Below are 288,358 nucleotides of genomic sequence, written 5' to 3' on the forward strand. Positions count from 1 at the left end.
GACAATATGAAGCTGTGGGAATTCTGGTTGAAGGCAAATACAAAGACCACTCCAAAAACATGACTTTCTGTGTAACACCCCATAATGTAGACCCAGGTGAAAGGTGGATGCTATCAAATCATACATTCTACCTGCGTGTTCTCTCAGGTATGCATTCAAAATGCGTTCAACCTGAAAGGAAACATTCTTAAACTTGGAAGCATTCCAACATTACCTTCAACAGCCTGGACTCTGAGCTGCAGAGATTTGTTTCAATTCAGCAACTGGTTTTAGGTTTGAGTTGAGCAGGAAAAACACTTTGGAGTTAATGAATAAAAATCTAACAAGGTGCTGGTTGGATACCATGTATTTCAAATATCTTTCCATAAACTTTGGAATGTCTTCCTGTCAAAAAAAAAAAAAAATGAAAATGAGAGCCTTTCAGATCATAGAAGTCCCTTACATACACTGTTGGTGGGGAACATCCTGTAAAGTATGTACCGTACAATCCGAATGAGTTTCCCTGACAGTGAGAACCATGGTGGTCTGTTGCACACACCACATGGCAGAAAAGACAATTTTTTTTCTACCATATTTACAGCCTTGCCATACATTTGGGGTGCAGTTCTTTTGATACTTAGTTTTAAAGACGGTCTTAAATGGTGTCGTGATTCCTTGGAACAATCCCTTGTATGATTAATTTCCTTATTATGTTTTCTTCTTGGTATTTATTTATGCAGAGTGGTTCTGTGATAATTCTCAGGTGTTAATTCTTTAATTAAAGCTGCAGTACACAGTATAAATGACATGTATTTTCTTTCAATTCAGATTGCTTTAAACCAACTCCACAAACCTGACAAACCTTTTTCCATCTCAACACCTCCTCATAACCCCTGAGGATATTTTTGCTTCTGTCGAGCTGTCAGCTTCCTGAAAAGGTGGTTCCACAATTTGCTTTTCAATTAAAGGCATGATTATGTGGCTGGTTTGGCTTTCCTGGGTACAGTGTGAAAGTACACCTGTCAGTGTGATCCGTAAATGTGATCCTCAGGAATTCCTGTCACGCCCCACACAGCCATAACCCTGCACAACCTCGACAGACCATTACATTGCATAAATTGTCATTTTAGCTGATGCTCTTATCCAGTGCAACTTGCATAGGTTACAGTGTTATCCCTTTGTACAGCTGGATGTTTGAGGCAATTGTGGGTTAAGTACCTTGCCCAGGGTACAACAGCAGTGTCCCAATGGGGAATTGAACCAGCAGCGTTTTGGTTACTTAACCCTGCTCCCTACACTACACCACACTGCTGCCCCTACAAGACCAACCCAACAGTGCTAACTGTGAAAATGGATAAGGCCATGCAGGATTTAAGTTTAAAATTAATTTGGAGCATGTGAGAGAGTGCCAAACCAACTGTAAGTAAACAACCAATGGATCAGATATGTAAATGACATTCTTGTTATGATTTATGATAAAAGGCTTGCCCTATCATTTTTCAGCTCTGACATTGGTTGTGTGGAAAAGATGGAAGAGACTGTAGAGGCAGTAGAGTCCTTATGAACCATGTCTTATCACCCAACACCATTTGACTCAAAATTATCTTCTTTTTCATGTCTGAGATCTGTTCAGACTTGCTTAGCTTTGAAGTCTGGCAGCTCACAGAGACAGCATTTGAAGTACAGCAAGTGACAGTTCGGTTTCATTTGCGTTACTGTCAGGCGAAGAATGTGGTTATTCTCTAACTGACACGAAAACTTGATATTGCACTGCATCTTCTTTACTTAATTTATACTGAACCTAGCTGCAATAATACAGTACAAAAAATTGGGTTGTAAATAAATGGACTAGGATATAAGTGGGTCATTTTTGCCTGAAAAATAAAGTAATATGTCAGTGAAGCTGTTCTCTTGACACTCTCAGGTGGGTACATCTACATGTGGCAGCTGAGAGGCGAAACACTTTTTTTCCCGTGGTCCCGGGGGAGGTCCTGAACTGTGGAATGATAATGTTGGATATCAGGTGGCGGAACAGCTTGTGACTTGAGATGGCGTACGCCCCCGCCTTCGCGACTCACCTGTCCACACTCACCTGTCCCATCCATCCCCTGCACCCCCTCTGTCGCCTTACCAGCTCCTGAACAATGGAAACCCTAAACCCCTTTGTGCCCACAAATCCCTCAGACAGCCTAACGTTACAGTGTGGCGTGCGATAAACCCACAGTTTGGACATCAAGGAGATTACCTCCAAAACTAGTTGGTCTTTATTTCCATACAATGGGAATGCTTTTTGAGTTCTAGATTATTTCCCATCTGAACTGTATACTTACGCCCTAACTCTTATAGGTGTTGTCCTTGTTCTTTCTGAATGTTGCCTGTGAAAGAGATTGTCCTCTGTCCTCTGAATGAAAATACCATCTCAGCACAGCATAATTAATGTCTGGAAAACTGCATGACTCCAGTCATGTCAAAAAGTAGGCAAATCTCTGCCATCCTTTTTCTCATGACATCCGAATCCTTTGACTAAAAAGCTCATTGATAACTTCCCTTTTCATTTCAGTTTTAAAATTGTGTATTTTTTTTTTTTTTTTTTCCTCATTAATTTCCTCTGTTTTTGTTTGCTAGAAAACGCAGGGAGTGATCTGGAAAGTGATCACAAGCTTTATCTATCTCAGACCAGCTATTTTTGCTAATGTCTACAGAGCTACTGAAACAGATTATGAAAATGCAACTTAAAGTAATTTTACAATAATTAGATTTGTCTTTAAAGTATCAATCATTTTTAAACTTTCTTTTCATCATATGATCTGGTATGTTCTCTTTTTTGTTTATGGCATTGGATTAACATGGAATAAAGATATAATCACACACTAGGAATTTAAATAGGGACAGAATGTTCTACTTGAATGTAAATGTAAGCATGTAACTGCATGCGATGCTTTCACAGTGCATTTAAAGCACAAGCACTCAAAGTAAGAGTATTGTATAAAATAAAGCTGCTGTTTGGAAGTGTGTACAAATTACAGTATATACAACGTGGTTGAGGTCCGTTTCACTGTATATCTGTCCAGTCAGTAGTATTGTAGCTCTCCTTCAGTTTCAGTGGGATTTCATGATCTTTAGATGCAGGTCGCTTTTGGTGTCTTTTTGTTCTTTGTTTAATGAATAATATAACAGTTCCCAAAAAAAGAGAGACGGAGCATACCATCATACTGAAGCCAATGAACAGCATCATTTGGGCATTACTAACACTGGATTCATTCCTTTCGCAGGGGCTTGGCTTTTGTGTAGACTTCTGTATGACCGAGTATGATACTGGCTCCCTGCTCAGACGACAGGGTTCATGCGTGTCATTGACCAGAAGGTTGACCCACACCGCAGACTCCAGTGGAGTGGGCTCGCCTCCGTCACTGACCACGATGAAGAGGTGGTGCAGCCCGTGGTCCCTCAGCAGCAGGCGTTGGCCGAGGGTGACGTTGCCTGAGTGGGTGTCGATCAGAAAGGGGCTGTGGTCCTGTGGCTCGGAGGCGGCAATGCGGTAGCTGATGTCAGAGTTCTTCCCGGAGTCCTCGTCGATGGCGTAGATCTTGGTGACCGTGGTGCCCGTGACAGTGCTGGGGGACACGATCAAGCAGGACAGGTTGCTGGCGGGGAGGATGACTCGGGGCTGGTTGTCATTGACGTCCTCTACGAAGATGGTGACCTTGGCAGTGGAGGAGAGAGGTGGGCGGCCGTGATCCTGGGCGATGAGCCACAGCTCGTAGTGGTCCTGCATCTCACGGTCCACTTCGGCTATGCAGCGCAGCGTCCCCCGGGCGTTGTCCATCAGGAAGGGACCGCTGCTGTTCAGCACCTGTACCTCCACCCGCCCGTTGCTCCCTGCATCTACGTCTGTGACGCCCACTGCTCCAACCTGACCCAGCCGCGGGAAGTTCTCTGGGATGAAGAAGATGAAGTCTGTGGTTGTAAAGATGGGATTGTTGTCGTTCTGGTCCAGTACATGAATAGAAACTCCAATGCTGGACTGCAGAGTGGGGGAGCCGTTGTCCCTAGCCAGTATGGTGAAGTTGTGGAACTCCTGTTTCTCTCTGTCCAGAGTGAATAAGACAAACAGCTGACCTGTCACGGCGTCGATGCTGAACATGGCTGCCACGTTGGGGCTGAGACTGTAAGCCACCTCACCGTTCTGCTGGCTGTCTGCATCGGTTGCCCTGACCTGCAACAGAGATGCCCCTGGCTCATTGTTTTCCTCCAGATCCAGGTAGTAATGGGTCTGTTGGAACTGCGGGGCATTGTCATTGACATCCTCCACAAGGACTGTGATCACCTTCTCATTGCAGCCACTTGAGGGTTGGGCACCATTGACCAGTATTGTAATGTGATACTCTTGTTCCTGCTCAAAGTCAAGGGGCCTTGATGATAGCAGAAGGTAGTTGCCATTTTGTGGTTTCAGCAAAAATGGCACCTCCCCTGCAATGGACAATGTGCCTTTAACAGTGGATGTGTGATCCAGTTCGAGGAGAGCCAGGACTGTGGGGGGTTTGTTTTCCTGTAACAGAATAGCTTGCTCTTGATGCTCCACTATGTACCTGATCTTGATCTCCAGTCCCTGGCTGGCAGCCGGCTGCACAGATACGGTTACCTCTGCCACTGTGGGGGGGCAGGATGGATCACTGGCGAGGATTCTCAGCACATGCTCGGAGGGGCTGTCACTGTCAATATCAGTGGATAGGGTGATCAGGCCAGTGTTACTGTCCATCTTGAATAGTGCCTTGGACCTGTCGGAGATCTTGGGATTGAAGGAGTATGTGATGACAGCGTTTGACCCCAGATCAGGGTCTGTGGCCTTGACGTGGGTGACCACTGTGCCCCTGGGTGAGTCTCCTGGGATGACGGCAGTGTATGGGCTGTCGGAGCTGAATGTCGGGCAGTTATCATTGACGTCTGTCACCTCCACAACTAAGGTGGCCGTTCCAGTACGTGAGGGGACCCCGTGGTCAGTGGCGATGACAGCCATGCGATGGGTGTCCTGAGCTTCCCGGTCCAGTCTGCCTCTGACCACCACCACCAGCGAAGGACCCTCCTCAGTCACACTGAAGAGCCTGTCTGCGCCGTCCAAGCTGTACCACAGCTCTCCGTTGCTGCCCGCATCCTCATCCCGGGCCTGGTGGTCCAAGAGAAAGCTGGTCCCCTCAGTGACGTCCTCTGGCACAATGAGGTGGATCTCATCATCTTGGAAGTGAGGGGAATTATCGTTGATGTCCTCTATTTCCAGGCGTACTTTGATGACCTCATTGTTGGGGCCGACCACAGCCAACAACAGGATCAAGCATGGTTCCAGCGGCTGTTGTGGGCACAGAGCCTCCCGGTCTATTGTATGTGTGGTAGTGTGTAGGTCCCCTGTCATCATGTCCAGCTCCACATATCGGTATGCTGTCAGAAGCCGGTATGGTGGAGGGAACTCCCTGGCAATTGTTCCGATTCTGACACCCTCATTCTGCTCCTCCTGAATGCTGAGATGGATTTCCATGGAGCTGCATAGTGTCTGCTGCAGCAGGACCAGGCTGAGCACCTTGTAAAGACAGTTTAACAAAAAAAAGACAACATACTGAGAAGAGTCTATAACATTTCTGTGGAAATGGCATAAGTGTGGTGTAGTGGTTCAGGAAAGGAACACGTAAGCGTAATTCTGCATGTTCTGAGTGGGAATTTTTTCCCATCACCCACTGACTAATGCTTACAGACGAACTTCATTCCACAACACACAGATTTTATCTATAGCCTGACATGCCAGATACGAATGCCAGTTTTGTTTATGGAAGTTACAGAGGATATAGTCAATTGAATTTTGGTCACAAAATGCACATTTTAATGAATCATTGATAGTATAGAGGATCATTTCATCAGTAGATTCAGCGCTATTGTTTTTACAATGTTCATTTTTTCACCAGAACCTAAAACCAAGCAGATATTTCCTTCTTTGTTAATCATAGTTGCTTCCTATTTCTCACACTATGTATAAACACAATACATACTTAGACCCAATTACAATTCCAACAAACATGGAACATATAACACTTACAATGTGGATACTGTTAAAGTGGAATGGAAGATTAGTAGATAATCAAACTTTCCATGAGTAACATTTAGTCGTGCGATATGTCTCAGCTTTTCATGCCAACTGTTAAGACTGTTATCTCGGTACTAGTCTGTACAGTCTGCCACACTGAAATACATATATATCATAGTGGGACCATATTTACTGTTAACATAATGGCAGAGAAAGTTTGGTTAATGAATAATTTTTTTAAAAAAAGAGCTTCCTGGATCATTCACACAATGAGTTGCTGTCACATAAGGATATGTTACAGGGGACATGCTCTTTGTAACAATGGTACACACGATCCATGCTTTCACCAGCATAATACAACACTTGATGGCATTGCACAGTATTTATGGCACACTAAATAAGATTCTTTGTTCAACTGTGCATTTATTCCTTCTGTTTAATCTGCATGTTCCTAAAACATGGCTTATAACCATAATAATGGTGAAACTTTATCCAAGGAAGGCTGGTATTACAAAGTCCTGTAATAACTCACTTGTTGGCTATTAATTAACCAAAAAAAAACCCACAATGTAGTTTTTCCCCTTGTCTGCAAAGGTTTCTTATACAGTTTGATACTCTTAAAACAGCACCTTGTGCGTCATATTACTGCTGAGATTTAGTAATGTTTGAAATGACAAGCTGCCAACATGATCAATATAAAGCTGTTGATACAGACTGCAGTATGATTTATTACTTGCTATATTGCTGAATAATTTAGCTGTGACTGCATGCATTACAGGATCCTAATATTTTTGTTTGTCTCATATCAAAGTTCCATCTTTTCAGGGTTCCACTGAATACTTTTCACCACGAGGAATGTCTATAAATGGTGAAGCATGTCTATAAAGACTAGAGGTGTAACCCTCACAGCCACAACTGTTCAAGGACGGCGATATGGACTGACCTGCAGTGGAATACGCCTGGTCATGTTAACACATTTCCTCCGGTCCTTCCTTGCAGCACATGTTACCAGTGTTGGATGACTCTGGTGCGTGCCAAAAAGCTCAGTAGTACAGCTTTCCCTGGCCTTCCCTCCTATTAGGTGAGGAAGGTAAGGGTTGGGCAGTGTGCAGCCAATCAGAATGCTTGATTCAGCATGGCATTTTCTCTGCACTGCAGGTAAGAATGTTGATGTTAAAAGATTACATGTAACATATCTAATCACAGAGTATTTCAATGATATACATCTATGAGACTCAAATGTGTCAACTCAAATGTCTCAAATGTCATATCCATGCAGTTAAATGGCTCCCAAATTATTTTACAATTGCAAAAAGTACTTTGCAGATGCCCTTTCTGCTAAATTTACATTACATTTTGTGGGAGCCATTAATTTTTCATATGTTTGTAATCCAGCAGGACAGCTAGAAAACAAAAGCCTCATGTAACATACTGTAGCTATTATTCTGGTATTCTACCTGAGCTTGTCAATGCAGACTTGTCAACACATCATTTCTTAAAATTCCTAATTCGTCAAGTCCAAGGAGCTCTTTCAAAACGAAGAAAGAAAATACATTGTTAAAGACTGCAAAATGTTTCAATAAGCTAACAGGGAATCTAACAATGTTAAAAATATTCATGATACATGAACCAGCTTCACAGAACAGCAATGCTGCCACCATGTGGACAAATTTCTTATCTTACAAGTAAAACGCTATAAAAGCCTTGCAAAATTCCACCTGGAAACCAGCAATGTCAGATGATTCCATAAAAACGTGACATTTACACAACTTTACTAGTCAATGTAATGCAATCTACATTCATTCTCCCTGATTTCAATTTCAAGTCATTCCTCTCTGCTTCCTTTACTCCATTTGTATCAACAAAATGAAATGCAGTGCTAAACCAACACAAATGTTACTGGTTTTACATTTAAATTTACCTGAGAAAGATAACACAGACAACTGTGAAAAGAAAGGTACCTAGGATTGGATTATTCTCATTTTTAAATTGTATGTCTATCCCTATATTTCTTGCAAAAGTGGATATATTATTGATGAATTGATCAACAGCTGAGCAGATTGCTTTAATGGTGATGATGATGATGATGATGGATTACATTTATGTAGCACCTTCCAGACTCTCAAGGTTCTCCAAATACTTTTCAACAAAGGGGTGGACTCACCTCAACCAGCACTGTGTAGCACCCACCTGGAAGATGCACTGCAGCCATTTTGTGCCGGAAAAATCACCACACTTCAGCTGAAGTGGAAAGGGAAGGAGTTATTTTGGCCAATTACATTAGGGGACTATTAGATGGTCAGATTGAAAGAGGCTGTTTGGGAATTCAGCCAAGGCACTGGGGAACCCCCTGATCTCTGCGAGAAGTGCCACAGGCTCTTTAATGAACACTGAGAGTTGGTACTTTTGATTTAACATCTCATCCGAAAGACAGATGAATTGCTGGCAACGAGGTGGGAATGTGGTTTTGCTTCAATAGAACCTGTTGAAAAGTACCCATAGACTGAGGGCTGGACCGGGAGATAGGATGGTGCTCTGTGCAGAGTTTTCAATGACTTTTTTTGGAACACTTGAAATATCGCTGATGAATAAATCTCCCTTTCACTTAAAACTATCACTTACTTGATCACACTGGATACTCGTGTTAAACTGTTGAATACATTCTACAAGAGCTCTCTGGATCTGGCCATGTGTAGAACTGCTTTTCTGAAGGACCGTTTTAAAAAACTAATTATGATTCTCTACATTTAAGCATGTTAAGATGGAACGGTTTTGAAGAGAAGTGTCGTGTAGTTATGTCTGGATATGGTTCTTTTATATGACCACCCGCAGGACAGGCTACTGAATCTTTGTAATAGGGTTCCATTCCATGACACCGAAAGGGTTACATTTGATGCGCTTTTACAACTTTTGAAATAAATAAACGAATTGTACAATAACAGTACAGTAAGCACAAAGAACAAGCCAACCCCACGAATCACGACGGTTGTGTATTGTTATACTCGAAACGTTACACATCATTCTCTTTTTAGGCTTCGTTTACAGTAACTTACCGAAATCTGCTCACTTTCATATGTTAAATGTGATTACAACATCACCATTGCAGTAACAATACAGTATTTGTATGATATCTATAATAAGAGGCAGCCTGTTGGCTAGGGGGAAAATTACGGGGAAGGGGGGACGACTCCTATTCTAAATATTCAGCATACAATTACTTATTGACACGCCTGAAATAAGAAATATGTGTAATGTTTGGAAGCACTGTCACCGAAAGTTTTTATTTTCCTTCACGAAGGGGAAATTTGCGTCGGAGGATAGGCTATATAAGGCTTTACAGTAGCGAAAAGCGTCTTCATATGCTCAATATTTCCGTTACGCCCACCCACCCACTGCAACCACGGAGAATCTGTCACTCTATTGGACAAAACTAAATTTTACTTCTATGTAGCGCAGCGGGAACGCAATAAATGGCGAGAAACGCGATCTTCCTCATTTAGAAACTACGTGACAACCGTCTGCACCTGACACATTAAGGAAGGATTTCTTTCCACAGTGAATAATGTCATCAGAAAACTTTTCAGGTAAGAAGCACTTTTCCCCTCTTTTGTATGCAGTGTTTATTTCGCATCTATAGTTTTGTTCCATCATTATCAGTGAAGAGTGGTAATTTATAATTATCAATCAAACAGCGTACTCGTTAGTGAATTTAGAGCTATTAATAGTTTACATCTGAATTTCATCTTTACAATCGTGGCGTTAATAGTATGTGAAAATATTTAATATCACTTCACAATATATGCAATCACTTGAGTGAAAAGTTGGGGAAAATCACACGTGGCAGTGAAATAAGTGTCAAGTTGGTATGCAAGCTTGTAAATATTACACCAGCAAATCCCCATAATAGAGCATCTGCAGTCAAATCCAAACACTTTGTCCTTGACGCATCTTTTAGAGTTGGAGATGGAGCTTGGAGAATTGCTACAAGAATTTCATTGCGTAATGGAAGAGTTCAGGGTACCATCGCAGAGTAATCCCCACGTGTACGAGGACCACCTGAAACAGGCGAAACAACGCAACGAGATGAGCGATGGCGTAAGCGACAGCGGGATCGAAGACTCGGACTACAGTGAGTGAACTTGAATAATCACGCTGGCTGTTCCTTCCATTATTCTGTTTAGGCGCTTGGAGGTATCCCTGTGTTCACACGCCAAGACGTTTGTTTTAAGTTATGCATTCCGATTGATTATTTAGGGACACCGTGAATGGTGTGGGTGTTCTACGATGGGTCACCAATCACTAAATCAATAGGTACAAAATTTAGCCCCTGCGGGAGCTGAGCTTTCGTGGCGCCTGCATTAATGTACATTTAAGCACCACAAGCGCCAGGATCGATTAACTATTGCTCCACCCCTCTGACTCTTGTGCTTGCTGGCTTTGTCATTTAAACTAGACGGAGGCTGCAATTCTGTTAAACTACGTGTGTTTAGCGCATATTTATCACAATATTAAATCTAGACCTGGCATCTGAAAAGTCCGAAAAGATGCATAAAAGCTAGATTCAGTACACGCTGTTGTTCAGGCTGCAACGACGAATTGATTTACATAAGTTATGTCGGGCAACAGTTTTATTTGTATTTTATATTATTTTATACTTTATATTAAGTTAATAGCCTGACATAGGAACATGATACAAATGTCCCACCGTTTCAATTTGTGCCACAGGCCTTTAATTCATTTGTACTGTGTTGCAAAGGTTTACATAATTGTGCATCTCAGAGATGTGCATAGGTGCTATGAGTTAACTTTGTATTGCTTTATATTCAGTATTTATATTCGTCTGTGTAGATGGCTACATATCACTGCTGTTACATAGTGGTGCTTATGCTGCAGTCTACAAATTAAATATAGATAGATAACCACACAAAGAGCAAGAGCTTTAGACAAAATAGTGTCTGCAGTAAGTGTGTGCAGTTAGATTGTTGTGTCTGATTTTAAAAATCACTGTAAAGTGTTGACCATTCCTGTCTCTCCGTTGTGCAGGCAGGGATCAGTCACTTGGAAGTAGCCTGAACACCAGCGAGGAAGAGCTTAACACTGCAGGCATGACAATGGCTCCGAAAGGTATCGCTCGCTACAGAATGTCACTGAAGATTAGTATCTCCTCTACACAACAAACACCTCCAGAGTTTTCAAACACACAAAGTTAGAAACGATTTCAACCCAGGGCTCTTTCACCAGAGACGGCTACCTCTAATCTTACACATTCCAGTGGTGGTTCAGTGTAGGAACCAGTATTTAGGGTCTGTAGGACACCTTTGAAAGTGTCACTTTGAGACAGACAGTCTTGTAAAATAGTGTTCCCTCAACCAACCATCTTTTATAAGTTGTTGTTGGTTTTTTTTTTTTTTTCCACCACCCCACTGCCCAAATGAACAATAAACAAAGAAAGAAACATACATACACCAGTAATGATGAAACTATTCATTATAGACATAATCCAGGGTTTATGTCAAAGCGAACATAGGAGCCACAGAAATCACCAGTTCCCTAATATACTTCCCAAATATTGAATTACATTTGAAACTCATTTGAATAAACCTTATATAAAATGGAAAGTACAATATATTACTAAATCTGGGCAAAACTACTCTTGTGGAATGTGAGGGCTGGTGGGATTATGGGATAGTGTTGAAATGGCAAAAATAAAGTGGGGAGAGTAAGAGTATTTTCTAGCATGGAAGAAGCGGTTTTGAATTTCTCTCCTTATGTAATTCTGGCAGTGACCTAGCTAATGTTCCTTCCACTTGGAATATTCCAAAGGAAATGCCTCTGCACTTACTGCTGTGGGTTTTGCACAGGCCGTAGCATTCCATTCTTCTCACATTCTTTCCTTCCATTCTTTTCCTGCAGCCAAACTGGGAGATACAGGAGACCTCCAGAGCTTCATAGAGAGTCTGGACCGTGAGCTTGCTGGTATGACATTAATATGATATTAATTATGAATTTATGGGCTCATGGAAAAGCAATCTTATTTTGTCTGTGGGGAGGGGGGTGTTGGTTTGTTATGGTGGCATAGAGTAGCTAATGAGAATGGCAAAGAACATATTTTGCAAATAAAAAGCCTAGTGTTTTGTCAGTCCTGATACTGGCGGACTACTGTGAGCTATTTTTAGTTTCAGCTGAGATCAGTCGTGTTTGCTCATTTGGATTTAACAGCTCCTAGATGGTGACCTTCAGTAAGTAACTTATGGAAGGAATGTTTTGTCTGAGGTGTGTTTTTGCTGATAAAATGATATTTCTGAAAGGTATTAATTTATGTGTGTTAATTTGGTCCTCTTAGATTAGTAAAGCCCTGATCAATTGAACCTATCTAGAGCTAAAACCTGGAACCTGGAAGGACCAAGACTGAAAAACACAAGCATAGAAAAACATTACATGGCCCACAAATTACTCATAAAAAAGTACTGTCATCCTTTATCAAAAGTTCTGGAAAGCATAGTAGGTTCATTAATTGAACAACTGTTCAATTGTGGGAGTGTGGGATTACAGAAGGGCAACTGAATTTGTGTGACTAGAGTTTTAAAGGGTTTGAAGCAAACGCTATTTACATCTCGTCATGTTTCACATGTAGTCTATTTAACCACATGGATATTTCCTGGACCACTTTAGGTTAAGCGCCTTGCTCAAGGTTACAGTTGCAATACCCCCTCAGGACCTGAACCTTTAACCTTCAGATTACAAATTCAGTTCCATTACTGTGAGTCTGTGCTGCTGCCCCTACCGCAGCGAGGACCAGACTGGATGCTTGTCTCCCCTATCAGCAAAAGAGCTGTCGCATTACAAGGCCAATACTCACCTCCTAGCACTATCAGTGGGTGTACCTCTTAGAGCTGTTCATGAATCATAACTCCCCCTCAGGCGTTTATGCTGGGGCTTGGATATGCAAATTGGAGCTCTGTTTCTGTGCTAAACTGTCACAACTTTATCTCCCCGACAGAGATGTGAGCGGCGAGTGCAGACGAGAGGCTGCCGAACGCGGAAAAAATGGCTTGTGTTTTTTAAATCAACCCTTCGCCGCTGCCCCAGAGCAATAGATTAACGTTGATCGATTAACGAAGTGACGTTATAGGTTTAGTTAAATCTTGTATTATAAACCGTTCCTCTGGGATTATGAGAACATCATCCTCATCCCTTGAGGGAGGGACTTGGTTGGCTGTGACACTCTGCGAAGTTGCTGCATACTGCTCTAATTAAATAGTGAAGGACCCCAAATTTAACTTGCACGGACCTGTTTTAGCAGACACTTTGTAATTAGCAAAGAAAATCAGGCATTCTGCTCATACTCAACAAGTTTTTTTTTTTTTTTTTTTTTCCCCCCAAATTGGTACAGACACACAACCTACTCACTATGATCCCTAGAATCCTTGATTAGTCAGGCTAAACACAACAAGGAACTCTGACCCACCCACTAAGCTCAAAAAATAATTCCTTTTTGTGATCTGTGGCAAATGGAATGGTCAGACTCATTTCACAAAATCCACTTTTAATTGATTTTAAATCTGTTTTCTACTTTTTTTTTTTTTTTTTTTTTTTTACTGAACGTGAGTCTCACATTCCATTCAAACAGAATGTTAGACATGAAATACATGTGTTGATGTTTTATGTTTTACATGTAGTGATTGTACAATAACTGTAAATTGTCAGACATTATATTGTACATGAATGTACAGTTGCTTATATTTTATATAGAACCTGTGTTTATATTGCCTGATGTTAACTGAAGATGTATATAAAATATGTTGAAGCAATAAAAGTCTTATGTTTTTAAGGAAATGACATGTCTTGGTTTTGTTATTTAAAATATAGCACTGCCTCGGGGGTATGGGCATTTAGCTCCTACTGTGATTTGCATCCTCAAGTTGAATTCCAAGAAATGTTCTGAGCAAAAGCAAAAAAAAAAAAAAAACAGGCAGAGAGAACATTTTCTGCTGTTAGCAAAACTGCACAGCCATTCTTCAGTGTGTTTACCTCCTGGGCTTACTTTTAGTTGCTGTAGCATTAAATAGCTGGGGCGAGACTGAAATGGACGGCTAAAAACATGAGCAGTGGGTACCAGTGAGATGTTCAGGCCAAGGTGGCGAATTGCCAGCTGATGCACACTCAGGCCGTCGTCCCCAGTCTGATGTCCAGGCTCCGTCATACAGTGATTAGGGAATTTATGCTTGTAAGGTTCCTTGTTCATACCCAGGGTGGGACGCTATTGTTGTACCATACATTCAGCTGTATGCATGAAAAGCATGCATGTATATCAGACACATGCTATGCCTGAGACGAGGGCATCTAAAGATATTTGTAGCGCCAGCGACGCAGGGACGCTCAGTGCTCAGTGCTCTTCATTTCACAGAAATTTCGAGATAATGACAATGCCTTTGTTGCTACAAAATGCTGCCCATCCCCCCTCCTCCGACTCCCCACTTCCTCTCTGCACTTTGAGTCTTTCAGTTTCAGCAGTCAGACCGCATCAACGAACAAACAAGGAAATCCACAAATTCAGGCCTGGTGCCGTTCGCAGATGTTTTAGACAGGAAGTGCGTCATTTGGGCCGCAGGCAACAAGGATCTGATTTTGCCTCTGTTTATAATAATTTTCAGGACCTTTAGAGACCCCAAATGACCTCAATCTCATTTTGACAGCTGTGCTGAGCAAAATAAAGAACTCCTCTCTTTTCAGTTGTGTTTGGTTCGATTCATACTGAAAAATTCTCAAAGAATGAGGGAGGGCAATTAGTGATTAGTTAGTGATTAGCAATTAGGTAATTAGTTAGTTTCACAAGTACATTCAGATCGTTAGACTAGCACCATCAAAGCATCCAATCACAATATTTTTGATGAAGATGTAAAAATTTAAGAATAATGCTAAAACCAAAATCTACTATCTGTAACATCATAGAGATAACAGATACTCATTATTATTGCAGTTTCATATTCCTCTGTCCATGGAGTCTACAGGGAATACATCTTGTACGTAATCAACAATAGCTGGGCTTGTCTTATTCAGGCGAATGTGGAGAGAAAGGCCAGGAAACAGACCAACCCTTCTGATAAGCGGACTGAGAGCAGCCAGCATTTGAGGAAGAACTGTTGTTGCTTCATCCAGAGAGAACTTCATGGTCACATTCACGATGCACAAATATAGCACATGCGCCTGCTCAGCGTGAGACTCATCTGACATCATCCACCACAGCTGCAATGTCCTTTCCTCCTTTCTAATAATCATGTGATTCTGATGAAATTAGGCCACATTTACTTTTAAATGACATACAGGTATACCTACCTTTTTTTTCTTTTTTTTCCTCATTTTTTTTTTCAAACTCCAGATTTATCAACAATTTATTATTGATAAAAAAACTAGTTTTGATCTTGTTACAAAGGTAACTGTAAGATATGCAAGATGGCAGCAACTTTTCATTCAGTAGGTGACAAATATTATTTGTGCGATAAATGAATTTTTTGATAGGACAGCAATAATTCTGATTACCCTGGGGGTGTGCTTACATGTTGCAGCATTACATAACTAATGACTTAAGTATTCCTCTTTACATTATTGCCACTTAGGGATGTTTCATGAAGGGAAGGAAGGCTGGACATTCTTCACATGCTGTACTCTCCGTGTTCCCCTCTCCCTAAAGACAAACAGTTCTGGAGGCGTGTGCCAGAGGCGTCCACCAGTAGTCTGGTTTAGAGGTTACGGCGGGGGGCCGGTTTGTGTACATGTGACCGAGGCCGCTGAGAGAGACACAGTCTCACTGTTTCCTGATGCATTCCGATAACGAGTGAGACGAGTGCGCCTTTTGTTTTCGAAAATTGAGGCTCATATGTTTTTGCCATCCGGAGATCTCCTTTTTATGCTGTGTGGGGTGTCTGTGTGTGTGTGTGTGCGGGGAGGGGTGATGCAAAGAGGAGGCTTCAGACAGAGTGAAAAGGAAGCCATTTTTAAGGGTGACAACAATGCTTGACGCTAGTCTGTGTCAGGATGAGGAGTCAGGACAGGGCACAGTTAACGCACCCAAACAGCCTGGCTTCTGTACGTCACTATTCCATCCATTGTCAAGAGGGAGATTCCACCTCGTACACAATAGAAACACTCACCAAATGCATTTCCTTATAAAATACCCACCTTGTGTCTAATAAGGAAACTGGAAGTATGTTCTTCTCCATTGAATAAATGAGAAATAAGCCTAAGTTTCTGTTCACCAGCAATGAAACCCCACTTAGAACAGCTCAGTGCAGCACAGTACATTAGCAAGTTAGGACTAAAAGAGTGGGTGAAGACAAAGAAATGATGAAATCATGATTATATGCATAATATGACATATACTGTAGGTTAGACCTGATGGTATGACTTTTGAATGATCCACAATGATGACATGTACAACAAATCACCTCTGTGTGTTACATGAAGGTAGTGTGCCCAGTCATCAGCTTGAAGGATGCACTGTAACAATGCAGGAAGTAGTGTCTTCATATGTGGATGTATGAATGATGGGTGAAAATGCAGATAACTGAAATGTAGACTGAGAAACAAAAGTATGGACATTTTGTTTCCAGGATAAAATATTCTTTTCAAGCTAGGATATACACATGTCTGTAAATTCATCCTGTCAGTACTTAGGTTTCACAGTGCACAAGTGCTGGTCTATCCCTGTAACCCAATTGTAAATATTATGTAACTGAACTGGGAAGGAAATGATCCTCTAACGCATGGCAAAAAAATAACTGGCAGTGATAATACGGGCATTCACTGATGGACAGATGCATCCTGGGTAATATACTGGGTCATCTGACCAACAAGGGTCCAGGACAACACGATTCACATGCATGCATGCTAGAGGTGCTCAGCAGGAAAAGCTCTGTGAAACAGTGTGCATTGTTCTCTCTAACGAACACAATTAGCGGAGGACATTACATAACGGCATTAGCTAACTTTCTCAGGGACTGCTTCGCATTGGCCTCCTTGAAGTCACTAAAGGGGGTCTGGATTGTCATGTGCCTGTTAGTTTGAAAAATCAAATTATGCCATGTTTTAAGCCCAGTGATGAGGCTTAAGTCATGGAGAATCTCACAGATTGTATTTACAAAGTTGCGGCTAGATGGTATAGCTTAGACGGTAGGATTTAGATGGTAGTATTTTTTTTTTTTCCTTTTTTACGTTTTACCATTTATGAACCAGGAGCTAGATGTCTTTCATTTCTATCATGCATCAGAGTATAGCAGGTCAGTGAATGGGGCTGTTCCCTTGTGGCCTGAGTAGGATCAAAGAGTATTTTGTTTCCAGGCCTGTCTGCAGCCCACAAAAGAGAGATCCACTTCTATTGCATCAAATATCTAGAAATGACAAAGATCTAGTTTCCAAATAAACAAGTACTCAATTTTGTACGAAGGAATGATACTTCTACTGCTGGTTTTAAAAAAGTTAACAGACCAACATTTATGATGATGTTCTTTGAAAAAATAATAACATTATAGATAAGGAAAAAGGGCCGACACATTTCGGCTTTATGCCTATCAAAATCTGAAAAATAAATGTACCTGAAAAGACCACATTTTTTGTCCGTTGATTTGCTTTTTTGAATTCAGCAAGAGTGCTACAATATTTAGCAAATCTGACTGAGAAGTACCTTAATCCTGTTTGTGAATTCAACAGAACACCATACCCCAAGTTTGAGAGGCACACAGAAGTGCTCTTTCAATGGTAAAGATTTTTATCTGTAAATCCCCACCAGAATATACAGTGCATATAGATAGCTTTATAAGAACATGTTATATAAAATAGTGCCAATACCTGATAAAAATAGCAAGCTTGCAAGAATGATCACCCAAGCTATATGCAAGTATCCACAGATCACATAAAAATTTGTGTTCCTGTCTAGATAGGTATGATTTCACTGCTCACTTGGGGGCTTTACTGGAAATGTTTCTCTTGAAAAAGAATGAAACCAGACACCTTTGTGCAAAACCGGAAGACAGGGCACAGAGTGGAATGCTCCAGTGATGTACAGTATTTATGCCAAAGGAATCTTACTCACATTCCCTGTCTTCATGAGAAATGGAGCCCTACCACATTGCTGAGAAGGAACTTGTATATAAAGGACATCCATTATCATCTTCCTTTCACAATTGTCAAGTGTCATTTCCTCCAAGTAACGCACTACCACAATGTATGAATGGTAACAAATGCCTGCAGTTCATATTCAAAATGAACAAAATAGCCCATGATTTTTTGCATTTTGAAGACAAAGGGAAAATGACACAAGGGAGCTTTTAATTCTAAAAAAAAAATCTAGAGTCTGTACAAGAGCCGACTTATATTTGGCACAAAGTCAGCAGAAATATATTTCTAATTCAAGCTCTGTATCCATAGTCAGGGGTGCTCATTATCTCACTTCCTTTGTGTGGTGGGAATTGTTATGCCTGTCACAGGGTTCATACAATATCTGCTCTCGTGGGTATGGTTCCTCTTTTCCTGCTTGAAAGCATTAATTTAACTTTTCTCAGATTCAGTGACTGACAGAGTCTGAGGGCTTACACTGACAGTGGGGTGATTGCTTGTCTACATCAGTATGTCCCTCTTCACTGATGACACTGGCTGGACACTGGCTGTGTCAAAGTTGTTGATGGGTGGAGGCAACATCTTGGTAGGTGGAGTGATTACACTTGTGGGTGGAGAGATTATGCTTATTTTCCAGGCTTTGAAATCAAATGAGTGTGTACAGTACCAATCAAAAGTTTGGACACACCTACTCATAGAAGGATTTTTCTTTATTTTTTCTATTTTTCACATTTTAGAAGAGAAGTAACAACATAAAATCTATAAAATAACACAAATTAACACAAATTATGGAGTTACCTAAAAAGTTAGCAGCCTTTTTTTTTCAAATTATTTTTTTTTGGAAAGAAATTGATACATAAGCATCAATTTGACTATATTTGTCTAAGAAACAAATTTCAAGCATTTAAGAATAAGTATTTAGATCAAAATGTCTTTGAATGCATGATTCCCATTATCTTAATCAGGTGTGTCCAAAGTGTTGACTGGTGCTGTATACATTGCTTTTTTGTGACAACCTCAGATGAATACATGTATATGTAGCTAATAACCATCATAAGTATTAACACTCTGTGTCATTAAACAAGCATAATAAATATTTCAGTGCATGATAAATATTCCAGTTGTTACTGACTAGCAAGCTTCTACTTTTTTAAAATCTTTTCCATAATTTTCCAACAAGTCTAAATCAGAGATCTTTAATGTGATTGGTATGCCATCTGCCAAATTGGGAGGACATAGCCCTCGCTTATATTTTATATGTATCCACAATCAGTGATCAATGAGGGAAATTGGTGATCTTTAAATATCACTTGTTTGCACACACATCCATGTAATATTTGAGTTTGCTGAATGTATGTGTTCTGAAATAAATTGTATTGAGAAGAGTGAGGAATTCAGTACAGTCACTGTGTAGATCCATTTCATAGACGACCTGTTCAGGATCCAGGTGCTGCATGCACACTACTCTTTAATTTAATAGGTGCTGCCCAAGAAGGCAATTCCCTAAACTCTTAAAAATTGATTTAATTTCATAAGAGCCTGTTCCAAGCTCCTCTGCTCCATCCTCCACCCAGAGTGAATGCAGAGGGATAGATGCCTATGTGAACGCCATCTATAGACTGCCCTCTGGTGGTTGGATATTACTGGTGCAGCTCTGTTTGAACCAAGACTAGCTGACTTTCTGAATCATAATCATCTTTGACTCGTCCATTAACAATTCATACCATCTGGTTTTCTTTGCTTCCAGAGCAGCCACAGGTTATGAATGTGAGAAGTGCTTGGAGCCAGTGGGCCCCTGCCTTGCTTACTTGCCACAATGCTACAGTACAAACGGATGCATGTTACACATCTTCTCCATGTCCATCTCACCGCCACCTCATGAAACTCTCAAGGGCCATTCATCACAGGAATTGGATCATCAGTGTACCTGTCAGCAGAAAGAGCAGGGTCACCTGACCCTCAGCCTGCTGTTGCTGCTGCTTGCATGTCTAGCTCAGCTTCCCCAATACCACTTCGCCTTTCAGGCTTGGAACTCTGCAGAATTAGATTATGATGTCAGATTACCCAGAGCTCTTTGTGTATTGGTGCTCTCAGTAGTTCCTCTTACTGCTATGTTCTTGCAGACCTCGATCATCCCCCTCCCCACCTCACATTTTTGCAAGCTTGTCTTTGTCTTGGTTTATGAATCACTGGCTTTATGGCAATTGGGCAACCGGACCCATCCAGACAAGTTATTGTGGTGGCAGTCTGGGGTTTCTCCCTTCAGTTGTAAAAAGTAATTGCTGTGTACCACTTCCTGTTTAATATCACAGCCCGCTATTTCAACTGCCACTGGATAGTAATAATCAACAGTTTCCCGGTTCTCGAGCATCCCTTTCCACCTAATTCATAACAGGATTGACATGGCAAAGCTGCACTGAGCGTGTATGGCTACATGAATAGTGTAACCCCAGAGAAAACACAAGGTCTGAATAAGGAACTGAGGTGTGAGTGAGTCATATTTTTCAATCACAAGATGAGTCAGGATGGAGTATATAACGATGTATAGATATTTTATTTTCAATAACTTCAATGTGCACTGGACTTAGCGTATATATGCTCACAGACAGGGCTCACTGAGTTAGATGTGGAAGACTTATAACCAAAGTACATGTACATGAATTCACGCAACATTTTTTTTTAAATTGATTTAATCTTTATTTTCACTTACAAATTTTTTCAAAATATTGAAGGTAGGTGTTTCACACAGCTCCAGTACCGTTGCTTTTATTCAATTGCAATTACAAACCTGAAAAAACCCAAACCTTTACTGTTATGAAAAAATGTCTAGTGTAGGTGCTGTTTTTTTTTCTTTCTTTTTTTTTTTTTTGTAAACGTCAAACATTTGGCAACGTCTGTTGTAGTCCCAGATGAAAAGCAGGCTAATACTTCTGGAGGTGTTTCATTTTCTGCAGATATACCTGCCTACTGTACACCTGATACAATCATATCCTTATCTCTCTCACACACCAATGACGCACAGCAAAAGAAACAAGCCAGACCTAACCCCCGAACGGATCGATGTGAAGAGGGGCGGGCTTATCCGGAATACCACTTATTGGGAGGATTAGAAGAGTGGACACAGACAACCCACAGCCAGATGGAAGGTGACAGGAGGTTGTTTCCACTGCTTAACAGAGGCACTTCAGATGACAGTCTTGAAAGAGTGGGACGGGGGGGTGCAATTATAGCGGGGGGGTGACCAGCAGGGGACATGGCAATTATAGCAGAGATTGTAGAAATAACCATAAGAGGAACAAAAGAAGAATACAATTGCTTTTATTATTTTCAATGATGATACTTGTTAACAGCTTCAAATTCATAACTTTCATAATGTACTGTATGGAAACCCACAGAATTCACTTGGACATATAGATTCAAAACCTTCCCCCACCTCCCCTGCCACCAAGTGGAAATATGGCATGGTGTTGTAGTGGACATAACGTGTAACTTGAATGTCCTGTGTGCGTGTGTGTGTGTGTGTGTGTGTGTGTGTGTGTGTGTGTGTGTGTGTGTGTGTGTGTGTGTGAGAGAGAGAGATACCAGTCTATGTGCTGGCAGTGTGCCCAGGTCCATTACCTGAGAGACTGGTACCACCCACACACACACCTGCGCACACACATGCATGCATATGAATGTATGTATGCACACAGAGACACACACATTCAGGTCCCTTTTGGTGGAAATGTAGTATTTGGCACATGCACTACTTGTTTGCTTGCTATCGTTTGTGTTGCTGATACGGCAAATACAGTCCCATATTAGGAGCAGCTCTGACTCTTGATATAATGATAATACATACTTACAAAATACAAAACACTCAATAATGTTAATAGTTTTAATATGTTATAGATGTTCAATGATGACAATGACACTACAAACAAGGGCTATATGGGAATTTATTTGGAGACTGAACTTCCTTTGAGTGCTCATCATTGTTGCAGTGGTCAATGTTGTATGATAATACATAAATCAGTGAGTTATTACTGGAACAAAAGAAAGGTTGTAATATTAAGGCATGTGGTAAGTAATTGTTAAAAAATGCTAATATATGGAGATAATGTTGGTAAATATTTCTCACAAATATAAAGCACGTTTTACCTCCATTAGGACTGGGAGGTATATTTCTCTTTTTTACTGCAATGTTTAATGTTAATATGTAATGAATTTCATCTGGCCTTCTCTTACTTGTACCAAAACTGACTATGAAACACGACACCCATGTGCCCCAGGTATTGCACTGCATTCAATTAGCATTTTCTACTACTATGTAATTAATAGGTTAATATTATGTTGTTACAGTCATCAGTCTACTGACAGTAGCCATGATTACAGCAGCTGAGCAAAGCCTGCAAAGGCCTGTGAATTGCATCCCACAGAAAAGATGGCCACCGTGCTCCACAGTCGCAGTCTACAGCTGCCGCTTTCGGACAGTCGATTGGAGATCTCAGCTACAAGCAAACAGGCTGCTTCCTTCTCAATTTGCTGCTCATCTCGACCATTATCCAACCCCCCCCCCCCCTCCTGTTGTGTGTGTGTGTGTGTGTGTGTGTGTGTGTGTGATCAACAACTCCTCAGCCCTCCTCCTGCGTCTTTTCACACCGCTCCTGCGAAAAGGATCTCTCGCACCTGGGCATCTGCTACACCTCCAGGCTGGCTGCGGCGCAGTACTTAGGGGCCCGTCGTCCCTCTCAGAAGTGCAGCTGAAGCTAAGGATTCTCAGGAGAGAGACTCCGAGGGCACGGGCGGTTCAGCTGCAGTCGTTACCCGCCCATCTGACGAACGATAATGAGCCGCGGCCCGCTGGGCCGAGATACGAGGCGACGTCGAGCCTCACTCCTCGCCGCCGCGTCAGCCTGCTCCTACTCTCCCCAATTTAAGGCTGATGACTTAAATGGGCTGGAATTAATGGTCTTCTGCAGGAACCGAGCTCACATCCAGAAACTGCGCGAGAGCCGAGCTCTGCTGGTGTCCGTCAAAGTGCCTATTCAGTTCTGCACAATCAAATCTAATGGAGTAAGAGACTGTGTGTGTGTGTGTGTGTGTGTGTGTGTGTGTCTGTGTGCACACGTCTTTGCGCACACACGTCTCTAGCACATGTGTTACAGTTTTCTGTATCATTTCTCTTTTTGCAGATAAGAGACAGTAGACCTTATCTGAAGCTAAATCCGTCAGCGTGAGGTTTTCTCTTTCTCCATAGAGAATGTTTTGGGCAGGGTGATTGGATGGATGAGGACAGCTGTGGCCTCTGGGTTGGGGGTGGGGGGCGGGGGTGCAGGGACAGAGATGACATTGATTTGCCCGACGGTGATAAAGCCTTTGTTGGGAGACTTTAAACCTATCAACATGGTGCAGAACTAATAAATCCTGATACCACCTCCTGCAGTTAACTCTTAGTGAAGACCTCAAGGAGAAACGGGGCCTGTTTAACTGCTGTGTACCTCAGCAACTGCAGTGACTACGTCCGTGATGGAACTGATTATGTCAGAGCTCAGACAGGGAGAGAATGAGAGGTCCCTGCCGCAGACCATTGAATGAAGGGTACGTCTCACCGTTTTCCCCTTTTGCCGACCTTTTTGACTGCAAAGCCCTTGTTTCCATCGGCCAAGCTCATCTACACTTGAAGCAATCCGTGCTGCACCGTGTGGTTATAGACTGCTCTTTACTGCCTCTTACAGTTCCTATAGCTGAGCCCAGAACAGTTTCAGCACTAGAGATAGACTTCCTCATTGCCCATCACTGTGGATTTGCCTGCTATCAGAAAAAATGTCACATCTAATCATAGATTGCTGAATTTTCTAGTGTACATCATTGCACCAGTGATAGTCAAATGAACAAATGGTTGCTTTTTCTTCAAGTGGAGTTTGGCATCCCTTTATGCATACATGTGTCAGTTGGTATAACTTTTCTGGAGCTAATGCTTACTCTGCAACTTAAAAATGAGAATCTGGTTGGTCAGCAAGCGAATGACATATGGATAGCTAGTTATCCAATCTGCTTTACACATTCCAACATGGAGAATTTGGAAGCCAATACAGATTTGTGCCTAACAGCAGCACAAGTAACAATCTTGCTGTTTTTTTTGCCATGAATACTCTCTGTAGCTTGACACCAGGGCAACTTCCCAGGAGCTTTCCAGAACTTGTATCCTAAAATGTGATCATCTACACTGTTTTAAAAGTGAGAAGTGGGTGATATTAGAGGAAATTGCTTTTTGTTATGTAATGAATTAGCTTATAAGCTGCTTACATAAAAAGCAATAGATATAGCATAACTTGCTGTTTAAAATAAAATATTGTGTTCATTCTATGTCGTTACGCTTATTTTACAAGGAAAAAGATTAAAACAATACATTTGTGCATGGCAGCAATGTGAGCTAAAACGAAGCTTACAGTTTGCAGGCTGCAGCTGATTTGGTTTCACCACACTGAACACCCAGGACATCTTTTGTCATGCCCACGTATACCTTAGATAAATGGGAACTAAGGTAAAGCTTAATCTCTCTAATGGAAAGAAAGCCATTTAAACTAAGCAGGGGTAGAACGCATATGCTGAATGTTGATCTCTCACACATTAACCAGTGCAAGCCACACATTTTTTTCATCAAACTACACGTGCTCTTCCCAAAAGGGCTTTGGCGCTCGATGAGATTTTGCATCGTCTTCAGCCACAAACATCACGCAACAGCCATTGCACTTCAAGTGTTTGGGAAAAGGGAGTTTATCGATTGTGTCCCTTTCCTCCATAATTTTTTTCCCCTAATGCCCATATCATCCCCAACATTTCTTATCCCCTTCTCCCTAAGTGGCTCGCAGAGGTGTTAGCCTGTTTTCCATTGGGTGCAGTGATGAAAAAAAAAAAAAAAATGGGGCAGAGTTTGTATTGTTTTCGAGACTTCATCAAAACTCCACATCAAAACCTCCTGAAATAAATCAGAGAAAACTAAACACAAGCAAACAGATTATTTATCAAAATACAGAGCTCTGCTTCAGTTTGATGGATCTAGTTTGGCACACGGCACAATCAGCACGTATACATCTGGTATACATAAATAAATATTAAATATATTTGTACATAGATATACATATAGAGCTCTTATAAAGACATCTCCTGTAGCATCAGCTTGCGATATCCGAAATATCAATGATAACACATACACAGTAAAGACTTCTGATCCATTTACAGAATATAGTTACTTTCAATCTTACAAGCAGTCAGTAGTTTACCCATTGCAGTCTATATGAGCAAAATCTTTATAGAAGCCCTATACATATATGTATGTATGCCCATATTTATGTATATGCATTTCAAAAGAAACAAAAGTATGTGCTGGTCTAAATTTATCCAGCACAAACAGGCCATTGTCTCCTTTTGAGTGAAACTCTTACAAAGTCAATAGAATCATGTCCGTTAGTTCAGTTGTAACTTTAACTACTTTTTTCTTACTCTTAAAATAATAGATTTATTTTCTCATTTGTTTTAAGCAAAATTAGATGTAAATGACTTTTTAAAAGAATAAAAGTGCTATTACGCAAAGACAGATAGCCATAGACACAGCTGAAACACGACAAGTGGTGAATCAAATCAACAACATGAAGAAGAAGCCCCTCCCCCTCCCATCACACAAATGTTCTACAAACCAAAAATTGGTTCAGACACACTCGCAATCACACAAGCACACATATGCAGACACACACGCGCACACACACACGTACACACACACTCTCACTCTCTCTCTCTCTCTCTCTCTCCCCCTCTCTCTCTCACACACACACACACTCACACACACACACACAGATACTCTGGGCATTCTGTGTATGCGTGCATTTCATGAAGAGATAAGATAGATAGCTTGATAGATAATTTGTTGTAAAAGATGCACTTTTTCTTAACAAAACAACAACACCAATGTTGTCCTTATCTCTGCATCTCCATCTTTAGGCAGAGTCTATTTCAGACAGATCACGTATATTGTAAGTCAAAAAACAAAGCCAAAAAAAAAAAGAAAAAATCAAGAGAACAATTTTTGTCATTTTTTTTCTTCTAAAGATATGCAACAGGGAAATTGGTTGCTCATCACATTCCCTTCTGCATCTCCTCTTGTTCAGTGAAACCTAGTATCCAGGACAAGAAGTCACGTTCCACACAAATTATGCTGCAGATCGGAATAGAAATTAAGGGAAAATAACAAGCTTTCTCGTAAGGCATTGAAAGAAAACAACTCAAATATTACACAGACGTCATCTTCCAGGCCATTGTTTTGAAACTGGTTTCCCAGAAGAGACCGAAGCATGGAACAAAAAAGCACTTTCTCTTCATTTTTGTTATTTTATTTGAGAACAAAATGTTAATTTCTCCCAAGTCTGCTTAAAAAGGCTGTTTTTTTTTAAAATGATAATTAGAAAAAAAGCAACACACTGCTGAAAGAATTCTCGTTCTGTTTCGAGAAGAGGCAGTTTTATTTTGGCAGTTCTGCACAACCTGACATCCAGAAAGAGCATCCATGACTCTCTACAGTAAAAGTCTTTTCACTTTCCGTACTCTCCGTGACTCATGGTAGATTTATAAAAAGAGATTCCCTGCCCTCCTTTCCCCTTCCTCTCCTTAAAGCTATACGCGGGTCGTGGAGTGGGACTGTGGCAGGCCTGTGGAGTTGAACCCAGCGGTGAAGGTGTTGTAGGGGTGCAGGTTGGGCACGCCCACCAGCGAGTTGGGGATCATGGTGATGGTGTTGGGGGTCATGAGGGGGATGTCATCGGGGGAGCGCCGCAAGGTGAGGGTGTAGTCGGGCAGGGAGGCCAGCCGCAGGGGGTCGTGGGGAGCCCCGCCCTCGCACTCGTGATGGGTCTGGTTCATCTGCAGCGACATGATCTCCTCCTCGGGGGCGTGGCCCACGTCGTTGACGGCGGTCTGCCTCTGGGGGCTGGGCTGGCGGTGCGAGTCCTGCCGGCGCTTGTCCTTGCGGTAGTAGAGGGCAGCGAAGGCCAGCACGTTGAGGAAGAGCAGCGAGGCGCCCACGGCGATGGTGACGCTCAGCTCGGTGGAGTAGTCGCGTGGGTTCTCCACCACCAGGGGGCCCGTCTCCTCGTCCCCATTCCACGGCTCCTTGCCGTTCTCGCTGTTGTAGGCTGGTGACATGGGCGGCCGCTTGGTGTTGAAGGGCCAAGTCTTGCCGTTAGGCCGCTTGGTGGACAGGGAGTTCTGGGTAGTCTCTGGCGGTGGCACTTTGGTGGTGGTGGAGGTGTAATGGAACATGTCGTGGAGGTTGTAGAGGTGGGGCACTAGGTGTTTCCAGAAGGCCACTTTGGTGGCCCGGTAGTGGTCCCTGACGCGGGGCTTAAGTCCAATGTGCAGGTACAGCTGGTCCTGAGGGTTGTACTTGGACCAGGCCACCTCCTCAAAACGGTTTGCCTTGGTGTGGATAAATTTAGTGTCCTGGGGTACTGGCTTGTTGGGGTCCCTGGAGACATAATAAATGCAGACAGAAGCAAAAGTGTTTAATCTCACTGTGTAAAGGAACTCCTACATATTACATTACATTACATTACTGTCTGTATATCTAACATACATTCTAATATGCATTAATATAATATACATATACATATACTAACATACATTAGTCTCTGTATATATCTAGACACAAAGACATGTGCATGTGAATCATCCAATTAGCAGTTAAGAACACTTCCGTGAGGTAACCTGTAACTACAGGGAAACTGTAACCAATTCATTTTCATGCTATTTCTCAGGATTTTGTGGTCCCTTCAAAACTTATCAATGCAAGCCTTCTTATGGCATGTACATTAAACATGTACTCTATGCCTGTGTATGAACATTCTTTTTGCCATTTTACGCTATGGCACTACCAGGTTTCTCAGTCAGAACTGGTTAACCACTTTTTTGACAACATGTTTTGAACAAGGCCTGACGGTCCCCATCCCTGCCATTAAATATACAGCAGGGCTGAAGCTTTTAAAGTGAATATATAAATAAATCAACATGCTTAGATGCGCTTAAGGAAGCAACTTGTTGTTGATAATATGAGAGCCGAGCTGCCCCTTTGCTAATTGCTTTGGGAAAGCGGCGCAGTATGCATTAACAACAACTGTGCTGATGTACAGTGGACCATATTAATCAAGACACAGAACAGGGCTTTGGGGGAGTGGGGCGGGGCGTCACGACTGCAGTGCCTCAGACCCTCCTCCAGAGGTCAGTGTTTCCCAGTTGTCGCTGTCACACCGAGGCTGGTCACCCATTCCAATTACATGGCGGTATTGATTTATTGAGTGTATTAACATATGGCATTCAAGAGCAACCATGAGTCTCCTTGTTGTAACATAGCCTGTGCTGAAGGGAGAGGGAGTTTGGACAAGGCTGCTGTTTTCTCAGTCAGTCCTCGGACGCATTTATGAAGTGCTGCAATGCAGAGAGAAGGAAGTGCCTGGAGAGGAAAGACAGCGAGGCATTTGTGTGTGTGCACGGTATACCCTCGTCTCTGAGCAAGGCAGAGAGACTGGAGATATAAATGCGCATACAAGGGGACGTGGTTCAGTTCTGATGAGCTAATTAGTGTAGAGCGGATATGAGTTTAATGTTCTCTGATTGCCTTACTTGCAAACACGAAAACACCAAAAACTCTCTCGTGTTCGCATATTAGCTGCGTAGTACAGACGCTGTGTACACAGAACACAATCTGCTTAGCTGGAGCTCACACCTTTGCTTTCCTGCTCTGTACAAGTGTCAATTTTTCCTTTTCAGGTCAATGCTTCTGGGACCAGAGAGGTGAATTGAGATGGCTAAGGAAAACCCCCCAGAGTTGCTAGGTGTCAGCAGAGCACACCGTAAATAACCCCTTTCATTAGGCCTGTAATGATCCCCAATGAATATTGACAGCTAGACTATGATGACTTTGAGGCTGAATATCAGTAATTAAGTTTCAAAGGAGCAAATGTAGGAGGTAAGGTCATATTGATCTTTCCTGTGCAACATGCCAGCAACCAGGATGTCAATGTGGCAGCATTCGCTTCCTTTTGAATTCTTGAGGCAACCCACATGTCAACAACAATCTGAACCCCCCAGAGCAATCTCAGTTAATGGAAATTTCTGGCTTCACGAATACACAGCAAATTCCTTCTCATAATGATCAATCTGCACAGAAACACAAGGCAGTTTGTATTCAATTTCCTATGTCCTCTACAGTACCTGTGCTTGGGGTATGTGGGTTTGTTCTTTTAAGGCATAGGTTATTGGTGCCTCACTGAAAAATGAAGATGAATTATTTAGAGAGTGCGCATGATCACACACCCAAAAAAAAAAAAAAAAAGAAAAAAAAAATCAATGTCCCGTCTTTGGATAATTTGATCAGCAGCATTAAAGAACAACTGCTTGCCTTATCTAATTACACACATACACATGCTAGGCTCTTGCTGCTATGTCAATAATAAACAGCTGACTTGCCCCCTTTGGAACATTTGAGCTAATGACTAAATGGTCTGCTTGGTTTTCTGCCTCTAACCAAGGCTGGGTATTGTAATATGCACATTAGCTGACAGCAGTCTGTTAGGCCTCCCACTTAAGCGCTGTACTAGATCCCAGTCAGCGACAAGGCAGAGCTGGGCCATTATTATGGTCGTAAAACCAGGCGTTTTAATGGTGTTTTAGATTTCCTCTGATGTTTTCATATGGCGGGGGTGCTGGGGCTTACACAATAAACGGGGCCTTCATCTTCCTTCAGCCCCCTCTCCAAAATTCATTGATCTGCGGTTGACCCCCAGTTGACCCCCCGGCTGACCCCTGATCAGCTAAAGAGCAAGGAGCAAAACCCCAAATGGAAGCAACTCAAAAGGAAGACCTCCCAAAAGTCTGTCGCTGTACGGTTCAACAGCAGAAGAATGCAGTACAGCGTGTGGATGTAGAATGGATTCCAGGTCCTTTAACAACATATATGTGTGCATACACCAAAACCATATCACTGTGAAAATCAATGATGCACGGATCAGTCATTGGGCAATAACTGCACACCAGTGTCACAGATTCTCTCTTACGTACCCATTCAGATTAAAAAATATATAACACACATCTGCATCTTATTATTCTGTGATGTTACAACAGTTAAATGAGAGAGCTGTATGGTAAAATAGCATTTACAATGATTTCCTGCATGTTTTTTTTTCCACCCATCCTTGACTAATTTAGAGCATTTGAATAAACATAAGCCTTACAATCACCAGATCTGAAAAGACACATGTTTAGACAGCCTTAGGCTCAGAATAGGAATCTATTTTAACTCTGTGGCCTTTGAATTCCTGTATCAAGTTTACTCATTTAATTAGCAACCACTGCTCCATACTAAATCAGTGGCTTTGATGTTAACTTAAGCTGAAATAATACATGCTAAATTTAATAATTAATTTCAATTTTTCCTTTTTTATACCGCATGTTTACCCCCAGGTGTCCTTTATTTGCACTGCTGGGACTCAACAGAAAGTTTACATGTCATCGTACCTACATTATTCACTGTATTACAGCTCTATTTCGCATTTGTCTCTGTAATATGCAATTAGTACATGGGTCTCCCATAATTCTCTAAGGTTATTGAGGCACATTATTACAATGATGCCCCATCATATGACCTGTGGGACACTACAGGGTAAGCCTAGGTCAAATTCTGGGCCTGTCTGTGTGGCTCGAGACCGTAGGCAACACTCAGCATGGCTACAGTTGATGTGTTTACCAAAGGTGGTTACACATTTTTAAGGCAGTTTTTTCCCTTTTAGTGCTGCAAATAGTGCCCGCAAGCATCTGAGACCAGGGATTAGCTGAGGCCAGACGTGTGTTTAATGTTTAATGACAGGCTTTAGATATAGTTATGGCACAAGGAGCGGTGATGAGGTGATGACTTTGGGGTGTGGAAGGCTGCTGGAGGACACACAGCCCTGTTCGCTCCTCATTATGGGCGATATCGATCAGGAGGATTACGCGAGTGACGGCCGACACGTGTCTTGACGCCTGCAACCCCCCCCCCCCCCCCCCGCAAGCCCCCCCCCAATCACCACCCTCTGCTGTGATTCCGGGATCAGAAGGCCTGAGGAAGAGGAGGGCTGTCTCTCCCTCGCCTAATTACATTCAGCTCGCAATCAATGGCTCCAATGCCCGGCAATAAGCCATTCCACTTCCTCTCTCTTTCATGCAAATCAGGATATTGGCGACAAAATCTCCTATAAACTGTTCAATTTAATTGAGTGAGCAGTGAGGAGGCACAAACTATAGCCCACGTTACAGGCAGAATAGCTGTGTCCAGGCAGGACAGCAGCCTTTTTGCGGGTGATGCAGGGGTATAATTATTGCAGAGCTGGTGAATTGTGTAGATAGCTTCATATATGGCTGACCTCTGGAAACTCAAACGGATGAAATTATACTTTCGAAACGGATAACCTTCTGGTCCCAACTTAGCAGAGAGTGAAAAAGGCTGAACTTTATTTAAAGAGGGAGGTTTTCACTGCCTGAGGTGGAAGGTTGGGGGTAATTGTCTTTTAGGAGGTTGAAAAACAGTAGGATTTGCATTCACCTCAGTGGAGACTTGAAATGGGTGACATTTTCATGTTACTTCTGTTCATAAATCAGAGTGAGAAAGAGAGAGAGAGGACAGAGGGAAAATGAGGGAGAAGAGAGACATACAGAAAGAGAGCAAGAGCATGGGAGAGAAAGAGAGAGGGGGGGAGAAAGGGAGAGGAATAGAGGGAGCCATGGATGATCGTGTTTTGCTTACTAATGACCCTGGCAAGCCACAGCACATCCAGTGTCTCAACACAAGGGCAAGAGGAAACGGGAACAGAGACGCTCTCTGAACACAGCCGAATCAAAGAAACTAGGACAAACAGAAATGCGCCACCACGTGCAACACTGCAGCCATGTCTGAAATGTGTCCTTCACACCTTCCGTATAAAAAATAAAACCAATTCTGATCTGTAAATGAAGATTTTACGAGGAATTTAACATACACTTTGATTGTAGTAAAAAAACCAGCATAATACATATAGTGACAAAATAATACACACTGAAAAAAATGAAAATGAAACGGGCATCTCAAAAGCATGGGCGGGTTGGGGTGGGGTATATATGCTGTGCACATACACTGGATATATTGTAAGAACAGCAGGTTCAGAGAGATGGCAGGGGGTGGAATCTGTGTGAACTCTCATTGAGCAGCTGTGAGCACATATACCACAGCAGCCTTGGCAAGCCTGCAGCATGAACATCCACAGAGATTTCATTCATGAATGCACGCTTTTTTATTTGGTGGGGGGGCTGGCAGGGGCAGCTGGGAGGCGGGGTACATGTCTGAGCTGAAATCCGTGGGCAGAGCCGTGGATGTGAGGTGGAGGGCATGCTTTATATACATTTTGTGTAGGTTTTACTTCCCTATGTCCCTCCTGCTTCCTCCCCACCCTCACTCTGTTGAGATTCTTACAGTCAGCTGTGCAAAATTACCCTTTGAGAAGCACTCAGGGTTTTCTATTATCCTGGCATCTAATCCCTGGCTTTTTACAAGCTCAGGCCCGCTGCTAGACCATGCATAATCCCCCATCTGGAATAATACCTTTGCTGTGCGGGGGCTCACTGCAGATACGTCTCCGGGACCCTGTCCCTTGACAGTGCCACCGATGCCTGTCACACAGGCAGTCACTCCCCCTGCCGGACTCTCAGCCCAGAGAGAATGGCACGTCGCTCACAGATGCATGAGCACAGTAACCTATTTAATATCCCCATTTTTGTACAGACAAAGTAAGTGGACTTACAATTTAATGGGAGCTTTATTAACTAACTGTACATCAATACCAATGTTCACTTTTCACTAGGTTTAAGAGCAAATTCATCATTAACAGCTACTCCACCTTTAGGCAACTTTTTTGCTGTTATGTAATTTCCTATCCTAGCCTGTTTTCTGTCACATCTATTACTGATTTTTTTCCCTATTATTGTATAAATCCATTTAGTACTTTTCATGAACTAACCCATATACCTGCCATGAAATTGCATGACTTGTAATATTCTAATATGGACACATATTTCAAAAAATGCACACAAAACATTATCATAGCCAAACCTTTTAGGTTTGGAAATCCCCAGGTTTACAACAGTCCTCTATGTAAATAATATACATAACTTACACTAAAGTACTTCTTTATCTATGTATTTTTATCTATGAGCTGATGGAAAGTCTCCCAGGGCCTGAATTTGATTTTCATATTTCGATGGTATCCTGCCTTGAATATCTAACATTCAGTTTTATTAACTAATAGTTTAAATCTGAATGAAAGTATTAAAGTATTTGTTTAAGATATTAAAATTAATGAAAACAATCCATATTTCTTATCAGGCATCATAAGGCATCTATGCAGTGATATATTGCTTTTTCAGACCACAATGTATCTTTGGTTTAAAACAGTCAAAGTCCACAAAAGAGTCATTTTAATTCAGTAATCTATATTTCCTGAAAATCCAACGGGACCAAACCACAGACATCCTCAGGTGACTAATCACAAGGAAATACCAAACATTACAAGAAAAATGAAGAGAAATGATCTGAGAAACCATTCACTGGTTGGTCCTGTATAATGGTTGTTCCTATACAGGCAAGAGATGTACACATGGCTTCTGTGTTTCAAGGTCAGAATGTTCCAGTGCCTGCCAAGAAGGTTTAATCTATTTGATTGTTGTCCAACTGAAATGCAGTCCATCCAGATATTTAGACAAATTCTGTCCATACAAGTGAAAACTGAAAAATTGCTGTTGCAACCACTGCATGGTTAAATATTCACATATAATATCCACACCTGCAGCTGTCATTAGTTTCTTCAGAGTCCCAAACCAGAAGGTAACGTACAATATTACTTTAAGCAGACACCCCAGACAGATGATTTGGTGAAAGGTTAATAGGAATCCTTTCTGTTGTAGATCCATCAAAATCAGATTTCTGTCTATGCATCTGAAGTGCCTGAGCTTTGAGGAGTTATCTTATTCTACCTTGTGCTTCTCCAGCTTTGATCTGTGAAGTGGCTAGAGATATGAAACAATATAGAAATGCCACTTGGTTTCACAGACAAATGTTATGGAGACAGGTAAAAGAGGGAAACAATTAAAAACTCCAGCCTTCACCAATCAATTTTCCCCTGCAAACGTAGGTTGTCATATTAAATTGGAGTCGCCGGGTGTGATAAGACGTTCTGGGTTCAAATGATGCTTCCTGTACAGATCTGTGTTGTTTTCTCCTGTTTTGCGCTTTGGGCAAAATTGAACTCGGTAGAAAAAAAAAAAGGGAAGAAGAAAGTCAAGTCGCTGTAGGCAACGGTGATCGACTGAGGAGAGCATGTGGGATCAATACTGCCACGGGCCAGTGTGTGTGATATGTTTCACTAATCACTTTCTGTCCCTTGAGAGATGGCAGTCACACAGCATTGCCACCACTCCGCCCATTACCCCCCCCACCCCCCCCCCCCCCCCCCCCCCGACAAAGCAGCACTGTTTAACATAAAAAATTCAACATTATAACAAAATGCCCATTATGTAATCTATCTAAAACTGGTCTTTTCTGCTTTTGGGCTTTCTATGTTTTTATTTACTGACATAAATCTCACCTATGGGCTGAGTGGGTGTGCTTATGAAATAAACTACTATAGCTGCAGTGCAGCTCTATGCCGAAATGAAATGGGACTCCGTAATCTGTCTCTTTCCAAGCCAGGTAAATATGCAGCCATTGAAATCTGTTTCTTCTGAGATTAAATTGTACCAGTATGTCATATTGTATGCACTGGTCACTGGTCTGGTAGTATTCTTTGCCTGGTCTGACACTGTTGCTCATAGATGTACTTGGAATGAATATACTTTTTTATGCTGGAAGTCATTCTGGATAGCTTTTATGTTTTATATACATTTATATATGTTTTATACATCTCTGGACCTTCACAGTACTTACCCAGTCTTGGCGAAGTTGGTCCAATACGTCATGACCACAGCGCTGAGCATGACATCGTTCTTGGAGAAGTTGCAGGGGAAGAGGTCGGTGGGGCCGATCATGGGGATCCCGAAAACGTAGGGCACCTCGTCCCCGTGTGCCGCGTCGGACCAGGCGGGCTTCATCAGGCTCTGGCAGTGGTGGTAGAAGGCGTAGAAGTAGGTGGGGGAGCCGTAGCGGGCGTGCAGGTCGGCCGTCACCACGGCTGGCTCCACCCACTGGTGGTCAGTGAAGAGGGCCACTAGGGTCTTGCGGCGGGTCTCGGGATTGTCGCGGTCGGCCCAGTCGGTGTACATGAACTTGATGGTCTCCCTCAGGGTGTCCTTGCCCTCCGGGTAGCCGTACAGGCTGTCCACGAAGTCAGAGACCGAGAAGTCGAAGTCATTGCCCGAAACGCCATCCTCCGAGTCCACCACGTTCTCCACAAAGCGCAGGCCCTCGCCCTGGTTGACGCCCAGCATGATGTCGTAGTTGAGGAACTCCCCCTGCTCCATCAGGATCTCTGGGTCATCCGGGATCACGTCCCCGTCAATCACGGGGCCAAATGCCACGTGGTAGCGGGCAGGCTGGATGTCCTGCTCCACCAGCTCGCGGGCGTTTTTCTTCCGCAGGCAATCCACCATGTCCAGGGTGTCCAGCACGTTGCAGCCCACCTTCTCCGCTAGCAGACGGGTGTACTTGACTGGCTGGTAGTTGACCGCCCAGCTGGACAACGCAGAACCACTCTGGATGATAGCTCTGTGGAACAGACCTGCAGAGAAAATGCCGCAATGTCAGAGATGTACATTTCTCTTCAAAGTAACTATTGACGAATTCTGATTCAGGTGTAGTTTCAGTCAAAACATTATGGAGCTTACTACACTGAAAAAATCCTCCTCAAGGCTGACAAATCTCCATTGTAGGAAGCTGGTGAATCTGGTGTGTCTAACATATAGTAAATGTTTCTGCTGTTTATATATCGATTGTGTAACAGCTAATGTTGTATTGTACTTCACTTGTAACTTGCATGCAAGTCACCTTTTAAAAGTTGTATTGATGCCAGGTTCAGTGGCAGTATGGGGCCAGACACACTTTTTTGTTCATTTGGTTTGTGTATAAACGAACATCACAGGAATAAGTGTACAGACGCCTTTGTTTCACCCACGGAGAAGGTAATGAGTGCGGCAAAGCTCTGCTCTATTTTGAACGCATTCACCGTTGTGTACATTTTTAATTTAGGGCACTGTGTGTTTGATGTCCTGGAGATTTCAGGCAGGTTCCCTGGAACACTGCGGCAAATTTGGACCTCATTTTAAAGGCCCTCTGTGCTCTTTCAGGGGCTCCTGCATTCCCTCAGTCATGCCCTCTCCTTGCAATCATCTACCTGATTGCACAATTGATCTGTACTCCTGCCTCTTTGTGTTGGCCCGTCTCCAATGTGCAATGCGCATTGTGAAAGTTTACACACTGCCTTTACCTTGCTCTTCTCATGTGCACCTTCAGAAATAACATTGTGGAGGACACAGCAGTCAAGTAATACAGATTACCAGTGCAGCATATTCAGAAGCAGCAGATTCAGTGAGAGAAGTGCAATAGCAGGCTCAGCTTGGGCCACATTGTTCCCTTCTCATTTCGTCTAAACCTTTTTTGATCATTAGTTGTTAATGATACTTTCTTCAAGTTACATCTGGAGCTCTTGGAAGATATGTTTATTCAATCTGACACTTTATTTCAGATTCATTTTGCTTCTATCTCAAATGTGGACATACTCAAATGCAATCTGACTTCATTCCAACACTACTGAGACACTAGCTATCCAATGCAACAAACTGCAGTGAGACCTGAACTTCAGGTTCTATCTACATCACACAGGACAGGCGCTTTTTGCATGTCCTGACATGGCACCCCGTCCCCCTTGCATGACAGTGTGTGTCTGTGGGAGCAGTAAACAGCAGCGTATTGGCCCTGTTGTTCTCTGTATCTCTGCTCTCTCTCTGGGCTACTCTCTGCAGGAGAATGGAGCTTCACAGCTGTCCAGGAAGAGGAAGCAGATGCCATGCTTTGAATGCAGCGTAGTGGTGGCTGGGAGATGAAAGATAGGCACCCTCAAGCAGAGGTGCCCGACTCAGTCTTGTACCTACTCTTGTACTGGCAGAAACCCTCTCGCTGTTCACCCCAACCTTGTTTACACTCAGCAGACGTGAGGAGCGATGGGTGTGTTTTCTGCATACTAAAATGCATTTTAATAACCAGATCCTCCTCTCTTTTTAATGCCTTTTCAGTGACATGTTTATTGTTTCCATTAAGAAAATACAGAAACGTATCATCATATATAAGAGTTGAATCACCCTCATTAAGGTCAATTATATTCCATTTAGATGTGAATACTTGAGAAGTGTCTATATTTAATCATAGTAATCAACTTCCTTTCATCAATAATTGATGTAATTTGTTGCCAGGTTATTAACACAATTTGAATTGTATTAATACAGACTGTTACAAAGCATGTGTACAAATGCTCTCTGGGAAATTTAACTTTCCAGTTGCACAATTTAATGCTACAGGAATGCTGCTTATTTACACAACTATTTATTTTCTTAAATGTTCAGTTCACATATGGATTGTAGAAGTGGAGTAGAGAAGAAGCCTCTGCAGAATGCTGCAGCAGTACTGTTTGTGTTCTGTTGTAATATCTGACCAGAAGAAATCATTGCTGAAAGTGTGGCTCTTTGGAGTGTCCAGTTGTGAGCAACAGACTGTGATTGAGTGGATGACCTGGCTTCCAACAGCCTGCTTGAGGCACCTCCACTTCCTAACCCCCACTGTTCTTGATTAGGTGTGCAGCCTTTGCAATGCTCTTTAAGGCTGAAACTAGCTCTTTTGCAGTTCGCTAGCTAATCTGCACCTGAGATGTTTAGCCAAACTTATTAAGCACTGAGTGTCATCCCCACCAAATTTCCAAATCAAATCAGACAATTTTTTTTTCCCCCTGTAGAAGTCCACTATATAGATTGCGAAGATCCATTGCATGTGAGTAATGGGAGTGATTGTCAGTATAGTCTTTCAGCCTGTTGTCATTGACCAATCAGATCTCAAGTCCAGTATGAGCCAAAGACATCAACCACATAACCTGACAGTTTTAATGGTTGGGTAGGACATTCATCTGAACAAAAAATATACCAGACAAAATGAATGTATGAAATTACTGTTCTGTACTGTCATGAAATACTATACAATAATACCATAGTCTACTACTACAGTATTGTCATTCAGTACAAGATTAAAAGGATTTACAATGATTTAGCTGCTGCACATAAGTGCTTTAAACATTTTATTTGGTTGAAAACAAAAAATGTGTTGTTTTGTAACATTGTCAATATAAACTATGAAAATGCATTTGTGTAACTGAATTATTCTAGACTCTGGTTTCCAGATCTTGTTTTGTTTAGTATCCATCAGAGAAAATTCCCTGACATGTAGCGTTTTATGATTTTGGAAAAAGATAAGTCATAAAAAGAACAGAAAAGTAAAGTGAATATTAAGTAAACATGACAAAATGTGAGCAGTACTTTGACTAACAGAAACACAGCAAAAAAAATTTGTTTTCCTCGTTCCTCTTGTGAATTTTTACTAAATCATTATGCGTTTAACTATTATGCACTTTGTCAGTTGCAGATTTAATTCCATGCCTTGTACCAAATTTGCTATTCACACTAATGATGGTCCTCTGCTTGATAAGGTTGCCTGTTACAAGTATCTGAGACGTATGGGTTGGCTCTGAGGTATCTTTTAATAAACATATTATCTATCTTTGCAAAAAGATCAGCTGTAGCCTTGAAACATCAAACAGGTCAAAGAGCTACATATTGGTTTCCCAACTTCCTCTGCATATCTTTGATTACTGTGATATCTATCAAATCACACAGACTGGATTGTGCTCATTGGATGTTGTAAACAAAAAATTATTTAGGGTGTCATTTTCAAATACATCACTATTTTAATGTATTGCATAACTGCATAACAGAAATGTGTAACCTCATTGGAATCAACCTCTTTTAAAATGTTTTCACCTTAATTATGCTGGCTGCTTACAACAGCTTCTCACTGCACAAGATATGAACTATTCTCTAAGACACAAACATCATAGCCTTGTAGCTAAAGGTATTTTCTGCTGGATTCGAGTGGCTATTCAAGAACCAATACTCTAGGTGCTTTTAAGAATGCTCTTGCAATTTACCCTAAATGAGACTTACTTGTGTGACATTCATCAAAAATGTGGCTGGGGTGTTTGCTTTCCTTTTTCCTTAGACATGACAGAACTGTATGAATGTTAAAACTTCTTGTAACCTTTATACAACCAAGTTGTATTATACATGCTGTACATGCATATTTCCATATGCACATTATGTGTTGAATTTCACAGCATCCCCCCTCGGAAATGAGGTGAAGCATTTCAAGAGGCCTGCAGATGAATACATTTCTATATAAAATGACAACATGCTACCAGTCCAACATGAGGCCCGTGTAATCAGTCAGGAATTTTTTTCCTATCATTTTGATCCCATTTGTTCGTTATGTAAAGGCAATAGATTGTACAGGTGCAGTCTTGCAATGCTTGACATGTGAGAGAGCAGCACCTAAACTGTGAGGAGATCCATCAGACACCAGCTTTGCTGGCAGATTGAGGTCAGAGTGAGTTATGTCTAGAGCTCTGAGGTGATCACTCATTTGGCCTCACTAAAATGCTGCTTCACTGTGGTTTGTCAACCCCGACCACCTGCGACTCTCAGGACAGCGGTTAAATGCCTGCAAAGCAGATGCTATGTTGTATAAAAATCTGTGATAATTCACTATCCCTGCAAAAGAGTCACCCTATGTCAAATTTTATGTTTTCTTTCACTCCTGTTATTTGCAGCTTGATTACATTTTGAGAGGAATTTTTTTTTTCCTTTTTTCACAATATTCAATATGTTTTTGTCCTACCCTCTTGCTGTGACATCTCTATTCCATCTACAATAACCTGATCAGTGCTTTTTTTCTTCTGTTTTTTTTTTTTTTGCAAGGGGATGTTGTAGAGATGTAGAAATTGGGAGGTATATGTCTTCTCTTCTAAAACCTTATCCTCAGGCATATTGGCTGGAGGTGTGTGGTATTGCCCACTGCTGTGTGCTGAAATGAGGCATCATTTACCCATTTGAGGTGCCAAAACATTGTTGAGCCACAGTGAACGATGTTATTCTGTAGGCAGCGCTGAGGTTATGGTGACCTTCAAACCCTCACCTTGCCAGACTGCCAAGCCACTGAGCAAAAGCTGTGGTCCATCCAAATTCAGACGTTTCTTTTTTTTTTATTATTTTTGGCTGATGTCCAGCAGCCCATCCGGCTTTCCCTCCATGTTGGATCTCAGCTGAACAAGCTGCAGGCTTGTAACTCAGTGTGCGGAGCTGTCTTTGAGCAGCGGATTTATACGCCGCGAATCATCACTTTAAAGCGCTCTCCTCATCTTTTCATCTTATCTCTGGTTGGCATGAACGCAAAATTCGCCACTACCCGGAGATCAGGCGCTGTACAGGTGAATTCTCGCTGCTGCTCTGCTTAAAAGGGATAAATGCTATCTGGCCAGACCATCGCCCTTGACCTGGTGCACCAATATATCAGTACAACGTAGGTGACCTCAAGTCTTTCTTTCTTTCTTTGTACTTTGCCTTGTTGATCTCAAACAACTGCTCATTGTCGATCTCATACAGCTGCCCAGTGTCTATAAAGCACTACCTCCTTTAGCCTACAATGAAGTGAAACATCTTGTCCTATCCCTTCCAACTGGTAATGTTGGTCATTGCTGGAAAACTCACCATCACTCTCTCTTTATCCATGTATATAGCCTTTAATTGTACTGTTGTGCTCAATTGTTTTCTCCATAGGCTTTCAGGCTGTAAAGCCTTTAGCTGTAAGTCTCAACCCTAAATAGGGCACTAGGGCAGTGTATGGCCTTCTTCATTGAAGTTAAGGCCACAGGGGGGAGCAGTTGAGTGAAAGTGCAGTCTTTGTGCACTCCATCTAACTCCAATGTGTCTGTTGCTCTTTTCTCCATATATATACTGTTTACCATTAGTAAGGGCCACTTGACCATGCGTTTCTGAATCTGATCATTTCTAAGGCCTTGAGAAAAAATCCCATTACACAGAACAAGCACTACTAGGCTTATCCACAATTACGACACACTGGGAATTTCCTTGTATCACATTCTCAAGACGCTCCCCTTTATGCTAGTCTCTCTGGGAATCTTAATCCATTGCTCTGCTATTACAAAGGACGAGCACTGAACTGTCGACAGCTCCATTGAATATTTTATAGTTTCTGGTTTCGGCGGTGCAGTCAGGTCATGCTATGAGCTGCAGATTTTGGCAGGGACCAAGCATTGAGCGTCTGGTTCTTTCTTTGCATGCTCTATCATTAACAATGAAACATGGCTCCAAATGCTAAAAAAATAGGTCAGCCCCGCCTGTGATCCATCAAATGCACATAATTTTCTTCTCCTTGCTGTACTGCTCCACGCTTTCTGTTTGTACAAAGATCTCTCTCCCTCTTCAATTTTATTACTTGCTCCATCCAAATCTTCTGTAGCCTTAAAACCAAACACTGCTTTATCCATGGTGTCTTTGGATCGTCTATTTGTCTCTTCCCACATATTCAGTTATAGTGTCACTTAAATAAGTCATGAATCTGTTTCCACATCCATAGCCGTGGCTCACTCTCATCTCTGTTTGAATTATTTTTGATGTACATACCTCTCTTTTTACTTTTTGCCAAACAATCAACAATGCAAACGACATTTGCTAGGCTCCTTCATCACCAAATAATAATCACTATAAGGTATCTCCAGCAATATCTTTGACTATACAGACCATCAACCTCCCAGCCCCCCCCCCCCCCCCCAACAAATGAATCTTGTGAGGTTAAAGAATGCATATATTATGCCTTTCTCCATGTCCTTGACACAGGTATCCCCCTTCATTATGATTACTATGGTTGAGTTTGTTCGCATGGCATTCACAGTTAGCTTGGATTTAAAGGAAAGAACATAGCTCACTAGACTTTAAATGAGGCACAGATGAATATTAAATAGGATACCAATATCTATATCTAAAACATCAATAAGATGTCTGAACCTCAGACTGTTGTAGAGTGTCACTCTTTTCCTTTAAAAGCATGGGATCATGTGAATCTCCATAATTAAAACATTGGAGTTTATGTTATCTGTCATCTTGTATTTTAATGGAATCCTGCTGACGATCCAATGTGTGATATGCTTCAAATAAAAATTTCTTGAAAAGATGTTGCTTACGTGCTGTGAAATGAATGTCAATTATGTGACATTTTTTAACATCTTTGCCACAGAATATTTCGCCACTGGTGCAGATATGTATGTTTCACTACATTACATGCTCTTAATGAAATGGGTGTGCATTCATTTAAAATTCACTGAATACAAAACAGGAACATTTGCATACTAATTTGATAAGGCATTGCTCAGCTGAGCAATGCCTTAAGTTGATAATGATGAAAATAGTGGGCGACAATGTTGGGATTACACTAGCTTATTGAAATATGATCATATTCAACTAAACCTGCAATGAAAAGCAGGTTGAAAAAACAATTCAACTGTATGTCAGTTTGAATTGTTCACTTGATCATAATTTGATGTTATTGGGCAATGTGATCAATGGTTTGGTAGAAATCAATACAGAGTGCTGTTGTCCAATGTCTGATTATAACTCAAGATCATTACTTACTTATTATTTATTCAGATCTTCATGGGATTGTGTTCCTTTATTACAGATCTAAGATCTAGAATTCTGCTACAGTGCACAGTAAAAACGCATTCTCTACTTCGGAGTACAGCCCATTCAAAAGCAATCTGATGTTTTTCTGCAAGGTGTGAGACATCACAGCTGATCAGAGAGACAGGGGCACTTGGCTGTGAAATGATGAGACAGAGTGGAAATCACTGAGGCCAAGAGTAGCCCACTCTTTATGGGCAAAATTAAACAGCTTAAGTAAAGTCTTTGACTCATCTGCTAAGGATTTATCATCATCAGTATCAGCAGCTCCTCAAAAGAAAGACAAAAAGGAAAACATCTGCCAATTAGCATCGGATCTGTGACTCACACTGTAAGCAGAAGCTCTGGTCAACATTTTGATCAAGTTCCAGGGCTCAGTCCTGCCCCCCCTCTGACCCCAGTGTTCTCCCCTGATCCAAACAGGAGTAAAACTTCCTCTTTCTTGGCCCCGGCCTCGGCCCCCCGTCCCTCCAGGGTAGGCCGGCAGGCTGCTCAGAGATAAAGAGCCAGGCAGAGGGAGAGGTGAGGAGGCTAAAAACGATCCGATTGACAGCGCTGAGGTTCCAGGATCGATACCCCTCCAGGCCCTGAGAGAGTGATATCTCCTACACAGCCTGACACCCGGCAGTCAATGCCCACATGCCCCGCAGCCAATCAACACATGGCACCCGCTGTCCATGTCACTGTACTGTAATCTCACAAACTCAAACTCTAATCAGGCATATTTGTCTCCTGATGGTCAGTTCTGCTTTTGAGGGAAATTTTAGAAGCACAATACATCAAATGTAATAAACTGTCCCTTCACACCAAAAGTTTACTCTATCAAGGTTCTGAGTTTTTATCCCGGCCCTCTCGAGTTACCTGTGCCCTACACACTTTTAAAGAACATTCTACTGCATTATGAAGTTTATTATTACGAGAGAACTTCATGTGTGATAATCACATGATATGCTAAAGTGCACACTATTTGCACGCCAGCACAATTGTAGCATCTAGCTCCAAGGAGCCCTAAAGCGCCTCTGAAGAAAACCTCAGGCAAAGACCTAACAGCCACATCAGATGAATGAGTTTGAATGCCTTGTTTATCTAAGATAATGAAGAATGTTCCAATTGGTTTGTATATGCCTTTTAGTCACAGGTTCATTGAAAAGGCCTCTGTTTAGCTAATACCACATCGGTCAAATATAACAATAACAATAAAAACAAAGAACCATAAGAATTCTCTGCGCAACACAAGATGCTGTTGAAGCTGATGTGGAGGAGGGAAGAATAATTAGGGGTTATCTCTGTTTATCTCAGTGTCACAACAGCGTGAGCTTCTCTGCTAATCTCATTTGATCCATAACCCATTTAAAATGTGCTCCGATTCCTGTGTGTAATACACAAATGCGTTCACATAAGCATTGTGTATCAATTATTACCTCTGTTTACCTGAAACTGAATTTTTTGTCCCAGAAACTCGTTTTCAAACACTGACATATTCAGGGATCATAGCCTTGCTGTAAGCACTGGGGTATGGCAAACAAAATGGACTATTCTGAAAAAATGCCTTTCCAGGTATAAATCATTCTCCCAAATACTTTCCTACTACAGCACCCCTAAATCGCTTCAGTTTTTTTACATAGTCAGCACTAGCAAACAGATACTAAAAATACACCGGGTTATAAACAGAGTGCTAATAAACCATGAATCAAATGTGTAAAAAAGGCCTGTATAGGACAGAATTTACAGTCACACACAAAACAGCGATTCAGCCAAACGCACAAGGGGAGGCTTCTATTCTTGGCCTTGCTTCGTCTGTGAGTGCCAGATGGGATGCCGGAATCACATTTTTGGTTGTTAAGAGAAGCCTTGTAGACAGGGCAGTTAAATGTGTGACAGACAAATTATTGAAAATAAATACAAATGCCTGAGGGTACCGGGGAGGCTACAGCAGCGGTGGGTGAGAGAGGAGAGGCAAGGAAGCAATCCCAGACACATCTGGATCCCGAGCTTTACCTGGGGAGAACCTGCAGTGCTCTCATGTTCCAATTGGCTGACTCTGACTTTGAGTCTGACTGGCTCGGGAAGCCAGGCAATACTGTGTGTTGAGGGGGGGTCTGGGGGGTTTCAATTTCAAAACCAAAACAGGTGAACTGACTTCCATAACACTGTCACACAGCTCCACAGGGTTTCAATTTATTTTTTCCACACTAGCTCATTCAAATACAGATATACATTTGAAGAAATAGACATGGGCTTTACAGCGTATCCCTGATCAAAAGCAGACCCTATTTTTCGAAAGGTAGAGTGCAAGAGAGTGATAAAAAACAATTTGTTCACATCCACGCTAAGCAATAATGGGGTGGCAGTGTGCCATAGTGGTTAAGGGACGGGGAACTGGACAAGTAATCACAAGATTGCAAGTTCAAATGCAAGATGGGTCACTCCAGTTGTACCCTCAGGCAAGGTACTTAACCTGAATTCCTTACGATTCCACTATATGGCTGGATAGTGTGTAACAAAATACAAGCTATGTCAGACACTCTCAATAGGGAATTTCAAGTGTTTGTACTATTATCTAAGTATAGTGACTTATAGTGTTTGTTAACAATAATGAAACTAATAGTGATAATAATACATACATGCATACCTCCACAAGTGAAAATGATTGAAATATGTTCATTTATGTGCAAATGCATGCATGCACATGGACAACCACACACACACGCACATGCGTGCAAGGACACACACGCATGGCTATTTCATGTGTGCGCTTGACTGTAAATGGCAAACGCCTCTCCCGGCTGTCTCTCCCACCCGGGCTCAGCGTGATGCAGAGAAATACCTTTCGGCCATCTCTGCGATGTGCGCTGTCTCCCCTCACCCACACACCACCCATCCTCATTAGACAGCGTACACAGTGCATGCTAACGCGGCCCCCCTCCTCTCTCACGGCTCGCTAAGGGAACAGCATGTTTTATTGAAAAAGATGACGAAAGAATGGCATGGGTCTTTGAGCATCACTCTGAATTCTTCGCTAAGGTCTTCTGTCTGTTAAGATGTTCTTTCAAAGCAAATACAGTGGGCTTTCTGTCTATTGCGTTTGTGGTAATGAAAGTCAAAAAGTACATGTCGCTTTTCTCAGAAAAAAAAAAAAAAAACGTCAGACTCAAAAATATTTTCTGCACAGGACCGTTGTTTCATACCTGCGCAAGGTATTCGCACATAAATATTTTGCAGCCCGGTGGCCATTGACCAAAGCCGCACACTAAACTGTCTGAGTCCACTTACTCTGGCCTACGGTTACATGCCCTGAAGGAAGAGAGCACACATGCTCTGGCTAATTGGAGCAGACACTCTCTGTAAACAGAGGACAAAAATAGGAGCAGTGCCTCCTCCTGCTTGCACACATTAATGATTGAAACTGAACCGCAGAGGCCTGATGAGATTGCGCTGCGATCCCTTACCCTAGCTGTGGAATTGCCTTCTCCGAGGGTGGGCCAAGCCCCTCCGCACAGCATGCCGAGTGTCGGGGGGGCGAGGCTCTGCCGGGGAGAGCCGTCGGTCTGCCCGGCTCGGCCCCTGCGCAGCCTGGTGTCCAACGCCCGCGTCTCCCGACGCTCCCGCGTGTTTAGACGCCTGCAATATGCCCTGCGTTGCTGCGGCGCTTGATTAAAAAGGTCCATTTGCGAACGAAGGTTTAATTCACTCCGGCACTAATGAGGGCGCTGAAATGGATGATAACGAGGAGAGCCACTGCGGCCATCTTCACTTGATGATCCGTGATAAACACCGCACCTGGGACACCACCACTTGCTCTCCCCCACTGACGCCGCGCTCAACGCTCCCTGTTTTTTCAATGAGGCTTTCGTAAACAAAAAAAAACGGTGCATGTCAAAAATGATTACCCACATATTGTTTTTTTTTTGGTGAGTGGTGCTTTCATTTGGGTAATTAATGTGTTTTGAACCAAAAATAAAACATAACATCCTTACTCATTTGGGTACACCCATTAATTACAGCAATTTAGCATAGTGATGCATTTCAAAAGAGGCATAAAACTACCTACACTAAACACCTACATGTAGTGCATGTCCTTCACGCGCATCAATTTCCATTGTTTGCTGATGGCAGGGGATGCAAATCCTGAAAACTGGAACCCACATCCACATACCAGTCTCTGCAACCAAAAATATGCTGTAAGACTCTTGCAGCAGAGTGACAACATGCATTTGTATTGTATTTGCAAAGTCACTGTGGTACTCGCAAATGTTAGAGTAAAGCCAATTGCTAAGCCTCACTGAGTCAAAGGATTTTCAACCCGCCCAGCTGAAAACAAAAACTCTGGTACAATGTGAGATGGTGCAGTGCTTCACATAAATTACTATGGAGAAGAATACATGAAAAAAAAACTGTGGTTTAGATTATCTGAATGTGTTGGTGATAAATACAATGTAACAAAGGGCTGTAAAAACTGATCTGTTCAGTTCACCAATTCATCGATGAAGCTACTGTAACAAGTAATTTCTTTTATCTAAAAAATGGATTAAATATTGTAACACTGTGTGTATTCATAGAGCTGGGATAGGTGTATACCCCATGTATGTGTTCATGCCTCCCCCTGTCATATTACCATGGCTTGCATGTTTTTTGGTGTTGTTCTGGGGGGGGGGGGGGGCAAGGTGCAGTCGGTTTGAGGGAGGGAGTGGTAATCAAGGAAAAACAAGGCCCTGAATATCCATTGTTTAGTATTGTGAAAATGTAGACTGTGCTTACACTATGCTAATATCCCATACGATGTGCTATAATTATTCTGAGCAATTTTACAAATATTTCAGAATGATTTGTTTTACAACAAGCCTTTTTGTTTTCTAAGATTTCTAACTCATAATCCAGCTTTATAATTTAGTTGCAAGGGAAAGGATTCAATTGTGTCATTAAAGTACGGACGATATACATATTAAAACATTATTATATTCATTATTAAATATACTCATTAAAATATAAGTAATTTTATTATTGTTTACATATAGTAACATTTATTTAGTTTGGGCTGTAGTTAATTAATCAGACTGATTAAAAAATTTCACTGATTTATCAACTGACACTAGCTGGCAGCTAATTTTATTAAACTTCACATCAACTATGCTATACATTTAACTATACCTCAAGCTATGAGTGCAATCACTTAAACAGTTGTACCCAATACAAAACCTTTTTATCCAATTCAGACCCACAGTTAAAGAACAAATAACAGGCCTGTATATTTAGAATGCGTGCGAGAGAGGCCAGGGCAGACACAAAAGATTTATCCTTGCACAGATCAGCCCAAAGCATTTAGGCCAAATCTGAATCACATCCAAGTAAAGGCTATGCATGGCTACAGCAGAAACAATCACCCGGGCTTAGAGAGCAAGCAGCTCTTGTGAACGTGTATCAGGAGTGTGTCCCACGTGGCGGGTGAGTATGATGCAAACAGAATGGTGCTGAAACTCCCCGCTGAGAGCCAATGGGCCGTGTATTCCAGTCACTGCATACCAAGGCTCTCTGCATGGTAAAAAATGTTCCAAGTGCTAAAAATGACATTGCATCCTTTCCAAGGCAGATACAAGCAATTTAAGTGCCTTTGGTGAGTCATGCAAGTATTTCATTATTCAAATTCACTTTTAAAAAATGAGCTTATTTATTTATTTCTCTTGGAGAGGCTGTGGCTGGAAGATAATCTCAGCTCTCATTCCAATATTTGTGCATGGGGCATGAGGTTGGCTGGAGCTGTTACCGACAAGCTAACACACCTGGTCTCTCATAGCGCCTTATACATATATACACTTCAGGCGTGCAAAATAAGTCAATTATAGTGCCCTTTAAAGCGCTTATCGAACACAAATATTGCACCTACTCAAAAATATCCCCTATTTACATATTCAGCAGGGACCTTTTCCTGAGAATCACATTCTGACATCATAATTATATACATTGAGAAATCCAAGTTTCGAGTTGGCAAAATAATTATACAAATGTGTCATCATCTGAAGCTCAAACTGTTTTCTGGGAAAATTGCAACAGACAGTATGATGCTATTCTTGACTCCTCTGCCAACGATGGCACCTGCTGGCTAGGCACCAATAATGCGGCCTAATAATCTGTGACAATCCCTTTCTTCTTATGACCTTTTGAAGCTAGCACTGCTGCTTCTGTGCCATTATTCAATCTGTTATGTGGCCCTCGGTACCAGCTCTGGAGCCCACAACATCAAACTGCTTCATGGTTAGCAATGGCAGCAATGAGTGTCCGGGCTACTTTCTTTGCATGCAATGCAATATCATGCATGCAATTATGCAGCTAACTTGTGATGTCTCTGATAAATCTAGAAGAGGTGAGAAATCCCACAACAAAACAATGACATAACAGGAATGTTACAGTCCACAGCTGCCTGTGTGTGTCTCCTTAAACATCACAGAAAACAATTCTGCTCTTACCCCAGCTCATGCACTGAATGAGCAGTGAATCTTAGTGTGAAAATGTATGACAATGGAGAACCCAATTTGGCTCAGTCAGCTGATGGAAAAATTATAGCATTTCATGACAATAATATCCTTATCAGACTTTATATAATTGTATGTATAACTAGGTCCGTTTGCGAGAGCTGATTAAGTAGGAAGAAGAAACACCATTTTCTTCACAATATTTTACCCACAGGCATTCCTTTCAATTTTCCCCCAGGGTAAAATTTCCACATTTCAGACACAATCACATCATATGGCAGGGAAGGCACTGGCCACTTGTGACCACTGGGTAGCAATGAGCCCCAAGAATGTTTAATTCCATCACTTTGATAAGCAAGTCAATCAGTGTTGATTGACTGGCTTAATGTGTTGATTAATTGAATGATTATGTGGTTTTAGGGGAGGGGGGGGGGGGTACTGCTTAGGAGGATTAACTGACTGATTGGCTGAGTGAGAGTGAAGTGATTTTTCTCTCTCATGTATGGCCAACTAATCCATCCATTATCTATTTAGATTTAGTTTGGGGCATTAGGCTATTTTGTTAGACCAGGTGGAAGCAGGGAGACTAGTTAGGCTTGATGTTAACAGAAACAAACACAATTATCAATGCACTGTACATCTGTAAATTTAACTTTTTACCTAGCTCACAACCAAACATATCATAGAAAAAATAGTCCGTTTTTAATATCCATAATAGCAAAACCTTTAAGCATAAAGAATACAATTTATAGAAACTTCTTGACAAAAAACATAAATGCAATGAGATACCATAGTGTACACACTGCATATAATTGTGTTTGTATATATGCTACAAGCTGGTCTGACCCATTTATACTGATGTTTTTTTATGTTGATAATTTTAGTTCTGTATACATTCATATTGAGTTCCTCTGTTGCTACTGTCTGACCTACACAGCACTAATTTCGAGTAAATGCTGCAAGATTGCAACAATTACATGTGTGATTCTGAGGTTATCACAAAAGCCTGAAAAGTCACACTTTAAGGTATGATTCTGGAGAGGAACACCTACACATTTCATAGGAGTCAAACTGCATAGCACATATGTATCACTTGAGTTTATGTGGAAAGTTAATAACACCCTATTTGTAACAAAAAACAACATTATATGCAGAGGCTGCTCTGATTGAATGATTTGATAAAACCATGATGGTTGACTGAGTCTGATCAGCTTACAGTCTTTAGGTTTTATGTTTTTGTTTCCTTGGGGATAAATCAGATGTGTAGACAAGACCACCATTAGAGAGAATGCTGGTGACACTTGGTTGGTTTGTGCACATTTATGCCCCAAACAGACTGCTACAACTACTCAGGTCAGTGATGAGATCTTGATTAGTTCGCCCTTCAAAGAACCCTTTGCACAAAGTAAATCGTCTTTTGTTGTTGTGTCTCGGCAAACTTTGCTGATTCGGACCCTGTTAAAAGTTAGCGCTGCATATCAGATCAGATACACTACTGCTGAATGCCAAACTAAAATGCAGTGAATGCCATGTCTTTGGTGTGACTTGGCTGGGGGATGGAACATCAAAAACACTAAAACTGAAAATTACCTGAGGTAATTAAAACATCATAATTGGGTGACAGAAATACCAAATATAGAATGGAAGTATTCACTCAAAACAATAAACAATATGATGATAAGTGTTTTGTGTAGTTTATGGCCATTGGCACAGTCAGGTCCACATTCTGCATCACGAAAGAAGATTCTGCCTGGACTGGACAACACAAGTAGGACTTGTAAACTGCTGCAGTCGCATTGAATGGAGTCAATATGTTGCTTTGTAGAAATGGTGAACGAAAAAAAAAACACTTAATCGCAATGTAAAAATCTTTCTATGCTCTGATAAATAAGTTCATTTTTTATACACACGAGAGAGGTCATGGGAATGGCTTCAACCTACCCCAGCGATATTTGACACTGCATTCCTCCAATTCCACTGAAATATCTTTCCGGGAAATGAAATGTATTTTCCATTCATTCCTTTGTCAGCCAGACCTGAAAGAGCACACTGACTGAGCAGGGCTCCAAGTCTCTTTTCTGTTGCTTAAATACAATACAACAGGCGCTTTGCAAACAGCAGAAAATATCATGGCTGAGGGTTTAACACGAAACGACAAGGCATGACTCCATAAGTTGAGCTCAGAGCTGAACTTTAGCGCAGCCCGTGAAACAACGTGCCCCAGCCATGCAAGGGGAGACTGGAAGACATTCAATAGTTGCCTTTCTGCCTCAGTGATCACATCTGAGATTATCAGTCTCACACATTCAAAACCGGGCTGCAGGCAGGAAGGAGAAAATGAAAAAATAAATGATTATGGCCAGGAGAGGGCCCACAGTTTGTTTGTTTTCCTTTTCCCTTTCCTCCGATAAAGTATGGTTTTGGTTTTTTTTTTTTTTTTTTTTCCCTCTCGCCTTATGTCGATGCCAGCGGTCAAACAGCTGCAGCCCCATGGAATCTCTGGACCCCATTTGGATTCACGGATGCTGTGCGAGGAGTATTTGCCTAGGGTGCAGATCTTTCCTACTTTGAGAGGTGGCTCACAGTTTAGAGCTGGATCAGGACAGACAGATTAGAAGCGGTTGGCTGTTGAAATAGGGTGGGGGTGGGGCAGCGTATGTGAAAAAAATCTATATGCCTTCCTCTCCCACTGATAGGGAAGATAGCCCTTTTGAATCGTATTCTGCATGGCTAACTTAATTGTGCATCGCTACCTTGATCTCACACTGCAGGTGAACAATCGATACATAACACTAATCAAACTTCCAAAGAAGTCAGTTCTCTTCTGTCTTGCTTGCCAGTTCAGATCTTCAGAGGCTGCTGTTTCTTCTAATGGCTCCATAAATGATTAGCTCTACTTGGTGTCTTCGTAAGAATAGTGGATGTAATTAAACTTCAGCCTGAAAAGTCTCTGAGTTCTTTGACTCAAGCATCAAAGCATCAAATTCAAATTCAGATCAAATACAACTGTAACAAAATTCTAAACAGCCGATTGAACAAACATCAATTCTGATGAAAATAATTGGGAGCAGAAGGTGAAGAGGAGGTTGGAATGCTCTGTTTTGACAAAAGGAAAGAACAAGAAATGGTCTGTGATTTAGTCCTCTCAGAAAATCTCTGAAAGCTATAGCCAGAAAGAACTCTCCTTTAATCACTCGAGGCAACACTATTACCGTAATGCTGTTTATAAGAAGGTTATAATTTGCAGTCAAGAGCTAGTCTCTAATGCCACGCTAAAGAACACCATGAAAGTTCAGTGCATGAATGTATCATAAAATGGTCCATACAATTAAATAAATGTGATTCTGTCTTCCATACCATCCTCAAAATGCATGTTCCAGCCTCTTTCAGCAACAGTGCCAAAATCTACGGGTGGTAGTCATGTAACAAACAGGACATAAGGATTCTTTAGGGTTAGGGTTATTAACTGTAGTTACATTGAGAAGAGTTCATTGTAAACACAAGGAATGGTGTTATGCCATGCGGCCACTAAAGTCCGCAGTGGTGTTTCTATCTGACTGGCAGCGGTCCCTGTTTTCACACAAGGGAAAAGAACGTGGTTGAATCACACATTCTAAGCATTGTCTCTCCTGTCTCCATCGCTCATTCAACAGCGAGCCATTATCATTTCTGACACAGAGCTGTGGACTATGCTTTTGATTCTCATTAAATTAAAACAACACAATTTAAAAAATAATGCTTGAGTGAGTCCAAACCTATTGCCTGGAGTAAACCCAGAACAAAACTTTGGCCCTCCCTTCTAAATAGAAGTTGCTCCACAAAATACTTTAAAAGAGGACTATGAATCCGTTTTTTTTTTTTTTTTTAAACAATCCTGTAAAATTTGCCATCACAAGGCATGAGGATGCAAGAAATAATGTCCAAAATGAAATAGATGGCAATGCTTGCTTCATGAGGCTGACCTAACCACTGTCTCCAGAGAGAAGTCAAACAGATGTCCCCCTGCCCCTGCCTGGGTCGCGGCGACTGTGGATTCAGACGTTGCCGAAGTGAGCGAAGTGCAACGTGGGATGTGAATTTAATGGGGACCTGTGGGAGGCGCACACAGGAGTGAGTCAGAGAAGCAGCTCCGCTTCTCATCCAGAAGAAGCTGTCTAATGAGGATAATATCAGCAGACAGGGGACAACACCAGCAATAAGGCATACGGAGAAGGCTGGGGAAACAACACCACCAGTTAGCAAACAGATGTTCCCACTGATTTGGACCCCGTCTCAATTAACAGGAAGCCTACTCCATTTCGCAGCCGTCCCGGAACACTCCGGAGAGCACCTTTGACGGCCTGGCGGGGAATTTGTTTTTCATTAAAACACACATGTGCATTTGCAGAGGAGTCTCAAGTAGAAAGGTTTAGCTGCGGATCCAGCTGTAGGGCTGCAGTGGAACCTGCTGACAGAGGTCATTGCGGTTACTGGATCAATAGCTACAGGGCCGGTCAACCTTTGAGAAGCGTCACATCTCTCGAACAGACAAGTAGGATGATAGTTTTGTAAACTCTTTCCCACAGCAATCACTAAGGTGCAAAGGAAGCAACATGACAAATGTGGAAACACCAGCCAAAGTGTGTTAATGTCAGCCACTAAGACCCAGCTTGATTTACACACAGGTAGGCTACGCTGCCTTCAAACGGGGATATTAATTGCTCGATTGCAAACACTTGCAGCAAAGTGAAAGGAATGCCTCTTTTACGGGCTTGTAGCGATAATGTTCTTTGAGGCGCAAAGGGCCAGAAGCTGAGCTGAACATTTCCTCTCGTTTACTTCTCCTTTCCTGGGCCAACTCATCACTGATTGGCTAAATTAAAGCCTTACGCCTGACAATATGTACTTCCAGCTGTGAACATAAGCTGTCCTTCAAAAGCGCTGTGCAACAAAAAATGTTACATATAGTATAGTGTGTGTTAATGTTTCAATACAGAGGAATAACGGGAATGAAAAGAAGCCTGCCATATTGTTCATTCAGTAGCTAAAGATTGATTTTTTTTTTTTTTTTGTTAACTATGTACACAAAGGGCTCTACATGTTGTCAATCAGCATGTATACACCAATTCTATTCATTCTGAATTTCAGTGAAAGTGTTTTCTCCATAAGAAAAATACACAGGCATATTGCGAATTGCAGCCCACTCAGAGCAAGCACTACACATTCTGTCACTAATGGATATATTTCTGCAAACCCGATAGTCCAGATAACAAGAAATCCAGAGGTCAGCTCCCATCAAATCTTCTCCACATGCCATCATTTACTGGACCCTGTGCACTAGAAGCACCTATGCTTAGCTAAAAATTTGGATCCTTTTGCCATCTTAGCTGTAACCCTGAGTTACAAGCGTTTTTTTAAAAAAAAACAACAAAACAAACAAGCAAAACATTAGAATTAGAATTATTTCCATGAAGCTGCAAGAAGGGGTTGTGAAAAGCAAGCGCCTACTGCCGATCCTTCCACTATCAGACCATTTTATTCATGAAAATTGGCAATCAGCGACCACGAGGATAACAACAGCAACAAAAGATGTCCCTGTGATGCTAATGCATCTAAAGAGCACTTTAGCGAAACGGACCGATGGGAGAAGCGTTCAGCGATTTCAATGGTAGCAGCCAGACAGAAAACAACAGCATCTCCAGTGCGAGCATTGTAAAAGGAGACAAGGCAGCGGAGCCCATGTCTGCGGGCACTGCTCCACGGAGACGCTGCAACGTGACTGAAGGAGGGCGGGGGTGGGGGTGGGGGTGAGGGGGGGAGGTTGGGTGTCTGGGAGGGGACAGTCAGAAGCAACCAAAAATGAATGGACCACAGCTAAGATAAGGGACAATTGTGAAGGTCAGGGTGGTAGCTCCAAGCTGACAAAAACGAAGAGAACTAATTTGACAGAAGGGCTGCCATGCAGTGACCCTGCCAACTGTAGTTGTAATGTTTATTACAATGTCTAAATTATAAATAAGGATAGATTTGATAGTTTGGTAGCATCTTTCTATGAATTTCAAAACAGTTGCACGTACATGCTGAAGTTGAGGTTGAAATAAACAGCAAAAACCCATGTAGTCTTTTGAGTCTTGACTACAGGCATGCTCGCAATCAATAAAACCCTCAGCCAAAAGTGAAGCTTATTTCATAAATCTCTGTGTGAGGAAAAAAATGAACATCTTGGGCAGGTGGAGCAGTGCTAAGACACGCTAAAAAACAGATTCTGAAGAACATATTGTGCCATGATTTGCGGAGCTTTAGAAGTCAGGGGCTTATTTTGGTCTTGTTTGATGTTATCGCCTGCAGTACAAAGAGTTGGTTGACAGGGGGCGATGCAGAGGAGGTGTGGGATGGGGGTGGTGGTGGGGGCGGGGGGGGGGGGCGGGGGAGCTGGGACGCAGTGCTCAGCTGTCACTGCTTTTGTTGAAGGCTTCCTGTGCAGGTGGGCTGAAAAGGACTCTGCCAGCTTCTTCTCTCCAACACAGACGCCCATGCACTCGCTCATAATGGACGCCTTTCACCAAAAGCGGTCTGTAGCGGGGCGAGGGAAGTGAAAAAGGTGAACTATCAGGAAAGGAGAGAGAGAGAGAGAGAGCGGCGAGACCAAATCAGACGCAGGCAGAAGGCTGCTTCCTGTTCCATTAATATGCGTTTTCAAACAGCCAGGATTCACTGGAAGCAATGCAAGATTAAGGCTTTCTTAATAGAGCAATCACACCATACTGCCGGCAGAAAAAGAGATGGCATCCATACGGTCATGAACATAATCTCTGCAAGGCATGAAAGCCACTCCAATAATAATTTGAGGGCAATAAATAAGCACGATTAAGAGATAACTCAAGATAATGTACCAAATGTCCTTTTTGCTGAGTTAAGGAGGCTGCTTCGAGCCTCTCAGGCAGTGTCTATCCCGTGCGCAAATAGTCTCTCTCTGCTAAAGTGTGCATGGTCAGTCAGGAGCACCTGGTGAATAACCTGCCTACTGGAAGGTTATGATTTCTTCCTAAAGGAACCGACCAATGCAATATGTACAGTTGTGAATGCATGACTTCTTTGCACTTGCTTGTTGTCTTTGCTGTGCTGCTGGGTCACGCTGTCAGAAAGTACCACTGAGGTTGGCTTCCTGCTGCTTGCACCTGTTCAAAAGCACTGACCTGGAACCTACACATCCAAGCAGGCTGGCGAAGATTTTTTTTCTCTTTGGTCACACCTTATTTTAAGGGCTTGTTTTCACTGTTGGAAAACCATTGATAACTACGTTGCTCCACATTAATTATGACATTTTTTAAAAGTAGTTAGCAATCAGATTGCCAGAAGGTAGGTAATAATCATCCCGTTCAAGAAGAAAATATTCTGAAAGATTTTAGAAATCATTTTTTTCAAAAAATGTAGAAAGTCGACATTTGTTTTGAATTAAAGTTAAAGTGTAGCAGCTTCCTGACCAGAGTGTTATCTAAGCAACCAAAATGGAACTGTCTATTTCCCACTTACTTTACACACACTATCGGTATAGTAACCAAAAATTATATTAATATAATTATTAATACAAATGAATAATATTAAAATACTTGTACCTCTTATGGAAACATTCATTTAAAAATAAAAAGATCAAATTATATGATTTCATGGTATGTCCTGTTAAATACCAATCCTTGAATTATTGGAATTATTATAATAACATAATCATTGTGATACGAGTACCTTGCCTGACAGCCATTTTGCCAATCATACACAATTATTCAACAAAATACACAAAATAAATACCAATTTACATCAGAACAACAGAAAACATGTAATAGTAACATGGACACAAAACAAATACAGTAGCACAACCATATTGGCTACAATCCTGAATCCTGAAAGCATATGATTGATGGATCCGTGGTTGCCGAGACCTTGAATCTAGGGACACTTGTGATTATGTTTCTCTCTCAAGGACTCTTCTTAAAGTCCTAGAACTTGCCCATCAAGGTTAAAATAACTGCTAAACAACATGGTTACTTGCATTATACAGCACTGCAACAGGCACAAATAAGTAAAAGGGTACAGACTGTACAGACAACACGCGACAGTTGTGTCAATACTGTCAACACAGCTTCATTGTGGAGCTATGATAACCTTGCTCACGTGCAAGGGAAAATAGCTAACTACTACAGATGCTAGCAATAACACTGCTGCAACCTTGATCCTGAGTCTAAACAACAATTAATAATAGCAGAGGTATTCCCTTGTAACACCAATTAGCAACCACCCTTCACACGCTATTACTTTGTCTTGAAGAAGCGTTCCGACACCTAACTCCCCGATCACCTGTAGCACTTTGGAGACACTGAGTCATTTTACAGGCTGAGTAAATCATGGATAAAAAGACAGTTTTCTAACTTTTCCAATTTAAATTCATGTACAGCCGCTCTTCACTTTCTCAGTGTGACCTTTGGGCTGCCAACAGCTCTAGCTCAGCCTACAATAAACGTGTTAGCTGTAACTGTAGCATTCATCTGACGTGCTGGTGTACATCACTCTGGGGACAATCTGCTTCACATATTGAAACACCATAGTCATATGGAGGACATGAGATGAATGCATAGTAGTTGACAGAAAAAATAAGATTTGTACCCATTAAATATACATCAGTAAACAATCAAGATGGAAGGCTATGTTTGGGAGTAATTGTATACAAGTCATAAATAGTGTATGCGATTAACTGAAAACTGTTTACAGTTCACAAATAGTGTAAGGTCAAACCAAATTATTTAATCTATCAATAGCTAACATATATAGTTAACGTTTTTATACAGTATTGACTCAAGGCTAATGCAAGTAACAGTGAAAAAGCAGTTTAACAATGTTGTGCCTATTAAAACCTTTTTTAAAAGAACAAATACTTGCATCACTGCCTTCAAATGCAACTGAACAACTTTCTCTACATGCTGACAATACTTTGGTGCATTCAGGCCACACCACATAGCATTTCGACAATGCAAGCAGTGTCAGGCAGCAATAAACTTGTTCTGTACATCAAAGTGCACAGCGTCGAAAGCAATAGTTTCACTTGACTTGACTCCTGAAAACCAGGTACACGGCAATATTCAGCTGTTCTTGTTTTTCAAAAAAAAAAAACATTTCAAGTTATTATATGTACTTACTGACGTCCATCTTTGCCTTCGAAATCATCTTTTTGTTGAGGAAAACGATGTCATGTTTTTGTATTGCTTCCTGCCCAGTTCACAAATCTACCATCAATTACCTGATTCTCCCTAAGAGAGTTTATACTTCATTTCATAAAGAGACTGGGGACAATGTGTCACTGGTGCATAGAGTTTCCTGGCAGGGCTGATTGATAAAACTTGGTATATGAGACAACACTGTTTCCCCAAATGTATTTCTTTCATATAAATCTAATAATGCAAAATCTGTGAAGTCTGAAACCACAGCTTGGAGGTTTTTGAAAAGGGGAAAAAAACTCTGAAAATCTGTATTCAGAAAATCAGAAATCAGTTGCCTAGATTATTTCCCTCTTTGGGGGAGGAGGGGTTTTGGCGGTGGTGGAGGTTGTAGTGGGGGAGGGGTCGTGATGACTTGCATAAAAAGTGACAGCAGAAGGTAAGAGCTTTTGAAAACGGTGGAGATAAGATCTGTTTCCACCCTCTGATGTGTGCTCTCGCCTGGCCCTCTGTGTCCTGCCCTTTTACTCACCACTGTTTTCAGAACAAAGCACACAAATCTCTTTATGGGGTGGGGTTGACTGTTCCAAGTGGATAACAGACAGACAGCTACAGTCACAGAATGAACTACTTTCCCCAAGGTGGAGCAATTACTCACTTCTTCATTCCTCTGTGCTGAGAAGGAGAGAGGAGAGGCTGCTTAGATCTGGCATCCAGAGTGGGTAGTCTCCATCAACTGGACACAGTTTTTTTTTTTTTTTTTTTTTTTTTTTTTTTCTTTCTTTTTCTGGGCATCTGCTCTTTTTCTTCTATCCCTCTTGCCATCTCATCCCCATCTGCATTATACCCCCTCTTTTCATACCACTCCATCTCCAGGCCCTCACACTGCCTTCCTGTTCATCCTTTTTCCATCCCTCCCTTCGCTCGTCTCTCTCCTGTTAGTTACCCTGACCCCATCACTGCAGCTCTTCCCCCATTATTACTCCACTCTTCCCCTGACCCTGTCTTTCCTCTCCGCCTCCTCTCACCCTCGCCACAATGCACGCCGCAGACAGTCGGTGACCCTTTACACCATCACTTATACCACGGCTTTGAATCTGTCTTCCTGAGGCCGCAGTGGCAGCACGTTTTGTTATGGCGTAAAGAGAAAACGCGTCTATAACCGACGGCTGCACTAGGTGTAATAACCATCGCTGGGGGTAGCACAGGGAACATACGCACTATGTCTGCAAGACACTGGGGCTAGCAAAAAGAATACTCTGCCTGGTGGTCAGATGTTATATTCTCAGCTCTTTGTGTATGAGGTCGTTGAGTGAAAGGTCATCAATTAATTGCCTTGCCTGTCTCAATTAAGCAGCAAGTTTTTTTGTATTGAATATTTTCTTTCAGTATGAATCATAAATATAGCCAGTTACATCAGTTGTGACATTATCATGTGTTTGCAAAGTTAAAAACAATTTATTTTTCATCCTTATGAAAAGAAGATGGAGATGATGGTCCTTTCCAAAAGTCACGACCAGCATGCTTTTGCGTACTTGTGTGTACACAGGTGTATCATACAGTAGATGTGGCCTGTGACAGAAAAAGATATACTGTACTCTGCTTGGGTGTATAGTATACCGACGAGTGCACTTTTGAATCAGAACGCTCAAACTGTTGTTGGATCCAAGTGATTTGATATTGTAAAGAGGGCGATTATTCTGCAGTGCTATGAAGTGAGAGTTCTCTCTTCACACTCTGCAGGGGCGGTGTGAGGCTGTGCTGCAGTCAGAGCAGAGGCGCTCACTCTCCACGCACAACAACCACGCTGACCTTTATGGGGCTGCCGTGGCCTGTGCAAGCGTCTGTAGACAAGCGCACGTCCGGTAGAAATCATAAAAATTCACCATGTCCTTTATGAATGTAGTTGTAATGCATAGCTTCAGGAATGTTATTACAGTGTGCTGCGGCATGCACACGGATGTATATATGGACTGTGGAATATGGCGCTCATATCTTGGGGGCTTAATATGACTAACATGTGCCTCTGTATTGAAAACCTGTACATAGGCAGACTATAAAAAGATGACATTTATATTTACACAGAAAGGTGGTTCGTATTCACGGACCTGTGCTCACACATACAACATGTGAGCCGGCAAGTAAAATCAGTCATGTAATGTTCGTTGAAATAAACGCACATGTTTACAACTGAAAGCATCATTGTAGCAGTAGCACATGTATTATAGATCACATTCAAGGTAAACACTAACAGTAGTGATGGGGATATTTCCCATCTTACTTTCTCTTTCTTTGTTTGACTGGGAGTGAAGTGTGAGATTGTGAATCATTCCCCTTTTCATTTGGAAAAAAAAGGCAGACTTAAAATGTACTGAAATAAACAGAAGCAAACAGAGGAGGCAGCTTGCCGTCTCTAGACACAAATGAAAACAGTCCCATCCACGCTCCGTTCACGGCCAATCTCAGAGGTTTAATTATCTGTTTTGTCAATCAGGGTGAAAGAAAACAACAACACCTGACACCAGGGAGCGTCAAAATCCTCCAGTGTTTCACAGACATGCTCCCAGAATCAGAGGTGTCTTAAATGCACCCAAATTGAATGTACAAAGTGCCCTCCATATATATTCATACCCATAAAGAATTGTACATATCAGATATTGCAGTAGCTTTTTTGTGTTTTCTTCATATGCTGTACATACATACATACATACATACATACATACATACATACATAGATAGATATATGAATATATATATATATAGAGAGAGAGAGAGAGAGAGCACATCTGTAAGTATTATTGATGCATAGTGTATATAGTGATCACAAACAATGAGACAGAATCGTTCTAGTCCAAAAGGTGTTTAAATATTCTTATACAAATCAAATAATCCCATTAAAGGAATCATTTTGGGCTTACTTATAGTATGAAACTGAATTCGGTACAAAGGCACATAAGTGAACAATAGCATTTGGAATTTTAATACAGTGATACTCTTACCTAGTGTTAATTACTGTCGGGCATAACACTTAAAATAATTAGAGAAATACATTGTGAAGGTTGGCTAAGGCCCTGTTTACCAGCTGACATTGCAGAAAAAAAGCACTGTGAGTCTTAAGACAGGCTTCTTAAGACCAAACAGAGCTGCAGCTGAGAAATTGGATGCTGTTACACACACACACATGCGCACACACACACAAGTACACAGTGTAGTGTTTCTGTCTTCACAAAAACAGATGCATAAAATTATCATATACAATCATCCTCTACACTAATATGTGTATACATATATGTGCAATATATATAATTTTTTTACGCGAATAAAAACTAACATTCACTTTTGAATACCATGACTTTTCACAAAACAATGGCTGCATCCGAATACTCAGTATGCACTAACTTCGGTTAAGCACATACCACCCGACCGTTACTGTAGTACATACTATTGAGTATGTGAGTGAGTGGTAAGGACACAATTCGGATGTACTCCGCCGCCATCTTACCTGTCCTTTGACCCAGATGTTTAAATGCTTACATGTTTTAAAAATCAGTCTGCTTTACTTAGCTGAATGTCAACCTGAGGTAAAATGAAAAGTTAACTTTATGTAACAAGCCAATTGATTTGTTAGCTTAACCAAGTTGACTACACCGCCATCTTCTTTCTTTTTTTCCCGGGGAATTCTTCTTCTTCGGTTATTTGGGCTCCAGCTGACTTATGGGATAGTGTAGTGTGGTACATTTGCATACTTCAAAATTTCAACGGAAGCAGTAGGTCATCCGGGTACCATTCCACTATTATTAAATGCCTACTAAGAATTCAGACACCCTACGGATTGTGACGTACTGCTTTTTGTGTACTATATAGTATGGAAGTATGAGTATTCGGATGCAGCCAACATGTCAATTCTCCAGACTAATACTATTTACAAAACAATGAGCTCTTAATTCTACATGATTACTAGTGGACACAGTAAAATTGCCTTTGCTGAGGCTCAGATTCACATTCCCCTTTCAGCTGGGATAATATTTCACATCTATCTGTGGGCGGTGGTGATGCTGAGCTAAGATGACTGGCTGCTCTGATCCCCACGCTGTAAAAAGCGTAAAATTTAGATGTGTGTCTGAACCAAGGCAGTCAGTGAATCAACCCAGTATGGGGTCTTCTGAATTTCATTTTAGGGAGCAGTTCACCAATACAGTAAGATGCATGCAATCTCCTGAGGTCAAATCCAGATCGTCATATTACAATTCAGGTATTGATGTACATTTCAGTTTTTTTATGTAGCCATCCTTTTCCCTCCCATTCATACCACTGATCTGTCAAGTGGGGCAATTTTTGTTAAATGGACAGTCAATATCTCAGGACCTTAGTGGGAGGAGATGGAAAACCCATTGACATCATGTCTGTGCCTCCAACCCCACCTCTCCCATGTGCCTGACCATGCATGAGTGAAAGGGAGAGAGAGAGAGAGGCAGGGAGAGGGAGAGAGGGAGGAAGAGGGAGAGAGGGAGAGCGAGAGAGCGAGAGAGCGAGAGAGAGAGAATCAAGACACACTTATAGAAATTGCTATAACAAAAAAGGATATGGAAATTAAAAAATGTGCACTGGAAGGTGAGATTGAAACTTGGGTCATTTGTGTGTATAAGGTCCAGTATAACAGACGAAAGATATGTGCTGGGGGATGTGCAGTTGTTTCATAATCTCCCCCTGCACTATAGTTTATGCAGATGAAAGTCAAGCACAGACACACTGAAATGTCCTCACCCTGAAAGTGTCTGCGGGCTAAGATTTGGAGCTCTCTATTTACTTTCCTTCTCTGTTGCTTAGCCTGCTGCCTCATTTCTCGAAAGTCAGATTATTTCCAACTTCATTTTCACCCTACTGCTCTTTGTGCAATTTTTACTGTCATTTCAAGACAACTCCCTGACTTCAAAATATCTAAAAAAAAATTACTAATTAAGATTTCATGCTGCTGCTGTCGTTTCTGATCAGTTTCTAGCGTTACCAAAGTTGCACAAGCGTTCTTTCAGCATTCTGTTTGCACGCACTGAATCTATGCCTGAGAAGCTATCCCTTGAACTAGCGGGCATCCTACACACTACGTCTCTGTAATAAAACTGTACCATTTAGCGTTCACGTTTATGGTCTTCAATAAGCCAGAAGTCTTAATAAAAATGAAAGCTGACACGGGCATGAGGAATCCTCCACATCCCCAGTCTTTAATGTCTGAGACTTTCCATTAAAAGGGGAGCACTTCTTCAGAGGCAGGGCTTTTAGGCTGATTAGTTACAGGAAAAGAAAAAAAAAAGAACGACCTTCACCGGCTCCACTGCCCCCCCTCCAGAACCCAACCCCCTCAATGCGCGCATCTGAAATTTCCAGCTACTTAATATTCCGCTGGTGCAGTCCTCAGCCATCTCTCATTTTACATCATAATTATTATTAGGAGAGAGGAAAAAAAGCAAAATCTGCATGTTCAATTAGAGCGCGCCCGATGCCAGATAGATAATACAACATGGGATCGGCTAATGTCCTTGCTTCAGAACTTTTCTGCAATTGATGTTGGGAGCTGTAAAGACGAAGAGAAAATATACCCTCTGCAGGGAGACAACTGTTGAATCCTGTTATTAAGCCAGTGGAAGAAAAAAAAAACACTTTCCAGCTGAGCGTGACTTTGCTTTAATGACCGTTTCTTAAGTCTCAAAATCTCAGATGTTCCACAGGATTCATTTCAGGCGCATAAGGTAGCACCTCATTAAAAAAGAGCTATACATTTTTAATCAATTCTGTCAAAGGAGAAAAAAGGAATAAATGAGAGTTGAAATCTGATTCATTGATATGCTCATTACCTCCACCACCAGTAGGGGGAGCAGAGGTTATATGGTCATCTCTGTGTGTTTGTCAGTTTGTCTGTCTGTAAACAGGATAGCTGAAAAAATGTTACGGAGGGATTAGAAGAAACTGGGTAAAATGATTCCGATTGGGACAAGGAAGAAATTACTAGGGCAACTGGTAAGGGTGGAAGAGCCATATAACAAGTGTCACTCCCACAGTGCACAGCACAGCCTCTACATTGACACATGTGCTATTTTTGCATCTGCAACACACTAGGTGGCAGGGACTTCACAGGAGAGCCGTGCCACCTCAGCAACCCAGGCTGATGAATGTCACCTACAAAAGCCTGCCCAGACGACACCTAGCTGGGAGAGCCACTGTGCAACCATCACACCCAGGGGTGACTGTGATAGCCTGGAACCTTCTTAAGTGAGCCAGAGTATTGAGGACAACTGGGTTTCCAAATCCCAGGCATGCCAGCACTGACAGCGTACACTTATTTTATAGGCACCTCCCTGTGGCACTGTAGTGTAGATGAAATCAACCTGAAGCAACACCGACACTAGCACTCTGCCACATGCTGTGCAGGACTGAAAACTCATTGTTCTCAATTGGATGCCAGCACCTGGTGCACATTCAGTTTGCTCAGGTACACATTTCATGCAGCATGAAGAAATAAAAAAAAAAAATGTACGTGTTACAATATACAATATTAATTCAACACATGTTAGCTCCCAGGTTGCACAAGCTATTGGACATTTTTGTAACTCACTTTACTGGCAACTAGCTAACTAAGTGGCTAGCAGAGTAACATTAGCGAAAATCTAGCTAAATAGACCAAAGAGTGGAAAAAGTTATCTAAGCTTGTACCTACCTTACAGCTTTTTTTACTGTACTTGTCTTTGAATACATAGCTGTCTTAGTATTTCTATTCGCACAATGTATCATATTCTACTCTGTAGTAATCCTATTAAAATTTCACATCATGGACAGTTGATTTAATCGGAAAATATGATTGTCAGTTTGTGTGGATAAACCGTGGAAATGCGGGTCCATGAATCTGCTGTATTGTGTTTGCCTGGAACCTGGATTTTCTGTCAGCTTCCCATCCTGTCATCTGTCTCTCTGAAGTCTTGAGTTATAAACAGGGTTTTTTGTTATCTCATGGTCCTGAGGTTTCATTCTGTATGTATGCTAGGTTGAATTGACAAGTGGATATGCATCAATTATCCAGCTACAAGGCTGCAAGCTAAGTGGCTACACTGGAATATACATGGTGGCCCTGATATAGCAGTGCTTTGGGTTCTTGACATTCGTGCATGCAACCAATCAGGGTTTGGGGAAAGGGGCACTTAACAGATATGCCGATAACATTTTAAGAAACAGATATTGGCTACTAGCAAGTTATGCTTCTGTGTGAGGTCCTTGTATGTATGAGCTCTGGTAATAGGGAGGTCATCATTAAAGTAATTCATAGTAAAGATGTCCTACTTTGCCCTTGACCTCGCATAATACAGACTGCTAATGTGTGTGTGAACCATTATTGTGCAAATGATTTTTACTTTGGAAGGGCTGTATTTGTCCTGTAGTGTACATGGAATTACCGATAAATTATCATCAGTTTGAGAAATCAGCCTTGGGTCCACACGACAATCAGACCACTTTTACTTTTGATTTTCTCTGATGTAATGACTTTCTTCTTTGCTTGTGTTGTACTCTTGCCTCGCTTGTGAGTCGCTCTGGGTAAAAACGTCTGCCTAATTAATAAATATAAAAAGTTCTTGATACGCCTTCATGGATGTTTGTCCTAATCTCTGATGGATACATTTAAGCTCCATTCACTTTTTCAATGTTCTTTATGCCGACTCAAATACACAGGTCATTATAACCAATACAAAACAGTCAGGAAAAAGAACACTCAGCTGGTTATCTATGATTTCAGATGGAACAAAAAAGAACATGCCAGGATATGTTGGAGAGTGCCAAAACTGGCTTAGAAACTCATTTGAAACAATACAATAAATTGTGTGTACAGTACTGAGCTCAATTACACAGATGTATAAGCGTATGAATGGCACTATCTAATTTGGAAAATTGGATAAAAAGGTTCTACTCAGATTGGTATATGAATTTCTGATTGACTGAAGCTTCATTTCGGCTTCAAGAAAGGAAAGACATTTAAGTATTTCAGTGCCATTCAGAGAAAATGTTGTTATTTCAGTGTATGTATACACATACATATATAGGTTGTCAGAGGTATATTACCTTCAAAGACTCTAACATGTGCTGCAAATACATTCTTGGCCTGACTTTTGAGCTTGGATTTCTTATCGCTGTTGGCAGCCTGCTTCTGTCAAATACTTCACACGATTACAGAAGCCATTACTTTGGTGAATATTGTTGAGATGTATGAAAGCTGATTACCACTGGTAACCCACACCTAGAGAGCGTTCTCCCACTCGAAAGCTTCCGGTTTCAATTTCCAAGGATCTATGTGGTTTACTAGGCCTTTTTTTTTTTTTTTTTTATCTCGCCAACCAACTAAGGCCTACATTTTCTGTTCCATTCAGGAAAAAAAGAAATCAGCATCAGTAATATCCAATTTACTGCAGAGCAGAGAGCTGGTTTCTCCGGCAGTATAATAACATGCTACGTGAAGCGTGGCATTATAGAGTATGAATAAAAAATGCATTTATAGTAAAATTTCAATCCAAAAGTAGTCATCATTCATCAGAGGAAATCAAGGCAATTAGTAACACTTTGATGCAAATTGGAGGATGGGAATGCACAAAATCCCTCGTAATAGGAATCAAAGTGGAACTGTTGAAATTACTTCTTTCTTGCTATGGGGAGCTCTTAATGGAAAGTCAAGGCAAACATCCCTCAATGTCCAACAGCTGAGGACCAAAGGTGCCTCTTTGCAATCTACTTACAGTAGCTCCAGGCTAAGATCATATGGATTTTGTCTGTGCACAGATGTGCTACAACCTGGGCTCTTGCCTCTCGTGTTGCCTCACTTGCCAACCTACCTCTTGTTTTAAACCTTTAGGGATGAATCTCTTTTGCAAGTCATGGAGGTTACAGTGTGAACAATTACTGGCTACAGCTTTAAATAATTTTACATTTGAAAATTGTAATCAGACATGATATGTTGGAAAAAAAAGCTTTATTTTCCTAGCTGAAAACAGCTCACCATGCTGTCAGTTTATAGTGGCCACTGTTTATTGCTAGTCAGTCAACCGTTGGTTTACGGTGGCTTATGGTAGATTAGTAGCTAAGCTAGCTAACTAGCCAGCTGGCATGATGTAGCTTTTTAGCTCCACAAGGCAGATATCATTAGCTATACTTTTGCATACATTTAGACAATTAACCATTAGCTACTCTGACACTAATTTAACATATATTATGATAATCAATAAAATTATATATTCACATTTCAGGCACATGCACAAGAATGTACAACAATCTAACTAACATTATTTCAGCCTAACCGTATGCACCCTGCTCTATTTTTGGATGTTTTCTACTTCTCTCAATTTAGGCAGATATATCAAGGTCTGAAATGTGTTGTGTTTTTGTTTTTATCACACAACAAACAATAAATAGCTACAGTATTTGCCTAAATTCTTACATAAAATAAATGCAAACCAACTATAGATTCAACTGTATATTCAGCAATTTCAACACAAAACAATAAATAAATAACTATACACATTTTAAGTTATTGCAATCAAGTAGATTAAATTAATATTTCAGTTATCAACAATAAAAAGAAACTGATTTCAATAATCATCGGATTTGGTCCTGTCACCTATGTAATCAAAGGGAGACAGGCTTCTGAATACACTGCAGTTATCAGGAGGTGGAGGTGCGTCTTTGTTGCATACAGTCTTATTTACTGACACCTAATTAAACACCTTGTAAGACCCATGTGTCTGGTACATGGCAAAAAAGTTTCCAGATCCTGAGTTGACCAAAATATTAAGAGGAGATAAATAGAACTTTCTCTTTTTGAAGTAAATGTGAGAACTGCTGGTGATGCAAAGACACAGGTAATGTTTGTGCCGCTAATAACAGAGCCAATTTTACATTTACTGATAATGTATTTAACACATTGAAAGCCAAGGCTGCTGTATGGTGGTTAGGTAATTTGTGGCTTTTGGGTTGTAGGGGTTAATAGGATTATATGTACAATAAATATTGGAATACAGTGTGCATGTGTGGGGCTGGCTATTTCTAAATGGTTAGATATATAATCAGAAAGTCCACTACCACCCCCCTTAAAATAAGGTCAGGGCAGTGGAGGCTGGAATACAGAGACAATGCCACAAATAGCACTGGCAGATCCTGTGAGCAAATCAACTTGTAATAGACCTGTGGGTGTTAATATTTTTAACCTCAAATGACATGCAAGAGGCTGAAACTGACATTAAAGCTCCTGATAGTGTTATCAGTGTTTCTGTTATTTCTGTTCAGAATCTATGCTTCATGTCATTTAGTGCACATTTGACTATCAAACTCTGCTCTTCGTTAATGCTTCTGATTGCAAAGCTTTTCTCTTTACAATAATATACATAATTCATATTCTGCAGTATGCTGTCCACTATGCAATACCTTTGGCACATTATTATATTACATTTTTTGTTTATTTATTTGTTTAGTTGATGCCCTCCTCAACAAAATTTGCTAGTTGTATACAGTGTGAATTGTGTACAGCTGGACCTTCATTGAAGCAATTTATGTGTAGGGATTCACACAAGACCACAGCAACTATCTTACTATGAATGCCAGCTTCCAACATTCTGATTACAAGTTCAACTAACTACTAAATCACACATGTTTTAACCTGTGAGTAAACGCTGATTGAACAAGCCAAAGATTTACAAGCACATGAGCATACAACTGCCTGCTTTTACTCTGGAAATTACCACAATCACTACACTCACTCTGACTGGAGGAATGTTGTCATGGGTTGACAGTGAGTGAGGTGTGACACTGGGCCATACAACTGGCAGGAAACTAACAACCATGATACTAACAACCTTGATAAAAAGCATGCTTTAGTCTGACACCAGGGATTCTGATTAAAACAAAGCTTAATTAGCATGATTTGCCATGCATGTGTGTCCAAACAGTTCTTTACAGCTTGTGTAAATGGCTTTTTGGAAAAAAAAAAAAAAGGTAAAGAAAAATTAAGTCTGATTACAAATATTTCTTATATGGCAGTTAGTCACCACAATTTACATGTTTAATGTGATCATTTAGCAGGTTGTGCTACTGCAACATAATCAGAGCAGCTTACTTAGCTACATTTACATGTTTAGTGTGATCATTTAGCAGGTTGTGCTACTGCAACATAATCAGAGCAGCTTACTTAGCTACAGTGTCTCTCCTCTCTGCATATTCTACAGGGGATCTTATTGCACCACGATAATATCAATTTTACTACTAGAGCCTTATCAAAAGTCAAGGGCAGACTGCACAGGAGAGGTGGTGTGTACTTCATTGTGTAAAGTGTTAAGTGTGCAAACAAGCAGAAAGGGAAATAAATCAAGTGGTAAAGGACACAACAAATCAAATTCCTAGTGCTTCTATTATGCAAATAACAGTTATTGAAATGCACTGAAACAGATGAACAGAGCAATGATGAGACAAGTTATGTTCATAAGATGGATGCAACCTCATAGTCAGCCTCCCAACACCGCTGAATGGCAAAAATCTTATGATAAAATTTACAGGACTAGCTGTCTCTTCTCACAATATTTTCAATACACTGAAAAGCACATCAATTTTACTTCAAGAGGGAGCTTATCAAGCTATAATCGTAATTTTTTAGACATGTGACTCAAGCCTTACACAATACATGTGCATTAAGTTAATGTTACAGCTGCAGATAAATTTGACACAATTGCCTGTGGCATAGTGTCTACTAAACCTCACGGGAACATCATTTATAAAGGGTGACAACCCCATCTAGAGTGGTGCCTTAGGGCAGTGTGTGGCCTAACGGTTGAAGCAATGCTCTCTACACCTGGGGGTTGTGAGTTTGAACCCTAAATGGGACAATACTGAAGCCTTCAGTAGGTTACACAACCTTAATTTCCCCAGAATATACCAACTCCATGTGTACTGCCAGAATATAAACTGCGTAAGTGCAAGTATTGCATGTTACCCTGGACAAATAATGTAATGCAATGCATTAAAAATGATTGCACCCCAACGTGTAATTTCCCATTACATGTCATTGTCAATCCAAACAGTTCTTACCTTCAGAGTGATGTGACAGTGTGAGCAAACTGACGCAGGAGGCCCCGATTCCTGATCCAAATACTGTGATGCGATTTGAATCTCCCCCAAAGTACCCCACATTCTCACTGATCCAGCGCAGGGCCTGAATCTGGTCCAGCAGACCGTAGTTTCCTTTAGCTGCCTGGTCGCCCGTGCTGAGGAACCCTGTAAGAGATCATCGTGAGACTGTTAGTCTCCAGGATGTATTGTTTAGCACCAAAAGCGATGTTGAAGATGGGGATAAGATGAAGTAACTTGCTGTAATTTTTATTTATATTTAACCCAACATTCAAATTCATATTTAATGAAGTATTATCATTATACTTGTTGTTTATGTGATGTGTTTTACATATAAAAATACACCTGTTTATATATAATGTGTGTATATATAATTTTTATACAGGTTCCTGTTAATGGTCATCAACATTGTCAGGAAATAATGTAAAACTCAATTACTATTGTATGATGCAATCTATACCATTTTGAGTGAACTTATAAAACAAAAGGAAATGGGTATAAACAATGTTTGCTCAGTAACTATCTTATAAGCATAATAAGTAAATAACATAGATATAAACCCTCTATACATGTCAGTTCCATTTGATGGCTTATGATTATTCATGCTACCTATTCAAGACCTGACAACACACATTGTTTCAACCCTAAAACCCTCCAAACATTACATGCACTGTGTGCAGGTTTTAGAAAAAAATCAGGAAGGAGTGCAAATATCACTATTTCCAAACATGTAATGTCTTCTTTTTCAGTGTGAACTATGATTCTTCTGACATAATTAAATTAATTGTTTCTGATAAACAAACTGACCCTCAATTATATTTGTTTTTCCATGAGTGAGTAATAAAGTGGGAAAACATCATGGGCGTCAGTTTGTTTTGAAAAATGCTGGGGACAACGATGGGTTCAACGTGTTCACACCTTTTTAAAGTGGTGGGGATGAAATGGGCCAGGACAAAAAGTGGTGGGGACATGTCCCCAGCGTAAATGACGCCTATGGAAAACATAATAATGGCCTTTGCTGACTCTTTGCTGACTCTTTGCTGATTTTAGCTTAGCAGTTATAATGTATTATACAGTTTTTCTCTTTTAAAAATAAGATATACCCTCTGGACAAAAATATTTTGCTCTTATGTTTCTCTGAAAACTTGTAAAGCCCCATTGTTCATATGTCACCCTATAAGATACAACCTTACAATATAAAACACTGGTAACTCATTTGTCATGCAATTTTAAATACTCTGTACTTCCTACACTTTGAATATATGTTGTCTTTTTGAGCTGAGGCAACTATTTTTAAAATAAAATACTTTTTCTCAAAATATTAATGCCAATTTTGATATATGACTACTTATATAGTATGTTTCGTATACGTTCGTAAACATATGTTCCTTGTGTGCATAACAAGTCTTTATAAAAGGGTATAAGGAACAAAGTAAAGCTCTTACACCCTGTGTTCCATTAGAATTCTATCACAATTCTTAACTAACATGCAATACCCTAATTTGATGTGACAGATGAGAGGTGGGAAAGTGATGTGTTTCCTGAGGGCATCTGAAGTCATACTGCTTCTTTGAACCTCTCATAATGTGGACGTTTCTGAAGCATGAGATGGAAGGATGACGAGTAATGTGGCATCACATAAAATGGGTCAAATTTATGCCATCCACATGTACTTAATGTCTATTAAGAGTAGCCATATGGAAAGAGGAAATTATAAAGAACTACACATGGAGGCTATACCTTGCTGACCCCACAGTGCAATGTCACCAGACACAAAGGGCAGAGTTATTAGCAATTTAGTTGCCTGTTGTGAAATTGACAACTAAAGGTTTTTTTAAGGTGAAGCCGTATGAATACTGATTTGGTAAACTATAATAAACAATTGTGATCTCTGTAGCAGCTCTCTGATTACTGAAGGACTCAGTGGGTTTACTTAAAGTCAAAGACAAGCTTGTTGCATCTGTGAATTTTACAGCTCAGTTTGTCTTGTTTTCTGCTTGCATGAGGTCTCACGTTAGCCTTAAGCTACCGTGAGCTTTTGTCATACTGCCATTGGGAATAAGAAGTATGGATCAAAATGTGTTCTTTTCCAGCTTTTTTTGTACTTGCACTGTGTTTTTGGGTTGTAAATGGTGGCTCAGATCACACATTTACCTCATTTCCATTTAGTAACCCTGCTAGCCTACTTAGCTGGTAATGACACTGGAGCTAACCACACACAGCATGTGTAACTGTCAGTGATATGCAGTGTTTTATAAAAAAGTGTGGCTTCATAAAAAAATACACAAATATACTACATTGCCAATCCCCACTGTGTGTCACCCAGAAAAACACACTCAACCCCCAAACAAGGTAGCAGGTTTGAAATTTTGTCCATTATAATCACAAGGAAGGAATTTTCATTTCAATGTCAAACAACATTCCAGTCATACCTCCATTAAGCATGGAACAGATGCTACTGAATTTGGACTGTCTTGATATTACATTTGGTCAGCATAGGCCATTCGCTTTCCAGGTAAAGTGATACATGCTTGGGGTGGTGGGGAATGCATTTGATTTAGTGTGTTGATCTGTTACTGATAATGAGATGAATTCCATAAAGGTAAATTAAGATAAGATAAAATAAAATAACAGGATCCCTCATCACTCACTAAGCTGTTGTCATACATGTGCTTTGTATGTTGCCTGTTATTATTATTATTATTCAACACACTTTTTTTTGTTAAGTATCACAGGTAACGATGACATTCATGTTTCAGCATTCAGAGTGAACCAACAGTGTAGTGAAATGTACACAATGATTCACTGGTTAGATTATTGTAAATGTGGGCAACAGCAGCTCTTGCCTTGCCAAAGCCAACCTTTGAACAAAATTAGAATTTACTACCACACCAAAACTGAAGCTACTACCAAATACCCCCGCAAACAGTTCTCCACATTCTCTGCCTTCCATAATCCCTTTCCTCCTCCATTGTACTCACCTCTCAGTATTCAGTACTGACAGTTGCCTCCTATATCTCATCCAAAACCACTGTTATTCCTAGACTGTTTAACTCTGACTCTTCTGTCTCTTGAGGGCATCCATGTGCATCAACCCCTAGGAGAAGCAGACCTGCTGATGATCCCTCTTTGGCAACCTCTATACTCTCTCGGATTTCATAGTCTACCCTCATTCTGTCATTTAAGCCCACATGTTTGTATTGCTCTTCTAACCTGCTACAATCGGAAACCCTTGATGCCCTCCCCCTTCATATCATCCACTGTCAATAATTCATTCATTTCATGTTTATTTATTTTTACTACCATCCTTCAGTCCAGGCCTGTAAACCTCCCTTCCTTCGAAATCCTGCACTTGACCCATTCCCACAGAATGATTCTTTCTTGTCTCCTCTACCCTTCCTTTTCAAATTTCCAGGTGAGTGTGGCTGTCTTCTTTTCACTTTCAGAGTGATCTTCTGGAGTCTGACCAGTCTTGATTCTGTGCTGACGACTCCAAAGAGACCATAGTTACTGTCAGTGAGGAAGAAACTACCCCGGCATGACAGATGCGGAGACATTTTATTCCGTTATAAATATATGCTTGTCCTGTCTTGAGTTAACGGTCCGTTGTGTTGCCCTAACGTGTTGATATGTTGTATTTTTAATGGACAGGGCGCGCCACACTGGTTTGATTACACCCCCAGATAAACCCACCTTTAACCTCTTTGATAAAATAACATGTCACTTTCTCTTCCCATCTACTGCAGCACACTATCGATATATCAGTATCAATATCGATATATTTATTTTGCATGTACAGAAGCTGTCTATAACATGACTGCTGCAAGAAAAAGAGAACTCTGTATGGAAGCTTTATTTAAGGAGGTGGCACAAATTCTTAATGAATCGAATGTTTAGATGTTTAGGGCACCTGTATCTTCCTTAAATCTCCAATACCTGGGTCTTTTAAAATCTGTACTGAATGTTTTTTAAGAGATAGTCCAACATTGTTAACAACTGTTCAACATGCCAGTTCTCCTTAATTATTCCCTTGGGCCCCTCTGGGTGTTTCCTTCAATTAAATATCTGGTGTCAGGTTTGGGACGGAGAATTGTGCATGTTAGAGACAATATCTGGACAAATCTCCTGGAACCTCCCAGCAACTTTTGACCAATTGGACTACCAGAGTATTTTCTCAACCCTGGCTGAACTATCTCAGCTTTTCAGCTTCTGTCAACTGGGGTACATGAAGAATCATACCTTGGCCATCTGCTTTTCTCCCTGAACGCTAAATATCTTTGTCCCCTGGTAACTCTTCATAGCTTCACAGTCATCACTATAACTGCAATGCTGATGACACTTGAATGTAAATAAATTATTCTCCCTCTAATACAGACTATGTGTCTTCAAGATTTTTCACCCTTGGTGAAATCTATTCCTCGATGACCACCCACAAGTTGGAGCTAAACCTTTCATCACTAAAGATGCAATCCCTTCCAGCTGGTTTTTTTCTATTCTTTGGACACATTTCTGGCCCCCTCTCAGACTGCCAAGAACCTTGGAATCGCCACAGACAACTTGCTCACCTTCACCCAGTGCATCACATCCCTCACCTGCCCCTGCTGATTCTTCAAACATGCAAAACACCCCCTTACCTCCCCTGCAATGCAGGCACTGGTCCAGTCCTTGTTCTCTTTCACATAGACTATCTTGGCTCACCCTTGGCCAGCCATCTTGCCAGCACTGTCTCGCCATTTCAAAGCATCCAGAAGTCTCCTTACAGCCTGTCTACTTCACTGCCAACCCTCTTCTAATCTGCCTCCACTGACTACACCATCTTGCCCAGATCCTCTTCAAAACCACGGCCCTGGCACACTGTGCCCTCAACCATACCTTATACTTACAGAAGTTAATCTCTGGATGCACTCCTGACAGTACTGCATTTGTTCTCATCTGACCAACTGTTTGTCCCTCTGAGGCTTCATGGCTAAGGCCCACTCACTCTCTACTTCTACATTACCTGCCCTACTGAGGACTGCTGAGTCACTTGAAGACTGCAACTTCAGACTGTACAGAGGTCCTCAAACTCTCACATGCCCTGAACCACATAATTGGATTCATTTACTTATTTTAGTTGACAACAATATTGTTTACATTAATTTTAATCCAGCTGAGTGTGGACTCAGCCCATAGTGGATACTACTGATTTCAGTGTGTAAATAGAAAACTGTTTAATGATAAACTAGTCGATTTTCTGCTTACTGTGTTGAATCATTCATTGTGCTTTCACCCCATTTTAAATAGAATGGTGATTCTTACTGTTCAGGTAACTGCTTTTCGATTGTAACGAAAATGCTTTGTAAATCTTTCTAGAAAAGGGCATCTTCAGAATAAAGAAATAATACTACCAAAAAAGACTAAAATGAATATCCATTTTGGAGGCAGGCGGTTTACTTTTAACAGTTTAATTCAAATTCTATCTCCACGGAGCTTTTAATCTGAAAAGGCACGCTTGCGATCCTGAAGTCATGTGAAAGAACTCTTTGCCTGTGGACTCGAGGGTATTGGGGGAGTACAGAGACAGATTGAGTTAACTTTCATGCTTTTGCAGCAAAAGCAAAATCTGTGTTTGTTGGCCATGCACAAATTCCCTTTGTACCCAGCAATGTGATATTGGTATTTATAGTGCTAAGCTGAGCACTTCACAGTGATTAATGTCAGTGGAACACACCTCAAACCACCCCTCCCACGCACAACCCCCCCCACACACAACCGTTTTTTTTTTAAAAAAGAAGTATCCAAAGGCCGCAGCTGCACGCACAAAGCCACGCCCAGCACACGCTGACCTCCTGATGTCACACATACACACTCTGGTGCAGTGGCAAAATAATAAAACATGAAAGTGGTTATTGCAGATTATTGATGGAGAAGCCTTGCTGCAAAAGGAAGCAGAGCAGGAGACAAATGGATCAACAGATGGTCTCCTTCAGAAGCTCCCTGTGGATGACAGAGTGTTCAGGAGCGACAGATTTTTTTTTCCACAGGAACGGTGACTGAGCCATCTTGCTACTGCGAAAAACCCCTTCCATTTCTTCCCCTTGCTCACCCTGGTCCAGGGGAAAAAACAGCTTTGTAGATAGCAGGACACTAGGGAATAAATCCATGGAACTAGCTGAATGGCATTAATATGTGAATGTGTTCATAACTCACATAGAATCAGGCATGGCAAATGAATGAAATTTGTAGTGTAGTATTGTAATGGAAATGTTTTGTTTCAATTATGATATCAACACGTGTAAGACAATTTGAGAAACAAAATTTCAGAAACCTACAATAATTTACATTGAGTAACATTGTATAAAATGCACATAGATATAGAAATCTGGCCTTATATGCACTGCAGTCCTTTTTCTGTCTGAATATGTTAAATTTCATTTTAAAATGAAATGGTTTCAGAACAGCGTGGAGGTCAATTTCAATACAATATAAAACACAGTAGGCATACTAAAGCATTTCAGAATAAATCTTATATAGCTTATGGTGCTTTTTTAATTGAAAAGGTGATAGCTGGCGTTTACTCTAGAATGCAATTAAGATAGCCTAGTAATTGTTTATGCAAATAAAGCTATTCATGGATTCACATTCCTGGGAGGCTCTGTCATACGTTTCTATAGCTCACATTTGAATGGAACATTCCATTTATCTGTTTACTTTTATTCATTTCAGGTTGGTTTGTGAGCTGAATCAAGGATTTTTTTTTTCAAACCATAAAATATGTAAGGATGCCTACATGGTGATTGAGTATTTTGAAATATTTATTTAAAGAAGGTGGCACAGCATTAATATCCTGGAAGCTGTGTTTGACATTTACCACTTCTACCAACACCTTGGGTAGTAATCCTGCCTAGCTCTTACTTGAATGTCTACAAAAAAGACAAATAATATAGACTGATAAGTAAACAGATAAATAATCATTAAAAGGAGACCCACATCAGCGGAGTGCCATTATGTTTCTCCCACCTAAGCATCATTTTTAATTTTGTTCAGCTCTGAGCTCCACTGGGGAAATCTCCAAGACTTAATTTGCTAATTTACCAGCAGGAGAAAGAAGCACATCCTTGCTTCATATATGTAAGTCCAATCAGCAAGTTGTACACTGTGGACAGTCTCCACCACGTGTTAAAAAAGACCTTTGCTCTCAGAAGCTTGCTTTGAGCTGTGTGAAATTGACTTCTTATAATCTCATTATGTATTTGCTTTTGTAGTATTTAGCTTGACAGGCTACTAAATAGTCAGTTCCAGAAAGCCTATTTTTTTTTTTTTACAAAATAAACTACATTCTCAAGCAAATGAAAGATTATTCATTTGTGATAGGGGTCAATGTAAACATTCAGGTCACAGAGCTGTGTTTAACTAGGCATAGATAAACTCCAAACATGTACATCATTAAAAGGTTGTGTAAGGATAGGCTTCATTTTCTACAAGGCCTTAATTTTGGCTGCTGATACCAACAGAGAGTTAACACTGTTGTTAAGCTGGATGTTTTTAAAGCTGTGTCAGCACTGCACTGTGTAAACACTGATTTTGATTTGAACTCTTATGTTGTACTCTTGTGTTTCACAGTGAAAGCTGACACTGTATTTCTGCAGTGGGAAATGGAGGCATAGATGATGGGGCCATTGATAAAGATGCAGATCCATAAGATGCTCAGTTGGAGTATTTTGATCACAAAATCTCTGGACACAGACTGTAATCACCTTTTCTATTAAGTCAGAAGTAATTTCAGAAATGTTGAAGTGATCAAAAGCTATTTGTGGCACATGAGACATTGATAATTTTCCCACAGAGGAAAATTGTTACGTTTAACCTACTGTGCCTAGAATATTCAATTTCCTTTCTTCTACTGGTTGTCAAAGAATCATACTAAAGAGCACAATCTCAGTGTGTTCTCAAAAACACAAGTGTGGAAAAATCAATAGAGCATATTCAGAGACCCCCTCAACAATAGCATTGCAATACTTGATTACTGCAGCAGATTGCAATAACTCATCGCTGAAATGAAATGAGAATTGTCCTCTGTCGATGAGTAAAGAGTCTTTGTACTTTACCAAGCGAGATATTTTTCCCCCTGTCTCCAGAGGGCTAAAAATATTGCAGTGGCATGGCAGCTCAGTACCAATTTCCTTTTACCATGATTCTTGGCATTGATGTTTTCATATTGATTATGATTTAAAAGTCTGTTTCCTTAACAAGGGCTCATAACTCAGAGTGTTATAGAAGGGGGGGGTTAATGATAATGATCTGTCTAGTCCTGGGCACATCTCCCTTCTTGCAGACGGGCAGATAATGGAATGTGTGTAAAGTGTTGTGCAGTTGAGCGGGGGGGCTGGGTGGGATGGCTGAGTAGGGGGGGTTAATGTTTGTTACTACGCCCCAGGGGGAAGTCTGGCAGGGATTAATAGAGCGGAGGGAGAGGAGGAGCAGGAGGAGGAGCAGGAGGAGGATGGGGATGGGATCATATCTGATGACGCAATGGAGGAGCCGTCTTGGCCTCTTGCCAGTCTCTCCCTGTCTCTCTCTCTCTCCCTCTCTCTCTCTCTCTCTTTCTCTCTCTCTCTAGCCTCTCCCTGGGTGCCAGCTAACAAGGCCGCCAGTGTGTCCGCGCTCTCCGCCAGAGGCCCGCTGTCCTCTTAGGGGGGGTTTGAGGGGTAAAAGGGACCACACAATTGCAGCCTTGACACTTTCACAAAAAAAAACCTGCAACAAAGGGACTCCGACTTCCCCCCAGCCAGACCCAGAGCTGAATGGGAGACTCTGGGATATGGGTGGGGAGGGAGGGGAGAGGCCACCCCCTACATGGCGGCATAAAGCCCCAGTGTGTCGGTCCCACGATGTGCTGAGGACACCCTAGCAGGCTGTCCCCCCGAGGGAGCCATTCCCACAAGGTTTAGTCCGTTTTAGGTCAGGATTTCTGCTTTCTGAAATGCAGGGTTTGGGGGAAAAAAAACAGGGGTGGGGCGCAGCGTGCTGAATGAGGCTGACTACAAATGGTATCGCTGTACACATCTTCTGTTTACTGCTCACTGGTCAATAACACTACTCAGAACTCTGAAGGGACGAGAACAAGTGAGCTTTTCTATACTCCCCCTCCCCCACAGACACACTGAATTCCATTCACTTCCTGCCTCTTCCTGTTTTTTTTTCCCTCAGATGAAAAAGGGACTAAACCTATAAAGTGTGAAAATGAATTGTCATGCAGTTGTGTTGCAATGGGGAGGGATCCAAATTTGTCAAAGATGCCTGAGGAAATGTATTCAAGTTCACAGGCATGTAATACACAGAACTCTTGCAAAGTTCTCCATAGCCAATGAGGAGGGTGAATGTCTGTATTTTGTTCAGCAAATTATTAATTCCCAGACTATAAACACATCAAAAACCAACAATTTCAAGTACATGACCAGTTTAAAAGGGTATTCTAGCAACAAAAATACAAATATTGCTCTATGCTGCAGAACATGTCTGATTAGGAAAAAGGACCAAATTCAAACAAACAAAAACACATGCAACAGGCTGATTTGATATTTATTACTACAACAATTAAGAATAAATAAGCAAAATTAATACCCATAAATAGTAAAAAAATGCCACAGACTGAGAATTATTCTTGGAATGTATAGAACTTGGGCAGTACATATTACTTACTTATTTTGCATTCAATGTATAGTACTACATTTAGGAACACTGGAGAGTAGAAAGTGATCTTTGATTGCTTTATTCTTTAATATTGTGAAGCAGTTTTACATAATACATCTATGTATTATTCTGCACAGAGAAGTGAGCATTTATTGCCAGGCTTTTTGTGTTGAACACTGATGGACCATAATAAATATAATCCCTCATTCAAAATTCCAGAAGCATGTCTTGAACCATGGGTCAATCATTAGCTAAAATTGAACAATATCCAACAGCAACAGAACTGAAAGTTAAATCCTTTCTTAAATACTACATTCCATTTCACGTCATTGAAAAACAGAGCGCAAATTCTCCAGATTCGCGGTCTCATCGTTTAATGCAGGTCACTTCATGGCACAGACACTGCTAAACTGTGCATCGCAAGCCTGTGTTACAAGATGTAATCTACTGCAGTTCAGGAATCCTGAGCCATTCACATGAAAAATCGTACCATGGGTGCCACAAGCCTTTGCCCAGAATGACTGTCATGGGGAAAAATCCACAGTAAATCTCATCACGTGTGACGCTCTGGAAATCCAGATCCCTCGTGGTAAATTTTTGGGGGGGGGGGGGGGGGGGGGGGGCTGGGTGGTTTAGGAGAACAGAAGGAATCTGAATATAAAACAAATAAATAAATCATCTGCCACAGAGCAGCTGTTGGGCATCCGGCCTGTAACAGTGGGCCCCTCTTAGCGTTATTGCATGACATGCTCTCCAGGCCAGGCGGGGCTGGTCAAGAGCTCCGGTACTTGTTAGGACCAGGATGAAATTACAAATGAGCAGTTTGCAACTAATGCCTCCGACATGTGAGCACCGCTCAATCAATCACAGGCTGCATGCCGCTGCAGTGCGGCGCCGAACGCCGGGGCGATCGGCATTCAGAGACAGCGAAATGCTTTTACTCTAAGTGGTGGTTCGCATCACACAGATGAAAGGAGAGACTTAGCTGTCACGCACTTCAGCTACGGCTGGAGAGGAGAGCGCCCGCTCAGCTCAGAATTGGGCTTATCAGAGCAAACTGGGAGATGGGGACGGGGTACACAAGGTCGTCATTTACAATTACCAATCAATTTTCACCTTGTTTACAGACACAGTTCCACTGGAAATCAACTTGGAGATTGTATCTAGTGGTTCTGGGAGATGAATGCATTTTGAGGCATCCCTGGCATGTGAAGTTCCTGCAATGACTGAGCTAAAGTAAGCGTATAACTGCCACATTCCGGAGCAAACTTTCTGCACCAACACATTTTTTTGATCAGCATCATTGTTCATCTGTATCAAGATAGCTTAGGAGGTTAGCCTACAGTTGAATATTTGGATCAATAACTTTTCTTTTGTGGCCATGAGCACCTCTCGCTTTCTCTCTCTCACCATCTCTCTCTCTCTCCCGCTTTTTATTTCAGTACACCTCTGGTGTGGCAAGGATACTGTCTTTAGCCAGGGAAATAAATGGCAAAAATACATCACATATTAAATTATGTATTTGCTCTGCAAATATCTGGGTCAGTATCCCTCTTGGCTATGAACCTGGGAATTCTTCAGCACCAAGTCCAAAGACCCAACCACCAAGCAAACTGCACCCACATACATCAGCAGCCCGTTGCTGCCTCACACACCGTTTTTTTCCTTCCCACGCACAGGCACAACTTCGCTGTGCCTAAGACAGGATTAGAAAGGAGGTTGCCTCTCAGCACAGTGGCGTGTTTGAATGCTGGGGGAGTGTGGTGGTGCGTGGGGGAGAGAAGCGTGGTTATTAATCATGGGGAGGAGAGTGGGTCTTTGCCGCCCGGCCCAGATGGATGGGGTGTGAGTGCAGTGATGTCACCCTGACGAATGGCCCTATGAGGTTGGCTGAGACTCGCACATCGCCTCTCATTTCAATTAGCTCCCCGTGCCACCATAAGGCTTCCCCTCTCCCTATCACAGGTTAGACACACACAGGCAATGGAAAAACCAAAACCAGATCAGGTGAGACAAGACTGGGCGCAGTGATCCATGGCATTGGCAGATTCCTAGCTGAATTGACCTCTATTATTATTCAGGCTTTCAGCGCTTATGATGAATTGAACCTTAATATTCAGCCATGGCCTAGCGCAAGGCCCGCCCAGTCACTAAACATGCACACACACACACACACACAGACCCAAGTAGAGGAAACAACCATCAGACCAAAACACCCATCTGGTATCTCTGGCATGGCAAAAGCAAAGTCCCAACAGAGCAGCACATGCATTAGTCACAGAAAATAAATCCAGCCCTGGTCTTGGAGAGCTGACGGGTGGGGCAGGGGTAGGGCTGGGGGCTGGGGGATTAACAAATTGCTTATGAGAATTGATTTTGGCACACAGCAAGCCCCCATCAGTACAACAGACCTTTGTTCTTGAGTGTATTAAAAGGCAATGAGAGCAGCACACATTGGTCATTAATAGACTGGATTTGACTGTTCCACCTGACCCATTACACCTTGATGCAACACAGTGCTAATACACACACCCACTGTTTTGCATTGTAATTGTATCCCACTCTTCAATATTCAAAAGTTAATAACAGGTGAAAGTTACAACGTCTTGCAGGTTAACTAATTTCCAACCAATTACCAACTACAGCTCAACAAGTGACCTAAGAATGAATGCATGGTTTTATAGATGCTAATGATTGTAGGAAGAAAAACCATCAGTTTCTGTATGAACAAATGACTTTAGCCTCATTGTGATCTGATCTTAATTTTCGGTCTTGTACGGAATTATGAATTCAGCAATTTATAATAAATCTGACTTACATAATATACTTTCCCCTGCTATAAAATCCATACCTGTTACCCAGATACCATGACAAATAGTGTCAGACTCAGTTGAAAGTCTGGTCCTTGATTGAGTGACCTCTTCACTTTAGAGTGAATGACTGTGGTATATATTGCATTCAAGACACTGATGGCAAAAATAAACTCTTGCTAACCCAGCAAAGCAGTTCAGAGCAAAGCACATTTTGAGCTGGGGATTTACTCAGTGATTCTGAAGATCTGTGGTTCGGCTTAATACATGTAGCATTTCCGTAACCTCCACAGCTGTCTGTCTCCTTAAATAATAAGAACCAGGGTGATAACTGCTACTGTATATGGAGTGTAGAGTGGCATGTAGAGCAACTCAACATTAATCACAATCTGTTTGGGTAGATCTTCTTAACTGCACTGGGGATTTAACACAGAAAGTGAAATTTATCACTGGTATGTAATAATCCAATAACACCTTTACCCAGTAACCTAAGATGGCCTACAGTTTGCCAATACAGAGTACTACAGACGTGGAGAAACAGATTTAAAAAGTGCTCTCAAATTCCCTGTATGCAGTTCCTACGAAGTCTTCTTGTTCTTTCTCATAACCTAATTTCAGGAATAGTAGAGAAAACCAAATGTTCGAGATGTATTTACCAATATAACCCATCTTTCTCTTTTCCTTTCATTTCCCTCACTGGCTATGCAAGAAAAGCTCTTCCACTTCCACAACTAGCATCACAGGAGAGATCTGGCTTGGTGTGTATCTTCACACATACTGACTGAGAATTTGTACCAGCATGATATCACTGATTTTTCTGTTGTAGTCGATAGAGGCAGGCCTTTGCATAAACTACAATAGGCCTACATGGAGAAAATAAAGAAAAAGTTTGTGATGTACTCTGTGTTAGTTTAGACTATCCCTTGTATTGCACAGGGATTCAAAAGCACACCACTGTGAAGAATTGCAGAGTGCAGCAGCATATCTTTACAAAAACACAACAGCCATTTGTACATGGCACTACAAGGGAGGTAGCTCAGGTATGAGAAATTTCCCTTATTTTTCTCTATCGTGATGGATATTGAAGTCCCATTTCCACTGAGAATTACAGCAAACAAACAGTGGTGGTGATTCCTTTTTTAATATTTCACTCTGCCTTTTAATCTGCGACACTAAAGAACTCTGTTCCCCTAGAAGCAGGTTAGATCTTGCTTTCTGTTTCATCTCTGCCTCCTGCCATCCCCAGAGACTGCTCTCTGTGCTCGGCTCGTCTGCCTGGCAATGGAAGCTTGTGCCATGGCTCTGTTTGTTTGGCTCCCTTCCCCTCTTCGTCTCAGAGAGATCTGCCTGACAGTTCCATCCCCCGCAGGAGTCGCCGTCGGACGAAATGTCATCGCGGCTTTGTTCCACGTTGGCCACCCATGCACATCACACACCTGAAAGCCCAGGGATAGGAGTGCGAGAGAGGGAGAGAGAGAGAGAGAGAGAGAGAGAGAGAGAGAGAGAGAGAGGGGGGGGGGGGGGGGGGGGGGGGGGGAAGAGAGAGAGAGAGAGAGAGGGAGGGAGCGGGAGGTAGGCAGAGAGATGGAGGGAGGTAGGCAGAGAGAGAGCAAGCGAGAGAGAGATCTGGGGAGGGGGTGTCTCGTGTGAACTGACGACATGCCCTCTGCTGCTCTCACTGATCTCCAGATCTCCATTTAACCTTCCTCAAAACAATCTGCACCTCCAGGGTCGTCCGTGCGTGCTTCATAAATTTTGAAGTGCATTGTAACCTCTAGTTTTCATGAATAAAAATACACATAGAAGCACAAATCCACAGCACAAATGCCCACCAATATACACAGGTATTTAAAGACTTTTAACAAAGTCTTTCAAATTTTAAAAGATAATTGAAAATATTTTAGTACATTGTACACCAAATATTGGGGTATGTGTGTGTGTGTGTGTGTGTGTGTGTGTGTGAGTGAGAATTGCAAGTACTTAGAATTTTTACATTTGTGCAGAATTTTACATCTAACTTCATGATGGATATAAGGGAATTCCTATATCAAGCCGACAGCAGTAATCCAATCTCTGTTTCTAAGCCACAGCTAATGCCATTCAGATAGCTTCTAATGAGCAATGAAAGCAGACAACTGGTGCTCTTCCAGTCCAGCACCAGGGTGCTAGCTGCTGTTTGGCATTAATTTAACTAAGCGTATATGGATTTCAGAGAGCACAAACACACCCGCCCCAAAAAAGCTCATCCAAGCACTTTTTTCCCCCAATAAATTAATAAAAGAACTGCAGGTCTCTGCAGGTAATACAATTAAATACGACAACGGTGGTTTAAGTGTGTGCTGACAAAGCAGAAAGAGACAGGACGTTGTCAGGAGAAATTGTCACCGTGCTTTTACATGACCCGTGTCCTGACGAGGCTGTCCTACTCACTCTGCTGAGCTCACGAATAAAGCGGTGTGTGGTATTAAAAACTCGCTTTCCAAGGACATCTTGCCTTTATTAGATGACAGACAACATGATATGGATCAGTGGACCTGTCACTCATTTAATTTGGCGGATCCCTGCAGTGTGGCGGCGTAGTGGTTAAGGAACTGGGCTTGTAATATGAAGATTGCTGGAGCTGAACCTCAAGTTTGATTCCCAGGTGGAGAAATGTTGTTATACCCAGGAGGGAGGTACTTACCCTGAATTGCTTCAGTAAAGTATGCAGCCATGTGATTGGACAATGTGCTAAATGCATGTATGCTGTAATATACTATAATTACAACACGAGCAGTATACCCATTGGTACTGTGTTTTTGTGTAACATTGCTGCTGTCAGTATCTAATGTACAGAGTAACACAAAGAATTTCCTATTTTCTCCTGGATATCACACAGGGTTGCCTTAACAAAAGCATGCTGAGCCTTCATTTGGTTTGACTTTCATTTTTTTTTTTACCTGAAGATATCAACTAGCAAGAAATATATGTGACAATTCCATGGTGACTTTTCTGAAATATTGACTCCAATGGCGCTAACAGTATGTGCCAGTATATTTCAAAACAGGAGGTCTTAGATGTGGCTGAGTGGTATCCTTCAACAGGTGTTAATGTTGCTACATAACAAACTCAGCTTGTCAGAAAAGAAGATAAAAACTCTTGCAAAAAGTGAAAATCACAATATGTAGTATACTTATTATTATTATTATTACTACTATTACTGTAACTATTATTATTATTCATTAACGCTTTTTCTTTCAGCTGTGAACATCTTAGTCCTCTGTTTGTATACTAGAAAATCACTTCTAACAGTATCCTCTCAAAATATATTTTATACAGACAAATGGTCTATGTACACAATATATCAAAACAGTTTCATATCATCAACTGTAAATACTGTGTGTAAATGTCTCTGATATTCCCTCTCATTTTTTTCAGATCTATGTCTGTGAAAGAAAATGCTTAATTGGGCCTGTCAAATTTTTATAACAGTGGCCTTTAAAAAACAAAAATGGATATGCTTTTTCAGGTTTAAAAAATGTCTTTGACTTGTTGCCATTGGGCCAGAATTGGATGATTTGTCTTAATGGGAGGAGGCTGGTTGAGAAGTCCCATTCCTTATATTTCCTTTTGCGCCTATGCGGAAACCCCCTACCCCCAACAGAGGTGCATCCCAGGCTTGCTTCTAATCTTCCCCCCCGGTTGGGCGAACCCTTCCAAAGGATTCTCCTCCTTTCCCTTCACTAGCTTTATCTGTGTGACTTCACACAAAGCCCACAGGCTGCTCCATTTGTTTTCCTCTGAAGGTGCAGGGAGAGGATCAAATGGAGATGCAATGGAGTGCATAGTTTTTTCAACCTTTTTAATCCTGAGCAATCTAATAACATCAGGCTACTCTGAGGCGGCAAGGTTGGTCATTGCCCAAGGTCGCTCGGCAGTTTGATCGGTCTTGTGTGTGTCAGCAGAGGCAAGCAGGAAACTGGGGCTCATCTTGATGAGCCCAGTTGCGTTAGCTCAGTCTGGTCCACTTAAGAGGAATTCATTAGCATAACGATGCCACTGAATCACTAAATACATGTATTCATTTGCATATATTTGGGGTTGAGGGAACAAAAAAACAAACAGGGGAAATGTATAAAGCAATGATAGGCAATGACTCGAACAGAACATGTATACTGTGTTCTTTCATTCACATCTCAAATTCAGCAGCTGCCTTGCAGTCATTTGACTGTTTTAAGGATTGGGCAACACCAAAAGGGCATGGCCTCTCTCTACCGTGAACAATTGCTAAAGTCAGGTAGAGGTTCCATGCGTCCAGTGCACAGACAGCTGTGGTTACAATTAAGCCCCAACACTCATGTGTCTCGCTGCACAATGGGACAAAGAGGAGCCATCAATTTCAAGTCCACAGGAGTGTCAATATGTACATTGATTCCAACAGCTTGCTAACCCATACATATAATTACAGTTAACCATATGTCCATGAGAAACAGTTTTGGGCCTTGTTCTCCTAGGGATTTTCACTCTCACAAAGAAACTGCTGGCACTGAAAATTCCACAAACTAATCTCTGTACTTTGGTTTATACAGAGGATTATACAGAAAGGGTCATATATATCTGTGTTCAGGACGACATGTCAGGGGCTAATTGTTAAAAATTGAGTTGTTGAGTAGCGTGCCCTTGCTGGGACCCTGAAGGACTGTCAGAAATACAAATAGCCTGCCTTAGACATTGGAATTCTATTGTAGTCACCCTGACTTACCCAAGCCATAATATTGCCCTAATAATTGCTGCTCAGAGGCCATCCAATATTGTGCCAGTTTGTTCAATTGATCTAGACAGGGCAAAAAATATGCATTTGTAATTTTCCCATTTAGTAACCTAAAGAGCATTCTGTTGTTCCATTTTTAATAAGGGAAAAATTCTGAAGGGCAGAATGCCTTTGTCATATGCCTTCTCTCTAGCTACCTCCCCGTTTATGGCATTGTATGTCTTTTTGGGACATGCCAGAGGTGACGCTAAGTACCTCCAGGGAACCCAGTTGGACAGAGTCCCCACATGACCAAATTTTATTTTTAATACTGTTTAAATCAGTTTTCCACAAAATAATAATCATAAATCATAATCATTTTGGTTTGTGATCTCTTTTTCTGAAATATGATAAGGAAACAAAGCCCTTTGGGTCCCTCAATTTTCTGGAAATCATTTATTGCAGGGGTTCACAAGCTATTTGAACCAGGACCCCCCTGGTTCACATACACATACACACACACACACGCAATCAACTAGCTAATCAGTAGCCTGAAGCTTGACTATTAAATAGCATGTTTGGTAAAAAGATGAAGTTAATTAAAAATAATTTTAATTACACCATGTACTGAGTTAATTACAAAATGTGCAAAAAGATGCTGCTCTTCAGCTGGGCTCTGTGCCTCTCAAAAATGTCCACTCAACATTGAAAGTGAATTTTATTGAGAGTTCAGTAAAGTAATTTTAGGGGGGACATACAGTATATGCAATTTTTTCCTATGTCATGGGACTTACAGTCAAACTATCTGCTTCCAAACCTCCCTTTTTCTCTTCCTGGTTACAAATTATCCACTTCAGTAAACTTCATAAACTTGTCAGCTTGCTTTGCTAGATTAATTATCATTTTAGTGCTTTTGGAGCATTGAGTTATGACAGTTTCCTATAGGATACAATGCCACAGTAACCCACAGGAGTTGAAAATTGAGACTGTTATGATTTGTTTTTGTTGTTGTCACGATAATTCTACACTGTAAAATGTACACCTGCATGACTGAGAAAAAGTAATAGCCTAAAGGTCTTTTCAATATACACTGCACAGGCATTTTTATATTATTTTCTCAGTGTCAGTTAATATATGAAGCTAACCTGCAAGCAATTCCCTCTAGTCTTGCGACCCCAACATAGTTTCTGCGACCCCCTTTTGAATTGGGACGCTCAATTTGAGAACTGTTGATTTATTGCATTCATAAATAGTAATAACAATTATTAAATGCCCTAATTGGAATGCGTGAACAATTTGCATGATTGCATGAGTTTAGAGAGTACAGGTTGGAACAAAAACCAGATTAAGTATAAGAAATAAATTCAGTGCTTGCAATGATGCAACAGGACTCATGCTCAAATGTATTTAATTACAAATCAATAACTAGTAACAATAATTTGAAAATCCATATTACAAATCATTATACTACATTAACAAATTGATCTGTCCAGTGACCCCAGGAGTAGATGCCATCCATGACTGACACAAATTTCACTTGGATTCAACTGTAAGTTCTTTACTTTTTTTTCAGCAAGAAAAATGTTTTATCTGCCCACCAACTGTGCCTAGACAGTAATTTGGTATTGATAAGTAATGGCTGATCAACATACTGGCAACATCAAGGGATCGCAAGGTTTCAACAAACATGCGCATTATAGTTACCTATATCTATCTATCTATCTATCTATCTATCTAATGTGTCCGTCTGTCCCTCCCTCTTGTGTACCAGAGAAGCCAGTGCACCTGGGCAGGATTATGGTAACTGATTCTGTCAAGGTACATTAGCTATAAAACCTCTTCTGGCCATAGAGAAAGGAGGAAATAAAAGACTGAGTGAGAATGAGAGCATGAGACAAAGCAGGAAGGACAGTGAAAGCCACAATAAAGACTTGAACAGAATGTAATTTTCACTGTAGCCCTGGAGTGTGTTGCCTTTCCAGTTTAACTTTTGTACCTTTGTTATTTTAGTTATTTATATTATTTGGCTGACCTTTGAGGACAAGCCAGGTAGGCTGCTTACCTGTGCCTGGTATTAACAGAATGTATTTTGATGGGGTCTCAGTATTATCCAATGGTGCTGCCATGTAGGAAACACCGGTGTTTTAACTGTGCTACTCATTCATTTCAGCTAACTACAGAAAACTAATTTTATATATGCTTCACTGCCTTACTACTTTTTCAGTATTGCATTGCAGAAATCTTGCTTAAATCTGATGTTTTTAATAATCACATAGTACGCTTTGCACAACAACATCACTGATTGTTATCATAAATTGTCTTAAAATTATGTTAACTTTTCTCAATGCAGAAAATGAACTGGCCTTGGCTACACTATTTTGGCTGCACTGTTAGTATGTAAGAAAGGCAGAGGGCACAAATGATGGTTAGCTGGTCAAATGTGAAGATGCAGTCTTCACTACGGACACGATGGTTCCTTCCTGGTTTTGTTCATGAATGTGTATGAATGTGTTGTGTGGCCCTCTGCATTTCCATTAACAATACTCACAATAAGAGGCTTTTTGTCATCATGTTCATGTGTAACAGTCAAAAGCATGAGAATGTGTGTCTAGTTAATAGGGCATTGGATAATTTGTAAATTGGTTATTTGAGAAGCCACACCCACCAGCTGTTAAAAAGTGGGCTGTGAGGAAGGAAAAGAAAATGAAGCAAGGACAGAATTGGGGAAAGTTTATGGTTTTACTGCTAAGTTTTAATGCGGTTTAGCCCTTGTTTCCACCATTTTAACTTTTTTATTTGTCTGTTTTACCAAATTTAACCTTTAAGTTTATTATTTTTTGTAAATTTCAATTCCTGCAGTTTTTTTGAAAATGCTTTTTAAATCTGGAAGACCTTCCAGATTCATATCAAATAAAAAGGTTGTGAAAAAATTCAAATGTCAAATGAATACTAATCAGGCTGTTTTGACTGTTGAAACTAATTTAGCAACAACATATAAGCAACAGCTTATCTCTAGCCACCAAATCAAAAGTGAACTTTGGTTACCACAGTTTGGCCTTAGTCAAAAAAGGTGTGCACTGCAGACTATTTGGAGTTAAGTGGAACTGCCAAACCTGCATTAGTTTAGAGTAGCTGATATACATTCCCAACACTGTCCCCTTGACTTTGGCTTTTTGTTTCTACAGCAAAATGTGGCACCAAATAATTAAAAACTATACTCTTACATTTAAAAATAGAGGATATTGGTTAGTGGTTGATTTTTAGAAATTAGCTTACGGAGTGCTAATCACTTCTCAAACCCTTGAGGTTTACTTTAATTGTACACTTCTGCCCACTCTTGTGATTTGCACCCACACATTTCATATTTTTCATAATATTGCATCTCTTTTCAGTGCATTACTTGTGAGAGATCTACTGGAACCATAACAGCAACATACTGTAAATCTACACACAAAGGCATGCATGCAGGCATGAGTACCTGCACATACTCATACAGTGCATTTACAGAGCCAAAGTCAGCAAAAGAGTGGTTTGGAATTTAAAACATAAGATTGCTTATCATATTCTATTTAACTTCCTTTTGAAAGAGTTTAACATGAGGAATATATCAGTCTGTGGAAGATGCATGAATGAGAGGTTTTGTGAAAGAGTGCCAAGTTGACATCTGACAGAATGTGTTTGGTAGAAATCAAGTGACAGCTCAGGCTGATGATGAAAATGGTCGTGATAAAGATGTAATGGATGTGAGGAAGGAAAAGCTCATGGTCAATAATACTGATAGCGCCAAGTGCCAAGAACAGACTTGGTTGACAACATATTGAGTTCTTGTACAAGACTCATTCAGGCAAATTTCCCAATTACGTAGAGTATAGGTTTGGCTCTTGTCATGTTACGAGAGCTTTACCGGTATAATTATACTGTCTACGTAAGAATGAATCAATAAATGAAAACACTGCATTTCTGCAGTGCATTGCATACCTTTCAAGGACACAGTGGAGTGGGGGGAGGGGGTTACTCACTTCAGCCACCACAAATGTGTAGCCCCCACCTTTGTGATACACAGCTGCCATTTTGACCCAGAATAAACGCTACATGTTCATTTTTGGAGGAAAGGCAACGATTTATTTAACCAATTAAAGCAGGGGAAGATTAGATTGTGAGAGCAAGACTTGAAATTAAGCCAAGCGTCTGAGGAACACCTCTGTCTTTTTACATGAAGTACCTGTATTTTATAACAAAACAGGTATTTACAAGCTGCTTTGGTTTAATTATGCTCTTCTCCAATTGACCAGAAATATAACAATACTAGAATATATGCAGAATTCATCAACACAACAAAGCAGAATGAATGCATCCACAATGACCTTCTCAGTTCCCCTGACCTTTAAGTTACAATAACTATCTACTCATTGCTAATTGTGTGATATTCTTCAAATGAGAACAGTGGTTATGGTGCCCTGACCAGGCCAAATGACCATAGATTAAGTTTTACGGTTATCTTTTGGATGGCATGTAGTTACTGGCAATGTTATGTCATCTTAAAATTTAATGGCAGTTTTTTTTGTTTAGGCCTGCTACACTCAGCTTACTGCTGAATGGCTATAAATACAGCTGTGCCCTGTGACTCCATTTCATAGATGAGTGTGGTGAACATTTTGTGTTGTTCATTTCAATCAACCTGAATGAAAAGCATTTTAAAGATACCACACACGCACACACACACAGCATACAGTAGTTGAACAAGAATCCCTAATGGGGCATTGCTGTTGTAACCCTGAGCAATGCACTTAACCTAAATTCTTTTTATGAGTACAGAATTGTACAAATGGATTATATCACATAAAATAGAAGCTATATATGTGTCCCGAATAAGAATGTCATCAAAGCAAATGCAACAATGTTATTACTTATTTTTATTATTTTATTTTCAGCGGACACTCTTATCCAGAGTGACTTTCAAACCTAACATGGTATGACACATTCAATACACCACAGCGGAAACAAGAGCAACAGTAATATAGGTACAGATTAGCCCGAATTACAGCCAAAATTGTAGGATTTGCTCTGAAAGCCAGTGTGTGGGAGAGTGAACAAGCACAGGGGGCGATTCTCTGCATTTAACTTTAAGCTTGCGTGTCTCCTCCTCTCTGTAAGTGGGTGTGCTGGCCGTGGATTATGGCCGTGTTGCATTTTACTCACGTTGAAACCAAAAACATCAGATTCAATCATCCCAATATTATTAGGCAAGGTTTCACAATCCCTGTTTGGCCCATACATGTTGATCTGGTTCTCAGCAGGTTAATATAAAAAGTTTAAATATTACATACAAGTGAATGATAGTGTTAACCGATGTGAAACCGAAATATTTCTAGTATCATTTTTTTACACACCAGAAGGGTTACACCAGAAGGCTGCAGGTTGGAATTTGAATTCCATTCCGTAATATTATTCTTATTCAGATGGGATGATTTAGTGGTAATTGGACTTTGGGGTCTTGTCTGTGCTTTACTATTTGTAAATGTGCAGCACACGCAAGTAAACCAATTTCACCACCCCTGTGAGATCAAGTGTACAGTCAGTGTACTGTCATCAAATAAATGGGGTGGCAATGTACCATAGTGGTTAAGGAGCAGGACTGGTGACCGAAAGGTTGCTGGTTGGATTCGCCACTGGGGCACTACTGTTGTACCCTTGGGAAAGGTACTTAATCCACAACTGCCTCAGTAAATATCCAGCTGTGTAAATGGATAACATTGTAAAAAAAAAACTGTAACTGATGTAAGTCACTTTGGATAAGAGTGTCTGCTAAATGCCAGTAATGAATAAAAAGTTTTGCTGTACAAGTCAATTCTTTATCACTGGATTCAGACATGAGATATGCGCGAGTAAACCCCACTTCCCAGAAGAGTTCCGCAGTGCCATTACCAGACAGGGGAACTTTTAGGGTGTTTCTAATTTATTACCAAGACAAACATATTCTAACCTGACACTTCAGTATTATGTTCACAAAAAGGTGGAATGTGAAGTGCACCACTGTGGCAAAAAATGGAAAATGGAATTTCTATGTGAGAGCTATTGGATTTCATGACATTTGGTAACCTGTTTATAGTTTCAAAGTAAAACTTGCTAATCATTGAACATGATATTGTATTTTCTCTGTCTGAAATATATAGGCATAGACAGCGGTTGAAATGTATCAATAAGATACACCCCATGGACCCAGAAGAAGGTATTAAAATGACTAATTTAGAATAATCACCTAATTTGGTCTCCATAGTATGTGTTCATTGGTTGTATGTGCTATGACACAAAAGCAAATGACCTCAAATAATGTCCACCTTCTGCAAGAAAAAATTGTCATGTGGGGAGTTCCAGCAAGTTATCAGGGGTGTCTTTGTTACCCCTTCATCACTGATGTCTGCCTGGACCACTTGACTAGTTGTTCAGAGCAGTCAGTTCACTAGCTAGCAAACTGGACAAGGAAAGCAAACTGTGAAGGAGAGCCTTCACCACCTCTTCCTTGGACTAAATGTCAATTGTTGTCAATTACGAGCTAATTGTTATCAATCACGGTCAATTGTGTGTCAATTTGTTAATTGTGTGCACCTGACAATGAGTTGAAAGGGAACCAGCCTGCTGGGTAACAAGTCACACCTGACTAATTGAAAGGTGATTAAATACAGGTGTGGCTGGGGAGCAGGGAAGGCTCTCTTTGTCTCTGCTGCTGGCTTGCATAGGCTGGTTTCTTTGTCTGTTTGGATTTTAAAATAAATTATAACTTTATTTATATACATTTTAACCTTTTGTTTCTGGCTCATTTATAGAGAAGTGTCAGCCAGCTTCTCTACAGACCACAAACTACTGATGTCACTGTCAGCGCTCAAGTCATTTACTTGTTTTTCAGTCTGTCTTGTGATTGAGTTCTGCAGTGAGAACAAATGGATTTAATTGCACTTTGATTTAATTTGTATCGGCCACCAGGCTATCTGAAGGGAAGTGTGGTTATCCAGGGAGAAATATGAATGCAACTATATATAGACATATATTTTACTTATTAAAGTATACATCAACCAGTGCATTTCAGGTTTTAGCTAGCTACAATATCAACAAGTTGTTTTAGGTACAGGTTTTTTCAGGGATGTTTGTTTATTGTTTATGTAAAGAGCTAGAAAGTAAATCAAAAATGAGAGGTACAGTGAAGTTATTGCTGTTGTTATTGTTGTTATTGTTAAACAAATCAAAGTTTCTATTCTTACTCATTTCCCTGTCTTACTCATTCCCATGTCTGTCTTGTCCTTATTTACTCTAAATCCCTGAGGCCCTCACTGCAATGAGTCATGCCTATTGAAGAAAAATGAAAACAGTCCTCTGCCTCCATTTTTAAAAAGGTCTACTCTCCAGTGTTCTGCATATAACTATGCAGGATATAAAGTATCACTCACTAATTGCTCTTTATATAGTCTGTTTTCCAATGGGAGCCCTTAATAATCTATATACTTCAAATGACAGAAGCATGCACAGTGGGGTTAATGTGGGAAGGCCACTGCACCAGCATGCGGTCACAGAGAGTAAAGGACAGGTGGCACGAGGTCAGGAAGCACATGGCATGGAGCCAATATATCAAGTACTGCTGTTCCCATAATCCTCAGCTCAACAAATTTACATTTTGTGGGAGGTTATCCTTAAAGTCCTCCGTAAACCTTGAGATACTTATAACTGGCGTCGGCAGAATGAACATTCAATCCCTTTTCACAGGGGAGGATGACTCATTCAGAAAGAAAATACAAAATGGTTTGCTCTAATAAAGCCACAAGTTTTCATAGCTAGAAGACGAGCTCGCGGAAGTAGGTCAGTATGGCATCCCCTCTGCGCGTCTCACACTGTGATGAAATCCACGTCTAGGGAGAGGTAGGCAGACTCCATGGGCGCAGTGCTCCACCAAAATAAGGTCATTAGGAAAGTGCACCAGATGTGCTTTTCAAGATGTAGGAACTGACTCCAGAGGAACAGCATTTGGCAAATAAGCAGAACAGCTTTTCACAGGGGCTGTAAAATCGTATCTATATCTATGTTCTCAAAGTAGCCCTTTCCTCAGCTCTATCAGCTAAACATTCCATTTCAACAGTATCATTAAATAGACGATGGCATTTTGCTGTATGTCTTTCAATCCTAATGTGTTGCCCTCCTATAAGATTCTGCTCTTGTTCCAGCTTCACAATCTCCTCTGCTGGTTTGGTCCTCCGAGATGCTGTTCTGACTCTGGTTCTGTCTGTGCTGTGGGAGAAGACTGCCCATGGTCCTCCCTTGATGACGGCTCTTTCTGTTACTCGCATGGCATTACACATCACTGCTCCTCCCTCTGCTTCACCCCCATCCCCCGACACTTGCAGCTGGGACTCCCATGGTTGCCATGGAGATCCCTAAGCTCTCCTCCCTACTCCCTTGCAGTTCCCCATCCTGATGTCTAATCGCAAGTCAAGTCCCAGGATGCACCAGTCCTGAATCTCAACTACTGCACAGCTGCCTCACTCATGTGGGGAGAGGGAAGTAACCTCACTGAATTTATCTCTGTGATGATCGACTTAGGCCTTTGGTGCTTTCTACCATTCAGTCCACAACATTTGTCAATGATGTCTGGTTAATGGCAGGAAATGCACATGGGTATCAACACTACAGCAATGACCATTCTTACACGAGATGTCATTTATAATTGAAAGCTTTCATTAAAGTCATCATCATTTATCGAAAACTTTGCCCATCCTGATATGAGAAGGTCAACTGTTAATATACTTGTATAATAGGGTATATGTTGGGGTAGATCTGAAAGTAGAAAAATACATATTATTTTACAGATTCTCTTATTTTTTATTTCTTCTTATTTTCTTGATCAATTATGATCTTTTTCACAATAAATATATGTTCAGTTAAACATATTTAGTTCAAGAGTTTCTTGTTTTGCATTTTTGTGTTCCATCCTTTTTTAGAATTAGACAATAGGTTATTCATCTTGTACATTCTTGTTCTAAAATTACTGTATCTTGCAAATGGGGGGAAAAAAATTCCTGCTTACCATCTGCAATAAAGTTAAGTTCCATTGGTAATTGTCTTATATTTAAAAATGAAGCTCTGGGTATAAAACATTCTAGCTTCAGATGGGGGGAAAACGGGAGAAAGCATGACACTACTCCTATATATAGAGCTTCAGTGATTCTGTCAATCATTGGCCAGGGGTGGTAAATTCAATTATCTTCCATACTGGTCTGCCTCTACTCTGCTCCCCTTGTTGTGTCTATGGTTATGCTTAGGTTACTCTCACTATTTGTTCAAGAAAAATGAAGACATTCATTAGGATGAAATCAAAAACGTCGGCTGCATATGTACTACAACTGCAAGAGGCACCAAGGACTTTTCTTTCAAAAAATTTTACCTTAAAATGACCATTCAATATGCTCATCGAACAGAAGCTTGAAATTAGCCTGCATTAACCTATGTATTTTGGAAAAAAAGACAAGTATTTTGTAATGAACCCCACAGATAGTTGGCCGTATCAAGCATGCACTGAGTTAATAGCCCTCACGGGGCTATTTTGTCAATGTTTTCTTCCTCTGATAAAACAATTTCTCTGGGTTTCATTTATTCCAAAAAAAACAACAATCCTGGTGGGGGGTGGGAGCTTTTAAGGCAGTTTTGCTATGCCCTACACGATAGAAGCCCTAATAATGACTAGGGGCAAAACCCGGCACAGAGTTTATCAACTATCATGTACTGAATTTTTAAAAATGCTTAAAACAGCACTGTACATTACCAACACCTCTGCAGTGGCTGAGTACACAGAATTCAAATTTTTTTTTTTATAGAACATATCTAAACAGCTCCTATGCTTGCTAACTTTGTGCAAATATACAGACTTGGCAGGTATGCGTTCAATAACTACATTATGAGAAAAAGAGAGGATTAATGATCAATCCCTGTTGGCCAAGAGGAGGACTTTTCTGAAATACGTATCGGTCTTGACTTTCCTTATGATTCTTCCTGAATGTGGCAAAGCTTTCACTACTATCACAATTATTGTTGAAATATAAATTGTGAAAGGGCTTTTAAACTATAATTATGAAAAAAAAATTCCAGCTGTTCACTTTCGACATTGGCATCTTTTTTTCCTCTTTAAATGGCAGAGGAACGAGGGGGAAAAGGGTCAAGCTATTTCAAAATTGTGGCTTACCCTGATCTGAAATACACTGCCTCTAAAATTCTCGTCTCTTCCCAGATCCATTCCCACACCTTGCTCTCCTGAACTGCCGGCTCATGGTTGCCAACTCCTCCAAGTAAAAAGTCACCAGAGTGCCCTACAAATGTCATTTTGGAGGCAGAATCATTAGGGCCAGGGCTGGACATTATCCAGTGGGAAACTGGTAAAAATGTAAAAAAAAAAAAAAAGGGGTACAGTAGAAGCAAGAAATTCATGTTGATTTTTAGATAACTAGATAAAAAAATGTACACTTGTAAAATCTACAATTTAACACTGTGGGGATGCTGTAGAAGTTTCTAGATCTTGGGCCGACATGCCACATTGGCAACACTGCCTCTCCCCTCCATGCCCTGATGGCAAGGGCCGGCTCACTCTCATCTGTGGCCCCTCAGTGTTGCAATGAGCTTCCCACCCCGTCAGAGCAGCAGTTGCTCGCTATAATCCATCACCTGCTGAGAATTCACCTTTACAGATTGCACCTCAGCTCTTCGAACTTGGAGCTGTCCAGAAACGGTATGTTTGGACCGAGAATCTGAGAGTATACAACAAAATCAGCACTTTTCAGTGAAGTGGCATGTGACTGGCTTGGATTGCATTATTAGCCTTAGGGTATCACAGGTGTTAATGTGCTTGTTTTAGTAATTGTGAAAAACGCTATTCGCTGAACTTGCATTTTGGACGACACATTTGCATTCAGTTTATGTTTTCTAATTTGCAATTTTCTATGCATTTATGTCTCATATCTACCTAGGCTCTGCTGCCATGAATAATGGCGTCTGCCTAAAGATGATGATGATGACGATGTTGATCTTGATGATGATGGTCATGACACTAATTACAATGACATACTTGCACGACAGGACTGACCACTCTATTTATCTAAAATAAAATGAAAAATGGAAACACCTCTGTCTAATTGTTCCCAATGCAACTGTTTAGCATTCTGATAGCCTAGACTGAATTTTCACCACCCTGTTATCTGCATGATTAAAACACCTACTCAGTCACATTTTATATCTCACCATTTCGCTCTAGTCTTTGCACACAGAGAGTATGAGTGGATCTCACTCCCGCCTCCAACCTTACCCCCCCCCCCCATTTACACCCATCTCCACCCCCCTCCCACCTTCCTTGTTTGAAGCAGCGGATTGCGGCCGCCGTGGACTCCCACACATGCGAGCATCGCTGACCTTGGCCCCTCTACACAGCTCAACCATGATTAATCTCTCAACAAGACAAGCAGCAGGACTAGGTTGCCAGGCCAATATAAATCTCCTCGGACAGGAAAAAAATTTACCTCTGCAACCAAAAAAAAAAAAAAAATCCTGGACCGGATGACTGACGTACCCTCCACCTCCTTCTGCCTTCCCTTCAAAGGGAAATGAATGACAGAGGGAGCGATCAACGACTTTCTGCATCGTGAGACTGCTTTTCTGTTCAGGGTATTCTTACATTTCACTCCGTGCTCTTTGCTCTCTCTCGCAGGGGGATACTGTGCTTTCTGTGCGATAAGGCAGCTCTACCTGTGCATTTGCTCCAAGGAGCACATATACGCTACTATGTACTTCTATTCTGAAGTTAAGGAGTCCTCAAGGACTAAACTACAGAGCATTTAGGCCGTATGGAAAAACAAGCTCCAGTGTTTAACAAAATATACCATGTGGAAAGTTTTAGAGCCTAAAGAAGTAGTAAGAAGTCACCACAGATGAATCTTTTAAGAAATAGTAAACAAAAAGCACAATACATGTGGGTGGATGAAATCAAAGTTTAAAGCACTTTTACAAATACTAATGCTTGCCTCAGGGTAAGAAAACCTGCAGGCAGGTCATTATGCAAGCACTTCACAAACAAATTTAAATCATTATTTTCAACTGAAATGGAAAAGCAACTCAGGCTGCTAGACTACTAGCATTTTACCTCCTTGCATTAGCTATGATACATATATACATACAAGTCAATGTAATAGAGGTAAGTATGCTGCAGGTTTACACCATGGCCCTCACTATCTACATTACACACACAATCCAATTACATCATTAAGCTAAAGACCCAGGTCCTTAGATAAGGGAATCGCGCTCTTGACCTGACTCTAGGGGGTGATGTCCCCTTCTGTTGCAGACCTTCCTGAGCTCTGATAGAGTAGTGTAAACAACACAGTGAATACCGGCATGAACACATGAGCACAGCATTATGTCATTATCCATTATATGCCATTAGCAGAAATGAAACCCAGCAGCTGCAAATTGCCTCTCTGTATTAATATGGATTTAATAGCAGAGATACACTAGATGGACCCATGCAGGTAAAATTTCCATCTGCCTGGCTCTGTAGCACACATGCATCAGGTTTTAATGAGATTGAAGGAATCACATGGGTATACATCAGTGGAGGGAACAGAGCCTTTCTTAGTTTCTGAGGAGGCAATCTTGAGGGTGGCTGAAGGATGTAGAACTGGGTTGTGCTGCTCCAGGGACTTGTCTTCAGAACGCAGACAGGCTGCTCCTAAATCTCCACAGCGTAATGAGAGCCCCTCACAGGTGTCAGTACAACTCCACATCCTGCGCCACAGAAGCGGAGATTATTCACCTCGATGATGACTTCTCAAATAATCTGGATCAACTACTGTGCTGTCACCCCACTTCCACTGTCACTATCGCTACCTGCGAGTTTCTCTCACATTATATATTTCTCTCGTTCTCTCCCCCATACATGCATGCACACAGCACCGACTCCCTGCCCCCACCCCGCAGACACACATTTTAAAAATAAAACAAAACATTTTGAGCTGAGGAGCACGCTCTCTGGTTTATTGTTTTGCTCTCATCACCCTGTTTTTAAAGCAGCTGAGAGATGAAAAGAGCAAATCCATGCCCTTGGTCATTTGCTAGGAAAGGTAAAAGAGCAACACTGTAATAAGACAATATATGGAATGATCTTTCCTGGCCTGGCTTTCAACAAATGATGTACATATTCTTGCATGCTCATATAAGAACAAGTGCAATTGCAAAGTAAAGCATAACATTAAGTGGCTGAAATACTAGATGGAGACTGCGGACAATGCTTTGCTATCACTTAAGACCTGCAGTCTTTGCGCTGGGAGCTGGCATTGATAATCTGGCAACTTTTTGGAATGTTTCAATCTTCAGTTGGCAGGGTGAGGTGGTTCAGATCCAGCCTTCATATAAGCTGTCAATGAACATCATCCCTCAGGTCACTGAGGACCACTACGAACCATCCCACCAGCCCCCGAACAGTGTTTGGGCATGCATTTAACTGATTTCCACGTACAAGTTCCCTTGTGCTTCTATTCCACTGTTTGTTTTCTTTCCTGCTTTTTCCCAGCTGTGTTCTTCACCTACTTTTTACATTTTTAAGTGGATGGGGTTTTCTGTGCTTTCCCTTTTTATTCCCCTTGGAAAATATATGCTCGATTACTTGTACAATCAAAATTAACTTTTAATGTTTTAATGCATTTGTTAGTATCTGGTGCATCAGTTCATTCTGACTAGGCATATAATTCTCATTTATTAGGACACACATTTCTTTCCAATGTCAATGAGTACACTTGTAGATTATGAAATAATTGCACAAGCACTACCACTAAAACTACAGTACCTAAGCACCTTGGAGGAAATGTAACGTACTCAAGTTGTTCTCTGGCATGCTGCTGACTGATGATGATTTAATGTGTGTTCCCGGAGTGGCAACTTTTTGCTGGTCCATCACCTTTCACTGTCATAGGGGCCTGGAATGACTATTTGGTGATGTCACGCCACGTTGTGTCGAGACCACTCACAGAGGGCCTAATAGATTGTATGGGAATCCAGCCTCTGTAATTGCTGTTGTCATTTTTGTTTTGTGAAGTGAGAATTGAATCCTTTGAATACTATGACAGTCTTCAGGATAGTGCAGAGCATGACATGGTCATTCTGATAATCTGTGTCCATACAGGCACAGAGTACATAAAAACTGTGTGCTATATACATCATTTCCAGCATGGCACAACTGACTAATGCCAATTAATATTTTGACACATTGCTGTCAAGTGATTGCAAAGTGCACCGTCACATTTTAATCACCTGTCACCTCTAGGAGAGATGGCTGTTTGAAGAGCTAATGCATTCTTGAGAAGGCTAATTGAAGGTAAATAAAGACTAAATGGAAAATATCAACATGGCAAAAACAACAAAAAAAGATCTACACGACACTCATTTATGGTACTGCTTGTGGGGTGATGGTAATTCAATTCTGCAGCATTAACAAAAAAATACTTTCCACCTTCAAAGAAAAAAAAAATGAAAATAAAAATGCACAATAGAAAAGCCCTTCTGCTTTAGCAGGACTGAGCTAAGTTCCAGCTCCCCCAATGGTCATTTTCAGAGAAGCATTTTACAACACATACAGTATATCTGAAGTACTAGGAGACTTCCAGGTGAGCACTTTAATATCTTCGAGGTTGTATTGTTTTCAATTTTCTTTTTGATTCTGAAAATTTAAACATTCACTGTGATAATAATCATCATCCCTCTCATCAGCTTAGACAAAAGCAGAGTAACTTCTATTCTACGCCTTCAACTCTTAATTTTGCATTTCCAATGTTTTCCCCCTGCTTCTGATATATAGTAAACAATTACTTTCGCTGCTGCCTTTGCCACAGGTCACATATTACATTTACATATGCTTTCTAAATCTTTTTTATCACAAAACCCCCTCCTCTTGGGTCATACTGGATAGTGAGTTATATGTCAATTAGAAAGATCTCTGAAGCATCCATTTCAGAAAATCAAGATGTTTGCAGAATTACTCTGTCACGGAAATAAATAAAATGAAAATATACTTCGGAGTAAAACAACCATTTTGCAGTGTCTCTGCCATGCAGTGACAGCAGACAAACCTCCTCCACCTGTTATATTGTACACCTGTGTCACTGAGGGTATACATACTTTCAGAAACCATCAAATAAAACAAAAGGAAGATTATTATTGGAATGCAATGCATTGGCTGAGTAAGTGGGTTTGTAAATGGGATTTTGAGATAGTTTTTTGTTTTAATAAAGTACCTGATGGGCTTGAGTAAAATGTCCAGCTGTATAAATAAACAAATAAGCTGTGTCATCTGGACACGAGTCTCATCTTAGCAATTAATCAGATGTAGCTTTATTAAAGTCAAGTTTAGCTATCATATGAATAGGTGGAGATGGATCAAGAAACCAATGTGTATTGAATACAGTAAATAATAATACACTTAAATAGATTTGATTCGTTTTCTAACAGTTATAGCATTGATGGTGTCAATGTGCAAGTCAGAGTTCTCCCTAAATGTTTCATTAGTACTCTATACTCTTTCATTAATGTAAATTATTGCCTTATTTATCAACATTATTGTGAGGAAAAACAAATACAGAACATCACACAGAACTAAGATAAAAGATATGCTGAAAATGTTGCTGCTTTAATATTATTTATTTATTTGACTTTTATTCATAATGCTAAAATTCAGATATATTTCAGAACTGTGTATTAAGGACAGTGTAGATCATGAAGCCTCAAACGTCCTATGAGTTTGAGCATGTCAGTGATATTCCCATTGAGTACCCCTTAAATAAACAGAGGGACGGAGAGGCAGGCGCCACCTGTCTGGTACTCAGCTTGGTGACTTCCTAAATGGGATTTCCAGTATGAACGCACATCCAAGGCACGGATGAGCAGCCCACAGAAAAAAAAAACAAACAAAAAAAAACATTACCTCAGTCATTTGCTCGCTGACATTAATGGGATGAATAAATGTTTTTTTCTTCTCCACTGCTTAATTTGGATGAATTCATCCAAATGCCAGGGAAGCCAAGAAAATCTCTGGCTCTGTTTCCTACAAGGCAACGGGACACTGAGCTGGATCCAGCTTGTGGATAATTCTGACAGCTGACTGCTGCTCCTTTAACCCCTTTTTATTAATTCTTTTTGCTCTTGTGGGTCGAATTATCATGGCCAACGCCCAGGTTCATTGCTGGTTCTTTTATGTTGGTAAACAAACACAAGAACTTCCCATTGTTTTCCTCCATTCAGTGCTCAAAAGGGACAGGGCTGGTGACTAAAGATATTGGCATCAACCCTCTTCCATAAAGTGAACATGCACTGAGTCTCAGTCCAAGTGGGCAAAAGGTGCCAGATAATGTTCCTTTCACTTGTTTCTTTAAGGACAGTATTTGGATGCCACTTAACATGGCAGCTGAGGAAATTAATGAGGAGAATAAGGTAATGGGGTTGGAATTCAGTCACTGATGATTCCTTTTAAAGACCTGGGAAAGAAACTTCACCCCACCAGGGTTTAAATGTGTCCCTTTGCAAGCGTAATGGCAGTGAAGCTCAAACAATGGAAGGTAACACGATTTCAGCAGAATCTGGCTGACACTAGTTCTTAATTGCTTTTTCCTCTTACACGTTCACTGGACCATCACTGGTTTAACTAGATAACAGTTGGCTGATACGAAAAAGCCTCACCTTGGTTTTTGGCAAGAGAGGCAGGCTTTGTTAATTTTTAATGCAGTTGGAAGCAGTAATTAAGTCTTCCCCATAGGACCAGGAAATTGACGTGCTCCAGAGAGTGAATGAGTAATTATATTTGTAAAGAGCAGTGATACAAGATACACCCCTCTGCCAGCGACTCATTACACATCATTAAAGAAGCACAGCAACCAACCCCCACTCTCGCTGGTCTCGTGCACACATGGATCGATGGGCCGGGGGTAAACAAGATTGGCGTTTTGAAAACAAAACAGGCTCCTCGGGTCTCCGACCTAACCAGTTGCACATCATGGAGCAGGAAGTCACATGACATCTATAATCACTCCCTACTCTGAATACCCTCTCTCGCTCTCTCTCCCCATCTATCTTTCTCTCTGAGCAAGAGTCGTTCTGGTCTTTCTCCAATTCTAATTACATATCAAACCTGTAATGAATTCTCATTCATCTGAATACGAAGAGATTGCACAAGTTCATTTGAGAAACTTTCCAAATGGAGCCCCGAGAGGACGGGAGCCCACACTTTGAAGCAATAATTACTGTTACTGTTGGAATGAAACTGTCAGACGGAGATACAAACCAGCATGCAGAATTCAGGAGAGACATTGAAGGAATTTCTTTAATTGGGGTTTAATTGTGCTCTCCATCATAGGATTCTGTTTAAAACGGTTTTGTCTGTTGATTCAACATAAGCCGTCTTTACTCTACTAGTTCTGGCAATAGGCAAGAAGTGCAGAGACATTCTTAAACCAACCTTAAACCTCCTCTTTTTTAACAAAAAAAAAAAAAAAAAAAAATACAGTAGAACATATGGGTAGCCCCTTTTCCATTTCAAATCAATAGTCTCTAACCTTGTTTGCTCAGTGCACTCCTTTTTTTATGAAGACAGAAAAGTAAACATCTCTATAATTCATTGTTACCATTAAGAAAGTTGAGTAAGGCCTTGCATATTTCAATAGCTGCATATTTCACTGTTTTTTGTTTTATTATTAATGCATTATTAAGATTGCCCAGGGAAAATGGAGACCTGTATTAGTGTCAGTGTGCATCGTTAGCGTTGCCTTGTCTGTTTTCGCTCTATATTCATTATCTCGCCTAATTCTCTCAGCCTCAATTATTTTGCCGCATCCTTTTAAGCTGCCTAATTAAAAGACTGCACATTTTTTTCATTAGTATTGTTTTATTTATATATTTATTTATTTACGTTTTCCTTGAAATTGTTCTTTATGCTTTGAATTTGAATCGGTTTTCCTGCAGCTGCCAATATTTCAATTAATGGACTCATGCAAGACCCTTCAGGGGGAAAAAGTGGCAAAAGGGTGACACTGCATTAAATGGGAAGAAAACAATCAACAAAACTGCTCTAAGCACACAATTTTGTACATGCAAAGCAACAACAATTGTATCTGATCAAGGGGATAGGGGCATGAATTCTGAGCTATGACATCTATTTGGCAACCCTTCTCTGTTCAAAAAATGACATTTTACCTGTCTGGCAAGCAACATTAGTGTATTTCTGAATTCCATGGCATGGTGACATATGCACCGAGAACTTGAAAGGAATGGCGATCAGTTACGTATTTGAATACTGTGGCATATGTGAACATTAAACATGGTTTGAGGGGGACAAATGCAGGTGGCTACTTATCTTCAAAAGACAGCTTAAAATTTTAATTCAGGGTTCTACATCTAGGCTGGAAGTACCTTCTTTCACATCCAGTAGGTAGCAGCTATGCTCTGACTGATTACATAACTACACAGCCAATAGGAGAGAGAAAATTATGTATTACTTGTCAATAGTGCTGTGTTTTTTTTTCTACCTGGATGTTCAAACGTAGCTTAATTAAGATCAAGGAATTTACAAATGTAAATCTGAGAATTTGGCTTCCAAATGCAAACATAACACAAGAGACCAAACCAGTATAGATTAAACACCCCCTGGAGGCAGCACGCTTGACCTAGGCATGGAAAACTCTCATGCATCACAGTGATCACTCTCAAAGTAAAAGTGGCATTTGGGTTGGTACTCATTAAAGAATGTTGTTAATTGAAGTAAAAATTTGCAACTTGGATTTACTTTCAGACACTGGAGGAAGGCAAACATTGTACTGAGCACACTCTAACTACAGCAGTAACAGGTACAGTGCCATTTGATGTACCATGCATTTATCAGCTGACTCAAGTACTGTGGGAAAATAAAGGAATTCCTTCAGTTAACACTATATTATGAAAATAGAAATACTGCTTTGTATCTAACCGCTACACACGCATGCTATGCCTAAAGTTATGCCTTCACTCGTTTCATTAAGTTTATTAACGACATTTTCCACATGTTGCTCACATACCTGGAAGCTCTTAATGCAGTCAAATTGATGTCATACTTTACCCATCTCAGATGCTTCTTAAATTTTCAAATCGCTCAGTGTATTAAGTTTGTTTAAAACAGGAATTTCATAACACACATGCTGTCAGAAAGAATTACCTGCCTGAAAGATAATTGCTTGACCATGGGAAACTGGGTTATGATACCATGCATGACACCTTGCGCAGAGCAATAATTTGATTCTGTCGCGCGGAATCCTCTTTAATTTTAATGACGGCTCCACGCTTGCTTGGCATGCTGTGCCATGCGGTGTTTACAGCAGTCCAGATCTCCATGCCGTTTCCCAGGAATCTGCTCATGTACTTTAGCTGAAATTTTGCCTGAAAGACTCTCAGTGGGATTTAAGTCAGGTGATTGCAATGGCCACCTCGTGACCTCATTTCCCTTCTCAAACCACACCATCATACTGCTAGCAGAGTTACAAGTGGTGTTATCCTGTTATTCCATGCCTTCAAAATGTTCTGCCTCCACTAGTCTCAGGAAAGACTTCAAACAAATGGTGCCGTTCCGATCAAAAGGCATTGTTCAGCATACGTATGCACTTCTATACATGGTGGGTGGGTTATTCTTTTATGACTGCCAGCGTACTGTATATAATTTTTTCTGCTCTACATTTTTGGTGTCCTTATGGTTATTCCTCATTTTCCACCTTTGAGCTGAAGTGAAATAAGATGTGCCTAGAGGGACATTATTAAAACCACACCATGGCAATGAACATTAGAATACAATACACTCTTTTCTTCTGTAACTTGACAGTAATGGAATTATGTTAATTAATTTATTTTGCTATCCTTGGAGCACATTCCTATAAAGGGAAACTGTCTATCTGTGTATAAGGACAAAGCAGGGAAAGATACAGTATCTAACTAATTATGTTTGCTTTCAGGAGAAAGGACACTGTATAAATTACAATTAGGCACCGATCCTGCAAAACAGTGGACTTGTCAATGGGCACAGTGCTTTGTTTCTCTACAGGAGAGAGAAGGGGTTCACTGAAGTAGATTTCCTCATTAATTGGTTTGTTCTGTGAGGCCTTGGAGGCATTTAAAGGTAAGTGGCTTTGAGGGCTGAGTGCAGAACATGGAATGCTCAACAGCCTTACAGATATTTAAGGCCTGCTGTACCAAAATTTTTGATTACTGGGAGTCTATATAACTTGTATATTGGTGGACTCCTGTCCTGCCAAATTTCAGAAATGAGTATCAAATGTTAGCACGGGAGCAAGACTTGAACAAACAAATATAAGGCATCTTCAGTGGAGATGTCCCCAGCTAGCATAATATTCTCTCGACCCTGTCATGATGTTGTTGCACCACATTGCAAGCTTGTTGCACTGCTACAGAAACTTTGCATGTAACTTAGGGCCAATGATATGCTGTTTGCTCTGCCTTTTTACAGATTCAGAAAATCTTTGAATTTCCACCATTCTTCCTTGAACCAGGATTACTGTGACTAAAGTCAGAGAATAACAAACTGACAATGCTTCACTAACAAAGGATCTACATGGTACTTCGTACAGTTGGACAGCTGAATATTTATTACAGCAATGGCTGAGTACATTGTTCTCTTACTTTGTACCTAAGATAGATTTGACTCTGCAACCTTACACTTAAATGTCAACCTTTCTAAAAGCTGGACCTCTGTTTCTCTGTAGACACTTCTGTATCACACAGTACAACATTTTGGCCAACCTTCATAATGCAACATTTTTTCTTTCAAATGAACATGTTCTGCAGTGATGATGATCTGTTCTCTGGGTCCCTGAGTGTCAATTACCACTTAGAGTTTCTTCTTCAACAATGGGATGTCTGTACACTAGACTCTAATCACACCAGAGTGAGTTTGAGCCCAAAATGAGGTTTGAAATGCCTGGACATTGGGTGGGAAGCTTAAATTAACGGTGGTGCATCACTGTTGTATGTATAATATTAGATAAATGCAGGTGACCATGTGTTCAAGATACTCCTTAAGCGCTCAATCACCTGCAATTAATAGTAGAGTAATAGCTAATATAATTATGTATTTAAAGGCTTGAATGGAACAAAAATCTGAAACATCTCTGGCATTTACAGGGTTGCCTACACTTTATCTTTAACCATGTCATACCACTCTCTGAGAATACAATGTTTTTCATCTAAATAATGCTCATTTCACCATTTAAAGGTAGCTGCTGTATCACTTTCCTGACACACCCAACCCACTGCCCCAGTTCCACATGCAGATACTATGGAACATCTTATGTAATCCTTTTCTTTTCCTTTATTCCTACCCATCAAGATTCTGGACCTTTCATAAATCATGTACTAATAAAGGTAACTGTTTTTGACGTGCTGCACTAATTAAACTTCATCCCACCTCATTTAACACAAAAGAGTCTTTGACTTTGAGGGGGAAATAACTATGGGGTTAACTGTTAGGGCATCAGGTTTACGGCTGTACAGTGACAAGTTTGATTTCTGATGACATCATATTGCACTGCAAACCATTTTTCATTCACTTTACAACTTCTGTGGAGGTTTACAGCCTTCAGGGAAACACGGGAAAACAATTGTCATAATTGAATGTAGAAAATATGATTGATTAATTTAGACAGTAGAGCTGCAGTGGCATTTGCAGCACAATGATATCCGGAGCTCCATTTTGATTGGCTGCAGCTGTTTCCATGGTATTTTGTGAAAGGAGTCTGCTATGAGTAGAGCTCTTGCTACAGTCTCTCCACTACCTTTTCTCCCTGCTTTCCTCTCTCCCTCTCTGCATCTCTCTGTCTCTTTCCCTCCCTCACTCTAAACCAATATTTCATCAAGTTTTTCCAATTCTGTCCACAAAACAAACTAAATTATCATTATTTAAACATAAAATTAACTGACAAATGCAATCGGAAAAAAAAAAATTGGAAAACAGCAACATTTCTTTATATATAATGGTCATATTCAATATGACTCACTGCTCCCTAGGCTTCAGAGAGACATCTCATAGGTAGTCCCAGCACTGTGTGTGCTCCAATTTACTCATCACTATTAATTTACCTCAGTGGCATTGCACTAAGTTGTACGAAGCAAAGGCAAACCTACTTCCCAAAAAGCCTTTGAGAGACAACAGCAATGTACTTACCGAGAACTCCGACCCTGTAGTTGAGGGTGATTACGATGACGTTCCCATAGCTGGCCAGCACGCTCCCATCAATCATGTTGCCTGTGCCCTCCATGTAGGATCCGCCATGTATGTAGACCATCACGGGTTTGGGACCAGTGTCTCGGATGTCTGCAAGAGTGGTCACCATTGACACGTTCACTGGCAGTCTTTCATTAATGCACGGCTCAACTTAATGCAGTGTGAAACAGGCGGACATGCCCGCCCAGATACCAGCGACTGTATTCTTGTGTCAGAAAATTGTTCTGTTTTTTTTTTTTCTTCGAAGGTTAGAAACAAATTAAGTGTTGATTGATGATCTCTTAAAAGAGGAATTGCAGACTTCACTTTGTTGTCTACTTCAGCAGATAATGCAGCAAGCTTGTACACTGTAGGATTTACGGGCTGATTTGTCTCCATCCAAATGAGAAAAAAAAACAAGTCTGGATAGGAATTTAGACTCACTCACAAATGCTGCTTGTCAAATCCTCCCAACCAAAAAGAGACCTGAGATCATTTTAACATGTACCACATATAGCACCAGACAGCAGAAAGAAGACTCTCTTTTTTTTATAACAATGTCCAAAATCATCCAGAACCCTCATAGTTTCTACCTTTGCTGTCATGAATATACTATAAATAACAGGAGGACACCATTTTACTTCTCAGGCCATTTTAGATTTAGTCGTTCAGCAGAGGGCTTCTCTGCCCCCTGAGGTGGCACTTAAGTTTTGTGAGATAACATAAAGCAAAAAACGGGCAGAGGAAAGAAAGGCCCTGTTTGAGAAAGGGCCCCTGAGACAACAGCCTGGTGGTGAGTGCTAAGACACAACATGCTCTCTCTCTCTCTCTCTCAGGCATGGTGGCTCTGTGTTACTCAGCCTAGAGAGCTGAGAGATAGCTACCAGGCTCAGATTCAAAAACCTATATTGTCTTCCGGTTGCCATGGTTACCGGGGACCAAAATTTAAAATCCTCAAGAACAAGCATCTAATCACAAACAACAGCCTGGACGAGGAGTCTGCGTCCATCTGTGTGAGCTGCGCTTCTGTTTGCACATGTCCCCATTTGCATGCTTTCAGCCCAGAGCATATTTATGCGGAAGTGTTTCATAAAACGAACAGCAGTGGGGCTTTGTGCGCTGTTACGGGTTATTCTCAAATGAATAAGGGCCCTAATATGCATGCGCTTTCAAAAAATTCAATTAAACTGGAATCATGTGCATTCAGGGTTTTTCGTTGTGCGGAGCAGCGACGACAAATACATTTAGTGACACTTGTTCCGTGTCATATGTAATTTGTACGTATTCTGTGAGGTTCTTCCCTATTTTATCTGGTATCTGAGTGGGCAAAGATACGACATGATCACATAGTTCTCTACAAAAACATTGATCTTTTACACTAAGGCACAGCACAGTGAGGAAATGCATGGCGAGGAAAAAAAAGGATGAGAAAGAAATATTTCCTGCACCAAGAACCTTGAGACATGAAAACAAATGGATCCAAATGCAAAGAAAATGAAAAGGAGAAGAAAGAAGAGAAATAGGAACACAGATTTGTCATGTCACGGTCAACGTTATCAGCTGCCTCTTTTGTTGATTCTTGTGATGGGTTACTATGACAACAGTCTCAGCTCATCTGAGGGAAGTATTGGAATAGGTGCTCATGGTCCCAAAACCTTTCCCTCTTTAATCTCTGGTTTGGAGACATTAGGAGCAGGTAGTGACTGAAGTCGTCACCAATTTGCACAACAGGTTGAGTTTTCTAAGACTTGCAGCACCACCCAGGGAGGCAAACACACAAGTGAAGAGCTAAACATTTCTCAAAATTTCCATGGATCTAGCTTTGAGGAAGAAACAGAGAGGTTTAAAGATTAAAATACATTTTTAAACATTTTGTTTTCAGTGGCACAGTATCATGACATTTATTGCATTAGCCTGATTACATGAAGAAGTTAAATAAAATGTGATGATGTACATAGCAACAAATGTTGTACACATGCAAATGTGCGCTGATTTTTGATGACATGCATATAGTTTCCATCTGAATGGGGAACCATGCATCCTTTTGTAACATGTACAATCTGCCATGCAATGCATTTTAATAGATCACTGCTGAGGTGCTCAAACTTTCATGAACATTATCGCACACGCACAAGGAAATGGCACAGATGGGCCATGGATACATAATAAAAAATACATGTACATATAACAACACACAGACACATGAAGACACACCCATGCACATAGTATACTCAAGACCCATGACAAGCTGTCAGCCAGCAATCGTGAATCATTGCGTTCGTCTTAATAAAACAGGGGTCACTTTGAATACCCATCACAGTGGCCCTTCCTCTGATTGGAGTGTTACAATGTGATATAACTCAACATCCTGGGTGCGAGCACCGAGTGCTGTCAGTAAGGTTTTAGCGGGGAGGGCACATCAGGCTCTCAAAAAAAAAAAAAAAAAAAAAAAAAACAGCCATAAATCTTACAGAACCACTTTGCATTGTGTCACCCCTGTCACTCCAGGGAAACTGGACAATGAAAGAAGAGACAAGTGCCACCCGGCATCACTGTTGTCAACGCTTGGTGAAAGCGTGTTCGGTGTCAACAAGCATCGGCGAAGACACACGAGAAGCATGTTGGGGGGGGGGGGGGGGGGGGCTTGAAACTCACATGTTATGACCAAGCGCACGCTGCTTCCTGTCTCGTCTTCTCTTATCTCAAGTGCATTGATGACATTGTGGCATAGCTGACGTGGCAGGGGCATCAAGCGTTTCATCAGGAGTGAGAACCAAGCTCTGGGGAGCATTTGTACTACTTTTAGGTTGGGGAACTTGGGTATCTAACACATACCTGTTTGTGTGCACAGCTGTATGCTGTAGTTACATCTAACCTGCTGTCTTCAACACACAATCCATCTGTCACACCACAAGTCCTCTGTTTGGAGTGTCACCCTATTAAGTCAGCTGCCCAGACTGAGAGTGATAATTTTCCTGCTGTGGGGATAACTTCCCTATGCTAGACTACACCACCTGACACTCTATCAGGCCAAGACAAACTCTAGAATAATCTTTTTTTAATGAACCAACCAGAAATAATTATACCTTCGAAATATTTTAAATGTTCATTAGAACCTTTTCCAATGAAGTTTCCAGTGATGTCTGTAAAGGAACTGCTATGTACCAGCTCTGTCCTGGCCTATTTTAATTATAACTAAGGCTTTTCATGTCACTTCTCATGCCATTTATCAAGAGATGTGTTCCAGAATCCTTTCAAATACAGTGTACGTCGCTTAATATCCCCTCCACCATGTCGAGCAAATATGGGATATTAAGAGGGGTGTGTTTTTAACAGGGCTTCAATATCATTCAATTTCATCACCACAGATAGTAGTCATTACTCACTACTTGCATTTTGTACATAGTGTATTGCCACACAGTGCTACTTATGTAGTACACAGTAGTTTATATAATGGTTTTCAATAGCCACAGTATGCTTCACCACAATATCATCAATTATTAACCAAGGACTTAGTACTTTAAAAGCATGCCAGCTGTTTCACAGTACTTTTCAACATTATACTTACTTCTCTCAAAAGACAAACACAACTAACAAGAAACCAGACCAATATTTTTCAAATTTTATAGCTAGTTAAAAAAAAGTAGGACTCTATTTAGTTGGTGTAAGAAGGGAACACAAAAACTATACTCTTAAATGTATGTTTCTCTTACATCTACTTAGCAATTAGGCCTGTGCGAAGTGCTTCCTCAATTTGGGGGGGGGGGGGGGGGGGTGTTGAAGGCTTTGTGGAGTTTTCTTACAGTGGGCATATCTCAAGCAGACCCACAGTGTTGTGTGGGGAATTCAAAGCATAGAATTTTCACATCTTTTACAGGTGACTGGATAATAGATATATGGGAGGACCTCCAACAATCTGCCCAGGATGGGGTTTGAAAGTTATGCATGAGTCTGAGAAGAGTTCAAGAGGTCAAGGTACCTGGTAAATCAAATGGAGGCTACATTGAGCCAAAGAAAATGTATGTGCTGAGAGGCTGAAACCAACATATTGATCAAAAATGGGCTATCGTAAAAAAATGGTGGAAAAGGCTGACACCAAAGTCACTTCAATAAACCTCCTTGTCTAGAATAACAGGTAACATGGTTAAAAGACAGAAGTCTCATCAGCCTTCAACAGATAACTCATGAAAAAGGTATTGTGTCTCATTTTTAATTTATGAAATCTCCCTGTGTTTAGCATATGCCATGGTAGCTAGTCCTTGCATTATAATTGGATGGTTCATTCTAAATGGTGCACTAGAATGTATTTTACCCACAAACTCAGAACTGATTTTTTAACTGACAACCCATCAGACTGGTGTGAAACAGTGTCACTCCATGCATTTCTCAGTTCCCTCACATGTTGCTGGTCTGTGCCTATTTTGAGACAATTCTTCTCTTTCAAAGATACACAAAAACTGTTGCACACCTTTGCAATACCTCATCATCTGACAGTTCAAACCATACTTCACCCGCTCTCAAATTAGCGCAGAATGCTGCTGCAAATGCTTCACAAAAACAAGAAAATAAAATCATGTGTCACCTGCCCAGTCTCCATTATATGTACATACTGAGAAGATTCTAAAATTATGGTCCTTCTCCAAGACAGCACTGTAAGGGCTAGCTCCATCTAAGATAATTATTCAAAATAATCCTGATGTAGCATTATGGTCTCAAGCCTCAGGTTACCTGCTCATCCCAACATTCTGTTAAATTAAAACAGGTGGCAGGGCTTCTGGCTATAGGATCCTAAAATTATGGAATGACTTGCCTGATCAAGTGTGAGAATCAGGGACTCATTTGTAGTTAGATGCAGATCCTACCTCTGTCTCCTCTTAAAAGGTCCACCCTATAGTTTGTGCTGATTTCATACATAACTACGTTATCATTATCTGCTGCTGTTGCCTACATGTCATCTTGTGAAATGAAATACTGAGCTGTAAATCTGTCATATTTCTACTATCAACCATCTATTACATGTGGGCTACTAGGCCTCTTTTTCTTCTCTTTTTTCCTTCTTGCATGTGTCACCCACTGCCTGGATGCCACAGATATCATTAACATCTTAACAGCTACAGATCTAAACAATTCCTTTGGTACTGCCGTTAGCCAGATTGCAGTAATTGCCAAGACTGCAGCATTTTAAGATAGAGGTACTTGAAGCTCTGAAATATAGTAGGTATGCAAGTAGCTGATACTTATGTGGATAAAAAATAGGAAATTGTATATCTTGCTATACTGTATTATATCAAATCAGTTAGACAGCATGCTAGAGCTAATTCATTACAGAATCACTAGCTAAAATGCAAGCTAGGTTGCTGGATAGCTTATGACTTATTTTGATTGAACAAATGGCTGGTAGACCCGACTATGGCCCCAAATACCTAACTAATCAACAGTGGGGATTATGAGGCCTATGCTGCAATCTAGTTAAGATCCCAAGCATTACAGGCGTTAAATCAAAAAGGGCAGTATTTTAGGAATGTATTTTTATAGGCTATATTAATAATACTTTTAGTGTTGGTTGTTAGGCCACATGTAAAATGGCAGACACATGATATTTTCCAGGTGTCCTTTTGTCTGAAATGGAATGATCTGTATTTGTCATTACTGGCTGTGCACTTGGAAATAAAAAGAGTACACCCAAAAGGGGAAAGCACTTTTCACCCTGAGCAACTGATACCGAATCAAAATTTAATACTGAATTGTTCGGCTTATGATTGGTGATGATTTTAGATCTTTACTCAGTGACAGAGTAAACTAAGGGAGTCCAAGTGCTAATGTTGCCTTTAATTTGTAACTGGCTGTAATGAACAAAGCTGGCTATGGCTGAATGTGAAGAGAGGCTAATATGGGGAGAAGTGCTATTAAGGATACTGTCAGATTTGCAACGATGTAACACATCATGAAAATTAAGACTGAGAAACAAAGGAGGAAGAAAAGAAACAAAGAGAAAATGGTCAAAGTTTGACATTTTTTTGTGTGACCATATGAAACAAATCCTTTCACTTCTTTTCACAACTCCTACATCATAAATCTGAATAGTGCAGTAAGGACTGCCTGTATTTCTCTAGGAAAACCCACATAGGACCTAATATCAGTGCCGTATAGGCATGGGGTATGCCCTGCCATTCCAATACTTTACTGCAAGAATCTATAAGGTGTTCTGCCAGGACATCCCTCTACCTACAGACCAGCGTAGTTTCAACACAACTGATTGCTTCTAATCCTATCACTCTAGGTGATGTCCTCTCTGTTGGAAAAGCACCATTGCTCTACCTTTCCTGTCTTACCAGTTATAAAATGGTGTCAATGAAATACACTCTGTGATGATTCCTTTGTCAACAGTATTACATTAAATATATTTTGATTGACAAGGACAATAGGTACAAGTTGGATTCTCCCTTCCTCCCCACAAATTATGTCTTCATGCGTATAGTGCAAAATGTACAATATGCTTTTATGGTCACATTTCATTTTAAAGGCCTCTGGAAAACACGTAATAAATATATTATGACATTACCCAGTTGTGACATAACCAAAGTATGACTTTGAAAAAGTTAATGAACAGAGAGAAAGGATGATTTGAACAGGTAATACGGCTTAAAATTTAGTTGTTGACATACCACTTTGCTCAAGAAGTGACACTTTCTTTTCGCAGCAAATAATACCTTTGAGACTTAACACTCACTTGAAATACAAATTTGAACATCCTGTATCAAAAGCACATATGGATGAGAGATTTAAAAATTATTTTGCATTCCTCGATTTGACTATTTTATTACCTGTTTACTTCCTCCTCTTTTGGTAACAAAATAGCACATAATTACTTCATATGAATAATTAATAAAATTCCTTAAAATAAAGTGTCACTGCATCCATTAAAGTCAATATATGTCACAAGAGCTATTAGTATTTGAAATGATATATGAGGCTTTTAAGAAAAAAAAAAGTTTGCTCTATGTATATATATCACGTTTTAATAAGAAATGATTTTCCTCTATCTATGAAAGTCGAGGAGGTGCCTCTTGTAATTTATCCTGAAATAACTGTAATCCTGTATTTGGATCAAAATGTAAATGCCTGAAGAGAAGGAAATGTAAGACAATATTGTACACACTGGGTAACTGGTTACCACTGACAGCTAAAGGTGGCACTTAGAAAATATACTTCTCAAAACTTACATTTTGAAGAGAGTTTACATTTTACATTTTAAGTGGCAACCTTTCTTTTAATAAAAGCTGATTTTACTGAGGCAAGTCCCATCATCTAACATTCTGATTTCTGCTCTTCTTCATTGTTTTTCAATGGAATTTTAATGATAATATCCGTGTTGCTGTAACAAGATTAGTATATTATGATGAAGTGCGTGCATTATAAAAACACAAATTAATTTTGAAAGAAAGAAAGCAAATATACTAAGGGAAGCATGTTGCGATGGAACCGAAATGACTCAAAGAGCTGTAACGAGTTCAAAGAAGATTTTTTAGATCGTGGTGCTAACTGGGTCTTATATCATAATGCATTTCAGAACTCTCTTTCACATAGACTGGTCACAAAATTGAACTAAACTTTTCTCTTGTGGATGAAAAATTTAATTTGCTCTTCACTGTATGTTGATCCTACAGTGTTCAACTTTTAAACTGAGCTCCGTTCGAGAGGTGTGACCTTTGAAGAAGGTGACTTTTCCCAGCATTGGCCACTGTGTTTGTGCATGAAATATGATGGTGATATAGGCGCAGACAGGTGGTGTGATTTGCTCTTTGAAGCTGTGTTCCCGGGGACAGCTGCAAAGAGAGTTGCAAAACAGACTGCATCCTTCCAGGACGCCACGGAAACCTGACTCAAAAACAGCGCTGAATTACAGCATTAAGAGCAACTTGCGCTTGTCTACATGCATATCTACTTGTCTCCAGTGATCACACATCTTACGCTAAGAATTGGCATGCAATCCAAGGAGATTAAATGCATGCTTCACTTTATGTCCTGGGGTCCTACACATTTTAAAATGTGCATTGCTTGCACTTAGATTTTGGGTTTTGTTGCGCTTGAACAAAAGATATACAGTGAATGATGACTGCACAAAGAACAGATCAGCGGTATTCTTTTCCCCCCCGTGGAACTGAAGGGAGTTCAAAGGATGCACTCCTGGATCAGCTATGACTGAATTGAGGCTTATCTTTAAAGGGTCGAAATAATGACCTCACAAATAGTCCAGTATGAGTAGACTTCAAGAGGCATAATTACTCATTCCTTTCACATCAGAGAGAATGCAGAAGTGTACAAGCAAATCGCACACTTGTTGATTTGGTGCCTTGCTCTTTTTTTGAGCTGTGTACAACAAGCCTGCATAGTTGGCCAGGTCAGAGAGGCACATAGAATTTCAGCCCCCAGGCATTTGTATTGGAGTTCCCTGGCACTGTGCATTTCCCTGATTAGGAATCATAGATCTATGAGTCATTATGTACTGTAGACTGTTTCTGCACTGTAGGGAGAACGCATGTCAGGGAACAAGCAAGATAATATGTTTGTATCCCCCCCACCTCCAGACCATGCCTCAAGACTACCACTATGCTACATGCATGATATTTAAAATTCTTCCTTCAGTATGCTGGATTATTACAGTTATGGCAGGCGCAAAGCAACATGACATTCACAGCTATGGGTGCAATACAGGATATGCCGCTGTCTGAGGAGAAACTAAAATGCCACTCAGCTCAGCAGAATCAGAAGGTGAACTGCCAAAAGAGGCGGGACGAAAATGCACAGTGTTAATGTAATGACATACTGACCAAAGAGATAGAGATTGATGACCTCAGATATATTCCGCTACATGTCGATTCAAAGAGGACTAATCAATATATTTGGAATTTTGCAATAATTAAAATGTGATTGGCTATGAATTGCTGAATTGTAGCTAGTGTCAAAAATGACTGTATGCACTTTGAAAGACAGATAGAAAGACATTTGAAAAGAGAGGGTGTGAAACTCGGTAAAGGTCAACAGAAGAGAATAAAGGAGCAGGAAGAAATGAGAAGGGATCCCAATAAGAGAATGTCTCCAGGAAAACGGGTTTGGTCAGCAAGGTAAGACGGGAACCAAGCAGTCCCGGAGATTACCTACCCAAAGAGATCTTAAAGAAGAACAAGGTGTTGAAAGTAACAAATAAAGAATAAAGACAGATAAAATATAAGCTGTGTGAGAGAGAAGGTTCACTTCTGTAAGAGCAGTTCCTGTTGAGTCAGAAGTATGAAATCCAGATTGGAAAGGATCAAGTAAAGAAGAGTGCTGAGAGAAAAGCACAAAGCACAGGTGATGAACAGCATGTTTTGGGCTTTAGACAGAAAAGTCATGTAAAGAGATAGGATGTCGGTTTTATAGGTTACTGGGATAGATTAGGTTCTTTTGAAAAGATGTTTAATGCAATTTATAAGAAGGACAACAACCAGAACTATGGGATTGGAGGAAATAAAGGACAGAGAGCATATGAAAATGATCTGGAAAAAGAAGAGTATGTAGGTTTACAGGACTGAATTTCAAGAGTAGGAATCAGACACAGAATGTGTGGTGAAAAAACTGAAGGGAAAAAGGGACAAAGCATGATTGAATGTCAAATGTGGTAGGTAATGGATTTTGACGTATTTCTGTTATATTAAGTTATTACACAATAATATTATATTTTGTAAGAACTGCAGTCTTTTCATGAAAACGAAATAACTCCTTTGTATTTGCTGTGGCTCTTTTTTCTGCTGCTTCTATAGCATGAATATCAAGGTTTGTGACATAAAAGCGGGTAAACAAACATTTCCAGCCAGTTATTTCCTATGATCTGTGAACAATTTGACACGGAAGGAGACTGAAACAACTCCGTTTAAAGGTTCTGGTATACTGGCAAGGCTCTTCCACATTCCACATTCCATATCTTCCACCATTTACTATAATTCAACTGAAGAGCTTGACTCTTCCAAAAATACTGCACAGCTAGCTAGTATATTTTCAGAAAATGTTACTATTGATCTGCCTTTTCTAAAGTTCATTTTTATCAAATGTTTGACATTTAATCATCTTCAAAAAAAGAGGCATATTCCTGATATTGCTAAACCCTGCCAAAACAGGGTTTGTGTTTTAAATAAGGCATTTTGGAATTTTATGAGTCACTGTTCTTCATGAAACAATCACCGCTTTCATTCCACTTATTAACTGCACTCTTAGAGAAGAGAAGAATTAATTAAATTAGGAGAGGATTATTTCTGCAAAATGGGAACTGTCCCGGGAATTGGTCAGAGATGTTAAAAGTAAAGTAATTCTTTATGCAGACAACACTTGCAACAAACTTAGTTCCACACACGGATATAATAAATCAATGTGGCCCCATTAAGAAACTCAAACTGCAATTATTGAAATGAGAGATTACAGCCACACCTGAAACACCTTTCAGTGTTTGAGTGCCAAAATGGTCCATTCAGATGACTGACAAAATGGTATTCAATATTAGTGGTTTACATGCCAGAGAGAATCATAAAGAGCATTATTTATCGCCTGAAAAAAACACTAATGGCTATGAATGATTTCTACAAAGGAGTTTAGCAGAAAAATGGAATTGTCACAGAATAGACATACAGTATGTGAAAACATCATTCATCAATTACGTTGATTGTGTTTGTGCCTAATGCATCGAGGCTCATGTCTTGCTGTGCCCTTGGCTGCTCGCCTGCCCTTTGTTGTCAGATAAAGCTGTTTCTCAGTCTGTTCAGGGCTCCAGATATCTCCCTATTCTCCTGGCTACTATCTGCCCAATGCATTTTTGAGGGACTGTTGTTTGTTGCGGGCTGTTGCCTGAAATAAGCCGTGGCTAGCATGACCAAACTCAGTAAATATTCTCAACCTCTGTCCTAGAACTGCATTCTTGTTCATACTTTGCAAAATCTTTGGAAACATGTATTGTCTTGTCAAGAGAAGCGGATATACAGCACTGCTTGTTTTATTTTGAACATGACCAGGTTGTAACCTTTCCTCAGACTATGGTCTGACAACTATCCTGCAACAATTCCAAGTTCACACTAACCCACACCTCAAATAAACTTTTATAAACCACTCAAGGCCTGCTTCCGGACAACGGTATCAGTCCCTGAGCAGTTTTAATCGATAAGTGCCACAGACCCTCATCACCTTTTCTTCGTCTGTGGATCCCCCCAATACAGTCTCTGGTCTCTGCTTAAGACTTAAACTGCTGCATAGGGCCCTATGACATGTCATTCCAACACCTAGGAGGGCATCATCATGTGACAGCAGTAACAACATGGGAGAGTCTCTATTTTTACACTGAAATCTTGACCTTGTGCTGTTCTATCACCAGAACACCATGGATCTAACAACTCTAACGACAGGACTCCCTACCAACTGCTGGAATACCTTGTTGAGACAAAGAGGTGACAGTCTGCCTAGTAATTAACTGTTTCAAACTCAGCACGTCAGAAGTATGTCATTGAGAAATATGTCATTCTCCCCAGCTGGAGATGTGCGCACTGTAATGTAATGTAAAAGTTATTTGAGTGGAAGAGGCTGACACTTTACTAGGAAGGCAGACCTCTTGCTCTTTTTTTGACTTTGTGTATGTGTGTATGCAAAACTATACAGTAATGAAGAAATAGTTTTTTTTTAATGTTTTTTGGCTTTTTTGGCTCCAGCATTGAAAGCAGTGGCATTTTCTGACACTTAACAGTGCTTAATCCAGTCACACAAATTAAATCTGATTATTTCATGAGGCATATGTTTTCCCTTATGTAATACCGTACTATGATCACCTAAATGACATCAAAAAAATCCTTGTGTTAAAACCGTGATCTGTTGGTATTTACAGTACTTTAGCAGAGCCAGCTTCTCAACTTCAGGCCTCAGGGGTTTCTACTCCTTTTGTTCCTTCACTGGCGCTATTTTTTTTTTCTGGTTCAATATATCAGTTGTGCACATGAAGCCAGAACCTCAACTCTTCCAATGTGGTTAGTGGAGCAGATTAATCCATAAACTGGAAGGGCATTTTAGCACAACATTTTAAAAACGTGGTCTGATCCCCTGTGAAATTAGATCCCTGCTTTAGAGTACTACAGTAGTTGTTTCAGGGAGGTTGAGTATTGTGGAACATACTGTAGCAGCTGCACAGTCACTCTAACAGTAAGCCCCATGAACAGTAACTAAAAAGCTCTGGAAGTGCTCCATGGCCTCTGTCACTCTCTGTACGAGTGGAGTGTAGCATCTGAACTCAGAATATGGTCGTGTTTCCTCGTAAACTCATTCAGGCATGGAACACCCTGATGAGGACATCAGAGGTATTATAGTAGAAACCTTTCAGTAGAAACCTTTTGACAGTGTTTCACCATTGTGTGATGTAGCGGTTAGGGTGCTGGACATGAGGGTGTGGATTTGAATACATGAAAGAAAGATGCTGTTGTAATCATGCCTGTAACCAGCTTTGAGGTCACCGAGGTCCGGACCTTGGTAATTTTTTTACAGCTAAAAATAAAATTTGAAGCTAAATACAACTGGATAAGAAAATCAGTGGTTGAGAACTTCTCCCCCGAGACGAGTGCATGCTTAATTCAGTTTAGAATTGTTATTTAGTGTCCGCTACGTGTGAGAGTTGTGAGAGAGGGCGTGAGTACAGCCCCTTGCATCATCAGCACTTCCACTAATAGCAGCAATTGGAATTTACGCACGTTGGCAGCAGCAGGTTTGTGTGTGAACTGGCAGCATACCATTTGGTAAGACAAAGCAATGCCATTATGTGTAAGAAACATTCAAAACAGTAACCTGGTACAGCATCTGGAGGAAAGGCAATTGTATGAAACATGTTAAATATGCGTACTCTGGCCATGATAAAAGCTAGGCTATTTCTTTCATATTAGTAAGCTAGCTAACGTTTTACACAAAGCCATTGATTAAAAAACAGCTTATGTAGGCGATGGTGTCAACAATAGTAGGCCTACAAAACATTTCAAAGCCAAATTTGGAAATGAATATAAGTGTATAATGACGTTAGCTTGTAATGGCGTTATAGCTGGCTAAGGTTTCTATGTATGTACTGTTTATATGTGTAATTTTGACAAAACATCTTGAGCAATACTATAGATAAGGATATTTGCTAAGTGAATTTAAGAACATAGTAAAAAAATTAAGTAACAATTTACCTTGAATTGTTTAGCCTCATTACAGCGCATATTGATGAAGAAATTTCAAATAACCCTAAGTTCAAAAGGACCAAATATTATGTATATTTAGGTTTGGTGGTTTAGGTAATATTGTAAGAAAAAAGATCACTCATCAACAACATCACTAAAGAAGGCATGTGAGGTATAGCTCACAGAGAAAGTAAATAATACTCAAGTCACAATTTTCTGAATTACATGCACAAAATAATTCTGCAAGATTTTATAGAGAACACTGACACTTGTCATGGCCCGGTGCATATACACTGTTAATATAAACCACTAGCTCTAGCATTGCCTAATTGAAGAAATCATTTTCCTCAAATACCCCACTTTGTATGGCATCTTCTTAGTAGACAAAATGTGATCCCATTCTACATGATCAATATAGTACAGCTTTGCAAATTAATAGATAACTAAATAAGTACCTGGTCCTTTGGGGCATGGGAGCTGTTTTGCTGCACATCCGAGCACACTCTAGGTGCTCACACTCTTAGAAGCTTGTTAGAAGTTTCTTGCCAACTCTCCTTTCTTTGTGAAACACTCATGCAACCCTGCCTTTCAAGGACAGAAATTTTTCCCAGATCTCTGCCCTTATAATTGAAAAAAGATTGTGATGCTCATCTGGGTATCTGTTAATCATTCTACTACTTTCAAATTACATTCATATAAAAGACAAAAAAAAAACAAAACAAAAAAAACAGGCACATGACCTCCTCCCCAAAGGCAACTATACATCTAGTTTGTATTACTGGATCTCACAGATAAAGAACTGGGCTCATCTGTCTATTCAAGGTAGTCGATAACACGGTAGTTGCTTGAATTCACTTCACACCAAGGAGGAACATATCACGCTTTCAACAAACAAGACCCATATGACTGTGTTACTGAGCAAACAGCAATCACACTCACAAATGAATCGGATGACTCCACTGATCGATGGCATAAAACAATAAAAATGCACAGGGGTGCGTTAAAAACTTGGAGTTAAGATGATCGTACATTTAAGAGTAGAATTTCAGTAAAGGAACATAAAACGATCTGAAAAAAATTTCAGACATGCATCATCTTTGACCACCAAGGGAAATACCTTCATCTTCATCACCGTCGTTATCGGACATGTCGTCACCCTGTTTTTTGGTGTGGGCCCCTAGAATTGAAATAAGAGAAGACACAAAAAAGCACAAGAAAATTCAAAATAGCATGACTGACAAGACAAAAAGGGAGAGAGAAGAAACGGCAAACCACAGCAAAAGATTGACACCGCAATACTGAAAGTACAGAGAGCAATGGTATTTTGAGAAAACAGTACCTAACCCAGACCTATATACACAAGTAATTTTTATCCAATTCACATGTGTAGATCAGAAAATATAGAACACAAGAAGGTAAGGCTGTTCAGTGCACGCTGTTTTCAATGACCGTTCATACCAGCACACAAAGCAAAACTGACAGTTGTAAATTTTATAGATACCACACATATATTAAATACTGACATATCTGAATCCACCACAAAAGGGGTACTTTTGGTTTAAGTGTTACTTCATTATAAGGAATTAAAATTTTCATAGTATTAATAATAAGACTCTATGCCCAAGCAAATGAGACTCTATAAACAACAGATTTATAAAAAAATACACAAATCTCCAATTGGCCTCAAAGACCTGAAATCAGTGGTAAATGATTCACTACTATAGAAAGGTAAGAGAAAGGTTACCTTTCTATAGAGAAACACCAGAGTTATCAACACACCGGAATACCATTATTTCAAATAAATTATACAAAGATTTCCATGAAATCATTCCTCATCGGCTTTAAGGCCACATTTTTGTCTTGTCCCTTTACAAGTCACAGTGTACAAGTGTGGTGATAAGCTTCCATTCATACAAACATAATGTACCATACATATAAATGGACAAATGCTGTTTCTATCTACGTCACATCAAGGCTGTGCATAATTTGGTATGCAAGAAAATATTCCTGCACTGAGTGAGAATGATGTTAGGACAAATCAGAAAATTCAAATTTGCCAAGGTGAAAAAGTATTTTTTTTAATCAAGATATAATCAAAATATGTAACCACACAACATTGACCACATTAAAAAGTTTAATTCCAGTGAGTTTTAAAATAAGAGCCTTGGGTGAAATAAGAGTTCAACATCACTAACTAAATGCATTCAGACTGAAAGCTTTTATTTGAATACCTTATTGATGTACCTATTAAATTCATGAAGTGCTTCATCAATACTATGGACACTCATCTCGTTCATTTTACCATTGTTTGAGTTGCTTAGCCGACAGTTTTACAAAGCATAAATATTATCAATTTATTCAGTTATTTACTAAAACAATTCAGGCCCAGTACCTTGATGACACTATCTGCAAGCCAGCTTCCGGAAGCCCTAGAAGTTCAGTTTCTTTGAGATTCTTACCCTGGATCAAGAAACATTTAAACTCAATCAAGCTACTAGTCTCCCAAATCAAAATACATGGATGATGTTTAAACATGGACTGCAACAAAAATAGCATATCAGATTCATATGTACTATTTGGATATATACAGAGGTTAAATCCAGGTAAATGCAAAACCAGGTCAGTATTTTCTAATTCTGGGAAAAATATTTTAAAATGGCATTATATGCATGGATTTGTAGGGGAGTGCAGTTGAAACAACACTAAGAAACTTAGTGGGACATTGCTGTTCTTCTCAAGGTGAGAAAAGAACACCTCTTGAGATGAGACCAGTGTCCATTTGGGTTGTATTCAAAATTCTGTCACAATCAAACAACTATCTTTACAACTGCACAACTGGAGTCACACTCAATTGCCATGACGTTCTCAGTAACATGACCTTTAAAATCTGAAAACTCCCCGAAGCCTGCTTCAAAATAAACTTGGCTCCGACATTTGACCAAAATATCTGGGGTAAAATTTCAATGGAGTTCAACATTTTCAGGTGATAACACCAGTTTAGGAAACTATGCATGAGGAATAAAATGCACACAACTCTTGATGATTTTGCAGGTTAAACAATAACAGTACTTCCTTAATGCACACTAATGCTGAAAGCAGGTCTGATAGAACTAGTATGTCTGATAATCTGTGCAGAGCAGCACTGTCATTTCACATTAACTTTAAATTGGATCTGTATTGCATGTTGTTGTGTTAATCAAAAGTGCTCACACAATATCTGCCAACACTCTGAATCATGGACTACTGGTGACAGTTTCAAATAATATCAAATTTTACATGACAAAATAATTTTTCAGAAGTAGCACCTCCTGCCAAAACATCAGCAAATAAAAGATTATCTGGTGCCTAAAACTTTTTTTTTTTACTGTATTTCCATAAAACACCTTTTATTTCTGTTTCTTGACAACCGAACAAATAAAATGGCCTCATTTAACCCATCAGTTTGAAAGGAACATTTCAAGTCTTTGAAAAGCATGCTTGTTACATAAGGGATTTGAAAAATTTACATTTATGAGAAGCAGCAAGCAGCAAAAGGGCCGTCAGATTGTAAGCGCTTTTGTGTGTGTGTGTGAGGCTGTTTTGCTTTTGGATGTATTTGTTTGTGACTTACAGTATGTATATCTTCAGCCAATTTTTTTTGATTTTGTGTTACACTTGTCCCTCTTGCAATCCCTCCTTTGGCCATTGGCCATTGACACCTGCAGTGAACCTCTACCCTCCCCCGCCACTAATATTCCACTGTCCCTGGCCTGCTTGTGCTGTCTGCCGGTATAAGGCAGGATGGTGAAGTCCATCTCAGTGATCACTAGTGATATGCCTGACATGCAGTCATGTCAACCTCCAAACTCAGAAATTAACCATCAGGGAGGGATAGAAGGGACGATACTGGTGGGGAGCCAAAAGAAACTTGGGGTCTCAAGATTTGAAGATCTGAGTACATAGCTGAGGTGAAGGTATGATACAAAAACCAAGCCATTCAAACGTCCTGCATTAGGTTTCTGTTCTGTTGAAACTCTTATATTTAGCCACTTGAAAAGATGTTCTTATTCTGAATAATGTACAAAGCAAAAGGCACAAAAGTGCATACACTGAGGCCATATCAATAATAACAATACCAGTACAGACAGGACATGTGTCTGTCTCACAGTGTTATAGTAACCAGTGCCATACTGCATACAGAAGTGCTAAAATACATTTCAACAAAAGGCATAATACCCTACAGTAATATTCAATAAACCAAGAGGTATTCTAAAGAGCTGGGTCTTCAGTCTGTGATTATTCTATTATTTATACACAAAGCAGATGCACCTTTGCACTGAAACTCATATAGCTTGCCTTTTATGCATTATCCACTTATAAAGCTGAGTGTTCAATGAAGCAATTCAGGTTAAGTCCCTTCTGCAAGACAGTCCTCCACACTTGATTTGAACCAGCAGCCCTCTGGTTGCGAGTCAAGCTCCCCAACCACTCCACTGCATTGCTTAATGCTTGAAATGCTATAAACACACTAGACCGACCCATGAGAAGAGGCAGTGTGCTCACTGAATATAAAGTATATTTATTTCTGGTGAAATGACTCTGAGTGACAACAGATGACAAAGTTAAATATCAGAAAGGCCAAAATGTCAAGAGGGACTTATTGATAAAATGCTAGATCCCAGCAATGTAGAACAGCATTCAGTCACAGTACATTCTAGACTAAAATTCTCCTAGATCCTTGTGGAGTAAATGTTTCTAAAGATTTCACTTTCTCTGACATTGAAAACGTAGCTATTCCAATAAATTCCCATCCATCTACGTTCCATGGAGGTTAACAAACAGCTTAGAGAGGACACGTTTGAAAGAATGATTGAAAATACCACGAAAAAAGGTTAAGGAGAACGTAATCCTTCAGTAAAGGACAGCCAAAACTCACACCGAGGATCAGCTGCGCCAGTATAAAATATCTTGCAGCCAATTTTTTTTTTTTTTTTTGGAGGAGAATGAGGAGAAAAAGAGGTTCCGGTCTGGTCCGGCAGTGATTCAGTGATGGAACCAGGAAAACAGGCCCTCCTCCGTTTGCTGCTTCATCAAAAGATGAGTAAGGAAACGGGAAACATGATTAGAGAATACGTTGGCAGGCAAATAAAAATGGGTGCATCACAAAGAGAAAGGCTCTTTCCAAAGCCCCGCCTTCTAGTCTAAAAGAGAATCACAGACCAAGCTGGACTTGGCGGTGGGTGTGTTGACTACCAGAATTATCATTAAATAGTTAGGGATTTCTCTGGAAAATACAACATCTCTCAGCGGGAGAAATATATTTTTACTGAGGCCGATTTCAGTATGAAATACAAAACTGTAAGATAATTGCCAATCTTTAGCAGTATAAATATAATCAAAAGACCAGAGTGTCTTAGCGCCCCACAGAAGTGCTTTGGAGGAACTCTCTGTTTTTCCTCAATGGGCTCACATTACATAACATCACTTATTTGCTTAGCAAACAGCCTTATCCAGGGTGAATTAAATAGCTTCAAGTGTTCATATATTTCCAACTTATATAGCTGGAAATTTGGAAAAGAAATTCAATTGCTAAATTGCTAATTGCCTCAGACAAAAGTATAAAGGCATCCCCACCTAAGCTTCAAACAGACAATCTCATGCTTACTAGGTCATGACTATTACACCACATTGTCATGCCATTAAATGCAATTGACAACATAGCATCAAAGCCAGCCACTGAAAACGGTGACTGGCCGGTGCAATGATGAGTGGGAGCTCTGTACAGCAGTGGGGCAGCATTTCTGTTCCTGGATAAGTAGTGTCTTTCATTTCCATATGAAGGCATGGATTGCCACTGGCTGTGGCGCGCTGTCACTAGCGTTGCCACCCGTGACATGTTGTACAGAGCCGTCCCATATCAAGCCCTTCCCGCTTGATACGGGCTCAGCTTGTTCGCAGTTTGGCCTCGGCTGCTTGGCGCGCCTCTTCTCCTCTCGCCTGCGGTCCCAGTTTCCCAACACCAGCCAGCGCTGGACAGAGTCAGCCGTCCAAAGTGATTACCACACTGCTCAGACTGCCTAACAGGGACCAGGATGGCCATGCAGTTTTCATAGATCTGGTGGCAAAGAAGCCAGTCTCTCTAAAATATGACTGCTTTTCTCCCTCACAGAAAGATTTTTCTTTGGGAGCAGGAGAATCAGATTCTGTAGTTTTGCTTTATTGAGCACCACCTTCGCAATGCATGTAGGCCTACTTTACCTGTATGATTTTCCAGCTCTCCCAGCTGAAAAAATGTCCCATGTACACAGGCTTCATTGAATGAGAAGCACAACATTGTGGTTAAATTTCAAAAAAAAAAAAAAAACATATATAAATTAAAGCAATAGAAAATGACTATTGAGCCTTAGATTGTGCAAGTTACAATCTCAGGTTTCTAACAGCCGCTGCGCCCTTTGGTAATTGACTTCAGTGGCTTCAGTATATACCTAGCTACATTTACTCTGTTTCCCAGCAGTAAAATGAGCTCAGCCTGTTATACAGAATAAGGCTGTATGCTAAATAAATAAATAAATAGAGAAATGGGCTGTAGCAGAGCATAGTACAGACAATATGCATACTTTCCAATATTGGCATGTAATGTTGTGCCTGCTGGGATAACATTCTTAGATTAAAGCTTAACTTCAGGGTACATTTATACAACAGATGTAATTTCATTGCAAACATAAATTAATTAACGTTCATGTAGGATTACATCTTTAGATGGTGGTCTTTTCTCTCAAAGCACTTTCACTTGCAGTAATTGCTTCATTCAAATATTAATAACAAATTCATAAACTTATCTAACCCACCTGAAGAAAAATAAAAATAAAATTTCTTGTATTCAAAATAAAGAACAGTATGATGAAGAGATCTGAAACTAGATGGTACAGAAGCAAAGTGAACTAAGTAAATTCATTTCAAGGTCTTTAAAACGTCCAGGATGATTTATGGAAGAAAATGTACCAGACTTTAAAACAGTATTTTTCTGAACTAAAGTTACATTAGCAACTCACTGGAGGAGACACCAAGATGAAAACACCCTTTATGAAAATTCAAATATCAATAACTGCTGATTCAAATCAAATTTGTTATTATCATTATTAAAGTAATTTTAAGTCATACTTGAAAGACAGCTAAGATGAGTATTTAATTACTGAGACTTCCAATGTATATTTTAAAAGTCACTGGTTTTGTCTGTTAAAATGCACTTGAAAGTGAAGAAAATACTACTCATTCTGAAAAATATTTTTTGAAAATGATCACTGCACTTGTCATACTATAGAAGTTGCCTACTGATGTTTTGAATTTTTGAAGTCAGGGCAAAATTAGACAAAACATTTTGTGAGTATTTTCACATACATCTTCCTTCCTGTTTTAATAAGAGTGAACGTATGTGTAGCTGTGTTAAGGGTCTACTTTCATAATTTTACAAAACTTGTAGTACATAAGCTTTTTGTCATCAGTTTCATCCTGGTCAATGTTTGAGTGCATGTGAATGTAGATCTGTGCTGGCAGGCATTGGCTAATTGATTAATTGACTGGTCATAACCCCTACTTAACACCTGATGATAAAGAAACCTTTTTTCATGTGAGAGGCATCGGTCAGCTTTGTCACAAATTTATACTGAAACTCCTTCACAGTTTTACAGTGGCCTCCAAATATATCCACACCTTTTAAATCTGCTAGTGCACAAGTTGTATTTTTTATGACAGATATTTTAAATGAAACGTATACAGAACATATCAACTGATAATACAAGGCACTGTTCTAAAATACAACATGATAACACACTTTTAAAGATAAATCCCAAGTATTTTATTATTATTACTTTAGCAAGCAAGTAAAAAGCTGTATAACAACCAATAGAGTAATAACTCTGGATAATGCACTAACTTTATTATAATGTAATAATGCTGGGTATTTTTTTATTTTGGAAAATAACAACATTTCAAAAAAAATTAAAGAACATCCTTTAAGGATTTCAAAAGGAACATTCCGATAAGCATCAAATATTAACTTAAGAAACATTTGTCATTTGGTAGTCACAATATGTAAGAGCTTTTGAAAATGAAATGGTGTATGTGTGTGTGTGTGTGTGTGTGTGTGTGTGTGTGGGGCCATGTATGCCAGCATGCTTGTGGGTAAATGAGCTTGTGTGCCACTGTACACGTGACACTTAAAGTTATCGAGACAACACAAAACAGTGATTATAGTAAGCCGTTACATTATTCATTAAAGTTATTGCATTATTCATTAACAATATTCACCTGATAATATAAGAATCATTATTACATTATCCATTCAACAAGTTTATTACATTATCCTATAGTTATTACATTTTATGCTTCCATTATATTATAAATGCAAAATGTATTTCAGTATTAAAAGTTAACACATTATCCAGAGTTATTACATTATCAGTTGTTACAACGTGCAATCTTATCTCATTACAGCAATCAAACATGATGTTTATACAACTCAAATTAGCTCAGCCCATAGACTGCTGCACTGAATGCTAATTTACATTTACTCGTTTACATGAACTAATCAACCACCTTGGTGCTGAATCTGTAGTGTTATGCCACAGCAAGATCAAACCAAAAATGAGAGCAGCAAGTAATTATAACCTCCATACTTAATGTATTTCACAATCAAGTATTTAAGCTATAATTGAATGGTTGTGGAATGTAATTATTAATATCAAATCCTTAAACTGTAATTACTGAGTGTACACCATGTTATATATATACAATATGTCTTTACCACCATCAATTGGTGATTCAAACATCAGCCTTATGCACTCTTGTAACTATCTTGTACTCATGTAGATATTATTTGCAAAATTCCAGTGTGGGGGGAACAGTAGCCAGTATATTGGTTGAAAGTGTGATACCCTAAATAACAAGCACATTTTATAAAAGGAAAAAAAGTGAATCTCCCTTTTACTCTTATTTTATTGTACCTACAAAACATAAATATACAATTATTATTGCTGTTAAAAGTATTTTTAATAGTACTACTATTTTGCACAGTAATTAAGATTTTTTAATATTAATAGAACAATTAAGCCAAAATATTTTAAACAAATGGTTTGCAGGTTTTAACCTCTAATTAGCAGGTGGTGTGTCAAAGGTCACATTGATTTACACTCAAGCCTCTGACCCACCACCTGCTAATTAGAGGTTAAAACCTGCCATCTTCAGTTCTTCAGTTTCACACTGATATTTGAACTGGATAAAAAATGATTAGGTGGGGATTTATTTATTTGTTTATTGCCTCTAGGATAAAATTTGATTTGTGAAATTCTGTATCACAGTAGACTAAAATTACTCAGCAAGGCAAGACTACAGTTCACCTAGGATAACACTCTGTTGGGATATCTGCCTCATACTTGCAGTCTTAAACAACTGGTTGTTTACTCCATGGATTCTGTCTGCAGAAATCTGCACATGATTACATCAGCCATCTATTTTACATGTCCACAGAATGATTTATGGTCCCTTGCATGCATTGTTTTTGTATGCTTTGCATTTATTCTGTGGAATTTGAGTGAATAAAAACACAACCAAAATTTAAACAATTTAAATTAATCTACAGGCAGTTGCCCTTTTCTGGAATCCTGATTATACACTCATAATAAAGAAGATAAGGAACATAATCAGAAAGTCTGAAACTGTGAAGCCATGATATGAACATTTCCTGCAAGACATGTTATGTCTATATGTTGAACCTGGGTGGACTTGTTCATGAGGGACTAGCGTACCCTGTGTTGTCCAGTATATGCAGCAGATGTGCCAAATATCTTGCAGTACATACTAAAATATACATATGCTGTAAAATCTGCAAACCCTGCCTCTTGTAATCCAGAGCTCTTTATAGTCTACCAATGGCAGGCTGTGGGCCGTTACACACATTATAATTTGGTTTCATAGCTAAAATGCTAAACTTCACTGGAACAGCTTTGTTTTTTCAATCACTACAACACCCAACATGCTAACTATTATTACTAATTACTGTTGTACTTTCAGCACAAAAGGAGTCTTCCTGCCAACAGAATCTAAACAGATGTTGACTTATGGTATTCATACATAACCCTGAATAAAATTGTGCAAGAAGACTTACAAGTCCCCTCCATCCTCTGCTATAGAAGAGTTTTTATATGAAAGTTAGTTTCTCCCATGCAATTCATAGGCTTTGAATTAAATTGATTAATTGGAATTCAGCCAATTAGCAAAGTGTGTAAGCTTGAGAAGTTCAGTGCCTTCTTTCAGTAGCACTGTTACTGCTGCTGCTACTACTACTACTTGTAGTATATAATAATAATAATAATAATAATAATAATAATAATAATAATAATATATAAGCTGAAAGACTGGGGAGATGGCTTGGAACTTTTCTTTCTAGCAGCTCAGTTAACCCAATGAAACAGATTTTAAAACATGTACAAAAGGGCAAATATTTCTTTCAGGCTATATGCTGCACTGTTAAAGAATCACCATTGCCTACATTGAAAAAAAAGAAAACAATCTGAATTCTGTCTTAACAGTCAATTGACTAAAGCTGTTGGACTCAAGCATTTTTGAGCAGGATGAGTGTCTGATCCTGGTACTCAGGTAGTTGTGTTACAAAAGAAAAAGGAATTATCAGGCTCAACCAGCAAGGCTTGACTTGTAAGGAAGCTGAACTCTACTCCATTGCTCTGGAAATGACTGTGTGTTATGCTTTCCTACCACATGTCCTTTTAAGATTTAGTCTCTGGTAGCTGAAATACCAGCTAAGCTGTAGAAGCCAGGAGGGCACCTTGGGCACTTTTCATTGCTCAGGTAGAGTGGAAGCAGGAAAGCGCTAAATAATCCTTCATGAAGCATAGACAGAAATGCAGCCTTCAGGTCAGCCCGTACTGGCTATACATTTAGCGCAAAGTGACCAGCAGGGCACTGGGCAACCAGAGAGGGAAAACAAGCTGTCTGAAACTGACCAGGATCCAGATTCTGCAGGTGTCAAATGATAAAATAAATCCATTGTGTTTTAACAGTTCCTCTTTCTGTCTTAAAAAAATGATAAGGAGCAACAGTTTGGTGTTATAATTTGGCCATCTTTTTTTTTGTTGACACAAACGGTCAGATACTCCACACCATCTCTCCTATAAGTAATCAGGAAAAAACGCCATATTTCTGAGATCAACACAGACCAGACCATGCCCATTTCAAAAAAGAAAGCCAGTGGTTGAAGGTAAAATGGGTATTATCAGAGCAAGGAAAACGTGGTTAACAGATCGCTTGAATCAATGTTGTGTGGTTTCATTTACACTGCCTGCAGTATGGTACTCTGTTTGTATGATACATATGCGGTTGAACTAAAAATAAATAATAACATCACCACTACAGGTTATTAAAATACTTTGTCAGATTCAATACTCTCCTCATAATTATACCTTTTAGTATAATGTAGTTTACACTGTAACAGCAAACCTCTTTACATATTTTATACTGAACAGTTGCTCAGTTTTATCACAGCAGTAAGCAAGTTTGAAAAGGTACATCCATTTTTTAGGAAGGGATCTCTGCACCATCTTATTTGTCTGGTACTAACTTTCTCTTTTTAAGGAAATTTAGAACTTCACTTTGGGATTTATTGTCTTGTACCACATTTTAGCCCTACATTTCCTATTGGTACATAATCTTTGAATTGCTAATGCTAGTAACATTAATAATATAGAGGCAGTTACTGTAGACTGCTCTTATTTGCATATCATACACAGTAACTGCACATTCCTTCACCACAGAGCATGCATGATCTGGCACTGCTTCTAAGAGAACAATAGCTTTAAGATGTATAATTCACATAGATGCAATGTAGGTATATTTTCCATATTACTGCACCGCACTTTGAAGTGAAAGAAAATGCCATTTAAAAGTTACAAAGAGCCCATTTAAAATCATTCTGACTAACCTTATATCAGAAAAAAATACAATAAAATACAAGAAATTTAAACAGGTGTATATATCACACTAATTAAACTAATTAAACCGTTCCCTGCTTGTTTAAGCTTAGTCATGTCTGTATCTTATGTTGAAACAGATCACAAGTAAAAAGCTAATAAAAATAATTAGTAAAGAGTGATGGAGAATCATTTATTCCAATATTTAGTAAGACAGAAATACCAGTGACTGTGAATGAACAATTGAATTAATGCATTCACTGCTTGTGAATTCCCAGACTCATCTACCATGTTATTTTCCAATAAAAATGTCAATGCATAGACAGAGGATGCAATTTACTGGCAAGAGGACTCTACAGAAAAAAAGTACCTGATGCAATTATGTGCTGTTTGGTTACCATTATTGTGTTCCAGTTTTAATTTGAAGCAATACCATTTCCTAAATGTATAAATAGCATTTGACAAAGCATCCTTGATACTCGTTTCTTCATTAGACAGAGCGTGAATAAATGCACCTGCTCATTCTGTCTAACCACAGCCACATGTTCATTTTTACCAGATTTTCCTTCAGTTCCACATCCTTTCTCTCCATCCAGTTAAAACAAAACAATGAAAAACCTTTTTGAGATATGTATTGTTGCCAAATCTCTTGTTATCTCAGAGGCCAGCTCGAACTAATGGGCTGCATATATACCCTTTTTGTATGCTTCTAGATCACTATGTCCACAAGTATCAGTTCAAAGTTTTGCAAGCTATGATAAACACTGTATTAAACACATTTATTTAAAAGTGATGTTTGACTGAATGAAGCCCATATTTACTGAGAGTAAAGCTCTAGAACACAATGTACCTAATAGACAGCACATAACAATAATGGTGGAAAAAAATCGCATTCCTCTGGTTCCTGACCCAGATAGACTAATGCACTAATCTTCTGAGGAGGGTATTTCCAAGGCTTTTGGTTTCAATGTGCATTGAATTTGACAAACATTTAGCATAAGCTGAACACATGGGGTCATTTTCAGAAGTAGTACTTGACAAGAGAATGGTGTCATTAATAGTGTTTTATGAGGGTAGCTAGCGGTTGCTGAAATTGCACAGAGATAGGGCCTGATTCTTACTGCCTGTTTTTGTCACTTTGAAGAAAAAAAAAACTCAAAACAAAAAGAACTGCTACACTTCCTGGATGCCTAATTCACTCAGAATCCTGATGCCCTCATAGTGCTGGGCTCAGAGAAAAGTGGAGCTATGGTGTCTTCTGACATAAAATGACAATGATTTGGAGGGTTTCTGGTACATCAATGACACCTTGCATTGAAATTCCCAGATGTGTGTAAATTTTCAGAGGCATCACATGGGGAATCCTAAATGCTAACTAAAAAGCTTAACAAAGTATCTTCAGGGACAAAAAGTCAACGGCCTTGTTTCCCAAACGATGTGAAGCTCAGCAATCCCCATTAGACGAATTACACGATGCAATGTCACAGCCAACAACTTAAAAATTATCCTGACAATGAATTTATGAAATTATCGTAAAAATGTGCTAAATTACATGCAGTCCAGCCCACTTATACAGAAAATATGTGCATGATTGAAGCAGAGAAATGAAATTCAAGTACTCTCCAATTGTCTCCTACATGGATGAATGTCCACAAAACATTGACTGTTGAATAAAACAATCATTACACGGCTGTGCACAAAATTTCAATATGAAAACAAATATATAGCTTAACTTAAATTTTCTTCTCATTTTGTATGCAGGCTTACATAAATCGCACTTAGCAATCCTACACATCACTGCTTTAGTCCAATCAGCAGATACTATATAACAACCAACCTCTCCCATGCACCAAAAGCAAGAACTAAATGAATCGAACTATAATTATCACACTCAGCTATGATCAATTGTCATAACCAGCGTTCACCTACAACCAGTTACAACAAGCCTTTGCCTAGGCTCAACTTCAATCATTATTGGGAAACGGGACACAACTATCCGTAGCCTTAAAAAAATTGCAAATGTAATGTCCTCCAAATCATTTAACATAGAGCACTGTGAAGAACAAGGTTCCTAGAAGTGATTCAGGAGGTGTAGCAATTCAAGATGACTGAATATAATATGCAAAAAAAACCTGTACATTAATTATTTTAACTGTCAGGGAAAACGTACCAAATTTGTTTTAGTTTTCCCCTCGTAGCATTATATAGCTCTAAGATCTACGTTATGAAATTTTATAGAGGTCTTTGCAATAAATAGTACTAGTGTTATAGTGTTGTTTATGGTCTAAACAATATAAAGCTATTAAAAAAGTATTGACGCTGCTGTTGTCAAACCCACATACGGATATAATTTCTTTCAGTCATCATATATACAAAGATATAAAATTGGAGAATAAAATTCTCAAAATTTGTAGACAGAAATCACCGTTATTTCAGGTCAGATGAGGGCAAAAACACTGTCACATCCAAACAGGCATACACATACTAAAACAAACACATATGATGAGCAAAAAAGTACATTTTAGACTAAAGGAACGAAGCATGGTAGACAGACATCTATTGTGTCATTAATGATTTATTCTTTGGAGCAAAGTGGCAGATATATTTTAAGCATTCCAACCAAGGGGGATATCGAAGGGAGAATTTCAACATCTTGCAAGTCCTGCAATTGGAAGTAAGTCAAAGGCAAAACTGCCTTCAGGGCCAGTCTGTCTCAGATGAAAATTGGTTTACAAAACCCAGAACGTGCGAATCACTGCACCAGGGGAGGGTGAATGCTGGGGTCCATTCTTTTCGTAACACAGCTTAAGTTTAACTATTTCTCACGCTAGTTATTGTTACAGGCTCTGTAAGCTTTCAGAATTCACGATAAAGCCCCCTGTGAGTTCCTTGTATTCATAAAACAAAACAAACATTAAGAAAAAAAAACAGCTGCTTGATTGATTAAGAGATATAGCTATCTCTACGACAGGGAAGCTGACATTGCTTTAGGTAATCAAAATTATAAGTAAAAAATAAGTGATAATAATTATATAGATGTGTCAATGTGTCACATTTACCTCATTACAGAAATGGAGGACATATTTTAAGATCAATAATTTCAAATGCAATGAATGTAATAGTGTAATGGTCAAGACAATATGCAGTTCAGACAATGAAAATGGGATTAGCGGACCCACCTTAAGTAAAATCTGACTGTTTAACTCCCAGCTAGACATTTCACATGGAATAAAGACAGCTTTGCACAACCATAAATATGACTATTGTGCCTAAATTGATTTATATTTCAGATATGTTTTTAACGGAATAGAAAATGTATCCAAGTGGACATTTGTGTCTGCTTTGCTGTCCCAATGATCTTCTACACTCAAAACTATGCAAAGATACATGGAATACAAATTAAATGTTTTAATTGATCAAATTTATAGTAATAAAAGGGAAATAATCTCTCTATGCTCTGGAATGATATAACTGAGATGATTCTCCAGATACTACATGTATGTTCACACTTCAAACAGCTCTTAATGCGATATAAGCGATCGCAAAATCATATTGGCCATTGAACAGAACATTGCTAGTTTTCTGAGACTCTGCTTTGCCTATACATATAAATGATGGTCATTAGCCCAACCTCATGGTGGTGCAAAAATCTGATAATATGTAATTCAAATAATATGAAGAGTTTGGTAAGTACTACAAGTATGATGTACTCTGAACTAACTGACGTGCAGCAGAGATCCACTAAGGTGTTACGTACTTTGAGGTATTCATATTGACGTGAATTGAAAGTGAATATCCCACATCATAGCCACACAGCAGAGGTAAACCTTGCAAATTATGAATTTGGTTATGTGTAAACTACATGTGAATGGAAATATAGTCCATATGCATGAGCAAAAACTTATTCTTGGCAGAATAAAACATGACATTTCTTTTTGCTGCAGCCATGTTGAAACTACAATTTGTAGAAACGTGTAAATAGGACAGGGATCTGCAAGAATACTCTCCAGAGAATTAGTCAGAATTTGGATTATAATTTATTACCATGCTTTGTTTCCAAAAGTAACGGTAAACGTCTTAAAATTAATATGAATAATTCAGTTTGACTCTTTAACTTGAAAGTTAACTGAATATGATTTTTAACAAAGACAAACAATGTCTCTTTTTCACACACTTACAAACGCACACACACACACAAACACACACACGCACAGTTACATACTGACAGACCCAATCTATCTGATCTGCACGGCTCTGCTCATCCCATTCAGTACTTTAATTTCAGAGTTGATTGATGGGGTTATCTTGCCGGCTTTTGAGAGGACGTACCAGTCGCTCTCTCCTCTCTGTTTCGTTCCGTTTCGGCTTGCTTACATACCTCCTTTTCTACATATTTTCTTGTTGGGTTTTCTGGCACATTCCTTGGATATTCTTTTGACTGTAAAATGAATAAAAGACTACAAAATAACAGGAGGCTCTGGAAAGAACAGGACGCATGCAACAACTTAACTGAATCCCATCCCCCCTCCACCCACCCCACCTCAGTCATTAACAACAAGAACAACAGAATACCTGTCAAGAGAGTAACGGGGGTGTTGGTTGCAGAAATATTCCCAAGTAACGGTGACAAATAAAGAACATTTGCTGCACCCTGAGACACAAGAAGCCCATTTTCACATGCACTTCTATGTAAGACCCATTACCGCCATGTAGGAAATGGATTCAAAATAACATTCCTAATAGCAACGCAGTAAATGGTTTACAGCAAAGCTCAATGTGCCCGGGGATTAGATAATATACTTAGAACCAAATGTAAGTATGTAAATATGTCAGAGCACTTTTATTCATTTATGAAGCATAATTTTATTGTCACAGGCATTTATGTAGGTTTGTGAGTTTATATGAATTTTGCATCAACAGCTGTACATACTTCAGCACAGAGTGATCCTGATAATATCAGCAGACGCTGCTCTTAACACTGATTTTACTCAATCATATGAGCTCCTGGTTAAACCAATGGCTGAATTCACACATTGTCACATCTAATGAAACACCTGCATCTTTTGAACAGGTAGTGCCATGGAAACCCCAGGAGTCTACTCTAAAATAAAGGGACCAAGCACAGCTTTGCTTGTGAACACTTAGAACTGATTGTCATCTTCATATCTGCATATATTATATTTTGTCCACATAAACTAGTATTATTAGTACTTTCAAATGATATTAAAGAATACCAACAGAAACCTAAAGTAGCAAGAAGTTATAAAACTGTACTATTTTACTACGGTGCTGTACCAGTAGACAAGTATTTAGATGTAGCACACATTTGATACTTTGCAAAAGTGGTCAAGACCAAAAGTTTTGTAAGGATTTATTTATTTGAATGGATATCATTTTAAACGCTTTGTTATTGGAGCTAATGGATTGAATGTCTGAAAATGTTGTGCTTCTGACTGTACAATGGCCACCAACCCTCTCTATGAAAGGATGAATAATGTAAATTGTAGTCCTTTTGGTATTTTTAAAACAATAATTCCTCATGTAATGCTAAATGTAATTCAGCATGGGGTGTTAATGTATTTGTAACTTCTGCAAGTAAAAGTAGAGTAGATTTAGGTCTAGATACAAACAGGACAGAAAGGGGTCTTACATTGTGTAGATTGATGCCACGGGCCTCCTGTGTACCAGACAGAATATTTCCCCAACCCTACAAAGCATCCTCCTCTAAGCAGGCTAACTGCAACCCCCAGAACAATCGAGACAGTCCATAGAAGAAGATGCAACAAGGCCATCAAGTCCAATTTGCATTTCGTTTTTTTTTTTTTTTTGGTTTTTGTCTGATGTTTGTCTGTGTTTTTGATACATAATTTTTGTGCTTGATAAATCACTTTTTTTCTGGAATTACACAAAAGAGGAACCCATAACAGTGGCATGGACGGGGATAGTTGATGAAAAGACTTCATGAGAAGATCAAGTCAAGATGAGAGACCAACATGAAACAGACACAGACGGCGCATGCACCAAACAACAGCTCATGCTTCAAACACGATACCCAGGTGACAGGAAGTCTGATAGTAGGAGCAGGAAGGAGGAAAGGTTTCTGGTTTATCCGGTGTACCCAACAGACTCACCATCCTCAGTTGGAACATAGATGTTTAAATACAAACAATCCTCGTTCTGATCCTGTATGTACGTGGCGACTATATCCAGGTTAAAGGTGAACCATATGGGCATCATGATTTCCGGCACGGCGTTGTGAATGTTCTGAGGGCAGACGGGGGCAAAGTGGGTGGCGTTCTTGATCCCGGACCAGGAGGAAGGGGGCTCAGGGGGCATGAAGCGTTTTTCTCCCACTGGCGAGGCGGCGTATGGCACTCCCAGGTACTGGTCTACGGGTCCCAGGATCTCACTGGGCAAAGGGACCCTTACACCTCTCAGCTTCCCATATTGTGTGTTCACCGTGGGGTGGTAGTTCTGGCCTCCGACTACCGTGAGACGCCAGCATAAACTCATTATCCACAGGGCAGCGCCACAGCCAGTGGTCGTCTTGACCTTGCACCAGTCCCGGAGGTGTGCAAGCAGACGGTTTCTCCTCGGTGCAAACCACATGATCCGTACGAATGGCTACCACTGCAAGACTCCAGCGTACACACCAAGGGCTACTGCGGTCTGCTCTCAGTCATGGAGTCCAGCCTTCCTGAATCCTTGCATTGGCTGCTGCAACAGGGGTCACAAAGCAAATACAAAAAATCTCACTTCTGCTGCGATCTTGTCTTCATTCACAGTCCAGTCCTCAAGCCAGATCGCTTATCCTCTGCTGAAAAAGAAGACAGGTAAATTAATTACTGCCCCTCCCAACTGCCAACCACTTCAGTCTCCCTCTTTTTTCATACTCATCTTTTTATTGACTTGGAGAGTCCCTTTTTCTGTAGTGACATAAAATATAACACAGAAATATGACAGCTTTTCAGTGTTCCCATCAATAAGCACAATCACAGGCCCTCAGACGTATACCTAGTGAGTGCATTCATTCATTTCTTCAGTGTTGTTCATATGTAAAATGGATATGGAAGTAGTAATTTCAACAGCAAAACCATGAAGCAATATAGGGACTAGCTAAATTTTTAGTTGGTTGTTTTGAGAATGACTGTTTCAGAAAACCTGATAAGAGAACAATGCAATTGTAAGACACGGCATGTCATTCACATTCAGTCACAGAGATACAGACACCAGGACCACTGTAATCTGTCAATCATATATTAATGCATACCCAGAGTTAGTTTTTCAATTCAGGAGTATTGATTGTTTTCCCCTCCATAGAGATGCAAATATGCGAAGTAATGCATTTTCAATGAGGTTTCTCTTGTCAGTTTTTTTTAAAAGATCAAATTTACAAATGTTACACACAAAAAAGGTGGAATATGACAGCACCGCAAATGCTAATCACTGGGGCAAATCGAAAGGAGACTTCCCAGTTGTGCAAGGCACGGCATCTCTTCACAGACTGATCAATTTTCAATTTTTGAGGCTTCAGAACCTCAAGCCCTCTGCTGCGATCCGGAGTGTTTGAACGACAATGGGGGAAAAAAACCCTGTGGTTTAGTGGAGGATATTGCATTCCAAAAATTACTTTGTAAATGATTTATAATGTATCATCCAGTGGTGTCTCACTCACAGCACCTTGGAAGCGCAATATTAATGTTCCTGCGGGTGCAGTTATCACTCCACAGCACATCCCACCCACTGTGATGGAACAGCGAGTCTGTCAGTGACTACCCCTCACCCATAAATGCAATCTCAGTCATAAATATGCACTTATAATCCTACTACAATACAAACACCCCCCCCCCCCCTCCCCCCGGCTCACAAAGCGAAGAGATCACGGCACAGGTGAGCTACAGTAGAAGGAGACAGACGGTAGCGCAGGTGTGCGATCCTGGAAGGTTGACCTCCCTGCTCCCACACTCTCGCCTGCTAGAACATCGTTCCAATTCTGGCACAGAGCAAGACATGCAGTCTCACAGCAAGAGGCAGCCAATACAGTAGCATCACCTCCAAACCAGTCCTTTTGTCTCCATTCCATTTTCCTTTGGCACTTCACAGATTATAGCACAGTCTTGGAGGAGGGTTAGACATGCACTCGCTACACATAGGTGGATACCAATTGTTTAGAAAGAATAGAAAAGGCCTAAATGTCCTGGAATTTGGAATAACGGATCCTCTATATCCTAGAAACAATATATGGATTAAATAATGGAGTGAAAATAGGAAGGCCCCTTAAGAGTAATACATTTACGGCCACTACAGTCACACTGCTTGAGCACCAGAGGCTAAAATTAAAACTGCTCCTGTTTACTTCATTTTATGAAAAAAACAAACCCTGGAAAAATATGTTTTCTACCCTGGAATTACTATAAAATGTTGATATACAGTAATGTACAACAAACGACCAGTTTGACAGGTTCTTTTTCAGTTGGGAACCCTTTGTTTTTTATTCCTTTATAATCCAAAAAATATATATCTGTACTCCAAGTCTTCATTGCCCCTCAAATTTCCTGTCAGTCTCATGCGCCATGTCAGCATTCATTGCCATTTCACATTTCTTTCTCTCCCCACATTACAGAAAAAACCTCACCTATGTCTTTTTCATTTTTTGGTATGCAATTTATGTACCTGCGGATCTCTTAAAATGGACAGTACAAAGTGAATAAAAGCGCATGCAAATTGCCCTGAAAACCACACCTCCCTACCTAGGGCCTGGTGGCTATTAGTGCTATTAGTCCACATTTCAGAGCACAGTCACAAGACACTCACTTTAATTATGAAAGCTGAGCAGATACTTCAGAGAAAATAAAGCTGCTCTGGAACTGAGATGAGCCTTTTCAATATGTCTGCATACATGCATTCAAATTAAAAATGTCAGTATCAAATATTTATTTTTATTATTTTAAAAAGGAAAATGCCACAGTGTGCTTGGTTCAAAGTTTTCTCTAACAGTGTTAATTTGGCAGATCATAAATCAAACACAGCAAATAATACAACCAAAACAACAAACTATATTGACGTTTGTATAAACATACAAGCGATATGTATAACAATATTTGAATGCATTGCAAAATTATGAATATGAAAGAGTAAAATTAAAATTGAGTGTAGAGGAATTTTATGATGGCATCTGTGTGCCAAATCTCCCATACAGCAACAAGATGAAGCACATGGACACGGAGAGGTTGTCTGTGGTCTGTTACTTCATACCACTAGGTAGCTATTCTGTCTCTTGCAAAGTGATCCATATGTAGCGAGACAACTGACACGTAAATTGGAAAGTGTTGCTGAACAACAGATTTTGGGGAGTGGGACTAGAAATGACGGATGATGGTTAGGACCAAGAACACTGGCTATTTTCAGCATAACTGGGATTACAATGCAGAATTATGCGGTTCACCCCACCCTCTGAACCAGGCCTGTGTATTTGTTCTTGCCTGACCCTCATCCCCACCCTCACCCTCACTGTGTTAGGTCATCACTGCATTTTACCATTGCCACAGTGAGATTTATTATTATTATTTTTTTTAATATTTGTCCTCTGGTCCTCTTCTCTGGTAGCAAGCTGACAAAGTGGTCAGAGAAACTTTTAACTGTCCCAGCTATTTCACAGAAGATCACTGTATCCTGTGAGGTGCAAGCCGCAATGTAAAAATAGGGAACATTGTTGTCGAATAGTAGACTGAATCATCAAGCCAATATTCACTAGAACATGACAGCAAGCACAGTGTGCTACGATAAAATTATTTCCTTTCGTATTTACTAGCTAGGCCTAGCTTGGTGCTGCTTTCTGAAAAAACCTGACATTGTACCACCAATTCACTTACCTTAGGAACATAAGAGTGTGTTGTATGAGACACGTGGCGATTTGTTCTGACAGAACACGATATGATAGGGGACATTATTTGTGGGTGTGCTCAATGGCGCCTGTATGACCATTGAGCACATTAGGGTAGGCAAATTAATTTATCACACCAATTGAGTTAATTATGGAATGTCCATTAATCAATGGAGTGTATCCTGATGGTGCATTCTATCTGCCTTCTGTGCTTTCATATTTCAGACCCCAGTGAAAATATTATGCCATTTCAAAATTTATTGACAAGTCTATTAAATATGGTAAAATGCAATATTTCATGTGTAAACATAAATGTGAATTTAATAATTGCCTAAAAGGGGAAATTCTTCATGTTTAAATTAAATAGGCCAATGTTATTCAGATGAAAGCAAATTAAAGCAGTATAGACTGACAGCAACTTTTAGACCTGTGAATATGAAATGGTGTAATTTTAAAATAATTATTCTCAACATTTGCAGAGACACATTTCAAAACCACAGAAAAAAACATGCTTAGTAAATGGTCTGCAAAGTGCACAAGTATATAAATATCTAAATAAAAGCCAAAGCCAAAGAAGAAGCATTTTTCAAAGTCTAAAAGGTGATAATATTACAAAATACACTGTAGGTTAAAAAATACTAATAAATGATATGCTAAAAAGATTTTTAAAAAGCAAATGCTAAAAAAAAAATTCAATTTCACAAAAATGGAAACTGAGGTTGTCAAATGTTAAACACAGTAATGTGGTGTAACTTCATAACATCACAGACACTGCACATACGCATAATTGTTATTTATAAAACAAAATATTTTGTTGTGAGCTTCATGAGTGACAGATTATAGAAATTACAACGATATGCCTATGAGGCAGGCTTTTGGGGTATATGGCGAAAAGCACAGAAATAAGCCAAAAAATGCTACACAAAATCATGGATGCATATTTAGAATACAGTGCTCAGTTTTGGTCGCAACATTATGTAACAATATTGACACTATAGAAAAACAACAAAACTAGTCTTAGGGCTGAAACAGATGGCTAATGAAGAGAACCAAGACAGCTAATCCCAGTCAGTAAAAAGGGTATCACACTTGGCTGAAGATTTACAGTATAGTCATAGTCCCTGGGATTCTTTAAAACAAAACTTGACAAAGTGACAGTGAAAGAGCCTGCTTTGTTTATACACAAATGATGAAGCTGACAGGCATGTTTGCAGCATACCTTCATATGTGCAGTATTTATAGTATCAATCTTAGACTGTAAATGACACAATTTTTCTTACAATCCTACTGCCAAAAGGTTGCCTACGGTTATTTTCAATCATTTCTTTATGTGATGTATCATTTTATACTGCAGTTGGCTAGCATTAAATGTTCCTCCCACATTGTCACTGCAGTAGTGCATGTAAGCCCGGTTGTTTGAATGCAATCTGATGTCATGTGCAGCCCTGACAGCACGTCTTTCTCTAATTACCATCCACCCAAATCATCATCCACCCAAGAGAGAAGGATTTTTCTTTTTTCCTGTGATAGGGAAGACAGTGGTGCACTGCCACTGAAGACATGGCATGGCATGCACCGTGACAACCAAAATGTGGAAGGCAAGATACCAGAAGACACGTAGGAGAAAAGAAATTGAGACAGAGCAGCTGTCCGCACAAAATGTTGGTGAAATGATGCTTGGGCTATGATGCTATTTTCAGACGGAGGAGAGCTTTGAGCATTCTCCCTGGCCCCCTGCTACTTAGAAACACATCTTTGACCACAGACTCAGATGAGTGTATTTTCTGGCTGACCGTGTGTGAAGTACATCTGTGTTTGTTTCTGTTTCGCAACACTGACGCTTTTTGATTCTGCCTTTTCCACCTCACAATCTTTATATAAGATTATTGATGCCAGTTACAAAGGGCAGAATAATTAAATATCTTATTTTGAACTAACCCAGCATAACTGTCTCGACATACAGTGAATTGTATCAGGGATTTCTTTTGACTATTACAAAATAATCATACTGTTTTGTTGACATAATATATATTGTGTAAATGCTAATATAAATTATTTAATATACAGTTTATCAATATATATATCAAACACTATACCACTGCCTACCACCACCCATTATCACAAAGTTCTACCCCAATTAATCATTTCTCTGTTCTAAATTATAAATTACTTTGACAAAATTTAGTAATGCATAAATGAGGTGCTTACCATTAAAAAGATATGACATGAAATATTGTTATATCACGTAAAATTTCCCCTAATGAAATACAGTCACAACACTTTAAAATCATTGTGGTCTCTAAGCTCAACATCATGTAATCTCTCACATTACTACGAATGAACTTAGCTCTGGTATGGACAGGTCCTTCATCACTCTCTTTCCGTTTAGGCCTTTCGCATTCTAAAGATGTGGTAGATATGCAGCCACCATCAAAGACACCAGTGTACAGGGACAATTATTTTGATGAAACGTCTGCTAGAATCACACGTGTAAATAAGGGTGCAGGGGGGTCAAGCTCCGATATTCTTAACCTGCAGGAGCATCACCGAAGAGGAATTGCATTCGTTCTACCATCATCCACATCAACCACAATGTATCGATCCCCCATCTCTTTGGCCTTGCAGCTGGTAATAAAGTACAGCAAGAGACACACTGCTGACTGTAAGAAGGGTTATTAGTGGCTAATGCAGGACCACACTCCTGCATGTACATGATGTTCAGTGTCCACCTCCTCCTCCTCCTCTTGCCATTGAGATCAGATTAATTGAGCCTGTTTAATACAGGTGGAGGAATTCTCATTTGTCATCATTCCCCAAGACCACGGTCTGCCTGCTACAACTAAATGTATCAATCAATACCATTTAAGAGGGGGAAAAAGAAAAAAAAAACAGGTTCTGTGGTTCTGCGTAGTCCCACAAAACACACACACAAAAATGAACAAGTAAACATTGCATTCACCTTGTGTCTCCTGCTGCAGTAAAATCTCTCCAGCATTTGCAATAAAAGTCAGAGCAGAAGGCTGAACACCACAGCTGCCTTTGGTCCATAGAGAACAGATTGAATTTGCCCCACTGACAGAAAAGGGGAAAAATGAACGCTCTAAAAGGGTGGTGGCCCTGGGTTCTCATCAGCTATCATCGCCACTGCGACAGAAGCTGGGCTCTAAGAGACTGCATTATTCCTCTCTGAAAATGAGTCCTTTCATGTTAAAACAAGCTTCTCTGAACAGCACAAAGCTGAGCCTGGTTCAGTGCAGCACTGCCTCCATGGTTGTTAATGTCTGCCATTTTAGAGTATCATGCCCCGCATGCATGTCCATTAGAGAATACGCATCTTTGTGAAGTAAACACCAAACATGGCAGAGTGACAGTTTTAATATCTCCACTGTCTTACTACTGAATATGGGGACATCAGGTGGGTTTGTTGTTTCCCTGTGGAACTGTATGGGAAAAACTAACAAAGCTCTACAGTCATACAGTATATTTAAATGTCTTTACAAATAAAGATCCAAGTATTTCTGCACAACATTTTTGAGGTCCTTCAAGAACTGTACAGGAAGAAAATTATGTAAATTAGCCATTTCTCTGAGATCCCCTAGATGACTGCTTTCCAGTATACATTTGAACCTTTAGTAACTACTGCATTTTGTCTAGCTACATTGTCTGTGAACTGAGTATTTATCTTAACACTGAACCTCAGCTGTATTATTTTTGACTCTGTTTTGTTGCCTATGGTTACACCATGTTATCTGCACAAGATGTTGCTGGCCATAATGGCCTTGTAAGTCCCTTTGGATAAAAGTGTCTGCTAAGTGAATAAATGTAATGTAACATTAATTGATGGACTTGCATCACTGCTTAATGCAAGCAGGCATTCAAGCTGTAAATCAGATGCTATTTTAAAGGCAACTATTACCTACAAGACTGCCACCAGACTGGATTTAGCCACAGCTGATGTAAGGTTTGTGCACAATCAACTTTGGTCAGCTATAATAGTCTTGTAACGTTTTGTGGCTGAATAGTCATCCTCCTCTTTCCATATAATGAACACAACGTAGCTAAATACTAAGACGTAGTTATCATAAAAAGTTGTCAAGCACAATTAGTCATAATTGCTTAGGCATAAATGTACTTGCTTTTGTATGTCCTTGTGTTTTTATGCCAATGTTGTTTGTGTTTTCCTTTCAGAAACAGTGAGTAGATATGCTGGTATGAATCCTGCATCAGAATTTTAAAAATCCTGTCTAAGCAATACCTACAGTAACACCTTCATAAGCACTTTATTAAGATTCATAAATATTTATACCTGACATAGACTGTCATAGTGTGTACTATTTTGTCAGCTGACATAAGTTTTTATGACTGTTCATTCAGTGCTTATAAGGGTTTATTTCTTGCTTAGTAAGGTGTTATGTACTGTTGATTTAGGATCCTTTGAGGAAATTATTATGAAATAAACACAAGGTTCAGTGCAGCCTCAGTCCTATGGGAAGTTTTCCTGCAGGTTTTACCTTTGCATGTAAATATAGTTTTACCTAAACGATATTTACATGTGGATAATTGTGTGAACCTACCTAACACACACTGATGAGCCAAAGCATTATGACCACCTGCCTAATATGCTGTTGGTCTTCCGTGTGCCGCCAAAACAGCGGCGACCCGCCGAGGCATGGACTCTACAAGACCCCTGAAGGTGTCCTGTGGTATCTGGCACTAAAACATTAGCGGCAGATCGTTCAAGTCCTGTAAGTTGAAAGGTGGAGCCGCAGTGGATCGGACTTGTCAGTCCAGCACATCCTACAGATGCTCAATCGGATTAAGTTCTGGAGAATTTGGAGGCCAGGGCAACGCCTTGAACATTTCATCATGTTCTTCAAACCATTCCTGAACAATGTGTGCAGTGTGGCAGGGTGCATTACCCTGCTGAAAGAGGCCACTGCCATCAGGGAATACCATTGCCATGAAGGGGTGTACCTGGTCTGCAATAATGTTTAGGTATGTGGCACGTGTCAAATTGACGTCCAAATGAATGGCCGGCCCCAGAGTTTCCCAGCAGAACATTGCCCAGAGCATCACAGTCCCTCCACCGGCTTGTCGTCTTCCCACAGTGCATCCTGGTGCCATCAGTTCCCCAGGTAAACGGCGCACACGTGCCATCCACGTGATCTAAAAGATAACGGGACTCATCGGACCAGGTGACCTTCTTCCACTGCTTCAAGGTCCAGTTCCAATGCTCACGTGCCCATTGTAGGCGCTTTCGACGGTGGACAGGGGTCATCATGGGCACTCTGACCAGTCAGCGGCTACGCAGCCAAATATGCAGCAGGGTGCGATGCACTGTGTGTTGTGACACATTCCTCCTGTAACCATCATTAAAATTTTCTGTGATTTGTGCCACAGTAGGCCTTCTGTCGGTTCGGACCAGGCAGGATAGCCTTCATTGCCCTCACGCATTGATGAGCCTTGGGCACCCAACACCCTTTGCCGGTTTGTGGTTTGTCCCTTCTCGGACCACTGTCATTAGGTACTCACCACTGCTGACCGGGAGCACCCCACAAGCCTTGCTGTTTCAGAGATGCTCTGACCCAGTCGTCCGGCCATAACAATTTGGCCCTTGTCAAAGTCGCTCAGGTCTTTACTGCTGCCCATTTGTCCTGCATCCAACACGTTGACTACAAGAAGGGATTGTTTGCTTACCATCTAATCTACCCAGACCTTGACATGTACCCTTGTTTGAAGATGATCGATGTTATTCGGTTCACCTGTGAGTGGTCATAATGTTTTGGCTCATCAGTGTATATAAAATATATACGAGAGAGAGAGTGAGTTAGTTTTAGCATACCTGAATTAATTTACTTTGAGACCAAGAAAAAGCATATTGAAGTGGTTGATATTCATGCATATTCATCTAAGCAAAATAAATACATATTCCATGCATTTCCCAATGGGCAAATTATTTTTTTCTAAGCCTTCTTCCTCTCTCGAGAACAATTTGAAGACTCAATTTGGTATATAAAAAAAGATCATATCACAAATACTGCTTACTGAATTTCCATGGCTTTTCATCTTTAAGGAAAGTTTTGTTTATTAAATTTCAAGATAAAGTGGGGTAGGAAAAAAAAAACTTAATCTGTTTTCCTGAACTTCACTCTAATAAAACGCTTGAGGTTGAAACATATGAGGAGATTGTACAGAGAGATATTAGAATGTAAATAGAACTGGTATAGGGGCACTTATTTTACTGCTTGTCATTGCTCAAATAATACTGTGTTCTCTCCGTGCCCGTAACACCATATAAAACTTTCAGAAACTGAGAAGAGGTGACGAATCCTGAGTAGACTTTGACCCTCAGCTGCCTTTGCTGATCTTGTTGAAATTTTCATTGCTAAATGAAATTAATTAGCTGATGTTAGTGCCAACGTCAGTATTTACACAACAGCCATGGCGATGTTAACTACTGCTGCAAGCTTCATCTTCATCTTGCATTGCCTCATGCCAACAAAAAGTCACTCGTTATCTAACACAAAATGGGGTGAATCTGTTTTCCAGTACTGTATTCTAGTAATCCCTCATGGAAATAATTCTAGTAAACTCATGGAAATAATGAAGTGCCATGGCAATGGTGCAAATTCTTTTTTAAAGATTGCGTGGCAGACATTCTGAATGACCAAAGCACAGTCACACCTTCATCACACTTTATACTCATTAAAAAATTACGGCCATCCCACTTGCTATTTTTCCTAACCCATTAAAAGTAGATGCATGTGGTCTTATAAGTCTTTACCACTAACAATGCTGTCCTACACCGCTGTCATTGCTGTGCATATGCTTCGGCTCCACCCACAGGACTCAAAGTTCTGCCTCTTATTTGCACGGTGTAATAGTCACCTCCTGCTTGCTTAAATTACCTCAGCATAGGTCTGGTGGAGTCAAGCAATTAAACAGAACAAAATACTGTGTAATTATCTGAGGCATTATTTCAAGTGGTTACCCACTGATCCCCCAATCATTTTTTCCTTAATTTTGGTAAAAACAAACTAGTCCCTTGATTTGTTTAATTTACATAATTTACTTGTGCTTAGACATATGCTTAGACAACTGGTGTTGAGGCCCCATTAGAAGTATTGTTTCCACATGAATACAAGACAGGAAATAGTATTTCAGTATATACAGGCTGTCTTTAAAAAACAAAACCATGTTATGTATTTTAACATGTACAAAACAAGACGGCATGCAGCCACCTGGTTCATTTCACCATATTACAAATCATTTGAGAGGGCTAGTGACAATGACGTTAATTCTTAATTATGAACATGCACAACATGATATGAACATCTCCTATATTAGTTTCATTAACAGACAAATAATGTCAAAGCACAATGTCAAATGTTTTTCAAACTGAAAAACAAAATGACAAAATTTCTTAATTATCTGCATTTTCCTAATATCCAAAGATATTGCATGGTCTAGAAATAAGCATAATTTTGAGGTTCCAAAGCTCTGAGGAAGGTATTTTATGATTTTTGTTTCATCTTAAAATCCTTAGCGAAATGCATTGTCATGTGATTCCAAACTCCTAATTTATCTTGTGATGGTCCTAACAATCTGCATTTTCGTAAAAATGGTGGTATATGTTTTAAATTACAGAGGAATGATTAATATGAAAATAATATATGAATTCAAAACCACTATGACTTATCGTTGTATGAGTCAACGGCATGGTGGATTAAGCATATCTGTTGCAAATGGGCAAATGAAACAGCAGCACTTAAAAACCCTGCAATATGCAAGTACTGTACATGATTATTCATTCCTGGAGTAGTGTGCTTTTATTCTAAGCTGTGTGATTTCATCAGTCACGCATCAGTTGAAGTGAAAGGTCATAATGCAATATATTTGTGTGCCTTTATGTGTGTGTGTGTTTTCTTTACATTTACTCACTGAGAGTAACCTTTTCCTCAACTACTAAAGGAACTAATTGCCAGTTTCCACTCAGGAAACAATATGGGTTTCTGTGTAGTCGATGTGATTGTGTGCTAAAGCATCAGGCGATGGTTAAAGTACTGGGGGATTAGTGACAGGGGGTTACAGCATGAGAGGAGTGCAGCTTTAATTAGCCTCAGATTTCAAAGGGGCGGGCAGAGAGTGAATCTGACATTTCCAGACGTTTACATGAGCCAGCAACGAGCTGAGGTAAATTTCCAGTGGCCCAGCTGGAAACGGCTTTACTGAGGCTCTCGCCCACAGTAACAGTGCCACAGAGGACACAGTAACATAATTTGCAGATATCTTTACTGTTGTCATCAAATATCCTTTTTAATAAAGATGTTGTGGGGAAAAAAATCACATTAAATGTTGATTTAAACGATTCTGTGGCAGGTTGCCTCTGTCCATAATCTCCAGGCAACAGAACACATACAGATATCTATTTGCTTTACCATAATGCCTGTTCTAGCAAGCAAGGGTTTCTATTGTCGATTAAATTACATCATTAATTGTACACTTCTTTTAGTAGATGGAAAGGAGTTCAGCAAGCAAAGCCTATCTGTAAAAGTCTGCAGTAAAAAGCCAAAGGAAACAATTGTGATGACATCCACAGGCTTTAAATGACACTAGAATACCTGCACAACAAAAAGAGACAGATTCAGGTCTCAGACATGATGTAGAAGGAGGGGTGAGGGGATGGGAGGAGTATCCAATATGCATTGTAACCATTGTTATCAAGGTTAGCTTTGAAGAATTTTAATCCAATGTTTTAAGAAAATAACAATTTATTACTTATCCATCTTAGCTGATGAGCAGGGAAGTAGAACCTTTTTAATGATTATAGTAACAAATATCTTTAATGGACTTCTATAAATACCCTATAATTGGGTCATTAACTCGTAGAGGGCACCGGCATAGATGTGATTCTAGACATGCAGAAGTGGCAGAGCATTAGTCTTCCAAAAAGTGGATAGAGTTTTCCAGAAATAATGATGATTATCAACTGTTTGACACTACACACTCTAGCTCCACTGCAAGGAAACACGGGTCAATAACCCAATTTAGCCTTTCAGAAGCCCTTAAGAAATAATGCAGATAACGGTAATATTTCTTTTGACTGTACACTGACCTTACAGAAGCATGCAGTCAAAGAAGTTAATAATTAATTCATTTTCAGCAGATGTGTTTCAGTACATTTCATATAATAAGGCTGTCCCGTTGTCAGCCATTTGCACAGCTCAATTTCATTGTACAAATAGCTATGAAGGCATATCACATTTTTCTAAACTGGATTTACAACAGTTTGTTCACTTCACTCTTTCAGATTAGACCATTGGCGTAGACTAGGCTGCCTAGATGTGTGCTGGTATAGTTTTACCATACAGTTTGGTGTTAGATCAGCCATGATAATTTGTGTATATGAATTATTTATTTGAATAAATCTTAATTTATGAACTAGCTTATCATCCAGTTTTTCATAAAGGCTCCACTCTCATTAAAAATGAGTTATCATTAAATAGATATTAGCCGGTGATAGCATCTCTTAATCAACACATTCTACTTGTCCGAATTATTACTGAAGCAGTGTTGCTAGCTTGTCCCACATCTGTAACTTTCACAACCTTTGTACTTCCCATTATCATTTATAACTGTGAAGTTGTCCCTCCGTCCTCAAAGATAACAGACTGTGAGGACAATATAATGATGAGGCCAGCTGTCATGTATAATGAAATTATTTTATAAAATAACTTATCGCTGAAAGACAAATGAAGAACTTTAAAGCAAAAGAGGAATACCAATATTGCAATAAAAACACATTGAATGGGTTTTTATGAAACCAAGGTTCAACACCACAAAGCATAGGTGCCTCTGACCACCACTGTCACCAGTCAGACTAAGTCTTACACGCAGCTTGTAGCTACCTTGTACAAACTGAAGACTTTGACAATAGCTTGATTGTTATTGATGCTTATAATTATGTTTGATTAATTTAATCCATACAAAATAACAATCATAATTTTACTGATGTGTTCTGTTGATCACATCTTTACCTCCACATCTAAAAGATTCCATACAGTACTGTATGCAAAGTGCCATTGTCATTGATCTATGTAAAAATTAACTGTTAAATAGTTTTTGTCCATGTTTGGTGCATGTGGAATTCAAAACCTTTACACTTATTTAAATGTGTTTGAAAACAGTTTGCTGCTGTGGTTTCTTTGTTCTTTTCTCAAGATTTAGTTTATAATGGAAATCATGGTGTCTTTGACAGACAAGAATCCAAGACCTCCCACCCCTAATGGTTATGTTGTCAGCTGCGGTTATTTGGGTGTCTGTTTCTGACAGTGACTTTTTAACACGTCTAAGACAACTGTATGGTCATGAGTTTGCCTCTGTGTCTGTGTGCACATAGTCAATATTTGTTCAGTCTTACTGTATTGAGTGCTTTAGAAGGAACCACAAAATGACAGCTTAAAAAGGAAATCTATCTCCTTGGGAATCCTGCCTAGTGGCAAACCAAATATCAATGGAGGCTGGGGTAAACCCACAGCTATGAGGCAAATTCATAGCATTGCAGTGGCCTTTTAAATGGCTTTAATGTAATTGGGCAAGACAGGCTACAGACAATAGTTTATGGTACATACACACACACACACATTATATATTATCACATTATTTTCTTTCTGTCTTTATTTTTTTTACACCTATTACATGTGTAAAGATGGCAATCAGTACACCCTGCACATCTTATTTAGTACAGTTCAGTACACCCTAACATCTTATTTAATCCCAGTGAAGCTTATGTATTGATAGTGGTAGACTGGAGGATCAGAGGGACCTGTTCCAGCTCTGCCTAGCTCACACTTCCTTCCTGTTTTTCCTTTTGTTTCTTGTTACAAGGAACACATTGATATGTAAAACAGGAAGGTGCAGAGAATTAAATCGGAGTCCCCCGTTTAACTGCAAAAAAGGATCGAGGAGCTTACTTTGGCAAAATAAAAAATTTCCCCAGCAGCTCATCATACTAATGCCTCTATTGATCCGCAGTAGAGTGGTTCCCACTTGACAATGCACACAAGAATATTCAGAGCAGCTAATCGCTTCACATAACTCCAGGGACCCTTTCAAAAACCATAGGGGCGACTTTCAGGCCTCTCCATAATCCCCTGGTATGTAAACACATTAAGGCATTACAAACGACATGCTCATTAGATGGTCCAGGATTTCACACTGTATGCTGCTCACTGTATTTAGCCTCATCTGGGAAAGAGGCTGTGTTAGGCACTGCATTCATTCACAGACAGGTTTTCAGTGTTTTCACAATCACGTGTCTTGCTTATATCCAATTTGCTAAATATGTGTGGCTTTGTATAATAGAGCACTTCTACCTTTGCTGATACCTTATTTCCCCTGAAGGTGTATGTGATTGACCAGTTCCAAGAAATGTAATTGTCGTGGTTAAAGGTCAGCTTTTTACACCACATTTCACTTGATGTCACACTGTGTTAGCTATCAACAGTGACACCTTTTACTGTAGCTCTTTGCAATAAGTTGTGGTGCTTACCAGGGTTGGCTAAGTCAGTGCCTAGATGGGAGACCTTAAAACACAACCTGGTTACCGCTGGAGGAGGTGTTAGTGGGTCTGCTGGAGGTGGGGCACTCTCACCTCTGGCCCACATAAACATAATGTGCTAGGCAGTGATGGGGACAGTGTGCTGTAGGAGATTCTTGCTGTCTGGAGAAGTGCTCAGCGAAGGTCCTGACTCACTCTAGTAATTTAAGGTCTGCTGGCACTTATCACAATCCTACCAACCACAGGCCCTCTGAACTGATCTATGTAATGACCCCTCATTTAAGGGCTGAAAAAAATGCTAGATGTGTGGGGAACAAGCTGGTATAAAACATCTGCAATGCATCACCCAGTTGGGCGCTACAGTACCTACATGCTGGCAAGGGATAAGGTAAGCTACGTCCTAACTGTAAAGCACTTTGAGATGCTCAGATGAATGGTGCTATATAAATGCAAGTCAATCATTATTATCATCATTATTTCTGTCCTTTCAAGTTCTGAAAGAGCTCGATAGGGCAGCAAAATATTTCATTGAAGATTCAATGTTCCTTAGCAACATGCCTATTTGATAACCATGCTGGTTGTCATAGGAACACAAATTAAGATGGATCAGAGTTGTGGAAGATAAAGAGGACTTGCTAGGAGGCTCAGATGTTGGTAGGTAGTTACCTCTGCCTCCATGGAGCTGAAAAAGGGAAGGATTGAGCTTTGGCAGAATAAAAAGGCACAAACAGCATGTTCACTTCTGAAGGTGTGAGGAAGGGAATGGAACTTCATATAGTCTTGTCCATTGTGCCCTCTTCTCAACAACAGCTCTAAGGCAGTTTAAACTGCAGTCTTTTATTGTTTGATTTCTGAATATGCATCATCCACAGTCACCCATTAATAATCACAGGGACAGTGTGTTCTTTTTGTTGTGGAAAAAAATTGCATCCTTAAGTGTCATAGAAATCCCAGTCCTTTGAAGAGGCAATGCCTTTAAGGATGAAACACAACTACTGGCTTTTCAAAGCAAATGATTCATTTTAAAGTACAGATATGAATACGATAATCTCAATTGATGTCCTCCATTTATTTGAAATATACAGTTTTAATTTCTATGGAAAATACAGAGAACCCTCTCCTCAGTACCACGTTAAGTGGTGTTTTGATAAGATCTGAAGTGAAAGTCATTTCATGACAGATATGATTATGTTGGCATGATTCTTGTGTCGGCAAAACCATCTCAGATTGGTTGAGAGGCAGTCAAGCTGCTTAACCAACTTATACCATTGGCAAAATATTTTATATTCAAACAGTGATATGAATTCAATGTTCAAAGCCTCTTTTACTTAACGGTCACTCTATGTTGCTGATCACACTACCATTCGAGAAATGGGTGGAATACTTCAGTGAACACACAGAGGAGACCTGAAGCACTGCTATTATTGGTACTTGCTATATCAATCTTTGTAGACAACTACCTCCCACGGCTAGTACACTCAAGTATGAGATGTAAGAAAGCAATCAGATATGTAAAATGAACATGGTAAACTAAAAACTGACAAAATATATACATTTTACCACCTTGGGAGTAAATGCATGCCTTTTAATGAATATTTTGAAAGATATACATCCACTGAGTGGCCACTTTATTAGGTACAAGCTGCAAGTTGGTCCCTCTTTTGCCCTCAGAACAGTCTGAATTTGTCATGCCATGGACGCAACAAGATATTGAAAGTGCAGCACAGAGATGGGCCCATGTCAGCTCCACTGCTTTGCATAGTTGTGGCAAATTGGACAGTGGTGGATCTCTACTTCGAATAACTCATTCCATCTCACCCCACAGACACTCGATTGGACTGAGATCTGATGACTGGGGAGACCACTGCCATCAGCTGAATTCACTGTCATGTTCCTGGAACCATTCCTGGACAATACAGCCTTGTGGCATGGAGCATTACCCTGCTGAAAAATCCCATTCACAGATGGATACACTGCTGCAACGAAGGGATGCCCCTGATCAGCAATGATGTTCAGATACCCCGTGGCACTCAAACATTGTTCTACTTGTATCAAGGGACTCCTTGTGTGCTACAAAAAACACCCTCACATCATTACACTCCCACCAACAGCCTGCATTGTTGACATCTGGCAGGGTATATCCATTGTGCGGTTTTCACTATATCCTGGTCCTACCATTAGCGTGAAACAGCTGGAACTGGGATGCACAATCTGTAGGTACCAGCCTACCTGCTTTGAATAGCATAGCTTGAACATGTAATGCTGTCACTGATTGAGCAGTCAATATCATGGAATGGTCAGGTGTATGTAATAAAGTTGCCACTGTGTGTGTGTGTGTGTGTGTGTGTGTGTGTGCACGCGTGTGTGTGTGCCCGCGCATATGTGTGTATAATATACAATAAATTTTACAATATTTTAGTCATTTTAATACATGTATTTTATTAAACAGCAATAAACATTATATTTTATTTTTATAAGGGTACAATGAAACAGCTGAGACTCCTTTTCATGTTTTTATGTATCTATCTGATCTCAATAACTGTTATTAAAAATGGTGACCCAGATGTCAACTGTAAAATTAGACAGCTATTAATAGCTGTATGTGTGTTGGCATATGTGCTTGACCTACCACGACTATATTAATATGCTGACAGAATAATATTCCACATTCAAAAACTGCCGTTAATTCCATGCATGATAGGAAGGGAAAATAAGATGGGTATTTAAGGAGCAGATTCACAGTGTTTTACATCGAAATTGCACAAGCGAGATCAACAACCCAACAACCTGTCAAGGAAACATTTCTGAGAAGTCCAACTGGCTTGTATTTTGTCCAATTACATTTCTTTGACGGTTGGTCATGTACAACTTTGATCATAAACTGAGAAACAAAAAGTCTTTAAATCACACAATACATTGAAATAATGAGAGTAATTAGTATTATTGCAGCTATGAGAACTCTTTGTTTGATGGGAAATATGGCTGAATGCAAACCAGAACCTAATTAGCTCCTTTGAAATGGAATTTTGGAATCTTATTCATGTTACAAAACATTTATTCAAGAATGCTTTTGTTCCTTTTTCTGCTAAGGCTTTGATGCCAGAGAAAAACAAAGCAGTACAGTACATGCAATACATGCAAATAGATGATACTGTACTGTTGTGCAAATGAGAGAGAAGTAAGGAGAAATCTTAAGTGTTAATGTATGTGAAAAAGCAAAATGGAAGAACAAAACTATACAAATGAAAGAGGTTTCTGTTGGCTGAAATATGCAAATGTGTACCTCTTGAACAGACTGAGAAAGTACAATAAAAGATCATTTCCAGACGAAATGCATTTTACAGAATTGCTCATCATGGATTACAACTTTTTAAGGAGGGTCCATTTTGAGAACTATGCTGCAGTAAATCAAAAATAGTAAAATTAAATTTGAAAATATCTATCGTGAAGAAACTGAACATGCCATACACACTAACACTTCAGAATTTATGGGCATGTAATAATCAATTTTTACAACAATCTTAACAACTATATAAGAAATAAGGATATAACAATTTGTTTACTTCTGTTAGACTGCCAAGCCTGATACTACACTGCACAACAATATATGATGTGTACACCTAGCAGTTTTGTGTTAAGGAGCATCACTAATGGTCATTTCTTACTTCATTTTTCTAATGCACATCTTCTCTTACATCACCACTGTCAAACTTAAAAACAGAATAAATCAAATAATAATGTACAAATAATCACTTTAAGGGGGGGGGGGGGGGTCACACTTTTCTTTAAATCTGCACAGGTGCAAACTTATATGGAGAAACTGTTTCAGTTTATGAAAATAATTACTTAATTATTGCAAATTAGTCCACATTTGCAGAAAGGAATAATCTGCTAGATAGCATTATATACTTACTGAAAAGATGTTTTTTTATCCAAGGCACATTTTTTACATTTACATTATTTACGTGTACAGAAGAATATTTACTCCAGCATGTCAGGTTAAGTAACTCATTCAAAAATAAAACAGAAGTATCACACCCCGAGTTCCAACCTACAACCTGCAGTGTAACAAACCCCATTCCCTAACCACTGCACGACACTGCTGCTCCGCTACCTGTAAACACAGCTCAATTTCTAAAACCCTAGATCGGGTTACAGTCAGGTGGTGCATGTAAAAACTTACCTGCCATTTCACATTCAGCTACTTCAGAGTTAAGGACAAATTCTGTTGTAGTTAGAGGATTCAGAATAGAGGCCAGAGTACTGTTCATTGATGAAGGTTAGGATTAAACTACACTGCTGAACACAACACCAATATTTTTTATTAAACTGGGAGAAACCAATCAGGGGATGTTGTTTAGCATTTTAAACTCGTGTCAGCCAAATAAAATCTGCCCTATACCTTGTCAGTGGATTTAGATGAGAGGCAGACAGATTACTAGAGTGATAAAATCTCCGTAGTTGATCCAGCACCTCATTGAGACATATCAGATGCAAAGACTGCTCTTCGTATTGATCCCTGCCAGGTTACAAGCTGTGGTTACACTCGTGGTATCCCTAAAGCTCTTGAAAAGGTTAATCTGAAATTAATGTGGAAGTGCATTCCATGGAAAATCTTTGCCGCCAACAGATGGTGGGCACTATTGAGAGGTGTGTTCCTGAATTCCCAATGCTGCCTGTTGCAGTTGTTTAAACACCTGATTTCACACTAAGCAAGGCTTCAGTACCACTCATCCTATGGACTCCTATTTACCTACGGACTCGAACTACATGGATCATAGAGCAGGATGGTGCAGGTGTGTCCAGTGTTGAGCTGAACTGAGCGTCCATGAAGACTCTGCCCCTTTGAAAACTAACAAATGAGCAGCAACTGCCAGGGTAAATTGTGTTATCTTGAACTGGGACCACCTAAGGTGAGATGCTTATCTGTAGTTTGAGGAGGGGGGGGGGGGGGGGGGTGCCTGTGAATTGTTAGGACACACAGCAGTGAAGGCAACAGCCATTGCAGCTCTGTCACTGGAGGGTTGGGCACCTAAGTGTCACATCAGGTGCCCCATTCCACTGCCTACTTTGCTATTCTTCCACAACCTCAAGCAGATGTTTCCATTCTGTTCAGTTTTTCTAATCTGGACTGAAAACCCATCTCCTATATCAGGCTCCATACAAAATTGGCTTGAGGTATTTGTGATTGATTAAAGTACTGCAACCCCGCTTAATCAGACAACCCTGAGCTCGCCAGCTCTGCCAAATCTATTAGGTAATGCATCCCCTGTCACAGCTCTGGTAGACTTTTCATCTGGAAGACTTGTAACGGAATGCATTATACGGTACATGTTTCGAAATCTGAAAACACGAAACACTGCATTAGCTGTTGCTAGGTTAATTCGACATTTTTTTATTTTATTTATTTCTATTACCACATCAACACAGCTCAAAAAGCTGAAAATATGAGAAACTGTGTTTTTCTTGTCTGTGACTGGAAGAAGCAGCCCTCAAAATGTTAATGTCCCTCACTGCCTCCAAGACTGAGAGTCTGCAGAAACATTTCACCGCTAGAGGCACTGAAGAGTGTGAAGGCCAACAAAGCAGTCACAGCCAATATGAACAGTGCCTGTTCAGTTCATGTTTTTCATCCCCGGAAGCATAGCACAACTGTGTGCATCTGTTCACACAAGGAATATTGTCATGCATAAGAAAACGTCAACTAAATGAGAATGTCACCAGCACAAAAATAGCCCGCTGCTGACCTCAGTGAGTGATGTGGTGATGGCGGGATAATGTATGACAGTGCAAGAGCAGATGCTCTGTTTCTTTCCTTTGGAGAAGAGAGGCTGGCCTGTCATTACTGCTGACTCCTGAGTCCTGGGAATAGCACTTAAGCGAATCTTCTGCAGGTCATTATTCAAATGCGCAGTCTTTGAGTTGATCTACAACAACCCTGGGTTCTAAGAGACCGCAGTGTGCCATGGTCATTCAAGGTCAAGCTGTCAGGCACCACATAGTGGGTGGCATCACAGCCTCCTCCAGCCAACAGGTGCAATATCTCATTGTTCACCTGCTCTCACACTGCACCATAACTGCATGATCCCCATGGCACACAGACTGAAAGCTCAAGGCCAGCGCACAAGCAGGACTGGAATGCCGCAGGCAGAATTTTCACTCCACAACGCGATTGTTTATTGACCACACCTGATCACACTGACATTCCTGAATATATATTTAAGGAACAAAACTGGGGTACTCACAATGGCAGTTATTAGCAGTAGTACATGTTTAAATTCAATGAGCAGATGTTAATAAGAAACTCCAGAAGGGCAGACTGCAATAATCCTCTTTTCAACATTAACAATTAAAGTGAGAGTGGGGAATGGTGTTCAGTAGATGGCTTTGTGTCCCTGAGCATTTAATTACCTCTTTTTTTAATTGCCTTGGAATTCTTCTAATGAGAGATGTGTGCTATAACTTCAAATATAATAAAAATCATACTACATGAAATATTGCATTAGTAGTCTCACCTCAGAAAAAAAAAAGATTAAATTAATGTAATTTTGCTGTTTGAATCTTTTTACTTACTGTATTGCTGATCATATATGTTTGAATTAACTGAAGGGTAATACTGTTGCTTGCCTAATAAAAAAGCCTATTAGTGCAACACAAAATAAAATGTGGGAATGAAAAGAACATCTTCCAGACAAAAAGGCTGATAGTTAGCTATAATTAGCTAAGTTCATAATTAGAGAGAGCAGTTCACCTCATTGTAGCCTTTACAAAGAGAACCGTTAAAACTTAGTTGTTTATGATTTGCTAACTCATCTACCATGAAAACATCTTTATACTCAGTTCACAGTTGTTTTTTACTGGCTGCAAACTATTTTACTCCTCTTTTTATATGTCAGAAATAATCTTCTGTTCCTTAAAAGAAATATTTCAGACTAACGCTAAAAGTATTATGTCATTACTGAGAATACAGGGAAACAAATGTATAATGGATAGAATACAAGAATAAATCCCCAGTTATTCTTGCATATTTTTTTCTCTGCACTTTGGAATTGCATTTTTGGCATAGAGCCATTTACAACACAAAAATAAATCAGCACAGTATATTGTACATGATTTTTACTTCTACCTACAAACATACATGTATTAATTTTGAATATATACACTATCTGATTTACATTCCAAGACTGTCTAATCAATGATCATGAATAATCTTCAGTAACAGTTATACACACTTCTTGATGTTGATGACTGACAGCTTTGGTACAGGGGACTAAGTGCCAGATGATTTAAAAGTACAGAGGATGAGAAAGATGACTTCGAGAGACATAAACCCAATGCCGATACCCTGCCTTCACCATGTGAAATATATCCAGTCAGCAACAATCGAACAAATCTCAGTGACAATTTACAGCAGAGAAAGAGGTATAAATAGAAGTGATATTCCTTAATAATAATAATAATAATAATAATAATAAAAAACTTCCCAGTAGGATAGCATAGAAAAAAGTAGGCCATAATCAAAAACTAACAAGACAGATTTCCCCAGGGAGCCATTTCTAACCATTAGGAGTGAATTACTATATGAGGTTTAAGCGTCAGCTCATGTCCCAGACTGATAATTTCCATCACACTGTCTTCACCTTGTGAAACATGAATCAACAAGAGGCTGTTTCAATGAAGATCCCACCCCAGTGCACATATTCATTCACAAAAAAAACAATTCTATAACTATGTTCTTTATATATATATATATATATATATATATCACTGAAAATTACCACTTAAATAACTTCACAAGAGTTTGGGGCTTTATTCAATCAAAAAACAAAGGAATTTGTCCTTAGACAGCTGCAATTTTGAGCAAGTTTTGTCATTTTTTTTAGTTTAGTTTTTCAGTGAAAAACACCTGACAGTGAGTGTCAGAATAAAACAGTGCTTGCTTAGTGTTAATGCCAGAATGCAATGCCTGGACTCTAGTCTACATAAGAATTTTTGCCATATAGGATCCAAAGCTGCGCAGCTATTATTTTAGTTTGCACATTTCTTCAACCTCCTCTCACTGCTAAGTCTGCTCTAATCTCCCAGTATTCATTGGAGATTTCATTCAATTTATTTGAGGAATTATTTAAAGTAAACATTAAATGCATACCCTGTCTCGCTTCAATAACCACAACATCCTAATGATAGCCTCAAGAAGCAGATTGACAGGTTAGCATACCTTTGTGGACAATAACAGCCCCACTGTTCTGCAGTGATTGAAAAAGAATAACTGTGGCTTGGTTACAAGTGCCCTCAAGACCCCTCAGTTCTCTCTTGTGGTCAGAAAGCATAAGCTAAACCATCAATGTCAATCAGCGTGACACATATTACTGTGATCTATCCTCGCGGTACTCCAAAACACAAGCAAGCATAAACAATCTGCTCTGTGTGTGTATGTGTGTTTATGTCTTGCACATTACATGATAGGAGCAATATACAAAATGGCAAGGTAGTTTTTTTTTATATTCCTTCAAGAGTATGGAAAGTAAGAATTAGTAGTTGATCGGCCCCAGTTGCTCTTTAAAATGGTTCCCAAATGAAACACTTTCCCATTAACAGCTTCAGTTCTCTCTCTCTCTCTCCCTCTCTCTCACTCTCTGTCTCTCTGGAGGATACTGCAGCAAAGGCCCGCATTAGTAGCACAACAATGTATAGACTCAAAATACATGCCGTCATGACTGGAACACATGAAAAATACCTTAAAATATTCAAGTGTTGTGCAGCTGAATGATTCACAATTCATACCATGAATTGAAAATATGTTACTCATATTTCAAAGAAAATGCCTTTTTTTGTTCCAAACGGGTAATACATTTTTAGTAAGTTATACCTGTGTGGCAGCCTCTGGTGTATTCACTCTTACACTGTCCTATCAATATCACTGCCAACGACTTCCAGAAGATTTGGTGCCACTGGGGGCCCCAGGCTGTAAATCTGGGACAGCGGTTGTGTGGGCTTTCCAGACAAATGGCATGAGCTTTGCTTTATAACCGTATTGCTTGTCTCAAATTTCAGCCACCACCACATATTTAGAGAATGTGCTGCTGTCCTTGGCCATCCCTATGAGACAACAGCAAAGTAAGGCCTAGTCATGTACCACAGACTCATGGAGGCCAGCAGTGGAGCCTAGCGGGTAAGAAGCAGGCCTCGTAACCAGGTTGCAGGCTTGATTCCAAGAAGAGGCACTGCCGTTTAACAAGAAGTAGTCTGGAACAAAATCATAAAAATACAAAACTTTGCTTTCTGATTAATCATGTAATTGTTTCACTTCCCAGAAATTCTAACAATTACAGAAAGAAATATGTAAATAAATAGCAGCCCACTGGCATTTGAAAGCATTAATGGGAATCCCTCAATAATTTTGGCAAACACATGTTCAACTGCACTTCAACTAACAAAGCAGCAGCTTCTGCCCTGCATGGGTGTCCAAGCAGGTTGCTACTAGCAACACATCCTCCTACTTGCACTAGATAAAAACTTACTCTTTTGTAATAACAATGAATCCAGCCACCTAGATTTTAAAATAAAATTAACTTTTCACTTAATTATGTTTTGAGGTAAAAACATCTTATCCATATGAAAATTAAATATATTGTGTAATATATATATGTATACACACACACACACATACATATATACACACACATTTTTGTATGGATACATGAATTCGGGCTGTCCACAACTATAAAATTTCATCGCGATTAATCTTGCAATTTCAAAAGTCAATTGCGATTAATCCTGTAGTTAATCACATGTCAGAGGTACAGGTTGTCCAAATTTGTTTTGGCTGCCAAGCAGCTGACAAATTTTATACGTTTCCTATTCATGATGCTTTCTCCCACTGGCAAATCAGCTTGAACTAGAGCAACCACTTGGTCACATGATCAGCTGATCATCTTTAAGTAACCTACTGGTTTATACAATTTTAGCCTAAAAGATAAAACTGCCCTAAAACATATCTATCGACCTGTATTTACAATGACTTTTTTGGTAATTTAAGTAAACATTTAGATATCGTTTAACAGAATGTTAGGATCGGAGGCAAAATAAATGTCAAATCTAATTCAGAAAAAACAATGATTTGGGCAATGTAAGCAAAGCCTGCACTGTAAAGACACATCAGCATAGGCATCATTTACACTGGGGACATGTCCCCACAACTTTTTGTCCTGGCCCATTTTGTCCCCACTACTTTAAAAAGGTGTGAACACGTCAAACCCGTCATTGTCTCCACCACTTTTCAAAACAAACTGACGCCCATGCACATCAGATTCAGAAGATGAATTTGAGCGACAGTGAAAGAGGTCACCTTTTCTCCTATTTCTTTTATAGTAAAATCCAGATGCTACAGCAAACTTGTCTAAGAATATCCTTCAGACCCCAGTCCTTCACCATATTGAGTGGCCTGAAGTCAATTGTGTGCCACTTAGCGATGGCTGTAGACAACTCGTTAGATGTAGTCTGATTCATCGGCGCCATAGTTGAATTCATACAGCAATTTCCACATTCAAAGATTGTCCTCTGACGAAACCGCCCGCGTCTGTCACTTGTACTTTGACTGTTAGCATTACAATGTTTAGCTCATAAGTGGTAACTCAAACTCGATGTACTCTGTAATATTGAAATTCCATTTGACAGAAACTGCAAATTACTTTGCTTATATCAGCCAAGCCATCTGGAAGTATTTTATAACGAAAAGAGATGGTCAAAAATCCAGTTTTTTTTTTTTCTCCATCACGATGTATGTAGCCGGCAAACACTGCCCATTCAGTTTTAAAAAAACAAAATAACAGATTTGTTTGATTTGCATTAATGTTAAGAAAAAACATTATCCATTTGAAATCAATCGAATGTGTTAACGAATTAATGTTGACAGCCCTAATAAACTAACTGCATGCATTAAAATCTGGATTTGGGATTATCCGTGTTTATTTTCATACCTTTTATTTGCTATTTTAATGTTGTTTTACAGTAAAATAATGGGACCTGATTCAACTGATCTTTATTTTAAATAAAAATATATACTGTGCCTTCCATTCTATTCACACCACTGACTGAATAAGAACATGTAAAAATATGATCCTTCCTCACTTTATTCATGTGCTGTATGTGCATTTGTTTTGGTCCCTGTGTGGAGTAGGACATTTTCTGTCATCAAGTTCACTGCCAAACAGTAAAAAGCATGAGAATTTGAATGTTCTTGGTAGTGCATTGGCTAATTGGGTAAGTGTTTGATTGAGAAGCCATGCCCACCAGATGTTAAAAGAGGTGGACTGTGAGGGGAAGGGAAAAGATGTGGAGATTAGAAGGGTTGTTTTAATCCGGGGGGGGGGGGCACACAATACAACAAACATTGGATGTTTTTCTGCTTAATTTAAAAAACTTTTTTACTTTTACTCTTAACAGCCAAAAGAAAATAAGCAAATGTATTCTATTCTAGAAAATGATGAGTAAAAAATGCCATTCACCATTTTGTTTTGAACTAACCAGTTAGGAATTTTAGTAGTTGTTTGGAGCACAAGGGACAGGAGCAAAATGATGGTTCTGTTTTGATTTTACCAGTTGGGAAATACATTTTTTTTACTATAATAGCTCTTTGTTCCAGTTCAATTAGTTTATCTTGACACAATTCAGTAAATACATCACAAATTTATAATGTAAAATAGTTGAACTATTAAAGGAGACTAGGAATGGTTCACTAAAATAGTGGGGATTAACCTGACTGCACATATACATGATGTACAGAATGATACTATTGCCAGGCTAAGTATTGTTAAATAGTTACAGAGCAATCTTGACATAGTATATACAAAAGGGAAACCCACCAGTGATACTGCTTTACTGTATTCACTGTATCTCGATGACATTGAAACTTTATTTGATTAGAGCCCAGACTATATATATATATATATATATATATATATTTAGTGTATCACTCCATTATACATAATGGGGCATCAATCCCTGAATCTCAGCCTCTATTCTTTATCCACTGCTAAGAACCGCATCTGAGAAAGTGGGCCACCCTGAGACAAAGCACTGCTCTCCCTCGGGATATGTGTCACATTTCCTCCATCTTTGTGATAACACTTAAATTCCATGCCCTTCCACTTCCTGTTTTGAAAGCAGCTGCAAGTGGTGCAGAGAGATAGGGGACTGTCTGGTCAATTTTACATTCAGACTAAGTTATCATTTAATTTGAATCTGATCAAAAGAACACTGAAGGGGGCAGCCCAAAAGAGTTGTCTAGTCTTTTTTATATTACAGAAACAATAGCACCTGTGTTAAACACTTAACCCCAGAAAAGACAAGTAGCAACACATATTGGCCACTAAACACAATGAGAAAGCTGGGCTCAAAGAGATGTCTCTACTGCATTGAATCAGCTACCAATCATAGCAGTACAATCTGAAAGCATACCTGCCCTTGGATGTTAAGTAGTGCCAGGGTCCTAGATTTGAGAGCTCATGACAGAATCATCATTGATGCTGTGCAAAGCTTACTGACACTGAGGAATGTTGCTATTCATAATTTAATAAATTATTTTCCCCCTGGATGGATAAACAATTTGAGATTGACTAAGACACAAGCTGCATATGCATATACAATTGCTACTCCTTAAAAGGTAACTGATAAAAACATGACACAACATATGCCACATATGAATTCTACTGTATTTTAAAAGACCTCACAATTTAAGTGCTTTTAGGTTAAAATCTGGCACTCTGGACAAAGGAACATTAGTACTGCTAAGTGCAATACAAAATGATGTAGTAGCTATGTTTCCATTACAGATGGCTATGATTCTGGAGAGTGAAAACACTGTAACAAGGTCAACAGAAATAGTTCACCTTAAATTGAGAGAGCTGACTTTAATTTTAAGAGCCAACATTCTGAATTCATGCATACTAGCATGCCTTCATACACACTGTGTATGTGTACATTACATGAAGTGTAATATACACAAGTGTATTGAAAACACACATTTGCACTTCTTTCTGTGAAACTGAGATTGCAACGCAAAATCTGCAAACACATGTATAATAGTAGGGGGTGTGGTCAGGGCGGGGTGGAGTCCTGGGGCAAGACAACAGCCTAGGGTGATCGTAATCATAGACGGTGGGATGCTACAGTAAGCATCAACAGGCACAAACTCCAAAGGTACACCTCACCAGCTTTGAAAGCATTTCATAAAATGTCCCAGACCACTTTGACTAAGCCACAGTTAGATGTTACAGTAAAGGCATGCAATATAACTCCCAGACAGACCTCTCCATGTCTGTACAGTGTTGAGCAGTTAGTGCCAAAACACTGAAAAATTCTGTGCTACCTGATGCAGAGAAAACTGCAGTGATTTATTTGTTCATATGAGATATCATATTGAGGCCAACCCGGAGTGCCAGTATGAATTGTAGGCAGGACAGGGTGGTGCCAAACTGATTCACCAAAAGTCCTTTTGTGGATGTTTCTTTTGGTAGACTACACAAGGACAGCAAATGCAGCAACTGTCCATGCATATTTGTCAAGATTCCTATAAAGGCACTCCAAATTTCTATTTTTGTTTCCATTTGTTTATGTTGTGACACAATGAATGCTGTGAAAAAGAAAGACAATGGCATGTTTACTGCATTTGGTTGTGAAGTATAGAGCTTGAAAAACAAATCAAATATTCACACTTTAATATTTGTAGCTAGAGCACAGCAATTGGCTTAATGTGAAACGATCGCTGGGAGGTAACTGAAGCAGGTAATTGAAAACGTCATTTCTGTGTAAGCGGAAATACTTTTTTAAATGCACATTTATCCTATGAAATTTCAATGAATAATTGTATTTCAATTTTTGTACACCATTTTAATATCATTGCATATTGTAACTGATCCACATCTCAAAGACGTAAGTTAAGTTATCAAGAATGGAAATGTTTATCATCTCCTCTGAGAAGTAAGTAGTTCCTGTAGTAAGCCATTCTATCAGCATTATTTCTCAGGGGATTATTGTTTTATGTTGATTTCATATTGTGAATTCCATTTCGTGAAATGTATTGTGAGCTGAATATACCTTCTCATGCCTAGTAGCCAGCATCTTGGGTTAAAGCCATGGAAAAATAAACTAAATGGATCATGTAAAAATCCTTTTATTTTTTAGTTTATTTGTTAAATTCATTAAATTTGTTTAATTTAAGTTAAATTGGTATCCATTTCATTTATGTACCAATTAAATTCCATGTTGACTGAAGACACTCACATTCAGCTATTCATTCACTATTCAGCTACTAGAAACAGGACCTTGGCAGAGATGAACATGTAGGTAAAATGCTGGATGTAAAACAATACGTAATATGTCCATTTCTGCTTCACAGATCCCTTCCAGATATCACCTATGCAGTGCAAGTATCAGTGGACCAGATTCTGGGAAAGTCAGCATCAGGAGTTATACCATAATTATGCCAATAAAAACAGACTATAGAAACTATTCTATAGTTGTATTTACTGTAATTCAGGAGATAGTAATTTCTGTACAACCAAAGCTGTGTTTGATGTGGTTATAGCCATACTTTTATTTGGATTGATGTCAATGAAGGGATCACATCTGGCCACAGGTTGAGGTTATTGACCCCCGTTTGTACATCATAAACAGGGAAAAGAAAGGTGGGGATGGGGTGGAGGAAGGATGTCATGAACATCTGTCAATGAAAGGCAGTGATACAGTAAGTGGGATAGGCGGAGATGGAACCATTTATTGAGGTTTGGTTCATTTAGGGAATTTCAGGAAATCCTCCTCCCAAACCTCCGTGTGTGTGTAAGTGTGTGTGCACAGCTCTGAAGGTACCACACAGAAGATAATGATGTTTCACTCTGAATAAGATAAATAATAAATAATAGCTAAGAATACTTTGTGAATGTGTCTGTGTTTATACACATTTGCATACGATAATCATAGAAAAGTATAAACTTTCTGTATTATTATTTTTTTAAATCTGGCCTCCATGAAAATGTAGTTGAAGGGGCCTGCTGTAGAGGCGGCAGAGAACAGAAAGAGCAGGGCTAATTTTACTGCAGTAATATCCCAGTGACAGGGCTCTACATAATTTACATGTTTTTGTTTACAGATAATTTGACATACAGTGAATTGTGTCACATGGCAGTGTGAGCATGGGGTAAATACTCTTTTCACTCTGATTGTTGTGTGTAAGGTTGATTCTACAGACATGTTTCCTGTGGAATTTGACTGAGGCAGAAGCTGGAAGTGGAAGCATAATCTTCCACACTGAGATTGATCATGATTGCCCGTGTTCAATTTCCCTAAGCACCTTAACCGTGTCCCATATACCTATGGACCTTAATTGTTTAATTGAAAACCACTGATTGTACTCACAAGGTACTTTTTGTACCTGGGCTATATGTTTGTTAAAGGATTTTCTCTGGCCTAAAAAGGCAGTGTCAACCTGTTCCAACACAGCTAGCGTGACAAAGAGAAATCTCTGCAGTATAAACTTCAATATCATAGTCATTTTACCAAACAAATTCAGACATAATGAAAAGTATGTCAAATTTTAAACCTTGGAGAGATTGACAAGAGAGAATGTTTATCAAACAGAGCACAAAGTCTTCATCCTGTAACTGCTCACATCTGTGCTAATCTCAAAAAATAAGAAATGGCACTTTGCTAATAATAACTGTGTGAAATCTCACCGTTCACAGGTTTAACTGAATAAAATGAAAGGATTAAGGGAAGCATCACTGGTTTTATTTATGGAATAACAGTGCAAGGAAGTGAACGGGAACTTATCATTTACACTGTAGCAGATCAAGCCATATCATATATAGCCATATTTTTCATTGTAACAGATCAATCACTGGCCGTCTACAATGACAGGACCAGAGTCTCAGTGGACATCAGTATTGATTCTAATAATGGAGGTCATGGTACACCAAACAACACCATATGCTCTCTTTTCCATTCCCTTGGTTGATTAAAAGATTGATTTAAAATTTATTGGAATATAAACTTTTTGCTTGAAAAACATGCTATAAAATAACTTGGTTATGCATTATTTTTATTCCATATTGCTAAATGTATTGTTACCTTAGCCATTAATGACATCTCAGGACTCAATAACCAAATATCACGACAGATACTGTCACAACATTGCAGTATTTTAGCGGTTCTTTCTAGAAGCATTATCATGTCATTACTGGCACTTCATTACCTGAAAAGTCCCTTTAGTGCTCCTAATGATGCTCTTGGTGTTTGCGGCACTTAGCAAACAGCTTTATGAAAGGGTTTTACAGCCCATTACAACATAATGAGCCCAACGCTATGGGCTTATTATGTGGATTCAATTATTTTCAACACAACCAAATTCAGGTGTCGCCACCAATGGAAATTTCTACTGGATGTCCTGAGTCCAAGGACAGAATGAGGTAAATTACTTGATAGTGAAGACTTGTAATGCACATGGAAGCTCTGCTTGGGAATGAGTCGCTGTTTAGTCGAGGTATAGAGTATGTTCTGTAATATTTGCATTTTTCAAAAAACGAGAGAGAGAGAGAGGCGATGGTGGCTGGGTGCAGGCACGAGGGGTCGCTCAAAGACACACATCCAGCTGACATATCACACCATCTTCAAAAAGCTGATATTTTGGATAAATCCCATTTTACACACAACCCACCGCACTTACGCTCATACTGGAGCAGTCACCGCCTGTCAGCTTGTTGACAGTACTGGTATTGAACAGAATAAATAAGTGCGGAGCAACATCCTATATTCATGGTAAAAGAGAACTAAATAACACAGTTTTTTTCTATTTGAAAAAGTATCATACTGGCACGCTTTTATTGGTTTATGTCACACTGCCACTGTGTTTCTTAACTTCTCCTGCAGTGAGAGACTCAAAACAGGATTATTTTATTTTTACTTCTTTGTTTTTTTTGTGCCTAGAATTTGTCTAAGGTAATCCAAATGTTGATTTAATAAGTCCCCTGCTATTTTTAAATAACCTGTTTGAATACAACTTTGTAAAGGTATGTGCCTGTGTACTGTACATACGTAGCCATGCATTTGTATTTGTATGTGAATGTAGATGCACACTTTATGTGTGTGTGTGTGTGTGTGTGTGTAAGGGGTAGGCTGTGTTTGACTGCACCTCTGGTCCTGTGGAATAGGCGTCCGAGAGAAGCGAGTTCATTAATCTGCTGCATTACTGCGCTCATTTGCTTTCTCTTCATCACTGAGAGCATGTGCTATCTGAGATTTTAAATATTTAAATCCGCAATCTGTCAGCATTATGAAGTTAACCCATACCCATGACACCAGTGTCCCATTTGTCACCCTACTTTCCATTTCACACACTCTCACATATCACAGTGCCCTGACCCACTTCTTTGTACTCCTGTCTGACAAGACTTTAGGGCTTGCTTCTGTTAATTTTTTTAACAGCAGCTAGCTGTATTACAGGACTCCAGTGTCAAACCTGAACACTTGAAAGGAGCATTTGTACTCTGAAGTGATTCCCTTTTAATTGTCTCCCCTGTGCCACCTGAGGCAGAGGCATAGTGAGGTTTTACTTCTCTAAAAATAATATATAAGTTACACAAGAAGCACAAGTACGGTATAGTTATATGAGGATGTATTCACTGACTCGTGCACTGACACACATATATATGCATGCGTTGTGCGCGCGCAATAGTCAAGTTGTAAATCAGTGGCTCAGTACCACAGGAATTACCTAATCCTTAGTCATCTGGGATTATGAACCTGATAGTCACAGATCAGACTGCCCATTTGCCATGAAACAAGCACTAAAAACAAACAAAAACTATAGTTGATCACTATAGTTTATTTCCTGGCAGTAAATAAATGAACAAAAGTATTTTTTCATTCATTACATAAAGACCTATATGCCACTGATCCACGTACAGGTCAGCGGAATTCACTCAGTCGCAGCCCATTTACAGGGGCTCCCTGTCATGTCTTTATGCTACCAGCTTTGAGTAAGCTGCTTAAAAGCCTGACCCAGGGGAGAGCTGTTAGCTCCGCGGTAACGGGCCTCATCGCTGCTAATTTACCCCAAGACCATTAATGCCACTCTGTGCCCTCAAAGATATCACACACATTCCAAAACACAAAGCGAGAACTTGGTAATTATTTCATGTGAAAGTGTCTGACGGAATTTTGCTTCGCAACGGGCGCAAATGTGTGCCTTGGCTGACCAACCACGCTCTGCATGTTAGACTCCATTTCAAAATAACTCAAACAGGGACAGTGAGGTCAATTAATCAAAGTGCCATCACTGCAAGAGCAAAGAAAGGAGGAAGTTTTAGGACAGCTTCAGAATTTTTTTTCATAGGTCTGATAAATGACTGTCATAGTGTCCAAATAATAGCAATTTTTGAAAATCCTCCTGTCACAAAAAAAAAATAAAAAAAAATAAAACAGGCTTACTTTCAGTTTCAATTTACCGCACGTCTTAGAAAATGCACCCAATATTATCAGTGGTACACATGCAATACTGGTTCACTGACATGTGCATTGTGCATTGCAATATCACGCCATATGTTTCAACAGTGGTGAAATGATGATGTAAAATAATGGCAGTAGCAGATAAAAAATGCAAATAGGTTTCCCATATATATAATATAAATGTTTTGATGAATTGAAAAAAATGGTGATTTGCATTTTATGTGGTATGTTGCAGAAGTACAAAATCCACATTAATGTTCAATGCCGAAGCAGGCATAAAAAAATGACAGCAATCTAATCTATCTGACATAAAATGTACTACAATCCCATGACATGTCTACTGGATGGTATCACTGATTCTCCTCTCATCCTTTTGCCCCAAACATTATGGATTCTAATGCCAGTCTGTGTGCTTCGAATACATAAGATATTGCTGTGTATAGGAGAAAATTTCATATTCTAGTCCTTATGCAAGATTTTGTGGTTAGATTCTGGCAGGTCCGCTCCCAATCCACCTCACCCTCACTCACCACAATACACTTATATCTTCAGAAACCAAATAAAAAATACAAATCATTACCCTTTCACCACATCTTTCCCTCTCCTTGTATGTGTGTGAGATATGCCATTTGAGGTTATAGAAAGGTACTGAATACCTGCCATACTGAAAATCTTCAGAGGCACAACAGTCACAAGATTCTCCTACATTTAAAAGAAACCATATACATACATTTTTGAATTTGTAAACTTTCATATAAAAATCAGTACAAAAAAAGATATGCTTATCTAAATGAAGATGTTTCATGGCTTAAAACAGTACACATGCAATAAATGCAAAAACAGATTTATAAAAGCACCAATGTCCTACCTCCCCTTTTTCTTAATAATAGTGGTGATAAATGGCTCTCTTAGTGTTATCCCTATCAATGAAAGGCTTATATGTGGCCTCCTCTCCACTGAGCTAGACTAATGCACTTTCATGTGCATTGCTGTGTCCTGCACACAAAGGCATGTTCTCTGCCTTGCCCCCTCTTTCTGCAGGGAATGAATTTAAAAAGTGTTGTCATCTTTAAATGGAAAATGATCCCAAATATCTTACCAATGGATGCTGTTTATTAGCATGTGTCCTTTACTTGACTCATACTTGACTCACTGGCCAGACCAATCTGACTCTCTTGTTTAAAATGGGAAGTGAAAAAAATAACGAAATAGGATTAATAACAAAAATACCATTCAAAACACTGCTGGGAGAGAGATAAGAGATCTGATGAGAGAGGAAACAGCACCTCCTCTGGACAATGTCTGTTTCAATTTCATCTTGTTTCATGACAGAGGCCACGTATTGGGTTTCCCAGTAACACTTGGCATGTGTGCTAAAGAGGTTTTTATTACTGTGATGCTTTTCATGCTTATGAATTGGGGTTTGTTTTCTGGTTTTACAACAGGTCATTAAGGCCAATACAGCATTATATTTCGGAAGTGCGATTATCTCAGGGTTTCAACATGACCATGAAATCAATGGTTGTGTCAAGCTAACATCATAGGTTATCTCAGGATTATGGGCACACAAGACATTATATCTCAGGAGTTTAATGTGAAATCATTCTCCACAACACTATCATTGGTTTATATACCTACTCACTGATAAAATATGATGGCCCTGCCCATTTTGGGCTTCATAAAGCCTCACTGATCTTTACACGATCATAGGTCATGACCCTCCCATTCTCGGTGCTGCCAAGTTCTTGGTTGCACCGAGTTCTTCACAAGGAGATGAGAAAATTTTCCCAGCTTTATTTCAAAGAGGAATGCATCACTCACTCACCTTCATCCTACATGTAAAATGCATTAAAACAACCTTTTATCGGAACGAGACAATATCTTGTGTAGAACAAAACCGTGTACTGTATTTTCATTTCTCAACAGTTGAGGTCAAATGTTATCACGTGATGCCTTAATGTACAGTATATGCTGTAAGTCAGGTAGTCCACATGTATTTTACAGCACTTTCATCCTTGGAAAATGTATTTTTGGGTATTTCTGTTAAATGAATCCAGCAGACTTTTGCCATTACTGCTTTTGAAGGCTGTAACCATCAGTCACTAGCATTGACAGTACGGGTTGATTCAACCTCCAATTTGCCTTAATCCTTATATACTTTATCTCATTATCTCAAGATAACAAAACGGAAAAAATACAGCCTTGTGTGACACACCAAATTAAACGCGGATATAAACCTAACCAATGGGGAATCTTGAAAACCCATGACAGTTATAACGAGATCTTAAGATAACAATTCCACCAAATCTCTATCTTGTGAGGGTTTTAAATAGCCACCATCCATATTTCTTCACACACATCAATCGAACCATGCACAATTAGCGAATCAGTGCTGCTGTTCCAAAGCGTATTGAGAAAATTTGTTGATATGGTTGCTATATAGAATTACATTATGCACAGCAAGAGTGTGAGCATATATGGATAAATGGAAAGAAGGAAGGAAGCCCTGAGGTGTACAAAATAGTATTACAGAAGTAAGGTCCGATGTGTAAGACGGACCAATGGAGTGGCTAAGGTTGTGTTCCACGTTTCATCACCTACTGCTAGATTCCTTTTTCCATTTTGTAAAATGTGTGAGAATAGTGTGTATTATTAGTATATCACAGTGAAAAACACTGTACTCCCTGGAAAAATAAAATGCTTACTGCATTGTCAGAATTGCCAGTAATTCAGAGAAGATTAGACAAATCAATTTACAATGAGTAGGTATATGAATAGAAGAGCAAAAATATTCATTGTTCCTTTCTGTATTCTTCATTTATTATATACCTCTAAACAAGAAGAATAGTATGTTTTCCTTATACCTCAGTAATTTGTCAATCAGTTAACAATTCAAAAATGTGTTTTCAGAACATGTGCATTTTTTTTCCTTTTCCATATGTAAAACAGTATCTTTAGAATATATGCTCTACATGTTTTTACTCTAGTATCCATTGGTGCACACTGGACAATGGGATTATATTTATGCTTTCATTGGATCTCTTGATACACACCAATTTGACTTGGGTTTTAAAAGATTAGACTTTTTTGCCTTGTCAGCCTTCAGAGCAACTTTGCGCCACTATTCAAAAAAACCAATTTAAGATCCAGAGGAGTTGAGATAATTTACATTTTAAGTGGTAACAACTTAAAGATTGCATTCATTCAATGATTTTGCACTCTGCCTGAATATACCCAGACATATGGAAAAGTGATTATTGAAAATTGCAATCTTCTCCTTTGCAATCACCACTCTACATCACAGGACCTCTCATGAAGATGTCATAACTACAAATGGTTCAATTGCAGTTTCTTTAAAATCAGTTCCCTGTTTGATAGCTTTTTGCTCCCTGTTCAATTACTACATTTTTACCCCAGCAAACAGACCCTTTTCCTTGTTGATGTGTCATCTTCAAATCCCCTCATTCGCGTGGTTAAAATTTCAAGCTGAAGAACCACATTGACTGAAGACGATGAAATGACAGCCACATCCTTTGTAGTCGATGATACGGGGTGAAGTTGGGAATGCTGGGATGTGTAGCTGTCGTACAGATCATAAATCCCGCTACCTTGCCTTTACAACCATGATCATAATGGCAGCCTTGTCCTTTGGGAAGAGTGAGGCTTAGGGGTGGTTTACGTGAGTATAAGAGATCTTTTCAGACAAGGTCAGGGAAACGCTGTCAGGGGAAATCTGGATTCCGTCACTGTTGGTTTCTTGTGACATCTAACACCCTGAAAGAATGCTATGGAGTAGACACACCTTTTTCTCTATTGTTACTTTCTTTTTCATCGCTTAACAGCTGTAGCTCTGTGGTGTAAGCGGTGCTAGGCATATATCCTGTCATATACATGTTAAATCAGGCTTTGGGCAAGCTGACCTTTCTAAGTGATGGAGAATCTTAGGAGCCCAGCCAGGGCAATGTCAAGAAGCAGAAAATAAACAGCAGCTTAACATTTTTGCCCTGCATTAGGCTGCTAAGTTTAAAATGGCCAAATCATACACACCAATGCTGGCTGCACCTGTGTGACTACATCTATGGGCTAAAATCCAACCAGCCTGGAAAAGCAAAGGTCTATTATTCATGAAAATCCAGAGCTTGAAATTATAGGGTTCTATCAGCAGATAGTTTTGAATCTGTCATGGCATTGTTTTTTTTTTTTGCCTATCTATCTGTATATATGTATATGTACATACACACAATATTATGTGTATAAATAAATATATGTATAAGTATAAATAAAAATAAATAAATAGATTTATAGTTTATATTTTTTATTTATGTATGGATGTGTGCATCATCAATATTAACAAAGTTTTCAAAACAGTAATTTCAGTTGCTAAGTCAATATTTCATTTGAGATAAATACAGCAAAGCATACAGTGTTAAGCTTTGACATGTTGATAGTCCTGCAGATGGTTGCTTCCTCAAGAAAGTTCAAATACTGTGTTACTCCTAAATACAGAAGTACAGCCCATACCATTTACATGTCAGAGGACTCGAGGACAAAAGAAAGAGAGAGAGGATAAAAATAGGCAACACTCTGTGAAACAACCATGTTTGATGTTCAAGATTTTTTCCAATTCCTAACTGTCCTCTCTCATAGGATCAGAACAAATCAAACTGGCATCCATGCTGGAAATGCCATTCTCTAATACTATATGCTTGTGACATCCTGGGCAGATTACAGTTTTATTAATCTTGTTAATCTAAATTTGGAAAAACTAATATTCACAGTGATTGATTCAAAAAGTAAGGAACTGTAATTTTTCATGGCGGTAATCTGATAAAAAGCAATATATGTTCTTGGAATAGTAAGCAATGCAGTCGTCTCATACAGCCTTCCATCAATAGAAAATCCCATTTATCATATTTAAACTGGCAGTTAGAAATGTAATTAAAACTAATTAAGATATCTGTGAATACCTTTACTGTTTTCTCAATGTTTTCTGGGGAAACGGGAGTAATTTAATATCCTCAAAGCAACATCCTTGCTTTGGTGAACTACATCCCACAAACAGTCAATAAATCACATCCAATCTCATTAGCTAAAGATCACTCAGAAAATCAATGCATGAGATGAAACACCATCTTCAAAAAGCCCAGAGGAAAAAAACAACATATTTTTTATAGTCCTATTGTTCAGTTGCAGGGGTCAACAGAGGTGGCAAGCTGGAACAGGCAAACAAGCAGATCTGACCTCGCCATGTGGACACCTCCAGTACAATGTGCTGCATGGCATTTGAATTCCAAACAGTCTGTGTTCTTACACACTGACCTTTGGTGTGTAGGTTTGACCTTTAGATCAAGAGAGAATCTTGCACGGGTCACCAGACTCTTTGTGATCATGTGCGCCTGGCCAGTAAGCCTACTATTAAGACATCACAAACTCATTTAACTGAATACCAAAACTGTGAAATTGAATCCATGCATTTTGCCATAGCAGCATAAAGACATCAAGAATAATGTATCACATAAAAAAATCAATGGAAGAATGTGCCCAGAAGATACAATATACACTGCTGTGTTATAATACATCAGTGTTTAAGTTAGCTCTATCTTCTTACATGGATATGAAAATTGCTATATAATTGTGTTACTGCATGAAGAAGGAAAAACACTGAGTGGCCTGAATTTTTCCCCCGGATTTTCAAGGTGCATTTCCAACGGATAATAAACAAATACAGATAAACTTCATCTGTGACAGACAAACCGGGACTGGAAGACCCAAAAAGAGGTCTAAGAAAGGAAAAACAATGCTTGAATATGATATCCTGAAGGAACAGGCAGAGGACAAGCCTTAAATTGACAGCAGACCAGGGAGAAGCCTCAGGGTCACTCGTATAAATCAATCAGGAGGCAAATGCTGTGTTGCAGTAAGAAAAGCTCTTAAGAATGAGGAACAAGGCTAAAGACTAAAGGGCTAAAATATGCACACACACATGCATACATGTTCATTTGATGCTTCTAAGAAGGGATAGGGCTTTTTTAAGTTAGAGAGATATCTTATGAAAGTGCTGAAGTGGAAACATTCTTACATGACTAAGCAATACTTTTCAAAAAAAAATCCATTGCCAATTTTAATACACCTGTCATCAACACTGACAACTGCGCTAGCTGAGATTTTGCATATTGGCTGGTGATAATCTGCCATGATATTAACTTGAGCACTATACCCAATATGCTTCAAAATGACAAAGAGATGCATACTTCAAAAACCCTTCCCTGTAAGGCCTTTGAATCAAAGTTCCAGGCTCCAGAGTGCTATCAGAGAGACCTGGCAACCCTAGGGCTGTATAAAATGGTTTAATGAAGGTACAGCATGTGATATTGTATGTCATGTCATTTCAAACACACACTTTTGAAAAGGTTTCTCCTTTTAAATCTCTTTCCAACAATGACACAGATTTTAAGTGGTCAGTAATAAGTCAAGTTATTTGGCTATTTAAAATCCAGCACAGGAAAGGCTTATGTACAGCAGGCTTAACACAAGAAGGGTCTTGACAATTGATTCCCTGTCTTCTCAGAGCCAAGTCAAGCCATTTCCATGCATTACATCCTGCCATACAGCACTTAGATCACAAATTCCAGAGAGATCAGCTTGTTGGCACATCACTGCTACTGCAGCACCACTCTTGCCTGGTTTTACATACTAAAGCCACTTCCATGCTAAGTAAGCGGCATCAATGTCAAGAATAAAAATGCTCTTTGGATCCTAATCTCACACATACTTGTTGGAGTTTGATATCACCGAGATTAAAAAATCCTCAATCTAAACTGGACTATCACATGAGTTCTCAAACTAAATGCTTTCCTTGCTACAAAATTGTGCATTTATTATGATAGTAAAATTTAGTCACTGTCAGTTTATCCTTACAGCAAATTGTAGCCTATCATCTGGGCCTCTGCAAGAGTATGCACTTAAACACATTCACACTAATGTTTCACCAACAGTCCTACGTGTGCATGTATGTGTGAAAATCTGTACAGTACAGAACTTGTACATTACTATCCTGCCTAGACTACTGCAATTCTCTGTTAGCCAGCCTCACTAACTGAGACATCAGACCACTCTAACTGTACCTGTGCTACCAAACCATTTCACTTTAACTGCCTATGCTGGTCTTCAGCCTCCCAAAGCTCATGTCTTGCCTCTTCTTGTCTCCCTTCACTGGCTTTCAATTACAGCTTGCATCACATGTAGGGCCTTGAATCCATTACTAGTCTTTACATGCCTGCACAAACTGTATTCAGGTGGACTTCCCTTCTGTGGCCACCTATCCAAAATGTTCCCTTTTTCTTCAATGGGCCCCACGGGGGTGGAATGAGCTGTCTCCCACCATCAGAACATCCATAACCGTGCGACAATGAACAGTTATGAAGCTACACCATCTGTAATTTCTCTGATAAGCAATTCATGTTTCATTACAGGTGTCCACCTACGGTGAGCAAGCTTCAAAGTGAGAGCTTTCGGGAACAGTAGCCTCAGTAGCTTGACTTTGGAGTAAGTATTAGGGATCTGTTTTTTGTGTCAACAGCATCATGCTTTCAGTAATCTAAAAATGAGTCTTGGTGAAGGACCATGTTTTTGATCCACATCCTCATAACAGTATATTTATGCTAAAATATAGCAAAAGAGTATATTTATGGTACACTTTTGGTAAACTATTTTGGTTTTTGAAAACGATTTTGTAAAAATGCTTAACAAAAAACATGCCGATCTGCCACACTATCAATGTTTAAATATACTGAATATACGTACTCCATAAAGTACTACATGCTTGTCGTAGGCAACACTGCACAAGCAAAACCTTCCCATCCAAAAGCAAAAGCTGAATCAAGAACTAAATGACCCTCATCATAGACGATAATACATTTCACAGTCAAACAAAATGTCTGAGCTGTTCTATGCAGTAGATAAAGCAAGTCATACAACAATAACTATCTTGTATTCACCGTCATTGTTTGCCCTTCAATCAGAATTGTAGGCTACACGACAGAGGCACAACACGATTGAAGGCACATCACAAGGAAGGCTATTTTTGAATAGGAAAATAAGTTCCTCATATGTGGCGGACTAGTTGCAAAAGACCACAAAGTGGTGCTTGGTATATTCCCCGAGTAAACTGAATCGGATTTGGAGCAACAGGGGCCCTCCACCAGACCAGTATACGAGACACGAATACGAATAAAGACAAAAAAAACCTCCGCGCAAAACCGTGGAAAATCCTTCACAAAATGCTAAATGAGCACACTTCATTAAAAATACAGACGTCTCCACATTGGAATCACTGGGCAATGTGGTATGAATGTCAGCTCTTTCAATGAGCGATTTGAAAGGGAGGAAACGCACTGTTTATACCAAACTTCCAGGGCCATTATCGTTCGGTTCAGAATGTCATAATTACTCTGTGGTTATTTTCTGTCGGTTACATAAAGGTCCTTCGATCCGAAAAACGCCTTATGTGGTAAAAGGTATAGGATCCTCATTGATGGTGATGTGAAGAATTTCCCTTTAATGTTCAAGCTCAACAGGCACAATTGCGTATTCACTAAATCACCATGACAACTCCGAGGCTGACATTTTTTCTCTCCTCTTCCCTTTGCAATTCAGTTCTTTCTTTTAATTCTCCCACCCCCTCCCTCTAAATGACAATGTAACCACTTGGATCCCGGGACAGCGCCGACTTCTAGAAATTTTGGAATAGGAATGATGGAAACATAAGTGCCGTGCTCTAAATAGGCGATAAATTTGAAGCTTTTTCAATGTATATAGCCGGCTGTTTCGTTCATTCAATCACTATATTTCATTGACAACCTTACGACATTGCCTATACCGACCTGTTCACATTTACCTTCATACAAAAGTGCCATTTACAACAAGTGTTCGGGTACATCGAGATCGCGATAACATGACGGGTTTTGGTGGCAATTTCGGCGTTTCAAGCGGAAAGATATCGACAGAGCAGAGACATGACTATAATTTTAATTATTCTTGTCAAGATTTTAGCAATGCAGTGTTTGCCATGAAGTATCCGTACCAGGAAAGAAAAAAAGGAAGAAAAGGGATGCGGTCTTGATCCTATATTTCAAGATTGGCTCCAAATGATAAAGATGGAGACGATTACGCTTGCAATAATTTAATGTGTATTCGCAGTGCGATTGTATTATTGTTACTGTTTTGATCATGAATTATGAAATTATTTCATTATTATTGGAGAAGCACTGAGGCATCTCTATCATTAAGGCTGCACAGCTTTACTTGCAAGGAAAGTAGCAGGCTTTGATTAACTTGGTGGCAGGCTTTGCAGAGCCGTCAGCCTGTAGCTACAGTATACTGCAAACCGAGACATGAATTCATGTAAAGCTTGCTCCGGTCAAGGGCAAACTAGTCTCCACAGGTTTGACTACTGGCATTGTTAAGGAGCCGCTCACTTTCCGCACGATTTTGCGACTGTTGCGGATACCATCTAAAAATATTGTGGCTAAAAGCTTCAGGCGGGTACAAAACAGCTAATCACTGCAACGCTTCCCTTTGGCATGCTTTTGTTGGCATGCATTCGGAATATGCGACCCAGTCACAACTTAGAAGAGATCCGTTTCAAGATTCGTAAGAGGAAAGCCATCAACCGTTTTTCTATGGGTAGGAAGTGCAAGTCTAGTGCTACCGACACAAGGAGACGGATAGACATCGCGCAGCGATATTATGTAGCTAACTTTGAAGATCAGAGATGCATCTTTAACTCCTCACATATTCGGTGCTGCTTTAAATGGACTGAAATAAAACTAAACCCCACGTTGCACATATGATAGTTATATCAATTATAAGCAATCCACTGGTTATACATGTCAAATCATGCTTATTCAAGAATTGTAGGAAAATAAAATATAATCGTCGCATATAAATAAATAAATAAACCAAAATAAAAACGAAGCTATTATTATTAATATTATTATTATTATTATTATTATGCTATTTATTTTTGTCAACTCACACTGTACGTAATCTAATTTCAAATGAATATTTCGAACCAGATTTTTTTAACTGTTATGTCATCTGAAACACAGCACAGACAAGACACTTACCTGCCTTGGCGAAGTGTCAAATCCCCCATTCCTGGTCTGTTTCTTTCAAACCACGTTATTGTTTTATTAATTCTATATCGGCAAATATTGTTTTTCATTAGATTTCCTTTCACTATTTGAGCTGCTTTTTCTTTTGATGTTGTTCTACGAAGATATCCTTTTTTACTCTCACCCCATCCACATTTTCACGTTTTTCCTCCGTTTTTATCCGCGAATACTATCATCCGTTTTGATGCTCGTATCTTGCCCATTCGTGAGGTCTCTTCACGAGTACGCGCAGCGCAGACACGTCGCTGCTGTCGGGAGCGCCGATGGACACGCGCGTTCCTAGGCAACCAAGAGTACACGCCATTATACATGCTGTCTCTTGACTATTGAAGAACTTCAGCGAGGATCTTGGCTGCTGACGGTTTTAAAGAGAAATGTTGGTTTTCTGCCTTTATCGCAAATAATTGAGGAATCACTGAGAATCCCATTTTATTAGCCACTCAGCATTTTGCAACTGTAAAATAAATCAATAAGTTTGGCTAAAAATATGAAAGTGCCTGCAGTGATGCTTTGATGACATCAGTGATTCTCAGACTGCGGTCTGGCCAGTTGTGAGGATGCTCAATGTCAGTAGCGTGATTTATGAAACCTCACATTGTTAATGGTACTGATTTCCAGATCAGTCACCATCTGTCAATTAAAATATGCACTGTGGCTTTTGTTATTTATTGCATGATTATCCACGTTAACCTATCGCAATAGACCTAGGTCTGCTTAACACCACATTTTAGCAATGATCATTAAACAAAATGTCGAGCCAGTAACTGAGTTTTGAAATACGGAGGAGATCAAAGGAAAACTTTTTTTTTTTTTTTTTTTTTTTTTTTTTACTGCTGCAGTTGTCATGCTTGTTATGTTACTTTGTAGACCTCATCTTGACATTTAAGAAAATACTTAATACGTCAGTCAGACTCCAGATAAATATATCATAACTAAAATGTGGTCTCATCAACGATTCGAGGAGGCTACATATGCCTTTTTGTCGATGGTAATTGGTAAGAATTTTGCTCCAGAGTATCTTCTTCCTTTGTGTTGTAACAGGTGAATTATCCCCTCACCATGCATTATGGAAGTAGTTTGAATCAGATAAAAATGGACGTTCAATTAATACATTAATGCACTCTCAATAGTTTCAAAGGCATGATTCACACCATTATTTGCATTTCACCACTCACATTCCTGTGAAATTGGATTTCAAATATGAAAAAGGTTTATTAGAAACACTAAATTGCTGTGAAACAAACATTTTATGTTTCCCCTTACCCTAGTGCCTGAACTGATTTATTCAGGGTTTACAGGGATTTAATTTAACATTCAATTTGTTTCTGAATTAATATACTTTTGTTGTATTTTCAGCTTGTATCTCTGCAAGGAAAGTAATTCTTCAAATTTCCCACTTTATGACCTGTTCATGATTTTTGATGCAAATAGAGTCATCATGCGTCACAATATTGAATGCCTGTGGTATCAGTTTGATATAACTTGCATCAGGTTTAGTCATTCCTCACTATTGTTCAATATATTTACATTTATTCATTTGGCAGACGCTTTTATCCAAAGCAACTTACATAGGTTACAGTTGTTTTTTTTACAATGTTATCCATTTATACAGCTGGATATTTACTGAGGCAACTGTGGGTTAAGTACCTTGCCCAAGGGTACAGCAGCAGTGTCCCAGCGGGGATTGAACCAGCAAACTTTCGGTTACGAGTCCTGCTCCTTAACCACTATGCTACACTGCCGCCCCAATATATGATTATATGATTATTTTTACACCAAAGGTAAATGGACCTTATTCACTTGGTTGACATATTGAAATGAAAATGTTGCTGAGGTCATCTTTTGATTAACAGAATGTGGTCCCAAATGGCTCCCTGGCACTGCTTTGTCCCTAAACGTGTCTTAGATGCAAGGGGGTATAAAAGTAAATATTTAACTTGTCATTAATTTGCTAGCTAGCAATAGCTAGTTGGCTCCCCAGGTCCTGCTAGTCATAGTATTAAAGCTACAGCCAGTATAGCAGTGTAGAAATGAATGAGCTGGGGCAAATTGCCTTTAGCTTAACTGGTAATGATACTAGTGATTAGTTGTGCAATGTTACATGTCTCACCTCCCCTTTGACATCCTCCCTTTCTGCAGCAACTTCTGGCCATCAAGCTGTGCTTAAAATAGTTAAGCCAGGTACAGCACCAATATAATGAACATGAAAAAGTTGCAGCTCAGTGAGTAAGACAACCCTTCACACAACCCAATCTAATAGGCAACAATGCTAGCCAACTAAGTCTCAGGGAGTGACGTCATCGCAGAAAGCACTCTGCTATCTGTTTCCCCGCTTTTCTCAGGACTCACAAGCTATAAGCTTCATTTCTGTTCTGCCACACCAGTGAGAACTGTTACAGTACCTGCTTTATTAGTTAGTTAGCCATTTTTTAATCTAGAGAGATATGTAAGATGAGAACTCTGGCTACAGCACTAAGTGGTTCACGTGCTAGCTACATGCCCATTTGTTAAAAGAGTGTAGTTAGCAGTATGGAATACAATTTCACTGAATGTTCTATGTGAAACATAATTCCAAAAATAGGTTTAGTGACATACAGTAGCTGGCTAGCAAGTATACTTAAATTACAGTAGCTTTGACTTTGTTCTGGCTTTTTATTTGTTAACATGAGTTTAGAGTTGGTGTTGTAAATATCCACATTTTTTATGTTACATGGATGCATTCATCTAATAATCTCTGTACATTGTCAGAAGAGGAATTAGAAAGGAACGAGTGTGAAAAACAGACATTTTTGCTGGGGTTTGTGAAAAAACTATGGGATTTGTCCCTTGTGTTTATACAATAGTGTGACTCCATCATGTGGACCATATTGAGATCAAACAGCAGTTTGCTATTGTGCATTTTAAAGAGGTCAGACATGATACAACTCAAGGATTCAAATGCAGCTGCAAGTGTTTGTATGTACATTTATTCATTTGGCAGACACTTGTATCTAAAGTGACTTACAAGTGAGGCAGAGTACAACACAAGCAAATATAACCTTAGACCCAGATCTGATCTTACAGCAATGCGTTTTGTCTTGAGCCAATAAAGTTTTTTTTTCTTTTGTTTTATCCAAATACAGCATTTTAGATTTATTGCATTGACCATTGAACATACTGTGTGATCATATGTAAGTATATAAAGTACTGTGTAAATATTTGTCTGAAAGCTAAGGGTAGAGGACATTACAGTTCAGGTTAATCTGTGCTTGAATGGCATTACTGTTACCCAAACTGAAGTAAACCAACAAGCACAAATGGTACAGCCTAAAGAGTTGCTCATAGATTAGTAACACGAGAAAATACAATCCAAGAGAAAGTGTTTGTTTGGAAGTACCAAACTGTTATAGATCTGCCTGTGTATTTTAAAAAAAGTCAATGTATTCAGAAACCTGAAGTTTGATTTCTCCAGCCAATTTAATGTTAAATTGTAACTGTAAGGCAAACTATTGAAATTTTGCATAGAACAGAACTGGGTGCTCTTGAAATATTGATTATTTATGACCATTATCGAACAACCTACATCTGCATTCCTATTGAAGGATATTTTCAAGGCATTCATTTAATGGGTTACGATTCTTTAACTATTGATGTAATGAACAACTGTTTAAATGCAATCTATTCCAATCAGTGATGTGAACTACAGTAACACTGGAGGAAAGGTTTGGTTAACATTTTGAGCTTTCAGAAATGGTGCCATTTCCACAAGAACATCCATGTGAAAAAAAAATTGTCACCCAGTGTCATATATTGACAGATTCAGATTATGTGATGTGTCAAGTCGTTGAAGGCTTTTAAGAGAAAATCCTTGACATTAAGAAGTTCCACATTTCCAGAGGAAAATATGCTGCGTGAGGCACATATATGGTTAAGGTAACCCGAAAAACAGAAGGAGTTGGCTTTGAAATGTGAATCTGATGGAGAAAAAACCTTTTCAATCACAAGACACATTACAGATAATGTTCTAGAAGTGGAAGCAAGATGGCTATCTATAGTACATGAATTTTGGAAAGAAACATTTATGATGACGTCTTTGGATAAAAGTAGTATGTTGGGGATTTTTGTTTAGCCCTAATGAGTGCAAAGACTTGTACTTTTATATTTGCATATGTGTATTCTCACCAGTTTTTCCTGACTAGTTCAAAACATAATATAATTTTGCAAATGATCAGATACCCCTTAAGTAAAATTGTAATTGTTTATTTCCTATCATTAAGAACAGGTGGCATTAATTGGTTCATTGGTTATGCACTTGATATCAAGAGGTTACCCGCAGTATGAAATGCGTGAGGCAGTGAGGGAGTTCAATTTCTGAAGGAGCTGTAGTGCAGGGCTTTTAATGCTTTCTCTGTGTATGTAAAATTTCTACCAGTCCCTTGAAGCTTAAATCATATACTTCAAGAATAAACATTTTTTTGCATTATACTTCAGATCCTTTTCTTTAAAACCCTTTTTAGTGTGAAGAGCATTATCCATCTACCTAGCAGTCAATACTGTACATCTGAGGCTTGAACGGCTTTGCCTGTAACACTACACAGAATGACAACAATAACTGCAATATTGATGAGAAAAAGATTGTCCATTGCAATTATAGATAATGCAATGATTTAAATTACATGACACTGTCAGCAAAAGGCCAGCCAATCCGTTCGCTATCACTCTATTTATGCTGAAGTGATACTTGACACACTATAGATGATGGCAATAGGCAAAAAAGCCCTGCTGCTATGTTTGGATTTACATATTTATTGTTTGGAAATCCATGGGGAGTTTAGCAGAATGCTAATCACATAGTCGGCTCCCACAGATAGGCAGGCGTCACTGTTCCAGCATTCCTATTGCTGTCTGATTGGCTGGACGTCCCTCCCTGTCACCCCTGCAGGGTGGTGAAGGCAGGCAGCGCTGTCTCCGCATCAAGATGCCAGAGACGGCAGCGACGGATGGCAGCCTGATGTGAATGGATGGTACGCGGTGCCCGGGATAAAACACAAATTAAATCATTCAGCGAAAATGCCCTGGCGCCCCCTGTGTGTCTCATGTGCACCGTAGAACTCTAAGCCACTTTGTCCCGAGGGAGTCTAGACTGTCACTTTGCCATGTGGAAGCTTTAAGCTACTAAGTGGTCCTTTTCAGTTTGTGTGTTTCCCCCGAAGAGAGTGCAGCAGTTTGTTTATTATTTAGCAACATGGAAGTCAAAGTGTATCCTCGCCAAATGGCATATGCTCGCACTGTGGAATGCAGTTTCTGTCCTTGCCATTCCTATTCCTTTCTGACCAATTATAGGAATAGGCCTGCTTTTGTGAATTAAGGACTTTGGGGGTTTGGTGAGCCACTGTATTTTTGGAAGGGTGTTGTTCAGTTCTGTGTTGTCCTTTTTGACCTCCAGTTTTAGCTTGGTCATTACCTTAAATATCTCTACAAAATTGTGTCAGCTTTTAACAGGAAAGTACGCTGTCCTCTTTTCACTGGACACTTGTGGGGCTGGGGAGGGCTGTTGGACATGTCAATCCACACTCTGTCCTTGTTATGCAGCTCTTCATATTTGCATTTTACCTGAGCTTTTTTTTCTTATGGGATTCAACGAATCCAGTTCAATGCATCCTTACCCCTCCCTTTCGCAATGCTCATGTTTGAAAGGGACATTATTTCTCAAACAGGCTAGACTGAGACTCTAACGACTGGGAGCAGATGGAGTAGATCATTGCCCCAGAAATGTGTAATATGTCATATCTGAATGTTTTACATACAACTGTTCCAATACACTCTGTGGAAGCATGCTAACTCTTTACTAACGTAAAGAATCCCCCACCCCACCTCTAATACAAAACAGAATTAGAGCATGATATCCCCTTGTGTTTTTTTTTCCTCTCCCATTTTCTCCGAATGTGTTTAATGAGGGCTATGCATTTGACACAGCCAGGCCCCTTTACAGACAGAGCTAATTAGCAGGTTTCCTCCTGTCAGTGCCGGCAGCAGATGGGATCCCAGGCTGCACCCGCCAATGTCAGCGAGCAGGGCTTCACAGGTGGAGGGGGAGAAAACACGGAGCGCCTCCTCCAAAAAGACCGCTGTTAGTTTCCTCAAGGAAATCTGAGCATATACACAGGGAGCAAGAGGAAGGACAATTTTTTATTAATTTATTTTTTTAAAAGAAAACATTTATTCACAATCGGAAAGAGGACAGTATGTTCCTATTAGAAAACACTGTGTCTGAAGAGGGGCAAACCTCTGGTTTAACATATATGCAATGCAGTAATAAGCAATGGTACAATTTGCTTCAATAATGGCACATTTCAATACAGTATGATTCAACATAACCTTAAAATTATTCTGTGCTTTTATTAAAGAAATGCTGAGTATGTAAGAATTACTTCATTATATGGCATTTAAATAACACTCAATGTTCAAAGTGCTGCAGGCATTCTAATTTCATCCAAATTGTTGCATTAGCTTGAAGAAATATAAAATATCAACAGTATGTATACATTCTCATATGCAACACCAATATAGCAGGATTGTAGTTTTTGTATTAATGCATTGATAATTGTCACACCCCTATGCCTTTGCATCTGTTTTGAAAACTACTGTCATAAACTAAAGTCAGTCCCTTTCCATAAGGATTAAAATTCATTCATATTCACTATATTGTAGATGGATTTTAACAGTCTTTTGGTACATGTTATGCTGTTTTACCCATAACTGCTGATGGACAAATTTGCAGATTTTGTTCATTTTTTTAATGGCCAAGGTACTCATAATTATTACCGTGCAAAAGGTAACTTGATGTACATCTCATTTTCTCATTCATTGAACGATAACATTCTTAGACATAAACCGTAACTCTCACCCCACCATAAGATAAAGAATGCCTCAGATAAATTAGGTTGCAGTTAATAAGAAAAGCCATATGCTTAATAATGTAACCTGGAACGCCTTAGTAATCGGGACATAATTCACTGGGGTTGTGAAGTAATTGGATTTTCAGTCAAGGATGATTGACATTTTAATATCTTCCAAATTACAATTAGAGAGACTATTTACTTTTGTTTTAAGGTGCAGCATCTAAGCAAGAAGATTGTTGTGAGACATACAGCGGTTTGGATGGAGAGGATTCTATGCTTGCCTTAATATACAAGAGGCATAGTCCAAAACTGCCGTGATGTTTGAGTGAAAGATAGTGAATGTAGCTATGGGCATGGACATTCTTGTCCACTCAACCAGCGAAACTGGGTATTTCATGGCTATAGCACTATGTATGTAGGAAAAAGAGTAAAAGACAGCTCATCAGACCAGAGTTTGCTCATTACACCAGGTTATGACTTGTTATGCATTAACCTTTGTTACAAGTGGTGTCTGAATGACAGTCATACCATAAATATCAGCTTTGGGAAGCTCATAATGTACAGCCTTTGAGATTGGGTCACGGAGATGTAGATTCAATTCTCTGGTCATTTTGGGAGCTGCTCTTTTGTATTTTTAGAAATCCTGCTTCAACTTGCGATGGCTGTTCCTCTTTCCTGATGCAGTTTTAACTTGTTTGGCATATGCTTTCCTGATGTTTGACACCATTACCCTTGCCACACTGAATAATTTTGCTGTTTCCATGACTAATGTACTTGCAATTCAGGTACCATTTGACTGTTTCAGAATCTGTTACATCTCATGTTGCTTTAGAAACTTATATGTTAAAGTTTTGATTTCAGAAGGCCTTTCTTAGTAGAGCCATACTGGCAATTAGCATTGATATAAATATGAAAAACATGTGTTGACTCCTTTCTAATTGTAATGTAGTTACTTCAAAATAAGAGTCCATTTGGCATCTGTATTATATATAATTAATTAAATTATTTATAAAATAAAATATGGTATGATATGATAGTCTCTGTTTAGCTAGTTCTTGGCATGGTTGATGTAAGTGAATGCCATTAAATACAACAATTAGGCTTGGACTGATGTGGCTCTCACATTTTCACAACATTTCTCTGAAGATGACAAACTTATTCTGTAGAAGCATTGCATATGGGTCTAACCCAGAAAGAAACAACAATCAGCTTTAGTCTAGCTTAAACCTATTTATAATAACATTGTTGCATGCCCTTCATAAAGGGTTTTTTCAATAGGGAATTTAAAATGAAATAAAAGTTAAGAAAACAATATGGACAAATTGGAAAATTATTCCCTGGTGCAAATTAGGGGACCAGGTATAAGTGGTTGCAAAATAACGGGCGAACACATTAAAGTAAAACTTCTCTAAATATTACTTTTATTACTGAACTGAACGATTGAAATTACTGAACAATTCCTTCACATGATCTGTAATTAAACAGATCTCTGTCTGAGGTCATTAAACCAAGCAGTTCATTAAATGTTTTTTTTTTCACACCGCACTGTTCATCAATGCAAAAGAACATATCAGATCTACACCATCTGGAAAGATGCTCTCTAATTGGAAAAGCTGAGCATTTTGCATGACATGGTGGAGACACAATAAATGGGCCTGTGCCAGCTTTGTTTCCATGCCAGTTAGGCCCAGTGTAAACTCGCCCTTGGTGAAAAGATGCTGGACTTGTTTTTAATGAGCAGAGTTGAACCCCTGCCAGTTTATTTTTTCCCCATTTCATTTATTTTTTGCATGAACCATCAAAGAGGGTGCCTTTATTTCTGTTTTCACTCTAGATCAGTGATATTTACTCACCCAAGTTATTCTTTCAGCAGGAGAAATACTCATACAGAAACTTAGGCTGATATCTACTGTAGTTTTGAACATCCACAGAAGACAGTCATTACAGTTATGATTGGTCTGAAATAAATTCAATTCTTTTGAGGCTTTAGCACAGCTATCAGAAGCCCTGAAAGCCATGTCTATGTCCACAAAGAACATGAAGACTGTCTCCATCTTCCCCTTTTTTATTGTTCCTCCCATTCATTGCTGCTTAATCTCTTTTAGCAGTGTCTGATTGCCTGTGCAGCAATCTGAGCTCATTCATCACATGTTGTGTATTGGTATTTATAGCAGTTCTTTGTCCACACAATTAAGAACACCTTGATTGGATTATTGAATGGTGGATTGAATGAAATGGAGTGTTGCCACCCACTATAAAGCCGCACATGTGATTTTTAGGTGTGGCCTCTCAAACGTGCATGTGGGCAGGAATGGAAAAGTGTGGGTAGCTGGGAAGGGACAATTAATGGCATTAAAAATGTTAACTTGAATTTGTAGGCCGGGAGGGCGCTTTGAAGGAGTCACAAAACTCTAAATCAGTTTCTTGCTCAGTTCTTCAGCTCCCCTGTATTCTGCACTTCCTGTTCCCAGTTGTTTCTTTATTTGGGCTTCAGAATGGTTCTTGTCATTTAGTTGAAGGCGACATGTGTTTGTTTTATCTAAAAGTATGAATTGGCATAACCGTAAATATGTAAACTGAGGTTGTTGAAATGCAGTGATCATACTTCAGATAATGAGGGTGCAAATAAACCTGCTGAACATTACGTTTATTCCTCTTTCTCATTCAATCCTTCTGAATGCAAAGTGGAAAAGCCTGAAGTGAAATAATAAAAATAATTCAGGGGGTGCTGTTCCCTTAGCAGTGTGGGTGCAGTTACTGTGTGTGTGTGTGTGTACAATTTTCTTCTTTTTCAAAATGATGAGGAGAACAGGGGTATATTCTGTTCTGGGAGATTTTGGCCGCAGTCCCTGGACAAGAGACAGGGGAGATTGACTGGCAGGGGTGGCATGTGCTGGCTTGTGTTCAAGGTTATCGGGAATATTTTGCCCGGAGGAAATCTGGCACTATTGCTCTCTGTGATTTAATTTGTTGTAGAAAATGAGCTTGAAATGTGAGTGTATTTACAGCTGGGGAGGCTACAGTGAGAACCTCCTGGATCGCCAACGAAGAAAAGCTGAAGTTCAATGCCCTCGCTGAGCAAATTGTACGTATTTTTCATTAAGCATATGCCATCTGTGACTTCACATACTGCGATACATATATGAGAAAATGCAGATTTGATGCATGATTTTCCTCTTAATGATATCCCTCTTAATGCTGTGTTCACATTACCAGCTAATGTTACAAGTTATTCGTTTGACAGCCACAAACCAGTGGCAAACTGAAATCATACATTCACTATCTTTGTGGCTGTAGACAAATGTAGACATTGGTGCTATTTTCAGTGCACTTTTCATAGCTGCCTGGCTAATTAAGCGGTTGGGGAGGGATTTCAGTGCCAGTCAAAGAAGAGCCTTCAGATAACATTCCCACTAATATGGAGAAGAAACCCATATGTAAGCAGTGACCACATACTGTGACCTTTAAGCCTTTTCCCTCACAGAGACATCGCTAGTAGGCATTTGCCTGGCAAAGTGTTGCATATCCCTAACCAGTGTGTGTGTTAAGTTTTTTCACTTGATGAATTTATTATCACTGGGTAGTGTACACTAGTTTCTCTTTACTGAATTTGTTCTGGTTTTTTAAACATGCTATTTCATTGCCTATGAAGGAGCTGAGGACAAATTTCACAAAATTTCCCATAGTGGCTAAAGGATATTGGATACTGGATATTTTAAATTTCCCTCTGAAAAATACCCTTTTACGTAATGTAAAAAGTGAGTGACCAATCATCTGGCTATCAATGTTGACATTGATGCTTGATAGCTAGCTATAACAAATATACACCATACCTGGATTTAGAATAACAGTCCAGCTAACTAGTACACACTTTGAATGTCAATTTAGACATTCATTGACATGATTTTGAGCTGCAACCCACCCATCACAAGCATGGTGATAGTATGACTTTCATGAGCCCTTTGGGGCATTTTTGTAAGAAACTGAAATCCCCTGAGTCCCGCCACCATCATTTGTTTGTATGTTTGGTGCTCAGAAGTAGGTGCTTGAGGCTTACCTGATGAGCTAGGCCGCTTTAACGCCATTTGTTGTTGACTGAGAGAGATGGAATCACGAACACTAATCAGGGTCACCAGAAGGGTTGGGATAACACTGAGATGATGAGTTTTATTCATCAAAGAGAGAAAAACACAGGAGCCAAGGGACAAACAGACACATTTAAAAAACAAACAAAAAAATACCAGCAGAAACAGAAAAAACAAAGCTTGTGGAATATGACTGATGTCAACCCCAACATACAATCACATGCTCTGTGCTTTAAACAATGCATAATTTAAACCTGCAGAGATTGGGAACTCTTTCTTCTCAAACCCCTTGAAGAAAATGAAGGGCTTTATATTGCTCACCTGTAATTTCTCCCCCTAGGTTAACCCAATTTATACATTTCACAGTCAGGTACTAAAGCAGCATAAAAGCTTTTGTTTCTAGTGCGCGGCTGCCTTCCCTTGTAACATATTGTGCCTGGAGCACACATTAAATGAAGCAGCAAAAAGCAGATCACCGATGGAGTCAACAGTACATATTGTGACAGCAAGAGTTTGCTATAGAGAGTTAATGCTATTGTAAAGTTAAAACAATCCATGGTAGGAAAAAAAAACCCCAAAATCTAACTGATTCCTCTTGGGGCTGGTCGGTCCTGCTCTTGATCTGAATAATGCGCTCATGCAACACTCTGAGGTTTCAGCAACCTACAAGGGGAATAAATGATGAGACTGTATTGCACTGGTTCTTTACCTAAGATAAGCTTTATTGTAACTCATGTTAAATGGAAAAAAATTCTGCACTTAAACAAAATACTGATAGCAGCTCAGAGAGAGCTGGATGTATTTCATATGCTGCTTACGACTACAAAATTACAAAATTAAGCAGAATGTCAAAGATATTGTGCAAGTCTGATACAGTTTCTCCAATAGCCCCCTTCACAGCCTCACCAGTGCTTATGTAACAAAGACCAAAGACCTTTATGATTTTGTTTTCTTGATATAAAATGAATTGAATCTATGCTGCAAAAAAAAATGCTGTTGAAAAATTCAAATCCCAAATAAAGGTAGGAATGACGTGACTGGTGAGAGCACAGGCAGAGAGTTGGGATATACACGATAATGACATTAATGTTCACTCATTAAAATTTGTTACATGTGAGAGAATGGAGAGAATAAAACCTCTCTGTTCTTGTATGCTATGACCAAGACTTCTAAATTTCTTAAGTGAATTTCTCAAAGCGCACAACATTATTGTATTATGTATGCAGTGTCATAAATAATAAGGATGTGCCAAATGAATATTGATATTGTCTACACCATTGATCTTTTGGCTGTGCAACAGTTTTTAATTGTTTATGTATAGAAATGCAGAAGAACTGTTCTTGCTTTCAAATAGCCTTTTTGTACCACTTGGTGACAATTATTTCAATCAGAGAAGTCAGCCTTAATACATTAAACATGATGTAAATGACAAATGTGAGCATTAAATTAAAGAAACTATTGCAGATTATTCATTGCGATATTACACGCATGCTACCTGCCAGATTTGTGAGTAAATTCATTCAACTGACACAAAATATAGGAAAATATTGGGTATGTGAGGGGGAAAAACAAACACAAGCATCCCTGTGTTTATTGTGCTCATGTTATTCAAAGATAGGAAATATTCCTTAAACAGGGATGACTGATTTTCATCTTCACTGCGTGTACGTCTACAGAAGCCCTTCCACTTTAAGGACTCCTTCAGAGAAATTAATGCATGTTTCAAGGACATCAGAAACATGTAAACATTTTACATCGGAAATGTTTTTGTACTTCATTTACTTTTGCAATCAGTTTAACTCGGATTTCAATTACAAAGCTTTAAATCAATTTTAGCTGAAATGATAATGAAAAGTCCCAGTAATTAATTAATTAATCAATCATAATGTTTATATGGTATTTTTAATATGGTATGCAGCCTTCATGAGTTAAAACCATTGTAACTGAATAATCTGGTGCCAGTTAGGTAATCGTCTGGATCTGACATAAATACAAGTGTGGAGGAAGGTCTGTGAGAAGCTGGTTTCTGTTTAAATGGAATGAATGGCACAATAGGTTGAGGGCTTACCCTCAAGGTGCCTCTGAAATTGCAAGCCTTTCATGTTTGTTTTTCTTTCATATATAAGACTAGCTACAAGTGCATTTTATAACCTTTTCATGCAATATATAATGGCTGTCACAATGAGAGTCACAGGCTGAAAGCTTTTTGAGCAACATTGCAGACATTTTTTAAACAATTTGCTGTGCAAGAACCCTTTTGCAATTTGATAATGCTGTCGTTCTCCGCTTCACAACATCAGTCCTGCAAACATTCACACTAAATGGACGTTACCCCAGTGCACTCCCATTCCAGCTGTAACTACAAAACAATTTGTTTTGAATACAAACCAAACCCTATGGTGCGCCCTCTGGTGGTACATCAACTCCACTGTTGTCTTTACGTTCTACAAAATGGTGACCAAGAAAGCATGAGGCTACATTTGTTTAAGCAGAGGACATCTCAATATATTCCACTAGGTTCCTTTACATCACAAACACAAATTGCCTGCTCATCGCTGTTACCTCACATAATGCCAGCACATGAGTCATTAACTCTCACATATTTAAATGAAAATCTATTTAATGAACAATCCGAGTTAATTAATGAAAACCGAGTTTTCACAAAATGTATAGCACTCTTAACAAATAAATTGTCACCTAGTGCTTCAAAGCGCATTACAGAGGAGAATGCACAATGAAAAAATCTTTTATTTTATGTGGTGATGTTAATTAAAGCATTGTTCCAGAGCACTTCATCTAGGGTGACATGTTTAAAAACAATGAGATGCGTTTAACCTACAATGGTTTGTTATGAAGCCATACCATACTATTATATACAGTAAGACATCTACTGTATCTTAGATTTGCTCTTAACCATATGCCATGAAAGACAGTGAAAATATTAGCAGAAAGTAGCTCATTGAAACTATAGACACTGAATGGTGAGCTGAGTTTTAACCAGGTTGTTGATATAAAAAATGATTTTGATGATAAGGAATAAAAAAAGAATATCACATTTTAGAAGTACTGGCTATACTCGTACAAGAAAAAAAAATCATGAGAACCCTTCTTGAAATGAGAATTTGATTGAAGGTGCAATTGAATTATTCCATAGGGCTTGGGAGTGTGAAGGAAGGTCAGGAAATGATCCTTTCACCAAATATTCTGAGGAGTATTGACAGTTTGTAAAACAGAGAAGGTAGCTCACCTACCATAATGAAGAATGCAGGAACTGTGAGAACTTCAAGGGAATGTCTTTGAGGAGCTATGGTTACATGGAAAGGGTGTGTTTTTTCAGTGTAAAATAATGAAACAGGAACCCTGTTGCTGAAACAAAGAAAGTTGTTATTGCCTTTGTAGAAAGCAATGAATATTGTCTGTTTCCACATAGCATTTACCAGTTATCAAAACTCATGCTGGATGTTAGTATATTATTTATTCGCACCCCTATCAGGGCAATATTACCCCTTTGTGTGGCTAGTTATTTGCCTACACAATTCAAGTTAATCACTGTCCTCAAGAGTATAACAACAGACATATCCAGGATTAAAAACGGTAACCTTCAAATTCAGTTTACGTCCAATGTGTCAATGATGAAACAAATGATAACTAGAACCAAAAATAAAAACCATAGCTATGACTTGCACATGAAACTAGTTTGTTTTACAAAAAATAATGTTGTGAAAGGTTGTGGTGGAAGACACATTCAGTCACTCATACAGTACAGCTCATTAACACTGTCTGTGCATCTGCATTTATCACCATCAAATACTGATATCAAGGATCCCACAGAGCAGGAGATATTAAAGCAGTCGCTCAGTTTAATTTCCACTTGATTCCTTCAGGTTCCCCAGGAGCAGATGCCAGAGAGTCTCCCACCTGCGAGCTCTCCATCTGTTCCCTGTGTCACTCGCCAGTCAGGGAAGGGCGGCTGGAAAAACAGCGGGGAGATATACGGCATTGCAACTCTCAAACCAAAGATGGCGTGCCTCTTTTTTCACCCCGGAAATGCTGCTCCTTTATTATGCAGGTGCTCAGCTGCAAAGCACTCAAGGAAGACTCGCGCTTGTGAACCATTGCCCATCCATGCTCTTCACTGCAATTCAGTGGCATGCACAATACATTGATCACTGTAAATTGGCAAACTGTCCAATGCTTCATCCCTCTCCTAAAACCGTTGTATAACACAAATATGAATAATTGAACCTTGCTGTTACAGCAGTAGTTAACAGATGGCCTGATAGGGCATATTTATTTGGATCACTTGACCATGCAAAAAAAAAAAATGAGTATCGAGGCCTATATTTTGCTTAATGTTCTGTACCAATGGTATTTGTGTGTTTATAAAAAGTGGCCCGTGAGTGTAAGCTAAAAGATGATCACCCTCCTGTTCCGGAATATTGAATGCTACACAGTATTAAACACGTGTTGAGAATTCATTCCCCGCTAAACGCTGAGCGAGTACCTCTTTGTCTGAGACTTGCTGCAGGTTCGTCACCACTTGCCGGGGTCTTAAGAATGAAGCTGACGGAATGATGTATTGATAATGTATTCAGTGGAGAAAGCCATGGGCAGGAAGGAGAAGCAATCTCCTATTCACGATGACAAAATTATACACAGAATACATTAAAAGGGGTGACTTACGAGCCTTCAGAAATGCTATCTTTTATTGGTATAACAGGGACGGAGGGGCATTTAATCCTCTCACTATGAGATCTGAAGTCAGTTCTCACCTTTCATGATGTCCTCGCAAGCCACCCGAGAACTTCCAGAGAGATGAATCACTGAATATGAGAGACGGGACACGCGCTGAATGGTACCAATGGTGATGAAGTGAAGTGAACATTTTTTTTCCCCTTCATCCATTTGTAAATAATGGATAAGAATCACATGAATTATTTTCTTTCTAATGGATCTGTCATGCTCAGAAAGGATTTTCGGATCTTTCTTTCTTTCTTTTTAATTTAGCAGGTGAAATGATGCATCGCAGTGTGACAAAGTGATTTGGAGAAAAAGTGAAGAAAAGTGAAGTGGAGCAGTGCAAATGCATCTAGGGGCAGCTCAGAAACCCATGACCGTGCACCCTCGCAATCCCGTGAGCGGGATTCTGCCACAACACATGGACGTGGGATGAGACAAACCCCAACTCAATTCAGAGCACATTTCCAAGATCATGTATTTCCAGGGAGGACATGCTGATTTACACTCAGTGTGCAACCGACTCCTAAATTTCACTGTCGCGTGATACAAATGCCTGTATCCTGAGGTAATTGCAATATGAAAGCTCGAGCTGCCCAAATCTTATTAAGACCTCTGAGTCTGAACACATGGAGGTAATGCAATTAGCTCTGTCTCAGCTCCCCTGGGAGTGCTCACATAGCCTTGCTGTGACTGCGACTGCAGCCTCAAAACCCAGAATATGATGCATGAAACCCTATGGAAATTCAAGCTGCACATCAGATAAGAGGATGATACATGTTGTATCAGCGGTTAGTTACCAGGGTAATGATCCAAATCTATCATGTTTTAGTTTGGCCTGAATTAGAGAGATTCATCCAGCTAATTCAGTACACAGAAGGTTCAGGGCCATCTGCTACGAGCAATGTTTGTAAAATGGAAAAATACCAACTTTCTGGGACCAAATGTCATTTTATAATACTTTGTATCTTACATTTTAATGGATCAACACAAAAAAAATCTACAGAATACATTTTTAAGCAGACACAGTTTTCATTGTGTTGATCATATAGATGGATAATTTAAAGGGGAGTGTGGATCAGAGGTGACATTCTAAAATGATAAACTATACTAAGCTAAGAGAAAAAAAAATACAGTTTATGTGTATCCACATTTATTATATTTATAATGTTAGAAGATTTAGGGTGGACATGCCTGGATTAACCAATCCACAAGTCAGCCTGATGGTATCACAAAAAAGAGAGGTAAACAACACAGGACTGATAGAAAAACAAAAGTACAGTCAAGCCAAAATCGAACCACAATCCTCCAAGTGGCGCCTCACAACACAGACATGCTATAAAATGAATATAATGCTCTGCACTGATCAGAGAGGTGGTCAGAAAGGCCCTGTTTCAGGAAACCTGACATGCTACATGCATATGCTATCAAAGGAAGAATCAGGCATGAAACTTTAATGAATACAGGAATAGAGAGCTGCATGAAAGTAGGTGATGTGTTAGGTGCAGTGTTGGTTCAGGCAACTCAAACCCCAAGGAGGGGAGGTAGTCTTGGAAAAAACAGAAAGAGAAAAACAACCATGGTCTCTCATTTCAGAACAAAATTTTGTGCATGAATGCTGAGCATATTCCCACTCATACAGACATGTGTATTTTGTAAGGATGTTTGTGTGTGTGTGTGTGTGTGCATATGTGCCTGGCTGTGTGGGAGTGTGCATGTGTAGCACTGCACTGCACAGGGACATTAAAGTAGCCCTATATACTGATATATATGAATGAGAGAGCAAATCAACGGAGAATGTAGGACCCTAGAAGCCACACTTAGAGAACCTGTGGGGAGTAGAGCTTCTCTGGAGATGAACACTCTCACAAAACGTCCTGTAACTGTATGGGCTACATGCATACTTGCTGTTATTTAAAATCAAATTCTCACAATTCATACTGAAGAGGCACCTTGTGGTTTTGTAACGTAAACTATTGACAATGTTCCTGATCTGAGAACAGACCTGCATTCCCTTTAGGGCACACACAGTATGATATAACCCTGGTAACATGATTTCTGTTATCATTGGCTAATAAAACAAGCAGGTGAAAAACATTGAGCCCATTGTAGGTTTACGCTCTTTTATTCTGTATCAAGGGTGAGATTCTAACTCAGATTGCCCACACTACCCCACAGCAACAGTGATGTGTAGCTCCAGTCCCGCCCACATAAGAACCTATTTTAAAATCAGATTGCCCCCAGATTTACCTTCACAAACCAGACAGCAGCACCAAGTTAGTTCTCGCTAGGATTGGAGTTGCTAGGCAACAGAGGACACTCTAAAAAACCCGTTCTCTGTATAAGACCTGAAATTATTCTTTGATACCAGAAAAGATTGTGTATATAATCAGAATACAAGAAAAGGGGAGAATAACAAACATATACACACAACACAGGTACCTGCATCTGCATCTGTACATCTGTCATTGATCATAGGAACACCGTTTAAAACAAACAAACAAACAAAAAAAATCGTATCAAATGGCAGGAGGAATAAGGCAATGTTCTCAGTTATGATTTACATGCAGGTAGCACATGCATGCTCAATTTGCAATGCGACCCTAAAAACCCCAATATGAAAGGGTGCCTGGTGTTAAGAATATGTATTATTAACTATCATGTTATGGTACATGCTATAATGTAACATATTGATAACACCTACATGTTCCCATGAGGTGGGAAGGGCACGGAGAAAAAGGTGAGGTATCACACAGAATGACATAAAATATCCAAATAAATAGGGCGGCACAGCAATGCAAGCTAGTGTCATCAGTGCTACTTCCACTTTACTGTTGAACTGCACATGCAACACTGTATGTGAACACTGAACAGGAGTGTAAATTCATAAAAAAATGACTGGATTGAGATATTTAAAAGGGCTTTCCATACTCCATAGTGGAAAATAAGAAGTACGCATACAAACGTACAATAATAGCAATGAGATGTAAAATACAGAATCTGATAAACAGTTCTACAACATAACACATTTACATTAGAAACATGTAATGTGACTCTAAAGATCTAAAGATTATATCTGATTATAGATTATAGATTATAATACATGAATGCATGCAGGCTGTGTGATGTAGCTAGATAACACTTAAATATGCAAGCGGTGTAAAGCTAGACAGCTAGCTAGATAGCTAACTTAAAGTGTGTCAGCTGTTTCACATTAGCTAGCTAGGCACAGTAATTATTGGGTTTTTGCCCTTATGTGGATGTCTAAAACTCAGTCTACACCTCCCCTGCAAGTAATGAAGATGGCATTCGTAAAACAAAGCTGAAAATAGCAATAAAATGAATTGTTCCCATATGGAAATGAAAATATATTGAATATATTGTAATATCCTGAGAAATAAATTGTTCAGACCAAGAACATATTGTAAATACTCTTAAAATATATTAATGTGAATGAAAATATTTGCAATATACAAATAATTTACACATTTTAGCTGCATTGACTTACCTAAAAATATATTTCCAAAAATTTTTGTCAATACATAAATTGTTGTATGAGTTTTTCATGCTTTGCAGAAGGGGTTACCACTACAGCTAAACTGCAATGCTGAATATTAGAACCTTAGAGAAACAAACACCTCACAAATGTGTATCTCTCTCTCTCTCTCTCTACACACACACACACACACACACACACACACACACACATATATATATATATATATATAATAGTCCTTGTCATTTGACATTGCTGTTGGTATTTCACTATGTTACTACATTTGTTACTACATTTTAGCTAGCTACATAAAATTGTTTATTGTTTGCATTTCAATTGAATGAAACATAAAAAATGGATTTTGAGTGCTTTTTTGAATGGACAGTGTTTCACTCTGATGTCTGTTCCTCTGATATTCTACTGTAATTTTTAATTTCGTATGTAGTGTGATTTAATACTAAAATATATTTTAAGGCATTAGCTACAGATCTGAGTAACTCCACTCCTTGTGATGATGTAACTGTATTGCAAGGTAACTTCATACATTGATAGTTGATCCTAAACATGTTTAACAGCAATGTAGTCTAATCTGTGAGCACTCACTTTTTGATTAAAGCACTGGTTGTATTTCCATCCTATTGCTGCTTGCAGTCTTGTTTTAGAATTCACATGGAGCTGTCATGATTTTCTTGACCAATGACATGTTTAGCTAGCAATGAAACAAATTTTTTGGATGAAAAACAATTGCTCTAATGACTCTTATTGTACTTTCTATGGATGTGCCTACTTTAGTAGTACAAGTTCTTGTTTGTGCCCAGTGCTCTGAACCCCCTATAAATCACAATTGTTCTTCGTCCTCAGATTTCAAGTGATGAAGTCTTTATTTGATTCTGTCATGTTATCACAGAGGTCTTTGAAATTTAAGAAGTGGTTAGATTGAATGCCTCTCTTAAGATACTTAAGATATGGCCTTTCATTTATTTTTCGTTAATGGCATTGGATAGAAGACTATTCCATGTACAACTTGCTGCACATCAGGGGAGCAATGCTACTTACCCTCCATTAAAATATAACATAGATGAAAAATGATTATTAATCTAATATTAATGTTGACAATGGACACTGACTTGCATCGCTTTTGAGGAAGACAAATGGAGAATGCATGATGTTTCTTGGTGTTCCTTGCACACAGCGGTCGAGCACTACAGACTGCTCTGGGGAGGAAGGTGACTCCATACTGTGTATGGATGTCTGCAGAGGGAACTGGTGGAACCTCTTTGTGTTTTTCCCCCTCCCTATGTGATTGCCCACGAAATAAGAGCAACAAATAAGCACCGAATTTAGAATTTTGAGAACCCTTGGCTATGATTCAGAGGTGTTGAGTTACATGCCTTGCTTCATTCCTTTTGCAGAACAAAATGTATTACCTCTGGTAAATCAAGCAATGCAGGGAGAAACATTAGTCAAGAGTGCCCTCTGTTGGTGTCTGGTCTTTTTTTTTGAGTAAAAGATTTGAGGCTGCATTTGGCCTGAACAGGTTACACAGAGTGCTTTAAAAAGCAACAGGAGAGAACCTCTTAATTTGACTAATCTTCAGGACAGTTGGAAACCTTTACCGCTGCAAGCAAATTACATAAGTGCCCTGTCCCGATGACAGATTTAACATCCCAGTTGGATGAGAAAAATGGAATGTGTCTCTGGGCAAATATGAACATTACTCTACCAGCAGTAGTTCCTTAATGTTCTCTGCCAATAACATACTACCCTTTCCAAAAATAGAATCACCATTGTCAATACGTACACACACATATTTTTAAAGTAATTAAACATGCCTCTGAGCCATTTATTTTTTGGTGGGCTTATACAAATTCAATACATATAAAATGCATCGTTGATCTTGCTCTGTTCAGTATTGTAGATGATCATCTTTAGATCAGCTATAGTCCATCGTTCTTACATGTTCCAGTAAGTCCCCAGAGCCTGAAAAAAGAATTCTACCTGTGTTATGGAACATACTTCAAATACAATAAATGTAAGAAACAATTAACAAGAAGGCCCAACAACTGGTGTAGCTATCTATGTAAAATTATCTGTGAGGCTATTATAAACCAGTGACCTACCTGTTCCAGACTTTTCCTCTGTTTATTAAACTGTCAAACCCACAACACACTATACACAATGACTAAGGGAGGAAGAGTGTATGCTTGCATAGCCAATAAGATACACATTGTAAAATGTTCATTTAAGACTGGCCTATAACAGTTGAACAGTTGATAAGCCAACTACTTATTAGTTCAACCTGGGGCAACATCTAGGCTTAGAAACTGAATTCCTGAATTCCTGAATGAAAACCCTTTTTTTTGCTAGAGTAAGCTGCAACTTGGCATGAGTTGCTAAAGAAAATGGTTGTTTGATGTCAAATAATGTAAGGTACAGCACATTGGAACAGTGCATTCATTCTGATCTGTCGTGTAGCTACTCCAGGTGTGTTTGAGTTAGGAGGTCAGAGTAAGCTAATAACATTGTGTGTATGGTTGTATATGCCATTGTATAGTTACAGATGAATTTGGCCCACCCATTAGTCACTTCCAGATGTATTAGCAGATGTAGGAAAAAGTTGCCTTTTGGCAAGTTAACTTGCAAGAAAACACACTTCTAGTTGCTTTGAGTAGCCTCTTCAGGAAACTTTTGGTTAGCTGGTGTGCCAAAATACAATAAACCAGTTTCTTTTTAAATGCCCAGTAATAATAAGTGAAAAACTAAATTCACTATCATCCCTACAACACTATGAATTGCAATGCTTCTGGCTACACCTGGTTGTTTATATTCTGTGCATGGTGATTCTGGGCACCTTTCAGTCCTGAAATTTCCACTACTAGTTCTGTCACTTCACAGAAGGTCATATTTATGGGATGTTTATGTGATAGTGAAGACATTTCTTTCCAATTTAATTTTGTGGTTTACAGCAATAGCTAAAACAACGAGGGCACAAAAAGTAATTCAGTCCAATGCTGTGCACGTGACGATATATCATAGAATTAAACGCCTTTGATCTACTAGAAAGAAGACTTACCATGTCTGAGGTGTTGGGTACCAGATGTTTAGCTCTTATATTGTAGGTTAGATCTTGCATTCCATTTGATATAAACATATAAATTGCAGGTAATAACAAAGATTTACTAGCAACAGCACACAGGCTTCCTTGGATGTGCTTGACTAAAGGACAGTGTATTTGGCTGTCCTGTGACAAACATCATTGTGAGCAAACGATGGAACTGAATAGCAAAATTTCCACAGGTGGTTGCATCCAAAACTTGGCAGGCACTTACAGCCAGCTGTTATCCTGGGTATTCATTGTGAGTCATAATCTGCATGACCTTAGGTAACACATTTGATAGCTGAAGGTTTTGTAGAATAATATAGTCATTTTTGCCAGTCTCCAAAATGTATTGATGGTACAGTGAGTGTGAAAATGTTACTGTTTTCCAGACTTCTTCATTATTATTATTATAATCCTTGTTTATTTATTATTCAAATTTGATTTTAAACTGATCCAGTTTCAGTCCTAGTTCTACTTTACTTTAAGTCAATCTTCAGAATAAAATAAGTGTACAGGGAACGTTCAAATGCAAACTGAGGTGCAACACTTTAAAACATCAAATCCCAGTTGGTCTCACTGACTAGAAAAGGGCTGGATTCACTTTTTACACAGCAGGGCTATCTCTGCATAAAGTCATACAAAATCCTGTCCACACATAATTTCATAGTGACTGATTGCAGATATGTATAATCACATGTATGAATGTATATGTGTGTCTGCTGCACCCACCCCTCCCCCTTAAGATCAATGTTAGACAGTGGAAAATGCTTATGATATCATAACATACCATTACCATACTACAGAAATGTCAGTGTTTTGATCACCAAATCTTGTCTTTCGAGATGAACTTACTTTCCATTGTTTGAATAATAAACATGACTTTAAACTTGGGGACAAATGTAATCCCAGTGATCCAGGTAAAAATCTCACATTCTAATTAATTCTAATTCTAGAAACATGAAACGCTGAGTTAACAGCTGTTCAGCACTTCCAAGGTAAATATTTCATTATAATTTAGTTCACTAAGTAAATAATCATGTCAATGATTGTTATATTCAATGGAAAGGGAAGATGAATAAAAATAAACACTGAATAAGGAATGAAAATGTGTACATTGTAATTTCTCTCTATATTCACTAGAGGTCGCTACACAACCACTGAGCTGCACCACGAGCACCAGCAATGTGGAATACACAAAATGGTTATTTGCAAAAGAAAAGTGAAAGTGTAATGAACACATACATGTAGATATTCACACAAGGACAGGTGGATATAAACAATAAATATTCACACCTAGCAAACAGAGTATCATCAACAGTTTGTTGAATAAAAAACATAGATTACTCCACAGGGAACACAACATTACAGGTGAAAAATCATACCGAAGGAGATTAATTAATCACATTTTTTTCTTCATTCTTTGTCAATTTTAGTTACCACCAACTGCAAACAAATTATTCAAGCCTTTTGCACGTTGTGGTTGGAATGAATCTGGCACTGCGTCGTACTATTCATGTGACTGCGACTGTATCACATGCCTTATTTCACACACTTGACTGGAGAGTCTCTGGTGCAGATGTGGGTAGGCTCTTGTGTTGCCCGTTGATGATGTGTCCAGGTTTATGCTGAGAGCAGCCCTTCCTCTTCAGTAGGAGCAAACAGTGCTCTCTCAGCTCTTTGTTCATGCAGAGCAGGACAATGGGGCTAGAGAGGAGTGGCAGGTCCAGCAGGAACTCCATCACCGTCTCTAAACAGACCTTCTGCTCTGCTAAGAGGGAGAAAACTCCTCCTGTAGGAAGAGTGCAGTACAGCAAGTGGGTTTAGTGATGATATTCTTTACTCAACAAAATTCAGTTTGTGAATGATTTACTGGAAATGAGTGCGACAACTGTTATGTAATTCATTTCACAAGTTCATATAAAAAGTATTAATTGCAAGTGTATGTAGCAATTGTAAGTTATAAATCACAAAAACCATAAAGCGATACTTAACAATAGCTGTCTGGGATCACACTGTTTGGCAATATATCAGTCAATCAGTCAATAAATAAATACAGAAAGAAAGAAACAATGCCAATAATAATAGAAAAAGGAAAATCCACAACAGCATCCACAAAAAGAAATCATCCACTGGACTACTGTCAAAGGCAAGAATGGCATCGTACATATAATTATATTTGTTATAACTTACTGAATGATATTAGTTTTACTATTGACTAATAATTACAATGCTAACAAAAAAGACTTAAATTATCACAAAAGACAGACCTCTAAAATTATATTATAACATCTGAGGACTATGGTTGCACTTCACATTCCTATTGAAGAAGACAAGCAGAAAAGCAACCACTTACCAGGGATGTGTGCCATCACAGTGATCAGGCAGATCACACTGAATAGCTTGGCCAGCCTCTTGTTGGCAGCCTGGCTCCTGTGCATCTCTTTGGCGCTCTTGAATATGGTGTGCAGTATATGGGCGTAAAAATACAGGTTGAGGGGCAGGAAGACCACGATCCTCACCAGCATCATGATGCGCACGGCCCCATCGTTGATGAAGGAGAAGCAGGTCTGGTTCACCTCGTCCAGGTGCTCCGCCCGGGTGCCCAGAATGCGCTGGGACAGCTCCTTGACCAGCACGGGCACGAGGGGGAAAAGCAGCTGGAGAGCCAGGAAGGCCCTGTGGTTGACACCCCTGCTCCAGCCGCACACGATGGTGAGGTAGACGGAGAAGGAGATGAAGGAGGTGTAGTGGAAGGAGGCTGAGCTGGTGAGGTGCTTCAGGGTAACCATGACCTCGCACAGCGTGGAGCCCAGCAGCCATCGGCCGTACGCCTTCCAGTGGATGGTCAGCGGCCACAGCATCAGGTTGACGATGTTGCAGGCAGTGCTGCCCAGGATGAAGATGGCCACATTCTTCCTGATCTTGCTCTTCCTGCTGAGCATGCAGGACACCAGGGAGATCAGGACGAAGGCGTTCAGGCCGAACCCCGGCACCAGTAGCATCACCTTCGAGGAAGCGCACAGGTTCAGGTAGACACCAACACCGCAGAGAGACGGCGAGCTTATATTCATGGCTCCCGGGGGTGGAAACTGCCTTGTGGATGCTTGAGCAGGAGAGACGGGAGTGGGACAACACTCCAGCAATCAGGAGAGTGTGATGGAAGTCTGACGCGAACGACTCGACCCCCACAGAGCCCCCATTCAGTGATGACAATGCAGTGTGTGTGGTTGATTAACAGCTCCCTTGCTATAATGAGACACTACACGTTTACGCAGCTTGTGGCAACACAAAGAGCCCACTTCTATTCAGAGGGTTCATCAAGACGAGAGCAAATTCAGTTTGCTGTCAAACTGCTGCTTTGTCTTCAAGCATATCCACAAAATCACATCTCTTGATTGCGAAAAGCTGATTGTTGTTCTTCATTTAGCCCTAAGGAACCAATTACAGGGGTCTGAGGTCATAATCCTCTCCTTATCTGGGATTTGACTTTTCTCACAATACTGCTAGTATGATCCTTTGTTGCAGGCACTTAATTGATAATGCTTATTTTATAACACACCTAATTATGTTGAAACATAATTAAAACTGAATTAATTGTATTTCATCATGACTAACTGATTGGTTCCCTTCCACCTTAGCCTGTTACAATGACTTGTTTCGAAGACCTTGGTCCTACATGTTTTTGAATAGAAGACACAACTGAAAATAACGGTCGAATCATTTATGTCTGCTTCACAATTATAGATGTTGTTGCTTGACACAAGCAGCTGACTGTTTGTTGTGAATAAAAGTCATTGATTGCAACCAACACTCCTATTGCTCTGTTTAGGATGCTGTTATTTCTCCCTGCCCACTTGAAGTGTGAACGTGCTTTTGTGATGACTACCCCTGATTAATTTTATTTGATACGCCATTGCAGGGTTTTCACCTTTTGAAGTCTGCAGCTGATAGTCTCAGTACGCCCCCCCCCCAAGGCGTGTTGATTCTACTTTTTCATCTAATTAATTAGCTTGTTAGCTGCACATCATTAACCCAGTTACCCCTTCCAGTGCTGGAGACTGGAAATCTCTCTAATGAGCCTGAAGGCCTGTTTGTTTACTCCCTACACTCACTGCAGCTAAACAACTGTGGCACAGAAAGGGACTGGTCAAATCCCCTAACACTCTGGCATTACAAACAATGAAATGTTAATTTGGCTATGATTAAATTAACAGACTCTAGTGAGTGGGCAGCAATACAGCAGTTTTATAACATAACTTTTGATGCAATGAGACAATGCCTTGCTCGGTTACTTGAAAACATGGATAAATGTGTCTAACAACAAGAGCAGAATTCACAGTGCATAAAAATTTATTCCAAATAATAGAATCTTTGGATGAAGAAAATACTTTGTATTTTTCATCACTAAGACCACCAGACCTGTTCAGGTCTTTTCTGCTCTGATTGCTGTGCAAATCTGCATTCCACTTTAGGTTTATGGTCCACTTTGGGCCTTTTAAACACCCCTAGTGGGGAGCAAAATATAACATCATACTGATGTATCACTGAAGTCAAAATGCAATTGAGCCTTCAGTCAAAAGCATATGGCAGAGAATTAAGGCCTTCCAAGAAACATGGTGTCTTTGGTCTAAATTTTTTATCAGCCCTGAGGGTAAAAGAAGTTCTGTCTTTCAAGTAAAGAGACGGCATGGTCATGTTCCCATTTCCCACTTCCATTAAGAGATGAGAAACTCTTATGGATGAGTCCATTATTTCAAAACTATGAACAAGGACCAATGAAACAAAAGAAAACCTTAATGGACAGATGTTCAGACTGTATTTTCTTAAAGAATAAACCATGTCCCTGCATTAAAAAAAAAAAAATTCTCAGCCATGCAAAATTCATTTATCCAGTGTGCACCGTGTGAAATGTGTTATTAAATTAATTTGGCATTGTTTCACAAGAAAACAAAACTCAGGGAGAGTGTTCAATTGAATGTACTATTTATGAATCTGTGTAAATTGAATACAGCTGTTTACATGAATCATTTGTAAAGATGCATAAGATGCCTTTTATAGGGGTGTCTGCTATGCAAGTAAACAATAGTTATGTCTAAAATTATGTCTCTTAGCATAGCACAGTTTAGAATACTGTGTAATACCTATGTTCGAAGCTCTGAACAGAGCAAAAGATATGGGCTCATAATTTAAGACTTTCTGAGGTGAAGATGGTCCATTGTCAGAGCACTGATGTCCGCAGAGGCCGGGATCACTGTACGACTGCCAGTCTTGACATTGATACAATTCCCTGGCCGGATGAATAGTTTATGTGATACTTGCAATTGATTTCCAACTGAGCTTGTGATGGTGGCCTTGAAGAGCAGAACAGAAAAACAAAAGAAAAAAGAAAAGAAAATACAGAAATGATAAAGTGCACACAAAACCTAATCGTGTAAACAAAAGTGAGAATACCAACACACGAAGGACAAAACTGAGCTGGAACTGGTCACCTTTTTACTGTACATGCAAATACTAACATTTGTGTAAATATGTTTTTTATGTAAATGATTTTGTATTTTTAAAATGAACTTAATAAGTGGTGTAAACACATATGTCAAACAGGAGCATACCTGAAGGAAATGACATTCATTAGAACTGCATATCTAAGTGTGAAACTGCAGTCTGCACAAAAGGTTACAGCCCTACCGAATAAAATGAACACAGGTAGCACTTTCAGCTCACTGCAATTTGTTGTTGATAAGAATATGTCTAATGAACTGACAGTTGAACAGTCAAAATAGGAATTTCATTAATGCAAGCAATAATATTCTTCATTAAAATTATTATTAATATTATTTATTTATTTATTTTTACAAAAGTCACTAGTTGAATAATGGATCTCTTAATAAAAGTGATATTGACATACATATATGTACAGAATATATGTATCTCTGGGCATGCAATCTGTATTTGCTCTGTGCCTTTATTATTTAACCATCCATCACTTTAATTATGGATTGCCATTCTGTGAAACGTGAGTGGAGTTGTGTAATTGTGAAATGACCATTTACGCAGATTACAGAGGGGTTTATCTCCAAGGTGTTGGTAAATTAAACCCTGGCAGCTGCAGGCAAGGAGCTGGATTAATGGGCTTGTACTAGGTTGTTAATGAGGTCACAGGGCGGTGCCAGACTCACAGAATGGGTAACATGCCTTATGTGACAGCAGCCGGCTGCTGGGTTACAACACCTTCCGCTGGCTACAGGTAGAGAGGTGGGTGGCTGGTGGGTTAAAACCATGTTCCTTGTATGTACCCATTGTGAGTGTGTACAACAGCCAAGAGATACCAGACCCATATTCCAAAAATTGCTTAGGGTACTTAGGGTTTGACATTATCCAGTGGAAACCTATTTTATTTCTGCATGTTGTCAGTGGTTCTCATTTTCCTGCAAGTTTTATACCTACTTTATTGAATCTGTCTCCCCCTAGTGTCCATAAGAAAAAAGGACTATACATTGAATGTCCAGAATTTTGTTTATCCAGGTGCAGAAAGCTGGAATGTTAATTACATATTTTTAAAATATATACTCAGTGGTTCCCACATTTATTCAATTTAAATTTAAATTTATTCAATTAAATATGATCTATGATTAAATGTAAATATTTCTTTCTGGACAATAGAGAGGAGAGAGTTTTGACTGATTCCATTGGGAATGAACTCAGTTTATCTTGTTTCATGACAGACATTCTACAAAGTGTTTTTATAGGTCCCTGTAGCATACAGCCTCTGTTCATCCAACTGCTGAATTTAAGAGAAAGTTCCTTTCATCTGGGAACATTAAAAAAATTTGCTGCATGAATAAGTTAGTAATCTTTGTTTTCTCTGAAGACCCTTCTCCCCAAAGGCAACACAGACACAGCATTCCGTGGTGGTGGTTGGGGGGGGGTGATGTGTGCAGGAAGCACAGACTTGACAATACTTGATTTTTAGGTCTCCTTTCTTTAGGCAGTAAAACCAAGGAGTTCAACAGACATTTCCATTTACCAATTATAAAAAAGAAAGCTCAAAGAACCCTAAGCTAAAACCTAAAGGAAAAAGGAAATTGGAAATTGGACACAACATAAAAACAACAAGAACAAAATAAAAAAACAAAGAACAAATGTCAATGTTACAGGTAACTCCAAGATAAGCTTCTAAACACCATCCTCTGAGACCTTACAAAGATACCCCTCAATCCTGCATATCTACTAAGCCAGCAATGAATGAACAGTTAACAAATTCAAACTGCAGGCTGGATAAAAAAAGATTGTGTACAATCTGAGCATCAATTAACCCCCTACCTGTCAATCTGGGATTCTTGGACAGAAATATTTCCATTTTGGCTTGACCAAGCAAAAATTTCCACAAAACATTTTTTCTTTTCCTTGGCACCACGTACTTAGGCCTATAAACAAACAAGCCTCATGGAAAAAAACACCCCCTGACAATAACTTCACCCCTTGGCTACTTGAAACTGAGCACCCACATTCCATAAACAGGTGAATGTTTCCCTGGCCAAAATGGGCACCCCTGTCCCACCCAAAACCAGGTGTGGCTTGTCATGTACAGGATCCCTAGCTACCAGGCAACAGTATACTATAAAGGAATCCTATAAAATCCCACTGTGTGGTCTCTGCCAACCTGTGTAATGTACAAATGTACATCACCTTCATGCAAACTGAGTGAAGGGCTTTCTTTCCCATATCACTAAAAACACAGAAGAGTGGAATGTTAAAGCTGAGGAGAATTGCCTCCGCCTCCTGCCATCTCTCATCATCTCTCACCGCAGCTAAAAACCAGCTCTGGAGACATTCATTTACCCTCCTTGTCACTATGTGAGGACCCAGTCTCCAGGAAATTCATTAGAAAAGCAGAAATTCTGCAGCAATTCCATTTCCATTTAGACACCCAGGCACACACTTTCTCCGCTATTCCCTCCCAGGTGTTTGTCTTATAACACCCCCAGAAACGTAATCCCTGTCCTTTCCCATTGAATATTACCTGGGAGGTGTGGAACAGAAATGCTAGCCTTACCCACCAAATCACTTCACAATAAAATCTCATTCTTTGACTAGTTAACCTTAGCTAAAGAGGCCTTACAGTAGTTACCAGTGTAACATCAGCACGGCCAAAAATAGAATTACATAGACAAAATAGAATGAACGCTTAATAGTTGAACCTCGTCACCCCTTAGCAACTTACAGACCCTTCAGCATAAACTTAAGCCTATTAGATGAAGTAACTCTCCATCAGTATGTGAAACATCCAGGACCTTAGTCCCTCAAAGACTGGATTGAAAATCTTAGCCCTGGAGTTCAGACAAAATGTGAAAGACACTGATGTTATCATTTTACAAGCATGGTGTGGGCTGGATGTGATCACCCACTGTCCCTAAGGCTACAAGGAAGTATCGATAAAAACCCTACAATGGATCCTGGAGGAGATTCTGAAAGTGTTATAATTTGGATTAAATCAGAACGTACATATTACATATCTCACATCTCTGGATTATAATTAGTAGAGATGTAATCACATAGAAGTATTCCATTTCAGGCCCAGGGGAATGTGCTCATATGTAGGGATTTCAACACCTAGACAGGCACACAGCCTGACTTTGCAAACATACCAGGAGAGAAACATGTTTTCAGAGGCAATTCCACATATACACATTTTGTGGATTGACCAAGAAACAGTTCTGACATGAAAATAAATAAACAGATATTACAGCTGTCACAGCCTGGATCTGTATATTGTCAATGGCAGAATAAGCAGGGACTCTTTAGGAAGATATACAGACAGTGCATCTCCTGGCAGCAGTACTGTTGATTATGCAATCACAGATTGAGCTCATTGTCTCTTAGAGCATTCACTGTCAAGCTGCTAACACCTCTGTCCATTCACAACAAAACTACTCTGTATCAGTAAAATGACAGAAACACACCTGTACAGTAAGCTTCACAATATTCATAAATCTTACAGATGGCCCAAAAATACCAGAGGAATAGTAGGCAGAAATTAAAAATCAAGAAATCCAGTCACTACTGGACAGTTTTCTGGTCATCACATATCTTCACAATAAAGAAGGAACAGACCTGGTGGGACAGGATATATACTGCTTTTTTGATAAATTGGCCTCAAATTATCTAATAATCTTCACCTTGGTTATTGAGAGATAGTAAAACAATGCAAGTACACACTCAGTGCAAAGAACAAAATATTCATGATGAATTGACTGTATATGGGATATGGAAGCACCATAAAACACACACACACATATGTATGTATGTATTTATGTATAGATGTATATGAACCCGATGTTTTAAATGCTATGCTGAGATATACAGACAACAAACTTAAGAATGCCATTCACACAGTTTTTGCCCTAACAACTGTATTTGTGGGATCAGTAATTTTCAGAAGATTCTCTGTAGTATTAATAACACAGGTTTTATGAACTTCCTTAATGAATACAATGTCCTGAATAAAAGTCAGATTGGCTTTTTACCAAACTAAACACAAAATATTTCCTTGCCTCATAGACCAGAAACTTTTGATTTAATCTCACCTTATTGACCACTGTATTTTATTAAATTTATAATAATTAATAGAACTTATTCAATTTGTAGAAAGTGGTATAGGGAGTTAATTCTATGGCACTCTAAAAATTACGTATATAAGAAATAAGACCAAAGTAGACACTGGCAATAAAAAGACAAACTACTTCACTCAGGTGAGTGGAGTGAGACAGAGCTGCAGTCTGAGTGCGGCACTACATTTATATAAATTAATTGGCAGCCATGCTGGAACAATCAGCACCTCCTGGGCTCGCTCTGTTTTATCAGAGAAATCCAAATCTTGTTCTTAGCAGACAGTTTGGTTTTGACCTGCTTGCCCACTGAGCAAGGGCATCATCATAGCTTGGACGTGTTTGGGGACCACAGTGGGCCTTAACAGTGAGCGTGTCACTCGCAGGATATTTAATGTCATGAAAAAAAAAACCGATTACACTATTGATAAAAATGGCTCAAAATCTTTATATCAATCAAATGAGCCTATTACCGTCTGAAGGAAGGAATAGAGACTTTGCATGCAGACTTCTGCAAAAAATTTCCTGCAAGTTAAAGGGAAAGCAAATAGCCTATTTTTGCCCTGCTGTCATTATCCACTTCTAATTGATTTCCAAAAAAAGAGCGTCATGGTTCTGGATTCATGTAAAAACTAGTGACCCTCACCCTTATCGCTACAAATCCCTGCAATGCCAGGAGCTGAGCCTTGAAAAGAGTCCCTTCAGCCAGCTGGCCCTGACAGCACATACACCTACTAACACCAAGCAGGTCAATACAATAAGCAGCAAAATAACAACACATAAAACTTGAATCAATGAAATTATAACACAGAAAGGGCAAAATCACATCACCATTGGAACACACAAACAATAGCGCAAAGCAAACACACAAACACAGGCATGCTGTCTGTCCCCAAAAAGCAAATACATCATGGTCAACTGTCAGAGCAGGATGAAAAACCGTAAACACTGGAAAACATTGACAAAGGACAGGCCGAGTGAGAACAGCCTGACCATCAAAACTGGAAGACAGTAGCACACATAGATGTGATAAGTCTGTCATTTTCTTGAAGTGGAGACAAAGCTGTCTGTCTTGACCAAATGTGATATGTACAGGGATACAGGGCATGTTACTTCACTAAAACAACAGAGATCTGCCCAGAATTTGAGAACCTCAAAAAGATTGAGGGGATACCATTTATCTTAGGAGGGAAGAGGGAATGTGTGGCATTATAGTGGCATTATACAGTATAATATCATTTTCCACAATCTGAGGGACAATAAGTGATAAAAGAAACAAAACAAAACAATTATATGTTATAGTTGTGGTCCATGGCTATTTCAATGTATTAAGATTATGATTATGATTTTGATCATTATTACTATTATTATTAGTGGTCATAGTAGTAGTAGCAGCAGTAGTAGTTTTTCATTTAATTTTATTATAACATTATATGAAATTTTATTACTATACAATACACATTATTATATTACTATAATATTAATAATATATTTTAAGGTAATATTTATTACTTATAATTACCATTCCATTTGCTGTATGTTATTTCAGCACATGCCTGGGCAACATAAGTGTATTATTGTCATGCCAACAAAGGCAATTTCAACTTCAGCTGAAACTGAAAATAAATAAATAAATAAATAACAATGAAAGAGAGACACTGAGACTGTCTCCCTGAGAAATCAAACATGATTTGGGTGCAAAGAATTGCAGCTTGAAGATTAGAGGCTAGTCAAGTATAAATGATGTACCATCTGTTTCCAAATAAATGCATCACATTTTGATTTGGACATTAGCATCCAGGACCTTAAACTAAGTGTCATTAATCCAGTGAAATCAGGAGAGGGTTAAACTGGTCTACCTCCAGATTCTTCTTCTTGGCAGAGGATTGCAAAAGCATTGGCAGGCTCTTCTGTGTAGGATGTTTGCTTAGAGGAAAATGTAAGATGTTGCACTAACTCTCAAGCACAGATTCTACCTTCTTATGCATATATTTTCTCACTTGATGTCCTTGCCAAGATCCTTAGCTTCTGTGTTAAAAAATGCGATTGTGCGCACAGAACACAGAGACTGCAAAAGCTGGCAGGAAGTTCCCAGACAACTGCCTTTAAGCAAGGTTTGCAGCCCTGTCTTCATTTTGGTCTCCTGAGACAACGCTGCCCCCAATCTCTCTAAAGTGTCCAAATGTTCTGTCAGTGTCAGTTTCCTGTTGTGTCATGTCTCAATGAAAGCAGTGGCTTTCCAAAAACCCCTGCAGCTCAGAGGGATAGTTATCATTGGTTGCATTTTTTTCCTTTGAGGTGCACATAACTAAAAAAGAAACTGTACATCTTCTTCATACACATATTGGACATCCTCCCCAAAGATCAACCTCCTCTCTAAATCACCCACTTAAAATCCCTAAAACACTTTAAAATGTTTAATTAAGATTGTCTGGTGTACCTGCAACACATACTAAATCTCATTGTTTGACCTTTTATACTATAGCCCTTAAACTGAATGTACATTTACCCTGTGGTCCCTGGCATGCATTAAGACCAGAAACAACTCTGACCAGCAACACAAAAGGAGGAAGGGGAATGAGGTGTGTGTTTTGTATAGCTAGAAACCTAGCAGGTAATGCTGTTTACCTCACGTAAACAAAGTTTGCAGTTGTGGGATTTCTTGTGCAGTGAAATGTACAGAAAATTATTAACATAATTCATGCAAATACTAAAAAGACATGTTCTGATTCTGTTTAATTTGGAGGATGTCACAGATGCACCTGGGTGCCTCCATGCCACAGTAAAACTCTTTCTTATTTATGTTAAGGGTGGTGTGTCTATGGAAATATTTATTACATTCCAGTCATTTTTATGTGTTTTTATTGTTTGGCAGTTGATGGTTGCAGTAAACCATAGCACTTGGTTTCAGAAGCAGACAATGTCCTTAGCTGTTTGTTCTTTTAAAATCTGTGATTAAATAAAGTGGTGGTATTGTGTGGTGTGCTTTGGAAATCACCTACCTGGAGAACAGGACCAAAGTGATACATAATATGTGCTTCAGCAACCTTGTTTAGCCTCTTTGACCTTCCTATAAAAGTAATGCTGTAAATAAGAACTGTAAAAGAATGGTCTCGTTCGATACAGGGTGTTTGATGTATTTATTTGAAAACCCAAATCCAAACTTCATTTAAAATAGGAAAGTAAGTCCTGTGTGCCCTAAACATCAGCCACCAAACTCTAAACCAAATCCTAATTACCACTATTGAAGTAAAAATTTTAAGTATATATGATTAAGGGACGCTGACTGGGATCAGACTCCATTAGTACCCTTGACAGCAACATTTGGGTTTTTAACAAAAGCAAGGCCTTTTTATGCTTCCCAAATAGTACCATCTAGTGGTCAGGAGGGGAACAAACCTCAGTGTTTATTTGAAGTGTGTTGACATCATGTGCTCATGATGATCACATTTTTTGAGAACATTTTTAAGGTGGGTCACCTAAAACTGAGCAGGTCATGAAGTCTCAATAACTTCATTCATCTCATTACTCTGTTGCACAGCTGAGAAGTTCTCAGCTGTGTACACTAAAACCAGTTGTGTACACTGTTGATTGATCATGAAAACCCTTTGTGACTGTGGAGAGCCTTCACCACCTCTCCCTGAGTGCTAATTGTCAATTGTGTATTAATAATTGATTGATTATATGCACATGCTGGCAATTTGTTTGGGGAGCCAGCCTATTGGATAACGAGCCACACCTTACTAATTGAAGTGGATTAAATAGAGGTGTGGCTTGAGAGCAGGGGAGAGGCTCACTTTGTCCCTGCTACTGGTTTGTATAGGCTGGTTTCCTTTGTTTTGTTGTTTGGTTTTAAAACAAGTTATTGCTTTCTTTTAACCTTTTGTTATTTTGACTTGTTTATGAGAGAAGTATTTGCCAGCTTCTCCACAATGACATCATTATTAGCCACTTTTTTAAACAAAAAAAGCCCTGCTATCTGTTCTAAATAGTCACTACCCTCAGTGTGGTATGTGAATTATAGGGAAAGGACTGTTCAGAGCAAGCGGGTTTCTGCTTCTGTGGAACCTGACTGTTTTTATTTTATTTGTTTGTAAAGATACAAGGACACTAGGGGATGCAGGAACTCTAGCAGGAAAGCACCCAAACCAACTTGTGAACCAGACGCATTCACACTTGGCATTAATATTTGGCAGCTTAAAGAGGTGAGAAATGGATCATTGAGTGTAGTTCTGCTGCACAAAAAAAAAAACAGGCTGTTAACCATAAACTCTCACACACAATGTGGAGCATCGTCTCCACTGCAGTGACACTGTTTTCTGGGACTTAGTGCAAAGGGCGCCCCCTCCATTTCACAAACCTGTTACTCTATACCTCATTTGTCAGACCATTACTCAAGGTGTGAACAGCTTCTGCCCCCAACAATGAGGGCAAGGATCAGGGCTGAATAAGGCAATTCTTCTACAGCGTTTGTGTCAGAAAGGACTCAGACCAAGTGCCTTGCTGATTTGATGCAATGACACTGATGTCTCTTTAAATGAGCACAGCATTCTGTGCGTTCCTAGCACTACTGCTTTGCATTTGACCTTGAGCCAATCCTACACTATCACAGAAAGATAACTGAACAGAGCAGTAATAAATGTAATACATAAAACCAGTGGTTCCACACAGCAGCACTACACAATCAGGGAGGGCTATGAACACCTTGCCTGTCACTGTATACATACCCACGAACAGCCAGATACGCCTTTCCTCTCTCCACCCTCTCTCCTGCCTGCAATAGAGCTGCTCTCTGCAAAGAAATCCTTTGGTGGCGTTACAGTTTGAAAACCAAGGACAAAAGAGCACTCTACTGTCTTTAAGATCTTCCTCCCGAGCACACGGTGTAAAAATGGAAAATTGCTCTGGCGTGAAGATCAAGCCAAAGACAGACGCAGAGCAGTGAGGCCCGTCGCCACCCTGATTAAACCATCATCTTTGATTTGAAACGGGCTCCACAAATCGTTATGGTAACCCTGAAGACGGAGTGGAACATTCAGCGGCTAATGTTCCCGCAGCCGCTGTAATAAGAAAACTATCACCTAGGCCCCACCGCAACACTCGAACTGCCTTTTAGCGAGAGGTGACGGATCGCTGGGTTGTCTGTCAATTCGGGTTCACACGTAGCTTTTTCGGTGCAAAACGAAAACAAAATGAATTGTGTACGGAGAGAAAACTACTTGTATTCATATTGGGCTTACACACCGTGAAAAGCTTTTTGGGTACAACGGTGTGTTATTGTATATACGTGTAACTAAATGGCTGTTCACAGTTAGTCATTCTGATTTGACTGCATGCTTCTGTTGCACCTGTGTCCATGTGTTTCATGTCATTTCTGTGTTATGTACAGGCTTCTTGCTAAAAATAACATCTGCAAGAAGAGGGTATTGGTTGAATGTGAATGAGGTAACTGTTTAGTTTCATTTTATGCTTGTATGGTGTGTTTCCAAAAAAACATGTCCAGTGTTTTTTTTTTTTTTGGTGCCTAATGCCTGTGTAATCACAGCACACCCCTGTAATCAGAGCAATCCAAAATCAAAGTGTACACAAATAAGTGAATGTAAATTTAACGTAATGAATTTTATTGTAAATATTTGACTTTTCCAAAACATTTGTGTCAGTGATGTTTTATTTCAGGGTGTGGACCTTCTTCCCTCTGTGCCTTGCCTCAAGGAGGTCTATTGCTAATTTCAACAGTACCATGGAACTCTGGAACTTGAATTTTGATACATATTTACATTATGTCTGTTTTGAGATGCAAGAGATAACAAGACTAGAATGATGATTCTGAGCTGCAGCGAAAGCACACACAAATGGCTTGCTAATACACAGTGCCAGCTTTGTGTGAGATTATTTTATGTCTATGTGTAGCAGTGATGTTGTTTCCATTCCAGTCCATTGTTCTTGCAGCTGAGAGTGCATGGGCCTGCTTGTGAGTGTTTGCTTCTTGTAGGGGTCGAAGTTTCCGATTTTGGAGGCTCTGCTGTGAAGTGCCGACTGAAGCCACACGTTATCTGCCAGCTGTCTTCTGGGAGGGCTCGCTCACTGCTCACTGGCCTTAGCTGGCGAGGTTCCACACAATGCCGCAGCATTAAAAGATTTTATAGGTCCATGCTGACTGAAGCCTCAAATCCTCTGTGCTGTAATTCAGGCCATCTTTCCTCTGGATAAAATGACACCACAACAGAATGTCCTGTCTTGCGGATGGAGTGTTTCACTTTGAGGCTGCTGGGCCGCACGGCTGGCTGTTTTCTAGCATGGCTGATTGCTGCAGCAGAGAGCAGGGGTGCTTGGGGTGGGGCTGTGCATTTCTGCCTTACACAGCCATTCAACCTGCTGCCAGCAGCTGATAACCTGCCTAATCTGAATATCATGATCAGGTTCTGGTTCTGCTACTAGGTTACACTGTTGCTTGCAGGCTGGGTTGAATAATCAGGCAGGACCATGTATGTACATTTTAAATGATTCCGTTTTCAGGTTTGAGTTGGGTTGGACCATAAAATAAAAGATTCAGGTTTAGGGTGGGTTTAGGTTCTTTTCTTGGGCCTGGGTCAGTTTTAGGCTTAAAATTCATCCTGTCCAAACTACTTCAACAATCTTCTTATCAAATAAACACACAGTTCAGTTCCCAGTTATAAGTTAAAGCACGCCCCTGGAAACCAGTTTAAGAGTCATTCACTATTAAATAGTGTGTGGTTAAGAGTTACACATTTTCATTATGTAATCACTTAACCAGAAATATGCTATTCCTGACTAAAGAAAAGCCCATTTCATCACACATCCTCTCCCTCCGGTGTAAGGACCACTTCAATGATGAAATAACGGTAAGAGTAACGGTAAGAGTGAAATATGAATAGGGGCGGCTATTAATGCAATGCCATAAAATGTGAAAGGTCTACTGGTTTTTAGCAAGCCATAAAACAACCATATGCCCACTCCACCACTGGGGACTGGCACTAGTGCATTAAAGCTAGAGTGGATTCATTCTCATTAGTTTAAAAAATGATCATTGATTTTCAGTAATTGTTTTTATTTATTTTTATTTTTATGTTCCTAGATTCCATTAGTAACTTCATGTGTAGTCTTCAACAGCCACGTGATTTATTTTAATTTTATGAATTTATATTTTATTCATTCATGTACTTTCTTTTGAATAAAATGTACAGTACAGATTGTATGCTATCCATTTTCTCAGCAAGCGCACTCATCCAAGATGACTGGCATAACTGACAGTTCACATGTCAGTACATTTATAGATTTGATGGTGATTAAATACCTTTGTCAACAGGAAATCAGCAGTGCCTTAGGATTCTGACAAGCAAACTGATATGCAGTTCCCTTTCGACTGTATCACACTGTTCTGTAAAGACTAATGCTGTAATCAAGGGTGGTTTCATTTTTTTATTTTCAGACAGATTTCATTGCAACTACGATAATGTAAGCACTCTGATTTGTATAATAACATAATTACTTAGTGTTAATGATATGATTAATGATTTTTTTCTTCCCCTTTAGACATGCAGAAATATGTTTTTCAACACCACACTTACTTCTATATACTATAATTCTATGGTATTTACGTGTGTGTGTGTGTGTATGTGTCCCTGTGCCTGTGACATGCATTGTCTATCACTTGGAGCATAATCATTGCAAATACAAATTACCTGCAAGGAAAACAATCAGTTCTGCCCTCCAGCGTGAGTGGCAAAAAAATAGACCAGAGTAGCTTCCTTTGTTGGGATTACATCAAACCTAGAATGCATTCTCCTGAGGAGCAGACTGTTTCTCTAAATGAACCCCTGCAGCTAAAGTTATCAACTGAGATATGCACTAGTCCCTGAAAGTTCAAAAAAAAATGTTTTTATAATGTGGTATTTTGGACAGTGCTGGAGCATTCCACCGCAGGCCGGGCTCCTAATTAAATAGTCACAAAATGAGCAATTACATCGGTAATGCGCATCGGTATCGGCTCCCTTGCCATGTGACATCACACACCGCAGTAAATCATCACCACAAAGTCCTGGTGCACCTCTTCAGATTAGCGTGCCAATGCATCACCATCATCTTCCAGCGCTAATCTGTTGCCCCTCAATGCTGTGTCCCTTATCATCCTGTCCCACAAAGCAGGGTGCTGTGGAAGATGATGGATGGCGGAGTGGTGGAAGAGGCAGAAGGCCCCATTTGGACTCAAATGAAAGCCATGCATGCAACGTCTCCAGTACAAGATTCATTATGGTAATTAGAGCCTGTTTTCTCACCGCCCCATGCCAGAGAACCACCTAGCCAGTTTGCGGTAATGCAATACAGTCCCACAGAACCAGGAAATGTCTTTCAGTTCCAGATAACTTGAGGTGCCAAACCTTCTTTTCTATTTCTATTTATATCTGCGGAGACATCGACAGCTTGGATAATCAACTCTGCCAGATTGCACACCAAGGAACAAATTACTTCATTTAACCATGAAAATGATTGAGCAAAGGATGTCATTTTAAATCAATAGCATTTATCAAAGCTGTTTACCCCAAGTCTCACATCTAGCAGTTTAGAACAGATAAAGTAGCACATACTCCACAGAGAAAACTGACAAAAAATCTATAGGCCTCTCTCTGTCAATATTGTTACAAACAGCAAACATATGAATCTACATTCACACAAATATATTTTAATTTATTGCTTTTGCACAGCTGTCAAACCTATTAGGACAAAAAACAAGGCTCAAGATTACCAGTGAGGATCATAGTGGCACTTTTTCTTTAAGTGGGGGGAGAATTTCTGTTGGCTCAGAAAACGAATTCATGTTGTTTTGTTCAAAATTAGTTTTTAAGCTCTGACAAAACAGTGCTTTAAACAGTGTTCTTCACTCCCTCAATGTATTACTGGCTGAATGAGCAGCTCAATCAAGGGAACAACTCATTTCCTTTTGCCATCAGATGATAAAAAGGCACTGTTAAGTTTATTTTACAAAGTAGCCTTTATAATTGAGAGAAGGCAACAACTTCAATCAGTTGCAATCGCTGACTTAGTGGGGCACTTGATATCCAGGTGCAAAGACAAGGTAAAACACTCCACAGTGGGTCAGGTTATGACGCTCTAAGTGCTCTGGAAAATGAGGGAAAGTGCACTCACGTGCCACCCACCTCAAAATTGTTTTGGTTATCATTGAAGCATTAGCGAATTTAATTTTCCTTTTTTCAGAGAGATTAGCTGTGCTGCTGGACTGCATAAAGTGATCAGCCTTGCTTACTGGGCCATAGAATAGAAAATAAGAAAACATGGCGTCTGCCACTATGGCCCAGCCAATATGTTTGTACCACTGACAGCTGTGTGGTGTGTTCGAGGAGAATGTGGCCATTGCAAACCCTGTAATGGCCCTGCGTGAGTCACTGAGGTAGAAAAGGCCCATCCGGAGGCCCCGCTGCCTCCTATCAAGGGAGAGATTGCGTGCTGCAGGGAGCCAGCTGTGAGCCACTCCTGGAGGAGCCTCCTGGGGGCGCTGTTGTGCATGTGCCAAAGGCATCTCCTGCTGCATGGATGCAGTGCTCCGCAGGACTGAGATCCCTCTCCCCAATTGCTGGACTGAATAAACAGTCTTAGCAAGGGCCACCCATTTTTCAGTCTGCTGCCTTTTCTTTCTGCGATCCTGTGTATCAGCAAAATATTTATCCAGGTTGCCTCTGTTATCTGGATTAAAATCAGGGCCTGGATTCTATAGGTGTTTATGGAAATAAACTGTGAAAACCACAGAAAAATGTACCCTCAGTAGCATTAGAGGAAAATTCTTTACTGTAGACTGTATCGTTCTGTAGGCATACTGGCTATATTTACAAGTTTTATACTACTGAAACAAACAAAGAGAAACATTTGTTTCTCTTAGTCACTGTTTAGCATACAACATTCTGCTATGACAATTAAGGAAATTATTGTTGTGGGTCGTTCACTTTCCAGCTGTAGTTATGAAATAAAATGTATTTTGCATAATGCTGATTGAGAGTATGACGCAATTATTCATTGGAGAACCATTCTTGGAAATGCATGGAAAAAGAAATCACTTAATTTCCTGTTTTTATTCATTAATTGCTACGAATGTGCTTGTGCTCCTGCAAATGGTCCTTTTGACTTTTAAAATCCAGCTCAACGGGCAGCCAAAACAAGTTTACTGCAATGGACCAGAGATGTCTAATCATATTATTTTGAGATGCATAGCTTCAGTTTTCCCTTGATTGTATGTAATTTAGTTTCAATAATGGAAGTGATTGGATAAGGGGTTTCAAATAAGGAATGAGCACAACTTGAGAAACTAAACAAATACGCTGTTAGTGTGTTTTTCTTTTTTCCACTTCATTGGGTGACCTTCATGAAGCCCCATACCATTAGCACATACCATAATTATATAAGAGCCATTATAATGAAAATTGACTTGAATCCTTGTATTGGTCAGCACAATACATCTGACTACCCCCACAAGCCTCAAATTATTTTCTGAATTTGATTTATGGTGGTGTTCCTATCTCACCAGAAAGGCGTACACCCATTAAGACTTCTTTTTTCCCTTAGCATTTGAGAATTAAGTTAGATTGTTTTGTCCCCAGCACTTTAGTATCTGGATCTGTACTTTGGGACTAATGTACCATTCTGCTAACAAAGAAAAATCACTTTAGAATTCCCTGTGCTGAACCCCCTGGAGCAAATGCATGTGCCAGCACTTTCCCAACAACAATAAACCCAAAAGACTAAACCCAAATAAACAGAAACTTTTGCTCAAATGAAACCTAGGATTTTTCACTGGAGCCGGCCAATTTCTGAACATCATTTCTCTTCATCACATTTTTCTTAAATTGCTTTGCTACAAAGTTTCACAATATGGTGCATATCAATTCTAAGATAAAAAGTAAAAACAATAACAACAAAAATACATTTATTACCCAAAGTGACATTTCTCATCGCCATCCCTTCTGTAATTATGCCTGAGCGGGACCCTGCCAGCATGCGCTAGAACAGCTGTTCCTTTGTGTCACCTCTCCAGGTCTGACACGCCACAGTTACACTTCTGAGCAGCTGAACCGTTTGCTGAGTTTACACATTCTCAGCACCATTCACACATCAAACTGCTGCTGCTGTGCGTGTGTGAGCGTGTACGTGTGTGTCTGCCGGTGTGTTTATGTGGGACCTCGCAGCCCAGCAGCACCAAGTAACGCCATCTGCAAGCACCACGTTCGGCTGGAATAAGCCTTTGAAGGTTGACCGCCGGGGCACAAACTTGAAGTCTCCTCACGAGTCCTGTGGACAAAAACAAAAACAGTCATCAAGAAGGACATCGAAGCCATGTTAATATGGCCACATCAGAAGCAGTTCTACTGCAGGGCCACAATACAGTCTTGATGTCAATGACAGTGAAAAGGTGTTTGCCCACATTACATGATCATTGCTTCAGTGTGATATAGTATGTATGTGTGTGTGTGTTTTGGGGGGGTTGAAATTAGTCATAGCAACAAAAGTTTAACAGAGAAGAACTTCCACTCTTCCGCTGACCCAGCTCCAGCTGCCAAAACCCAAAAACTCACTTGCATTCCCAGCACCTTGCATGCCCATCTGCTGCACAGGGTGCAGATTTTGATTGATAGCTCCTAACAGTCCCAGCCCCATGTGGTGCACTGGATCCAGAGAGCCTGCACCAGGTGCTACCATAACACAAGCAGAGCACAGACAGAGAGATAAAGAAACATGTCCCGATGCCAATACAGGTGTGCCAACTGGACAGGTGAGCGTCTTTCCATCTGTCTGAAACTCTGATGGCCTGACAGCATGCTGTGACAGGCAGGGGGCGGTGACATGGGTGAGCAGATGACGCAAAGGGGACACTATTCTTTGCTATGCTTGATCTCTGCTGTGCTTCTGCCCGGATGTCCCTAATCTTCAGAGTCTGTCGTAACACAAATGACAAAACTGATAAAGTAACAGTATGAAGCATCACAAACTCTTGGCATTCAAGATGCTCACCATCAAAAGTCACCTTTTTGAGTAAATGTGGTTTTGGTATGGTGTTGCAGGTGGTGTTAGACATCACCACAGCCAGGGTGCTTGGAATGTATCAGGTCTCCTGTTGATTGTGCAGATCTGAACTGTCATGAACAGAAGATAAGCAGTGATGCACTTGTACCTGACTTCATCCCGCAACTATGAGTGAGGACAACTGCATTTATATTCCAGTAAAATATACTGGTACCCAAACTTACTGAACTCAGAAGAAAATTACATATTCACCTCTAGACAGAGCACATGACTGTATCTGTCATATCAAATGAAACCCTGCAAAGGAGTATTTACTAGGAACAGCAGTCGCAGAGTTAGGTGATGATATCTGTGTTATTTACCTCTGAGCAACACGGGCTTGTCCACGTCCGGGGGCCTTTATCGTCGCCGGCGATCCTACAGAGCGCGACAGCGTCCCAGCGCTACCCCTTCCTCATCCCGCCCGCCAACAGCGGGATGCCTGCCCGCTTTCTCGTGACCTCGGCCCGCCGCAATATTTCTTCATAACGACCGTGCTTCGCGTTCCCCGCCGCCATAAATACAAAGCTCCATCTAAGACACGCATCGCGGACAACCCGGTGGAAATGATCGCAGATATGTGCTGTTATCGATCTGCGTCCTGCGTCTATCATTTAAGCCCTCGGAGCGGTTGCTTCTTTTTTGGCGTGATAGGGCTGTGCTCGTTTGGCTGTCAAAACGTTTGATTCCCTGTAAATGTGCTGGGTGGGAGGTGCCTGGCTGAGTTTGAATGAAGAGGACGTAAACTTATTTACCCCGTGGCTTCCAGCGCATGCGTTTACCTCATGTGAACTCCTGCAGAGCCTGTCGGATCGTCTCTGCTCTGAGACTTGGGAGAAATATCACAGGGAAAATGAGAAAGCAAAGCAAATGCGCAGGTTGCGTTCCCCTTCATATATTACCATAATGTCAGGGAAATCACCCCACAAATCAGAGTAATATCCCAATATCTTCACAAGACATGACAGCAGAGTACTGTGAGGGTCATTGTAGAGTATGAGAATTTGTTTGACAGAAACATCATGCATGCATTTATAGAAAGCAACATCTGTTTCGTTCATCATGATAACAGGTAGTTGCTACAATGGTGATTTGATGAACAATCATTTGAACATATTTGAAAAATGCACGTGAGTATCATTCTGTACCTCTTTACCCCTGCACACACAAGTGGCACACACACACACCACACACACACCACACACACACACGCACACACACACACACACACATTAATTAATTCTAATCAGCAACTCATTTGCTGCTCTGAGACCACATACCTCTATGTAGAGTAAAATTCATTAGTTACTGGAATTTCCACATAAGCACTAATTTCCCCTCCTCAAACTACAGCCAGGAACTAACATGTTACCATTTAAAACAGATGCACTTTGTAAAATATGAAGCCAAAGAATAAACCTTCACAGCTCTGTCGAGTACTATTGCCCTGTCAGGAATAAAGCTTTAAATGTCTTTCCAGGGGAAGGAAGAGCATGCATCATGTCTCTCAGATATCATAGTGTCACATTAAGACTGCTCCCTCATACTTATTTATTGACACAAACCTATCAAACAGAACTACTGCCCCAATAAATGAGGCAAGACATAAATAAGACAGTATCGCAAATATAAAACTCACTCTCACAAAGATAAGTGTGTTGGATAGCCATGCTAAAAAACTCTACTCCTTGCATTTCAAATCTGCAGCTTGTTATGGAAGTCTACCTAGCCTGGCCACCTAACCTGGTTTTACCTGCCCACTTGGGACAGCAAGTTCCAGCCACATGGGCTAGCGTGGGGTCTTTGGCATTTTGTTCAGTTTACATAACTACAAAACCCAGGTTCAGATTGCAACAAGCTTCATATACTTTATTAAATTCCATACTTTATTTTCTCTTTGTGATAATACATATCTGCATTCTGGTATTGCCTAGCTGGTCATCAAGGAATTTCCTGGCCGTGATGTCTCTGGTCTTGGTGATGTTACCACTGATTCTGGTCCACGTGTGCCTCAGCCTGCTATGCTGACAGCTTCCTATCTCTCTTTAGATATCAAGTACATATTGGAATGCATGTCATATTGTACGTACATATAGCCAACCAAATGCAAATGCCTATTTATGAGACACTGATGAAAGATAATGGTTTGTAGATGAAGCTGGCAGAAAATAAAAGGGAACATTTTCACAGCTATGGCAGGTGGGAGGCAAGACAGCAGAAATACTTTTAATCACTGCTATCACAAAGGCTCTGTCTAAAACCCTGAGATGCTCTACTTCTGACACACGTTTGCAGGGATTAATGGTGAAAAGGGAAATCACTCAGCGTGCTCTCCAAGGCTTATTTTTCCATAGGACATCTGACAGGAGATGGATGTTGAGAGCTGAGATAAGGAAATCATTAACGCACCGCAGGGCCCTTGAAAAGGTATATCTTTGAAAAAGGTCAAGTGTCTAAAGGTATCTTTTTTCCCCGAATAAATACCCCCTGCTTTCTGGTACATGTACGAAGACACACTGAAACCACTCATCATAGCCACAGGGCATGCTGGAGCCACAGAGATGTAATGGTACAAGTTGTGACGTTTGTCTTTTGATGACTGATGGCTAGTTTCTTCTTGTGTAGCGTTGGGAAAACTTGCCCTCAAAGTTAGCAGTCCGGTGGTCCTCGTTGTTGGACTGCATAGGTGTTTAGGTGGTTAGCTTACACATTTGTTCAAATATGAACATTTTTTTCCTTGCAAGCAATTGCAGTAGGTGCACCCCCTCCTTGCAGGAAAGGAACCAGCACGGGTCTCTACCCCTTCAGTAGTGCCCGCCAGGACCAGACCCAACAACAACAAAAAAGTTATTTCCCGTAAACTTGCATTTCTACCTTGTAGGCAAAAACATTCAGTCTTTGATTGTAAACCTTAATGTCTGCCCTCCATGCAATGCACATACACACACACACACACACACACACACACACACAGAGAGTCACTTAAAAGCTAGCTCAATAAGCTTCGGGGGTTTGGGCTCAAACAGACGCCTTGCTGTGATGATCTGAGCAGAACTGACAAAGTATGCATCCCTCTGCCCTCTGCATTAATCATTCTGCATATGTCTGCATCTGAAGCTACTTTATCAATGCTTAATCCCACAAAGGTCAGGTGGTGAAATTAGATAATACAGTGGCCATCATCACCGAGTGATTCACATTCACACAAAGATTCACAAGGAAAATCACAGCATAGTAAATGGTCTGGTCCATGTGGGACTCAAGCCTACGACCTTCAAAAGCAGGTGGGGTCTCCTAAAGATAGTCATGGCATAGCAGCTCACAACCCCACTCGCATCCCTTGAACCGTGGCCATGTCAGTCGATGAGTTTCAGGTTACAGAGTTACAGGGAAGATGTCATCACTGACTACACAGTCACCTGCGTATGCAGTTACACTGTATCACTACACATCAATGTGACACCAATAGGTATCCATTCATGTACTTCAGACATGTGTATGATAGCAAGATCAAAAGCTATTACCATATTTATAGATGAAGGGCTAAGATTAGGACCAGGAGATGGGGCCAAAAAAAAAAAAAAAACAATTAGTTGTTTATCTGGGATGCGTCTCAATTCAGCACGCATCGAAGGGTACATGTTGTGACAGCCACGAGGCACAACAGCAGCTGCTGTGGCATTACTGAACCATTTAAAAAAAAAACGTGATGGTCACGCTCCCTGTTCACTCCTCACACTCACATCAAACACTCTGTAATCACACACCTGTCTGGGGATGCTTCAGGCATAATCCCTCACACAATTAGCTCAGTGAGCAGGGAGCATGGGGCTTGAATGAAAGCCAGGCGACCGATCACTTGCCCCATGCTGACTGGGATATGCTGATACCAGCTATTATTCTGCGACTGTACGCAGCGCGCGTTAAAAGGGGTTCTTATGATTCAGTACAACTGCCAGCTATGGATTCTATATTCTGTCTCTCTCTGCAAAAGATTAGGATCGCCAGGATGCATACCTTAGGAGCACTGGAAAAATGGTGGAGCAGTAATTTGGGCGGAAGGCTGATAGAGTTTTAGCTGTGAATCTATAAACATACGGTACCGTACTGTATTTCATCTAATGTATCTGGTAAAGTAGATTGTAATATATGGGTTAAGTTGGTTAATACTGTACAATACTAAACTTAATACACATTAATACACTGTACCATTATACGCCTGGCAGCGCAACCGCTTTATTTCCACGTGACATGAGATACATGTGTTGCGTGCGGGAAGCGTTGCCTTCACTACATCCGGTTACGTCCGCTACATCCCGTCCTGTGATCGGGATTTTTGAATTTTATTATAATCTTATGGGACTACAGACAATGGACGTTGTCCGAATGGATGTTAAGCGGTGCGTGACTGTATTTCATCCAGTGGCTGTATGTTGTATATTCAGGTATAGGGTGCTGTCGTTGTGGGCTGCCATTACCCTATATAGAGATACAGTATGAGTAACAGACCTCTTGTCTGCTGTGGGTACCTGCTGTAAAGCAGGTTGTACCTGCCACCTTGAATGAATTGCTTGTATGCCCTACACATGGATGCATACGTAATATGTAAGTAAAGTAGGCAATGCATGGTGCTGTTACCTGCATATTTCATGAGATGACATTATTAATTAAGCAGCTATGGTTAATAACGTGCATATTTTCAGTATGCACATGTGTGAGGGGCAGGGTGGTCACAAATGGGCATAGAAAGGAAGACATAAACAGGTTGAATAAGTCAGCAGAGGCAGGAATGGTGCTAGCTATCTACCTGCTGTAGGACAGACATGACAAACGGATTGTATTTATTTATTTATTTATTTTTCCATTAAAAACTTCTGAAACTGATGGACAATTCCTGGTAAACGAAAACACTGCACAAACATTAGTGAAATTCAGAAGTGACACAAGAAGCTGACCTTTTTGAATATTATTTCCTCATTCCTACAGCTTGGTTTCAGAGTCCCTCTTAAAAGATGTGCTGCTTTGGAAACCCGTTCCTATGTAACGTGAGTGTTGGGAGTGTATTGATCCTAACACCAAACGCCAAAGACAAAGATGGATGTGTTAGAGTGGAGGAGCCACTGACAGAATGGATGTGTTGGGTTAGTTCTTGAGTGTGGAAGTGACAGGGAGATCCTGACAAAGAGCCATAGTCCCAGTGACAGGTAAATAACAGTGCTGAGAGGGGAAAATGAGAGAATTTGAGATGTGCCAGGGCCCTTCACAATTCAGACTGCCACATGTAGATTAAAAACGAGGGGGCAGCAACGATGCCATCATCCCTAATGTCCAACAATCGGTCCAAAGCAAATTTAATGCTTCGGTAGAAGAGAATCACACAACGAATCTGGAGAAGTTACAGTGTAGGAGGATATGATTATGCAATGAGCTAAACAATGAATTTCTTTGCCAGTTTGAGTGAGAAGAATGAGGGGAAACAGATCCAGTAAGTAAATTGTACCCAGTGATTAGAAGTGTTGAGCTCTTACTAAAGCATTAATCACAACCTACCAATTATCTCTCATTATTAGAGGAAAGCAAAGAACCGTGACTGCTGTACACTGATTTATCATCCTAATGTGTTACCTCTGTAAATATTTAAACTGAGCTTATTCAAATTTGTGCGCATTGAGCGTTTTGGAAAACACAAGATTAGGGGTAATTAGCAGGATTTTTAGAGGATGTAAAATTGATAAACCAGCCCTTAGCATGCAGGGTAATTTGGAGTGAAATCGGGACATCTTTATTAAACACGCGATAAGGAAAAAGGCAGAAAATGAGAATGGGCTGAGAACTGACAATAAGGTAGTGAACGTGTGTTCGGCACAGCTTCAACGCTCTCACTCTTTGTCTGCCTCTCTCCGGTTTATTTGTCACTCCCTCTCTGATGGGACAGAAGCTCTGACTGTGATGTCATTGGGGAGTGATGCAATGTGCCCCTCTTATTTCCGGAAGGGCCAAACTTTCAGCGGTTAAGTCAGATGTCACGGGTGACATCCCTCCGAACTTCCTCCCAAACTCAGCTCTGCACCTGTGCCCATGGCAGTGAGCGCACAATATTTCACAGTGATTCGGTTTGCCGACACAGGCCCCAGGCATGGTGTTCCTCTTTCCGGCACCGTGGACAAGAACTGGCAAAATAACCGGGGTTGGATATGATGGAGTTGTTGGACATAAATCTGGATCAAAGAGAGGACTTCTTATCACTAGGAAGACAAGTTTCCTGCCGCAATTTAAATTTTTTAAACTCTCGGACCAATTTTTCAACATACATTATTGATACAACAGAGTCCTGCATCCTGGTTTTACACAGAGTCTGGTATGTGTCAAAAATGACTGGCCAGTGACATACAGTAGCAGGAATAATGGTGGCAGAAGAGGCTGCTCTAAAATCAGGGCAACAAATCTAGAATTCCTCCAGACCTACAGTCCCAGGCTGAGAGACTAGCGGTAAACCTGTCCAAGTACCACCCGGCCATATTAATGAGGGCTGTGAAATTGCTAAGGTGATCCTGCATATCTGTATGAAGACTGCAGGTGCAAACATGTCTCACTGCAAGACCTCAAGCACAGTGCATCTTGTAGTACTTTATAGCAAATCCACAGTGAAGGAGTTTTTTCATTTCCTTTGTAGAACTTTCCTTGTCCTGGTAGGTGACTGTTTTGGACATTGCCACTAGATGGCACTGTTCCTGTTTAATTGCAATGTTTGAGCAGATCCTCTCTCTCGAAGACAAAAAGTCCTTGTTCACCAAGACAGGGATATTAATTGTTGATCATGATTTTCAGATACATATATATTTTTATATATATCCCTCTTATCTATTTGATACTCTAATGGCGAGTGACATACACTGCAGTGTTAAATTTGATACAGTAGCACGCACTATGGCAATGAAGACAGTTGGTAAAAAGGTAGTTTGGATGCCTGAATGTGAATTATTTTATTTTCAACGAACCAACATCTTATGTTATCAATGCTACTCTTTGTCCCCTACAACTAAACCCAAAGTCAATTTAAGATTAATTTATTTAACTGCAATCTCTACAGTATAATCTGTTAATGGAATATGAGAATATTTCTTCTCATAGTAATGCTAGAGTAGTGCAGTGAATAGTGTTTCCTGAAGCAAAAAGCTGGCAGTCAAACAAACAGACATATCTCCCTTCTTATAGGTACTCCTGATACAGACATGCAGTCTGGCATGAAGGGACGGCATAGGGAAGAACTGCTAGCCGCCTGTCATTGAATCTGGGAGAATGCCTTTGATACTATGTCACTGTAAATGTGCAGCACAACTGGAATCACTTCCCCCCTATAGAGACACTGAGAATTTCAAAACGATAGAAATGTAAGCAGCAGGAAAAATACTTTATGAGTGCAAGGTATTGTTACAGTCAGTATCATTAATGAATGAATTTGCTCATTAAAATGATTTTTCTGTCTTTGCCATTACTAAATGAGGGCCTACTAGACCTCTCCTGTCTGCATGAGCCTGCCCTTGAGCCTGCTTTGTGCTCTGTGTATTCTACACAGTGGAGAGGTGGCTACCACTCACTTCAAATCAGAAGGGATGTTGGAACTGACCTCCCCTCAGTGAGGTGAAGTCAGCCAGGATTCCATTTGCATTCAAATTCAAAACTAAAAGAGGGAGAGGAACTTGATCTGAGACTCTTGAAAGAGGGATTTGTTCCAGTGACAATGCCAATGTCCTTGATTCAGACCATGGCTACAAACCCTGAGTGGAATGACAGTGTTTTGATGGTGGTATATTTCTGTCTCTGCGCGGAGAGTGGAGTGAACACATTTTACACCACATAAATCTGGAACCATCAAACAGTTTGTGATAAGCTATCACATTTCAGATGACATTTTTTTCTGTATTTCAGCACAGAAGAAAGGCCCTTCAGTAATGCAATAATATAAGAGGCTTCAGCAATTCAATCCTCAGACCTACCAATTATTTGTAACTGGTGGAAATAATGAAAAAAGCACTCTAATATGAGAGTAACATATCAGATTTATGTGATTTTGGTAGAATTTAGTGAACCACAGCATACCAATATGATTGTCATTGCCGATCACAGAGCTTTATGTTTTCATTAATGGTAACAGTTATACTGTGGTGGTAGTGGTAGGGGTTTTTTTTTTTGGGGGGGGGGGGGGGGGGGTCGGAGGTCAAAGGTCAAAAGCCAATGCTCATCGCTGTGTATACCAGGCCAAGAGGGTAATACAGATGGATGGCTAGTGCTGATGGCATTATGGCATTACATCACTGGGATAACAGCATAAAGACACTGATGGGACTGAGGTGGAGTGGTTGCTGTTATTGGGAGGGGGATGTTGTATCCCTTCCCTGAGTCTGGCCTCTATGTGAAAGCTTGCCCTTTTAACAGCACAAAGTTACCAGCTGAATCAACTTAGGGCTGACCTTTACTGAAAACATGGGCCAAGTGGAATTATACAAAATGGAATGAGCTTGCTCCAAATGGAGTCCTCGGCTGCATGGTCTCTCAGAGAGAACGTTCATGGTTGTGCAGTAGTAGCATTCCAATAAAACAGATGCACCACCCTTGCTGCATCTGAAATACAAAATTAACAAAACAAAAAAATCGAATATACTGACTATAGGCTTAGGGTTGGTCATGGGGAAATTAATCACAAGGAAAGGGTTTCATCTAACAAATCAAGCACTGCTAAATCAGTCTTCTGAAGGTCCCTTGCATTGGGCATATGTATGTGGATAGTTTTTTTCAAGGAAATTGTCATAGCTTGTAGATACATATTGCTTCAAATAACCTTAATGTACAGTAGCTAACATGGGGTTTCATCATCATGATAGGTTGGAGTTTCATCATCATAATGTAGGATGATGTGAGGATGGTTGATTCACATTTTTAGCAACATGCTATACTATACCAGCATCAGCAGTTCACAGATTATTTGCAAATGCCCTTAGAGGAGGGTCATATTATTCAACCTTCTTTGAGTTAAACTCCCTGTGGGGCTGCTATTTTGGCTTTGTCTGCCAGTGTTGTTGATGATGTGGCACGAGACTGGCACTGTGTGACTGTCTGGACTGGCCCAAAAAAGCACCAGTCAAACTGACCTATCGTACATTTCATAACAATAGGTCACGTTACTGCTGAAACCCTCATGCCAGAAGTACTGGAATCCCTTTCAGCAGTGCCTTCTAGGACAGACTAATTCAGTACACGATGGAGGCAATTTGAAGTAGGGTTACATAGGACATTCTGTCATTCTTTAAGATATCCTTTTCAAAGGACATGTCTTTACAAGAATTAGAGTCTAAGGCTGCATCCCTGCACCTTCTCCCTGGTTCTCCTCAGCTGAGGTCGCATTAATGTGCTAACATGTTTGGTTGTTTATCCCTATAAATATTTTAAGAGAGAAAACCAATAAACTAATACCTGGTTACCATCTATTTCTAGCTAGAAAAAATAGGTTTTCTGTGTTATCAACAGGTGTAATGAGCTGGCTAGTCAACTAGTTAGATATTTTAGCCAGCTAGCTAATTATTATATGTCCAGGCAGCAAGATCAGAGAGTACTTTTTGCTTACTTTTTATTTATCCCCAAAGGGAAATTCCAGTGTTACAGCAGCAATTCACATAAATGACAAAAGACACACTTAGCTTACAGAAACACACACAAGGAGGTAGATAAAAAGACAGAACACAGACTACTATATTAAATAAAAATAAATAGAATAAATACAGAATGCGTAAATTAAATGCAAAAATGTGCATTGTGCACTGCCACTCAATAGCTAGCCCTCTATAATAGATAGTGCTTATGTGCTTCTGTAAATAGGAAAATAGTCCATTCAAATCTGATCAATGTTTGTTTCCTTAAGAAGACATATTATACATTTAATATGTAATAGTGACAGAAAACATTTTCTGCCCATGTACTGCTTAGTGGCTACTAGCACCAGCCATGTTTTCATTGTGGATTTTACCACAAGTAACATACTTAGTGAGCATCTTTGACATGCTCCACTAGGTTTGCAACCTTCAAATTCAAGAAATTAAGTAACACAAATTTCTCAAACATTAAGTTTGAGAAACGATTGAGATTTACTGCACATCAACTCAATACAGTCTAAAGGCACCACGATCAAGGTGAATAACTATGATGTTATGGACTAGCAGTGCAGACCACCTGGCTGCAAAGGACGTCACAGAGCGCTTGTAATAACAGATTGGCCGTGATGGACTCCATCGATTTCACTTGCTCTGCCACCCCTTTGTAGGGGGGAAATTATGAGACAGTGACAGAAGGCAACAATAGGTGCTGTAATCTCAACAGAGGAGTGACAGCGGACGCTCGGAGAGCACGTCTGTGATTTATAACCGCGATGACACAGGCTGATGGGTAACCCTACTGCAAGGCTCAGGCCCCTCTGACAGGGAGTTATGCCGAGAGAGCGTTGCTCATTATCTCAACACACCTGTCAGCGGTACAAGGCAGACGGAGTGTGTTGGGAGGTACAGGAGACGGAAACATCTCCACAGATGGATTGTTACTCCTATAAGTTTTAACAGACGGAGAAGAAAGTTTTACTTTTAAGTGTATATGTTTGTAAAAATGATGTTAAGCAAAGCATTTCTGAAAATGGAAAACATACAGCTCATTTTCATTAATTTATTTACTTAACAGATGCCTCTTATTAAAACTTTCAAACACTCCATTGTTATTAGTTCTTCATAAAGCATATAACTGCATTATAAATCATTAATATATGTACAATATTTAATCTGATATTCTTTACTCTGTATTTATGTTATTTTATCCGTTATTTATGCAGTGCTTCAGCGTGTTACCCAGAATTCTCTTCTCATGTTCTTTTATCGTGTATACAACTGGATTGTGCATTTATATAGCTGGTAAAATGTCACTAGGTGTACCAATTCTGTAGCATCAAATCCAATCATTGTTATCAATTAAATGCTAAAACATATATAAATACTACAATAAATTTGTGTAAAAATGATTGACATATTAATTATTTTTTTATATTAAGTACCTTGCTCAAGGGTCCAACAGCAGTGTCCCTCCTAAAGATTTGCAACTGCCTGGTTACGAGGCCATTTCCTTAGCCATACTGCCAGCACAATTATTAGCATGTAATCTTTAATGGAACCCATTTCGTGTGGCAAGTCAATAGTTTATGATTGCCTTTAGAAAAGATGGATAAAAAACTGCAGACTATAATCACATTCAAGGTACTTCATTTGGAGTCATGTTAACCTTAGGCATGGTCACTGACACTCCCAATTACACTGATGATACAAATTAGTTGCAATCAAGATAATGTTGCATAATGTCATTTAAACAAGCAATATCTTTTCTATGAATAATGAGATGTTTTTTTTTTCTTTTAATATCGCAGACTAGCAATTATTTTATGCTTCTCTTATGTACGCTGTCAGACTCAGACTCTCCCATTTAATCTCTTATTGTTAAAAGCAGAAGGCAGTGGAATAAGCTTCACTTTCTGTCATACAAAAGATGGCTATCACACCATTGTCCATTTCACAAATGCTTTGAGTTAAAAGAATAATGAAAAAGCTAAAGTACCATTACTGATAACTCAAAAAACATGCATACCAATTGATATTTATGTCATGTTTAACAGAAAAAACACAAATGTGAACATAAACTATATTCTTGTACAAACAAATAGCTGAAGTCTGAAGTAGTCTGAAAACATTGTTTTTTCCAGCCCAGTCAAAATGTCTCCCCTTGACCTGTGTGGGCAAGTTATCCCACAACCGATGTCTGTCAGTCAAAAGTCATAGTTTTGAAGTTTAAATCGATGTCATTTCTCATCATGAAAGTCTTTTCTCCTGCGGAGAGACTGACAGGGCGAACGCTGTTTCTTAGGGTTCTTAGAGCTCGACAAGAATGTGAGTTGTTATGGAGTTGTTTTAACTGGGACATTGATGTGCCGTATAGGGTTTACACAGTGCATGGGGTGTGTAAAACCTTTCTGCGTTCCATCTTGGAACGACTCCCAACATGGAGCTTCCTCAGCAGCCCTCAGCTGTCTGTGGGAGATCACAGCCGACACTCCTCTCCTGCAGACTGAAGGGACAGAGACGAGGCGGAGAGAAAACCGAACTCTGTTCATCAAACGTAGTCCTGTTGCTACAGAGATAAAAAGACACCATTATGAGGGGAAGCCAACAACTGTAACAGGAACAGGAAAAGCAGCAGCAATTGAAGCAATAACCGCAACAATAGCAGCAATGATGGCCACAGCGACATCAGCAAAAACGGCAACAACCGCTTTCCACCCCGAAGACTATGAGCCCAGGGTAGATAATGAATCATTGAAAATTGCCTGCAACACTATGAAAGCCATAAATAAACAAAACTGAATTATTCATGTCTTGTGTCTTAAAGTGGCTCACACAGTGTCCTGCAGGGCCCATTTTTTTCTTCTGAATTATTTTGTCGACTTCACCCTGTGGTCTTCCAGCTGAAAAACAGGTCTAAATAATGGCTCCTCTTAGACTTAGTTTTAAGCCTATTTTTTGTTACCTTGCTTATTGATTACACCATTTTGTATTTTTTTACAGATTCAATAAGCAGTCTGCTCATTGGCTAGCTGTGACTGGCCTATCAGATACGAAATGCCATAGGAATCCCTTTGGACAATGAGCCTATTGGGCAAAGTGCACATATTTTGAATCTTGAAAATCATAAATAAGTGTGAGTGGATCTCATGCACGTTGTTATACAATAGAATTAGAGGCTAATTATGGTTATGGAAGTGGAATCGCATTGTGAGTATTTGGCAATGATTTCTGGTGCCGCAAGGTTCCTCTCACTGGTCACTGAAACTGCCCTTTAAGGTTATAAAGCACTTACCATAACTCCACAACACATAAAGTTATCCACTGTTTTCATCAAACTACCTAGCTGTGTCTTTCCAGAGAGATGAAATAAACACTAACATTCTTGCCACAGCTCAATAAGCTAATTATATGCTTCTGTCCAGTGTGTATTTGCACTCAAGTCATGTATACAAATTCTTGTTGTTATTGAATGGTTATTTTTCAGTGGTTGTTAGCAGTCTCTCACTGCTTATAAAAACCAACAGCAAACAAGAATCTACCAAAATACAAGACTGCTTGATGACCATTCACAACTTGTGAGAGAAATTATTGTTGCTTCTAGGACCCAACACACTACACTACACAAGGTTAAAGATGAAATGCAAATTCAGCATGCATACACCGAATTTCACCTAGAGTCATGGCATTTGTAACACACTCGCAAGGACAATTAAAATTTACAAGGGCAATTGAAAAACCTAATCCAGGGCTGAAAAGGCAATGATTGTACTAGGCATTGCCTTCTTCAAAAACCACTCCCACTATCAAGACCTTTAGAATCAGTGCTTATGGGCAGTTACCAACATCTCCATAGCTCTAGTAAAATAAACTTGCAAATGGTCTCAAGTCCATTTAAAACACTGGAATATGCTCTAAAGCCAAAAATCATTAACAGTAAGACACTTTCCTGTAAAACTAGTTCAAGGACTTTCTCCATCTGACACAGAAGCACTGAGAAGGCCCCAGGCAAGACCATTTTTCCACAGTTTATATTTAGAATATAACATATGGCCTCTACTTTGTACGGGTGAATTCCAAAGGAAAGTTATGGAGTGTCACAAGTCAGTCACAATAATATGTATGAATATTAACTCTTAATTAACCCTTCAGATGATATTTCCTACTAAGTAACATATAGCGTACAAAACAATATTGATCCCATCCTGGGTTCAGTTTCTAAAATGAATCCAACAAAGGAATAAGACCATCTGTCTAAATCAATGGCAGCAGGCAGAAAAAAATCCTTAACAATCCTTCAATTAACAATCCTCCAATTCGATCCTTCAGTTTGAAAAGAACATATACTTGTTGCATTACAATAGTCAATGAGAAGTGTTTAACAATGGGAATGGATTAGGATTAGAAAATGATCATGGTCTGCCAGTCTCTAGAAACCGTCTAGTAGAAAATATAAACGAGACACAATCAATTCTTTCTTCGATGAAAGCAATCATATACAAAATACTTTTTATTCTACAGGGGAAACGATTTCGGTGAATCAATGATACAGGCTGCATGTTATTATTTGACATCCTTATTGTCCACTTAGTACTGTAGAGAAGAGCCTCATCTATGGGAAACATTCTTCCTTTATAAGATCTATGATTGCATTGCTCTTTGCCAGCTCATTTCATGCATTTGCCTCCAGTTATTTACATCTGCAAAAAAAGAGAGAGAGAGACAGAGAGAGAGAAAGTAACACATCAGGAACACTAATGAACATTTTGAGTATCCTGACCTTGCTTTGCTTTGGGAAGTGAGCCACCTAGGCACTCTCATGGGTGAAATGCAAATTGAGAGGCTCTCTCTCTCTGGCTGGTGCCCAGACAGGCCACACGGATGTGCTGGCTACGCAGGTTGTGGTGAAGGATGCTGGGAAAGGGTGATCTGTCACCGGTCCTGACTGTCTGGAGGCAGGAGGGTCTGATTAATGTGCAGTTCATTTGTTCCGATGCTCTTGCCCGACCTCTGCCTTGATGGACTGCTTGGGCCACACAGATCTATACTGTTTGTACGCGTGGCTGCGGGGATGTCTGTGTCCTCTGTGACGTCACATCCTGTTGATGGCAGACAGTGTGAAGTAAATGTCTCTTCTTTACTAATACCTTTACAGTGTATAATCAAAAATGATTTCCCATGAAACAGTTTCTTTGTACCGCCATCCTAACTTAGGTTTTAGAAATATATTTAATTGAAATCACAGCCCATTTTTTTTTATCTCATTAAGCCATACATTCCTTAGACTTTGAATGGCCTAACTATATCATTCTGTGTATGTGCGTGGCCTGTGTGCAGGCTGGTGTTCGCACCCGCTGGTGTACTGATCCCACCTTCGCAAGGCTCTGAACTGCTGCTGAACACCTCGTTATCCGTATACAAGCCACATCAGGTTGTTGACCCATGTGTTTACGAGCAGGAGAAAGAGACCGTGCAGAGGAGCAGCCTGCCGAAGAAAAGGCAGCCTTCTGGGAGAGGGCGATGTATGGGCGAAGGCAGCAGATTAATGACCCATCTCAAAGCATTGACCTCCTTGCCTTAGAGACAGAGCGAGTCACTGTCAGGAGCATATCTGTCAATAGTTCCGCTCCTCCAACACTTGTTAATATAGGCGACCAGCACGGCCAAGGTGTCCTGAGAGTGACAGTTGTTATGACCCCACTGGCACCGAGTTACTGTCTAGCACAACTTCAAAGGTTTGATAACTCAGACGAGTCACATCATTAAAAGTCCAATTAGATGTTAATCTGATGCAAATCTGTAAGCAAACAAGCCGCTGTTTTGTTTTCAATAATCACTATTGAGAGTCTGCATTTATCTGGGTAGAAGGAAGCTGCATGCTCCAGCCTTTGTGTTTCACATGCTTTCGTACTGTAAATCCTGTCATAAAAAATAAATTAAAAAGCATAATATTTTACATTTACACACACATGTATGTCTTCATGGAATAAACATATTAGTATACACTTGTTTGCCACACTAATGTCTTTTATACTTCAATAAATAAAAAAAACCCTTTTAGAACCCAAGACTTTTGACCTTTTCAGATGGGATACTGTGAGGGACAAAAATGTGCTAATAATCCCAGTTTGAACTCCACATCCCCTGTAATGGGATCCAATATTCTGTTAATGTTTTTCAGACTATTCCAATATCCTGCAACTATTTTCATTAACACAAGTGTGGAAAAGTGTAAAGAGAGTCTAAATCAAAGTGTAGTGAAATTAAAAAATTACGTGCATATAGCAGCATATGAAGCCAGTTATCATACCTCTCAGAAAAACAATATCAATACCCATAGGGCCTGTTGCACACCTGTATGCGAAATTGACTTTAATTTCATGAGGGTTCAGATGGTAAATAGCTAGGCATCAAGGCATGTTATTTCCACTCAAAATATAAATTTACAGATTGGTTTCTGGTGCACATGACAATAAAGATTAATTAAAATGTCATGCATATGATCCTCTCAAATAAGCACTCACTTTAAAACATCCTCTATACACTTAAACACTTAAAAGTGTGAGTCATTAGCCACAGTTAACAGCTTCACAGGCGTATTACTAGGCATCTCATTCACAGGTCTGGTAGATACAGTGCTGGCCAAAAGTATTGGCACCCCTGCAATTCTGTCAGATAATGCTCAATTTCTCCCAGAAAATGATTGCAATTACAAATGTTTTGGTAGTAATATCTTCATTTATTTTGCTTGCAATGAAAAAACACAAAAGACAATGAAAAAAAAATTAAATCAATTATCATTTTACACAAAACTCCAAAAATGGACCGGACAAAAGTATTGGCACCCTCAGCCTAATACTTGGTAGCACAACCTTTGGACAAAATAACTGCGAACAACCGCTTCCGGTATCCATCAATGAGTTTCTTACAATGCTCTGCTGGAATTTTAGACCATTCTTCTTTGGCAAACTGCTCCAGCTCCCTGAGATTTGAAGGGTGCCTTCTCCAAACTGCCATTTTCAGATCTCTCCACAAGTGTTCTATGGGATTCAGGTCTGGACTCATTGCTGGCCACTTTAGAAGTCTCCAGTGCTTTCCCTCAAACCATTTTCTAGTGCTTTTTGAAGTGTGCTTTGGGTCATTGTCCTGCTGGAAGACCCATGACCTCTGAGGGAGACCCAGCTTTCTCACACTGGGCCCTACATTACGCTGCAAAATTTGTTGGTAGTCTTCAGACTTCATAATGCCATGCACACGGTCAAGCAGTCCAGTGCCAGAGGCAGCAAAGCAACCCCAAAACATCAGGGAACCTCCGCCATGTTTGACTGTGGGGACCGTGTTCTTTTCTTTGAAGGCCTCGTTTTTTTTCCTGTAAACTCTATGTTGATGCCTTTTCCCAAAAAGCTCTACTTTTGTCTCATCTGACCAGAGAACATTCTTCCAAAATGTTTTTGGCTTTCTCAGGTAAGTTTTAGCAAACTCCAGCCTGGCTTTTTTATGTCTCTGGGTCAGAAGTGGAGTCTTCCTGGGTATCCTACCATAGAGTCCCTTTTCATTCAGACACCGACGGATAGTACGGGTTGACACTGTTGTACCCTCGGACTGCAGGACAGCTTGAACTTGTCTGGATGTTAGTCGAGGTTCTTTATCCACCATCCGCACAATCTTTCGTTGAAATCTCTCGTCAATTTTTCTTTTCCGTCCGCATCTAGGGAGGTTAGCCACAGTGCCATGGGCTTTAAACCTATTGATGACACTGCGCACGGTAGACACAGGAACATTCAGGTCTTTGGAGATGGACTTGTAGCCTTGAGATTGCCCATGCTTCCTCACAATTTTGCTTCTCAAGTCCTCAGACAGTTCTTTGGTCTTCTTTCTTTTCTCCATACTCAATGTGGTACACACAAGGACACAGGACAGAGGTTGAGTCAACTTTAATCCATTTTAACTGGCTGCAAGTGTGATTTAGTGATTGCCACCACCTGTTATGTGTCACAGGTAAGTAACAGGTGCTGTTAATTACACAAATTAGAGAAGCATCACATGATTTTTCAAAGGGTGCCAATACTTTTGTCCGGCCCATTTTTGGAGTTTTGTGTAAATTGATACTTGATTTGACTTTTTTTTCTTCCTCTTTTGTGTTTTTTTATTGCAAGCAAAATAAATGAAGATATTACTACCAAAACATTTGTAATTGCAATCATTTTCTGGGAGAAATTGAGCATTATCTGACAGAATTGCAGGGGTGCCAATACTTTTGGCCAGCACTGTAAGTGAGGATTCATCCTTCACACCCCTGTTCAGTTTTGAATACCGAATAGAGATTTTGTGGCCCTCTTCACACTAAGCAAACATTTGATCCCACACCTGTTGTATTAGTGCCACAAATTACTTTTGTCTTACAAATATGCTCATTGGCAATAACATCAGGGTTATTCAGTATGGCATGGAATAAGACATGCCCTGGTCTGCCTTGGCCTCGTCTGCATAAATATTTGCCATTCGTTACTACATTTGTGCTACAGTGATGACATTGTCTGTTAACTTGTCCCTTTCTTGTTCAGCCTCAACCTCAGGATCAAGCCTCAGCAATGCCTGAAGAGACACTATCTGCCAAATAAAAAGTTATTATCACAGACCAAGGGCTGAGAAGAGAACAAGCAGGATCTTAGAAGCACTGTGGAGCTCACTACACATGATTGCATGGGGGTGCACAGCTCAAAAAAAGGTGCTGTTGCGCAACCTCCGCAAACGATAAGAGCACCTATCCTTCAGAGTGAGAGGCTGTCTCATTGACGCATCCTTCAAAACCCTCCTGTGCTTCTCTCCGGGAGGCTACCAGCAAGTGTGCCTTTTTGAAATCAAAACTGCAAACACAAGTACCCGATAAAAACCCTACTGCACAAATTCGAGTGGCTTCACCACAAATACTCCTGTTTGGCAGAGGCACACAATAAAACAGCCGAGTGCGAGATTTTGCCCAGTGTTGTCCTACTAGTTGTCTCAGCCCTTTGGCTCTTTGGGAAGGCAGTTCTCGCCATAACTTAAGGATTTTTTTGTGCGAGATTAATTCACAGTGCAGAGCAAGCTAGACAAGACATGACATAAACTGGATAATAAAAGCCGTAAAGCAGCTACCTTCCGTTTTATTAGCAATCTAGATTTAATGACAGATAAAATAATAGATTTGAAGAGGACGGGAGAGATGATGCATTTGACTTTCTCACCTCCATCTTAACTGCCTCACACTTGTGGTTCTATTTGCATAATATCTTGCAGTTTTTTTGTGCTCTGTAATAAATTTGGGAGACAAAATACACAAGCATTTCCATTTTAGACATGGATGACCTGATCTATTCTACATAAACTACACCATCCTGTCCAAAATACATCCAGACAATCAGGAATCATTAAGCTAAATGCAAAACGTGAGACATGAAATGGATTCTGACCCTGCCTTTGACAGTATGAAAAGCATGCATGACACTAATGTTCATCTAGATAAAGTGAAATGGCTACTAATGATGGGAGTGAGAGGCTTCATGAACCCTGCTTTATCAGTGATTCACTGATTTAAACCAAACTCCAATAGCTCTACCTGCTGTGAAGATCATGAAGTCTCAGCCACATCTAAATTAAACAAGTTTTGCATACCCTGAACCCTGTCCCTACATGTGACAACCCTGATTTCGACTCTGTCCACATGGGGGGACAAAATACACATTGAACCAATCATGGCTATGAAAATATAGGAAAGAAAGAGGAATGAACTCCTCATAATGTTCCAGTCCCATCATGCACCCCTATACAGCACTAGGTTCATGCTTGATTGCCCAGGGCATCAACAACCAGCAGGTTGGTCAGCGCACCAGAGGTAAACCCTCACTAAAGGAGTGGGGGGCCTCCCACTACCTTATTAATAGATCTCTAACAAAACCCACCCCACCTCCCACCCCCCTTCACCCACAGCAAGAGATTACATGCTAAACTGCAAATGTGCAGACTATGTGTCTCTTGACGTTTCTCATAAAAATTCCACCTTTGATGTGGGCTCCATTTGAGACAAGAAACTGTAACAGTCACTGTCTTGGCCTGGACTCTGATCCATTTGATATCATTGTGAACTCATTGAACATCCTACATCTTACCTCAAACCTTGTTTATGTTGAATCCATGCATACCCTTTACACACAAACAACATAACATAGAAAAGGTATAGTGATGCACATGGCTCATTTATCTGAAGCAATTCTATTTTGATCTGAAAGAAAAAAAGGAGTTAAAATGCAGATTTGAGGTTGATTGTTTGATGGAAACAGATGATGGAAATTTTCCCCATTCTAAAAGGGATATTCAGTAAGGTTTTTGATGCTGGCCTCCATCCCTGTTTTAAAGCGCTGGCTCAAGCTGAGAGATTTCCATTACACTGGGAAGCGCAGGATGTTTGAACAAACTCATGCTTCCTTGAAGTGCTTTGACTGAGGCAGGTTTGATACAGCAGGCTCTCTAATTAGGATTAGAGACTTTGGCTGCATTGGGGACTTTTTCCCCTCTGTCTTTATTGCTGGATGTCTGGGTTTTTCTATTTGAAGCCTGGGGTAAAAAAGATCATGTACTGGCCTTCTGCCTGTTAACACAAAGCTAATGCATTTCTAAATGGATATCATTTCAATGCCTGTATTGTAACACAAGACTAACTTTAGTGAACAAGGACTGGGCTTTATCTACATCTTAGCTAAGTGTTTGGAGCCTGCATTTAGCACAAAATGTTTGGCAAATCAACAAAGATAGAGAGAGTTAAGGCAATGGATTCTGTATGATTAGAGGGTCTAAAATACTGTAGGTTACTAAACCAAGAGAGGGTTTCAAATGAGCTATCTTTCATGAAAATCCGTTCAGAGCTTTTACACATACTGTAGATATCTACTTTTCTAAAGGTAAAACATACATTTTAAATTTACAGTGAAGTAACCCTTGAAGACCCCAGCTTTTGTCCTCATATGAGACCTCTGAACTGGGTTGCAATACAAGCCATGCGTCATATTTGCTTAAACTTTCTGCTTTCCCCATCATCTCAATTGTTGGTTTATACAAAGCGCAGTCTAACTTTCCATCACAGAGGTGGGAAAATGGCTTCGCTCTGATGTCGAAAGCAGCGGCTGTTGGGAGGAATAAACAGGCGGGAATGAAAAGAGGAGATTGGGACAAAGTTATCATTGGGGAAAAAAAATAAAAATGAGATTACTGAAATGGGTTTTCAAAGCAGGACGCGATGCATTCACCTTAGATGTATGGGTTCTGTTATCAGTGAAGTGCAGTGCACACACCTCCAATGTCACTTCCATCTGCAGGGTGAATTGACCCAGAAACACGATGTTTAGAGTGTGCTTTTATGAGGTTCCAAGCAGTTTCTAATGCATTTAAAGTACACTAAAAAAAAACTTTAATTGTGGACCATATGTTCAGTCTTCTGATTTGCATATCAAAACCATTAGCTCTTTAAAAAATGGTCAAGTCAAACTCAAACTATGCTTGCTTTGCTATTGTTCAGGTACCCTTAAATGATACAAAGCACTAACATTCTAAAATTGAATGTTTAGCAATTATGATCGCAAAGTGATTGAAAATTAAGGGTTTCATAGTGTTAATGTTTGATTTAATACGGTGTTACAACATATTATTTAGAGGAAGCCCTCCAAACTATTTTGTGTGAATAGTTTTGACTCAGTTGCTTACTTGCAAAGAAGCAACATTTTTTTTAGAACTCCATTGTCACAGATTTGTAATATCACAATTTTTGCCCCACAGGGTTGAAATAGAGCCTTCAGCTGATTACAATGATATTTGGTTAAACAAAATAAAAGCCCTTATTAACACATGCTTACCTCAGTATTAACTCAATAAAAGAAATGATAATTACGCTAGACTGGAAACAAGCAAAGTTATTCTGTAGGATAGCTCGAGCTCGAGCTCAACCCTTAACCCTTTGACAAATATGTTTTACTTGATATTCACAATGTGCCCTCGTCCAGGTAAAGATCATGGAAATCTGAAGATACTAATAACATAGTAAAATTCTCTGGTGCTATCCAGGTAAAAATATAAATAAATTTAAAACCACCTATTCTCAGACAGAAGAGACCCCACAAATGCTTACAACCATCACAGATACTCACAAAGGAAATTTGCAGAAAGAGAAGGGACTTAGCCCCCTAACCCTTACAGATTTTAAAACAAACAGTAGGAGTTAGGTGTGATGTAAAGACAAAATAAAAGAAAATTACCCAACAGCTGGTTAGATCTTTTCTTAAAGTACCACTTTACTGACAGCTTCTTTGAAGCGTAACAAGAGCATGTTTTTGAGGTCCCTGCAAAATGGAGTGCCATCACTGCTTTTTCATTATTCAAACTTAAAAGCGAAATGGTGTAACTGCCTTGTATTCTGTGGCTTAGCCCACAGAAGCAATATGCTACAACATAAAAACATCAAGCAATTAGATTTTAGAATACAAAGTAAGGCTGCAGCAGGAAAGGAGAGAAAGAGAAAGATTAATTTTTGCCCAGGTTTCACCGTGAGACAGGAATAGTGCTTAATCATATCATGAGAGCACAGCAGCATGTGCAATCAAGAGGGCTATTGCTATTAGATGATACATTCTGCAAAGGTGAGGTTCTACTTTCTATAAAGGAAGAGGCATAGATAATTCTGGTGGAAATATCAAATGAGGGATTTACAGAGCTTGGAAAACCTAGCTAGGCAAGGTATTATTGCACACAGGCATGGTAAAAATGTAGTAAACATTGTTTAAACTGTGTTGTGAACTGTGACATGCACAAAACCAAAATATCAGAGATATTCCTGCACATGACAACTTCCTGCATCTCAGCAGAAGAAGTTCATACAATCTCAATCTATGAACAGCATCTGCCTCTTGTGTAAACACAAATGAATTTGTCTTGTTACAAGGACACGCCTTATTTACACGCAGATGAGCACCATCATTTTATTTCAAACAGAAATAATGATGATGCCAGATGGCAGCTCACAGGCAAAAATGTTGCAGGCGCTCCTAACCGCAATCATCTGCACATTCTCAAAAACATCATCTTGTGAACCAACTGCCATATCTTACACTTTAAATACATAATCAGTGGTGTTCAAAGTACTTTATGGCACATAGTGGTCATTATTTTCTGGGCCACTTATTCAACACTGAAAACTTCTGATTGCTCATTGTTTTATACATTTTACAGGGTCTGTTGGGATGACTTTCTCCCAATGTCTAGAGACTGGAATGTGGTGGCATAGTGGTCAAGGAACTGTGTGTTTAACATTGTAGCTTAAATTCCCAAGTGAAACTGATGTGGAACTGTGCAAGGTACCTGATCTAAATTGCTTCAGTAGGTCTTCTGCTGTAAAAAAGCACACTAAAGGCTCACACCTTTGAAATAAGCTCTATAATTTACAACAAGAACAATTCATTCTGAACAGTCTTCAGGTCTGCACATTTTGCTCCACAGAATGTTTGAATATGCATATACCATCATGTGACACTGGGTACTATGAAAAAAGAGAAATTAAGTTGCAATTTCCACATCATGAAACATAGTGAATAATCCATTATTGATAAAGTCATTCTAGTTTTTACTTCCTACAGGAAGCTAGCTTTCTCTAGCTATCTCTACACCATGATGAGGGTAGCATGTAGCAAGGAAGCTCTGTTTTAGTCATGTGTACAAGTGGGTTGTAAGACAAAAACTTAGGAAGGTGTTGCATACAACATGTTAATATTTGGTTTCTTCTGAATTCTGTTATCTTCTACACATAACCAACTCTCATGGGTCAAAAGATAAATAATAAAGCTGGGCACTTCCTAATAAGGTGACTAATTTCTAAATCAGTTTTAGAACATGAGTAGTGAAAATGTAAATAGTATAGCTGTTTGCATATCATCCCGACCCTATATTTTTTTAGAAGCCACCGACCTCATTTGGATGTTTCATGGTGATGACCTACTACCAGACTTAAAAAAATACAATGCCAGAGACATACTGTAAGTATATGTTATATTATGTAATGTTAACAATTATAAATGTGAACTTGAATTGAGGGCATAGGCTTTTCATTCTAATAGAAATGAAATTAGCAAAAAGGGATGCGTTTGGTTAGAGAGACCCACCATTCATCTGGGAACTTGAGAATATTTTCGCCTGACACTCAACTGTTTTTTTTTTTAATTACAAAACAACAGAATGTTGCGCTAACGTGGTTTTTATATATATATGCAATATGGAAAATCTATACTGTCAGTCTCTGTAGACATAACTGTAATTAAACATTTGTTTTTGGAGGGGCAGTGATAATGATTTTACTTCATAAAAGACATCATAAAATTCTTCATGTCATGATCAGAGTTCTTGATGACACTTTCCATAAAAAAATTAGATTTGAACAAAATGATTAATGGCATGTGTAGTCATAAACATACAAAAATAGGGCAGGGTGCATAAGTTAATGAGACACACCCTCATTTTGAGCAAAACATTCTCCAAACACACATCTCCCACATGGGAATTTAAGCAGCCAATGTCTGAATTTGCATAGTGGTAATAGAGGTGTGCAACTCGTCTTGTAAACACTACACATGGGGTTTATGTGCACATCTGAAACATTCCCTTAATTACCACAAATAAAGTGATTAGGCAAGAAGACTAAAAGCAACAGTTCTGTCTGCTGACACCATCACATGTTGAATGCACACATATTTTTTAGCAGTGCAGAGATGAGTAAACAGAATAGTTTTTCTTTTTTGAAGGGATAGGAATATAAGGACTTCATAAAATGAGTGCAGTAGCATTTTAATCTGCATTATAGCATATAAAAAGAAGTGTAAACCAAAAACTAGACAACTTGAAAAAGACATCTATAATCTTAATAGAATTCAGATTTCTCACAAATTATGAATTTTAAACCAGGAGAAACGAGGACCACGCTTATTCATACCTTTATGGGATTATTGGGTTTTTGAATATTACTTAATCAGTTCAGTGGAAACTGAACACAATATACATGATAACACAACATTATAGCGTGACGATTGTTACAACATAGATAAACTTGAACCAGTTTTGCATATATTCTATATATATAGAACATGCCTAGTAAGCAAACAGAGACTAGGCCACAAATGATCTTGTCTGAAACCACAACAAAGGGACAAGAAAGGGACCACTTCAACTGAACTATTAAGAGCGACTGCTACCCTGGTAATCCATCAGTTCCAATTAATACTTCCAAACACCAGTACACCACATTCTTTTCCAAAACAAGAAGTTTAAATTACTGAACAAAATGAATGCACACTGAAGTTACCTTTTGTATTGAGTGCTAATAAAACTTAGAGATCAAATAGAAACTAAGTTACAATGCTTCATTAAGGTAAGGTATGATGCCACTTCAATTGATGCCCCTTGGAAAACTTGGCATTGCCTAAACATATTGAAACAGATCTGTCAAATCAAAAAGCATTTATACCACAATTTCCTCACATCTGCCGCAGCGGAAATTTCTCATTGTTTATTTCATCATGCTTTATACTTAATTGCATGACAAGGGATTCCAATAGATTGAGAATTCAGTGTCTTACAAAAGAAAGAAAAAATCTTCAAAGAGTTAGAATTAAAGCAGTAACCGTAATTTAAAATAACATTCCCCACATTCCATCATGCAACCATTTCATGGAACAGATCACAGTGCTCATAAATATTCATAATAAACTCATCTCCAGATGCTGTTCTCTAAACAGTAATTCCAGGAGGTGTTGTGATGGTCTGGTCTGTCCAGATTTATAACAAAACCACTGCAGGTTTTCACAGATTTCAAAAACCCATTCTGGATGATGGAATAACTGAATGCCAACAGCAGATTCCTTTTTTTTTTTTTTTATCAGCCGGCCTGCTTTTAAAAAGCAAAATCCTAAACAGTCTAAGAGTGCTATTATAACATAGTCATATTAGTGAACTACAGTGCATCCTCTGAAAGCCAATTTACACAGCTTAGAACATCTGGGTTAGAGAGGTAACCTTGGTTTTTTGAGTCAAGGATATTGCCAGAGGGCCGTATTTTGCATATTCTCAGCAAGAACAGGTTCAGGCCTCCTGCACTTTGACCAAACCCAGACGGTGGGAGCACAGAGTGCAGTGCCCTCAGACTGCCTGTCATCTACACGGGTTTCTGCCCTGGGAGCTCAGAGGGCCCTGCGGCTGACAGAACACGGCAGAGGCCAGCAGGGTCCAGCACCATTCAAGGAGAGCCTTGTAGAGGCCAAGACTGGGAACCTGGAGGAACCGCTGCCAGTTTACGTGAGATAGAAAGGCAATTCAGGAATGACACAGCAAAGTATCCACAGTCCACAACTGTGCAGTGTGCAACATGCTTCTGGCTAAAAGGGCTCTCTCTGTGCCACTCATCAAAATGGCCATTCAAAGCATAAGGTGCACCTGAACGTGCAGCTGCTGTGTCATACTGCACACATTTGTCTCATATCATTTTTTTGCTAAGCAGTTAAATGTCCCAAGGCCACTGCCTTCTGGCAATATCCTGCTGTGCAGTAGGGATGTCAGTGTCCTCCTGGTAGTGCCACAGATACAGCTATTGTGCCAGTTATGTTTTTCTCTGTATATAACCACAGCACATTTGACAGGAGAATACACACAGTAATAGCAGTGCATCAAAAGTGAATGTGTAAACAACAGACTTTAAACAAATCAGTGCCTTAACATGAGTAACCAAGACTAACAAGGTGGGCTCCTGGAGTGGCATACTTTCACAAACCAGTACGGCTCAGTGTCAGCCTCAGTCATCACCGCTCACTGGTGTTGTGTAGAGTGAATGAGACTGATGTGGTTTCCCACTGATTTTTGTCAGAGAGTCCAGGCATATTTGTTCCAAATGAAGTTCTTTCAGTACATCATCTCTCTTCTATTGATTAGCCAAGTAGGGGCTGTGCAAACACGGGGACCTAATTCCAAACACTGACCATCTGTCCTTTTGGCCCAGTCCGGCTGCCGAGCAACCAGCGTGTGCTGAAAACAATGAGAATCACACAAAGCAATCAGAGGGTCAGTAGCGGCTGTGATTTTCAACAGCGCAGGTGTAGATTACTTGTAGATAACAGATGGCTACAATGAAACCGGTAGATTGGAAGGCCACCTCTGCCTCAGCAATTACTTGTATCATTTCCAGCACTATGAAAATTTAACCAGTATTTGTCCTTTCATCTAATGTCCCCTGCTTTAAAAACTGCCATCCATTGGGTGTGATCTTGTGATCTTGGGTCACTTTATCGGTGCATTGGGTATGTATGCCACTTCTTGGCACTGTTATTTAGCGGCAAGGACAAGATGATTAATAATGAAGGATGATTGCATTAATAATGGAACATTTCAGGAGAGCAGATATAGACATCACGAAGCTGTTAACTTTCTTCTTTACTAGTGTATAGTTCACTGCATTTACTGTTAAATGGATATCAGTAAATATAAAGAAAATGTCTACGATCAGATGGATTAACCATTATTCCATTGTTCAGAACATAATGTTGTACATTAATCAAAGCATGACATTGTTCTGTCAAATGGTTCAGCTGCTACCATGTAAACTAACAGATACTTGCCTCAGGCTACAATTCTAAAAGCTTGTTCTTAAATCCAACACTCTGAAATAAAGGCAATGAATCCCAGGTTATGCTCAAGCTCAGCACCCGGAAAAATACAGAGGGGTGCACTTGCAATCCATGTAATAAATACTGTGTAGACATCCGGATATAAGGAGACAACTGGGGGTGCAATGTACCCCTAAGCACCCCCATAGCGCTGGCCCTGGTTATGCTTGAATCAACACTTTGGAATTGGAATTAAAGAGACACATTTTTGTGTTATGAATGTGGATGAAATATCATCAGCATTATACTGCCCTTTCATGCAGTGTCTTTCATATCGGTCCAGTTTACTGTATTTTGCATACGGAAAAAAATCTGCCCGTTGTTGAAAAACATTTTCTTAGCTATAATCCTGGCTTCCACCAAAGTGTATGTACACCTCAACTATTTTGAGTTTGACATTGCACAGTATATTGTGATATAAAGCATATTGGTTGTGCTCTATACATTGATTTTATTTGTGGCTTTTTGTCATAGGCAATTGAAAATGCAATGCATTCAGCGTACCTAATTACATAATGCACATGAGTAATCAATCAAATGTGTGTCTCCATAGTTGTGGCTGGGCTTAGGTAGCCACATAGCCTAATTGCTAGCTTTTCCTTTCGTTGTATTTTTTCTTTAGCTTTTCTGTATTCACCCAACTTGGAATTACCACCCAGTGCTACAAGGGAACCCTGGCTGATTGCTGCACCCAAGTGGGAGTGCAAGGCAATGCAGTCCTTCAAAATACATGTAAGGCAGAGTGAACAGAGGTTAAGGGCATCCTCCTGACACTGTTCCTCCATCTGAGTAACTGGGTGCCCAAATGAGACACACCGTTGCAAGCTCCAACAGTGTGACGAATGAGCACTGGATGACCTACTCATCCCCACTCCACGCCCCAAGAAGGCACAGTTGTTTTCAAACCCCCGTTGATGGGCTCAGCCTATGCTGAGGAAAAAAAACGACTTTGTAAACTGAGCCATGTGGGAGCCTGGGAGTTGTAGTTCTATAAGCATGTCTCATGTCACCAGCAGTAAATTTCATGGATATTAGGACCTTTTGAGTTTTTGGCTTAATTCGTTTTTCAACTGTCACAATGTAATGCTCCATTGCAATAAATCAGCCCAAGAGTGCATCAAGTATCATGTGGTATGAGGATGAATGATGCAATGTCAGGGAAATGCACCGTAGAATATGACTGATACCTGGAGTATGGAGCTGAATACAAATGGACATGGTAAATAACAAAAAAGGGGGCAGCTAATGCCCATAATAGGAAATGTGACTTGAAAAATAACTGTTTGCTCCTGAGGCGGAGTCAGTGCAAAAGCACACTAGATTAACACAATAACCATGTTCAAAATGTACAACTTCTGCGCAGGTAGATGGTGCTGTGCATGGGAATTTGAATACATGAGAGGAGCAGAGATATGTGCATCAAACAGCAACATAGAAAGACAAGCCTGGTGTTCCTGGATGGCATCTGCATTCTGTCCACTTACACTTAATCACAGTCTGTAATTGCCATGATCCACTTTATTAGCAGGGCGTTCAATACTGTCAGACCCAGCATGAGGCCATCTCTATCAGATAAGCCTTATCCTGGTCTAACCTTCAAAGGATATTCACCCATTACCCCGACTGCATCAGAGTGCCTTTCTGTGTTATCAACAAAATACATCTGACTGCCTAGCAGTGCACTTAACAAGGGCTTGCCTGTATCCCTTCCCAATGCTTGTTTATTTTCAAATTTAGAGACTTGAGTACCATGCCTGGGTTAGTGTGCATAAATTACATATCTGAAAGGTCTTCATGGTCATTCAAAATGAATTCCAGTATTTCAAAGAGATTGCACCACTCAGGATCACTCTGACAGTATAATATCTGTGCATATTAACTGTCATCACATTTAAAATTTGAATCACAGCTTTCCCTCTGAGAAGAGCAGCGCTTTTCTGGTATTTAGTACCGAGGTTATGAGATTTCAGGATTGAAGCGATATCTAAATATGCAGAGTGAAGAAAAAATTGTAGAAGCTTAATGCCCAGAGACAGATGAGATATTTGTTGGACGATGTTAATAAAAACATGCTCTTATATAGGTTGTTAGTAACATTAACCCTTTATCCGTTCACTGAGGTTGTTCTCTCCTTGTGCTCGCATTCATCGCAAGGCACTGCAGTTTTCTGAACAATGTCAGACAAATTAATTCCCTCCTCCTGTAGTACATGTTTTCCTTCCATTTTATCACATTGTTTCATAATATTATAATTTTCTGTCAAAACAGATAGTGATTCATATAATGTTACTTTAGTTTATGTCACTATAACATCAATATTATAATTTCAACATTATATTACTATAAATTGCCACTTTTTTCAGCCTGAAATTCTGAATCTGTGTAAAGTTATGGAGGTAATGCAAAACACCATATGAAATGATGAATAACATTAAAAAGATATGACCTCCATCTGATTGGATTGCCAGAAAAGCATATAAAAGAACAAATACTCTGTATTACCTTTTTGGATAGGTAGCTAAGTTTAAAAGGCAAAGAGGACAGGCATTTTGCATCTTATTTTTATAAGATCATTTGTACATTTGATCATGTGTACAAAAATGTACATTTTTGGATTTTCCCAAACCTCAGTCTAGACATGCTGTGATTTTGAAAACAGGAGTACTTGATGAAGTATCCAGTAGTACATGACTGTGGACAAGGTTGAAATTATATTAGAATTAGAATTTTCATCCCCATACAGATATATGTTTATGTTCAGGTATGTGTAGTTTGCTCTAATGTTACTTGACATTCTTGAACTGTAGCTGAACAGGGGGATAGACAAGCTTACTACCGTGAGGTGTGCAATTACATATGGGGCAAAAATTTGGGGTTTATTGAACAGTTCCATAAAATGAGGCAGTCTCTCATGCAGTACAAGGTCAAAAACAAATCTTTCCTTGTAATCTTGTCAGGACAGCTATTCTTTGTGAGATCTGTAAAGGGGGCTGCTAGAGCAGTAAACTTGGAGATGCAGAGACAATAATAGATTGTCAACATAATGAATGCTTCACATGCATCTTGGTAGTAGACAGTGGCCATTGTTGAATGGCTTGGAGCTTCTTTTCCTGGGGTTTGAAGTTGCCATGTCCAGTTGTGAACCCCATACTTGGCCCACATATTGTCCCACCGAACCCCCACATACTGTCAACCCTGCTTTGTACCAGGCTTCTAACACCATCTCTAGCTGAGTATAATGAAACAGTCCCTCTGGTGTGGCAAATGCAGTATTTTTTCACGTGAAACTGGGGCCAGGGGAACCTGCCAATAACCCTTGGTTAGGTCTAGAGTGTAAACAAATTGTGCATTTTCTAGCCTTTCAATCAACTTATCAACTTGGGGCATAGGGTATGCATTGAATCTTGAAATCTCACTCAACTTTCTGAAATCATTGAAAAATCCCTTGCTGCCATCTTGTTTCAGGACTAGCACAATGGGACCCGGCTGCTCATTCACTGATTCTCAAATGATCCCTAGTTTATCATGGATGGCTTCCCTCCTTGCTTATGGAATCAGGGCCAGAGCTTTACCTTACAAGTTACCTTTGAATCAGAGGGGTGTGGCCAGGGAGAGTTAAGAAATCAGCATAACTTCAGTCTACCAGTTTTTTTTGTTTTTTTCAAACCTTGTTGTTTATGTATAAACAAACGTATTGAGGCTTTTTCGCATCTAGTATTACTTCCCTCAGTTTGATTGAACACTACATCTATACTATAAACATATGTGTACATTTCTTATCTACATTTAAGGAGCATTATCCTTTAACATTGGTAGAATATCCTAAGGTTTCTGTAACTGTAATCAATGATAAACATTTACCACAGACATGTATCCAATTATAGAGTAATGAATTACAAAAGACATTTTCTGTGACATGGCCAACCTGACAACCTAACACTACAATTCCGTCAAAAAATTAATTAAAAAAAGAAAACACTATTCCTAAACAACGGATGTAACAATTGTTTCAACACACAGTCTTCATCTGTTGATATAACAAAGCCTGAAGGCCCATGTTCTAACAGTGAAATGTTTCACATGATTGCACAGGTTAATGAAAAATCTCAACAACACAGTTAAAGGTGTACAGAGAGTTAACGTGTGAATAATTATTTATATGTCCAGCATGGGCATTTTTTTTGCCCTTGCCTTCAATTTGCAAGGCAGTATCTTATACTCAAGAACTAATGAGCAGTCACCACTTTGTGAGTTTAATAAGAAGTTGTGCTGTTGGAATGATTAATGGGGGATGCTTGCTTTAACCACTCCTTGTTCATTAGTCCCAGCACCATCAGGCTTTGGGTTAATGTACAGTGGGACTCCTTTAAAAGGAAAAATATTATCCTTGCCAAGACTGTAGTAATATTGATACACTGTTGCATTTGATTCTGCTGAGAATTCTAGGCTCGGGCAATGATTTTGATAATAACTCACAGTGTAAATGGAACTACAAATTGGGAAGCAAACAGCTTTTTCGTACACTATTTTGTAAAAGTTTTTTTTTTAAGGTTTGGATTTAAGATGCTCAATGATGGCAATAAAATGAAAGAGACAAGGGTCACTGCATTATAAAATTATTCAGCACTATTTTCTATGTGGATATACTCAGCGGACTTATATGCTCTTCAAATGCACTTAACCATGTTCTGGTACGCTGAGTCCATTCTGACTGGCTACTAAGGTGCTGAAGGAAGAGTTACAGTATGCACTTGGGGCAGGGATTAATTTAAAAGGTGTGTGTGTGTGCTACATTGACAGAAAAGTGTGTTCTGACTTTAATGAAACAAACTTGTCCTCTATGGCGCCTCTGGTCAAAGTCACAGGTGGAATAAACGCCACATAAAGTGCCCATAATGACTATTTGCATTTTAAATTTACATTACTTTAGAAGCTTCCTAACTGTCACAAATGATGCAAGTACCTTAGAACCTAATTAAACTGATTGAGCTGCTGACATTGAAAGCAGCTGAATAATTGTCCAGTTTGTGGATTGAAAAATTATGTAAAAGTTAAATTGAAAAGGATGGAGGATAAAAATGCAAGTAAAAAAAAAAACAGACCATAAAAACCTTTGACCACAGCCTCAGGGTATGTCTGTTAGCCATCCTGGTGAACCTTTACAAAGCTGTGACAGTGCAGGCTCTCTGAGGATCAAGCAATGTGCAGCTTTTTGATGCAACACACAAGTGCCCATTACTGAAAAGATAGGACACAGCTGGGGGAGGTACTTGTGAAAGCAGTGATTAGTCTTACATATTTTTAACTGTATTGAAAGGCAAACATGCAAATATCCATGAAAGTCAGACATTTTATGATGGAAGTTTTTCTAAGATACAATTTCTCCCTCGTCTGATTTGAGATTATATATGTGCAAGCCATTACAGCTTGCACAAATGTACCCTCCCTCTTTTTCGAGTGTGCAAGATTAACAGCAATTAATCACACTTAAATGACTGTGATCAGCTGTTGGAATCACATTAAATACAACTAATGTACAATGAGTGCCTGCTGAAGTGGCACTTGTGAACAGCAAACATCTTCAAAGAAATGCATCAGCTGCTTTCTGAATTGCACTCAAATAATGACGGGCATTATACAATTAGCTCAACTTATCCAATTCTTAACCTGTGCATGCATTTTATTTGATTAGAGAGACTATTTTAGAGTGTAAGAAATGCAGTTTTATATAGAAAATACTTCTCTTTAGTTTACAATAATGCATACATCTCTGTTAGCAAATGGATAGAAAGGGTTATGGATAAAAATGTAAAGTGGAATCATTTGACTTGTGGTGGCCACTCTGGGATGCACTTCATGTTTTGGGGATATCTTTCAACTGGCACCTCCTACTGAGGTTACCTGGTGATTCGAGATCTCAGCCATTAGAACTTAAGTGAAGACTCAGTCATTGTGGATCTCCAATTGTCCTGTCCTTCTTTACACATTTTTCAATGTCCCCCCCAGAAAATCAAACAAAAAATGAAGAATAATGTACCTCACCAGCAGGGATCTTCATCTTACACATCACAGGAGAGGAATGGCATTTCAGGAAGGACACTCAAATTAGCTTTGCAATGGGGAGGAATTTGTTACGCCAATTTAAGGCTCAAAGTACAACGTGTTCATTGAATAAATATGAGATTAGAAGCATCTGATTTCCACTGATATCTGATTTTCCACTGCAACAGACTGAAGTGGGATCCTAAGAGGGCTCCATATTCCATATGTTCTTTTATACAAATTCAGTACTTTCTGAAATGACTGACTAATACCTTATTCGTCTTCCATATTATACTTCCAAAATGAACACACACACACACACAAACGTGTGCGCACATACACACACACGTGCACGTGCACGCACACACACACACACACACACACACATATAAACGCATGTACAATTTACATGGAGGCTCGCTGTCTGATCTCAGTGGCTCCACAGGCAACAGATGTCTTGAAGTCCCTCATTCACAGAGGCAGAATCCCTCTGAATGAGACCATCTGCACTGCTAGCCCATGTGAGACACGGAACGTCATTCATCCAAGAGAGATGGACGCGAGCAGTCCCCACAGCCTCCCTGCATCAGGAGATTAGCAGAAATGTGACATTCAACTCGCTTGATGTAATGCAGCCTAATAAGCTTGTGACAGAGGTTGTCATATGCCAGGATCCTCATCCCAAAACTGGTGTCGAAAGTCAGTCATCTGGCCCGTGAGACAGGCTGGAAACACTGATAGTGTCAGTTGGAATCCAGAGGGTGGCTGTCCAGCTCTTAATAGCGTGCTTGGGTCAAGGACAGGTGTTTATTCCTACCATAAAATCCAAAAGGAGCCTTCATTTATTTCAATTATGGATCGAGCCCTGATGTGTGCCAAGCAGGGGGGGCAGCGTTTTGATGCGCTCTCTGTTTTGGCGGCAGGACGAATCAGAGGGCTTGGCCCCCTGCCCAGAAGGGCTGTGTCACCAGCGCAGACAGCAGTGGAGAACAGCACTGGGTGATCTATCAGCCCCTCCAGTGGCCCACAAAGCACAGGGGCAGCAGTTCAGTCAGATGAGGATGTATAACTGCCCTTCTCTTTTCCATGCTGTAGCTTATAACTTGCATTGTTTATGTGTAATGCACTTGGGGAGGTGATGCTTACCAGCTCTTTTGTGAAGAGTGCTACATTAATTTAAACTGGACTGATATATCATGATTCTGTCCCCAACACAAGGAGCAGAGTGCCCAACGGCAGCAACCAAAGATCCACTTACCCTGCTCTGGCACATTCCCCTCAAAGTCTTCCAGGCTGTCTTTACTTCTCACTGAGGAAATATCTTACACTTAAAATTGTGCAATTTTTAATGCCTGCATTGCAAGGAGGTGCCTCAGTCAAATTTTCTGTCAGCGGGGGGGGGGGGGTTAGATATGTGAATTTTCCTGAAGATGTGACAGAAACAAAATGTTTCAGTTTTGTATTCATGATCCCCACTCTAACAGAGCTTACAAAACTTTCACTGTGCTGCATCAGTTACCGCCATTACTTTCAAAATGTACCATTCAGTCAAAACACAGATGAAAACACTACAATGATACAGTTTCTGCAACCAAACCCATCCTTGGCTGAGGTGTTTCTCACTTCATGTCAAAGCAAACTTATTCATGAAAAATTCAGTTCTCACGGAAAGTTCATTATCATCTCATTTCCTACAGCTGACAGGGAGTTGCACTCTGGCTGCATCTTAAGCAGCAGATATTAATATACTGCGATACACTTTAGCAAGCCATTTATTTACCCATCCTCCACGTCTGCAAACCCCAGGCCCTCGCAATGACATTGTGACACACAACCCTGTATTTCAGGGAGCATTTTGAGCAGATCCCGTTGGTCAGGAGGGGCACCATCTGCCAGCGGAGCTTTCTAAATTTATCACGCCTGTGACGCGATCAACCCAATTAGTCCTACCTGTCTTGGATAAAATATGCTAATTAGGGAGAGGGCACCTGACACAGGCACCTGCTATTAGCCACTAATTACATGCCTCACAACAAAGTTCATGCTTTCATTCTGCTAGCAAAGGCAGAAGCATGGTATGATGGCACTGTATGAAGGAGATTCAAAATGGAACTGATAGCCAGAGAGGGTAGGCAAGGGGACAGCTTTCTGATGTCACAGTTTACCATTATCAGCTTCATTGGGATAATTACTCATTTCCCTCCATTAGGTGAGACCAATGCAAAATCACAAATTCTGTGAGAGTGCATACACCAGCGACAGAGATTTTAAAGGGGCTATTTGTGATTTTTTGAATTTTTTTTCCATGGATTCTTATAGTGTCTCAGTCTGGTAACACTACAGTTGCAGAGGTTGTCAGTTTTAAATCCTTCACTTTTAAAATTGAAATTACTCTACAACTGTGAATGATATATAATTGCCTGTTTGCGTCTTTTCCAGGTTATGTGAAAGGAATATCAGCACCAGCTACTCCCATCCCATTCACTGTATCTGCCTGCTTTTTCATTCTAATAGGCAATTTCTGTGTTTTGAAATACAGAGGACTGGCAAAATGCACATCTGGTGCCTGTCAAGGGTTTTCATTTGAAATAGCACATGTTCAATCACTGAAATTTCACTGGAATATTTAAATGGCCTAGATATTCTTTTAGCTCTAAAATGCTAACATAAACTGCATACAGCCTAGTCAATGAAAGCTGTTAATTTTAAGTTGTAGCTCTGTAGCATATATCAGGCAGTACTAAAAGTCAGATATATAACCACAAATGTGTTAACTTTCATTGTATAACTTTAGGTATTCTGTATGAAATGTAATGTTACAACATCACATGTGATGTGCCAACTGAGCACCTCAGGAAAAAACCTCAGGGTTTACCTTTTGCAAATGTAATATTTGTAAAATGTATAGTTATAATTGCAGAATTGTTAATCAAAAAGATTTATATAGATTTTTTCAGATTCAAATTGTGTCTTGAATAAATAAAAAATAGGACTGATGCATTATACCTGATTGCATGCCAGTATATATAGCTCTTCTCATGGTCTTTGACAGTTAAAAGTATGCATACATCTCTGGAACATCTAGTGTTAACAGGCTAATCAGAAACAGTAATAACCATGGGCAGAAATCAGTGTAAAAAGATAGCACTTTCCTTGTCATAAATATGTCTTCCCCACTGTTGAGCTACTTGTAAATGCCCCAAACACAATAACCCCACTAATAAGAGTTAAACTATGCCCATTTATCACTACTGTTGCACCAATCAAGAAAACACTGAAACGGACTCAAAAAGTTGTTCCGGAAATAAAGCATAAAACCAGGCACTGAACTAAGAACAACACATCAAATCTTTACACTTAACTGCACGGTAAGTCTGAGACTAAACATTGAAGTCAGTCCCTCCTTACACACTTACACACAAAGACATTTAGTGTTAAAAAAAATCCAGGGTACTTCCACCCCCATCCTGGTCAGTATAAACAAGCATAATGTTACCTATGTGGAGCCCAAGGTTACACATTCAATGGGATTCCTCGCACAAGGCAGAAGACTCTCACATGTGCTTTCTTTTGCTATACAAGGTTTACCTAAATGGACAATAAGTGCTACAGCTTATTTTAGCAACACCAGTTTTATCTCCAAAAACGAGACGTCAATAGAACAGTTTTTATTGGAACCACGTTAACATATCACAGCTTTAAGCAATATCACCTCTATGTCCACAAAGGGGTCATCAGTATCATATCATCAGCCGGGGCCAGCTATCCTCACCCTTTCAGAACTGCATAGACTTGCTGTTCCACCACCACCTGGCACTCTCTAGTCTTCCCTTCATTGGATATGACACAATTTTATGAGGTGTGACATGACAAACAAAGTATTTGAATGCAGAATTCCAATAACATTCTTCACCCCTACAGCTTGCTTTAGACATTTACAGCTCAAAAGTATACATTTTCTAAATGCATAAAGATTTTGATTCCCTCTCAGTTCTACATAATGACAGTGTAAAAGTATTGTATATATTTATTATGTGCACAGTATGAATTTTCACCTTCCCTATTGTATGTAAATCCATGTTTAAAAAGAATGAGAAATCATATTTTTTCACTGTGACTGCATGTGTTTGCAGACCTATGTTCAGCTACTATGGGAGATTTATCAGAATTACATTCCTGCTTTCCACCATGCCATAGCCCTGTAGGAGGTAAGCTCATTAAAAGCACAACGAAAATGCTATACGATGCCGATTAATCAAAGGTATCGACTACCTTCTCCTTTTAACTTCTGCTAGATGTGGACATGTATCTTTCCAAGATCAATAATGTTTTCCAGAGACCAAATAGGTAAATCAATACCAGACACAGAACTCCATTTTGGTTTTAAATTACTGCTATTCAAATATGAGCGTTTATGTTACCTCTGGCTCAGAAAGATAGCATTTTCGATTTAGCGCATGACTTCGCATCCATCTGTTAAAAGGTAACAGTGATCTGTTTTGTGTAGAGCATTATTAAGAACCCACTGCTGCTGGATTGTTTTCTCTGTGGAGGGTAGCGATCATAGAGACAGAAAAATATACATTAAGCTGTCATGACTGTCATTGTATACTGTTTCCATACCACCTCATTTTATTCACTGTAACTTTGTCACACCACCTTGTCCAAAATATCTGTTTAGGAATTACTGCACACTATGTTTGTTACCCTTTGATTCAGACCAGTATAATGAGTCCTCCTCCAACGCATGCCCGTGACATCCGCTGCAGTTTTGAGGGCAAACACCATGGACACACTTTCAAGAATCATTTTTATTTTACCTTCAAAGAAATGACGGGTGACTTACATCAATGATGCCAGGAAAAATGGAGGGCAAAGGACTGCAATTTCATCTTTCATCTCCCTCTACAACATCTTGCTACATCAGAGTGGATACATAATTTCCCTGGCCATCGAGCTCCTTTTACAGGTCACCCAATTCCACCTGAACATGAGCACCAGCCTGCATTAGAAATTCATAACCAGAATCACATGATTTACAGACATATAATGTATACAGCGTACTGGTCTTGCTAGATAGCATCTAGGTGCGGAGTTATCCATTCATCCATTCTGTCATTGTCCCCGTATATTAAAGAGGTTCTCAGGGCAACTTAAAATTGACATTTATCTGCCAGTATGTTACTAGGTTATTGCACCATAGTTTTATACATAAAGACTACATAATTGCAAGAGAACATTGTGTAACTTCTATGAGGTTAAACATAAATTGTTTAATGCATGGAGTGTTAGGGCTAATTTGGACAGAGCTGACAGTGGAATTACAGTCAGAATGAAGGAGAGGGCAAGGACTATTCCAGTCATTACATAAACAGCACAAATCTGTCCACATTTGTAGCTATGTGGGACTGTCACAATCTATGTCACAATCTCTTGTCAGGAACATGTTCCTAAAGAAATGATCAGATTATTACATTGGTATGTGGTCAACATAATAATATATGTTGTCAAATGCTTCATTTTTTATTATACTCCACATATAAAAAATCAAACTTTAAAAATGCTAAATGGGCCTTTGTTATTGTGGTTATAATTCATCTGGAATAATTATCTGTGGTCTGTGTCCCGTAAAATGGTGTGAAATTATTGCATTACTGCTAATTGCAAACTGCTCCCATCTTGCCCATGTAATTTGCTAAACATTACTGTGCTGACACTGTAGCTGTAGTTATGTCTAATAACTAATAAGTGAATAAAAAATTAAAATCTGTACACAAAAGTCCATTTTTTATCCACTGGCTGTCACACATTTATGAAGAAGTTTCATGAGTGGCAGTATGCTGTAGCATGGTTACACAACTGGACCTGTTTTCATAAGTGTTGCAAGTTTGAGTAAGATGCTGAACCTGGGTGCTACAGTTAAGTATATAAAATATAAACATATAAAAACATAATAACATATATATATCTTTACATATAAAAGTTTTTTGCCTTGGAATATTATTAAGGACTTATAATGTTTTTAATAAATTGTTTTCCTTTTAAGAAATTTCTTTAAGCGTTAATATAATTAGTGAACGGGGGTTCATTTGAACACAGATGGACCTGTAATTTTGTTCATGTTCTCCGCATCTGTTGACAATTCAAAACCAATGCAACTAATTTGGCTGTTCTCCATCAAAAACAATTACAGGCTGTGAACAGGTACAGCCTGCTTCCAGCCAATTAAGTTACAGCTTAATAAAGGAAGAAAAAAGTAGCCTCCAAAGAGTGCCGCTGTTAGAATCACAAATAAACCTTGGATTAAGCTAGGAAATAAATAAATACATACAAAATGACAAAGTCATAGCTTGTCTCCTGGGTTCCATTTTCAGTATGGTCCATGTCAACACAGACTGCCCGGGCAGTGGTGAACTCCAGCTGTGTGAACTGCAGAGGCCCACCTAATCGCAGTAGGTTGCGGGGCCACCTGTGGCTTGTGCCTGGCTCCTTGGCAGTGCGATCAGGCTGGCATCAGAGCAGCTGGAGAAACAGATAGTGAGCAGCAGGTAGGCAGAGCTGAAACACTCACTGGCAGCAGGCCACTCGGTTTCTGCAGTGTCTGAAAACAAAAGAAGCGGTTTCCCACCACTCTCCCTGCCTCCATTACTTAAGCCGACATGTTAATCAAATCAGTTACTCAGGTGGCACCTCAAAAGACAAATGCTTTCAGGCCTTTCCGTTCACCTATGAAGTGGGACCCACCACCTCCAGCATTTCTGACTTCTTTCAGTCATCTCTGACTTCTTGTTGTTTTTTCTTCATAATTTTTGGAAATGCTTTGCGGATTCAGTGTTGTATTGCTGAGAAAGAGGAAAAGTGGGGAACTTGAACTAAAAAGCTGCCTCAGCTGAACAGTCAGCATATTAAACTAGTCAGCATTCAGATGATAGACACTGTTATAAGTCAATGGCTGTTTGGGCTATTACAAGCCAATCATAGCACATAACTGTTCTTGTATACAATTTTCCTAGACAAATAAGGCATCTGTAACTGTACATCTTTATGTTGCACCTCTTTTGCAGTTGATCCCTAATACAACTAGTGTTTGATGGCAGTCAATTTGTCAATTTAAAATGTACTCTAGCCATCTCTAGCCATATCAGTCACAGTGACATTATATCTCTTTTCATCATGAGACATGTCACTTGAAAACAGAAAATATTCAACCCTTTGAGATAAAAATGAATGCTGCAACGTGTTTTTCAAGGGCTGAATGCAAGCATAAAAGCGTTAGTCAAGTTCAGCCAGGGCACAGCTTCTCTCCCTGCTCTCTCAGCTTCTGAGTCACTCTCTAAAACTGCTAAATCAGCTTTTAAAGTAAGTGAGCTGATCTGGGCCAGAATCCCTTTAATCTATCTTTTTCTTTCTTCAACCTTTGGGAGCAATGTCCTTTTTCAGAAAGGTCAGTTGTACAGTGTCCATATTAAGACATCTTATCTCATCCTCAACATTATGCATTCTTTACGGCTTCAGGCCTCATCCTTTGAAAATTTGGCATTATGTCTTCGATACTTACTTGCTTCAGGAGGGAAACATCAGGCAGGCACTTCTGGTGATTTCCAAAATGGCCATCAAACAGCTTAACTCTCAACCACGTATTTCATTGGCATGAACTAGTTTCTGCATTCCCTTAGCCAAAATAAGCCTGAACAAAAACAGATATCAAACTAAGCACTCAGTTTTTTTCCTCCCATCATATCTTTAACAATGTTCACACTTCTTTCATTTGCTTCATAACCTGTACAGTATTCCAGTTTGGATTCAGAGCTGGGTACAGACTACATTTGTCTTATGCAACTGGTTACTTGTCTTATCACTTCAAATTGATTGTCTTGAGATCACAAATAAGGTGAGAAGAAATCACAGAGCTTGAAAGGTAGTAGTTTTTCCCTCTATATACACACACACACACAAATGTTACTCATATTCGTGGACATGTCAATGTCCACGAATGACAGTGACATGTAATTGGTGTGTGTCAGGCTGTGTCAGTGGCCAAAGTAATAGAGTGTGCATGAAGCAGCTGTGGTATGTTGTTGTAATAGCAGTGGGTAAACCTGTCTGCAATGACCATGCCAGTAAATGGGATGAAGGGCTTTACATTATATTATTTAGCAGATGCTCTTACCCAGAGTGACTTAAATAGGTTACAGTTCTTTACAATGTTATCCATTTATACAGCTGGATATTTACTGAGGCAATTGTGGGTTAAGTACCTTGCCCAAGGGTACAGCAGCAGTGTCCCACCAGGGATCAAACCGGCAACCTTTTGGTTACAAGTTCTGCTCCTTAACCACTATGCTACACTGCCGTCCCATTACCACCGTGTGGCTCACTCAGCAAAGCTCTTCTCTTGAGTGCAGGATGGGCTTTACAGCATGCGTTCAATCCCAGCCATGTCATCGGCTGACAATAACCAAATAAAGGGGGTCAAAGTATAGAAAAGTTGTCTAAGTAATGGAGAAAGATTTTCAATGATGTTTTTAAAATACAATAGTTAATGAAGCAGAAGCATCCAACAACTTTCCTGTTGTTAACAGTGTCACATTAAAATAATATGAGATATTGGTGTGAGAAAAAGAGTGCCTTTTGAATGCTAGCCTTACAATGATGTTTTTGCTGAACTGAAATACAGTCAGTCTGAAAGCATAGACAAGAGGGTTTGTGGTGCCATTGTGACACATTGGATTTCAAATCTTGTGACTGGATTACAAGAACAACCTCCAGCTGATTGCTGACACAAGTTGTTGGTTTCATAAAGTACATTTTTGCCATTTAACACATTTTGATAATCTTTAATTGTAAGGTGATAATGATTATTAGGCTTTAAATTATTTAAAAACATTTATTTAAGATTTTCAATCTAACCAGTATGTTTGGTAAATACTTCCGCACATCTGGCAAGCCCGTATTCACCTTTGGGACCTATCCAGGCGCCAAAAATTAGGTTACATAACCCTCCACAGGAAATTTGAAGCCTGTGATAATATCAGGATCTGTCAGTCCTGTCAGATGCAGTGGCTGGCATAGTTGGGAAGGTTGGAGACCCTCGCCTTCAAGCAAGGAGGAATGGCTGAGTAAGAACGTTCAGTTTTTTTAAGCAGTCTTTTTAAAGCTTGTATAAACCTTAGCTGTTATTTTGTTAGGCTTTGCTTCGGACTAACTCCTTCTGCAAACTTGTCAGTTCACCCATAATGCACCTCTTCCCTAATTCCCAGAGAAAGCTGTCATTTCCACACTACTGTTCTGCTTCACTGTCTTTCTATTACACTTCGACTGGGCCAGGCAGGCTACTCCTCTGTCAGATTGACATTGTTTGTTCCCCTCCCCATGGTAAACCTCTTCCTCACTCTATTCAACCTGATACCCTCATTACCACCATAGCTGCATTGGTCTGCGCTCCGGGGCAATTATTCCTTCCTCACATGGTGAGAGGTAGTGGCAAGCATCAGTGTAGATAAGCAAATGTAACTCATCCTTTATCAGCTGCTGTATTTCTAGATATTTCCTGGAGCCCTTTCCAGTCCTTGTGAAGTCAGTTCTGAAATGCATGCTCAAGCATCTACTGTGAGATTATGCTGTTCTTTGTGCATGTGAATCAAGCATACTAAATAGCACATTAAAAATGGTGTATCCATTGAAAGGGGTAGTCAAATACTTTCAAACTGCCTGTTTTTAATCAGACCAATTTTCTGGCTATTCAGTAAGGAGCATATGAGAAAAGTGAGTGTTAATGATGGAATGTGTCATTTAAATAGAGCAAAAGTATTGTAATTACTTGGATATGAGACATCAGAACCTGGGGAATTTAAGATGTGAATCATTCTTTACTTGGCTAGAAAGTGTAAAAACCTTTTTACTCAGAATTTCCCAATATTATGTTCCATGTTTTTATAGGTGCAAATCTAAATGCACTTACCATCAATGGATATGGTAAGCAGGATATATACATACACAAATAGAAGCCCAGTATCAGCATGTTTATATTATATCTTGTATTTTACAGTACAGCTACATAATGTTTATTCACTGAGAGCCTAAAATTACATTAAAGTACATTTTCAAGTCTTTATTGGTGATTGAAAATGTATGCCACCTTTCAATTATCTTCAGGATTGCAGCCCAAACCGCTGAATCCCTATTACAATTACATCATATTATTCATGTAGCTGCTATGTGCAGGAGTATAGACTGAGTCATAATGTATCTGGGTTAAGTGCAGTGCAGCCTGCAAATCATTTTCTGCACAGATACACATACACAAACACATGCACACTCCTCAGGCATACAAGCACACCACAGATGCACACACACACACATACACCGCAAATGCGGGCACACACATACACACACAGTGCACACCCACGCACCCACACAAACATAACTGATACGCATGCACACACACGTGCGTGCACACACATATCCTTGAAGGATGACCTAATGAAGATCTCAAAGCCCAGAGGACAGTGTGCATGCTCTCCTATGATTTCCTGCTGGTCAATATAGTTAATCCAGCATGAAATTATATTTTGTTAGAGACATTAAAAAAATTCCTGTCGCCATTTTAAAATGTTTGTGGCATCATAATGTGAGGCTTTGCAGACAAATACGTGCTTGCAGCAGCAAAGGTCTCGCTTTATTTCATAGCTGTCACAAAATATTATGAGCCCTTTCGGTGAAGATAACTGACTGTTGAACACATGCGCTCACAGGCAGCCATACATACTGGCAGACACATTTACATGCTGCATTAATATTCCTTGATACTTGAATCACATCTATGTTATCTATGTTAAATCCATAAAATTGCAAAAAAGGGAAATCTGGCATCAAATAAGCAGTCAGTTAAAGGTCCTTACACAATTTTTCTTGTTCTGCTCAAATGTACATTCAAGTCTTCACCTTTTTTGCTAAATATGTGGCCAAAATATATATTATTAGTAACACTTGATGAGATAGCAGTGATATCAGAAATATCAGTTTCTGAACTGTACTGTACTTTGTTTCCCACAGTTGAATCAATCTTTGATTTGTTTGTCTAGTGGGCATTCTATCATGCAGTGCAATGAAATGCCTATGAAAATATATGCACTAAACAGTTCTGATGTTATTGAAAAGTTTTTGCAGTTAATACTGTATGGCTTCTAGATATCACCATTATATATAGAGCAGGGAGATCGCAGAATTACCAAAATAATTCTGATAGCCTTGGAATGCCCAGTGCAATCAGAGGGAAGAACACAGGAACACCAAACACTGAACAGAGTTCCTGCTACAAACCCTGATGTTTCTCCAGCCTAATTAACTTCTCTATCGTATCAGAACAAACCAGAAAGAGTCCTTTGACTGGTATTATTTCATAGTGTAAACGCATTCACACAAAAAAAATAAATAAAGTTTGTGGACAAAGAGTCTCTGGGATTTACTGCCAGTTCTCAGAACCATGCAGCTGCTGTTGTACAGCAGTGATGAGCTTGGAAGATAGCAGCTCCATTCCTACAAATCAATTATATAACTTTGAATTTATTCTGTCCTTGTCTCCCATCCATTCCAAAATAATTATGCTTTATGTCACTTAAACTATACAATACCCCTGCAGAGTTATAAGTAGAACACCGTCAACCTTGAAAGAGGAGGAAAGTTTAATATCACCAGGAAACCCATCTTTATTGTCACTGTCAAACTAGAGCATTATGGCTCACATTAATATGTCATTATGGTTAGTCTTGGTTTTAAAATACGCATATTTTCCATGTATTTATTTGAAATATACATTAACATCATACATTTATGTATTTTTATTTGAATATGAATTTTTAAATTTGAAAAAAAAGTTGTCATGCATTTTAGATATCTATATCAAAGCACGTTTACTGAAATGCATTAATCTGTAGGCAGTAAAAGCACAATCATAAATACTCAAAATTGCCTGATGTTTTCATTTTTTCTAAATTTCAAAGTGATTTCACACATTAGTAAATCCACACATTTCTCTGCATAGCATCTATGTACAGCTGGGTGAGGGGTTCAATAGTTCTGCTTTTACAAACACAAGTACAGTTGTGGGTTAAGTACCTTGCCCAAGGGTACAGCAGCAGTGTCCCAGCGGGGATCAAACAGGCAACCTTTCGGTTACAAGTCCTGCTCCTTAACCACTATGCTACACTGCCGCCCCATTGAATGATACTATCCCTCTGAAAATAGTATGGTATTAAAATTTTTAGTATGGCATTAAACTTTTTTGTAATATTAGTAAAATCATGTTGTCAAAGGAAGTACCATGATCACTCTTTTCTATTTCACTGTATCTAAATGGCAGGAACTGAATTGTAGACACGGTGTGATTTTTGCATTATTGAGGTAACATTTTAAGGAAAGCAATTTGTGAAGGTGCAGCCTTCACTAATTGACATTTTTCATGCAGATTTCACATGCAGGTGTAATGAGGACCAGAAAAAGAATAATTAGACTTAATTTTAACCATGCACATGTGTGTTCAATCAATCAATCTCTGTCCAGTTTGATGGCGCTCATTATCAATTACATTCCTTACAAATACTTGTTCCTGTTTGGCATGATCATGCAGGCTGTTGAGTGTTTGAGTTGATTGCTTCTAAATGATGCACCTGTTAGTCATTACACAGCGAACATATATAGCTGTGGGTGTACATGCATCCAAAATAGTTTGACCATTATGGTTACATTTGCTAGCAGCAGGATTTTCAAGTCTTTGTCATTTTCAAAGTGGGGCCTTTGGATATACATTCTAACTACCTTTACTGAATTCTCATATTTTGCCATGCTAGTTCCCTTATTTTTTCCTTGTCTGAAAGTTTGATTAGGCAAGATGTCCTCAGAGGAACACTTCTTGAAGCAAAGACTAAATGGCTGCTTCCAATCCAAGCATTATTTAAAATATGTAAAAACTACAATAAAATGGGGTTCAAACAAAGGAAGGGGATGTAGTTGGAAATCGGAAGACCGGGACTGAGATTGTTGGGTGTCTTGTTTTCCCTTCTATTTTATGTGATTAGTTTTAACGCTCAAAATGGGGGATGTTTCAAATCTTTGTGTTGTAGTAAATCTCTCTGTTGTTGGTAATGCTTACAGAAGCCCCTCTTGTTTCCACCTCAAGAATTTCTCAGATCTCGTTTCAGATGTGAAAAGCAGCCAAAGTTTGGGATGCAAGGAGAAGAGATGAATGAGAAGATTCATAGCTCTTTAACTATCCTTGTTAAAATGTACAAACTGCTACTTAAATATCTTGCCCCTGCCCCCAGGATATTAGGACAAATCCTCACAAAATTACAAAAAGAGCAGAGTAGTCACATGATGGGGCAAGAGTGCAAAATTAAAAATGAAAAATAAATTGTCCTTTTTCTTTGCTGAAGTAAAAAGATTGCATGAAGGGCCTGGCAAATGGAAATCCAAACAGTTCTGAAAACAAACATGCTGCCATTCCAAAAACAGGATCCATTAGAAGGGTACACACAGCGCGCTCCGCCAAACACAGCCATAAAAGTAAATCACCACGGCAACAGCCACCTACTTCATCAGCACTGATACACGCAGTCTTTCTCGCCTCAGAAGGCAGGAGCGAGCTCATGTAGCCGGTAAAATCATCTGTAAGGGCAGCCCAGGACACCGGGTACAATGCAGCGCTTTGGAATAAGATATGCCGGGACAGACACGGGAGCTCCCCCCAGAGACCGCTGGAATAATAGGACAGTTCTCATGTTTTCTGCAGATGGAGGCCTGGAGCCTTTTCATTCTATAAATGACATCTCCATCAATGTCACGTCACCTCCATCCGACTCACTCACAGCGCGCTCAAGTCCCCCCCATTTCTTGTTCTTCCTCTTCACCCATCTTGCCTGCATGCCCCTTCATCTGTGCCCTGACCCCACCCACCTAGTCTCAAAATGCCTCTGTAGTTGTCAAAGGGAATGCATTAAATCACACACACACACACACACACACACACACAGAAACCTTACACCCCAACACCATTATGCTGGCTTTATCAAATCTACATTCAGAGGTGGATGTTACTTAAATCATCACCCTTGATCCAGCCATCCTTTTTGAAACTAGAGTTTCACTACCAGTGAAAGAAGCCAATAAATACCACCAACAATCATCATGCTGTAAGACTACTACTGAAAACTCTTGTAAAATAAAATCATTACTCCAGCTAATGTGAGATGATTAATATTTTCACATAAACTTAGATGGGTAGTTTCATACCTAAAAGAGCATAGTTATGTCTCATTGGAGAGGAAAAACCACGCAAGTTATTCACACACACTGAGTAACAAGGTAAATAATGAACTTAATAAAGATGTGGCCACCACTGCTTATAATACTGGTAGGGGGGAGACAGTATTACACTGATATGGTTTTATGGAGATAATGCACTGAGCTGTAGGAGATGTTCTCTGGCAAGTGTTATGCAAAGCTTACATAAGCGTCTTCCCTCAGAAGAGAGAGAATTCGCATTTGTCCTGGTTTTTAAGCTGATGGAACAGATAGGCAGTTCATAGCACACTCCAGGTGATGAGAGCAGTGTGTTTATATCCCCTGATTGGATAAGTTACGCAACTCGCACATCTGAAACCATCACAGCCAGCCCGCCAAACTGCCGTATAACTCTATCAGGAGTCAATACATCAAAATATGCCAAAAACCACAGCAAGCCTTCTTGCAATCATACAGCGAAGATTGCTGAACTACAGGTCAATCAAACTTTCTTACTTTTTTAATTGCACTAACATACAGTATTAACCTCAATGTTGAACAGATTTCAGATTTCAGTAAAATAAATAAATCAATAAATTAATAAATAATGGCACTTAGGCACAAAGGGAGACATTTCTCTGGAAGGAAAAAAAAATGCACAGGGATTGAAGATAATTATGAGAAGACAGTCCTCATCACTGATGAACAGAAAGTATATCTGAGCTCCAATTAATAGTTTCACTTTAAAATGTCCCCATTAGCTTTCTTTTTTAAACCACATCTGAAAACTGTGCCATGGCAGGGGTATTCTGACACCCTGCAATTGGTATTGTTGTAATTGTACTTAAAATTCTACAATATCTCAAATAAAAGAACAGTGTAACTGCTTCAATTCCAGGTGCTTGAAGCTCAAATCGCCTACAAAGTGTTTATACTTTAAGGAAAATATTGAATTACAAAGACATTAAAATGTTTTTTTAATGTTGATTAAACAATCTGGTCATGTTAATTTATCTGAAAATATTGATGACATTTTTACAACAATGCGCTTTTACAGTCAAATCTGTTGGTAGGTTATCCCTTGCACCTTTCAACCTTTTTTGCACAGCTGAGACTTCAGCTTGATAGATCAGTCTCATTTATGACCCATTGTGGGAAACAGTCTGACAATGTTTGTGGTTGCATTCCTGAGCACCATTAAAATGCACACAGCATATTCTGCTATAAAATCTATTTGAGATCTTATAATTGTATAGTGCTATTTGTAGATGGTATAGTTTTGAGACATGAAGCTGTAGAATGTTTAAATCCCATAGCCTTGTTTATTATACACATTTTTATATTTAATCTTTTAAATGTTACATTTGGAAAAAGGACAAAGTGAGGGGCATTCTTCTATCAATAGCTATTTTTATTAAGGTATAATAATGTGAAATGAAACCCAATAATCCTGAGCCCTCAAATTATGCTGCCCATATATGTGTCAGCGCACATTAGGTAGGTTTGAGTCAGTAATGACAGGGGTTAATTTCTTGACCTTGTGTCATTTGCGCATTGTCAGTCAAGGTCTTTTACATACTGGGTCAAAAGTCACTTGTGTTAATATGACCTATCGGAACGTCAAGTTCCATCAAATAACCGCTGTGGTGCGGAAGCCATCCGCTGTCAGACGTAGTGACCCCGTGCTTAAGGGACCAGGCTCCTGGGGACCCCTGAGAGTACACCGGGTCAGGATTCAGTGTCTCGGAAAATGCACATTCCTCTCAGCTCTGAGAGATTGCTGTAAAACAGTCTTCCACATTACCATCATTGTCACATCCCTCCCTGCTCTGTCCTTGACATTCAGAGGCAATGCAATCTCATGTGCAGAGTTTGCATTCTTTTTTTTTTTTTGCCACCGTTTATTTCAGGCCATCCGCTATCACCGCCTTTCATCTGCTAGAAAGAGGCTGAATGGGCCCTGCTTTATCAGCTCCTCAATGCTAGTCTAATTGAATGGCAGATGTTTGCTTCCTCTTGTTAAATGATCGTTGACAAAATCCGAGGGAGCATGGGATAATCGCCAACCCGCACCGAGAGGAGTCCTCATTACGGATTGACAGATTTTACAAAAACTTACAATTAAGCAAACACGTAGAAGTAGTCTTCTTTTCTACAATTTTTTGACATATCATGCTTACAGTGTCAAGATTTATTGTACTGAGGCAATTAAAAAGCATCAGCATAAAGTTTTTTTTTATTATTATTTAATTATTTTTGATCATGTGGTAGTAAAAACTGCCTTATATTTTCAAATGAATTACATTATTTTTGGGATTTTTTAACAATATATCTGAGTATCTGACAGTATCCCCTTTCATCATCCTCATAGCACATGCGCCAAAATTGCATGGAAATAGTTACAGCCACATGTGATTTTGCATTCAAGTGCATATCAATCCAGTCAGCATAACAGAAAGATAATTACCCTGTGTATCTCTTCAAGAACGAACCACTCTTATTGTAGCTGCAAGTCCAACAGAGCATCTATCCTTCATCTCACCTGTCCTCCACTTCACCATGGCATTGAAAGCCCAGCGGGTTTGACAATATCACGTTCAATGTCACGTTATACTCTGCCAATGCGGCCTGTGCTTTATGCCTGCATCTGTTTCATCTGCTCTGCTTTCCTCCTGGGGGCCAGAAAGACACTGCTCCCCAGTGCTACCTCATGAATTATATTATACACATGCAGCACCTCCTGTTCTTCGTAGAACAGCGCAGGGCTACACGTATAGTGTTTGTGTTGTATCACAGCTGATCAGGAGAACACTGGAGAATATAACGACAGTGAAGAGCTTACTGAATGTGATGGCAATATTATTGAGTGCGGGTGTGTGCCAGTCCATTTAAGACTATATGTTTGTTTGTTTGTGTGTTTGTTTGTGTGTGTGTGTGTGTGTGTTTGTTTATACAGTGGCTCTAGAAAGTTTACACATCCTTTCAAATTTTCTTGTTTTTATTGCCTGGAGGTATGAAATGAAAACCCATTAAAATCAGATTTTCCTCCCACTTTCATTCAGACATGGTAAACCACAACATCAAAGTAAAAAGAAAAGGCAACATATTGCTGAATATTAATTTAGTAAATAGAAAAAACTAAAACACCTTGGTTGCCTACGTTTACACACCATTTATAATGGGAGTTGTAATTGTACTCAGGTCTAACCATCCACCTCCTAAATCATGCCCAAAGCTAATTTCCTTCACCTGTGACCATTTGAATTGATTCTGATTCGATCAGGATAAAATCAGCTGCTCCTGTAGGTTTCCTTGTTTTTTAGTGCAAATTGTAATGGCAAAGGTCTTACATGTATCATAAGAACAGTAACCACCATTATCAAGAAATAGATTAAATATGGCACTACCAGGACCTTGCCTAGATCTTGCCATCCCTCTGAGATGGATGACCGTGCAAGAAGAAAACTCATCAGGGAGGCCACCAAGAGACCAACAGCAACATTAAAAGAACTGTAGAACTTTCTGGCAAGGATTGGCCACCATATTCAGATTGCAACAGCCCATCTGCATATGAACGGTCCCTACTCTCAAGCATCAAGCCTCATAGCATCATGTTATGAGGCTGTTTCTCTTCAGCAGGGAGAGGAGCTGTGGTGAGGATAGAGGGGAAAATGAATAGTGAAAAACACCAAAGGATTCCAGGGAAAAACGTGCAGCTCTCTAAAAAGAAGCTGAAGATGGGGAACCAATTTTATCTTTTAGCATAACATGACTCAAAGCACACAGCCAAATCCATAGAAGAATGGCTGAAAAAAGAAAGATCAGTGCTCTGAAATGGTCCAGTCAGTACCCTAACCTCAACCCCATTGAAAATCTTTGGTCTGACCTGAAGAGAGCTGTTCACAAGTAGTCCCCTTGCAATTTAAATGAACTTGACCCCTACTGCAAGGAAGAATGGGGGAAATCTAGATGCTAGACATTGGTAGAGACACATCCTTACAGACTCAGTGCAGTTATCAAAGCAAAAGGTGTTTTCACCAAGTACCGTAATAATTTAAGGGTGTGCAGACTTACGCAACCAAGACATTTAAAGTTTATAATTTTTAATGCTTTTTTTTAAAAAACAGAGACATTTAATTTTCACTTAGATACTATAATGTGTAAATGTAGCTAAAGTGAAGTGACGTCTGGCATCGCTTGTCTTGATTTCAGGCTTTAAGACACAAAAAACAGGACATTTTGAAAGGCCGGGTAGACTTTCTGGATCCACTAATATTATTTATACATAATAATAAAATAAAATCTGCATTACAGTAAGATTATACTAAACATTAACTTTTCACTTTTGTATTGCATACTTTGGCACTGCAAGCAGAGGATGGGTATACAATTGTATCTGGAAGATTCTGGAGTTCTGGAAAATTCCAACTGAACGTGGGTACAAACAAGCTGTAAATGCAATGATTCATGTAGAAATGGACAGTTAAATGAGGACGCCATCCTATTCCCTCTTTGAAAAGAAACTCAAGGTTCACTGACGGGAAGTAGAATAATGTAGCACCAGCTTCAGTGGTGAATTAATGAATGCCTTCAGGACTTCAGCTGTGGAGATCATTCAAGGTCTCATCCTGGGAAGACGGCCAATAAACACACTGTTCCTGAGGAATACCTTATGTGGGCAAATATTTGACAAACAACACAGTGGCACTGAAATGGACATCACCACCTTTCATAATTCTTTGCATTCCTCTTCGGCCCCTTATTGGTGGAGTAACTCCCATCTGATTCAGGAATGCTGAATCACTCCACTTTACTATGATCCACAACTTCTTTTTATAGCAGGTACAATAATTTAATTCTAATTTTAGGCCATATAGTTGATGTTGCTGATACCCCAGGTAAGAGTGGCATCTTATCGTAGGCCTTAGTTTTTGCATTCAACATTTTGTTCATTTGATTAGCTAGAATGGTTATCATTACTGTTCTCTGTTGTCCTTGTGTGATACTGTGTCACTCTGAATTTGGTCAAATAAATGAATTTTAAGGCTAATGTTGAAAAATTATTATTATTATTATTATTATTATATATGTCCAGAGCAACTTACACAGGAAACTTACAGTGTAACCAATGTAAATTCTTCAGGACAAGAGTGTCTGCTAAATTACAATAATGTAATGTACTATGTGTAATATTTAATAAGCACAATTATTAAGTACAATAAAACAAACATGTAGTCTTACTCTTACTTTCCCAAAATCAATATTATGTAGAGCAATCTTATTGTACATAGCTAGCTTTTTTCATAAAATAAACTGAAACTTGTCAAAATTTGTCCTTCTGAAGGGCAATTTGAAAACATTAAAATTTACAGTTTACTGTTTACAGACTAGTCTTTCAAGTACTGAAAAAAACGACACTTGCATACAGAGCGTACAACATTGTATTGTAATGTAACATGATAAACTTTACATTCCTGACTCCTCTCATAAAATAAGTTCAAACCTATTTCTGTTTATAGAAAAAGATGCTGAGACAGGCCAGTGTTTTTGGGGGAGCACCGCTGCTGCTGTTCATACAATGGTACCTGACGGTTAGGAAAGGCATTCAAAGGACAACACTATGTCATTTAAAAATCTCCAACAATGCTGCGCTGCTGGTTCAGAGTAACCTTGCTTGTCTTCCACAGAGCCATCTGGTAATTTCCTTTTTTTTCAAACTTTCACCTCAAACCCCCAGTAGGCTAAGCTCTGTATTTCCTTCCATTGTCTGTGTGGCTTAGGACAAGCTCAGACTTTGCCAACGAGCAGTGCCAACTGATATGAACTGTTGATATTAAAATAGGGAACTGTGATTAATTGGCATTGTATCTAGCACCGAGTCAGGCACAGTCTTGAATCATTTAAGGGTTTGTGCTTCCAATATGAATTATGGTAAGCTCATCCATGCATTAATATCTTTCTGTGTGGGTGAGGGAGAGGGGAGGGGACTTCCTTGTGTCATTTCTGCTGACAGAACTTAACTTGAATTAACTTATATAAGCCATTTTATTAATTAACTAAAATAATAATAATAAAACTTCTCTCTAAAAACCTCTGTTTTAAAAGAGTTATCATGTCTATTAAAGGTGTGTTGCCCAGAACTAGACACAGTACTTTAAATATATTCTGAGAAATGTATTAAGTAAAATCAATATTGCCTCTTTCATTTATACTCAAAATGTTATACTATATATCTTGGTTCAGCTGTTTATGTCCAAGAATTTTTAATATTTCTCCCAGTCTAATTCAGCACCTCCCATAAATAAGTCTGCTTTAAATTGTTATTTCTTAAATGTAAAACTTTACATTTGGTGAAGTCCATTTTCATTTAACAGCTGTCTGCTTGATTCAGGATGGCATTTAAATCTTATTAAATCATTTTAATAACTTCCAAACTGTTTACTTCACCCTTAAATTTAAAAACAATTTAAGGGAGAAGCTAGATTTTTAGAAGGGGCTGACAAAAATAATTAAATTAAGCTTTAAAGAACAGATTACAGATTACATCAGTCTGTTTTAATAAAATTATAACTGATTTCATTTAAAAAAAGGTTATATCAAAATGACAACACACAGTATTTAGAATACAAAAATAAAATATTAGTATTTTCAGTATTCATTGTCCACTTTGAGTCTTGGGACATTTTTATGGCATACCTAAATGGACATGTTTGTAGATGTAGTCACATAAATGAGAAGCAAATAATGAGACAATTTGAGTCCTGAATATTTGGCAGACTGGGCCTGTTGGGAAAAGAACACTTTATAGGTGAATTATTCACTCCAATATGTACACCCACAGGACATGAAATGGTGCCACACACGCACTTTAAATCTTTCAACCAAGAGGCACTCTGAGGATTATTTTAAAACGTACCATTCATGGTACATCGTTTGTGCAGCACTGTCATTAGAGTAAAGCATGAACATTGAGAATGATCTCTTTATTTTATCCTGAAATACACACTTTTAACTATGTCTTTAGCCTCACCATTATCACACCGTTCTTTCTGATACGGTGCTGCAGGATTCCTGTGGGATTCCATTTATATTGCATTTTCATACTTGTACAAATGTCTAAAAGTCTACACATTACATATTAATGTAAGTATATGAAGGAACATGAAAAGCATTAAAGAATATTTCTTGTACATATTTTAGCCTTCAGCACTGTACACGACTACTCTGCATGAGCAAAAATGATCCACTCTGACTTGAGCTAAAACCAATGTTATCTAACCTACAAACCAGATAAGACATTTGAATACACAATACATTGTTTGAGACATTTTACTGTATAATGCCAGAATTCGGTACATCAGTGTGGTATCTGAGGAATCAAAGCATAAAATGCTGATCATACTCTTGATGTTAGAGCTGTAAACAGGTACAAACTGTAAGATTCAGAAAAGACATTTGGATCAAAAATGAAATTCTAAACTAATGCTGGTCTGAAAATAACCAGCATGAGCATTCAGAATGTTTTAATGATTCTTTTTTTTTTCACCACTGCTATAGCTCTGTCCATAAACGTACCTACTGTCGAACTGAAAACATATCTTATATCTCTCCATATTTCATGGAAAAGAATTCTCCTGTACAGTTAAGAATACAAGAAGCATGATCATTTGAATCTCCCAGGGAAACATCGAAGTCATCAAAAATCTATCACTTAAATACAGTGCATTCCACTTATGGGAACTACATCCATCCAGGACAATTTGATTATTATTGGCAGTTGACTTGCGAACAAGGAATCAATTATGAATGAATGAATGGACATTTATGTGTTACGTTTCTCTTAAAACATGGAACAAAATGTGTTTTAATTAAGTGTTTTTAAAAACCTCTCGATAAATGCAAAAAAAGAAATTTGAGCCTTATTATAAAACGGTTAGTTCTGAACCATTGTTCTTATTGGTAAGTTTGTATTCCAGCTTAGTATATTCCTTGGCATACCACAAAGGTACCAAAGGTGGAAATGTTCAGCATCACTTTTGATCTCTTTGGGTCAATGACTTTTGATGAGCACGCTTGAAAGGCATTACTGGTAAACATGAAAAGCCTTTTTTCATGCAGAAGTCAGTTCATACGGACAGTTTGAAGAAGATGAGAGAAAAGGTTATCACAATGATGTCCAATTGGTGGACTGTTCATTGTTTTAACTGAGAATAAACTATCCATTAATTTCAAATACATTGATTAATTAAACTAAGTGGGAACACAACACCATCCTTCATTCTCAAACCTATTATGGGACTGTTGGTAAAGATGAGCTGTACAGCGAGTAGTTACACTGGGCTGTATGCTAGCATTAATAGGAGTTTGAATAATCCTCCATGAGTCAGAGCTGGTGTCTGATGGGAACTGAGTCCTCATATTAGCTAACATTAGCTGACTAGCTAGCTACTTTAGTAGCTTAATGATTACACATCCAATCTTTATGAATTGTTCCCAATATAATTTATATAGCTGGAAAAGTCATTTTAACTTATTAATATAGTTTTTGCTCATTTTCATTAGCCAGCTAGCAATGCAATGTAATTGATAATGTAGCAGGCTATTTTTGTTTTGGTGTAATGAAAACATTTTATTAAATCATTAAAGCATTTTATTCATTAAAGAAAGGGCATAGTTTAAGTATTTGATGACCACTTAAATGACCATGTGGACCTGTTAAAACAGTAATACAGTAGAGGTGATACAGTTGCTAGGTACAGAAGCTTTCACTTTTTACCCATCTTGTTGAATGGCACATAGCTATAGGCTACAGCACAGCTTTTTCTCTTTTTATTATTTAAACATTGTTTTGAACTGTCTCCACACACCTGTGATAAATTACTTGTCTACTTATCTCCACTTGCTTTGCTGAAGTGTACCAATTTTCCTATTTTTTTTTTTACATGCAAGGTGCTATGTTTATTAACCTGACACCCACAATTCACTGTATTTTCACTAATATGGCAAGTCACTCAACTGTGTATTGTATTACATTTATAAGTGAACCCAAATTATTATAAACTGATTGCTGCAAATATTCCATGTATATTAGTTTAGGAATTATACTGTTAGTATTTATCAAATGCAGATTTTATCACTATATGCAGTTGATTCTTTTACCAATAATTATTTCAGGTGTGCACTGTTCTGCTGGGAAAAAAAAAAAATCCATGTTCTAGATTGAGTCTCCTTACTCTTCAATATTTGCATATAGTTTTGAAAGGTAACCACACATCCCAACTGCAAAGGCAGAAACATGTTTGGCCTTGGTTGAACAGATTAAGCAAATACTCCCTCTGTTTAGCCATGCTTAGACATTCAAATTTGGGCTAGAGGCAATTAGATATAGGGTGCACTTGGAGAGTCATGTTAATAGGAATTTGCTGCTATCCCTACCGGCAACATTCAGTGTAGTTAGAATACATTACGATCTCATGTTTTTGCCTCTCCTCAGAAAGAGCTTAGATAAAAGTAAGCCTGCTTTCTAATGATAGCGCAATCCAGGGCACATTTGTCAATACTGGGCAAGAACAGACCCGCTCAAAATTACAATTCGAGCCCAGGGGTGGAAATTCTTTTCTTTTGGATCCTGGGCTCTGATTTTTCTGTAGAAAAATACATAAAAATTATGCTTAATATCATTCTTCATACTGTGCTTGTCAAAGGTATTTCTCTGCTTCATTTATACCTTTACAACTTACTGAAATATATCAAATGCATGTATCATAATAAAATAATTCAAATGGAAATAAACAACCAGGTAAAATGATATAGTTGAGATTTTTAGTCAACCTGTATTTATTCAGGAAGATTGAGAGAGAACACATTTTATGATGACAACCTGGCCAAGAGGGTTTTTCATCGCGTGACCAAGATACCCCACAATCATTTTTTGGCATTATAAGTGTAAGAATCTTAATTAGATTTGCAAGAATCTCAATCACTTTAGAGTGCAAACAGTGTGGTGATGTTGAAATATTCTATGAAAAGCAGGACTAAGCTATGTGAAAGATGTATCCAGTATATCCATTACACCAGACAACCATTGCTTTACTACCTGTGTTTTCTGTTCATTGTCAAATTATCAAACAAGTCAAGCAGAAAAGCTTCAAAGAGCACTGTTAATGTGTGACAGCCATTACTCAATCATAAAAACATATTTGCTCCCTTATAGTGTCATTAAATGTTATGAACATATCATTATCCCCAATGATTCTTAACAACTGTTTAATCTTCTTTTTATATATTAGCCTGTTGTTGATATTTGGCTTTCTGTAACAGTACAGTATAAGAACCTAAGGAGCTGAAGCCACTGCACTTTGCTTTTGTTTAAAAAGAGAAAAGAAAAGTTGTTCTATAAGATGTCCAACCTCAAATCAATGTGCACCAAAGTGAAATGAATGGAAAAGATATCATCCACTGTCCTTTGCAAGACTTTCAGATACAATGTTAATGCCACAGTGATGTGCACCAGACATTTTAGTTATGGCCAGAGCATTGCTCATATAAAACATTGTTTTTAATGCAGTTTCATCAATAAATAACTCATACATGGGGGGAAAATTGTCTGCCTTTGTATTCTTGTTAAAAAGATATATAGACATCAATTGCTCAGTGAGTGTGAGTAATATTTTAAAAGTGTTAAAAGAACATACACTTTTAGAAAAATGCAAAAAATGTAGTGACAAGAATGTACTTATGAATAATTGATCTCATCACTCCAGTCAGTGCCATCACCTTTGAAACAGTTACAGCCACAAGTGGACTTACAGTAAATTATATAAGGAAAGATGTCATTGGTGGAGACAGCATAGAGGGCATAAAGGGTAATTTCCTACTTAAAATTTGTTGAACAAATTTACCACAGCAGGTATTGTATTTTACCATATAATTAAGGTTCTTCACAATTACAGAAACTGCAGTTACATCGAGTGTGTGCAAATAAATTAAGGAGAATCAACATTATTTATCTACATTATTTGTTTAGTTTCTTTTCGCATCAGGTGGCT

The 288,358-nt window shown here is 39.5% G+C and overlaps 3 protein-coding genes across 5 annotated transcripts; 1 reads left to right on the forward strand and 2 right to left on the reverse strand.

The window, feature by feature from the left end:
* Positions 1 to 2,875: 2,875 nt before the first annotated feature.
* On the reverse strand, positions 2,876 to 7,059 carry pcdh20 (protocadherin 20). Its single transcript, XM_036548861.1, has 2 exons — positions 6,993 to 7,059; positions 2,876 to 5,551 (listed from the first exon to the last, which is right to left on the reverse strand). The coding sequence occupies exons 1-2, from the start codon at positions 7,014 to 7,016 to the stop codon at positions 3,032 to 3,034; spliced, it is 2,544 nt and encodes an 847-aa protein (XP_036404754.1). The 5' UTR covers positions 7,017 to 7,059; the 3' UTR covers positions 2,876 to 3,031.
* A 2,459-nt stretch (positions 7,060 to 9,518) lies between these two features.
* On the forward strand, positions 9,519 to 13,437 carry si:dkey-27i16.2 (regulator of cell cycle RGCC-like). Of its 2 annotated transcripts, XM_036547564.1 has the most exons (5): positions 9,521 to 9,633; positions 10,005 to 10,178; positions 11,093 to 11,173; positions 11,963 to 12,025; positions 13,050 to 13,437. In XM_036547564.1, the coding sequence occupies exons 1-5, from the start codon at positions 9,612 to 9,614 to the stop codon at positions 13,055 to 13,057; spliced, it is 348 nt and encodes a 115-aa protein (XP_036403457.1). In that variant the 5' UTR covers positions 9,521 to 9,611; the 3' UTR covers positions 13,058 to 13,437. The 2 variants fall into 2 exon arrangements, with proteins under 2 accessions (XP_036403456.1, XP_036403457.1); XM_036547563.1 differs by lacking the exons at positions 11,963 to 12,025; positions 13,050 to 13,437 and having other exon boundaries at positions 9,519 to 9,633; positions 11,093 to 11,956.
* Positions 13,438 to 26,636: 13,199 nt separating this feature from the next.
* Positions 26,637 to 185,861, reverse strand: nlgn3a (neuroligin 3a). Of its 2 annotated transcripts, XM_036547588.1 has the most exons (8): positions 185,583 to 185,861; positions 141,643 to 142,328; positions 139,890 to 139,949; positions 124,669 to 124,728; positions 110,299 to 110,448; positions 70,788 to 70,973; positions 35,175 to 35,964; positions 26,637 to 27,659 (listed from the first exon to the last, which is right to left on the reverse strand). In XM_036547588.1, the coding sequence occupies exons 2-8, from the start codon at positions 142,118 to 142,120 to the stop codon at positions 26,810 to 26,812; spliced, it is 2,574 nt and encodes an 857-aa protein (XP_036403481.1). In that variant the 5' UTR covers positions 142,121 to 142,328; positions 185,583 to 185,861; the 3' UTR covers positions 26,637 to 26,809. The 2 variants fall into 2 exon arrangements, with proteins under 2 accessions (XP_036403481.1, XP_036403480.1); XM_036547587.1 differs by lacking the exons at positions 124,669 to 124,728; positions 139,890 to 139,949.
* Positions 185,862 to 288,358: the final 102,497 nt, after the last annotated feature.

Source organism: Megalops cyprinoides, chromosome 16 (assembly GCF_013368585.1).
Source record: "Megalops cyprinoides isolate fMegCyp1 chromosome 16, fMegCyp1.pri, whole genome shotgun sequence".
NCBI lineage: Eukaryota > Metazoa > Chordata > Actinopteri > Elopiformes > Megalopidae > Megalops > Megalops cyprinoides.

Coding starts and splice junctions, on each gene's coding strand:
- pcdh20 (XM_036548861.1), bottom strand. CDS start 7,016: ATGACCAGGCGTATTCCACTGCAG. Junction 5,552..6,992: donor CCAGGCGTATTCCACTGCAG/GTCAGTCCATAT, acceptor TGTCTTTACAAG/GTGCTCAGCCTGGTCCTGCT.
- si:dkey-27i16.2 (XM_036547563.1), top strand. CDS start 9,612: ATGTCATCAGAAAACTTTTCAG. Junction 9,634..10,004: donor GTCATCAGAAAACTTTTCAG/GTAAGAAGCACT, acceptor CGCATCTTTTAG/AGTTGGAGATGGAGCTTGGA. Junction 10,179..11,092: donor GATCGAAGACTCGGACTACA/GTGAGTGAACTT, acceptor TCCGTTGTGCAG/GCAGGGATCAGTCACTTGGA.
- nlgn3a (XM_036547588.1), bottom strand. CDS start 142,120: ATGTGGTTTGCACCGAGGAGAAACCGTCTGCTTGCACACCTCCGGGAC. Junction 124,729..139,889: donor GAAAATATGTAGAAAAGGAG/GTATGTAAGCAA, acceptor TTTCAATTCTAG/GGGCCCACACCAAAAAACAG. Junction 27,660..35,174: donor ACCAACTTCGCCAAGACTGG/GTAAGTACTGTG, acceptor TTATGTCTCCAG/GGACCCCAACAAGCCAGTAC.